The sequence below is a fragment of the Balaenoptera musculus genome, chromosome 12 (genome assembly GCF_009873245.2).
Source record: "Balaenoptera musculus isolate JJ_BM4_2016_0621 chromosome 12, mBalMus1.pri.v3, whole genome shotgun sequence".
In the NCBI taxonomy this organism is placed as follows: domain Eukaryota; kingdom Metazoa; phylum Chordata; class Mammalia; order Artiodactyla; family Balaenopteridae; genus Balaenoptera; species Balaenoptera musculus.
This window is the reverse complement of record NC_045796.1, coordinates 43,111,461-43,399,818: the sequence shown is the minus strand read 5'-3', so window position 1 is coordinate 43,399,818 and position 288,358 is coordinate 43,111,461. Positions and strand designations below refer to the sequence as shown.

The following is a 288,358-nucleotide window of genomic DNA, read 5'->3' as shown; positions in this document are numbered from 1 at the left end:
GCCGCCACCAAAAAGCCTGTGTGCGAGCACAGGTCACTCTTCACACCGCCCCTCCTGGGAGCCGGTGCAGCCCGCCACTGCCAGGGTCCTGTGATCCAGGGACAACTTCCCCGGGAGAACACATGGTAGGCCTCAGGCTGCTGCAATGTCACGCCGGCCTCTGCCCCACAGGCTCGCCCTGCATCTGTACCCTTCCCTCCCCCCGGCCTGAGTGAGCCAGAGCCCCCGAATCAGCTGCTCCTTTAACCCCATCCCGTCTGAGCGAAGAACAGATGCCCTCAGGCGACCTACACGCAGAGGCGGGCCCAAATCCAAAGCTGAACCCCAGGAGCTGTGCGAACAAAGAAGAGAAAGGGAAATCTCTCCCAGCAGCCTCAGGAGCAGCGGATTAAATCTCCACAATCAACTTGATGTGCCTGCATCTGTGGAATACCTGAATAGACAACGAATCATCCCAAATTGAGGAGGTGGACTTTGGGAGCAACTGTAGACTTGGGGTTTGCTGTATGCGATTGACTGGTTTCTGGTTTTATGTTTAACTTAGTTTAGTATTTAGAGTTTATTATCATTGGTAGATTTGTTTATTGATTTGGTTGCTCTCTTCCTTTTTTTAATATATAGATGTATATATATTTTTTCTTTTTCTCTTTTTGTGAGTGTGTATGTATATGCTTCTTTGTGTGATATTGTCTGTATAGTTTTGCTTTTACCATTTGTCCTAGGGTTCTGTCTGACTGTTTTGTTTTTTAGCACTTCTTATCAAAGGTGGATTTGTTTTTCGATAGGTTGCTCTCTTCTTTCTTTCTTTCTTTTTTTTCTTTACTTTTTACATTTTTATTTTTAATATTTTTTTATTTTTTATTTTAATAACTTTATTTTATTTTCTTTCTTTCTTTCTTTCTTTTTTTCTCCCTTTCCTTCTGAGCCATGTGGCTGACAGGGTCTTCATGCTCTGGCTGGGTGTCAGGCCTGTGCCTCTGAGGTGGGAGAGCTGAGTTCAGGACATTGGACCACCAGAGACCTCCCAGCTCCAAGTAATATCAAATGGCGAAAGCCCTCCCAGAGATCACTATCTCAACACTAAGACCCACCTCCACTCAACTACCAGCAAGCTACAGTGCTGGACACCTTATGCCAAACAACTAGCAAGACAGGAATACAACCCCACTCATTAGAAGAGAGGCTGCCTAAAATCATAATAAGGTCACAGACACCCCAAAACACACCACTGGACGTAGTCCTGCCCACCAGAAAGACAAGCTCCAGCCTCATCAACCAGAACACAGGCACCAGTCCACTCCAGAAGGAAGTGTACACAACCCCCTGAATCAACCTTACCCACTGGGGACAGACACCAAAAACAACGGGAACTACGAACCTGCAGCCTGCGAAAAGGAGACCCCAAACACAGTAAGGTTAGCAAAATGAGAAGACAGAAAAACACACAGCAGATGAAGGAGCAATATAAAAACCCACCAGACCAAACAAATGAAGAGGAAATAGGCAGTCTACCTGAAAAAGAATTCAGGGTAATCATAGTAAAGATGATCCAAAATCTTGGAAATAGAATGGGGAAAATACAAGAAACATTTAACAAGGACCTAGAAGAACTAAAGAGCAAACAAACAATGATGAACAACACAATAAATGAAATTTAAAATTCTCTGAAAGGAATAAGTAGCAGAATAACTGAGGCAGAAGAACGGACAAGTGACCTGGAAGGTAAAATAGTGGAAATAACTACCGCAGAGCAGAATAAAAAAAAAAGAATGAAAAGAATTGAGGACAGTCTCAGAGACTTTTGTGACAATATTAAATGCACCAACATTCAAATTATAGGGGTTCCAGAAGAAGAAGAGAAAAAGAAAGGAACTGAGAAAATATTTGAAGAGATTATACTTGAAAACTTCCCTAATATGGGAAAGGAAATAATCAAGTACAGGAAGCACAGAGAGTCCCATACAGGATAAATCCAAGAAGAAACATGCCAAGACACATATTAATCAAACTATCAAAAATTAAATACAAAGAAAAAATATTAAAAGCAGCAAGGGAAAAACAACAAATAACATACAAGGGAATCCCCATAAGGTTAACAGCTGATCTTTCAGCAGAAACTCTGCAAGCCAGAAGGAAGTGGCAGGACACATTTAAAGTGATGAAAGGGAAAAACCTACAACTAAGACTACTCTACCCAGCAAGGATCTCATTCAGATTCAACGGAGAAATTAAAACCTTTATTGACAAGCAAAAGCTAAGAGAATTCAGCACCACCAAACCAGCTTTACAGCAAATGCTAAAGGAACTTCTCTAGGCAGGAAACACAAGAGAAGGAAAAGACCTACAGTAACAAACCCAAAACAATTAAGAAAATGGTAATAGGAACAAACATATCAATAACTACCTTAAATGTAAATGGATTAAATGCTCCAACCAAAAGACATAGACTGGCTGAATGGATACAAAACCAAGACCCGTATATATGCTGTCTATAAGAGACCCACTTCAGACCTAGGGACACATACAGACTGAAAGTGAGGGGATGGAAAAAGATAATCCATGCAAATGGAAATCAAAAGAAAGCTGGAGTAGCAATTCTCATATCAGACAAAATAGACTTTAAAATAAGGACTATTACAAGAGACAAAGAAGGACACTACATAATGATCAAGGGATCAATCCAAGAAGAAGACATAATGATTGTAAATATGTATGCACCCAACATAGGAGCACCTCAATACATAAGGCAAATGCTAACAGCCATAAAAGGGGAAAATGACAGTAACACAATCATAGTAGAGGTTTTTAGCACCCCACTTTCACCAATGGACAGATCATCCAAAATGAAAATAAATAAGGAAACACAAGCTTTAAATGATACATTCAACAACATGGACTTAATTGATATTTATAGGACATTCCATCCAAAAACAACAGTATAGACTTTCTTCTCAAGTGCTCATGGAACATTCTCCAGGATAGATCATATCCTGGGTCACAAATCAAGCCTTGGTAAATTTAAGAAAATTGAAATCGTATCAAGTATCTTTTCCGACTGCAACGCTATGAGACTAGATATCAATTACAGGAAAAAAAATCTGTAAAAAATACAAACACATGGAGGTTAAACAATATGCTACTAAATAACCAAGAGATCACTGAAGAAATCAAAGAGGAAATCAGAAAATACCTAGAAACAAATGACAATGAAAACATGATGACCCAAAAGCTATGGGATGTAGCAGAGGCAGTTCTATGACGGAAGTTTATAGCAATACAATCCTACCTCAAGAAACAAGAAACATCTCAAATAAACAACCTAACCTTACACCTAAAGCAATTAGAGAAAGAAGAACAAAAAATCCCGAAGTTAGTAGAAGGAAAGAAATCATAAAGATTAGATCAGAAATAAATGAAAAAGAAATGAAGGAAACAATAGCAAAGATTAATAAAACTAAAAGCTGGTTCTTTGAGAAGATAAACAAAATTGATAAACCATTAGCCAGACTCATAAAGAAAAAAAAGGAGAAGACTCAAATCAATAGAATTAGAAATGAAAAAGGAGAAGTAACAACTGACACTGCAGAAATACAAAGGATCATGAGAGATTACTACAAGCAACTATATGCCAATAAAATGGACAACCTAGAAGAAATGAACAAATTTTTATTAAAGCACAACCTTCCGAGCCTGAACCAGGAAGAAATAGAAAATATAAACAGACCAATCACAAGCGCTGAAATTGAGACTGTGATTAAAAATCTTCCAACAAACAAAAGCCCAGGACCAGATAGCTTCACAGGCGAATTCTATCAAACATTTAGAGAAGAGCTAACACCTATCCTTCTCAAACTCTTCCAAAATATAGCAGAGGGAGGAACACTCCCAAACTCATTCTACGAGACCACCATCACCCTGATACCAAAACCAGACAAAGGTGTCACAAAGAAAGAAAACTACAGGCCAATATCACTGATGAACATAGATGCAAAATTCTCAACAAAATACTAGCAAACAGAATCCAACAGCACATTAAAAGGATAGTACACCGTGATCAAGTGGGGTTTATCCCAGGAATGCAAGGATTCTTTAATATATGCAAATCAATCAATGTGATAAACCATATTAACAAATTGAAGGAGAAAAACCATCTGATCATCTCAATAGATGCAGAAAAAGCTTTTGACAAAATTCCACACCCATTTATGATAAAAACCTTCCAGAAAGTAGGCATAGGGGGAACTTACCTCAACATAATAAAGGCCATATATGACAAACTCACAGCCAACATTTTTCTCAATGGTGAAAAACTGAAACCATTTCCTCTAAGATCAGGAACAAGACAAGGTTGTCCACTCTCACCACTATTATTCAACGTAGTTTTGGAAGTTTTAGCCATAGCAATCAGATGAGAAAAAGAAATAAAATGAATCCAAATCGGAAAAGAAGTAAAGATGTCACTGTTTGCAGATGACATGATACTATACATAGAGAATCCTAAAGATGCTACCAGAAAACTACTAGAGCTAATCAATGAATTTGGTAAAGTAGCAGGATACAAAATTAATGCACAGAAATCTCTTGCATTACTATATACTAATGATGAAAAATCTGAAAGAGAAATTAAGGAAACACTCCCATTTACCACTGCAACAGAAAGAATAAAATACCTAGGAATAAACCTACGTAAGGAGACAGAAGACCTGTCTGCAGAAAACTATAAGACACTGGTGAAGGAAGTTAAAGATGATACAAACATATGGAGAGATATACCATGTTCTTGGATTGGAAGAATCAACATTGGATGATACAAACATATGGAGAGATATACCATGTTCTTGGATTGGAAGAATCAACATTGTGAAAATGACTGTACTACCCAAAGCAATCTACAGATTCATTGCAGTCCCTATCAAACTACCACTGGCATTTTTCACAGAACTAGAACAAAAAATTTCACAATTTGTATGGAAACACAAAAGACCCTGAATAGCCAAAGCAACCTTGAGAAAGAAAAACAGAGCTAGAGGAATCAGGCTCCTGGGCTTCAGACTATACTACAAAGCTACAGTAATCAAGACAGTATGGTACTGGCACAAAAACAGAAAAATAGATCAATGGAACAGGATAGAAAGCCCAGAGATAAACTCATGTACATATGGTCACCTTATTTTTGATAAAGGAGGCAAGGATATACAATGGAGAAAAGATAGCCTCTTCCATAAGTGGTGCTGGGAAAACTGGACAGCTACATGTAAAAGAATGAAATTAGAACACTCCTAAACACCATACACAAAAATAAACTCAAAATGGATTAAAGACCTAAATGTAAGGCCAGACATTATAAAACTCTTAGAGGAAAACATAGGAAGAACACTATGACATAAATCACAGCAAGATCCTTTTTGACCCACCTCCTAGAGGAATGGAAATAAAAAGAAAAATAAACAAATGGGACCTAATGAAACTTAAAAGCTTTTGCACAGCAAAGGAAACCATAAACAAGACGAAAAGACAACCCTCAGAATGGGAGAAAATATTTGCAAATGAAGCAACTGGCAAAGGATTAATCTCCAAAATATACAAGTAGCTCATGCAGCCCAATATCAAAAAAACAAACAACCCAATCCAAAAATTGGCAGAAGACCTAAATAGGTATTTCTCCAAAGAAGATATACAGATTGCCGACAAACACATGAAAGGATGCTCAACATCACTAATCATTAGGGAAATGCAAATCAAAAGTACAATGAGGTATCTCCTCACACCAGTCAGAATGGACATCATCAAAAAATCTACAAACAGTAAATGCTAGAGAGGGTGTGGAGAAAAGGGAACCCTCTTGCACTGTTGGTCGGAATGTAAATTGATTCAGCCACTATGGAGAACAGTATGGATGTTCCTTTAAAAAGTAAAAATAGAACTACCATACGACCCAGCAATCCCACTACTGGGCATATACCTTGAGAAAACCATAATTCAAAAAGAGTCATGTACCACAATGTTCATTGCAGCTCTATTTACAATAGCCAGGACATGGAAGCAACCTAAGTGTCCATCAACAGACGAATGGATAAAAAAGATGTGGCACATATATACAATGGAATATTACTCAGCCGTAAAAAGAAACGAAACTGAGTTATTTGTAGTGAGGGGCATGGACCTAGAGTTTGTCATACAGAGTGAAGTCAGAAAGAGAAAAACAAATACCATATGCTAACACATATATATGAAATCTAAAAAAAAAAAAAAAAAGGTTCTGAAGAATCTAGGGGCAGGACAGGAATAAAGACGCAGACGTAGAGAATGGACTTGAGGACATGGGGAGGGGGAAGGATAAGCTGGGACAAAGTGAGAGAGTGGCATGGACATATATACACTACCAAATGTTAAATAGATAGCTAGTGGGAAGCAGCCGCATAGCACAGGGAGATCAGCTTGGTGCTTTGTGACCACTTAGAGGGGTGGGATAGGGAGGGTGGGAGGGAGACACAAGAGGGAGGAGATATGGGGATATATGTATATGTATAGCTGATTCACTTTGTTATAAGGCAGAAACTAACACACCATTGTAAAGCAATTATACTCCAATAAAGATGTTAAAAAAAAAAAAAAAGAGGATAATCTCCTCCATTTCTGATCATCAGGAACCCTTTTCATTGATAGATCGAGGTACCTGTGCCTCTCCATGAAGTGAGTTACGTGCTGTGGCTTACACTGTATATGACAGATACATACACTTGTAAGCATGGCAGGCCTTAAAAGAGTATCTTGGCTGATAATGTTATGGTGATTTTCCAGGTAGAGAAAAGTCTTCTCCACGGTGGCTTTCTGCTCCTGGCTTTTAGGGTGCGGGGCTGAATAAGGTATCCTGTCATCACTCTTTCCTGTCTTTTCATTCCCACATCCTGTCCTCAAGAAAACAGCCAAACAACGTGTATTACTCTGGCACAAAGTTTCCAGAAATAACCAGCTGGAATTTTGGCTTAGTTGTTTCATTATTTGGGGGGTAGGGTATCAAGAAACTAGTCTACATATAAAAAGCCTGCATTACATACACATACGTACACACTCTGGGGATGTGCATGTATTTTTTAAAAAATATTTATTCTACATATGATGCTAGGCTCTTCTTGTGTTTCATCTACCCAATCAAATATCCTGACTCCATAATTTATGGAAAGTCCAATGCCCTTGTCAAGAGTGATCTGAATTTCTGAAGGTATTAGGTAAATATGGTCACTTCTTTATCTGATCTCCTGCTTCAGCTAGACTGTTTTGTTTACAGAGTCACTGCCCTGCATGTGAGGAATCTGGTCCACACCACGTGAAACCAGCCGTGGTTGCCTGCCACTTTCACAGAGTTGCCAAACAAACTACTCACCCAGAGTCTTTGGATGTGAAGGCAAGTTTACTGAAGGTCTAGGGGAAATGATGGGAAGTTTATATCACAGCAACTCATACAACTTTAAAGCTAAATAATCTTCATCTCTCTCCTTAGAAGTCCTTGGCCTCTCCATTTTATTGCTAAGCCATCTTGTCTCTTTTCTTTCTCCTCTGTATCCTCCTTCCCGCCCCTTTTTTTCTGATCAAAGTAAGAGCCTTTATAGATGTCTCCGGAGAGATGGGGAGAGAAAAAAAGATAGGCTATAAATAACCATTATGTACAACTTCCAATGGAAAAATTCTCCCAGTCACCCCTTCCAGCTTGAACTCCAAACTCTCTGCAGCATTCACTCCATTTAATCATAGCTGCCTACCTTCCTTTTTATTTTTATTTTCTCAGGAAAGGGAAAATTGGACATTGAAAGGCAAATGGGAATTCCCTCTGAGAGTGCAAATGGGAGAAGTCAGGAGGAAGTTTTCAAAGTACATATTAGAGGCATATACTACTGAGGGACACCGCTGACAGCAAGAGTGGGTTTAGCATGAGTTAAAAGGAATTTTCTACATAGGCCTGAAAATAGAAATTAAGTTGGAGCAGGAGAGGACTGGTTGTTGACAAGAGCGTGAAGGAGGGGGCAGATGTTAATTCAATCTGTTACCTGAGTGACCGAAAGGAGCAAAGTCCTGCAAAGAAAGAAACCTGCAGCCTCTGGGAGGTTTAATTCCCACATCTGGGAAGGCTTCCCTGCATCTATAGCTGTGATTTACAAGGAAGGAGACGGTACACCTGGGGACAAACTGATTTCCTGAAAGGGGATCAAATTCTGCATCCTTTTCTCACTGCCTGCTGACCTCTTGTTAGGACCCCGATGAAGACCAAGATATTATTGGAGATCTCACGAGGCAGGCAGGCGGAAGGAAGTCGATATCATCTTTGAAGATGACTTCAGACACAGCGGAGGCCAGTGACAACATTCTGCTTTCAATTACTGACCTTTTGAATAAAAACACTGGCTTGTATCAGCCCCAGGTTTTTGTTGGGAAACATATTCTAGCATTTCTTTCACATTTGTGTGTGTGTGTGTGTGTGCACACCCCGTGTACTTTCCAGTCACAAAGGGCCCTTTTGTTGTCACTAATGAAAACAGGAGAGACCGTTACAGGACACGGACATCGCTGTGCCCAGGAAATTGCATCCTCATTTCAAGCCAGACTGTTCCAATGGACAGAGTGGCCTTAGCTATGCTCAACTGTTTATGTGTCCTTTGGAGCATCCGGACAAGGAAGTAACTTGTCAGTCAGAAGGAAAGCGCAAGTCAAAGCAGGATGAACAAGGTGAGTTTATGGGGATGGAAGACTGATGAAATTAAGCAAGAAGGCAGTCATTCTTCCCAGCCAATAGAGTCATAAGCGCTGACCAATATTTTCAATGTCAGACATTGAGCGGAGAGTTTGGGGTGAAGTCAGCAGGGCAGTGAGTCCAGCTCACTCTCTCCACTGTCTTACCTGTCCCCCCACCATCCTTCTCCATAAGGCGTCTCAGAGGTGATTTGTGCTGACTACTCTCTGTGTTAATATCCTATGTTTAAGTACCTCAGCACCTCATTGTACTTAGCAATCCTTTCAGGATAGGAATCAAGCAAGTGAGAACATCTCTGAGCTGACTGGGCCAGTCCGGGGACACATTTATATCAGATCACATTAAAGGTGTTTAAGTGAAGTGTTTAAAATTGGGAGACAACGAACAATTGGCTGAGTATTGGGCTGCCATGTTTCGGTGGGCACACCCCAGCTGTGGAGACGGGCGGATGTCCTGGTAAGGAGCTGCGTTTGCAAATTGATGGGGGAAAGGGCACCTGGCAGGTAAGCAGGGTCCTGCTGAGGGTGGTGGGCTCCCCCTAGTTGTATTAGGGAAACAACGGAGCAGGGAAGGCGTTGACTGCCTCCTGGGAAGGAGTGACTCTCTAGACCTTTCCAACCATTTGCTGCCTTTTCAACCCCTCACCACCTTCTCTCCTCACAGATCTCCGTGAAGCTTTCATTTCATACATGGGCACGCGGGGTCGTGTGCTCACCGTCCTTTACTCATTCTCTTTCTCTCTTCAAGGGATCACCTGTAATATAAAGTCAGCTTAGATCCTGTGCTCCCCAAATACCTCCATTTCATCAGATTTTTCTGAGTCCGTTTAGACAGCAAGATTAAATCAGGGAGAGGACTGAACCAAAATTCTCTGAGGAGAATTTCTTGCATGGCTGTGCTCTCCCTGGCCTTAAAAGAAGCAGCAGAAGAAAAAAGTGATACTGAATGCCATACAACATAGCACATTTTAGGAGAGAGGTAGCTTTTAGTTTTAGTGATTATTTTGTGTTTACAAAACACAAATGCTTATATGCAAGCTCTGAAGAAGAGACCACTTGGTTGCCTTTAAGCTGTAGTCAAATATTGCAGGCTTGTTCTGAAGAAATGTACTGAAATTCTGCTTACTCCAAAGGGAAAAACTAGAAGAAATAGGAAAAAGATATTTTGACTCAACATAAAAAAAGAGTTAACCTTTACTGCCTTGAAAAGTAGTAAACCTGTCAGCACTGAAAATCTTCATGCAAAATGGTGATCTGGGTTGTATAAATTAGAGAAGCCTAAGCTGAAATAACAAATACATCCAAAAGATTCAGTGACTTAAAGAACAAGGTTTTGGGAATTCCCTGGTGGCCCAGTGATTAGGACTCCACGCTTCCACTGCAAGGGGGCACGGGTTTGATCCCTGGTCGGGCAACTAAGATCCTGCAAGCCACGCAGCACGGCCCAAAAGAAAAAAAAAAGGTTTTTTAGTGTGTTCTTTTCTTTCCTCATGTAACAGTCCACAGCAGGTATTCAGGGACTCAGGTTGATGACTATTCTAGTATTCCAGACTTGTCCTGAATGTCACCATCCAGTGTCCTGGAAAGGGGAAAGAGCATGAAGAACCACCCAGGGGAAGTCACCACTCTGCCCCCACTGCACTGGCCATAACTAACTGCAATGAGGCTGAGAAGTATTCGCCCCAGATAGTTACAGGCTCGCTTGGCACTTCTAATACCGTGAGTGGATAACAGGAGGAGTGGACTTGGGGTGAGTGCTGGGAAATCTCTGCCGTATGAATGGATGCGCTGCATTTGGACTCAGGCCAACAAAGTTTGAATCATGCGCAGCAGTTCAATAGCTCTGGTACACTTAGGTGAATCATTTAACCTCTCTAAAGTGGTGTTTCCTCATCTGCAAAACAGGAGGAACCTTAGCAACATCGATCTTACTGATGTGAGAATAAAGGGAAAAGAAACAAGATATCCAAGAGCACTGGGGTTATTAGGCCAACTCTCCCTTGTTTCCATGGGCATCTTCAGTGTAGGCATACACAGTGGAGAACATCCATGATGCACTCTACGTCTGGGAACAAATGACAAATGAAGCAGATTTCAAATGCAGAATGAGGGTTTTACGCTACAAGGGGAAACAGAACCACTTAAACATGGCCATCAGAAATTAGATGTGAAGGAAAGATCTAGGGGGAAATGAGCTATTGAAGAGGATGATAGAGCTTCTTTGTCTAGATAACCTTAAAAGAAGGTGTGATTCTTATTTCCTGGGGGAGGGGGGTTGGAAAAAATTTTAGGACTAAAAAATTGTTTTAGAGGACTGTACCAGGTGATTGTTTCTCCAAGTCCTTTCTAGAGCTGTTTCTCTTGGTCTGGCATTAGCCTGTACAGACATCACCAAAAATAAGGCACAGTTGAGCATTTTTTCATAGAAAACTTAAGATTCCTCATTCTACTATAATATACAGAGAAGGAAATAGATATTTTAAGCCGGAAAGCTGGAGACATTTGTAGACCATGCAAAACATTCATCTGCAATAACAAACCTATTGCGTCAGTAGTACAGGAAAAGTACTTGAACAGAGCTGAAAGTTTGTGTTTGCTGCCTGCTCATTGCTATTTTTAACACGGCTTTCCAAAAAAAAAAAAAAAAATCAGAAGGTAGTAAATAAATGATTGACTTGCAAGTAGAAATTGAAGGAAGTAGAAGTACAGAAATGTGTAGTTGCACATTCAATCATTTGTTTATTCATTAAACAAATATGTCCCAGGCACTTGGAATACATCCATGAACTAAACACACAGAGAACTTATATTCCAGTTGGTGAGAAATACAATAAGCAATAAATGTAATAAGTAAATTATATACGTTAGAAAATAGTAAGTGCTATGAAAACAAAACAGTGACAGACAGGAAGACTGGGGGGCAGGGGTGTGAGCAGTTTGTGATTTTGAATAGGCTGGTCAGGTGGACCTTATGAGAAGACAATATTTGAGCAAAGAACACTGCGGGTTGGGGAGTTGGATCCAGAATGTCTGGAGAAAGTGTGTTCCAGGCAGAGGAATCAGCAGGCAAGGACTTGAGATGAGGAAGGGCCTGCGTCACACCCAGCGGGCTATTGGGAGGAGGGTCACTGGATGTGACAGTCTTGGCAGTCTCCCAATGGTCACCCTCCTCCCTTGGGGAAGAATGAGAACACGGTGGGAAAAGGAGCTAGCAGTTTTCCCCTGGAAACATAAAGAATGACAAATAAGATTTTTTTCCCTTAACAATCAAGATTATTAAACTGTACAAATAGGAATAGCTTTAATTTTAGACTAGAATAATTATTCATCACATAGCTTTAAAAATCCCATTTTAGAGTGCATTGTATAACAGGAACTAGGTCATTATTATGCTCATAATATTCTTCCTTCCTTAGCCAATGTATTTCTCTGAGAGGCAACATAACGTTATAAAAGTAGCCTAGATTTGAGGGTCAGACTGAAATCAGTTCTAATCTTGACCCCTCCACTTACTAGCTGTGTATTTAGGCTTCAATTCCTGGCTGTAGGAGAGGAGCAGTGATATTGGATGAATGAGACAGCGTATGGAAGATAAATAGTATAGTATCCATCCCACAGACTGCGCCTAAAAAGGTTAGTTTCTCCTTAAAGCAGGAGACTCAGTGGCGATGTGGAATGCCTGCTTTCTGCTATACATGAGAAAAAAAAAGTTCTTCTCCCTGAAACACCGGCTCTTCTATATGAAACGCAGTTTGTCAAAGTGGAAAGAGAAAAATTTGCTTTCCATTCAAACACCTTAGCTTCATTCTGGGGCTTCCTCTGATAGCATGGTGACCTCAAGCACCATACTTCTAATGAAGAACTGTCTGTGAGAATTCGGTACAATGATGAGAAGAATCGTCTTATGAAAGAAACTATTCTTGTGATGCCTTCATCCCTAGCTCAAAGTCCTGTGGTTTCCAGTAGATCAAATAAAGCCGGGGGTAAAAATAAAACCTCTCTGGAGATTTGTTCATAGAAGCCAACTTGCTAGAAGGCAGCATTTCTCAATGATTTCACAGTCTGGTATTTTCACTGATGATATTTCAGTTATATGCTGTCAATTGCAAATTTTTCTAACACCATAGTATTGGCTCAAAGCTCTTTCTAATTAAGAAAGATGCTGTGAAGAATCATGATAAGGGGATTTCAAATGCTTTGATTAAAATGACATTCACAGCACTGACATTTAAGTGACAAATTTGGTTCCTCTTCCATTCTATAAGTTCATCCATACTTTTGTATTGTATATGGAAGGAGATTTAGAGAATTTCAGGAGCAAAGCCACCACCATCAGCAGCAGTCTCTTTATAAAACAAAATCTTTCCTGTTCAAAGAAAAAAATCCTGCTGCTATACAGACAGCTTTATTTTCAAAAGATATGAACATATTATTGGATTAAACTACTTCATAACATTCTTTGATATTCTTCAGCATTTCCCCACAGTAATTTATACCTTTGTCTAATGTAGGATAGCACAGAGAAGTGGATTTTGGAGTTTAAAATGTCTTTGTTTTATTCCCAGATCCACTGGTTGTTTGATCTTGGGCAAAAGAGCCTCAGTTTTCTCAAATGTAATATAGGGATAGCTCGTAGGATTGTTCTGCAGATTTACCAAGAAAATTTTTTAGAAAACATCTAATATTGGGGTTGATGCCTACTAAGCAGTCAATAAGTGATGGCTATTATTTTCATGAAGAGTCATCATAGTACTTTTGTTCCTGTTTTTGAAACCTGGGTCAAATGACATACATTCTGGAGAGAGATGTTTATAGCTAGGGGAAAAATGAAGCAAAAGATAATAAAATAGCATTTTTTAAAACTACCTACCATTTTTGCATGGTTATTATGTGCCAGGCAATATACTGAGACATTTCTATAAGTTATCCCATTCAATACTCAAAATAACATTTTTTCTTCTTTAAAATTCACATACTGTAAACTCACCATTTTAAATTGTACAGTTCAGTTGTTTTTTGTATACTCACAAGGTTATGCAACCATTTTTTAATTCCAGAATTTTATCACCACAAAAAGAAACTCCACACCCATTAGCAGTCCTTCCCCATCCCTCTCTCCCCAGTCCCTGGTAACCACGAATCTACTTTCTGTCTCTATGGATTTGCCTACAAATGGGATCATACAATATGTGGCCTTTTGTGTCTGGCTTCTCTCTTTTTGCATAATGTTTTCAAGGTTCATCCATGTCATAGCATGTGTCAGTACTCCATTCATTTCTAGGGCTGAATAATATTCCATTGGATGGATGCACCACGTTGCGTTTATCCATTCATCAGTTGATGGCACAATAACATTTTACTGTTGAGGATACTGAGACTTAGAAAGTTTAAAGAAACTTGCCAGAGATTGTATAATTAATAAGTGCCAGGGCAAGGATTTGAACTCGGGCTTCTTTCTTTAAATCCAGAATTCATATTCTTAATCATTTTACCTTACTGTATCCAAATGTAAAAATAAGTTAGTATATAACGAGAAATAAAAGAAATATGCATCCACTTCTTTTGCTTATTTTTCTGTTTTTTATGTCCTTCTTAAAGGTCTACAGGTATTCTTAATATAAATATTATTTTGAGTCTAATCTTATATTGATGGTGTGTATTGTAAATATTTTCTTCCAGTTTGTAACTTGTCCTTTCACTGTCTTGAATGTGTCCTTCGATAAATAAAACGTCTCAACTTCAGTATGGTCAAATATATCAATATTCATATAGCTGTAATTTTTATGTCTTGCTTAGGAAGCCTTCCCCTACACCAAGGTCTAAAACATAATCACTTATATATTCTAACAAGAGCACAAAGTTTCCTTTTTTATATTTAAGTCCTTAATCAATCTGAAGTTGATTTTGTATATGAAATGTGGAAAGGTTCTAATTTCACCTTTTTCCAAACATCATTTCATCTATGCATTTCATAGAAGAGGAAACATGCATGGCAAATAAATACTTGAAATGATATTCAGCTGTATTAGTGACAGAGGAAACACAAATTGAGAACAAGTTGTGATAGCATATTATATTCTTTCAAATAACAAAAAATGTTTAAAGTTTGACAATACCAAGTATTTTGGAGAATGCGGTTCCACAGGATCTCTTACACATAGCTGAAGGGAATGAAAAGTGTTAAAACCATTTGGAAAACAGTTTTGTATTATAAAGGTAAACACCGACACCCCCTGTGAACAGCAGTTCTAAGAGGAGAGATACTTAACACCATTGTTCATAATAACAAAACTTATGAACAACACAAGAGCTCATGTCAGGAGATCAATGAATAAACATTGGTAGGTTCACATCAAAGAGTACGATGCAGCAGCCAAAATGAATTACAGTCACACAATATTATGAGTGAATCTTAGCAATATGGCATTAGGCGAAAAACGTTAAGTCCTAGAAGATAACATACAATGTGATACTCATTTTGGTAAAGTTAAAAATAATTCTGATGAAAAAGAGAACAAGGGAAAAATGAACACTGGTGCAGAATGGAGGTTACCTTACGCTGGGGCAGGCACAGGGGAGTGGTGGAGAAGGACCAATAAACATGCAGGTTATCATCTTAGTTCTAGGTTTCTTTGTTTTGTTTTGTTTACTGAGTGGTATATTCATGAGTGACATTATTTTCTCCCAATTTTTTTGAGATGTAATTGACATACCATTGTATAAGTTTAAGGTGTACAGTGGTATGATTTGTTATATGCATATGTTGCAAAATGATCACCACTGTAAGTCTAGTTAACACCCGTCACATTGCACAGTTACAATTTTTTCCTTGTGATGAGAACTTTTAAGATCTACTCTCTTAGCAACTTCCGAATATACAACACAGTATTGTTAACTACAGTCACGATGCTGTACATTATTTCCCCAGGACTTATTTCTCTTATAACTAGAAGTTTATATCTCTTGACCACCTTCACCCATTTCCCCCCACCCCTACACCCTGCCCCTGGCAACCACCAATCGGTTCCTGGTCACTATAAATTTTTTCTTTTTTTAATTCCATATGTAAGTGAAATTATACAGTTTTTGTCATTCTCTGTATGACTTATTTCACTTAGCATAATGCCCTCAAGGTCCTCCATGTTGTTGCAAATGGCAGGATGCTCTTCCTTCTCATGGCTGAGTAATATTTCATTATATATATAATGGCACATTTAATTATACATATTATGGAATATATATATATATATATATATATATATATATATATATATATATATATATATATATATATATGACATATTTTCTTTATCCATTCATCCATTGATGGATGTTTAGGTTGCTTCCATGTCTTGGCTATCGTAAATAATGCTGCAGTGAATATGAAGGTGCAGATATCTTTTGAAGTTAGTGTTTTCATTTTCTTAAGATAAATTCCCAGAAGTGGACTTGCTGGATCATGAGGTAGTTCCCTTTTTACTTTTCTGAGGAACCACCATGTTTTTTTCCATAATGCCTGCACTGATTTACATTCCCACCAACACTGCACAGGGTTGCCTTTTCTCCACATCCTCACTAACATTTGTTATCTCTTGTCTTTTGGATAATAGCCATTCTAACAGATGTGAGATAGTATCTCATTGTGGTTTTAATTTGTATTTCTCTGATTATTAGTGATGATAAGCACCTTTTCATATGCCTGTTGGCCATTTGAATGTCTTCTTTGGAAAAATGTCTATTTAGAAATTTGCCCGTATTTAAATTGGGTTTTTTGCTCTTGAGTTGTATGACATCTTTGTATAGTTTGGATTTTAACCCTTTATCAGATATATGATTTACAAATATTTTCTTCCATTCAGTAGGTTGCTTTTTCATTTCATTGATCATTTCTTTTGCTGTGCAGAAGCTTTTAAATGTGATGATTGTTAAATGTCACTTGCTGATGATATTATTAAAGGAATCCAACCAGCAAAGAAGTAAATAAAAGAGACCATTCATAGAACAATGTTAAGAGTGTCATGAACCAAAAATGTGATTAATCCAATTCCGAGGAGCTATGGTCCAATACAAAATTTAAAAAAAGAAAAATAGCTAATAAATCCCCATTTTAAAAAGAAATCCAGTAGCAGATCGATGAATTTTTATGATAAAGGAGAGGTTGCAAGTGACATGAGAAAGTGTCAGCTTTAGCTTGTTTGTGGAGACACTGTTCTAACTGCCTCATATAGCACTTGGCAGCTATTCGAGCAAGGATTCGGAGAACAGGTGGTGAAAGCAAAAGTGCCCGGGACATGGGCTCCCCCGAACACCCCAGCAGGAGAATGGTCCGCAGGAACAGGATACTTACCATGGGCACCCAGGTCAGAGGTTAGACCATTGGACTATTCAGAGACATTCGTCTCTTCCCAGCTCCTGCACACACAAATTGTCTAACTAGGAGCATTTTTTCAAGTTATCAAAATCCTATCACAGTCCTTCTCTGGACTGACAAGGTGTGAAGCACTGTACAGACAGAAATGCTTCTGAGCTGGCCTCAACCTGAGAAAGCTTGAGAGTGACCTCCAGAAGGGTCTGTGGTCACTTCAGTTTACTACCAGGCCAGCTATTTTATGTTTAGTATTCTCTTGCTCTTCTAGGTGGTTTTACCACAGGTACACGTATCCCTGAACAAAAAAAGATTTTAATTGCTTACCTTTAAACTAGAATTATTTATTTTGTTTGTTGTCTCTCTCCCTCTGACAGATATAAGTTCTCAGAGGGCAGAGATTTCTGTCTGTTTTGTTTACTTCTGTATTTCTGGTGCCTGACACAGAGCAGGTGTCACAAATATTTGTTAAATCTATGAATGAACTGATACAGGCGAGTGGAAGTGGTTCCTGATGTCACCCTCATCCCTCACTGAGGCCCACCTGTAGATCTGTATGAACTTCAGCATCTGTGGAGAAAGGACTTCATTAGGTCACAAGAGCCTAGCCCTTTTTGCTGCCAGTAGTCAGGATTCACTCTATTAACTCATGAAAAATTCTTGCTGCATCATATATATGCAATTTTGTTTCCCATTTATTGCTGTGTCATCAAGCCTATGGCAGGCATGACTAGAGTCAAAGCCCAATCCCACAGTGGTATCATACAGCACCCTTGCGATGGTTATTTCCAGTGTCTTAGTCCATCCATTCTAAAACCTCTACATATGGCCCCATCTTTGTGTCTTTTCTAAGACAGAGTCAAATCCTAATCTTGTACAAATGGCCTCCAATATGCAGGGTCTCATTGCCCGATTCACGTGACCTAGAGGTCCAGGGGCCTCTGATAAGAGACTTCCCTAGACTGGCATCCTTAGCAAACCTGAGCAAGAAAGGAGAAGGAAGAAGGAAACCAGTCTACTTGACCACTGGTCTCCCTAGCCTGGGGGAACAGAAAACAAGATTGCAGAGTTGAATTCAGGGATCTATCTTGGGTCACCTCCAAGCACTAATGCCTCTTTCCCAGCTTGACATCTCCCTACTTCCTCTACTCAGCTTAGATTTTCTTCCTTGCCCTTGAATTCATAGAGTATGAAGCTCCTCTATCAAATGACAGCCCTGCCCTCTTTCCTCATATGGCCCCACTTCATTCTTTGCTTTGTCCAGCCTGTACTCTTTTGATGCCCAGAAACTGCAAAGGCCAGTTCTGAGCTCATCAGAAAGTAAAACCCCTACCTAAAGTTGGCAAGAGGTATCCTTTCGTCAGCCTCGCAGTGTTTCCAGAACTGACATCTCACAGACTTCAGTGGAATTTTGTTCAACAATACCTCACCCAGAGCCGAGAAATAAAAAATACCCCCTATTCAGATACACTCTTCTGAATGAGGATGCACTGGGATATACAAAGCTGATTTTTGGTCTCAGAAACAGTCTTTTTTTTTTCCTTTTTATAGAATTTAAATTTTTTACAGTGAACCATGGGGATTTTTAATATATATCGAGGAAGTTTACAGAGATGAGAGGTATTTATAACATATCATCTTGAATCAAATTCACTTGAACAAGGTAATTGTCCCCTTGTGATAAGGGGGCAGCTTGTTTATGGGCTTGCCATTGTTACCCATTTCTAAAAGGGCTTCTGCCTTTAAAAAGGACTTTCTAACTCATGAGCCACCAATTCCTTTCCTCCTGTCTTGGGTGAAGTCACTGAGCTATCTTTATAATTTCATCATTATTTTCCGAGCAACACACTGAGCAGCTATAAACGGAACATTAGGGAAATTCAAACCCACGCAACTGGTAGGGAAATTGGGTTAAACAATGGTCTATCATCATGGTCAAAAGTGACCACGGTGAAAATTAATTAAAGAGAAATATTTCTGTTGCCTTTGGCATCATTCTGCAGCTTAGAGAATAAATGTTCCAGATAATAGCAACGACTCCCAAAGTGAGATGGTGATTTATACATTTTCTTCCTGAAGAAACTACTGGTTATGGACAGGGAGAAGCTCCCCACTTTCTAATTGGCCTGTGAAAATGATTTGGTGTAATTTGCAATTCATGTAGATGCAACTGGAATGTCAGAGGTGAGAATTCTCTTCTAGGACAGAGTTCTCTTTCACCTGGTGTCAGTTTCCCTGCCCACCCTTCATCCCAACACATGTTAGTCATAAATAACTCGCTTGGCAACACAGTCTCTTCTCTGTGTTCTGTCAGTGGCTCTCTGAGGGCTTCCAGCCTGTCCATTTGGGCCACAGCACCCGCAGAGCAAGTTATCTCAGAGCTGGTTCAAAACAAGAAATGAAATCTTCCTGACCTCTTTCTGGCCTCCTCCTTGGAAAAAGAATAGGAGTTGCTTGTTAACAAGTCTTTGAACTTTTGAGTGATCTTTCCTTGAATTTCAAAGAGGAGTTCTGCAGCAACTGGCTTTGATTTTTGTTTAATTGGCATTCTGATATCGAGTTCTTGGTTTTAACTGGTTTTTTTTTTCCTCTAAGACTATATTTTATTCATTTAACGTGATGTAGTTTGTGTTTGATCTACTCTCATGGAAATAGGTTTTGCGTGGATTTTTAAAGGTTTTTCTAAAAGAAGATAACTAAATGGTGAACAAATTTCTCTCCTACTTCAGTGTAACGAAGCTTACTGGTAGCCAAAGAAAATGAGTTGTTATGAGCTCAGAACACAGCTTTTACTTTGTATTTTAAAATAGAAAAGAGGGAAAAAGCACTTTGTTGTATCAAAAACAGAACTTGGAGAAGCAAGTTCTTGATGGGGGCCTTTTGAATCCAGACAGGTAAATACGTAAAATTTCCAAGGTAGGGTGTGACTGGTGAGTGTAGATTTGAAATCAGAAGAGTGAGGCAAAATGAGCGAGCAGATTAAAACCATTATAATATATATATATAAAATATATATTATATATAAATATAATATATATCTATGTATTACTGAATCACTTTGCTATACACCTGAAACTAACACAATATTGTAAATCAACTATACTTCAATAAAATAATTTAAAAACCTGTAAGATATAGACTTGCAATTAAATACATCGAAACCAAATGTAATAAATACTCAAACCCCATCACTTCCTACTTACATTACTACATTTGCTAGTATCTGTGGGCTTGAGGTAATTTACATGGATTGTATCTGTGTCGTAGAAATAGCACATGATGGAGCCTTACTGCACATCTCTTCCCAGCTCCATGTGCAGTGATGTGAGATTGGTAGCTTGAGAATAGCTTTGCTGGAGTATTTACACCATGAAATTTGACAAATGGTACAAAGCAGTGCTTTTCACCAAACCTCCAGTTGTTTCAAACATTTACCAGCACTCTACTACCAAACAGCATAAGAATCTTGCTGTTTCAGAGCGTGAGTAGATCTGAAGGGCCTGTTCTGGACAGTTGATTGCTCTAAATATGCTTTGTTTTTTACCATACAGCATTCTTTCCCTCTTCATCCTTTAGCATTATTCCTTTCTCCGTGGAGTTACCTCTTTCTTATTCCATGCAGTTGGGCCAAAGGGTGGAGACACAAAGACCCCAGCTCTCCCTGTCCTCAGGGGTGACTTGAGTCATAGTATTGAAAGGCACTGGCCACAGTGACTGGTTCAGGCACGAACATGTGAGCCAAACTGGAAGAGAATCCTCCTTGAGATGTAATCGATGGATGCTGGCTGGGATTAAGAGCAGCATATGTAGGCTTGAAGCTACCATTAGCCATCTTTTCCAAGTGTAATGATACATAAGGGGAAGCAGGACCCTGATGACATTATTTGAAATTTGTTTCAGGCCCGATGCCCCTTGGACTTCCCAGTTACCTGAGCCAATATATTCCCTTTCTTGCATGACCAATAGGCATTTTTTTATCTTGAGTAACTCTGATAAAATGCCATATAATACCGTACGGAGAACTCTCTTCTTGGGCTACAGGGACAGAGATGCATAGAGGGGATTGCAATTTGATCTATATTGTGACCAGATTTGTAGACCAATACAATATTCTTTACACACAGTCTTATTGTATGTATCAACCAGAATTTTGTGTAAATTTATGAGATTCTATTTAAAATACTAACTATTGTATTTGCTTGATTCTTTGAAGTTGATGAAAGATAAGGACAATGCAAAGTCTATCATCACATCCCCAGGACTTATGCCAGCATCACATACAATATAATAAGAAATTACTCAGGAAATACTGGTTGAGACAAAGCCTGTCTCCTGAAGACGCTGCATTCATCTGTACCATGATGATGATTCAGCAGTTTTATGCACTACCCCACAGCTTTCTTTGTAGAAAGGCATATGGACTACACTGTTTGATGTGAGGCAGAGTAAGCAGATTCTATAAATAAAGAAATTCGAGCTCATCAGTATGCTGTTTGACCTTGAGAGTTGAAGTTGTTTCTGTATAAGCCAGATTTCCCATTTCTGAGTCTCTGGGCTCAAGGGAACCAAGCAAGAGAAATACCCTACCCTGCTTTATAACAAGCAAAAAAAGGTTAATCCGTTGGCTATTCGCAAATTAGCAAATAGCTAATTTAAATTAAATTAGCTATTTTAAATTAAAAGTAATTTAAAGCTATAACTAAGCTTTCAAAATTTAAACATTTTTTTCTTGTATATCTCATACCCACCCACAGCAACATCCAACGAGAATGCTTTTGTCAGAACAGAACTGAGGTTGCCAACGGGGAGGGAAGGATTGGAAGTTTGGGATTAGCATAGGCAAACTATAATATGTAGTATGGATAAATAACAAGGTCCTACTGTACAGCACAGGGAACTATATTCAATATCCTGTGACAAATCATAATGGAAAAGACTATGAAAAAATATATATATATAGCTAAGTCACTTTGTTGTACAGAAGAAATTAACGCAACATTGTAAATCAACTATACTTCAATAAAATTTAAATAAATAAATACATAAAAAAGAATGGTCTCGTCAAAACAAGAGCAGTGTCTGCATCACAGTTAGAATCTTTGGGGGGAACACCTGCCTCCCCCTCTATGTTTCCACAGAGATGAAGGAGCAGTGTTGGAATGAATACTTCTGGATCTTCTCTTTGCCCCTTTACTCATTTTTCCTCATTAGAATAAAAACAGATCTGTCTGAAGAGACAGAGGATAATCTGGCACATATTTACCAAGCTGACCAGGGTGGGGATGAGGCACAGCATTGAAAGGCCAGCAGCACATCAGTCTCCCTTTCAGCTGGGCCTCTGTTCTGCCAGACATCAGGTTATTAAACAGCCATGATTCTTTGTGGGGTTGGCTGGAGAAAATGTGGGCTCTGCAGAAACAGCTCTCCCTACAGGTAAGGAACAAGGCCCAGATTGGGAGGAAAGGAGGAAATTGTGGCCTCCACTTCAGTCTAAGCTCAACCATCTAACACTGTTTATCAGGGGTTGCCAAGCCAGCAGGGGATATGCTGATTTGCTCTAGCAGTGAAGCCATATCAGGAACAGCAACTATAATCTGAGTCACCATCTGATTAAGTTTACAGTAATCCACTATCATTCTCTATGAGCCGTCTGTCTTCTTCATCAGCCAAATAGCAAATGCAGATTTGGTAGAAATCACCACCTAAACCTTCCAAATCCTCAATGGTGGTGCTAATCTCTGCAGTACCTCTAAGACTGCAGCATTACTCCTGGTTTACTAATTGCGTAAGCTTTAACAGCGTCCATTTGCTCCCCCTACTACAACAGCTCTCATTTCACAGAACCAGTCTGAGGCTTCTGCCAGTTGCTGAACACGTCTGTTCTAACAGAGCAATCTAGAATTGAAGAGTGGGTTCAGGAACTTACCAGACACACTGTTACATTAACACGAGCCAGAAGTTCTTTGATCACTTGACATCATTTAACCCTACTCTGACTGGTGGACCACAGTAGCACTTCGTGTCTCCAGGAGATAGTGTCAATTCAGAGCCAGAGTCACAACATCTGATCAGTCTCCTTTCCCCACTGCACAGTCACCCTGGGAAATAGCCACAGGTCCCTTTTGGGAAGACTATGAGGAATGTTACCGTATGAACTTTGCCTGTGTAGCAGGGTTTTCCCTTTAGAGAATTCAGTATTCAAGGATCCCTCCTTTATTTTTTTATTTTTATTTTTTACAGGTTATAAAGAAAGTATATTTTCAGGGCAGTTATGACATTCCTGGTTCTTTAAATTAAAGAAGAAAAGTCCATTGAAACCTCACGTTTCATCACTTTAAAATATTTTTTTAAAATATCCAAATAGCAGGTAAATAACTGCAATGAAGTTTTGGACGCCAAAGAATGCACATGGACTACAGCCTTAGGAATATTCTTACGTATTTGAAATACAGGTATTAAGGATCCCTCCTTTCAGGCATCCTTCATCCAAGGGGCTCTATATTTGTCAAGAGGCTCAAGGTTGGTTGAGAGAATGTGACTCTATTATGGTGATTCAAGTCAGACCTCTGTTCATCAGACTTAGGGCTTTTCTATTTATACAAATCGAATAAGACTTTAGTGGGATGTACACCTACTTTCATTCTAAGGACACCACAATCAATCACCAATGCCAAAGATTTCTGCGGGTCAGACTATTCTATGACGACTTCAGCTCAGCTGTTCACCATAGTAACCATGGCCACACTGTCTCTGGCAATTAAGTACATTCAAAGGGCAGATTTTGAATGCTGTCCTCTCAACCACTGTAAAGAGGACCATCTGCCGTGGACCTTGGCCCCATCCAGGTGTGCTTACTGCTTGAGGACAGAAAGAAGAGCACCCCCCATGCCTGGATCCAGAAGAGGAGAGGAGAAACCCCCTGCCCCTGAACAGAGGAGTGAAAAATGACAAATGGATGGAGACTGAACCTGGCTTCAGGGGCTCAGTTACTCACACACCAGCTGACTTGGCTCAAACTCAATAGATGTCAAGTCCGAGCCGCATTGTCACTCCTTCTCCCTTGGGGAAGGGCAGAATAAGAAGATGGAGAGAAGCAACATTTCCAATCCTAGCACTTACCCTGGCAAGAAAAGGGGACAGATGCCCTCCTATGAGGAAACAAGACTCCTAATAAGAGCCTGGATGAAAGCGTAGGATTTGGATTAGCTGAAACGACAGGCTTCAAGTGCTTGACATGGGGGGAAACAGTAGTCAGGAACACAAAGGCAGGAGAGGATGGCAAATCCAGGAGGGTTCTGGTCCTGACAAGTGACTTCCACTCTACTAAAGCTCCTGTCCCAGGAGGGAACTAGGTGACAATCAGGAACCAAAGCCTGACTTGTGATACAAAATGTACAAACGTGGAGGTCATTAGGAAAGGGGAGGTTCAAATGACACATGGATACATGGGGTGAGAACTTACAGTATCTAGGGCAAAAGAAGTAATTCCAAAGCCATCCCCAGTCCATAAGCAGAGATTTCCTAAAGTGTCTCCAACCTTTATTAGCTGAAAAATAGACAGCTATTCCCCAGTTATCTCAACTCCCTAGAAATGTGAACCTTTAGGCAAGTTTGCCCTGAAGTTGCAGTTGTGCAAAAATATGTCATTTATGGAACGATGAGCCTTGGATAATTCTTGGTTAATGTTCATGTGGTTATTAAAAATCAACTAAGACTTTAACTTTCATTTGCATTTCATTTTTATACTTTACAGAGAAAAAAAATTACAGAAAACACATCTCCTGGGACCAAAGCACAAATTCCAGTTCAGTTCAAGAAGCTGAAAGAACAGGACCCCTGCCTTCCAAGAGACGCAAAACCAACAGGTGCTCCGCTTTGAAAAGGAGGCTAAGAATAAAGCAGGCACAGCAAATAGTTCTGGGCAGGAAAGAAACCAGTCAAACTCTTGCCAAAAAGTATTGTATTAAATGCTAAATCCTACTTTAAGGTGGCAACCACAGTTTAGTCTTTTCGAATCTCTCCCTTTATAAATAGAGCCTCCTGCTATTTTCTAAGAAGCAGAAGAACTTCTGTCTGCAAGATGATTGATTTTTTTTTTTTTTTGACAAGAGCCAGAATTTAAAACTGGCATCAAAACCAAGCCAACTTGAGGCTAGGGAGAAGAAAGTAACACTGGTTATTTTATCTAAAGATGAGCCATTCAAATTTTTGGTACATCAATGCCACGTTTGCCTGAGAAAAAAATTAAGGAAGTCTGGTTGCATAAATACCTCCTATTCGTGACTTTTCACCTGCCTCTGTGAGTGCAAGATTGGGTGATGGTATTGGCAATTATTTGGAACAGTCACCAGGGGCTGCTTCCCCCAAGAGCAGCCCAGTTAAGTGGCATGTCTGCAGCGTTCTTTTTCATAGTGACAAATGGGCCTGAGGCTGATGAAATTACATGGAGCTCCACATGACGGGCCATGGTCAGGTAGAGACTCACCAGGAGGATGTGGAAAAGTTCTTTTTTGAGGGGAGAAATTTAAAGGTGGAGATGGTAGGGGCAGGGGAGGTGGGATGTTGTGTTTTTAAAACATTCCGGAGATCAAAATAGGTATGCAGGCTCGGGAGATCCTTCAGGAAAAGCAGGAATGATGGTACCTACTTCATTGTGGAATGCTTTAAAATGACTAATGAAATGAAAGTTAACTATCTTCCCTTCGACATATTTTCAAAGCCTTCAGTAATGAAAACAGTTTCTTGTCAATTTCCTATGCTTAAAAGAAAATTTATAATGTTATTAGCATGGGAATTGTGTGATCTAAGCCACCAAGCCTTAAAAACAGGTAAGAAGGGACTTCCCTGGCGGCACAGTGGCTAAGAATCCACTGCCTGCCAATGCAGGGGACACGGGTTTGAGCCCTGGTCAGGGAAGATCCCACATGCCGTGGAGCAACTAAGCCCATGCGCTGAGTCTTTGTGCCACAGCTACTGAAGCCTGTGCGCCTAGAGCCCGTGCTTCGCAAAAGAGAAGCCACTGCAATGAGAAGCCTGCTCACCGCGACAAAGAGCAGCCCCTGCTCTCTGCAACTGGAGAAAGCCCGCGCGCAGCAACGAAGACCCTACGTAGCCAAAAATAAATAAATAAATTTATTAAAAAACAAGCCAAGTAAGAATGACATTCAGTTTTAAGGCTTAACTTTGAACGGGTGCTCGGTCTTCCTAAAATATAAGCTAATGAGCAGACAGCCTGATATGCTGATCATTTCTCTGTGAGGAAGTTCATAGCCTCGTGAGAATACACACCAGTTGTTTAAACTAAAACATTTTAAAAGAAAAATTGATTATTAAGGGGAAAGGAGTTGAGGTTTTGGGTGGGAATCCAGAAAGAAATATCTACAACTGAAACAAAAGGGGAGAAATAAAACACATTCTGGAAAAAAACTTATGGCCATAGTACCTAGAATTTTCCATGAAACCACTGTCTTTGTTTTCTATTTCTCCATAGTTATGTAACTCCATATGCCCTAATTATGCCTCATACAGCTTATTTAATGTTCTACTCTAATACTTTTTTTTTTCATTTCTTCCTTTAGCAGAGACCATTGGGAAAAATATTTTTAAAAATAAGATATCTGCATTTACTCAAATGATACAATTTGTGCTTTCACTTTCCTCATCAAGATCATAAAAAACAGCTTGTGGGTGATAAACTTCAGTAGTCTTTGTTCCTTATAGCCCAAGAGTCTAGAACAGTTCCTGGCACATAGTAAATGCTTGTCTTAACCTGGAGTCCCAAGAAAGCAGAGCCTGAGACAAAGGCTTTAAATTCAACCACTTTGCTGGTGGAAGAAATCCCAGAAGAGCAAAAGTGAGAGAAAGGGGTTCTGAGAGCAAATGTTTTATTTGATCTTTTAAGACCATCCTTTGCTAAGTGTAGAAACTGCATCTCAAAACAATCCTCTGGGAGAGGAAGAAAGAAGAATGCATCCCTTGGCCCCCATCTCCCACTGGTCTCCCTTACGTTTCTGAGTTGTGCATGTATGGGACCCCCCAGAGTTCCACACCTCGTGGTCAACAGAATAGCTGTGAGCAGGCCGTGTGGGCTAGTTGCACCGGGGGGAAGTTGGTAAGAGCTCACGCAGAGGAAGAGAGGATGGGAAGTGCTACATAAGAGGAGTCTAACATAGTACTCAATAAGTATTTGCTGAAAGGATAGAATCTTATTATAATAGTCTGAGTTATTGATTGAAGAGGTGTAAAATGTCCCCAGTAATTCATTATCATAATCATCGGTAGTTTAGTGAAGAAAAGACACAGGTTCTGTTTTAAAAGATCTTGTTTCATGGAAGAATTTTAATATTTGCTGATTTTTGAAATATTTTTCCAACTATCAGCTCAGTCTAACTATAGCTGATTAACTGGGAGACCTGCAGCCACGCGACAAAAAGTCACAGATAATGCAGCTGCCCCTCGACTGGATTAAAGAAAAATTGTTCCTAAAAGCATGGAGCAAATCACACATTTCCTCGAGCATCATCAAGAACAAGTACCCGCTAAGTTAGCTTAAGTGATGTTTCAAATTTGCCACTGTCCCTTGAAGACTTCACCCAGACCCATCCTTCCCCATCACATCATCCTTTTCTGACTACGACTCATCCTTCAAAGCTAAACTGAGAAATCAGTTACCAAAAAGCCTTCACATTCCCTCTCTCTCCCCCTTCCCCCTTCCCTGCCTTTTCCCCTGTCTCCTTCCCTCCCACCCTTTGTCCCTCCCATTACTTTGTGCTGGGTGCTTTCACGTTACTCAGTTTTATTGCCATGGCTGCATCTATCATATTCCATTGTAGCAGTGAATATTTCCCCCACTAGATTGTCAGCTCTTCCAATGCTGGGATTGAGACACTTATCTTCTTAGGACCTGACACACAGCAGGCATCCAACAAATTTCAGCTGAATGAAAGAAGGAGCCAGTTGCTGCTTGAATAAGAGGGAAAATTGCAAAGGATTTTGGGAAGAGAGGGTAGCTGATGGTGATAGTGGGCTGAGTCAGGGGAATCTTAGAGGAGCTAGATGCAGAAGGAAGATGAGATTCATGGACCTAGAGAGAAGGGAGATGCTGTTCCAGCTGGGGCTGTGGCCATAAGGCAGAAATGCACTTAATTTACTGTAAAGCAGTGGATTCTCCAGCTTGGCGAGGGCAGGAAGCTCTAGAGCAGGTCACAGGAAATAAAACCGGAGAGGAAAGTGGGGGTCAGGTTGCAGGGAGCACCGAATGTCAGGCTTAGCAGCCTTACTTTGTCCTCTATTTTAAGTTCTCAAAATATTTTGAACAGTAGGCAACACAGACAAGCGGCATTTAAAAACAGCTGGTAGACGTGTGGAAGAGCAATCGGGAGGGAGAAACCAACCACACTTAGAAGCAGAAAGTGACTTTCCTTGTCAAGCTCTGAGCCAAAGATGAGAGTTTGGCTTTGGAAAAAACAACTGGGGAGAGGTTTAAAGATTCTTTGCAAATTCAGTGCTTTTCTGTCCCTAGCTTAGAGCTGACATTCTCCAAGATGTGACCCCAACTCCACAGTCTAGTCTCCTCACCTCCTGCCAAACTGACCCTTTTGTGGCCTCCACACATGACCTCTATTGCCTCATCTCTAGGAAGATCTTGGTGCCTGGAATACTCTCCCTTGTACCCTTTTCCTCCTGTCAAAATGTGACCTGCACTTTATCCCTCTCTTTAAATGCCCTCTCATCCATGATAGAAGGTGAATGTAAGAAGTTCATTACCAAGTGACACATGTCACTTTCTCTTGGGCCTTCTGGGGACAAGCTATACCTACCTCAGAATGTGCAGGGGTCAAATCTAACCGTATCTCTCTTTGAGTTTTACATATTGAGGAAGAATAAAGTGTGATGTAATAAACAAAAACCTGGATTTTAGTCTGTTCTGTATGTCCTGGGTCACACACAACCTTGGTTTCCTTACAGGCAAAATAAAGGGGTTGGACGAGGTCTTCTCTGAGGTGCCTCACGGCTCGACACTCCAAGTGACTAATAGTGAGAATTTGTTAGTGACTAGTGAGAACTATTAGTCACTCCATGTGACTAATAGTATTTCGGGGAGACACACGGGGGCTAAAGGCGTGGCACCTAGAGTGACTGGCACCTTGGAGATGCCCAATAAACATTTCTTGATTGATGGACTAACTAGAGATCCACTCTAATCACTTAGATGTCTCTATTTGCCCCTGTTTGGAGCTGGCTGGGTGCAGGGCCCAGGGATCAGAGCTGACTGTTGTTATGGCAGTGACTGCAGTATCTTTCCCCCAGTTTTATTGAGATACACTTGACTTACAACAATTGTGTATGTTCAAGATGTATGTGACAAGTTGATACATGTATATCTTGAAAAATGATTACCTCAATAAGGTTATTTACCACATCCATCATGGCACATAGATTGTGTGTGTGTGTGGTGAGAACACTTAAGATCTACTCTCGTAGTAACTTTCAAGTATACAATACAGTGTTGTTAACTATAGTCACCACACTGTACTGGCTGCAGTCCTTAAAGCAGTGCTTCTCACACTCGAAAACACATATGCATCACCTGGGAATCTTGTTAAAAAGTGGATTTGGGTTTAGTAGGTCCGAGTGCGGGGGCCTGAGATTCTGCATTTCTATCCAGCTCCCTGTGATGTGGATGTAGTTGCTTCCCCAGCCAGACTTTGAATAGCAAGAACTTAAAGCACGGTACAGTCCATCCTCCGTATCCCTGGGTTCGGCATCTGCAGATTCAACCAAACGTGAGGATGTGGAACCCACTGCTCAGAGGCCAACTGTACATTACACCCTTTTATATAAGGGGCTTGAGCATCTAAGAATTTTGGTCTCCATAGAGGTCTTGGAACCAATCCCATGGATACCGTGGGACAACTGTAGTAGGCCATAGAGTCTAGATCTGTGATTTTCAAAGTAGGGCTCACAGTCAGACATGAGTAGGGAGGGCCATAGTGGGCTGAGGGCTAACTTTATGGAACAGATAAAGTATAATTCCATAGACTTTAATTTTTATATTCTAATAAATGCTGCTTAGTAGTGGAGGTTCCTACTGGGAGATTTGGTTGTCATGCGGTGTGACTGTAATTATGTAAAATGCATTCATTCGCTCAACAACTACTGGTGAGCGGTGCCCTGTGCCAGGCACTTGTCTAGGCACTGGGAGTACCTCTGAACAAAACAAACAACCGGAAACTCCCTGCTCTCATGAAGCTCATAATTTTTTTTTTTTTTTTTTTTAATTTATTTTATTTATGGCTGTGTTGGGTCTTCGTTTCTGTGCGAGGGCTTTCTCCAGTTGTGGCAAGCGGGGGCCACTCTTCATCGCGGTGCGCGGGCCTCTCACTATCGCGGCCTCTCCTGTTGCGGAGCACAGGCTCCAGACGCGCAGGCTCAGCAATTGTGGCTCACGGGCCCAGCCACTCCGCGGCATGTGGGATCTTCCCAGACCAGGGCTCGAACCCGTGTCCCCTGCATTGGCAGGCGGATTCTCAACCACTGCGCCACCAGGGAAGCCCATGAAGCTCATATTTTAATACAGAAAGCATTGTAAACAAAACAAGACACACACATAGTTAGAAGTCCTACACTTAAAAAAAAAACCCACACTTTTCATCACATAGCAGTGTTTTCTTAAGCTGCTTATTGTTGTTTGCAATGCTGCTATTCTTGCCTTTTAATTGCAAATTGATATTAGCTTAGCTTAATTATCAACGTAATTGTGGCCTGTTGTGTGAATCCAAGGGTGGGTAGTTACAGATGTTTGCACCGGTGGTATTTTAGGCCTACACATTTCCATTAGCTAGACTCTCAGACATGCAGGCATTTGAGATTCAATTACGAATCATTCACATCCCATTTCCAGCTATCAGTTAGTTTAATGTAGTTAGAACCGATTAACTGGTGACCAGCAGCAATGTGATGAAAAGTCACAGATGACAGACTTGTCCCTCCCTCAATTGGATTAAAGAAAAATTGTACATAAAAACTTGGAGCAAATCATATATTTCCATGAGCATCCTCAGCAACACTCCTAAAGTAGATTTACTGAATCTCATCAAATTCTGCTTGGCTGGTGACATTTAACTGTGATCACCACCAAGTCCTTTTTCCACAGAAGGAAGAAATGGATAGGGTAGATGGGCCATAATTCTTCATGTTCACTGAATCCTTATCAGGGAGAATCATGTGGAGGTTGAAATTTATAAGAATGCCTGCCATAATCAAAGATTTCTACCACCTGGAGTTTTACAATTATTATTGTATGCAAGAGTCATGACTTTTCTATTAGGTTGATGATTTCATTAGCCATGTGCTTCCTTAGTTTCTGCTTCTCTGTTCTCTCTCTTACCGTCAAGGGGGCTATTAAGGGCTTGATTTTCTCCTTGCAGATGAGAGCAGGGTTTCTTTCTAAGTTTGGACATTTTAAGATGTTGGATGCTTCCACTACACGGGCTCAGTCCAAATAGAAAAGTGAGTGATGTTGTCCTGGTAAGTAGTTTGGAAGTCAGACTGACCAGTGTCACCCGGCTTTTTTCACTTTGAAATACATGATCTTTTTCAAATGTTCTACAATAAGCACATACTGTTTTCATATATTTAAAAGTACTTTTTAAATAAAATAAATGATTTGTTGACAATTGACTTAGTATAGTCACTGTTTATGAAATGAAGTGAGGTGAAATTTTCAAAACTGCTTCTTTTTTAGCTAAAGGAGGAGACAGCCAATCATCTTTTTTATTTCAGAAAACTGAGTTAGTACCCATTACCCTGGGAAAACTGTATAACTGGACCTTTTTACTTTATGTCACTTAGAATATGTCGCCTCTCCCCTCAGAGCTCTGGGAAGTGTCATGATAATTTGTATACTCCTGGAAGGGAAAGCCCAACTCCAAACGCCCTTCCTAACACCCCCCAGTTATTTTCTAGCTGACAGAGTGGATCAGAATGGCTCAGACCCAAGTCCGCTGGCCAGAGAGGACAGCCCGGACCCCAAAGGGGAATTCACCTACAGCACAGGGACGATAGCCATAGGTGGGCACGGGAGAGAGCAGGGTCCAGCAGGGCACGTGCCCGCAGCTGCAAGTGCCCCCGCCTGGCCAAGCTGCCAGGGTCTCCTTTTTACAAAGGCAGAACTCACCCTCTCTGAACTGAAGTAGCCGCCATGTTTCTAGACCAATCAAAAGGGAGAGGAGAACTCAAATGGAAGATGCTATACTCCGCTAAAATTTAGCCATTAATAGGGAAAAGATAGCCATATTTGTACCCTAGGCTGGTGAAATAAGTTGATTTGTACTCATTTTGTGTGTTTACCATAGGCAAGTTAAGGAGGCAATATTCCCTCAACCGAGTTCTACGCAAAGATCAGGAGCCTGGATGTTTGTTGAGAATATTCTGAGTAAAGCTTTAGCAGCAAGTTTTAGCTGTGTGGTCACTGCACTATACATCACAGCTGTGAGTCTGAAGGGCCTGTTGCCTGGGAGGAATACTCAGGAGACCCATGGGCAGCACAGGAAGTGATGACAAAGGAATGTAGCAAATGAGCAAATATCAGGATGCATCGGAGTGTCAGGGACCCTCTGAGCTGAGAGGGACTTGTTTGGAGGCAGGAGGGGAACGGTGGCTCCTGTTTGTTTGAAAGCCCTTACCCTGGAGAGAAGGGGAGATAGTTCTGCCAAAGCTTCTGGGAAGTTTCCACTTGCCCTGAAGGCCTTCCTAGCCCAGGTGCTGCAGCATCTGACACGACCTCAGAGTCTTTCATTGCTTTGAAACATGCCTTTCAAGGTGCCATTTAAAACATTGGAACGAAAACCCATTAAAGAATATGTAAGCAAGAGTGAGAAGGAGGGTTGCCAGGGACAAAGAAGCCGGTCGTGCCTCATCGCCATTTTGCTTAAGGGCACTGTATTATTCTCCTAGAGCTACCATAACAAAGTACCAAGAACTGGGTAGCTGAAAACAGCAAAATATATTCTCTCCTGGGTCTCACGAAACTGTGCCCCATGGGAGGGAGACGCAAGAGGGAGGGAATATGGGGATATATGTATACGTTTAGATGATTCACTTTGCAATAGAGCAGAAACTAACACACAACTGTAAAGCAATTATACTCCAATAAAGATGTTTAAAAAAAAAAAAAGAGCCAGACCATGCTGGCACTCTAATCTTGGACTTCTGGTCTCTAGAACTGTGAAAAATAAATGTATGCTTTTTTTAAGCCAAACCCCCCCCCCCTGAAACCATGCCCCATAGGGTTAATAAAAACTGGTGACTAACAGAAGCTCTTGGGCTTATCTTACAGAACAGCAGATAAGGGAACAGCTTGTTAAAAAAAAAAACCCTCTGCCTGTAACACAACAAATCTGGCTGAAACCAGATGGAACCAACATGGCTTTGCCAAGTCTGCAGAGAATAGACCTGCTTGTTTAAGAGATGACCTTTTGAAGTCACAGCCCCAAATTTCCCCACGTTTCACACTAATTCCCCCCGGATTTACACATGCATCCCAGGAAGAAGCGTGTAGCTCAGCAGCACCTGCACAGGAAGATGATTACGTCACCTTTTCCTTCCTCCATCACTTTCCCTTGCACCTCCGACCACCCTATACTCTTCACTTGTCGCTATCCCAAGTTCCCCACCTTCAGGGAGGCAGATCTGAGATTTGTTTTCCTGTCTCCTCAGTTGGCTGCCTCATGAATAAACTTTTTCTCTGCTGCAAACCTTGGTGTCTCAGCGTTTGGCTTGCTGCATGTTGAGCAAAGGAACCTGGTTCGGTAACACTGTGGCTAGAAGTCCAAAGCCAAGGTGTTGACAAAGCCTCTCTGAGAATTTTAGGGAAAAATCCTTCCTTGCCTCTTCCTCGCCTCTGGTGGTCATCAGCAGTCCTTGGTACTCCTTGGCCTGGAGATGAACCAATCCAATATCTGTCCCTGTTTTACACGGTATTCTTCCCTCTCTGTCTGCGTTTCTGTTTTCTCTCTTTATAAGGACACCAGTCATTGGATTAGGGCGCGTCCTAATCTAATATGATCTCATTTTAACTAATTACATCTGCAAAGACTCTACTTCCAAATAAGGTCTGAGGTTCCAGGTGGACAACAATTTGGGGGGAACCCTATTCAACCTGTATATAGTATAGTATAGTACAGCAGCTATACCTCCTTTTGGCTCTATTTGTTTCTTCTAATATTCTAAATATGAAGAATTATCAAGGTGAAAAGAGGATTTCTTATGACTTGGATTAGTACACAGCTGACAGGAGATTTTTTATTTATTTTAAAAATAAGCTTTTTCACTAGATGGGGTCATTCAAGGTCAAAGATTACCTCGCATGGGGTTGGAATCCACTGATAATATCTTGCATGATCTTCAAACCAGCTGTTGCCAACATTCCTAATATAGGTAGAAAAATAATTATAAACAGAGCTCTCCCCCAAATCTGCCTTTGGATGTTCCTTTCAGCAAGTTCCCTCTAGAATACCATGATTTACATCCATCTCCTGTCCCCAACCGCAATCTCCTTCTTGTTGACAATAGTCTCTGGGACTCTGGGACATTGAAAGGAGAAAATTCACACAAAATTACTGCTGACCTCTTTCTGTGGGATTCTTTAGGAATACCCTTCCTAAACATCTAGACCTGTATGAAGAAAGAATCCAGAGGAAATAACAAATACTCATTAATACATTAATGGTAGAAAGTGTTATCTCCTCAAAGTGTAGAGATCAGGCAATCACACACACACCCATTGCCTAAGTATCAGATATACAAGCTGAAACAAATGGGTCGTAAGCTACAAAACTATCCAGTCAATAATGAGAGAAAAATAAAGGTGTGCTTCCAAAAAACAGAAAATGAAAGCCAAGTGAAGATTTATTTTCTGAATAAACATATTTTACCAGAATATACTTATGGCTGTCTGTTTCAGTGCTGTGTTGCTTTGCCCAAGGTAGCCTGGTAAGGAAACACTGCACGTCTGGATTGGGTTCAGGAAGAATTTATAAACATCATCTATACCCACAAGCCTCAACAATCTTTGAAGTAATACAAATGTCCCATAATCTAAAGAAAAATAGAAACACAGAAAAATTTGTAAGGAAATTTGCAATAAGCAAAACTGGTTACTGAGTATCTTCAACAGAAAGCTAGGCACTATTTAGAGCACGGTCTTCGAGGTTATCTGATTTAAGCCTGTCATTGCCTTGAAGCTATTTTACAACTCTTATAAGTTGTAGATAACTGATAATAAGGTAAAATAACTGTCTACTGACAATTCTTGTTTATCAATATGTGATAAATTCTGACTAGCGGAGGTTCCATTGACTTCCCTTCCCCACAAAGGAAAAGCGTTTTGCAACCACTTGCAAATTCATTTCAGTATTCCTAATTTATAAATGTGTTTGTTCTTTGGATTCTCTTTTGAATTACTTGTAATAGCTTTTCCAGTTCCTGCAATTAATTAATGAGTTAAATAAAATCTTTGATGCATGTTCACCTTATATTCATATAAGTCATATTACTTAAAAAAGTTATCCTTTTACAGAGTTATGGAACAAAACATGCCACCACTTTCAGATTGAAAAGAAGTCTTCAATTTTTACTGAAAATTAAATCTATCCATTAGATTAAATTTAAGTGAATTTATATATTCCTGTTACATATTCCTGGAATAGCACTCTTGTATGAAAGCATTAATCTCTGCATAGATGGACAGCTCAAGGTTATTAAATGTACTGTTTTTCCATAGTGTTCTCATTTTTTATCACTTCTGCCTGGAAAGTTTTCTAGACCAGCTCTGCTCCAGAGCTAAGGAAAAACTGGGATACAGCCATAGAAAATGTGAATTCATTTGGCTTGCTTTGTGAATTATCACATACATTAAAGCTGAGACTGACAGCAATGTAATTCTAAAAATAATTAATTGCTTGATAACAATGCAATAGCTACTACATTCAAACAACTTGACAATTTACATGTCACAGAGTAAGTGAAAAAGGAACAGGTAAGTGAGCTGCCCATCCTTTACCTAGAGGATGAGGACCCACAAGACTGACATTCTGACTTCAGGTAACCCCTCATCCCCACACACTCAGGCCCTAGACCAAGTTGAGAAGAAATTAGAGTATGTCTTTGGTACATTTTAGTTGCCAATTTCTGCCAACCTACTATGACTACCTCAACAGCCAGTATTCTCTAACCCAGTCTCTGCTGTCAAGAGAAGATTTTGAATAACTCTTTCACACTAAAGTATTAATAACTTTCAACACCTTTCCTTTCCCAGGAGGAGCTTTATTTTAAAAGAGAATTGCAACTCCCACATATACAGTTAGCTGATCTTTGACAACGAGCAAAGGTAATTTAATGGAGAAAGGATAGTCTTTTCAGCAAATGGTACTGGAAAAACATGATATACACATGCAAAAAAAGTGAATCTAGACACAGAACTTAGAGCTTTTTCACAAAAATTAACTCAAAATGGGTCAAGACCTAAATATAAAATGAAAACTACAAAACACCTAGAAGATAACATAGGAAAAAAAATCTATGTGACCTTGGGGTTTGGTCATGGCTTTTTAGATACCCCATCAAAAACATAATCCATCAAAGAAAAAATTTAAAAGTTGGACTTCGTTAAAAGTTAAAATTTCTGTTTTGAGAAAGACACTTTTAAGAGAATGAACTATGAGCCATTGACTGGAAAATATAAACCATAGCCAACGCATACCTGATAAAGGACTTCTGTCCAAAATGTACCAAGAACTCTTAAAATTCAACAATAAGAAACCAAACAACTCAATTTTAAAAATGGGCAAAAGATCTGAACAGACACTTCACCAAAGAAGACATAGAAATGGCGAATAATAACATGAAAAGATGCTCAACATTGTATATCATCAGGGAAATGCAAATTAAAACACTAATGAGACTCCACTCCACACCTGTTAGAATAAAGTCCAAAACAGTGACAACACCAAATGCAGGAAGAAGTCTCATTCATTGCTGGTGAGAATGCAAAATGGTAAGTCATTTTGCAAGACTGCTTGGCAGTGTTTTATAAAGCTAAATATACCATATAACCCAGCAATTGCACTCCTAGGTATTTATTCCAAAACATTGAAAACATGTCCACACGAAAAACCAGCACGCGGAAGTTTACAGGAGCTTTATTCATAATTGCCAAAATCTGGAAACAACCAAGTGTCCTTCAGTAAGTGCATGTATAAACTGTGGTACATCTATACAATGGAATATTCAATGATAAGAAGAACTAAGCCTTCAAGCCATGGAAATAAGCTATCAAGCCATATGGAAGAATCTTACACGCACACTGCTAAGTGGCTGAAGCCAATCTAAAAGGGTTACAGTGCTATATAATCACAACTATATGACATTTTGGAAAAGGTAATACTATAGAGAAAGCAAAAAATATCAGTGGTTGCCAGGAGTTTGGGGGGAGGGAGGAATAAGTGGAGCACAGAGTATTTTTAAGGTGGTCAGACTATTCTGTTTAATACTGCACTGCAATGGTGTATACCTGACACTATGTATTCGCCAAAACGCATAGCACTGCTCAAACGACAGTGAACCCTATTATAAACTATAGGCTTTAGTAAAAATAATGCATCAATATTGGCTGGTCACTTATAAGAAATGTATCACACTAATGGAAGACGTTAACAATAGGAAAAATTGTGTGCGGCAGTGGAATGAGAGTGGGTATATTTTCAGTGCAATTTTTCTGTAAACCTAAAGTTTCTCTAAAAACAAAATCTATTAAAAGAGAAATTCAAGTTGAGTAAAATGTTTAACACAAAAGTGTAAATCACTAGTTGTGAGATATTGGCAGATGTTTTGGAATAAGCAATCCCCCCTACGTCGCTTCATTCACATAAAATAGAGGCAAGCATTCCTCCTATCTATCAATAATGTGGCCTCCCTGAGTACCAGAGAGGGATTTACTTCATTCTTTCTTAGTCAGATTCATTCTTTTTTTCTGATTCTGCCCCAGATTCATTGATGGGAAAATATTAGCATCGAATCATAAATCCTTACACATAAGGCCACACTTTCTGCACATAAAAGTTACTATCACTTTCATTCTGAACTCAAAAGCCAGATAAAAACACTTGCTATCACACCAAGCTTACCAATCCTTGGTGCCCTCATCAGTGTCAGTGTTCTGTTCCACCACCCTTCATTCTCCACTACAGTGTTTACTCTAGGCACCTCCTCTAGCTCTGACTTTATGGTTATTGCTCTGTTTACTACTTGCCACTTTCCAACACGACTTAGAGCTATAGAGGGCAATTGTTGAAAGATACAAATACAATATAAGTATTTTTTTTATCACAGATTCAAATAGTACACAAAGGTTATTTATGAAAAGGATTAACAAGATTACCCCACTTTACACACATTAGGAAATTGGACATTTTAATCTAGCTCAAAAGTTTTAAAACCCATATTCTTTCAAGCCAACCTTCCGTACATCTTCCTCTGGATTCTTAAATTAACTAACTTGAGTCTATTCTTGAAAATGCTCTCTTAGGAGAACTAGTAAGGGGTCTAAATGTTTAAAATATTAGAATTCTTAGATACTAGTCACATGGCTTACATTGCTACTTGAATTAAAAAGGAAATTAGTGCATTAAAATTATTCAACTGTTATAAACAGTTTAAAACAGTTATAAGAAATCTGTCAATACCATATCTAACAGCCCTCATTTAATTATTATTATCTAGCCGCTCCAATGCTAGATATAACTTCATTAATTTTAGCACTTAATTAATGATTCAAACACTTATGGAAGAAATAATAAAAGACTGACAATACTCCAATGAAAAATAGCTTATCTTTGTTTCTATAACAGAAATATCGATTGAGAAATTACTCAAAGCAAATATTTCAGAACCCGACTCTTATTTCCAGTGAAAAACATGTTTATTGAATAAGCACCAGGTGCAAGCCACTATGAGGCATAAAAGGATAAGGAAGATATGGTTAGGCATAATGCCACGTGAATTGAATTTTGAAAAGTAGAAATGGGAAGAAGTTCATTCTAAAGGAGAAAAAAGCATTAAGTTGACTAAGTAATTTGGTATTTTTTTAGCAGAGCTGAGTGTCCACTTTGATCAGTGTATGTGACCAATATATTTTGACCAGACTAGTGAAAGGGAAAAACTTGAAAAATAGGATGAGAAAAAAAAAAAAAACAACAAAAAAACCACAACATGAATGTCAAGTTAAGGATTTCTTTAGACAATGGGAATCATTGAAGGTTTTGAGAGCCTGATTAGGACTGCCATTTTGAAGATTATTCAGAAGCAGATATGCAGGATAGGTTAAAAGGGGAAGGAACTTAGTGAAGTAAATATATTATTGAAATAGTCTAGGAAGGAAGGAATTTTTGTGTAGTGATAGCAGTTCTTATAAGAACCAACTCTAGAATAACTGCACCCTACATCACTAGAGCAAGCAACTAGAAGAGATCAAAAGTAATAAAGGACAATATCCCTGGCAAACAATATTTTAACCAACAAGAGGGGATGATGGAGTACCCATTGTCAAACTGAATTTGTTTAAAAACTGGTGGTTAAAATGTCTTATAAAAACTCTTATAAAGATTTCTGCTTCCAATAAAGGCAAACTAAGAAATTCAGATGAACCCCCCCACAGAGAACAACTAGAAAATGCTGGAAAAATAATCTACTTGAAGACATCAGAGAGCTAATGGTGCAGTAAAAAATATTACAGGATCAAGATCCAGTACAAGAAAGAAACAAAAAGGGGCTATTTTTCCTTTAGGGATATCTGCCATTTCTGGAAGAGATAGCTCAGAGGCAGAGAAGCTGGACAGAACTTCCCTTATACTTAGGGACCCAGGACATGGGTCAGCAAAATTTTGCAAATAATAAATAATTTTGGCTTTGAGGGTCATATAATCTCTAACAACTATTCAGTTCTGCCATTTTAGCACAAAAGTAGCCTTAGGCAATAGATAAATGAATGGGCATTACTGTATTCCAATAAAACTTTATTTACAAAAACCAAGTGGTAGGTTAGATTTGGCCTGTAGGTCATTGCTCACCTAATCTCTGGACTAGGAGGTAAAAATTGGAATCCATAGCTCTCTTAGGAAGGGAAGCCCTGGCAAGTGCCCTTGACTTTGGGTTGGGATTCTGCTAGGTGAGCCAGATGTAGAGGGGCTCTCCCAAGGGCTCAAACTCTTGTTCTAAATCAACTGAAGCCCTGAGTTGACTAGGGTGATTAGTGCCCCTAGCCCTACCAGAAGCAAATTTAAATCCTATCTGGAGTAATATAACATTATCTAGAGCCTCAAATATTTTCATATAAAATATTCAGCTCTCAATAAAAATATGATCAGGTATTTGAGGAAAAAAGACTTTATTTTAAAAATGAAGTGAAACAACAGACAGTAGAAACAATCCAACTGGGGATACAGATAATGGGCTTTAAAATATTTATGCTTAATAAGCTCAAGAAATTAATGACAAAATTGATAATGTTGACAGAAAACTGAAAATTCTAAGGAAGAACCAAATCGAAATTTTAGAACTGAAAAACACAACACCTGATATTGAGAATGCAATGGTTGGATTTCACAGATAACTAGATATAGCAAAAAAGGAGAAATAGAAGATATATCAGAAGAGAATATTCAGAATGAAGAAAAGAGGAACAAAAGAGTAAAGAACATAAGACACATAGTGGATAAAAGAGAAGAAACACATAACTGGAGGTACAGATGTGGGGAAAAAAAAGAGAGAAAGCAGGACAAAAATGATATGCAAAAGAATATGGCTGAGAATTTTCTGAAACTCATGAAAGATATCAATTCACAGATTCAAAGAGCCCTATCAAACCTAAGCAGGGAAAATATAAACAAAAGCACTCCTAGGTGCATCACAGTAAATTTAACTAAAAAACAAAGATGGGGCCACAACAAAATACTAGTCAACTTAATTCACCAGCATATTAAAAGCATTATACATCATGACTAAGTGGGATTTGTTCCTGGAAGGCAAGAACGGTTCAACATACAAAAATCAATGTAATACACTATATTAACAGAACAAAGGAAAAATCCCATGTGACCATATGAACCAATGCAGAAAAATCATTTGACAAAACTCAACACCCTTTCATGATAAAAACCTTCAACAAACTATGAATAGAAGGAAACTGCCTCAACATAATAAAGGCCAAAAAGTAAATATTTCTTTTATTGTTTTATACAGTGTTTTTTGTATCCCAGCTTTTTGTTCACTGTTCCTTCTTACTTCTCTATCCTCCTTTCTGAATTTAATGTTTCTTCCTGAAATTTACCCTCTGGGAATTCTTTTATTAAGGTCTATTGATTTGAAACTCTTTCCAAATTTTGTTTTTATGAAAAATGTCTTTGCTTTGGTCTTACTTGTGAATAATTTATATGATTCTATGATGACAGCTATTTTGTTTCAGTCTTTGGAAGATATTCTACTGTCTTCTGTGTTTTGTTATTGTTTATGAGAATTCTGCTGGTCTAATTGCTTCTTTGAAGTTATTCTACCTTTTATTCTCTACCTCTTTTAAAAAATCTTTCCTTTAAATTTAAGATTCTGAGTTTTTCTACAATGTGTCCAGGTAGAATTTCTTTTTCATTTTTCTGGTTTCAGTTTAATTGAATTTCATGACTCTCTAAATTCATGTTTTTCTCTGTCCTTAAAAATTCACCAATCCTGTTAAATAAATATGATCTCTTTAAATATTTCCTATTCCCTTTTCTCAAATCTCTCCTTTTGAAAACTCCAATTAAAATTTGTATTAGACTGTCTCATTATATCCTTCGTGTTTCTAAACCTTCTTATCTGGGTGACTTCTTCTTGACTATCTTCATGAATTCTTTTTTGTACCTAATATGCTACTTATTTGCTCCATTTAATTTTAAAATTTAAATTTTAATTATATTTTTCACTTCGAAAAATTCTATTTTTCTCCCAAAGTTCCTTGTTTATTTTTTTAGTGTAAACTTTTAATTGAATTATACATACATATAGAAAAGTGTGTAAATTATAGGGGTACAACTTGATGAATTTTCATAAGGTGAAAACATCTGTGTAAACATCACCCAGATCAATATGTAAATGGAACATGGCCAGAACCCCAGAAGTTCCTTTGTGCCTCTTCTAGTCACCATCTGTTACATAACTTCTGCATAGTTTTAAATTTTATATAAATTTAATTACATAGTAATTTCTATATTATAATATACATCTGATAATTTCATTATCTGACACATTTAGGGCCTAACTCTATTATTTGTTGGTTTGCGGACTTTATTTTTTCTTTCTGTTTTAAAATTTTAGATTTTGAGCTGATGTTCACAGGGACAAATCCATGGGACTTCCGTGAGGACTCAGTTCAAAATGCTTCCCTCCAGGGAAGATATGTTTTGTTTTGTCCAGGATTCCAAGGAGCTGCTAACCCAGAACTCCTAAAGTCAACTTCTAGCCTTAGGATTTTTTGGCTCGCAAATGTAGCATAAATTCAAACCTCATTCCACATGAAGGTAGCGTTATGGTTGCAAATTCTCAAGGGGACATTTTTTATCCCCCTCAGCTGAGTCCTTGAAAACTAAATTTCCTTTTACTAGAGGGTATATTTTCCTCCATTTCTTCCTTTCATTGAATATGTGATCTTTTGGAGATCCTGGCTTTATGTAAAGGTCTTACTTAGTTCCAACCCTCTACTTTATATGGACCAAGGCCTTGCCATCTGTCCTTCATTTGACAATTAATGTTAAAGGGGATCATTTAGCACAACCGCATGATCTAATTCAGCATCACTAATAATGTTACAAACCATTATCATAAACTTCCAAATGCGATGAATGAGAAACACACATTACTCATGTAGCATTTTCGCCAAAAATGTTTACCGTAAATCTAATCATCAGAAAGAATCAGACATCCAGATTTTGGCACATTCTATAAGACATTAACAAATAATGATGCTATAAAGATTCAGAAATTCTCAGAAAAAAAACAACATTTTTTTTTCTTTTGAGAAGTTGAATCAGGAGTCTTACATGTCTTTTCTTGAGTGAAGCAAATACCAGAATCATTAATGATATGGTTTTAAAGCTGACTTTGGAGGCTCCAATTTAATTTTTTTTTTTAAGCTCAAGTATCTGACATCTGTTTTACAGTAGTTTGGGCCTCAATTAGATGGAACAAAAGAAATGGAAACGAAGTACCCAAGACAAATGTGAAAGAATCAAAGAAGACAGAACCTGCAAGATTTGACAACTGATTCATTTATGAGATAGTATGGAAAGTAGAACAGTCCCCCAGAGATGACTACATCATAATCCTTGGGACTTCTGAATATATTTGATTACATGGCAAAGAGGAACTGAGATTGCTAATCAGCCAACCTTAAAATAGGGAGAATATCACATTATCTGGATGGGCCCAATGTGATTACAGGGAGTTCTTAAAAGGGAAAGAGGGAAGCAGACAAGAACCAAAGAGGTGGCAATGTGAGAGGGATTAGGGTCGGCATTGCTGGCTTTGAAGAGAGAATGGGGCCACGAGTCAAGGAATGTGTTAAACTCCAGAAGTTGGAAAGAGCAAGGAAACAGATCCTCTCTTAGAGCCTCCAGAAAGAAAACACAGTCCTGTCAACACCTTTTGAATTCAGTAAGACCCATTTTGGACTTCTGATCTCTAGAATTGTAAGGTAACAAATTGTGTTGTTATAAACTAATACAAATGGGGATGTAGGGGAAAGAAAGAGCCAGAAAGGATTCCTGGAATGAAGGTGCAATGCACAGAATTGGAGAAGCCTAATGAGGAAGCAGGTTTGGGAAAGAGGAGGAGTTTAATTTTGAGCACAAAACTGAGACAGGAGGAACTCTAGTGAGTGGTTCAGTCAAGCTTTGGAGCCTAAGAGGCCTGGTTCTTACAAGCTATTCCAACTTGGTCAAGATAGTAAACCTCTCTGTGCCTCAATCTTTTCACCTGAAATAGGAATAATAATAGCACCTACTTCATAGACGATTATACAGAGGAATAAATGGGATAATTTATGCAAGGCTCTTGTACTTGGTTTATGCTCAAATGTTGGTTGATGATAATGATGATGATGATATAGAAAACACTTTCTGTGTATTGTTTTTAGTCATCACAGGCCACTACACAACTTTAACTGCTTGGTTTATGACCAGATAGTGTAGGAATAAAAAATGTAAATTAAACTACCTTGCTTCCTTGTTTAGAAGGGATGCCAGCTGTACTATTTCTCTTTCAATGATTATTCTCCAGATTTGTGCATATATATAGATATAGATATAGATATAGATATAGATATAGATATAGATATAGATATATATGGATGAAACTGCATTCATTGTTCAAGTTGACATTTTGTTCCTCTTCTAAGACCTTGGATTTGCCCTTACAAAACCTACACGGCTGGCCTAAACCCCGATGAGATTGCTATGCTCCAGGAACACTGGGGTTGGGAAATAACTGTGTCCAATCCTGTAGCCTGCAGGGCAGGCTTTCTGCCTCAGAAGAGCAGAAAGAAGACAGTCACAGGAGAGATTAGCAAGAGGTCCAAGAGATGGAGGAAAATGGAACTTGCCTAAGTAGGGTTTATTATCACTTCACCTGTCCCATTAATAGCACCACACCCTTCTAGGATGAATTATGCTTTAAAGATCACTTCTTTTCTTCTTGGAAATCGTTCTTCCTTCCTGGGGCTAAGGCCAGGTATTTGCACATCTCTGGAGGTTAGTATTTCCTACTTGCTCATTAAACACAAAGTTTAATAAGACAGTGTGCCTGCTCTAAAAGAGCTCAAAGTCTGGTGAGTGACCAGCACCCAAACAAGGGTATAAAAAATTTGTTTCAAGAAGGGTAAAACCAAGCACTTCACATCAAGTGTGGAGACTCATGGAACACAGGTGGCAGCATAACAAAGGGAAATGCTCCAGAGGGAAGTGTAAACAAAAGTGCCTCTGGTAGAAAGGAGGTCTGTTTTCCAACTCTGATGCTCCATTGCCTTGTGGTCTATTAAATTTTACTCCATTTTCCTAAAGGATTGACATATAAGCGACAATCAATTAAAACCCGAGGTCGTGAAAGAATGCTGTTTTTCAACTCTAGGCCGAGAATTCTTACTGACAGATGCCTGTGCTATTTCCAGTTTTTGATTATTATGAATAAAACTGCTGTGAACATTCATTTACAAGTCTCTTTTTAGATGAATGTTTGTATTTATCTCAAGTAAACACCTAGAGTGGAATTTCCGGGTCACAGGGTAGGTGTATGTTTAATTAAAACTTCTATTATAAGGGAATCAATAGAGATCGTGAAGCAAGACTGTGTTTAAGTAAAAACGGGTTGGCTAAAATGGAAAGTTTTTGTGTGTGTGTGTGTGTGATCGCACCGAATTCGTCAGGGACAGCAGTTTTATTTAAACATTGAAGAAATCTTTTATCCCAATTTCAGTCCTCAAACTGGAATCTCCTCTAAATCAAGGAGACCATTGTAACTGACATGATGTTAGAGTGCTATTCATTTGTAAACGGTTTGCTCTACTGGATCCACACGCTGCCATTTTGCACCATCACTAACAGCATATTCTACCCCTCGTTTTAACTGAGTCCTCTGCATTTCTACATAGAATGACTCTGGTTGGTTGGGAAAGCTGGCATAAAGAGAAGCTCAAAGTACTGGCAAAATCACTGGGATGCACCCCGTAAGTCCTCTGCTGACTCCATCAAAACACTTTTTTCAAACCAGATCAAAATAATCGTACCTTTCATTATAAAGGAGAAACCTCTCCATTAATCACCTTGGAAATACTCTAGGATTTTATCCATTCTGTTTTTATTTCCAAGTCATTTGCTTGCAACCTAAGGGGTCTGTAATGCATGATTCTTCTTCCTGTTAACTGAATCAGATGCCTCATTTAAAACTCTTGATAGCAATGCCAAGTTACCTGGACTAGAAACAGATGCTGCTAATCTAAATATTAACCAGCTAGAGACATGAAGGCACATATGACTTAGAACAAGGACCCAGGGTGCCATCAAAGCTGAGATGTCAAGGCCTCTGCAGAGTAACCTTTTAACAAGGTCTTATTTGTATATGTTTCAGTTAAGGTTTTAATATCTCTGATTAGAAGGGAGAAAATAAAAAAGATTTAACTTGCCAGCCCAAGCTTTCAGCAATATAAAAAACTGAAATCTGATTTGCCTGTTGGAAAAGTAGAAAGAAGACTTGATTCAAATAAGTATTTTAGAAATTCAAAGTACAGACACAGTGCTATGAGCTGAAATGCATAGACATGCCCTTGTAGTTACAGCACCTGCCATCAGAAAATCTCAGTGCCCTTCAGGGGAAGGCCCTGAGAAAAAGCTTTACGATGACTGAAGAGAAACTGTAAGACAGACCTAGAAGGCAGAAGTGTCCCCGACCTAGTAAGATTTTCTCTTGCGTATTTAAAGAAAACTTTAAAAAGTCAAGTCAGCATATTCTTACTGAGAATTCAGAGAGTCTGAAATTTCAAATACATTTTTATATTAACATTAGGCACTTGGTAGACATAAATCTTTTATAAAAAAATTTATTTCTCTGTTAATACAAATTCCAACATCAACAAACAATAGTCCAGTGGAAAAATACTTAGCCGTTAACATTGAAAACTTTTTTTATTTAATAAATAGAACTTTGGCATTCAAAATTCTAGCTGTAAACCCTATTAAAAAGCAAAAACAAAAAAACAACCCCTTTACAAAAAAAGAGGCAAGGATGATAGATCAGAAGGCGTAAGCCAACCAGTGGCTTCACATTCTTTTTACAATAACTGTATTTCAATTAAGTCATGACCGTTGTATTTACACATGAGGTATTCTGGGTGGTTCAAAAACTGAACCTAGTTTACAAAAACCACCAGTCATAGTGACTGATTATACACTCTGCTGTGCTTTTAATGTAACCACCTAGCACCTTACTACTTCTTGTCATCACACCAATGTGATGCTGAATTTTATGTTTACATATTTAAATAACTATTTATACATATATGTACACATATACACACAAATGACTATACTCCAAAGGAGTTTCCTGCTCACTAAACAGGGAAAAGGCTGGGCTCCAAAGACATATATCTGATACCTCCCCTCATGTTTACTAAGGTATCTACCTAGTAACGAAAAACTGCTCCTTGCTTTAAAAAAAAGGAAAAAAAAATCCTAATCAAGTCTATTTACAGAAGAACAAGGTGCAATAATCATCAACATTCTTACAGCTCATGTAAAATAGAAATGAATGCTTACTGCAGGCAAAAAGGCACAAAAGGTTCTCTCTGTATGCAGCTGTAGTAGTGTTGTTAGTGACTTATTGATTTGAAACTACATTCTTTATATACTCAATACTTCTTTTAAATAAGAAAAAATCCAAATATCCAAAACCTTTCCCTCTTCATGATTAAATGTAGAACATTATCATGCAGCAATTTCCACCATGACATTTTGGGGTGAAGCTAGAAATTTTATGTTTTGTGAACACTGGAAAAAAAACTGTCAAAAATGGAAACAAAATGAATTAACCTTGGCTCTGAGAGCTCTAGCTACTGGCAGTTTCAAATGACACAGTCTGAGTGAGCATGGTTATGAGAATTGCTTATTTCTGTAATTACATATCTACAGTGATAGAAAGCTGCATAAGAGAATGCCAATAATCCAAACTGAAGATGTGCCTGAGCTGAACTGTGTGATGTAAAAATATAGTCCAAGTTCTCAGCTACTGTATCATTCAATAAACTATTAGTGATACTGAAAGAACATTTTCCCAATAAAGCAGCTCCTTTAAAAATGCCCTCTAAGAGAATCCTATTAATAAGTCTTGAACTATGACAGAATTAATTTATAAACTCATTAGTGAGTCAGAAATGTACAATATCCATTTTAGCAACACTTTCCGGCTCTTGAGATTGTCTCTAACAGGCTACTGGAAGAAGTCTAATTCAGTTTAATAAATTGTCATGACCAAAAAACAAATTTCACTAAAATAAAATACTGTTAACATTAAATACTGAATCCTATTTCAAATACAAAAAGTGGTCACACTTATTATTTTTTAATTCAGGCATGGCTTACCTAGTCAATACTTAAGCAAAATTTCAAATAGATTTACTTTAAAACTTAGGTTAATTTTCACCTCAGACATACAATCACTGTAATAACTTCCAAGAATATCCTAGTTCAAACTAGGACAAGATGCTATAGTGTTTCTATTTGCCCATCATACCTAGCCTAACAGTAAAATCTTTGTTTTTAATGAGATACTGATATTCTTACTATTCTAACACAAAAGGTTGTCTTGGGAAAGGGGAATTTTCTGAAAAATAAAAATCAAAATTAAATACTGACAAATTAGACTACTACTAGTTTTATTTCCCCCCAAATTCCCTCCAAGTCTGTCTACTTATTATCTAGGCCCCTTTACAAAACCCAGACTCCAAGAGATTACATTCTATACTTCAAGGTTATACTTACACTATCACATCTTAAATCCCCTTTTTATGTGGAGTATACATTTTGGGAACTGAAATACATCAGCAGTAGTTAGTTAGTTTTCTACTAGGTTAAATTTGTTTTAACCTCAAGATATGTGAACTAAGTCAAATTCTGTAAGTTTTAGAAAGCTAACTTATTTTTTAAAAATATAAATTACTTAATCCCAACTAAGCCAGAAAACAAAGTATCTACAGTGATCAAAACAAACGATCAAAAGTTTGTTTAACCATAAAACCCCCAAACATATAAATTTAAGAACCTAGTGACCCAAATCAGTGATTATTTGCCCATTATCACTATCATTTTAGGGTACCTTTACTTTCAAAATTATGGAGGCTGGGGGTGTGGGGGAGGGGATTCTATTCAAAGAGGTTGTAAAAGTGTTGTGTGCTACACTTGTGGCTTATCTATTTCAGATGCTATTACCTACTTTACTGTAAAGGGCCATTTTTACAGATCTTAATTTTTATAAGGCAGAATTCTTTGCATCAGATTTTTGGTACAAATTTACTACTCCCTGATTGTCTTCAAACCACCAACATTCAAAAACAAAAGAACACATGAGAAAGCCAAATTCTTGCTAGTGACTAAGTCCTTCCTTATTAGGTTAGGGACCTTGGGATGCACAATCACTACAATGCACTGATTTCTTAGTGCCCAGATCCTAAAGACTTAAAAGGGCAGGGAGGACTCAGGCACTGAACGGAAGGAAAGTCTGACGTCCTTACAATGTATTATAACTGATTGTTGAAATATAACTGTAAAATAACTATTGAGAGCTGTACATAAGCCAATTTCTGAACTGAATGTCTTCCTGGGTAGTTTCCTTGAAGGCCTTATCCCAAATATGTTTTCACTGCTGAAAACATTTAGGAACGTATTTTTCTAGGAGCAGCCTTTATACCAGTATATAAGCCCGGCAAGAAAACAGACATGTGATCTGCTCTTGCCTCAAACAATATTCTCCTGCTTGATTAACATCCCTCATTCCTTCTACCTGTTAGTCTTGACCTAAATGAGACCTGGGGTTGCATCAAGAGATAAATCAAAACAACTTGTAAAGGACAATGATTGCCATAACTAAGTACACTAAAAAGAACGTACATTTAAATGCTCTGAAGGCAATGAAATATATAGTCCTTCCAAAATGCCAATTAAAACAGGGAAATACTCATTTGGAAGTTTAAATGATTATATGTCTACAGAAAAGTCAGTTGCATTTCATAGTGATAGCCTGTACCCTAGAAGAAGAACTAACCTGGCCAAATTTGTATTCTATGAAGAACCCTGTTTTTAATGTACTTTACCTAACAAAAGGAATTGCAATTATCACCTGGGTTTAGATTTTGTTTTATGCTAGTGATAATTCAGATATAAAGAATACAGGTTGATTTTTTTCTTAAAGTAGTTTCAACTTTAAAACAGATACAAAACTGTTAAAATGTAAACATTTGAGATTTGGATAAATAAGCTATTGTTCCAGAGTCACTTTGTTAATCTTTCTTTTACAATAATGATCTGAGGCCTTAGGTTTGCATTAATTATATATGGCTTTGTTTACATTGATATATATATATATATAGATAGATATATATAGATAGATATAATATATAAACAAAAAGTTGTAAATAGTAAGGGACATGTTAAAATTAGTTCAGATTATGTTAAATTGCCTTGTAATACATACATTACAATGCTAACAGGAAAACCATCACATCAATATTTCACATCTCTTAGGCAATTCACAAGCACTCTGGAAAAACAGCTGACCTATCTACAGTACTAAAATCAACCCAACCCTACAACCTCACCATCTCAGCACAGGGATTGTTCAAACACAGATGGTTTCACCTGCTGTACTACTTTTTGAACACTTGCCTGCTGTGGGAACTCTTGTTCAGCCAGCCCTTGAAAACCCCAAGTACAACACAAGCTTCTCCATGAAAAAAAAAGCAGCACAAGAATACAGTGTGTGCCTTTCTTAGAAGCTTTGCTTTGATCCTAGAAATCTTTATAATTTTGTGAACACACACACACACACACACACACACACACACACACACACACAAACTACAGGATTAAAAGAAATCCTATCCCTTTATCTGAAGGGCACTCTTCACAGCTTGGTCCTACAATCAGTAGTTTGAGAATACAGAAATTTTTTTCATATACATTTTATATATTTTTCAAATGGTAATTTAATTTTTTTGCCTGATTAGATAAGCCCCTTCGATACTTCCTCACATCCCAATTCCTCCCCAACAGAACAAATCCACAGAAAAAAAAAACCTATGTGCAAGTCGTATGTCACTTGCAAGTTTCTGTCATGGCTCCTGAAAAGAAATGTGAAGAACCTAGCACAGCAGCATGTAACAATGGGTCGTTATTGCTGTGGGACCAACACTGGTCACTGGGTTACACAGTTGTCTCCCATGTCCTGAGCATAGCGGTCTGATATCGTGGTCCGTAATTCATCTATGTCCCTCCGTAACTGGCATACATCTGACAGTTTTTTAGTGAGTGTTTCTGGGCTGTGGTCATTCTCAGTCTCTTCAGCTGAACAGTTCATTGCTGTGGAAATAAAACATGGAGAAAATCTCACATTTTTTGGGAACAAAGTCATTTTAGGATTTTCAACTTATTATCATTGTAAATATAATGCTGTATACTGAATACAAGTCAGGCTCAGGTTCAAATTATGCGCACTCAATAGTAAATGCATCTTATCTACTTGGTCCTTTTAAAATTTTGCTAACTAAAATGCATTAAATTCATACAGTGATACACACAAATTCAACAGGTTTAGTGGATGACAATATTCCAAAAGTAAAAAGGAACATGCTCTAACAGCTCTCTTCAAACTCAGAGACAAAAATCTGAAAATCACTGTGTGGTGAGGGGCATTATCTTATATTTTTACACATTGCAAAGTATTAACAATCGAGAGTGTGTGTGTGTGTGTGTGTGTGTGTTGGGACCTTATGATTCTAAACAACTGAATCAGGCTGATAGCTAGTTGCCCAATGGCTGAATCACTGAGGGTAAGGCCCTGAGTTAGCTAGCTTTTAATTAATTGGAGGCATAAGAGTCAGGTAACTTGTTATTTTAACAAACATTAATTGAACTGTTTTACTGTTCATGATTCACGATCTGGGCACTATGCTGAGTGCTGAGGTCAGCAAAATAATGCATAAAGTGGCTTATTCTTAATGATTTACATACAGTTTCATAAACAAGTAAATTCAGTCAGGTACCACAGGTGACCTACCACTACACAAAGGCTACATTAGCACAAAGAAGAGAAAAAAAAGGCCTAACTGGAGAGGGGACAGGTTCACTGAATGGGACAAGGAATCAGAATGAACAAAGGTATACAGAAGCAGAAAACAAAACAGTCTGACAGAAATTGAGAAACATCAAGAAAACCAGCTCTAAAATGGCAGAGCACAAATTATGAGAGGGGAGGTCCAAGAAACAAGGCTGGAGAGGCAGGTGGGAGCCACCTTTATCTCTATTCTCAGGGAGGGTATTAGGAAATCAGAATCACAGGTTAGACAGATGGCTCTGGCAGCAATGTAAAGAGGGACTGGTGTGGGGCGGGCACCAGGCTTGGCAGAGAAACCAGTCCAGACGAAGGACTACGAAAGCTTGAATTAAGGCAACAGTGCAGTGGAGATGTGGCAGCAGGAATAAACGTCACAAGTAGGAAGGGACTCATAGACATGAAGAAGTTCGATTATCAATCAGCTTGGAAAGGGGCCAGGGACTGGACACGGGGCACAGATGGGGGAACGAGTAGGGTGGAGGATAAAATCTGGGTTGGGGTGATAGGTGGATAGTGGTTCTACTCATTGAGAGGAGGAACAGGTTTGGGGTAGGGAGGAAAGAAAAGTAGGTCTGTTTCAAATACATTGAGTCTGCGATACCTATGAAACTGCTGGTTATAATGTACAGGTGAGTACAATCAGGAACCCAAAAGGGACATTCTAGGCAGGGTGAGAGATGAATGTCTGTATGGGTCAAAGGTGTAGAGAAAACAGCAAACAAGTGGATATGTACAAGATTACTCAGAGAAAGTAAATAGAAACAAAAGACCAACAAGAAAAGTTTCCTGGGCGACCGCCAGTATTTAAGTGGTGGAGAATTTCACAGATTGAGGCTGAGCAGTCATAAAGGTAGAAGCAGAACCTAGTGAATGATGTCATGGAAACCATGGTAGCCCAGACTTAAGAAGGGAGGGGTGAACAGTATCAACAGATAACTGATGGAGTGATGAGATAAGGGTTCAAAACACCTCCATTGTTTTTGAGAAATCAGCTGGCTGGTCAAATTTGCACAATGCCAGCTTATAAGGTAAGGGTTCCTGGGTTAGACTTTGAAGACTGGAAGGGCTGTACACTGTGCGGGGGAGGTGCTGAGTCTCCCTTCTGTTCACATTAGGAGCATGCTCTTATCCTGGTACTGAAAAAGTAATAAATGCTACACAGGACAGTGCAGATGTAGAAGGTTACAAAGTAACTGAAGGGGTGACCAGCTCTAAAATGGTGGAGAAAACCAGTCTTTTGTGTGTGAGCTTTTATTTCTTGCTCCAAGAGATCACTGCTAACTAAACACCCCATGTTCACCTGGCAAACCTCTCCTCCTTTAAGATTCAAGCCAAACCCCAGCTACTCCATGGAGCCTTCACAGCCCTTCCCAAGTAGATTTAGTTGGTTTATTCCCTTGTGCTCCCACTGCCCTCTGATCACATTTCAATTACAGTACTTACCACAATGCTGTAATATTTTGGTTAATGTGTGAGCAAGGGCTGTATTCAACTTATCTGCATTATCAGCACTTTAGTGCTTGGACCATAGAAGGCATTTGATAAACGTTTACTGAGTGAGTGAATATACTTAAAGTGTTTTTTAAAAAGAAACAACCCAATCAAAAAATGGGCAGAAGACCTAAACAGACAATTCTCCAAAGAAGACATACAGATGGACAACAGGCACAGGAAAAGATGCTCAATGTCGCTAATTACCAGAGAAATGCAAATCAAAACTACAATGAAGTACCACCACACCAGTCAGAACGGCCATCATCAAAAAATCTACAAACAATAAATGCTGGAGAGGGTGTGGAGAAAAGGGAACCCTCTTGCACTGTTGGTGGGAATGTAAATTGGTACAGCCACTATGGAGAAACAGTATGGAGGTTCCTCAAAAAACCAAAAATAGAGCTGCCATAAAAAGAATGAAATAATGCCACTTGCGGCAACATGGATGGACCTAGAGATTATCATACTATGCGAAGTAAGTCAGAACGAGAAAGACAAATACCATATGATATCTCTTATATGTGGAATCCAAAATACGACACAAATGAACGTATCTATGAAACAGAAACAGACTCACAGACATAGAAGACAGACCTTTCATTACCAGAGAGGAAAGGGGAAGGCGGATAAACCAGGAGTCTGGGATTAGCAGATACAAACTACTATATATAAAATAAACAGCAAGGTCTTCCTGGGAACTATATCCAATGTCTTATAATAAGCTATAATGAAAAAGAATAAATATTTTATATGTATAACTGAATTGCTTTTCTGTACACCAGAAACTAAAACACAACACTGTAAATCAACTATACTTCAATTTTTTTAAAAAAGTGTTTTTTACATACCCGCACTCATATATGTGTTCTCACATTTATGAAGTGGAGGGGAAAATTCTGCTGACATCTCTGAGTACAGTTACATGTTTCATTTAACAAGTGAGATACTTCGATCAGGAGTATTATTTGGTTTGCCAAAATAACTACTATGAGGCAAGACAGTAGAATCTTTTTGATGAAACTGGAAACAAAACTAGTTTCCACTCAGTCACATATTAACCATATTATTAGGGAACTACTCAATACAAACATGTTGGTACATAAACACTACGGTCTTACTCCCCTCATATCTCCTTACTGAAGTCCATTTCCTCCATATTTAAAAGAGACCAACATGTCAATATTATAATAATTTAGAGCCATGTAAGTTGAGTGTTCCAGCAAAATTAGCACAGACAGGAAGAGACACTAGGATATTATTGTGGCGGTTCTCACCATTATGTGTTCAGGAAGGCAGAACTGAGGCAGAATGGGTGGGTGTCACATTGGAAGGGACAAAGCCAGCAGGTGTGCATCACAAGGGCAACAGATCTATGGGCCATGAAAACTGGCTCATGTGACAGCATTGGCACTTACATTAAACAGCTGCCATAGAACATACATAAGAAAGCTTATGAGTACCTTCTCTCAAATATTTTGCCAGTGGACTGATGGCTGGGTCATTAATTTAATACAACTGCCACATGAAAGCAAAGAGAATCATTACTTTTAGAAGAGTCATCAGGAAATCACAGCTAACTACCATTCCAGTCACATAGTAACAGAATCAGCAGAGGAAACATCCCCTAGCAGGTGGATTTATAGGCATTCTTCCGAGTGGCAGTCCATATCAGCTATGATCCTGCTCATTTCTACAAGCATAATGAGGCAAGTTCTAACAATGAAGAAGGAACAGGTATTCAGACCCACAGACTGATTCAGAAATATACAAATCTAAGTAGGAAAGGAGATAAAAACAAATAGGGAAAAGGCAGTCAGAAGTTCCCGATTCATGGAGACATGTTTCTAATTGTTAAGCAATACAGTAAGAACAAGTCATTAGCCACTTACATCTGATTCCCAGTAATAATGAAAGATTAGGCTCTTTGCCCTGAGCACGCTGATTAAGAATACTACACAATGCTTTCAAGTCAAACAAACAATAGGACATTTCCTTGAACAGCTGATCAATCACACTCAAATCAAATAGTGGCCTTTTGGAAAGAACGGTCTGCGGCCTGGATTGGTCTGCTTCCTGGCCCTGATCCAATAAAGAGCAGGTCTCTTCTGTATGTCTTTGGTTCTGCAGTGGATAAAGAAAGCAAAAATCTGGTTGTTAGACAGAGGAAAGGTGCTCAAAAGCCATAAAGGTTAACATTCCCCCATCCAATTCTACAAAGAAAACAGCGGAATCATATTACATGCACATTAACCAAATTTAACTGCATACATACAGCAGGAAAAATAAAAAGGGAGAGAAAAAGAATTTAAATAGTGGAAAGGGTGCCATCTGATGGCCTAGAGTAAACCTGAGAGAGGAAACATGAATTCAAACAGTCTCAGTTTCTAGGGGGTCTCTCACGGTCTCACATAAAAAGTACCTTGGTTGTGTATATATTTTGCTATGAGATGTATCCCAAGAACAAAAAGAACTGCAAAGAAAATTTAAACCTCATCCTACAGTTTTACTGTTAGTAGCAATAGTGATTTAGTTACTCTGAAACTGTTTTTTGTACATTGGGAAAAAAGTATATATGTTACTATGTTAATGTTGACAGGAACCAAACTTTTCAGTGTAAGAGAAAAAGAAATAAAAATATAAAATCAAAGGAAAAAAAAACCCCAAACAACTCTGAATTGTTAAATTTGAATTGGGAGTATCAGTACAAACTCATGATTTATTATGCTCAGAAAAAGCTACACTCACCTCTTCCCCAAATTATCACCATTTACTCCTCATCCTGAAAACTGCTAATTAAAGGTAAGTTTAACTAGCTTTCCAGTTGGAACTGTATTTCAGAAAAGCCAAATAGCCTGGGTTGATGAGGAAAATACAATTTTTTATAGACGAATGCCAGCTAATAAATGTAAAGGGAATGATATAATTAGAAAAAATTACTGTTGTTTTAATCATCTAATGATTCAGACAATGATCACTGGTGTATGCTAAAACCATCAAGGGAAAGGGTGCTGGCAAACTGCACATTCACACACTTGCCTAAGTATCAACAACCCCATTAACTGCTGACTGCAGAGGCTAAAATGCTACAATGGAAAGAATCAGTCTGTCACCACCTTAACCCAGTGAGATGGGTATTTGTGACACTTACAGTGGGATAAACAAACACGTATAATTTGATGATGTGAACAATACCTACAAAGTATTTGTGCCAAAAAATGTTTGCACTGAATCTAATATCTTTAGCTTTAACTTCTAGCTTACAAGAAATACAGGGGGTAGAGAACAAGATAAATGACACCATGCGGAAGCAATCACACAAATCTAGGTGTGACAAGTTCACAAGTTTGTAAGACAAAATGCCCAGTTTCTTCAGGGAGAAGAAAGAAACTTTAGCTTTATAAGACAAAATGAAACACAACACATGGTCCTTGTTTGAATGCTGGTTTCAACAGCCACTATAAAAAACACTTGGGGAGCAAGAGGGAGGGGATATGGGGACATATGTATACGTACAGCTGATTTACTTTGTTATACAGCAGAAACTAACACACCATTGTAAAGCAATTATACTCCAATAAAGATGTTAAAAAAAAAAACATTTGGGGAAGAAGGGGGGAAATTTTCATAAGACTAGGTATTATCAAACGTCAAGGAAAATTATTATTCTTATTGGGTGTGACAATGGTGAAATGGTTATATAGGAAACTGTCCCTAAGTTTTGGAGATGCATTCCTAAGTATTTAGAGGAAAATGTCATGATGACAACTCAAAAACTAAAATAAGCATTTTTTTGTATAACATGTCCTTAAATGCAAGCCAAGTATTTCATCTCATAATTAAATGAAGAAAGTATGACCAGTTCCAGTGATGAAGTGTCTACATTGCACCTTCCTTAAGGATTTTCAAGGGTAATTTTGTTTATATTTTATATTCAACTTATGCATCATTTGATGACTTTAGGATCTAATCTCTATATACCATTTGACTTTGCTATAGTTAAGTTTGTGAAATTGTTTCTAAGACATTAGAAAAATAAAAGTTTGTCTTTTAGATTATAATTTTAGTAAGAAACCTAATGGATTTAATTAACTGGCACATCAAAATCAAGTCTTCAATTAAAAAATGATTTATGAATACGTACAAAATAGGCATTTGCTTTAACTGAAATAGGTACTGAATCATCCTTGAAAGCTATCTGAATTTCTTTTACTCACATCAAGCAATGTTCTTAATCTCTGAAGGTTTCTTTCCTTCTTTTCCAGCTCTTCCATCATCTTCTGAGTAGTCAATTTTTCTTTAGAAAGTTTCCCTTGCATAGACTAGAATAAAGAGAATTGCAAGCAAAGCATGTTAATGCTTAAAGCAAAATGCAATCAGGTAGGTAACCAGGAATACTGGCTCTGAATACTTTAGATGTTCTGACCTCCCCAACCCCTTGGAAGATGATGCCTTCACTTCTTAATCAATCCATATTACTTCTAGAGTGGATAATTCCAAAGCAGGAGAGGAGGGAGGAAGGAGAAATATCATCTTTACCAAGAAAGTTTTTAATCTGGGTAAAACATGTTAAATCTAAAGTTGCTGTTTAACAACTATATTACAAACAGTTCTTATTTTATTGATTTTTGTTTATATATTGGGAGTGTATTAACAAATCTATACTTTAAAAAAACCCTTTTTCTTATGATTAATAAGGTACAAGATAATAAGATCATAAGACTGTCCCTGTTTTCTATCATTTGAAACAGCTAAACACCCTCTCTCAGTGTATAGTATTCCAAGCTGTGAATATGATGTTCAATTCAGGGCAAAGGTCTATTATGGGACTTAGATAAACTAATCTCTCAACTCCATTATAAAATTATAAATTATTCAGACATGATACTATTGTGAGATAATCTTGAGTATACCAAAGCAGAATATAGGATATTTTAAGAGTGCTTGGGTCATTTCAGCTTATAAATCTGATTTTCAGCTACACACCAAAGAAGAACTTGCCATAAACCTTGTACTTATCACTGATTTTTTTTTCTATCAACTTTTCCCCTTTTAAACCACAAGATCAATAAACATGACTAAAGAAGAAATTTCATTATTTTTTGCTTCAGGTCTATATTTAGTCTCAACTCTGAAAATACCTGAGAATGCTGATGACCTAAATAGCACACAATCTACTGTGAAGGTTTTTTTTTCTTCCCTCACATTATCTCTGGATGGAATAAGAGAGGATAGCTGTCACCATGGGTTGAGATAAGACTCTAAATATAAAACAGTTTTCTCAGTAACAGTATTCAACCTTGTTGCTTTTTAATTTCATTTGTCTGCTAAACTCTGTAAAAATACTATATTTAATTACTCAAAAGTTGGATACAGATTAATCAAGCTCTATAACAAGTACATTTTCTTCCAGGGAAAACTTGTTTTATATTCCACAAAGATGAATTCCATAGTACAAAGTCACATGGGCTATCTGAAAATATATATTTTTGGATATTGAAATTCCTTTGTAACTGAATCAAAACCCATTTGATTGAATGATATGTTGGGATTTATTTACCTAGCTAAAAACTCATACTTACTGGCATGACAAGATTATTCAGCTAGAATCCAGAATTCATCCTAAATTTTCTTAAGATTTGTGGCTGTTTATTTTATTAGAATTGTAGAAGAAAGGCACCACAAATAAACTACTCTAAATCTCATATTTTAACAGTGAAAACAGAACCCAAGAGAGGTATTTTCACAATGCTGTAATATAATTCTTTAGAAGATTATAGTGGTTTTTATTTTTATCATGTTGAATGTGACTAATAAGTAGCTAATAAATCTGACTAATACGTTACTGTGTAAGACTAAATTTAAATCAGTGAAGAAAAAGGTAATCTCCATCAGAATAAACCAGAAATGTCTGGCAGTAGTGCTGTTTGTCATAAGAAGGAAAATTGAATTTGGGAAATACATTAAGCTTAACATGTTATGTTGGTTAGGTTCAAAGGCACTAATCAAGAAGCCCTTTAATAGAAGAAAGAGTTCACAGACACATTCTAGTAAGACCAAATGCTATACAACTTATAGGATAATACTAGGTGTGAGTGCTATAGCTGTCTGACAATAACATTTCACCTAAAAGATTAATTACTTCTCTATCCCAAATTGTATGAAAAAGCACATGTTTAAAGTTTAAGAAAAAAGCAAGGTGAGGGGAATCTCTACTAAGCTTAGAATGGGATTACTGAAGTTAAAAACAAATTCATTTTTAAATGTCTACAATTTCTCTTTAAATTTCCTGTTTAATAATGATTTTTTAAAGTCTCAGTTACTAATCCACAGGTATTGATCACAATCATTCTTGCAGTTGAAAGTGGTTTTAAATTCATTTCTTATTTTGATGTAAATATCCAGAAACGCTAACCATTTTTTGGTGCACATGCAAATAGCTCCGATGAAGGAAGGCCAAATGTGCCTGACTCAGCGTGTTCTATGTACTCCACAAACCCAGTTTAGGAGGAAGTGTTTTGAAAGCCGCTGACGTTAGCAGTTTTACCATAGAAACACAGCAAGCAACCAACCCCACCCTGCCCCGCACGCCATACAAGAGTTCCACAAACACATTCCTTCCTACAATCATTCATTTAGCAGAAATTACAGCCAAGCACTATCTGTTCACTGGATGGTACACCAATGAACACAACAGTCAAAACACTTGGTCTTTGTGGAACTTGTACTAGGAGGGAAAAGACCAAAGAAAATAAACATAATAAATATGTAAGTTACGTAGCATCATACACTGGGACTTGCCTCGTGCTTTGGAGAATAAATCGGGCATGGTGAGGCAGGGGGATTAAAATCTCAAATGGGGTAGAATAAGGGCTCATGGAAAAAGGTGACAGCTGAGCAAAGTCTTGAAGGAGGTGAGAGACTGTGTCCCATAGGTATCTAGAGAGTATGTTTCAGTCAGTGCAAAGGCTCTGAGGCGGATGGTGTCTCTTCTGTTTGAGAAAAAGCAAGAAAGCCAGGATGACAGAAAAGAGTAAGAGATCAAGTCAGAGAAGGAAGGTGAGGTGGGGAATTGACTGCATAAGCTCTTCTAAGCCAGTGTTACGAACTTTGATTTTTTTACTCAGGAAAAAATGAGGAACCTCTGAAGGGTACTACGAAGATATGATGTGATCTGATATTTGTTTAACAGCTCACTCAGGTTGCTGAGAAAACACTGTGGGCAAGCAAGGGTGGAAGCAGAAAGAAATAATCCAGATAAAGAATGAGGATGGCTTGAACCAGGGTGGCACAACAGTGGAGGTCGGGAGAAGGTGCCAGATGCTAGATATATTTTGAAGAAAACAGGATTTGCTCACAAAATGTTAGGCAGAAGAGAAGTCAAGAATAAGTCTTAAGGTTTCCAGACAGAGCAAACAGAAGGGCAGATCTGTCGTTAATAGATATGGGAAATATGGAAGGTGTAGCAGGTTTATTAGTTTTTGGCTTAGGGGAATAAGAAATTCAGTCTTGAACATGTTATGTCTAATACATCAAGTGATGACGTTGAGAAGGCAATTGGATATACAAATTGTAAGATCAGGGGAGCACTTTGAGCTGGAGATAAAAATTAGGGAGCAGTGAGCACACACATTATATTTAAAGCTGTAAGACTGGGTAAGATTACCAAGAGAAGTATAAATAGAGAATCCTAGGAAAGAAACAAACTCCTTTTTTGAAATATGACACTGTGCATGTGTGTGTATTTTAGCAGTATAACTGACCTACACTATGTTAATTTGAGGTACATGACATAGTGATCTGATATTTCTATACATGACAAAATGATCACCATGGTAAGTCTAGTTACCATCTGTCACCATACAAAGTTATTACAATATTATTGACTATATTCCCCCCGCTGTACATTTCACTCCTGTGACTCATTTATTTTGTAACTGCAAGTTTGTACCTCTTAATCTTGCTCACTGGAATATGACACAATATTTTTGAAAGTAATTTACATGTCTTCAAAATAAACCTTAACATAAATATCACAAATGAAACTAAACTTATCCCTAGATTATAAACTGGAAAAGTTTCTAATAAGGTAATATGTCCAATTTTTATATACTAGTCTACTAACCTGCCTATACATTACAATAGGATTTATGCTACAGACCTTAAATTTATTGTGTCTAGTTAAATCAAACAACAAAAACAACCAAAAATATCTTAAAAAGCAAGTTCCTCTGAATTCTTTTGATTGTCATTTTATTGTACATATTTCAATTATGTAGAAACAAGGTATAAGTCAGTCACTTTAAGTTTATTGCTGAGAACATTCGAAAGGCTTCATAGTAACTGTTATGATTTTATTAATACAAGCACACTATTTTTGCAATAGCATTTGTAACTATACATAAAAGGTAAGATAATAGTGCTACTGTCATAAGAAATAGCAATTAATAAAGAGCATACATACTTAACAAGATAATGGCATTTATAAATCATTAATAAGAAGAATATATTCTTTTAATAAAATTTAACATTTTTCTCTCAACACCTTTTTAAAAACTAGTTAAGAAAAGTTCATCTCCTACACGAGGCCATCCATTCGTTCAAGACTGGGCGAGATAGCTGTTCTATCTAATACATAGAAACCAACACAGAGAGTCAAGGAAAATGAATATGTTCCAAATTTAAGAATAAGATAAAACCACAGAAAAAGACCTTAATAAAACAGAAAAGTGGTTTACCTGATAAACACTTCAAAATAATGGTCATAAAGATGCTCACCAAGGTAAGGCGAACAAAGCAAGAACAAAGTGACAATTTCAACACAGACAGAAAAAGTATAAGATAGTACCAAATGGAAGTCACAGAGCTGAAGAATACAATAACTGAACTGAAAAATACAATAGGGGGTGTTTAATAGCAGACTAGATGAGGCAGAACAAAGGATCAGTACATCTGAAGACAGGGCAGTGAAACTCAGCCAATCAGAGCAGTAAAAAGAAAAAAAGAATGAAGATAGTCTGAGGGACTTATGGGACAACATTAGGCAGACCAACATTCACATTATAGGGGTTCCAGAAGGAGGAGTGAGAGAGAGAAAGGGACAGAAAACTTAAGTGAAGTAATGGCTGAAAACTTCCATAACCTGGGGAAGGAAACAGACATCCAGATCCAGGAAACTAAGAGTTCCAAAGAAGATGAATCCAAAGAGACCCACTGCAAGGCACATTATAATGAAACTGTCAAAGGTTAAAGAGGAGAGAATCTTACAAGCAGCAAGAGAAAAACAACTTATTACATGCACGGGAAAGCCCATGATGCTATCAGAAGATTTTTTCAGCAGAAACTTTGCAGGCCAGAAGAACGTGGCACTATATATTCAAAGTGCTGGGGTGGAGGGGAGGGAAAGAACTGCCAACCAATAACATTCCACTTGGAAAGTTGTCCTTCAGTATTGAAGGAGAAATAAAGAGTTTTCCAGACAAGCAACAGCTGAAGGAGTTCATCACCACTAGACTGGCCTCACGAGAAATGTTAAAGGGACTCTTTAAGCTGAAACAAAAGGGTACTAATTAGTAACAGGATAAGTATAAATCTCACTAGTAAAGGTAAATATATTGTAAAATTCAGAATAATCTAATGTTGTAAAGGTGGTAGGTTAATCACTTATAAAGCTACTATGAAGGTTAAAAGGCAAAAGTAGTAGAAATAACTATAACTACAATAATTTGTTAATGGATAGACAAGATAAATTGTGGCATCAAAAATATAAAAAGGGGAGGGTGCTATATCAAACGAAAAAGCTTCTGCACAGCAAAGGAAACCACCAACAAAATGAAAAGGCAACCTACAGAATCGTAGAAAATATTTGCAAATAATGTATCTGATAAGGGGTTAATATCCAAAATATGTAAAGAATTTATACAACTCAAGAGCTTAAAAAAAAAATCTAATTTAAAATGGGTAAAAGCTTAAATAGACATTTTTCCAAAGAAGATATTCAAATGGCCAACAGGCACATGAAAAGTTGCTCAACTTCACTAATCATCAGGGAAATGTACATCAAAACCACAATGAGATCACCTCACACCTGTCAGGGTGGTTATTATCAAAAAGAGATAAGTGTTAGCTAGGATGTAGAGAAAAAGGGAACCCTTGTGCACTGTTGGTAGAAATGTAAATTGGTGCAGCCACTACGGAGAGCAGCATGGAGGTTCCTCAGGAAACTAAAAATAGAGCTGCCATGTGATCCAGCAATTCCAGTTCTGGGAATTTATCCAACAGAAATGAAAACACTAACTTGAAAAGATATGTGCACCCCACTGTTCACTGCAGCATTATCTATAATAGCCAAGACATGGAAGCAACCTAAGTGTCCCTCAATGGATGAATGGATGAGGAAAATGTGATTTTATATAATACACACACACACACACACACACACACACACAATGGAATATTATTCAGCCATAAAAAGAATGAAATCTTGCCACTTGCAACAACATGGATGGAGCTTGTGCACATACTGCTAAGTGAAATAAGTCAGACAGAGAAAGACATACTGTATGATTTCACTTATATGTGAAATACATAAAAAAAAAAAACCAAACTCAGAGATAACAGAGAACAGATGTGTGGTTGCCAGAGGGGAGGGAGTGGGAGTGGGGAGGGAATGAGCAAAGGGGGTCAAAAGGTATAAACTTTCAGTTTTAAAATAAGTCCTGAGGATGTAATGTACAGCCTGGTGGCTATAGTTAACAATACTGTATTGTACATTTGAGTTGCTGAGAGTAGATCTTAAATGTTCTCATCACAAGAAAAAAAATTTAACTGTGGTGATGGATGTTAATTATTAGACTTACTGTGGTGATCATTTCACAACATATAAAAATATCAAATCACTATTTTGTACACCTGAAACTAATGTTATAGCAGTTTGAAAGAAAGAAAGTATAGATAGAGTTAATGGTAACAAGATAAGATTTTGGAGTCAGACAAAATTAGGTTCTGGGTGCACAGCTTACGTGTTGTGTAATCATGGGTAAGTTATTCAACCTTTCTAGGCTCCAAATTCATCAGAAAGATTTTCCAACCTTGTAAAGTACTGTGAAAATTATGTGGTATATATGTAGACAATACCTTTGGATGCCTGCCTATTCACAAATCCCATGAATCATACATAAGTAAGTCATATTTGTACTGGGATTCTACATTCTTGGGTTATAGCTCACTGGGTCAGGCTGAATGAACACTTGACCAAACCTGAGGGAGTGAGACCCAGAGTCTATGAGTTAGTCTCTGCAGGTGGTGGGAAATGAACTATAGAACTTCAGGGCTGTGGGAAAGCCATATTCTGCCATATGAGCTAAAGGAGGAAAGGAAGTCAGTCTGCAGAGAGAGAAAAGAGACTGAAACAGACGGAAATGCGAGCAGCAACAAAGCCTCTTCCTTCCTGAAGCCAGGCTTCATTCCTACCTATGGATTCCACAGATATCTCTGCATTCTTGTAATACAGTATATTCTACTATTTTTGCTTAGGCTAAATTGAATTGAATTGAATCTGTTGCTTACAATCAAAAAGCCTAAATTACTTTTACCTAGTACAAAATATTTATGCAACTAACACTAATTCCTTTCTTCTTATGCTAATATTTAAAAGCCCATTTCTTATTTCAAATCACCATGATAAAAAAAAAATCACCATGATATACACTTTAAATATCTTACAATTTTATTTGTCAACTATACTTCAATAAAGCTGGGGGAAAAAAAGAGCCCATTCCAGGGACTTCCCTGGCGGACCAGTGGACCAGTGCAGGTTCAATCTCTGGTCGGGGAACTAAGATCCCACATGATGCGTGGTGTGGCCCAAATTTAAAAACAACAACAACAACAAAAAAACCCCACAAAACAAAACAACAATAAAAGAGAGCCCGTTCCAAATTCAGCACTATGGGTGAATTTTCTTGTGGAAAAAGGTTTTTTTGTCTTTTTTCACTAGTTATCCCCTAGAAGAGTGCCTAGCCCATGGTAGAAACTCAGTTAACAATTACTAAATGAGCTGAATTGGTGAATAAATGACAAAATATGAAAAAGTAACTATTTAACACCTAGTTTTGTTTAAGTAAGAAGCTGTGTTTACTCATTCAAAACAGTTACTGAGCCTCTTTTATGCACAAGGCACTGTGCTAAGTGCTGAACTGGATAAGGAATGTTCAAAGACCTTAGTGTACCCATTATAAAGCTCTTGAAATAAATGTATCAGAAAAAAAGGCACTTTATTTATCTCAAGGAGCAAATAATGCCACCACACTGTAGAGTGTAATGTACTAAAAAATTTCACTTTGGAGACAAAATTTCCAAATTGTACTTCTAGGTAACTGAGCATAAGGTGCTTTCCGCAGAAGACTAGTTTCCCAGTATGCTCCAGTTTAAATATCTTTCATTCCAGGAAAAGACCCTTAAAACAATTCTCTCCCCTAAGGCTTACACAAGGAAGAAATCAGACTAACATTTTTTTTTCTTTTTCTTGGGACTTTTCACTTTGAGACATCCAGGATTAATGCCCAAGGCACAAACTCTGAGGTCAGACAGACATGAATTAGAATCTCAGCTGAGACCTTGGGCACACCTTTTAAAATCTCAGCAACTTCATGTATAAAAACATGCTCTTTCTTACCTTGTAAGATTACTGTTGAGGCTTAGAGATAATAAACGTAAACCAGAAAGAACCGCTCCTGTACCATGTAATATCATCACTAGCATCATCACTGACACCTCTGCATTTGGCAACAGAGGTTCTATTTCTCACTTTGGCTTAAGTGTGGACAAAGATTAAACCCCTTTTCCTCATTCTTCCATACTGATAAAAGAGAATTTTCAAAATATTTGTAAAACTAAGGAATATGCAAGCACCGTAAAAATTGCAATTTTTTAGGTTTCTGTTTAATAATAATTGAAGATAGTGTACAGCTCAAATTCCTTTCTTAACTATCATCTTGCTACCTGATATAATTTTAAAAACAATCTGCCTGAGGGCTCTGCTTTCAGCATGATGGCATGAGGAGCTCCTCAGACCTGCTCCCCAAGGAAACTGGTGAAAAACCATAAAATAACACATTTAAAGCTTCTGGAAATGGTTCATACAAGCAAATGAAGAAACATATTCAAGAAAAGCTATTAAAACTCAGAAGAGCTGAAGTCTGTGGTATCTGAAACAAAATCCACTTGATTCCTACCCTCTCACAGCTAAGCAAGATGGAAACTCCAGACTGGAACAGTCAAGAACAGAGAGGGCGCCCTCCCCCCCCCCCCCCCCCACTCCTAGTTGCACTGCTGTCTTCCTAGGAAGGGCAGGGCACCAGCACTTCTCATCTGTAGCTGAAGCTAAGTTCCAGGCAAGTGCAGCCAAAAGGTGGGGGCTCCGTTCTTCCGCCCAGGCCGCCTCAAGGGAGGAAGGCTTTACCTGGGGTGTAGCCACGAGAATACTGGGGCCCTGACCGCCCTTGCATTGGCTTCCGGGGCAGGAGTATCCACTGAAAGAGGCAAGCCGAGAGACCTAGAGCTGCTGCCCACCCTCCCTCCACTAGCGCTCAGCTAGAGTCACTCAGAATCTTGACACTGTTCCCACCCACAATGACTAGGCTCAGAGATTCTGCCTGGGGAGAAACAGGCCACACAACAGAGACCGCTGAAGGTCTCCCTAAAGGAACTGAATTCTTTTGCAACAGAGTATGAAGTTCAGTCCTAAGGGCACTCTCAAAACAGTGGGAGATTGTGGCAAAGGCAGTTGGGAGGACAGTGTTAGATTCATTGGAGCAACAGGCTCTACTGCAGGCTGGCTAGCTTGCAAGAGAGAAACAGTAACAGAGACAGCTGGGAAGGACACTCCTGGCAACAGTAAAAATCTCAAACATTAACCCAGGAAGCTAGTCCTTCAAAGGAGCCAGAATGGATCAGTCTATGAAGCAATTTATGCCACAGGGCATTGCTGAAAACAGCAGAGTGTTGAGCTGGCAATTAATGGAGCTCAACAACTGGTGTGGTCAGAGAAAGAGTCACAAAAGACCACATATTACATTTATATAAAATGTCTAAGAGCAGGCAAATCTATAAATACAGGAAGTAGATTAGTGATTGCTTATGCTGAGGAGGGCATGGGCTTTAAGAGAGTGACAGCTAAAGGTGTTACTTTTGGAGGTGACAAAAATATTCTAAAATTGACTGCGGTCTTGGTTCCATACATCTGTGAGTATACTAAAAATTACTGAATTGTATATTTATTTTTGGCCACTTGGCTTGCGGGATCTTAGCTCCCCGACCAGGGATCAAACCTGCGCCCCCTGTGTTGGAAGCACGGAGTCTTAACCACTGGACCACCAGGGAAGTCCCTCTGAATTGTATACTTTAAATGGGTGAACTATAGGGTGTGTGAACTATATATCGATAAAACTGTTATTAAAAAATCTGCACAATATAAAAAAAAACACCACTTGCCTGGGTTCCTTTTCTTCCAGGTCCTGATTTTCTCAGGCTTATAAAGCAAGAGCTACCAAAAGAGTTTAAACGTGCCATTACACACCTAAGGTTAGTGTCTCAGAATTAAACCCTTTTTTTTTTAACTTAAATCTCAGTCTTCCCAGTCAAGTCCCACTTGTGGTCCCATGAGCAAGCTGAGGATTGTACAATACTTCCTACAGGCTCTGGGACCAGGACTACTACTAGGCTATAAAGAAGCACTGCCTAGAGAACTTGTTAATAATACATTATTTCAAGCTTCACCCCAGAGATACTGACTCATCAGAGTCACAATGGGGCCCAGAAATCTGTATTTTAAAAAGCATCCCAAGTACTTTGAATATCCATATAGGTTTGGTGACCACTCATAGCACAGGCTCAAGAATACTCTTTCATGATTCAAGTGAGCTGACTCCCTTCCTGCAACTTCCCACCTCAGACACAAAGAACTGACTTTTCAAAAGTTAAATCCACCTTTTACATATCTTATTCTAAGATTTTAATTAACAACTATACTGTGCACACAAAAGGCCTATACACTAAAGATTTTTTCTCTTTCTAAGTACAAAGACTAGAGAGAAAGCTTATTTTTTAAAAATCTACTTTTCCTTTGATAGAATACATATTTTTGGCTGTTAGGATTTTCAAAAATTAGTGTTGATTTCTGATGAGAATATTTACAGTTTTTCATGCATTATATAAAGCATTTACACATAGGTAAAATTTTTAAAAATTAAAAAACTTTGGGAAGAAAGAACTTCATGTCAGGACACATTACAAAACTAGGATAACATAAAAAATAGGAGATAAAATCATACGATAATAATGAAAAACATTATTAAGTCAATATTTATTTAGGTTAAAGAAAAATTATATTCTGCCTATATGACATTGTATTGGATTATGATCCATTTTCTCACCATATCTACTGAAAAAACCTGTTTGATGAAAGCCTTAATAAGAGAGATTGCTAAAAATTGGAATAAAATCTTCTGAGGCTGTGGAAACATCTTCTCTTGAAGTGTTATAAATAGGACAGACTGTCACAGTTTTGAGATTGGTGGTCCCAACCATGCCATTAAAAGTGAACAGTCTTAAAGACTTTTAAAAGTGTCATTCTTACTTTGTAATATTATAATCATTCATTGATAGCTGTCAATTCAGAAAGGCCATTTAAATGCATAAGTTCTTTTAATGAGAAAACTTTTTAACATGTTAGAGAAAACAAGTAAACATAACAAACTTTTTTACTTTGTATCTCCTCTGCCAAAAGATTACAATGATAACATACAAAGATAGCAGCTCACTGGAAACAAGGTTATATGGGTGAAATGTCCTTTTGAGGGATAAATAGGAAGGAAGGTAATAATGCCCAGTGAAGAACTCATTCACGTTCTGACTGCAGCCATGTTTATGGAAATGATGGGAAACATTCTACTGCAAAATGTCTTTTTATAGTATATATATTGACAGAAGAAAAACCTGTAAGAGGAGAAGTCAGTTTAGCCACACTGGTTTCATGGATGTAAGGAAAGGCAATATTTCTAAAGGATCAATTACTAATCAAGGTATTCATGCCAGTTAACAATATCATCTTGATGGCTGAACAAAATAGTAGATAAATCTGTGTTTTTATAACACTGAACTCAATTTCAAAATCAGCATATACTGTTACGTGAAGTAAAACTTCTTCTATATTCAACAACAAATACAAAATAACTAGTAGAAGACTGATTTCTCCCTAAACCTCCAAAGTTGTGAATCAATAAACTTGCCACTGACCTAAACCAGGTAAGTATTTATTTGAGTTCTGGTGCAAGGTAGTAAACTACATGTATTTTATTTTCTTTTTTTAAATTTATTTATTTTATTTATTTTTGGCTGCATTGGGTCTTCGTTGCTGCGCGCGGGCTTTCTCTAGTTGCAGCGAGTTGGGGCTACTCTTTGTTGTGGTGCACGGGCTTCTCACTGCAGTGGCTTCTCTTGTTGCGGAGCACAGCCTCTAGGTGTGCAGGCTTCAGCAGCTGTGGCTCGCGGGCTTTAGCTCACAGGCTCAGTAGCTGTGGTACACGGGCTTAGTTGCTCCGCGGCATGTGGATCTTCCTGGACCAGGGCTCGAACCTGTGTCCCCTGCATTGGCAGGCAGATTCTTAACCACTGAGCCACCAGGGAAGTTCAATAGTTGTATTTTAAATATAGCATTTTCACTCTATAACAATGCCTCATTTTTACCTCCTATAAACTGGACATAATAAACATGGCAAGAGATTTTATTTTTCACTTGTGTCATAAAATTTAAGCTATAAGAATAACCTGCATATACCCAAGGCAATGCAGTACTCCAAATCAGCCAAATGAACTTCTAACAAATTTGATCTTCTCAACAGTTTGCAGGGACATAAAGAAGCAGTGAAACATGAAACTCGAATAATACTAAGCTGGCTTTGTCTACTAAACACCCGAAAATGGAACAACTTCCCAGCACTATGGAGGAACAAAACACGCAAACTATAATGGCAGTGACATTTTATAATAAATTTAATACTATACTAATAGCTAAAATGCATAATTCATGTTAAAAATGGTTGGGAAGTTCTCTGTTGTTCTTAATTATAAAGTATTTTGTGTTATTTTGGCTATGCCAAGGAATTTGAAGTAATATAAAACAGAGCTATAGCATGTTGGAAGGACATCACCATCTACATAGGACTAAGGTTGGCCATTCTTGATGTAAGCAAAAGGAAAAGCTAGGAGCTTTAAATAATCAGTAATTGACAGGAATTGCTCTATTATGTGGTTCAACTTGATGACATGCCCATTGACTATAGTATAAAGCAACAAGAATACTTTTTCAACCCAGAGTGTTCTCTTTAGGATTCTGCAGTTTCCAATGCTAGGTAAATAATTAGTATTCATTTTTTCAGAAGAGGCAATATTCAGAAAATTTCAGGTTTTTACAGATTACGCACTTTTTATATCCATCACAAACCACCAAATAACAAACGAAAACAAAAAACCTAGCTTTCTCAACTGTGAGGGCCCCAAAATAACAAGTTTAAACAAGTAATGTTAAGCCAAAAATTTTCTCATTATCTGAGGCATATTTGTCTCAATCTGTAATTTTCAAGATATTTTCAAATAATATCTTGGTAAATACATGGAGCTTAGTTGGCCAGTTATCAACATTTGCTCTCTCTCTCTGTGAGCAAACTATATCCTAGACCTGTAAACCTAGATGGTCACAATGGCTAAGAACAAAAAACAAAACAAAACAAAACAAGATAGGCTTTGCTTCCAAAGGTAAGACAATAGAATTAATGAGTATACTGTCTGGGCCCAAATATTTGGAAATAAATGTACCTCATTAATTTGACTTCCATTCTGTAATTAATTTGAAGAAATAAAAGAATGTTAACTCAAGCATTTTAAGATCAAAGAATGGAATGGAAAAATAAAAAAGAATGGAATGGCACATAATTATATATTCTTCTACATATTCATTTATATATATAGTCATATCTAAATGTGACTGACTAAAGACTTGGTTAATGTGTAAGAGTAAATTGCATTACGATGCTTCCACAAATGGGGAAAATGCACATTTCAATTAATACAAATATACCTTAAACATCTATAATGTGAGAGAGAGTATGCAATAAATCCTACAAATAAACAAATTAAAAACAATAAATCCTACATGTTTTATCCACCAAAATCTCAATGCCAAAGGGCAAAGTTGACTGTCCTTAATTTGGATCAAGATAACTTTTATTAGATTTACCTCCTGGATATTGTTACCAAATGAAATAGAAATTCCTTTCTTTGTGGTCTATGATAAGAAGTCAGATAATAATGGCTGAGGGAATCTAACCATCTCGTAATTCGAATGGCTTGCAGAACAACTGAAGGAATACACACTAAAGAGTATAACCTCTGTGAATCAATCCAATAAGCACACACACTTGTTGAATTGGACTAGTGTTTGATTAAATTGATAGATCACTTAATATGGCCAAAAGACAAAGCAGATTGTCCATAAATTCTGACACTCAAACCATTACGTTTTTCTTTTTTACTTCCAGTTTTGAGAATACTCAAATTAGGAGATATAAAAATAATTTATTCAGCAAAATTTGTCCAATGGTTTTCTATCACACAAAGAATAAAATACAAAGACATATACCTCTATGTGATCTGGCCCCAGGCTACTTTCTACCATCAGTCACCTCTCACTATATCTCACAATCACTGTACTCCAGACTAGCAGCCTTCTTGCTAGTCTTAGAGCACACCAGGCACATTCAGGGCACTGGTTGCTCCCTTTGCCTAGAATGTTCTTCCCCTGCTTATCTTCATTCAGAACTATGTTCAAATATTACTTCTTCAGGGAAAACTTCATGACCACTGCATATAATGCAGCATGATCTGTCATTGCCCTCTATCCTCCTTTTTTTTTTTTTTTAAATAATAGTACATATCCCTACTTGACATTATATTTCCATTTTCTCCATCTCACCCCACTACAATGGCCAGGGACTTGCTTTGTTCACTGATGAATCTCCAGTGCTAAGAACAGTGCCTGGCATATATGTAGGGGTTCGGTAAATATCTGGCAAATCAATAAAAGAATGAAAATCCACTTAATCTACACATTTTGGTTTATATTTTGGGTCACATACCCTAAGCTCTAGATACAGACACAAATATGCAAAGTGTTATACTTTGATAATACAGAAAAATAATATATAGAATTATTAGGAGGGAGTGCTCTTGCCGAGTTACAATGGACTAAAAACAGTCTATTGTCTTTAATTTTAGATCATTGATGACCTTAACCAAATGTGTTCTCAGTAGTAGAGGTAGACTGCACCCAATTGAAAAGAGGAGAGGTAAGGAATAGAGAAGAATAATTTTCACAGTTTTTGAAGAACTGATTTACCAAGTATCATTTTCATTCTAAAGAACTGAAAGATTAATATTAAAGAATTTGCAATGTCATCTCAAGTGTTATTAATATGTTCATACAAAAACATATATGCTTTGATATTTTTTAGATATGTAATTACTAAGAGTAAATCAGCATACAGCTAAATTAAAATAAGCACAAAATATTCCTTACCTGAATTTCTAGAATCATTTTGTCAATCTCATCTTGTTGGCTGTCTATTATCTACAACATAGGAAATATGTCAGTCTAAATCAAATTGTTTTTTTCCATTGCTTTTTTGGAAGTACCAAATTTCAAGAAAACAAAAGCACAGGGAATTATGAATTTATTTTTTTTAAATCAAAGTGTGCTTTTTTTTTTTTAACAAAAGTATTCATACAAAGTATCCTTTAAATAGCCGTATGATTTGGATCACACATATATAAAACTACAAACATCTTACTCTAGCTCTTGATAAAACTTTAATCTTTACAATTTATAAAAATAAGTTTGAGACAGATTTTGAATAATTTAGGAAGGAAAAAGATATCCTTTTGTTTTTGCTAAGAACTTCTTTAGTTTGGCTTTTATTTAAATTTAAATTAAAGTTACTTAAATTGCCATTTTCTTTCCTAATAAAAACATTCAAACTAAAAATTCCATAAGCTATTAAATATTAGCAAAAATATAAATCAAATAAACTAGATAAATTATATATCTATGCATGTATCCATATAGTATAGATTTCACTATCGAAGTTCATTATTAAAGATATATACTGACCTTACTAGCATTCTCATTTTGTTCTCTCAGGTTATCATTTTCATTCTGAAGCTGTTTTGCATCTAACATGGGAAGGCGAATTCCATCTTCAAGGCATCTTTCTACTTTTTGCTGCAAACTGTTTTAGAAAGACATAATTATATGAAGAAAATAAGCTCTCTGTGCTGATTTTGGTAGATGAATGAAGTCTCTTCTTAGGATCTATAATATTTTTTAAGCAAGCAATAATCAAGACCTACAGACAACAGATGACTAAGTTTGAGTACCTATATTTCATACAAGTAAGAAATATAACACAGGCAGATTATCTTTTCAGAAATAGCAAATACGAGACCAGAGTCAAGAGTTGCTTAGTATGTGACAACCTTAGGCCCTGGTGAAGTCCTTCATGACCCTAATCTGAGCTCTGCAATCTAAGCCGTGTTCTTTCCCTCTCCCCCAAAAGGAGAGTTCCTTGATTAAGATGATTATGGTAGGGAGCCTAAGAATATGGATACACGTCTTTTGCCCTTCATTTTTAGTTCAGCAAAAGTTTGTAAAGATAGTTGTTGACTAAATCAGCAGAATTACATTTCTCCTTCATTAATCTAGGAACATTTCTCCTTCATTAATCTAGGAACAATCTAGTTCCTTTTTACAGTAATCTGCATTTCTATCAATAACCTTTCTTATTTCCTTCACCATTTTTACTACCTCCTTTTTGAACTTGGGATCTAGTAGACGAGAGGTCAGTTTCATTGTTTATTCTTTCAGGGAATTCTCTTGATCCTTTCATTAGGAGTGGTTCCTCTGCTTCTTCATTTTACTTGTATTTCTCTGACTGTATGAGTTTAGAAGAAACAGTTACCTAGTGGTCCTGAAGGGCTGTTTGGTGGGAGCATCCCTGTGTAGCCTGCGTGAGTCTAACATTTTTGATGCGAGGGCTGTTTTTAGTATGGATGCCTGCCACGTCTTTCCTCAGTGTGTGCTGGCCTAACGGGTGTGATTGGTGTTGTGGTGACCAGAGTTTGCACTGGATGCTGAGTGGGGGCCTCCTCTTTGAAAAGCAACAATCTAATATATTTATTCCCTGACCTAACAGTTTCTTATGCTATGCTTGGCAGAGAGTTGCATTTTAGAAGAGGAAACAACAAAAGGAAGCCCCTCTGGTATATTAAGAATAAAAGACGGGGAGCGGGGGTGGATGTTAGCTTTGAGAAAGGAAGAACAGTATTGTTTGGGTTAAAAGAAACTATGCTATTAAAAACAACGACCAAAACCAAAACATAACAGCAAAGACACCTAGGAATAGGTCTACTTTAGCCTGTAATCATACTCAAGAGTTACAGCCTACTAAAAGAAACAGACTTGTTATAATGTGGATTTTGATATTTTCATTACTTTTCTTCTTTCAAGTATTATGGCTATCGTGTTTTCTCTCTCCCCGCCCACCGCCCAAAAAGAAAAACTGCCATATCTAGTCTGTGGACAAAGAATTGACAGTCCTAAATAGTACAATAAGGGCTTCAGATGTGTTCATAAATAATGGCACCAGAGAAGTTTTTACATATTATGAATGTACTGTACTGATTTGTAATATATTGTTACTTGTCATAAAAGTATTTGCTTTTTCAGTCTAAAAGTAAAAAAATACATTATTTCTATCTCAGAAAAAGTTTTTGTCTCAATTCAGTGTGAAGACACTACTTCTATGTATTTATAACATTTCAAGAAAAATGTTACATTAAAACTATTAAGGTCTCTCATATTAAAAAGAAAACAAAAGAGCCAGTGACGTGGAGGGAAAAATATACTCTGTCATGTAAAAATATCAAGTATTCTTTCATGTATATATTCTCATTTTGTTTACGTTATGAAGCATGCTCACTTAGAAAAGTAATAAATCTCTTTAACGGCAAAGGTACCAACTATTGCATTACTAGGAATCCCATCCACATATTTTACTTAGATTTTCATTTCTAAATGGAAAAGTTTTCTTATCTCATTTTTAAATCCCCAAAGTTCTTATGTATTCACAAAGCAGAAAACTTGAAATATTATATGAAAACAGATCAATGTAATGATACAATTTATAGTCACGTAATACATCTTAAGTTCTTCTGGAACTTAAGGAATACTACATCATATAGCTGAGGAAACTGAAATAACACTCCTACCCCCAAGTCAACTGACACTATAGCCATACAAGTACTGAAGAATTTTAGAAGGCCTTCTTCGGTTCTTTATATCTATTAGAAATCAAGAGAAATTTCTTGGGATGATGTCATCTCAGAGAGTATCAAGATAAAGTTTAGCATATGGAAAATGGATTCTCAAATGCACTATACTAAATCTTTCCAAATCACGAATACTAGGCTCAATGCTCTCCAAAAACCTAATAAAAGAGAAAATCAAAATAAGAGAGAAGGTATAAAATTATATTAAATATGTAAAAGCACACAATGGAACAAAACAAATTATTTTCAGGTGTTCCTAGTTCTACTCATAAAACACAGCTTGAGTTTATGATTGTAATGCCCTATAAAACAGAACAAACGCATTACCTCTTTTCATTTTGTCATAAGATTAAAGAAAAAGATATATGGTTGAATGAATGGAGGTCAGGAAGCTGTTTTGAGACTAGAGAATAGGATATAAGATGTGGAGTAATAAAAAGAAATTAAAGATCAAGAAAGCAGAAAACAGGAGAAAAATAAAGGTAGAGTCAAAGGTATATGGATTTTTTTTGGAGCTGAGATTAGAAACACAGAAGACTGAATTGTCCCAGAAATCAGAGGTTTTCTGCACTGAAATCTAAGGAAAAAAAAGTAGACCAGGCATATTTAAGACTTTGAAAATAGTAGTAAAGCAATATTAACATGGAATTATCAGAAGGATTTTGACTAAAAAAGTGAGTTACATTGAGTTATATATAATTGATAGAAGCATAACGAGTGCCTTTATTAAATTTAGTTTTTTGCTGCTTTGTTGTCTTCTTCTTCAGGATAGTGTTATCTACTTATAGTTGATAATTTATTAAGGTTTTTTAAGTTCTACAAAACAGTGTACATGTAGATGACTATATAGCATAGTTTTCTAGGTTTTTCATGAATCCAACATTAACTTTCCAGCTTAAATACATTAACAAAATATACTAACAAATAATATTCACTGCAGTTCTAACTGTATTAAATTCAAAGAGACCTGTGAGGCAAGAGATATGTGAGTAAACTCGGAAGGTGCATGGCAAACGGCTGCATCTGTTACTCTGCAGTCAGGTGAAATGGGAGCCAATTACTTCACTTTGACATGTCCCATTAAGGAGTGCAGTCCGGGTGCCCCTCTTTTTGTTACTTAGAATTTTTACTTACTCTTTGACAAAGCCATTAGATAAACAGTTTGTGTTAATGCTTCCAGTTTTCAATTGATGTTTTTTTTTTTTTAAAAAGATTCTCATCTAAAACCTACTCTTATCTAAAACCAAGATGTCAGTATGTTGCATCGAATTGTTAAATCACAACTGAGACAACCTGTTTCGATGACAATACTTCTGGTTCTCAATAATACATCTTTAAGAGAAATCACGGAGTACTAATTATAAATTAACATATTTTAAGTGAAATGCTTTATGACAAATAAGGAATAACTTGAAAATAACATAAAAGAATTACTGAGGGTTTTCTTACCTCTGAACTGTAGTTACCAACTCCTTTTCTTTCTTTTTCTGGCATATTAGCTGTGCCTCATTTTCTTGACACTGTTTTTTGAACTCTTCAAGCCTTTTTTCCATTTCTACCAAAGTCTCTTGCAAATTCTTGTTTTTTTCTTCTAGAACTTGCAGCTAAAGAGAAATTTTTTAAAGTTCATGACACAAAGAATATTAAATATGTTCCTACTAGAAATTGATACTGGGTTCTCAAGAATTAATAGACTTATGGTTAAAATTACACTATCTTCATTTCATGGATAGCACTTAACACTTTATCTCTTCCTTTGTGTAAAGGGAGCTGAGAGAATGAGATTATGGAGAAGAGGAGAATAGGGTCAGAAATTTCTAGAAGACAGAGAAAAGTGAAAGATCTCAATTTGGGGGTATTTTTTAAATTTTAATTGTGGCAAAATATACCTAACGTCAAATTCATCACCCTAACCATTTTTAAGTGTACAGTTCAGTAGAGTTAAGTACATTCACATTGTTGTAAACTAATCACCAGAACTCTTCTCATCTTTCAAAACAAACTCTCTACCCATCTACCTCTCTGTCCATCTACCTCTCCCCTCAACCCCTGGCAATCACCCTTTGACTTTCTGTCTCTATGAATTTGACTACTTTAGGTATCTCATACCTATTTTTCTTTATCTTTAATCTATTTATCTTTGTTTTTTTTCTTTTTTTTAAATTAAATGTTGTCTCCTTTTCAATTCCTAGAATAATTACTGTAATCATTTTTTTAAAATTTAATTTTATTTATTTTTTTATACAGCAGGTTCTTTTTAGTTACCCATTTTATACATATGTCAATCCCAATATTTATCTTTGTGATTGGCTTATTTCACTTAGCAAAACGTCCACAGGTTCACCCATGTTGTAGCATGCGTCAGAAAGTCCTTCCTTTTTAAGGCTATATTGTGTGTATACATCACGGTTTGTTCATCCATTCATCCACTGATGGACACTTGAGGTACTGTTTGGCTATTGTAAATAATGCTGTTATGAACATGCATTGTGAATAAACACCTGTTTGAGACTCTGCTTTCAATTATTTTTAGCATATACCCAGAGGTGGAATTGGTGGAGCACATGGTAATTCTGTTTTCAATAGTTTTGAGGAACCGTCATATGGTTTTCAATAGTGGCTATACCATATTACATTCCCACCAACAGTGCCTGAGGGATTATAATTTCTCACATCATCACCAATGCTTGTTACTTTCTGTTTTTTAGATATTAGCCATCCTAATGGGTGTACTATGGTATGAACACATGTTTTAAAATCTATAGTCCTCTCTGTTCCTGCTCAAACTCCTGTGGGTCCTTCTTTAGTTCCTTCATGACATCACCCTCTGTTAGTTTTACAATTTATAAATTAATGTAAACAGAGACTGTATTATAGGTCTAGAGTCTACAGAATAATGATACTCCATGGATTAGATCAATGATTCTCAACTGGGAGCCATCTCCCTCCACTCACCCCAGGAGACATTTGGAAACGTCTGCTGACACTTTTGGTTTGGGGGAAGGGAAGGAGCAGCACTACTGGCATCCAGTAGGTAGAGGCCAGAAATGTTGCTAAGCATCCTCTAATGCACAGGACAGAATCCCACAACAAAAAATTACCTCACCTCAAATGTCAAGAGTGCTAAGATTGAAAATCCCATGATTCATAAGATTCTGAGAAAAGACTGAAGAGTAGGTTTAATGGATTTACAAGTAAGGCTTCAAGAGGATAGGCCTCACCAGTGTTAGTAGAAAAACTTTGGATGAGGTACTGGTAAGAAAGGAAAATGGTCAGAAGAGAAGTCAGAGGAGTGAACGGAGGTCATAGATTAAAGTATAAGAAATAATTTATAGAAAGATTAAGAAGAATGATGAAAGCAAAACAAGTATCTGGAAAGATGGTCAAAAAAAGGTCTTGTTAAGCCTTGGTGGATCCCAGAGAATACTGGGAAAAGTTGGAACTGAGGTGCATGAGTGTGTGTGCATGCGGTGGGGTGTTACCGGTTTAGAAACTACCTTTTAGAGTAGAACAGTAAGTGAGAGAGTTAAGACAGATTCATTAGGAAGGAAACCGCATATTAATTAAGAACAAGAAAGATCTATTCATGCTCAGATGAACAAAGTTTCTAATTAAAGTTAATTCTAAAAACAGCAATTAAGCACACAGATTTAACTTACAATTAGCCAAATATACAACTAAAATTTTAAATTATAAAAATTTACAAAATGAATGAAAAATTATAAAAATGAAATGTCTAAAGAGTCAACTTAAAAAAGAATATGTTTCCCTCTCATTTAAAGATCAGCATTTTATTTCATGTTACCTGTAGACTCTGACTCTGTACATCATCAAGAGTTGGAAGATCAGCCAGATACTTTTCTAAGGTCTCAATTCTTCTCTGCTTTTCTTTATTCTGTTCAGATTCCTTCTGGCATTTCTTTTTCAGGCTACTGATGTATCTATCTCTGGTTTTAAGCTAAAGAAAAAGATTATGAATCTTCAGTGGTTTTGTCAAAAAACAGTAAGATCAAAACCAACATTCTAATCTTAGGCATCACTGAATTCACCAACAGTTCCAGATATAGTTAACACCACTTCCAACTTAAGTATGATTTATCTTATTTCATAGATTCTAAGATTCACATTTTTTTCAAATTCTTGTATCACTGAAATCAAGAGTTTTGAAATTTTTATTTGATTTTACAATTGATGATATCCTATAAACTGCAGTCAGCCAGGCAGCAGTAATGATGTAGTTTTTATTGCCTGCACATGTGCAAATTTGGTCAAGGCTATTCATATCTTTGTCATTTCAACAGTATTATGTACATGTTGAAAGTGTGTTGAGTTTAAATCATATTTTAAATACCTTTGAAATGTTACATTATAATTTGGCATTGAAAAATGTTATTGGGTACCCAGAAAGACAGTTTCAGGGAACAACTGAGAAATCAGTGAAGCAAGTATTCATCTCTGGAAGGATGACTTTAATTTCTTATTTATTGCAAAGTTATATGCAATGTTCTACGTGAATTAAGAAAGGAAGATATCTATAAGTAATTAAAGCTGTTTTGTAACTTACAGACTTACAAAGGAATCGCTTATCATGTACTAAAGCAAAGCAATCAAAGCCAGGGCACTTACCAAAATTACCAAATACTTAGGAACAAATAATGGGACTAGTGAGACTAATTCATACCTTAAGCAAGACTATTGTTAAGGCATTGTGTCAAACTGAACTTGCATTATATTCTCTTACTATATGAAATAAAGATGTGCCTTACCATTAATGTCATCTTAGGACTGATGAAATATGCTAATTGAACACCTACTATGGAATATATACAATTCATGATCTTTAGTAAATCCCAATTTGTGTAGGTTGAACCTCAGACTTTTATGTACTATTTTTTTTTCACCTTTCTACTTGAAACATACGATCTTTAAATTTTGTAGATATACTATCTCTAAAGCTCTTTCATAAGATCAATTAAAAACAATGTATACACAAATAGTTGCCTAAAAAGTAAAGTCCAGACTCACATTTACTTTAATTTACCAGTCTTCCAAACATTTAACATTCTTTCAGAAGCTTACAGCGTTCTAAAATATCTTTATAGCCTTTTCTCATATTCACCAGGGAAATAAGTACGAGTAATTAGTAGTATAATGGATTACTCTTTCAAATTTTATTAAAGCTAATGCTTGTCCACAATCTAGTTTCTTTCATGCCTTATCTAACTTATTTCAGGTCCAATGTATAACAATTTTTATTAAAACAATTTCAATTGGAAAAACAAAACACAAAACAAATATACACTACCAAATGTAAAACCGATAGCTAGTGGAAAGCAGCCGCATAGCACAGGGAGATCAGCTCAGTGCTTTGTGACCACCTAGAGCGGTGGGATGGGGAGGGTGGGAGGGAGGGAGATGCGAGAGGAAAGAGATATGGAGATATATGTATATGTATAGCTGATTCACTTTGTTATAAAGCAGAAACTAACACACCATTGTAAAGCAATTATACTCCAATAAAGACGTTGAAAAAAAAAAAGAAAAAAAAAACCCAATTTCAATTGGAAAAACAAATGACATCGCATTTCATCTATTCATTACGTCAATAACGTTAGGATTCACTTAGTTCCTTGGGTAAGGAGCAACAATGGTACAACAGACAAAACCTTTTATTGGGGCTTTCTTAGGACTAAAATCAAGTGTGCTGGTGTGACAATTTAACTTTTGATCTATCAGAACTCACAGACTGTTGGCCCTGGTCGTGACCTGAAAGACCATATAATCCTGCTCTTGCCTTAGCACATGACCCTGTAAATTACAGAAGTAAACATAACTAACCAGCCTATTTTTACTACATGCTCCCTAATTTACACTGAATTGTTTGTATCTTAAATGTGACATAATTGTTTAAGTGACATAACTGTGTCCTCAAAAAGCAACCACTAGAATAAGTTAGTCATGCTGTCTTCTTCTATGCAAAGGTGTCCTAGGTTTCTTCTTTTTCTCTGGTCAATTCTCTTCTTTGCTATCATGTCAAGCTTGCTGCTCTTGATCACAAATCTCGGCCAACACTCTCCTATTGGATACCATCTCTGTTATTTGTGGCCACAAGCTGATCACACATAATTACTGGATCTTGGTTTTTTGGGGTTTTTTTTCCAGCTCTGTTCACTGATGAGAAGCTCTTTATTTTTTGTTTTTTGTTTTTTTAACTTCCAAGTTTTATGTTGTTGCAGATTAGCAGATTAACAGAGGTTACTGAATTCTGAACCCCAGTAATTACCTACAGGTAAATAAGGCATCACTAATAAATCTTTCCTATTCTAGTTATAAAAAGTTAAGTTTTTCTTTCAAGGAGGTATTATGCAATACTGAGATCATTCCTAGAAGGCAATTCCCCATTTTAGAAGAGGTTTACAAACAGGCTTATTTTTCTTCATTTTAAATACAATTATTAGAACAAAATAGATTAGGGAGAAAATGTTTTCCACTAAATTTTTATAAATTATTATTAGAACCAAGGCATCAGCTGGAGAGTTAAATTGTCTTGAATTTTACTTCCAGCTTTACAACAACTTCTATCTACATGCAACTGGACAAATTACTTAACTTTTCTCAAAATTCCAGTAACCTCATTTTTTAAAAAATGGGGTATAGTATATACCTCATAAGGTTTCTGTGACACTAGGACTGAATAAGAAAATGCATTTAATGTACATTAACATACTATCTGGCGCATAAAAGAAAGTGCTCAACAAAGAGTAACTTCCCTTGTTATTCTTACCACATTAAATGTTTTTCTGTCTTAGAATCAGTCTTGATTAGGGTTACTGAGAGTAAATGCAGAAGGAAAACAATGCAATCTAATCTCATGTGGGCCCAGGGTGCTGTTTAGTTGATGCATTATCAATGAGTCTAATTTTCTAGCTTCTACACTCCCTTCAAGAACTCAAGACATCTCCATGTCCTCTGACACAAAGTCTACCCTCTACATTAACCCCACTCCTCAAGTTCCACTGGTATAGACACTTCCATTCTTAATTGTCTCACTTCACAGAGAGGCTATTTCTCTTCTTTTCCAAGAGAAACTCTTCCACCTTGGCATCTGTTATCAACATTCTCCTATTTCTCCTTAGGAATATGGTCCATCATGCACCCATTCTGACATCTTCGATATCTCTAATTATTCTTTCCCTAGTCCTTTGTTGGGGTTATCTCATTCCCTTCTCTTCCTTCGTGGCAAAAATCACCTGAAAGCATTTGTTCATTCATTCATTCATTATGCCAGGGACCATGGCTGGTGCTACATATGCTACAGTGACACATTCAGATCCATCCCTGCCTTCACAAAACTTACAGAGGTATATAAAAAACACAGCAACAGTCAAACTTGTGCTGAGAACAAAATGCTTTAAGCATGTATAAGATGGGGTTGGAGGGAAAATATATTTAAGTTGAGACTTGACAAAATATTGATAAATAGGTGACTGGGGAGCAGGAAAAGAGAGCCAAGTATCCATCCGGCAAAGAGGACACTTTATGTAAAGAACCTATACCAGAAACAAGGTCTGACCTGCTTAACAACTGTAAGACACTATACCAAGACACAGTGTACCGGGGGAGACTGGTAGAGCCCAAGGCTATATAATTAGGCAGGCTCTTTCAGGTCATAGAAAATATTAAATTCTTATTTTAAAGACAATGAGATGGCATTAGTGGGTTTTAACCAAGTAAGAAAAATGACTGGATCTTCATTTTAAAAGGTTCATTCCTCCATACTATTAAGAATGGATCTGCAAGGCTGTTGAGCACCTGGAACTCTCACTCATTGGTAGTGGAAGTGTTAAATGGTACACACACTTGGGAGAACCTGGGTAGTTTCTTATAAGTTAAACATCTACACTATGAACCAAATGACCTAGAAATTCCACTATTAGGAATTTATCCAAGAGAAATGAAAACCTATGTATACAAAATAAAGTCTAGTACAAGAATGTTCACAGGAGCCTTATTCATAATTTTCCCAAACTGCAAACAATCCAAATATCCACTAACAGGACAATAGATACATTGTGAGAGATCTATATAATGGAATGCAACTCAGGGATAGATAGGAACAAACTACTGATACGTGCAACAACGTAAATAAATCTCAAAGACATTAAGGGAAAGAAAACACACACAAAAGAACATATATGGTAGGTATGACTCTATTTATACAAAGTCCAAGAAGACTCAGAACTAATCTATAGTGATAAAAAAAGTGTTTCGGGGACCTCCCTGGTGGTGCAGTGGTTAGGGATCCGTCTGCCAGTGCAGGGGACACAGGTTTGAGCGCTGGTCCGGGAAGATCCCACATGCCACAGAGCAACTAAGCCCGTGTGCCACAACTACTGAGCCCGTGCTCTAGAGCCCGCAAGCCATGACTACTGAGCCCACGTGCCACAACTACTGAAGCCTGTGCGCCTAGAGCCCATGCTCCACAACAAGAGAAGCCTGTGCACCGCAACGAAGAGTAGCCCCTGCTCGCCGCAGCTAGAGAAAGCCTGCGTGCAGCAATGAAAACCCAATGCAGCCAAAAATAAATAAATAAATAAATAAATAAATAGATAAATAAATAAAATTTATTAAAAAAAAGTGTTTCAGGGAAGGGAAGAAGACTGACTAGAAAGAAGCACAAGGGAACTTCTTGGATAACTGAAATGTTTATGATCTCATTTTAGATAGTGGTTATATGGGTATACAGTTGACCTTTGAACAACAAGGGGGTTGGGTTGCTGACCCCCCATGCAGTATATAACTTACAGTCGGCCCTCTGAATCTGCTTTTTCCTCCACATCCTCAGATCCTCAAATTGTGTAGTATTTACTACTGAATAAAATCTATGTCTAAGTGACCTGCACAGTTAACCCATGTTGTTAAAGGGTCGACTGTATACTATTAGCAATATTCATAAAAACTGAACACCCAAGATCTGCACATTTGACTGTATGAAAATTATGCTTCAATCTTTAAAAGTATAATAAATAAAATACATAGAATTACAACAACAACAACAACAACAAAAGTGATTGGAGAGAACGGGAGAACAGGCAGACAGGGCAAGGGTGAATTCAGAGACACCAATGAAGAGGCCATTACAAAAGCTTTGCCAAGAGATAAGAACCTGGACTAGGCTGGTAGTGTTGGACAGGTCCTATATATATTTAGAAGACAGGCTTGATTAACTTAGTAGAGTTTCTAGCATGAGTAACTGAATACACAGCAATGAACATTGAAGAAAATGTTGTTTTATGTCGTTTGAGAATAGGGCAGTCAGAAGGTAATATTAAGAACTGATTTTAGACATGAGAAGTCTGAAGTATTTTGAAGACATCCAATTAGGAGCTGTCTCATAGGTAGGTAACATATAAACTGAAACATTAAGCAATAGACACAAAAAATAATAAAAGATGAGAAAAATTTAGATAAAACATAAAAATATATTTTAAAAACCACATCCACTGAATCTTCACAATTTTCACACAATCTTCTAATTAACAAGTCTCAGGTGAGAAAACATTTTAATCCCTCCCACTTATGTATGACCGATGGATACTTCTATAGCTCCCTCCAGATTGTGGTATTAGATAAAGCCCAAAAAATACACAAAAGAAACAAGAAACAGTACCTGTTTCAAGGTACTTTCAAGTTAGCCACAATAAAATACATCATATAGCTGAGAAAGAGAAACCATGTAAAATTTGTCAGTTTTTTGGAAGATAAAAATTTTAGCTTGTGTGTGTGTGTGTGTACTGACTCAAAAATGTCAATGAGTTCTCAATTAATAGCTCCAAACCTGCCTACAGAAATCATGGTGACCGCCTCAAGATCACTTGAAGGGAAGGTTAGTTAATAGAATAATAAGCTGGGTATAACAAGAGAAATCTAAAACCAATTCTGCAACTAAGTAGTAGCTTAAGGATCTATGCCTCTTCAATAAATCAGGGCTAGCATGTATCCTTATCTTACTTGATCTTTAATGATACTATAATGGAATGAGATGAAGTCTGTGAAAATACTTTAATAAAGGCAGAAAGGTCAAATAAATGGACAGATGTATTGTGTATATAGAGGTATCTGGCTTTCAGCTACTTATTCTGAAGCAAGGGCTTCAGCTTAAATAACGTGAAGTCATGTGCTTCTGAAAGAAGGACCACTTTCATTTACCAATCCTTCATATTCCACATTACAAAGATACAGGGCCCAAAAAGGAAAAGGAGAACAGTTATTGGTGTCACATCTCAGTGTAGACAACTAACTTAAAAAAAAGCTTTACTATTACTTAGAAAGACATAATATAATACACAGTGGTATTTTTATCTCTCAAAAAAAAAATGCCTGGATTTTTGTAGATAGCACAGGGTTTCTCAAAAGTTACTGTAAAACTAATCACGTCAGTGTAAATAAAACCTGGTATGACACCTGGCATAGAGCAGATGACAAAAAAAATCATAGGTTGAAGGAATGCCCTTGACCCAATTCAACTTTATTAAAAATACCTACCTTTTCCTCCAGTTTCTTCTTCTCTTCACTAAATTGGCTTATTCTTTGCTTTAGAAACTGATTGAGCTGTAAAACCTCTTTCTCAGTAGATGCAAGCTTTTGCTCAAGTTCCTCTTGCTGGGAATGGGATGTTGACTGGTCTGAAAATGGAGTCTGGATGGAAGTATTCTCATATTGTGGCTATTCAGAAAGAAAAAAAACATAGGTAAGACTTTAAAAGTTTACCTGTCTTGAACAAATGGAAAGAAATTAGAAATGAGGTACAGTACAAAGAGCAAAAATAGCCTTTAATGACAGACCTTGGCATAAATCCCAGTTCTCCTGCTTCCTAGTTATGTGCCATGATCAATTCAAATTCCTTACCATCAACAAGTTATGTAAAGTTCCTACCACACAGCAGAAGCTTAATAAAAAGCAGTTATTATTTGGTTAAAAAGTATCATGAGAGTATAAAAAGTACATTATAAAGAAGTGAAATCTCAGGGGAAATAAATAAAAACTAAAGAAATATTTCCTCACAGGTGATCATTTTTTAGCTAATATTAAACTCAGTAAGTATTAATAGAGTGTTTCCCCTAACTAGAAAGTAAGGTCCATGAAATCAGGAATTTCTGTCCATCTTAGTTGGTCTTACATCCCTATTTCATAGAACAGTGACTGGCACAAAATAAATGTTAAAAAATAATCGCTTAATGAATAAATGTGTTATTCTTTTCATGAGCAAGGCTTTGAAGGAGAGTCAGACAAAATCTCTTCCCTCCCCTTCCCCCTGCAGCATTACAACCTGGAAGGGGAGGGCAGGAAATACAAATATTTCCTCAAACAAATTAGAATGGGATAAGAATGTGATACCAACAAAGTAATGTGAAAGTAAAGAAACAGATTATTTTTCTATTTACTAAGCACATATGTTAGGCATTGTGTACTGGGTAGTCAACAGTTAATAAAACAAGGTCCCACCAGTTTAATAAAGTGTCACACACAAAAAGACAACAAAAACTGCCTAAGTGCTAGGATAGTTGTATGTGTAGTAGCTATGGAAAGGCTTTATAGAAGTGAACTTGAACTAGGCCTTGAAGAACTCATACTTTTTCAAAACGTAGAGATGCAATTCAAAAATTATATACACAGTATGGTACTGGCACAAAAACAGACACATAAATCAGTGGCACAGAATAGAGAGCCCAGAAAAGAACCCATACTTATATGGTCAATTAATCTACGACATAGGAGGCAAGAATATACAACGGGGGAAAAAACAGCTTCTTCAATAAATGGTGCTGGGAAAATTGGACAGCTACATGCAAAAGAATCAAACTGGATGCTTTCTCACACCATATAAAAGATAAACTCAAAATGGATTAAAGACTTAAAATGTAAGACCTGAAACCATAAAACTCCTAGAAGAAAACACAAGCAGTACACTCTGTGATATCAGTTTTGGCAATTTTTTTGGGATTATGTCTCCTCAGCAAGAGCAACAAAAGCAAAAATAAACAAATGGGACTAAATCAAACTAAAAAGCCTTTGCACTATGAAGGAAACTATCAACGACAAAAAGGCCACCTACTGAATGACAAAAGATAATGGCAAATGATTTATCTGATAAGGGGTTAATATCCAAAATATACGAAGGACTCATACAATTCAACATCAAAAAAAAAAAAAATTAAAAAACGGACAGAGGACCTGAAAAAACACTTTTTCAAAGAAGACATACAAATGGCCAACAGGCACATGAAAAGATGCTCAACATCACTAATCATAGGGGAAATGCAAATCAAAACTACAGTGAGATACAACCTCACGCCTATCAGAATGGCTATCATCAGAAAGACAACAAATAACAATAAAGTGTTGGCCAGGATGCAGAGAAAAAGAACCCTTGTGCACTGTTGGTGGGAATGCAAATTGGTGCAGCCGCTATGGAAAAACAGTAGGTCAGTTTCTCAAAAAATTAGAAATAGAACTATCATATGATCAAGCAATTCCACTCCTGGGTATCTATCTGAAGAAAACAAAAACACTTAATTTGAAAAGATATATGCAACCCTGTGTTCACTGCAGCAGTGAACAACAGCCAAGATATGAAAGCAACCTAAGTGCCTATCGATAGATGAATGTATAAAGAAGAGGTGATATCCATATCTATCTGTCTGTCTATCCATCCAACAGAATATTACTCAGCTATAATATAAGATGAAATTTTGCTATTTGTGACAATATGGATGGACCTAGAGGGTATTATGCTAAGTGAAGTTAAGTCAGACAGAGAAAGACAAATACCATATGATTTTGCTTATACATGGAATTTAAAAAACAAAACAAATGAACAAACATAACAAAACAGAAACAGTCATAGATACAGAGAACAAACAGGTGAGGGAGATGAAGAGGTACAAACTTCTAGTTACAAAATCAATGAGTCACAGGTATGAAATGTGCAGTGCGGGGAACACGGTCCGTAATAATGGAATATCTTTGTATGGTGACAGGAGGTAACTAGACTTAGTGTGGTGATCATTCTGTCATGTATAGAAATACCGAATCAATATGTTGTGCACCAGGAACTAACATAATATTGTAGGTCAATTACACTTCAAAAACAAACAAACAAACTCATAGGAAAAAAGAGATCAGATCTGTGGTTACCAGAGGCAGGGGTGGGGGAAGGGGAAGTGGATGAAGGGGGTCAAAAGGTACAAACCTCCAGTTATAGGATAAATAAGTACTAGGGATGTAACGGACAACATGATAAACATAATTAACACTGCTGTATGTTATATATGGAAGTTGTTAAGAAAGTGAATCCTAAGAGTTCTCATCACAAGGAAAAAATATGCTTTTTTCTTTTTCTTCTATTCTGTATTTGTATGAGATGGTGGATGCTCACTAAACTTACTGTGGTCATCATTTCATGACGCGTGAAGGTCAGATCATTATGCTGTACACCTTAAACTTATACAGTGCTGTATGTCAACTATATCTCCATAAAACTGGAAGGAAAAAAATTCTGCTTATATAAACAGCATTTATCATGTGCATGGTATTTCAAAGATAACCGACTCAGGCACTGCCCTTTACAAACTCAAATTCTAATCAGAAGCATAAGAGAAACCCTTAGATAATTATATACAGGATACAATATACTATGGCAGCCAAAGAAAAGCCATCTTCAGTACAAAGTGTTGGAAGGTGGGAGGATAAATGAAAAGGGCATGGGGAGAATGAGGGAAAAGGCTTTACTGGAAAGGTGGCTTTTGGGACAGACTTTGAAAATAAGGAGGATTCTGGCAGGAACAGAGAAAGGAAGAAAAGCATTCCAGAAAGAACATTTTAAAAAGGTAAAAGATGGACTATATGCACAGAGTACCCATAAAGTATAGGTTACAAGAGGGGTGAATATAAGAGAAAATTAAAACATCTACGTGATACCATACTTCAGAATCACAAGGTTCAGAATTCAACCTTAATTCATAGGAAATGGGAATCCGGTGATGGTTCTAGAACAAGAAAGTAACATGTTTAAGAAGTCTGTGAACTCTGTTTTGTAAATCTCTGCATTCCCTAGCACTTACCGTAGTGTGTAAACTCTTAGTAACTTTAGATTAAAGGGGAAAGAAAAGAGGGAAAAGGACAAGAGAGAACTATAACAATTGGAAGTAATGAATAAGATGAATTAAAGGACATGGTGAATGGATATGAATATATCACTTTAAGAAATTATCCTAACCTATTTAGCTGAAAAAACCAAGGAGCTGAACAAGAATACTGAGAACAGAAGGAAGAAACTCTGGAAGCAGAAATGAGATGATTTAGAGAAAATTATTTTTTAAGTTGTGAATGGACAAGAAATGTTAAAGATAACTAAAGGTTCGAAATTCTGAGTCTAAGTAACAGGGAAGATCATATTCTGAGCAGAGGTAAGGAGGTCATGTGGGAGAACAGGTTTAAGCAAACGTACTTAATTACAAGTAGAGCCTACTGATATTAAGATGCCAGTTAATATCAATTTAATACTAAGATACAAATATATATGAACATCAGGCAAAGAGATGGGTCTAGAACCCAGAAAAATGGCCAGGATAGGCTAGGAAACTGTAAAAAAGTTAATACAGATTTACAGTTTCCCGTCAGGCGTATAATGAGCTCAGAAATTGCCAACCTGTTTTACCGACAAGTAAAAAGCTGAACAAACTGAAAAATCAACAACTCTTCTTATATCTGTCAGAGAAGTGAGGTTATCGGGCAAACTGCAACCCCCAAAATTGGAGAAACAGGCAAATAAAGAAAATCACACTTACTGGAACAGAATTATCCATGGGAACCAGTGCTGAAGTAGGAAAACCAGAACTGTAATGGATGAATTTGTTGGAGGCTCAGAGTGAAGGTCTGAGAGTCAAAAACTCCAGGGGTACCCAGTCATAGGGGACACCCAATATTCTTGAATTATACCACTAGAAGCTCTACCAGGTCCTCACAATGAATCCCTTTGTGCTTCCAGCAGAGGGAGGAGAAAAGAAACCATTCTGAAATGCCAAAGCTCTATGTTCTTCTTAACAAGGCCTGTCCTCAGGAGAAACTACTTTACCAGAGACTAACCTACCTAGAAGGGAACTAACATACCTAGAAGGAAAAAAATCCCAAACCAGCTCCCTCTAGCCTTCCACATGGGGGAAGGGTTAATATCCAATTCAGTTGCCTCTAGCCATCCTGTCCTACCTAAGGGTGGGAAAGAAAAAACTAAGAAGCACTGGTGAAGTTCACAGTCCAGGAGCACAGGCTCATGAAAAGACTAAGTCAGAGGGCCAGAGAATGCTTCCCCTGCCCCACACCCTACCATGACATTACTAAAGGCCTATTTACCACATTTCCTTTTATCAGTACATCTGGAGAGACTGAACAAGCATCAGAACTAGAGTCAGATATGTCACAAACGTTGGAATTATCAGAACAGACATTTTTTAAAACTATGATTAATATGCTTAAGGGCTTTACTGCTGAAGTAGACAACATTCAAGAACAGATGGATAATATAAGAACAGAGCCGGAAAGACTATAAAAGAAACTCTAGAGACAAAAAACACTGGAACAGAAACGAAGAATGTCTTTGATGTGGTTATCAGTAGACTGGACCTGGTGCAGGAAACAATCTGAGCTTGAGGATATGATAGCAGAAACTTCTAAAACTTAAGAGCAAAGAGGAAAAAGATTGGAAAAAATAGAACAGAATATCCAAGAGTCATGAGATAACTACAAAAGTTGTAATATACATCTTATGGGAACACCACAAGGAAAAGAGAGAAAGAAAACAGCAATATTTTAAACAATATGATTTGAGAATTTCCCCAAATGGTCACATACCACACCTCAGATCCAGGAAGCTCAGAGAACACCAAGCAGAATAAATGCCCAAAAACTACACTTAAGCATATCATATTTAAATTTTTGAAAATCAAAGATAAAAAAAATTGTGAAAGAAACCAGAGGAGAAAATACCTTGTCTATAGACAGGAAAAGATAAAAGCTTTATACAACTTCTCAGAAACCATGCAAGCAAAAACAGAGTGGAGTGAAATATATGAAAGTCAGGCACTTTCTTTCCTATGTAACAGCAATGAACAGGTGTAATTTGAAACTAAAAACACATTACCATTTACATTAGCACCCCCAAAAACATAATAGTATAAATCTAACAAAATGTGTATATACAAGATCTATACAAGGAATACTACAAAACTCTGATCAAAGATATCAAAGAAGGACCAAATAAATGAAAAGATATTCCCTGTTCATGGACAGACTCAGTATTGTCAAGATGTCAAGTTCTTCCCAATTTGATCTATAGATTCGATGCAATTTCAATAAAAATCCCAGCAAGTTATTTTGTGGATAGTGACAAGCTGATTCTAAAGTTTATATGGAAAAACAAAAGCTCCAGAATGGCCAACAGAATACTTAAGGAGATGAACCAACTAAGATGGAGGACTGACACCTTGACTTCAAGACTTACAGTAAAGCTACAGTAATCAAGAATGTGTGGTATTGGGGAAAGAACAAACAAACAGGTCAATGGAACAGAATGCAGAGCCCAGAAATAGATCCACACAAATACAGTCAACCAATCTACTGACAAAAGGGCAAAGGCAGTACAGTGGAGCAAAATCAGTCTTTTCAACAAATGATACTAGAACAACTGAACATCCACATGCAAAAAAAAAAAAAAAAAGATTCTAGACACAGACCTTACACCCTCCACAGAAATGAACTAGAGACTGGTTCAAGATGGCAGAGTAGAAGGACGTGCTCTCACTCCCTCTTGTGAGAGCACCGGAATCACAACTAACTGCTGAACAATCATCGACAGGAAGACACTGGAACTCACCAAAAAAGATACCCCACATTCAAAGACAAAGGAGAAGCCACAATGAGAAGGTAGGAGGGGCGCAATCACAATAAAATCAAATCCCGTAACTGCTGGGTGGGTGACTCACAAACTGGAGAACACTTATACCACAGAAGTCCACCTGCTGGAGTGAAGGTTCTGAGCCCCACGTCAGGCTTCCCAACCTGGGGGTCCGGCAATGGAAGGAGGAATTCCTGGAGAATCAGACTTTGAAGGCTAGCGGGATTTGATTACAGGACTTCAACAAGACTGGGGGAAACAGAGACTCCACTCTTGGAGGGCACACACAAAGTAGTGTGTGCATCGGGACACAGGGGAAGGAGCAGTGACCCCATAGGAGACTGACCCAGACCTACATGCTAGTGTTGGAGAATCTCCTGCAGAGGCGGGGGGTGGCTGTGGCTCACCGTGGGGACAAGGACACTGGCAGCAGAAGTACTGGGAAGTACTCCTTGGCATGAGCCCTCCCAGAGTCTGCCATTAGCCCCACCAAAGAGCCAGGTAGGCTCCAGTGTTGGGTTGCCTCAGGCCAAACAACCAACAGGGAGGGAACCCAGCCCCACCCATCAGCAGACAAGCAGATTAAAGTTGTACTGAGCTCTGCCCACCAGAGCAACAGTCAGCTCTACCCACCACCAGTCCCTCCCATCACGAAACTTGCACAAACCTCTTAGATAGCCTCATCCACCAGAGGGCAGACAGCAGAAGCAAGAAGAACTACAATCCTGCAGCCTGTGGAACAAAAACCACATTCACAGAAAGACAGACAAGAGGAAAAAGCAGAGGGCTATGTACCAGATGAAGGAACAAGATAAAACTCCAAAAAACAACTAAAGAAGTGGAGGTAGGCAACCTTCCAGAAAAAGAATTCAGAATAATGATAGTGAAGATGATCCAGGACCTCGGAAAAAGAATGGAGGCAAAGATCGAGAAGATGAAAGAAATGTTTAACAAAGACCTAGAAGAATTAAAGAACAAACAAACAGAGATGAACAATACAATAACTGAAATGAAAACTACACTAGAAGGAATCAATAGCAGAATAACTGAGGCAGAAGAACGGATAAGTGACCTGGAAGACAGAATGGTGGAATTCACTGCTGTGGAACAGAATAAAGAAAAAAGAATGAAAAGAAATGAAGACAGCCTAAGAGACCTCTGGGACAACATTAAATGCAACAACATTCGCATTATAGGGGTCCCAGAGGAGAAGAGAGAGAGAAAGGACCCGAGAAGATATTTGAAGAGATTACAGTTGAAAACTTCCCTAACATGAGAAAGGAAATAGCCACCCAAGTTCAGGAAGCACAGAGAGTCCCATACAGGATAAACCCAAGGAGAAACACGCCGAGACACATAATAATCAAACTGGCAAAAATTAAACACAAAGAAAAATTATTGAAAGCAGCAAGGGAAAAACGACAAATAACATACAAGGGAACTCCCATAAGGTTAACAGCTGATTTCTCAGCAGAAACTCTACAAGCCAGAAGGCAGTGGCATGATATACTTAAAGTGATGAAAGGGAAGAACCTACAACCAAGATTACTCTACCCTGCAAGGATCTCATTCAGATTCGATGGAGAAATCAAAAGCTTTAGAGACAAGCAAAAGCTAAGAGAATTCAGCAGCACCAAACCAGCTCTAAAAGAAATGCTAAAGAAACTTCTCTAAGTGGGAAACACAAGAGAAGAAAAGGACCTACAAAAACAAACCCAAAACAATTAAGAAAATGGTCATAGGAACATACATATAGATAATGACCTTAAATGTGAATGGATTAAATGCTCCAACCAAAAGACACAGGCTCGCTAAATGGATACAAAAACAAGACCCATATATATGCTGTCTACAAGAGACCCATTTCAGACCTAGGGACACATACAGACTGAAAGTGAAGGGATGGAAAAAGATATTCCATGCAAATGGAAATCAGAAGAAAGCTGGAGCAGCAATCCTCATATCAGATAAAATAGACTTTAAAATAAAGAATGTTACAAGAGACAAGGAAGGACACTACATAATGATCAAGGGACCAATCCAAGACGAAGGTATAACAATTATAAATATATATGCACCCAACATAGGAGCACCTCAATACATAAGGCAACTGCTAACAGCTACAAAAGAGGAAATCGACAGTAACACAGTAATGGTGGGGGACTTTAACACCTCACTTACACCAATGGACAGATCATCCAAACAGAAAGTTAATAAGGAAACACAAGCTTTAAACGACACAATAGACCAGACAGATTTAATTGATATTTATAGGACATTCCATCCAAAAACAGCAGATTACACTTTCTTCACAAGTGTGCACAGAACATTCTCCAGGATAGATCACATCTTGGGTCACAAATCAAGTCTCAGTAAATTTAAGAAAATTGAAATCATATCAAGCATTTACAATAGCCAGGTCATGGAAGCAACCCAAGTGTCCATCGACAGATGAATGGATAAAGCAGATGTGGCACATATATACAATGGAATATTACTCAGCCATAAAAAGAAACGAAACTGAGTTATTTGTAGTGATGTAGTGGATGGACCTAGAGTCTGTCATACATAGTGAAGTAAGTCAGAAAGAGAAAACCAAATACTGTATGCTAACACATATATATGGAATCTAAAAAAAAAAATGGTTCTGATGAACCTAGGGGCAGGACAGGAATAAAGACAGAGACGTAGAGAATGGACTTGAGGACATGGGGAGGGGGAAGGGTAAGCTGGGACGAAGTAAGAGAGTGGCACTGACATATATACACTACCAAATGTAAAACAGATAGCTAGTGGAAAGCAGCTGCATGGCACAGGGAGATCAGCTCCATGCTTTGCAACCACCTAGAGCAGTGGGATAAGGAGGGTGGGACGGAGATGCAACGGGGAGGCGATATGGGGATATATGTATGCATATAGCTGATTCACTGTTATACAGCAGAAACTAACACAACACTGTAAAGCAATTATACTCCAATGAAGATGTTAAAAAAAAAAAAACGATAACATAGGAGAAAACTCAGATGACCTTGGATATGGCAATGACTTTTAGATACACTGCCAAGAGGCATGATCCATAAAATAAACAACTGATAAGCTGGACTTCATTAAAATTTTCTGCTATGCAAAAGACAATATCAAGAGAATGAAAAGACAACCCACATACTGGAAGAAAATATTTGCAAAAGACACATCTGATAAAGAACTTGTATCCAAAATATACAAAGCACTCAAATTAAATAATAAAAAAACATACACCACAATTTAAAAGGGGCAAAAGATCTGAACAAACACCTCAAAGAAAATATACAGATGGCAAATAAGCATATGAAAAGGTGTTTAACATCATACGTCTTTAGGGAATTGCAAATTAAAACAACAATGAGCTACCACTATACACCTGTTAGAATGGCCCAAATCCAAAACACTGACAATATCAAATGCTGGTGAAGATATGGAACTTTCACTCATTGCTAGTGGGAATGCAAAGTGGTATAGTCACTTTGGAACAGTTTGGCAGTTACTTAAAAACTAAACATACTTTTACCACATGATCCATAATCATATCCCTTGATATTTATCCAAAGGAAGTGAAAACTTATGCCTACACAAAAATCTGCACATGCATGTTATTAGCAGCTTTATTCACAACTGCCAAAACTTGGTATCAACTAAAATCTCCTTCAGTAGGTGAATGGATAAATAAAGTGTGGTACATCCAGACAATGGAATATTATTCAGTGCTAAAGAGAAATGAGCCATCAATACATGAAAAGACATAGAGGAAACTTTAATGTGTATTACTAAGCAAAAGAAGCCAATCTGAAAGGCTATATTCCAACTATAGGACATTCTGGAAAAGACAAAACTAGAGACACTAAAAAGATTAGTTGTTGCCAGAGGTTAAGGGGGAGGGAGGCAGGACAGGCAGAGTACACAGATTTTTAGGGCAGTGAAACTATTCTGTATGATACTAGAATGGTGGAGACAGGTCATTATATATCTGCCCAAACCCACAGAATGTACAACACCAAGTGTGAACAAACCCCAGTGTAAACTATGGCCTTTGGGTAATAAGGACATGTCAATATAGGTTCAACTGTAATAATGTACCCTGTGATACAAGATGTCAATAGTGGAGGAGGCTGTGGGTGTATGGGGAACACAGCATGGGAATTCTCTGTACTTACTGCTCAATTTTGCTGTGAACCTAAAAGTTCCCTAAACTATATACTTTACTAATTTTACAAAAAAGTTAATAAAGGTGTTTTTATTACAATTAAATATACACATTAGTGGAAAACCACTAGAAAATTATGAACTAAAAATAATAGGGCTTATGGAAAAGTAAGAATATGAATAATCCACTCAAAACCTATCCAACTTTATAGCAGATCACTAATGAAGACAGTAACCAGGGAGAAAGTTGAACATTCTGGGCAGGCAGCCACGGTTGATATTAAATACAGCCAAAATGCTGGTGTCGCTTTGATCAGAGCAGGTCTGGTGGGTGTTGAGATGATGAAGGTAGAACTCTGTAATAGAGGGACAGCCATCCAGATGGGCAGGAGGCAATGTAACCTGCCATGAATTGAAAACCGCTAGCAGAGGAAGTGCATCTCTCAAGGAAGGACAGGCACTCATAATTTTCTTTAAATGAAGCTTGAAGAGGCTTCTGCTGCCAATGCAATAGGTGAGCCTAGGTCTTTTTTACAGGCTGCCAAAAACTAATTTTACCCCCATTATTCTAACTCCCCTTGCCTAGAAAACAAAACAAAACAAAGCCACAGATGAACCAGTGAGACTTGAAAACTATGCTGACATCGTTCTCCTATTTATCATTTGTGTATGAGCACATTTGCACTACGGAAATTTGTTTTGCAGCAAGACGAGCTGTAGTTGAACCTCTGGATGAAATTAAGCAGACAGAGAAGACTGAAGCCGAAGAGCTTTAATTTCTACATTTAATAAGATGTTTTCAGCCTTTATACCTACTTTCTCTAGTGTCAAACAACCACTCATTCTGGAGAAAGCCTTTCTTCCCTTCATTTCTATGACAATACCCCACACCACCTCCCATTCTCCTTCACAAGTTGTGCTCTTCTACTACCCTGTAGAACACTACTGTTCCTGTCTTTACTTCTGAATCCCATTTTCTTCACTCCCTGCAACACCAGATCATGCCCAAGGATCCAACAACTACCCAGGTAGATGGACAACTCCTAAATCTCTAATCTCTCCCTCAGACCTCTACCCAGGAATCCAACCTCATTCTTCATCTCAGTCCCAAATTTATAATACATAAGCTGAACTCATTATTTTTCTCTTCTAAACCTATTCCTAATTGTAGTAGTCTCTATCCTGGTCATTGACAGTGTAAACCAATCAACTTCACCCATCTGAAACTAGGCAATTATCTCTCTCACCACGTTAATGTCACTACATCTAGCCCATGCTTGGCCACACAGATGTTTAATAAGTACTCTTCCTTTCATCCTGACCAACATTGTTTTAAAATGCAGGTATTCACTTAACTTTTAGATTATTGAGATAGCCTCCAGACTGTTTCCCTGTCTCCAATACCATCCATCTTAAATCCAGTCTCTATTATGCCATTGGAATAACCAAACTAAGATATCTGGGTGAGTGAAAGAGGGTGCTATTAATAATTATGCTAATTCAACAGACATTGACTGGAATTGTCCCTAAATTGGAGACAAATGGAGCCCTTACTTCTCAAGCCTTTGATACAACTTGACCCCTGCTTACCTCTTCAACCACATCTCTTACCACTACTCTTCTCTCATTATATACTTCATCCTTACAGAATAATTTGTAGTTTCCAAATGATTACCTCCTTTCTTGCCTTTAAGCCTGTCTGCATGCAGTATACTATGCCTCAAACACTATTCTGCTACCTCCTTCTTCTGGCTATTTTCTTTTAATCCATCAGGTTCTTGGACTAGATATCCCTTCCTATGGGAAGCTTGACCTGACCTTTGGAAGGCTGGTTTATATGTTCTTAGTACGGGTGCCCATAGCTCTTCAAATATATCCCTCTTGGGCACCTCCAACATACGGCAATTGTCTGATGTTTATCTGTGTTCCTCATTAGATTGTACACACTATGAGGGAAAGACCAACTTCATTCACGTATTACTAGAGCCTAAATGGTGCCTTATCCATAGTAAACATAATTTTTGAAGAAATGGATAAACATGTTTTTTGATATAGTCTCCCTTTGTGAACTTCAAGTTCCATGAAGACAGAAACTGTTCTTCACTTCTGTGGGCCCAGTATTTAACACATTAGGTGTTTATGTTCTGTTCAATAAGTTCCTTTGCAAAGGTGGGACTCATTTATAAAATGTTCATTAGAACCAAAGGACTTGGTAGTAGAAAAAAATAGCTGAAGGAAAAAGGAATAGAAAAAAATGATATAAATGGGAAGAAAAAAGGAATGATGCATCAATAAAGCTTAAAAAGAATAACCATTATTTAATTGGTCTTTCAAAAGAAGAATTCTCTTTCGTCTTCAGTTTTTAACAAAAGGAAAAAGGGTCTTTCACATTTGGGGTTTTTCCATGCAAGCCTGTTAACCACAGGTTAAAATTTTGGTTTAAGGCATTATAAGTACAAATTACTCCTTGGTTCTACCAATTCTACTACTGAAACAACCTAGGCAGTTTGGATTTTAGGATAAAGACCTGGTTCTCATTTTCTGCCTATGAGACTTAGCAATGTCTAGTTCATTTTGATTGTAAGGTTATTCAGTTTTTAATAGGCAAATAGAAGTTACTTCTCAATAATGTTTTTCATCTATAAATTAATTAAAAAGTCATTTTATTTCAAAAATATGTTTTTTAAACCTAGAATATACAGAATAGTAAAAGTATAATTCCCTTTAAAAAAAAATTATTTATTTTATTTATTTATTTTTGGCTGAGTTGGGTCCTTATTGCTGCGTGTGGGCTTCCTCTAGTTGCAGTGAGCGGGGACTACTCTTCATTGAGGTGCGTGGGCTTCTCATTGCGGTGGCTTCTCCCATTGCAGAGCACAGGCTCTAGGTGCACACACAGGCTTCAGTAGCTGTGGCTCGCGGGCTCTGGAGCACAGGCTCAGCAGTTGTGGCACATGGGCTTAGTTGCTCCACGGCATGTGGGATCTTCCCAGACCAGGGCTTGAACCCGTGTCCCCTGCATTGGCAGGTGGATTCTTAACCACTGCACCACCAGGGAAGCCCCCCCCACTTTTTAAATATACTAGGGAATTAAGATGAACAAGTATGGACCCAAAAAATGTGCACATACAAAATGTTGTGCACAAAAAATAATGTTCATAAATCCAAGGAAAAATTTCCTTTGTTGCTCTTCACAGAAATAGAACAACCCTAAAAAGACCCTGGACAGCCAAAGCCATACTGAGAAAAAAGAACAAAACCAGAGGCATTACACTTCTAGATTCCAAACTACACTACAAAGCCATAGTAATAAAAACAGTTTGGTACTGGCACAAAAATAAACACATTGACCAATGAAACACAACAGAGAGCCCAGAATTAAACACCAGAATACAAGGTCAACTAATATTCAACAAGGAGCCAAGAATACTCAATGGGTATGGTGCTGGGAAAACTGGAGAAACACATGCAGAACAATGAAACTGGACCCCTATCTCATATCACTCACAAAAATTTACTCAAAATGGACCAAAGACTTAAACATAAGACCCGATACCATAAAACTGCTAGAAGAAAATATAGGGAAGAAGCTCATCAATATTTGTCTTGACAATGATTTTGACATGATGCCAAAAGGACAAACAACAAAAGCAAAACTCAACAAATGAGACTAATCAAACTCAAAAGCTTCTGTACAGCAAAAGAAACAGTTAACAGAATGAAAAGACAACCTATAGAATGGGAGAACATTTTGCAAACCCTGTATCATATAAGGGGTTAATATCCAAAATATATTAAAAACTCATTCAACTCAAAAAACAATCTATTAAAAAACAGGCAGAAGAACTAAATAGACATTTTTCCAAAGAGGACATCAAAATGGCCAACAGACACATGAAAAAATGCTCAACATCATTAATCATTAGGGAAATGCAAATCAAAACCAAAATGAGATCTTACCTCCCACCTATTAGAATGGCTATCACAAAGAAGACAAAAGACAACAAGTGCTGGTGAGGATGTGGTGGAAAGGGAACCCTTAAACTTGGTTGGTGGGAATGTAAATTGGTGTGGCCACTACAGAAAACAATATGAAGGCTCCTCAAAAAAATAAAAGACAAAACTACCATGCGATCCAGCAATTCCATCTCTGGGCATATACCCAAAGGAAATGAAAACAGGATTTCTACAAGATACATGCGCCCCTCATGGTTATCGCAGCATTATTCACAACAGCCAAGGTATGGAAACAGCCCAATGCCCATCAACAGATGAATCGACAAAAGATGTAACACACAATGGAATATTACTCAGCCGTGAGAAAGGAGGATATCTTCCATTTGAGACAACATGGATAGACCTTGAGCACATTATGCTAAGTGAGATAAATCAGAGAAAGGCAAGTATTGTATGATACCATTTATATGTGGAATCTAAAAAAGTTAAACCTGTAAAAAACATAAGAGTACCTCCTTACCAGGGATGGGGGGGGGCTCCCACAGGGGATAAGAGTGATGGTGTTTAAGGGTAAAACTTTAACAAGTAGTAAATATGCCATAAAAACCTAATGCACAGTGTAATGAATACAGACAATTATATCGTACTATATATAGTTATGTAATGTGATAAATACCACAATAGCAATCATATTACATACAAATGTATCAAAGTAACATGCCACACACCTTAAACTTACACCATATTACATGTCAAATCTGTTCAATGAAAAAGTGAAGACAAATAAAAACACTATTCACATGCCAAAAAAATTCCTTCACTAAAGAAAATTTTATTATCTTATTAGTTGTTTCTCCTAAACTTTTGCTGTTTTATCCACTCTCTGTATCAATCTCCTGGAAAAAAGTTTATCTTATATATTTATCATATCCATTTAATACTTAGGGTTTTCCTTGTATTTCCTTTTATTAATTGCACTTATTTTTAAAATGAATTTCTCAACAATATTTTAATTCCCCACATAATTTAAAATTCTTCTAATATTTTTAGCAGTCCATTTTCCTTACCTTTCCAGATATTTCTATCTGTCCTTTCAGACTGACTTAGAGAGCCCTCTTCTGGCCTGATGCTGTGTCAAAAAACATTTTCTTCAGCTTGCAGATAATGTAAGTTTTAAATGCTTTTGGTAATATAATAATAATTGCATAATTCAAGTAAAACCTTTATTCAGAATAATAAAGTTATAAGGAGAAACTGCATGGTTCTATTAAAATACCCTTATCAAAGCAACTTATACTACTTAAGTAGTATAGAAATACCACTTTCGAATAACTGTACACTATTAATCTCAGTATGACAGAGCCTTGCTATCATGTGATGGAACTTGAAGATGAAACCACATAATAACAAGGTATTTGATACATTAGTAACTGAAGTATGATAAACAAGCTGGAATCTCTTGTTAAGTGCCTCTGCCTCAAATAAGTCTGATAGCTATTTGGTCTTTAATATGTCCCGATTTTAATATAACAATGCCTTTAATAAAACTACAAGTTTGAAAATATAATGGGGGAAAAAATTCCACTTAAGTTGATTTTTTTAAATTCTAGGAATAAAGATATTAATGAAAGTGACCAAACAGAAGTACATACCACCATTAAGTAATCTGCCAATGGTTTTTCTTCTTTTTGTAAATAAACAAGCCAATTATAAAGTTTACATAGAAATATATAAAAACAAATATTAAGGACAATTCTTAAAAACAGTAATAATTTGAGAAAGTAGTCCTTCTGGCCATATAAATTTTGTTATGAGGCGTCATAGACCCTATGTCTGTGTTCCCATTAGACTGTACTCTCAAGGACAAAACCAATCTCGTTCACGTTTCTATTCCTAGTACCTAGACAATGCCTAATCTATAGGAATCATAATAAATTTTTAAGGATTGGGTAAATGTGTTTACCTATATGGTCTCTCCCTTTATAGTTTGAGATTCATGAAGGCAGGAACTATTTTTCACTTTTGTGACCTCAGAATTTAGCACAGTGGATGTTTAATAACTGTTTGTTAAATGGGTTCATTTCCAAAATGGTTTATTTATAAAATACTCATCAGAATTAGAGAGACTTCATGGTAGAAAACAATAGATAAAGGAAAAAAATGAGAAAATGATATAAATAGAATGAAAATATTACAACAATTCAGAAAATGCATTTTCAAATCAAATTATATGTAAAAGAAACTAACTTTTTTCCATTAAAGGGTTCATAAAATCCATAAGCAAAAAAACCAATACAGAAAAAATAAGCAAAAAATACGAGAAAACAATTCACAGAAAAAGAAACATGAATGGGTCTTAAATATATAAAAAGAAGTTCAACATCAGTCTTAGGAGAAATACATATTAAATCCATATGGAGAAAACAAGAAAAAGATCTCAAATCAACAATGTAACTTTACAACATAAGGAACTGGAAAAAGAAGAACAAACTAAATCCAAAGCTATCAGAAGGAAGAAAATAAAGATTACAGCAGAGATAAATGAAATAAAGAATAGAAAAATAATAGAGAAAATAAATGAAACCAACAGTTGGTTCTTTGAAAAGAACAAAATTAACAAACCTTTTCCTAGATGGCCTAAGAAAAAAAGAAGACTCAAATTACTAAAATTAGAAATTTAAACGGAGACAATATCGATTCTATCAAAAAAAGGATTATAAAAGAGTAGTATAAAGAATTAACTGTTCAACAAATTGGAAAAACTAGATGAAATGGCGGATTCCTAGAAGCAAAACCTACTAACACTAAATCATGAAGAAGTAGAAAATCTGAGTAGACCTACAACTAGTAAGGAGATTAAATCAGTAGTCAAAAATCTCCAAACAGGGCTTCCCTGGTGGCGCAGTGGTTGAGAATCTGCCTGCCAATGCAGGGGACACGGGTTCGAGCCCTGGTCTGGGAAGATCCCACATGCCACGGAGCAACTGGGCCCGTGAGCCACAATTACTGAGCCTGCGCGTCTGGAACCTGTGCTCCGCAACAAGAGAGGCCGTGATGGTGAGAGGCCCGTGCACCGCGATGAAGAGTGGTCCCCACTTGCCGCAACTAGAGAAAGCCCTCGCACAGAAACAAAGACTCAACACAGTCATAAATAAATAAATAAATAAATAAAAGAACGTGAATTTCTTAAAAAAAAAAAAAATCTCCAAACAAAGAAAAGCCCTAGCCCTGAACCTGATGGCTTCACTGGCAAATTCTACCAAACATTTAAAGAAGAACTAATATCTATCTTTCTCAAACTTTTCTAAAAACTGGAAGAGGATGGAACATTTGCTAACCCATTCTGAGGTCAGCATTATTCTGATACCAAAGCCAGATGAAGACACTACACGAAAACTACAGACCAACGACCCTTTTGAACACTGATATAAAAATCCTCAACAAAATATTAGCAAACTGAATTTAGCAGTATATAAAAAGGATTATACTCCATGACTAAGTGGGATTTATTCCTGGAATGTAAGGATGGTTTAACATTCAAAAATCAATCAATGCTATTATACAGCACAAAAAGAGCATGAAAGAAAAAAGAAAAACAATCATCTCAACTGAGGCTGAAAAGAGCATGTAGCAAAATGTGACACCCTTTTATGATAAAAACACACAAAAAGCTAGGAAAAGAAGAAAACTACTCAACATAATAAAAGCTATATAGAAAAAAACCCACAGCAAACATCATACTCAATGGTGAAAGACTGAGAGCATCTCCTCTAAGATCAGGAAAAAGGATTCCCACTTACAACACTTCTATTGAACAGAGTACTGGAAGTTCTAGCTAGAACAATTAGGCAAGAAAAAGAAATTAAAGGCATCCAAATTGAAAAGGAAGATGTAAAATTATCACTGTTCACAGATGATATGATCATACACATTCTTTAGCAATAAAGAATGGATTCAGGGACTTCCCTCGTGGCGCAGTGGGTAAGACCCCATGCTCCCAATGCAGGCACCCCGGGTTTGATCCCTGGTCAGGGAACTAGATCCCATGTGCATGCTGCAACTAAGAGTTTACATGTCACAACTAAGGAGCCCGCCTGCCGCAACTAAGACCCAGTGCAACCAAATAAATAGCTAAATAAATATTTTAAAAAAATGTATCTCCACCCTCCTGGGTTTGAGCTGGAGAAATTAAAAAAAAAAAAAAAAAGAATGGATTCAGCAAAGTATCAGAATACAAAGTTAGCACAGAAAATTTAATTGCATCTCTACACACACTAATAATAAATGATCTGGAAAGGAAATTGTGAAAACAATTCCATCTACAATAGTATCAAGAAGAATAAAATACTTAAGATGTAACTTAACCGAAGAAGTAAAAGAATTGTACAATGAAAACTAAAAAACACTGCTGAAAGAAACTGAAGATGACACAAATAAATGGAAATATATCCCATGCTCATGGACTGAAAAACTTAATACTGTTAAGATGTCAATATTACTCAAAGTGATCTACAGATTCAAATGTAATCCCTATCAAAATCCCAATAACATTTTTTTTGCATAAATAGAAAAACCCACCCTAAAATTCATATAGAATCTCAAGGGACTACAAATAACCAAAACAATCTTGAAAAAGGGGGACAGAGGAGGACTTACACTCTGTGATTTCAAAACTTTCTACAAAGCTACAGTAATCAAAACAGTGTGGTATTGGCATAAAGACAGACATATATAGACTGATGGAATAGAATAGAGAACCCAGAAATAAACCCTCACATATATGGTCAAATGACTTTTGACAAGACAATTCAATGGGGAAAAGATTGTCTTTTCAACAAATGATGCTGGGAAAACTGGATATCCACATGCAAAAAGAATGAAGTTGGACCCTTACCTAACACCATATACAAGAATTAACTTGTAAGGGATCTAAGACCTAAATGTAAGACCTAAAACTATAAAACTCTTAGAAGAAAACATGTGGCAAAAGCTTCATGACACTGGATTTGGTAATGATTTCTTGGTTTATGACACCAAAGACACAGGCAATAAAAGAAAAGTAGACAAATCAGACTTCGTGAAAATTTAAAAATCTTGTGCATGAAAAGACACAAAGGACTATCAACAGAATAAGAAGGCAACCCACAGAATGAGAAAAAATATTTGCAAATCATATATCTGACAAAGGATTAATATCCAGAATATATAGAGAATCTCTAAACTCAATAAAGAAAAAAACAAAAAGTCCAATTTAAAAATGGGCAAAGGACTTGAATAGACCTTTCCCCAAAGAAGATACAGAAGTAGCCAATAAGCACATGAAGATGCTCAACATCATTAATCATTAGGAAAATGCAAATCAAAATTACAATGAGATATCATCAGGATGGTTACTATCAAAAACCAGAAAATAACAAGTGTTGGTGACAATGTGGAGAAACTAGAACACTTGTACACTGTTGGTGGGAATGCAAAATGGTACCTCCACTGTGGTAAAACGGTGTGGCAGTTCCTCAAAAAATTAAACAGAATTACCATATGATCCAGCAATTCCATTTCTGGGTATATACTCAAAAGAAATGAAAGCAGGGTCTCAAAGAGATATTTGTACACCCATGTTCAAATAAATAATATAAAAAATGTTCATAGCAGCATTATTCACTATAGCTAAAATGTGGATTCAGCCCAAGTGTCCATTGAAAGATGAGGGGAAAAGCAAAATGTGGTATAAATAAAATGGGATATTATTCAGCCTTAAAAAGGAAGGAAATTCTGACACATGCTACAACACAGATGAACCTTGAGGATATTATGCTAAGTGAAATATGCTAGTCACAAAAAAGACAAATACTGTATAATTCCACTTAACATGAGATACCTGGAGTAATAAAAATTATAGAGACATGAAGTAGAATGGTAGTTGCCAGGGGTCGGGGAGTGAAATGGTGAGTTATTGTTTAATGAGTACAGCGTTTCACTTTTATAAGATTATGTATAATAGTCCCAAACTAGAAACAACCCAAATTTTGACAAGTAGAGACAGGTTGAATAAATTATGCTGTCTCCATAAAATGGGAAATCAAGCAGCTGTAAAAGCAAAGGAAAGGGATGCTGCCTATGTAATGATATGAAAATAATCACTGTATTTTATATAATTTTATATAACATTAAGGGAAAGAAGCAAGGTGTTGAATACTGTATTTATTTTGATACTTTTTGTGAAGGTAGGAGGATAAAATACATTTATATGTGTTTGTTGTGATATAAGTCAACTCTGGAAGGCTACACTAGAAACTGTTAATAGTAGCTCCCGTTTGTGTGGGGAAAGGGTGTGAACTGGACAGATGGAAAACAGCACTTGGACATCTTTCACTACACATATAAATACGAACCATGTGAACAGATTATTAATTCCAAAAAATGTCCTAATCTTACAAGCTTAGTATATAATTTACATGTTTTACTAATAAATCGACTACAAAATCCTTTATAATCTTACCTGCAAACTAGCCACATAAGAATCCTCACAATTTACGTAATGTCCTAACATGGCATGTTGTGCTCGTAATTCATTATCCCTTATTCTTTCATGCAGATGGGTAATTTGTTGCTTCTGCCTGCAAAACATAAGTTGAGGTACCACGTTATAAAAAATATACTTTTCTAAGTGATAATTAAAAGCAGAACTTTCAGGGGCTTCCCTGGTGGCGCAGTGGTTGAGAATCTGCCTGCCAATGCACGGGACATGGGTTCGAGCCCTGGTCTGGGAAGATCCCACATGCTGCGGAGCAACTAGGCCCGTGAGCCACAACTACTGAGCCTGCGCATCTGGAGCCTGTGCTCCGCAACAAGAGAGGCCGCGACAGTGAAAGGCCCGCGCACCGCGATGAAGAGTGGCCCCCACTTGCCACAACTAGAGAAAGCCCTCGCACAGAAACGAAGACCCAACACAGCCATAAATAAAATAAATAAATAAAAATAAATTAAAAAAAAAAAGCAGAACTTTCAGTATTCTAATTTGGCACAAGAGTTAAAAGTATGATCAATCTTAAAATTCATAATAGGAAATCTTTTTAAACCACAGTACCATGAGATATGTTAAATACAGAAAAAGTTTATACTGTAGAGTACTTCTGACACTTTAAAGAACATAATCTTTTGTAGAATACTCTTCTTAGATTCTAACAAAGTCATGCTTTGCTCTCTTTCTTCTTGTTGCCTAACATAAAAACTGTTTCAATCTCAGTCTGGAATGTCTTTACCTTAATATTATTATTTCCATTTGTCCAAATTCTGTTCAACACTTAATACCAATTGAAGCTTCTGAAAATTTCATTGTCTGGGTGAGAGGTATTTTTATAAATATCATCTAGCTCAACTGCTGTACTATGCCTGCCTCTTATCTACAACATCCAGGTTGCATGGTCTACACATAAACATCACCAACGATGGAGAACTCACATGGTGGCAGGTTTGCATCTCTGGATAGCTCTGAAATTTCATTTTAATGTAACCTCATGCTGGAACCAGACACACTGAAGTTCAAGTATTTCCTCAGTGGATCATAGCTTATTTTAATCAAATTATTTAACTTTTGTGAATATGTATCCTTAAACATTTGAAAACCATTATGTGCCAGGCAACATGCTAAGACCTTTATGTATTATCATTAATCTTCAAAAATTTAATAACAAGTCTCATACTAAGGTTATGAGAGACAGAGTGAGAGCAAGAGAGAGCAAGAGCTCGTGCTTTCAAGGAATAATAAGGATACATGTGGGTAAACAAATAGCTTGATGTTTTCCAAAGTTACTTACAAAATAACTTTTGGAGCAAGTTCAGACTGCATCAAAGAGCTTGTTCTATTCAGAGCTGTTTTTATTTGTTTTGCAGATATGTTATCCTTTAAGAACATCCACACAAAACATCAAACAGGAAACAGATAAGTTAGGAGAGATTAGTCACATGGTAATTTTCAAATAATGTAAAACTTTACAAAGAAAACTAAACTTCCTCTTCCAGCCAAGATGGAGTAACAGGAACCAGTTTTGCCCTTCCCCTTGACATAATTACAAAATGGAACAAAATACAGGTAAGAAAGACTCTCAAGACACTGGACAACAGGCAATTAGTCACCGTGACTTCTGGGAGGTGGACAACAAATTATGTGAGTCCTAAGATTGCCAGAGATTACCATTGTAAGCCTAAGCCTCTGAACAGGGAAAGTGATCTCTCTGAGTTGAAAACACAAAGCTGGTAATCTGGAGAAACCAAGGCAGCTAGAGTTCACAGTGCAGAGCCACCCTTGAGTACTCAGTTGAGTGTTAACTAACGAATGCGTGAAGAAACTACTTTAAGTGGGGAGGGGGGGTTGTGGGGTGGGGGTGGGGGATATGTTAGCCAAAAAGATTAGAAGAAACAGTGCCTGAGGCTCACATGGGGCCCGGAATTGTGCCTGTTCCCAAATGCCAGAGTGGAAAACTTCATAATTTACAGGGTATCAGTTAGCAGCAATTTCCAACTGAGGGCAATTTGGGGCTCAGAACAAAGCCCTGGTGGCGCTGTGGTTAAGAATCCGCCTGCCAATGCAGGGGACACGGGTTCAAGCCCTGGTCCGGGAAGATCCCACATGCCGCGGAGCAACTAAGCCCGTGCGCCACAACTACGGAGCCTGTGCTCTAGAGCCCACACGCCACAACCACCGAGCCCGAGTGCCACAACTACTGAAGCCCGCACACCTAGAGCCCATGCTCCACAACAAGAGAAGCCACCACAATGAGAAGCCCGTGCACTGCAACAAAGAGTAGCCCCTGCTCGCTGCAACTAGAGAAAGCCCGCGTGCAGCAACAAGACCCAACGCAGCCAAAAATAAAAATAAACAAAATAAATAAATTTAAAAAAAAAAGAATACAGAAATATGTAACATCCAAAACAAGTTAAAATTCATAATGCCTGGCACCTCAAAGAAGCAGGAAAATATGACCCACAATAAGGTGAACAGCCAATCAACTGAAAGTGAGCTAGAACTGACACAAATGACAGAATTAATAGTGAAGGACACTAAATCAATTATTGTAACTATTTTCATATGTTCAAGAAACTAGAAGAAAGACATAATATGTTAAGCAGAGACATGGAAGACATAAATATTATCCTGAATGGGATTAGGGCAGATTAGAATTTGCAGAAGAAAAGATTAGGGAATTTGAAGACATACCAATAGAAATTATCCAAAAAGAAACAGAAAAAAAAGACAAATAAATGAAACAAAACAAAAACTCAGAGAATCAATGAGTTGTGGATTTCTTTAAAAGGCCAAATATATGTGTAATTAGAATCCCTATAGGGGAGGTGAGGGGAGGAGGAATGAGCAAGAAAAAGTATTTGTAGAAAACTGGCCAAATTTTTTCCAAATCTGCTGAGAATGACACACCCACAGATCCAAGAAGACCAAAGAACCCAAAGCACAAATAACAAAAAGAAAACTAAACCAAGGAACATCCTAATCAAATGACTTGAAATCAGTGATAAAGAGAATATCCTAACAGTAGTCAGAGGAAGAATGGTAAATGCGTTTAGGGAGTATAGCCTGAAAATACTCCCAAAGTATATTAAAAGGATGCTTTTACATTTAAAGGCAGACCTTGGAGATATTGCAGGTTAGGTTCCAGACTGCGGCAATAAACTGAATATTGCAAGAAAGCCAGTCACACAAATTTTTTGGTTTCCCAGTGCATATAAAAGTTATATTTACATTATACTGTAATCTATTGCGTAATAGTATGTCTAAAAAAAAATGTCCATACCTTAATTTAAAAATATTTTATTACTAAAAAATGCTATCATTTGAGCCTTCAGCAATGTATATGTCTCTCATTTAATTACATGTGGAAGTAAAATCACATTATAATTTTGCTAGGTAAACTTTTAAAATCAGTGGTGGATTCTTTGGTATAGTGTGGATTTTTTTTTAATGGAATTCATATTAAATGTCCTTCTAACTCATCTGCTTTAGAAGCTAGGACTTACCATATTTCTAAAGCAAGGCCTAAGTGTACATATCATGGTTATTAAAAGTTATTAAAATTCCAACTTCACAGATATGATCAATTAACATATGGGAGTTTGCTCATGGCAATTTGCAGAACATCTTTTACTTTGAGATGGACCCCATAATGCAAGAGTCATATTTATTCTCCATCACAAGTGTTTAAGTAAGGTTTGGTTATTTTTATCCGCTTATCTGAGTATTTAAATACAGTTTCAATAGTTTGTTTCTATCTATTTTGGTTGTTTACACCTAGGTATATCGTTTTATAAAATCAATTTCTAAATCTATTTTGTTTCAAGGCCAACTGCTACACTGTGTGAACTTTGATTCTGACACTGAACACCTTAAGTTAGCATCAGACTCCACAGCTTTAAGGGCATGATCCCCAACAAGAAAGCCTCACTTCAGATGCCAGACTCAAGTGGGATCCCCAGGCCATCCACACTTCTAACCAAATGGCTACAAATCTGGGGAGTTCCCAGAGTTTTTATTATTGAATTTCATTGTGTGGGCAAGATTGATTAAATCACTGAACTCAATCTCCAGCCTTCTCCTCTCCCTGGAGGTTGGACTGGCTCAAAAGTCCCAACCCTCTGATCACAGGGTTGGTCTCTATGGTAAATAGCCCCCATCCTGAAGCTGCTATGCAGGGCCCAAGAATCACCTCATTAGCATAAATGCAGGTGTGTTCCACCGCTCATGAATAAAAAAGACATTCTAAAGATTTACAGTCTCCTTTCCAAGAACCAGAAACAATGGCTAGTCAGATTCTCTATTATTGGACAAGATCTTAAGAAGATTTGTAGATACTATATTGTAAATTGCCAAGTAATGACAAAATGAGAATTCTCCTCTATACTGCCAGTATCATTTACTAATAGCATTAACTCAGCTGTCACCACAGAGGGTATAGGGTTTTCTCTCTGAATCAGGCTCCAGTGCACTGATTTACCCCTATATTTTATCTGTTCAATTCAGCGGCACAAGCTATGCAATTTCTAAGTGTAAACCATCCTAAGAACTACTAGTATCAGCAACAGCATAGGTTAACCAACAACCTTAACCTCTTTTTCATTAAAATGAGGCTATTTCCTCTGCATGAATATTTAGTGAGTACCTACTATGAGTAATAAAATGTACATGAAACTGTCTCTTCTGTGAAGAGATCAAAGTCGACTGAGGAAAGACAAGCACGTAAACATAACTATTACATATACAAAACATGTATAATGTGGCTCCTCTTTGCTGATGGCCACTATGCATCAGACAGTATTAGCGCTTTTTACATACATTTATTCATTTAATCCTCATGCTGTACAACTAGGTGGGAGAGGAGAGTTGCCTAGAAGAGTGATCTTCAAAAACCTCAATTTTTGCTTAAGTGGTGAAACTCCTTGTACCCAGGCAGATGAGAAAATCAATATGCAAAAGGTCAAGTACCCTATTCAGAATTACCTAAATGGTTAGTGTCAAATATAAAGCATTAGAAACCAGGTTTCCTCCTTTTTTTCTGAGTTGTTTTTGAAATTAACCTATTTGCTTTTTCTCACAAGATGGGGAACACTTAAGAACAGTTTCTTTTTTTTTTAATTAAAAAAAAATTTTTACTTTATATTGGAGTATAGTTGATTAACAATGTTATGTTAGTTTCAGGTATACAGCAAAGTGATTCAGTTATACATATAAATGTATCTATTCATTTTCAAATTCTTTTTCCATTTAGGTTATTACAGAATACTGAGCAGAGTTCCCTGTGCTATACAGTAGGTCCTTGTTGGTTATCTATTTTAAATATAGCAGTGTGTACATGTCAATCCCAAACTGCCAATCTATCCCTCCCCCTCAACCCTTCCCCACTGGTAACCATAAGAAGAACAGTTTCTATAGCAGTTATTTTTCCTTAACATTTGATCTGTTTTGACCTAATTATCCAAAATCTACAAAAGCTATATGCATTGTAAAAAAAAAAAACGAAACACATTTTTCTCATGTAATCATGAATAACTTGATATTTGCAGGAATAATATCCAGAATACAATTTTTAGTTAAGTGACTTAAAAGGTATCATCACCCACACTGTATTCCAAAGTAGAAAAGTTCAGCATCTTTACTCTCAGTTCCATCCAGGAAGAAACTAAATCCTGTCAATTCTGTCTCTGAAATAGTCTCTGCATGTGTTATCACCATTTTAAAGGCCATTAGTCTAATCCGGTTCCTGGAAAAAAGATATACTATAATTTTGTGCTAATTTTCATCACTATATGTGTTATAAAGATCTTTATATATGAACATTTTTACTTTTAAATTCTGGTCATGTTGCTTGAGAAACAGGAGTTGCTACTTTTTCTTCCTCTGTTTTATATAATGTCAAATGCATTAATCATCAAAAACTTTATAATAAGCATGTAAAATATCAAAGATTATTTAAGACACTGGGTGTGGTAGATTGGTTACAAAAACTTCCACAAGTATTCCCTTCCCTGTATTACTTATACTCCTTTATGATGTGATTTTGCTGTTCCTACTGTCCACAGGTGAAGTCTCCTGGCCTTGTGACCAATAAGAACATAGTGGAAGTGATTTTTTTTTTTTTTTTAAGCAGACTTTATTTTTTAGAGAAGTTTTAGGTTCACAGAGAAATTAAGCTAAGGGTACAGAGATTCCCCATAGGGACTTTGTGCCAGTTCTGAGCCTAAGCTCCAAGAGAACGCGTGTGCTTCATTTTCTCTTTGAACTTCACCCTATGAACAAACCCTGGTTAGCATACTGGAGGATGACAGACCCCCATGGAGCATACAGACCATCCAGGTTAAGGCTAGCCTAGGCCAGCCAACTCCTACTTTACAGTGTGGCTACCACAGATCCATAAATGAGACTAGATAAAGAATCGGCCAAAAATGGGCAGAAGACCTAAATAGACAATTCTCCAAAGAAGACATACAGATGGCCAAAAGGTACATGAAAAGATGCTCAACGCTTCTAATTATTAGAGAAATGCAAATCAAAACTACAATGAGATACCACCTCACACCAGTCAGAATGGCCATCATCAAAATGTCTACAAATAATAAATGCTAGAAAGTGTGTGGAGAAAAGGAAACCCTCTTACACTGTTGGTGGGAATGTAAATTGGTACAGCCACCATGGAGAACAGTATGAAGGTTCCTTAAAAAACTAAAAATAGAGAGCTACCATATGATCCTGCAATCCCACTCCTGGGTATATATCCAGAGAAAACGATAACCTGAAAAGACACATGCACCCCGATGTTCACTGCAGCACTATTTACAACAGCCAAGACATGGAAACAACCTAAATGTCCATCGACAGATGAATGGATAAAGAAGGTGTGGTACATATATACCATGGAATATTACTCAGCCATAAAAAAGAATGAAATAAAGACATCTGCAGCAACATGGATGGACCTAGAGATTATTATACGAAGTGAAGTAAGTCAGACAGACAAAGACAAATATCATATGATATCACTTACATGTGGAATCTAAAAAAAATAATACAAATGAACTTATTTACAAAACAGAAACAGACTCACAGACATAGAAAACAAACTTATGGCTACCAAAGGGGAAAGATGGGGGAAAGGGATAAATTAGAAACTTGGGAGTAAATACACACACTACTATATATAAAATAGATAAACAACAAGAACCTACTGTATAGCACAGGGAACTATACTCAATATTTTATAATAACCTATATGGAAAAAGAATCTGAAAAAGTATATATATATATAAAACTGAGTCACTTTGCTGCATACCTGAAACTAACACAACATTGTAAATCAACTATACTTCCATAAAAAATTTTTTTTTAATTAAAAAACAGAATTGGCCAACTGAGCAACTTGAATGATTTTGGATTATTTCCTTAGTATCCTTCTATATATACAAAATTGACAAATATAAATATATTTTAATAGATTACATCAATAATTATCTGCATTTCTTACTGCCATAGACTGAATGTTGTGACATACACCACCCACCGCCCCCCCAAATTCACACATTAAATCCTAATGCCCAATGTGTGGTATAGGAGGTAGAGGGCCTTTGGGAGGTGACTAGGTCATGAGGACAGAATCCTCATGAATGCAATTAGTGCCATTACAAAAGAAGCTCCAGAGAGCTCCCTTGCCCCTTTCACCACGGGAGGTTACAGCAAGAAGACGGCCATCTATGAATCAGGAGGTTGGCTCTCACCAGACGTTGAATCTGCCGGTGCCTTGGGACTTCCCAGCCTCCAGAAGTGGGAAAAATAAATATTTGTTGTCTATAAGCTACCCAGTCTATGGTATTTTATTATAGCAGCCCAAATGAACTAAGACACTTATTAACTTATACCCAATAGAATGGTATAATGGTGTTTAAAAAATAATAAAAGCCAAGTGATTCTGATTGAGGGCAAGTCTATTCATATTAATGAAAGTCTGAATTTTGGTGTGTTTAAAAATGGTATTAATTTCAAGTCTATACAATGAGTTAAATTATTTAAGTGTTCAAAATATATATCCAACAGGGTCTATAATTATTTATACATAAAATTCACTTGTACTAGAAGTATCTAATATTTTAAAATAGGCTTTTCATAAAATCAATTATAACTATCTCCTACAATCTTCATTCATTTGTCAAGCATGGAAGTATCAAGCACTAAGTACATGTACTACGTGCCAGGTTCTGTTCAAGATGTTGAGAACATAGTGGAGAATAAGGAAGCCCAGATGTCTATGCTCTAGTTTATATTCCAGCAGATCTTGCTTAACACTGCTAAGTTTCTAAGCAAAATCTTTTGAAATTTCAACTATTAAATATATTTAAAGGTTTGAATTAGGATTTAATTTTAAAGCTAAAATATCTACTACTTTATCCCATATAAGCACATGAAAATAAGTAGTAACGAGCATTGATTAAGAAAAAATGCCTCCTCAAACTATTTCCCAATTACCATGATATGCAACATGTTTAACTATCCCAAAAGTATACACAAATGATGTAGAACCAATATAGATCATAAATAATTAAGTAATAATTAAGTAATTTTTTGCTGGGAATAATCAGGAGACTATTAAGTTTAAAAAAAATTTTTTTCAGAGCTTTGGTACTGAAATAGGCAAAATTTTGGAAATGTCTCCCAAAGTTTTCAAAATTCTTATCTGTAGGTCATTTAATTTTAAACATTCATGATTTTCATACTTTCTGTGCTGTCAGATCTAACATACATTAGTTAAAGGAAACTACCACTTTAAAGTAGCTTTCCAATTTGATAGTTCCCAAGTATAAAACACAAAGACACTAGCTTTGATAGTTCATCAGCATTGCAGCTAACTTGTTACATGTACAAAAAAGATGGAGAGGAGTTTCCAAATAATGAGTTACCCTCATGTAAATGGGAGGATGGTAGAAAACAGACACAGATAGATAGATAGATAAATAGATAGATAGATAGATAGGCAGATAAACCAACTGACCCTCAGTTCTGATAGTGGTTCTTAAAAGCACTGGGATTGGGGATGGACAGACATGAGACATCAGTGTACTTGTAAGGTTCTATTTCTTAAACTCTAAGCAGTGGGTACAAAGATATTTGTTTTATTAAACTACATTTCTGCATGCCTGAAATATTTAGTAATTAAAAAATAAAAAATGACTCACCGATCAATTACAATTTCTTTCTGCCTTAGTAGTCCTTCTTTTATTTTCAGCACTGATTCCCACTTACTGAAATCTTGATAGCCAGGAGGTGAATAACTTTGACGAGATGATCCAGTCAAAACCTGCACAAACATGTTTACACTATTAGTATACTAAAAGTGGCTAAAGGGAATATTTATATGTCACCTTGTATTTTCCCAGTGATTTTCATTTAAAAAAAATAGAGAACTGTCCATTTGATTTTTTTAAAAAACCATCTTAAATCACACCTGTGAATACAACATAACTTGAAGAATTTCAAGGAAGTTCTAAAGTAAATGTACAAATCTAATGAAGAATTGGTGACAACAGAACATTATTATAATACTATATGTAAGATCCTGTTCTCATTATCTTGTGGAAGCTTTCTGGAAATAAGAAATTAATCATTGCCTAAGGAAGGAGTACAATAAAAGAACATACCAAGGCTAGACTGTACAAGCATTACCAGAAGGGTTTCCACAAGGGAATAAAAATAGTATCTGTAGCATTCAGACTTCAAATTGTCACTCATCACATCAACCTTTAATTACACTGAAATTTCAAAAGCTAAAATATTTTCACAAAGTAGTAAATATATCCATAGAAAATGACTATTAAGCAGATAATCTAGATGATTACTGGTCTCCAGTGTTTATTATATCATTTAGAAAAAAATCGATTTAGACTTTAAGAAAAATTTAAGATATTTAAAACAAATAATAACAAAACCCAATACAGCAGATATCCTCAAATTTCTATCACTGAAACAAAATCAAAATGTTAATACTGGTGGTACTGGTTGAACTGTGTCCCTTCAAAAAGATGTTGAAGTCCTAACCCCCAATACCTCAGAATGTAGTCTCCTTTGGAAACAGGGACTTCACAGATACAGTCAAGATGAAGTCATTAGACTGATGCAAAAGGGGAAATCTGAATGCAGACATGCACACAGAAGACTATGTAAAGAGATACAGAGAGAACACCATGTGAAGATGAAAACCAGAGATTGGAGTGATACATCTACACGCAAAGGAACACAACAAGATTGCCAGAAAACCACTAGAAACAGGCCTGAAACAGATTTTTCTTCACAGCCCTCAGAAGGAACTAACTTTGCTGACACCTTGATTTTGGACTTCTAACCTCCAGCACTGTGAGGCAATAAATATCTGTTGTTTAAGCTACCTTGTTTGTGTCCTTTGTTATGGTAGCTCTAGGAAATTGGTAAATTTCCAATACAATTGGTAAATCAAATAGGAAAATAAATTCCTTGGCAAGGTAAGAGATGCTTTTTAAACACCACAAAGCAACTTCAGGAGAACTCAAATGTGCAGCAATATTTTTTATCCTTTGTTTTCCAAAGATGCTACTGACAAGACCTACTTCTGAATAAACCACTAACTGGGTGACATCAACTAGTCCTAGATTAAACCTTTAAATTAAGAAGATTGTCAAGTAATACTAGGACAGGATGTTTCAGGCAGCACAAAGACAGCACAAGGTGATCAGACTAAGAAGCGTAGAAACTAGATAACAGGGTACATAACTTTGTCAGATGGTCACATATTTGGAGTCTAAGTGACACATAGGGTTATAGAGACAGGTTAGTCAGAGATCTGGTCTTTGAATTTTACTCTTTCTCTTGCCCAACATACAGCTCAGGCTGATACTGGGCCAGTATGCACCAGTACAGATATATTAGTTGTAGCAGTACTGAAGGACTTTCACTGTGGTTGAACACTAGCTGCTGCCCAAACCCAATCCTCAGAACTTTCCATCGTCCAACAAATAAAGAGTTACTCCTGGCATAAAAAGGGGCCCTCTGGACACTACTTACGGCATCCTTCCTGATTGGTTGGTTTCTACTAGTCAGCCCCTCAAACTTCCCCCATCTCAACACTCCCTACCAGCTTATATTTAGTTGGCAGAGCTAGGATTCAAATATAGTTGGCAGCCCAACAAAAGAGCACCGCACTGTCTCACTCTTTCTACTATGGCCCAGTTGACCAAGAGGTATTTCAAATTTCATAGCATCACAGCAACTGGAATAAATGTTTGAAAGTAACTGCTCTTAAAAACCAAGAGAAGATTAAGCACTATAAACAATATTGTTGATATTAAGAGAAAGTCTCTGCTTATTGCAACTCCATGTTACTTAATGACTATCAGTTTAACAGGTACTCATTTCATGAAATTTATTTTGTCAAACTGTAGCTCAAACAGGAATTCATTAAAACTGGTAAAAAAAAAGCAAGACAAAAGACCATATCAATAATTCCAAAACTCAGCATAAGATGTAGAAATTATCAGAATGATATGGTGAACCATTTGTGCTATAATTTATAATACTAAATATTTAATTTATTTGTAGAATAAAAGTGAATATATATTTTATTTATATATTGAGTTATATATTAGTATCCTGATAACAGGTTACAGATATTTTAAATATTGGTTTTTGTATATTGTTACCATGCCTAACAAAAAACTTCTAAGATAGCTTGAGGATCTATGGTATCCTCTTCCAAAACTTTATAAAATGTTCCTCCACTGCTGATTACCACAAATCAGGAATGACCTATACCATAGTATTTTAAGCTATGCTTTACCTTATACATCTTGTACCTATTTCAATAAGACAAGTGCCTAGACAATAGATGATGATCTTTTCAAGAAGACATTAACTATTCTATTCTTCCACCAGTCATCTGCTAAAATTTTTCCCATGGCTGACAACTTAAGGAAAAGCCTTTTCTTGTTTTAGAAAACTTCCTGGCATCAAGAAAGACGGAGTAAAGAGAAGAAAAAAGTAGGTCTGCAAGACAAAAGCAAACAACAGTACTACTTGGTTTATAGCACCCGAGTCACTGACAGGATGGACTGCTGAAGTACTTGCCAGATACATCCAGTGAATATATGTAAAACAAAACATGAAACTTTATTCTTCTGATTTGTAGCTCCCTTAACCTAAACCCTTTAGAAAACAAAAATTGACCCATAAAATTGAGCAAACAGGAAGAAAGGAAAGGAAGTCTTTCTCTGTAATTAAGATGCAATAAACAATTACCAAATCAGCAGCATGGCAGTCTTCCCACGAAACTTTAATCCTGATTCATAGAAGTAGTTTAAAAAGGAGAAAGAATCCTGACACACAACCAAATGCTGCAGGTGGAGTTACACGTAATTTTAAAAACCTGTTTATATCTGCCTATCACTGAAAATGACAATTATGGAAACATGTTACCTTTTAAGGCTTTTGTAATGAGGCCATAGGGCATGCTATACTAAATGAAGTTATAGAACACAATTTGAATTACCTAGCAAGAGTTATTAAAATCATATTGTGACATCTCAAATAGCAAGGCAGCTACTGTACCTTTATGATTTTGCATACTATATAAACAATGCTGTACTACTAAAGATATACAGAAAAGAAACAACTGATGAAATTTTATTTTTATTATAATTTATAGCAAATTGGAAGTTTGTATCCTTTGACCAACATCTCCCCATTTCCCTACCCGCTACCCTCTGGTAACCACCATTCTAGTTTCTGTTTCTATGAGTTTGGCATTTTTAGATGCCACATATAAGGGACATCATACAGTATTTTTCTTTCTCTGACTTATTTCATTTGGTCAACTAACTTCTGAAGGGGCAAAGCTGATTCAATGGGGAACTGAATTTGGTATCTAATCAAAAGAAGTGAAAACGTATGTCTACAAAAACCTGAAGGCAAATGTTTAATCACCCAAAACTGGAAACAAACCATTAACTGATAAATGGATAAACAAACCATGCTACATCCACAAAATGCAATACTAACTCAACAAAAACAAAATATATACTAACCATGGGCCTAGACTTTATTTTTCTCTCTACCTCACAGTAGGACTGAGGGGAAATGAAGGCCTTGCCTGCTGGGGGAGAATATGTAAGTACTCAAAGATGCTCTGTAGATGATACAATGCACTATCTCGGCTATAATTTCCTATCTATTCCTCACTACGGTGCTATCCTACATAGGCAAATAATTGAGAGATAAATGACCAGATGAAGTAAATACCGTACACCAAGAATGCAAAAACAGAGTTGGAAATGAAGGGTAGCACAATATGCTACCCCAAAATACGACTGTAGGAGCTCAGGACACGCCACCATAATTAATGACATATTAATTATTTTGAGCTGTAGGCACTTGAAAATGAGCAAATGCAGGGAGAGGCTTTTTCTGAACTCTACTCTCTGCCTAAAGACAGATCCTCCCAAAGGAACTCAACTGTCATAAATCCCCTCCCTGGGAGTTTCATCAATCAGGGAGGATTGGCTCTTATCACAGGAAAGGAGACTAGAAGCAGACATTGCACCCAGACAAACTTTCCCACAGGAGGTTATCATCTCTCCTATCTATTCTTCTAAGGGCCTATTCAACTCTCCTAAAAATCGTCTATTCTCCCCTGAGAGGCCTGCATCCCTCCTCTGCTTTTCCCGAACTGAGTGGTATTTAATCATGAATTTTAAAGCCACCTCTCTGAGTTCCTCATTTTTCCCTGAGTATCTTCCATTTGCACACAAGGTATATAGGTTAATAAACTTCTATTTGTTTTTTTCTTGTAATCTACCTTTTATTACAGCAGTCTCAGCTAAGAACTAAGAATGGTAGAGGGAAAATTATTTGTCCTCCCCTATAACAATTACAAGCTGGTTCTTAAGAGTTGTCAATACTTAAGAAGAACAAAGAAGCCCTCTATTAAGATGGGACAATGCTGCTTCCAAATATGAAAAAGAAGAAAGTATTTCATATTCAAATAACCTCTCCCCTATAACCATTAGTAACACATTTTTATCCCAAGTAGTTAGGAAGCAATTAAGAATTTCTGTTCAATAAAATCATAATTGGTCATGAGAGGAATACCATTTTGTGGCAGAATTCAAGTCATCAGTCATGTTTCTACTTGACCGTAACCAATATAAGTAATCAAGGAGAATATAATTTAAACATATGAATATATAATTTATATTTATAGCTTGTAAATAATAAAACTGTAACCAGACATGAACATGAAATCTAAAAGATAATTATAAAGGCATATAACTGTGAGCTAACTTCAAGCACGGAACAGAAAGGACATCATCAAAGTAATGAATATTTCAAAATCTGTACAGCAAAACAAGGGCAACTTTTACAAGTAAACATTTTTCATACATATTTGGTAGTTACCAAACTCAGGGAGGGAAGGGAACTCCTCATTTAGATGTTTTACCTAAAAATGCATAAGATACATTGTTGTAATGGTGGTTTAGAGGAGAAAACAGTAGACTAGCCAAATAGTCTAGCCAGTAGACTAGCATAACTCTTCTGCATCTAGAGCCCAACCACCCAGAGATATAACACATATATTGGCACCTCTTATTGTAAACAGCAAATTCCACTCTCATAACTGAATAGGGAAAACAAACATCTACAACAATCCCAAATATATCTATTTAGATGAGACCCAGATGCTATGAAAAGTTGCCAAAATATGTCATGTAATGGTCAAACATGTTTCTAAAATAAGCTCACTATTTGCATCTGAAAATAGTTCCAAATTCTTTGGCTTCAGCCTGGACAAATACTGTTAAATTTAGATAATCTAGTACTGCCACACTTAACTAGAATACAACCTCTGCAGTTCTTCAAGTTTGTTATCTCTCTTTCATTTGCTTTTGTTCCTTAGCTCATTCATCACTCACAACATGTCAAATAACACAGCAGATCTTCCTCTCTTTCCTGGAATAGTCTATCTGAAGAGATACTCTATGAGTGCTTTTTGGTAAAAGGATCAGGACACCTCACCCAGAATTAAGTTCACAAAGCTCAATAATGAAGATGAAAATAAATTACAAATTACACAGAGTTTAGAGTTTTTATTCAACGAGAAAGAAAAACACGGACTATATGATTACTGAAAGAACTGTCATTAAAATAAAATCTGTATCTTACATATTATATTATTACTAAAAGAATGTGCATTTAATAAAAATAACCTGTATCTTAACTAAGCCCATGTAATTATTTATGGAATGTATTACTACATATTTCTCTAACAAAATAAAAACAAATCATATAAAAAAATTCTATCCATAACCTCTTCATCAGAGTGACTAATTATAAACAGAAGTATGCATCTTAAGTCTTGAAATTTAAATTAAAGAAGGAACCGAGTTTTTAATGATCTCATTAGTTCTTCAATTTGTCTTTATAACTAATTCTATAATGCTATTTTTGCCATCCTAATATGCTTTACTGAAATAACAATGCAAATATATCAAGTTACTTCAAGGGTAAAAGACCCTAAAAAATGATAAAAAGAAACTGATGAGAGGAATATATACCTACATTTTATATCTTAAAAATACATGTACATGAAAATAAAGAGAACCCTAATCATATTAGTGATTTCCACCATGCTAAACAACTAAGTTACTATTAATGTAACTATTTTCTTTTGGAGGAAGGGACATTTTTCCTCTCAAAAATCAATCTGATTTATGTCTAATCTGTGTTAGCATGAGCATGTTTTCTAAAAATGCCAACAAAGGAATGATCTATGCATGAAACATGATCTCATTACAGTTATAATGCAAAAGTGAAGCGGGTAGGGGCTTCCCTGTTGGCGCAGTGGTTGAGAATCTGCCTGCCAATGCAGGGAACACAGGTTCGAGTCCTGGACTGGGAAGATCCCACATGCCGCGGAGCAACTGGGCCCGTGAGCCACAATTACTGAGCCTGCGTATCTGGAGCCTGTGCTCCGCAACAAGAGAGGCCGCGATAGTGAGAGGCCCGCGCACCACAATGAAGAGTGGCCCCCACTTGCCGCAACTTGAGAAAGCCCTCGCACAGAAACGAAGACCCAGCACAGCCATAAATTAAAAAAAAAAAACAAAACAAATAAATAAAAAATTAAAAAAAAAAGTGAAGCGGGTAAACAATATATCCAAGATTGAGGAACAAATCATTTTCCCTAAGAAATCAATTAGAAGATTGGGGGTGGGGGGGTGTGTTTAAGTCCTCAAATTTAATCATGGATTTTACTTATAAACAAACAGAACGTAGCATTTTCCAAAGGTTTTGTATAATTACTTAAGGATAACAAATGTACCAGACTACAGAACCAGATTCTACTAAAACGGAGCTGTAGCGTAAGTGCTAACATGTTTCACTTATTTTTAAAAGCAGATTACCAAAATATGTTTTATCAAGTTTTTTATCATATTGTACTATTGAGAGATAAAAGAAAAATATATAATAATACATGTGTTTGGGGACCAAAGCACTGCCTACATTATTTTTAAAATGTATGAAAGGATTTTTCTCAAAGTATACAAAAGGAATTATTAATGATGGTTATTTTGTGAGCAGAGAGGGAGGAGACTTTTACTTTATATCAGTTGGGATTAACTGACTTTGCTTACCATACATGTACTACTTACTTCTTTTCGGACAGTGTAGTTATGGGCCATTAAATACTTTATTCTTCCATATGTTAAAATTACTGCTTTTTAAAAAAATATTTCAAGAGTCAACAATGGGTAATCTTCTCAGGGTAAAATTGTTGAGAGGAGTTTAGAGGGGCAACTTGATTGCTGTTCAATTTAAACATCCCTTCACATATTTTGCTAAAAAGTATAAGCACCAGAAATGTTAGAGATTTTTTTTTTTGTAATGCCCAGAGTCTAGTTCATCCCTAGCCCATAGCACACAATCAAAAAAAAGACAATGACTAACAACAATCCCTCAAGTATATTTCTCAGCCTTCAAAAAAATCCAAAATTATTTTGAACAGCACAGACAGGTATTGTAATTAGAGTGACAGTACTTATGACAGTACTTACAGCAGTGGTTCCTTTCCCAGTTTAGTCTGCATCACGATAAGCTTGACCTTATTCTTTTATAACTCCTGGTACTCAGCACAGAACCTGACAATATTTGCTAAATATTAAGAAATCGAAAAATTTACAGTCTACAAAAGTCTACCATCCCTGAAATTACCATTACTTAAAAATCTCTACTATCATTTTTATAGCAATGATATACAAAATAAAAAGAAATATATACACTCTAAAGATTAGAGTTCAAAGATCAATCCACAAAATTACATTTGAATAAAAATCATGCTTTCCAGCTCTTGAGATTCAGCCTCATTTCTTTCAGACCCAGGAAATCTCTGAGTAATCTACATAACTAATTTAATTTTAGTTTGCATTTTAGAGATACATTTGAAAGAAAGTCTTCAGTGACTATACTGTGTTTCTATTTTGTAGGTGTAAAGTCTCAAGAGCACTTTCTGATTCTCAAACATTCAGTACACAGATTCATAATGATCCAAATACTGAATTTTTAGATATTTTATGTTTTCAAGTTTGATTTAAAAAAATCAACATATTAATGCTGGAGTCAACAATCAACTCTTCAGCTATCCATGGCCCTAACTAAGCAATAAACCTATAAAAATGAATACATTAACAGGGCAGCCTGATAAACTTTGCCGAAAGTATGCTCTTAATCTTAATGCTAAGGGCTGGTCCTGGAACCTACTCCCCACCTTTGACCAACTCAAGGGCAAATGAAAACCCCAGATGATGATATGCTCACATCCTTTTGCTGTGCTATATAAGCTTTTAATTTGGAGATGGGTTAAGGAGGAAGTACAGATTACTGAGATATAGCAAAACAATGTACAACTCTCAGTACATTAAACTGATAAAAAGTTACAATGTCTGCATATTAGAAAGTTGGGCTTATTAATCTTTTCCACTGGGACATCGCTTGCTTTATAAGATAAACATGAATTTTACATATCAAAATCCATTTTACATAACCCTTTCAAGAATGCATCTATGCTGAAAATTCAAGGGTCAGTTGGTCAGTTGCATTTGTATTCTATACCTTCCTTTAACTTATCCTTTTACAAGCTCACTTGTAATGGCAAAATAACATTCAAAATATCCATTAACCTTAACCTCCAAGGCATTAGCAGTGTGAGGAGTAAAAGAAAAAATAAATCAGTCCCTATTCATGAAATTTACGGTAAAGAAAAAATAAATACCTACAAAATGTATAAAGTCCCCCTCCAACTTCTGCTTCATCTGAGTTTCCTGAATTGCTAAGAGATATTCACTTATTAGTTATGCAATTAAAAATTAAGAACAAACAAAACAGGCTTCTCCCTACCTATTTTTGAATAATAAAGGCACTCCAAAGGAACAAGAAAGTAAGAATAGATTCCAGATAGAAGAAATAACACACACAAATGGCAGAGTTGTCAAATATGGTGGGACTAGATGACAACACCAGATTAGGAAAAACCTCTGTATGCAGTGCTGTAAAATTTGGGTTTTTAATCTTGAGGGACATGGTGATAATAAAGAAAAGTTCTCAGCATGTGAGAACCAAATTTACCCTTGAGAAGGCAACTTGGATATCAGGGTAAAGAACAGGAGAGGCTCAAGACAGAAGGTATATATAAAAGTTCAGAGGAAAGCTGATGAGGCTATGGGAACACAGATTTCTAACTGGCAATCTGCATTTGATTTCTTAGTGGACCAGAGTCTGGGAGAAGACAGAAAGAAGGATGAGTCTCAAATTTCCATTTTGGATGACAAAATAAATAATGATGCCGCCATAAAGATTGGGAATGCAAGGAGCTCAGTTGCTGGGATGCCAAGCACAAAGATAATGAATATAATGGACGGGGTGGGACTACAAATCATTGAACTGGATTAGAATCTTCCTAACAAAGGAACAGCATCATGGTCTACAGAGTTCTGAAGCAAGTATCTGGAGACCTGAGGGTTGTTTTTTGTTGTTAAATTGGTTGTGTGTGTGTGTGTGAGAGAGAGAGAGAGAGGGAGTGAGATTTTCCATTTCTTATTTTGGCTTCAGTTCTGCCAGCTTCTTTTGTATAAAATATGTAGTTCTCTTAGAAATCATATTGCTTCTTACTACATGTGCTAATTTGACTCTCAATCCTGAATTTTCTTGACCTCCTAGTGTTATCTTGCAATAGTGGTTAACTTCCAAATGTTAAATGTTTCACCTGTATATTACTTGTTTACTGATAGACAAGTTCCTTAAAAAGCCGCAGAACATGCTATAGCATTTCTTTCCATAACTTAGAGTGTATTTTGTACATTTCCCCCTAATTGTGTAAACCTACATGACAAGCCCCTCCCTTAAACTAACTGGCTTCTCTTGATGTCAAACTCTTCCCCATTGCTAACTGGGATATTTAATAAGGAAAGAGAATCTGTCCAGAGTTCAGCATTTATGAAAAAAGTAAAATGCTTGAGCCTTCAAGTATCTGACAAGTCAATTTTAAAAGCGAATCTACCTCCCCTAAATGATCTCAAGTTTTATAAGTTACTTTATTATTGGTCTTTTTTACCCCTGACTTGATGAATAACTCCTATTCTCTCTTCTCTGTTACCTTAGGCACTTCCCCATCCCCTAAGTCTCAGACTACTAGTCTCATCATTTTTGCTCTTAGATGTTTTTCTCAACTAATCCTTCTTTAGGTAGCTTTAAATTTTAAGGCAGTAATTCTCAAACTTTTAACAGAACAGAACCTTTAAGAGTTAGGTAAAATCCTTGGGAGTCTAGGAGGTCTAACTTTAAAAAGCTCCCTATCTTTGAAGTATCACAAAAATTTATTCAAAGCTTGCATTTTACTGTATTATATATTTGTTTAAGTATTAAAATGCTTTAATTTTGTCACCACTTAAATTATCTTTTTGTCAAAAGTTTCCAGAAAAAAAAAAAAGTCTACCTTGAAGCTTCTTTTGCTTCTGACATACCACTACGACTTGAAGTTTAAATACTCAGTGTAAAAGATTTTTATACATCATAATTTCCTTTACATAGAGTTAAGTAAAATTACAAGAACTTTTAAGGAATACATAATTAAAAATGCCATAAAACTATAAAAACAAATGTAAAGAAATTAACCCAGGAATCAGAATAATCATTTACTTGGGTGGGGAAGATAGGGGGAACATGGCAAGACCGTGTGGTTAGATATAAGTTATTAACATCCCAGCTTATGTTCAGGTGGTAATCTTAGAGGTGCTTTCTTTTTTTCACTATTAAAATAAAATAAAAACTAAATAATTACATAAATAAAAGCAGGTCTTGCAATATTAAGAGTATATATAGTACCATGAATTATTATGACTCCAATGAGCAAAGAAAACAAAAATTTAAAAAAAATTTAGAGGTTCAATTCAGGAAGCATGGGCTTATGGTTCCACCTTCCTTCAGTCTTACTCTACAAATATATTTACATCATCTTTAAATGACAAGAAAGTTTATTTTCTCAGTTACTGTACTCTTATCCCCAATCTCTCCCAATTATTCTCCTCCTCCCCCATGATGGGCTTTAAAAGTGAGAAGTTTTTAACTGTCTATAACACTTACTTCTGCAGAATCACTCATTCACTACCACCTTGCAATCTTTCCTAGTTCCCCCTTTATTCACTCACTCATCCAATCATCCATTGAGCCAATATTTAAGAATTGCTATAAGCCAGTTTCTATACTATAAGGAATAAAGAGGGTATAAATATGAGTTATTGGATAGTTCTCAAGTAGCTTGGAATCTAGTCTAGGCAGATATACTAATAAACACAATAAAATGAGACATAATAATAGGGGTACATGCAGAAGTATATATCATAAGAAAGAGAGGGCGGCACAGAAGACGTAAATTGAAACTAGCACTTTAATGGGAATAAAGGTTAGTAAGGAGGACATTCCTACAAAAAGTGAGGAGGCTTAAAATAGAACAACAGCCTGTTCAAAAAGCCGCAGGCAGCTGTACAGGGCCACAGCACAGGATACAAGGGAATGTGATACCAGACAAAGCTAGAAAAGCGGGGCCTAAAAAAGCAAACTAGGAGATCTGGATTTTAGCCCGTTTGAGAACTCAGTCTTCTTTCCAAAAAGGACTGCCCCATACTACGACAGAAACAACTCCCAGCATAGGACTTCTTAATTTTTTGTGCCATGGACATTTTTTGGCAGACAGCTAAAGCCTACTGATCTGTTCTCAATGTTTTTATATCATAAAATACATAGGATGCCAAGTAATTTTTATAGACACTCCACTCTTAAGGTAGTGAAGCGTAAGGGTGGGCTGTGCATAGTAACTTTCTTCTGGAGAGTGCAGTAAGGAGGGAGAGGGAAAAGAGTAACTTTACCATGGAGAAACTTGACGAATACTTCACTTCAGCCAGGTGATCAAGGTTAACGACATCGGTAAGTCATGCTGATAGTATGTACACTTGATATGTGATGAAAATGGCACTTTACCTCTCCGATCTTCCTCTCAAAAACACATTAACCAGCCCTAACCATGAGAGAAACATCAGACGAATCCCAACTGTGGACATTCTGTAAGAAACCGTCACAACCAAGTGGACCAAAGGAGGCACGATTGCTAAATGTAATCTGGTGTCCTGGAAAGAATCCTGGAAAAGAAAAGGAACACCAGGGGAAACAGAAAATCTGAATAAAGTATGGGCTTTAGTATCAGCACTGGTATAACCGCTGTGAGAAATGTACCATACTCATGTAGGATATGTTAACAACAGGGGACACTGCGTATGGGGTATACAGGAGCTCTCTATACTATATATGCAATAAGTCTGTAAATTTAGAACTGTTCTAAAATAAAACTTTAGGGACTTCCCTGGTGGTCCAGTGGTTAAGATTTCATCTTCCAATGCAGGGGGTGCGGGTTTGATCCCTGGTTGGGGAGCTAAGATCCCACATGCCTCACGGCCAAAAAAACCAAAATGTGAAACAGAAGCAATACTGTAACAAATTCAATAAGGACTTTAAAAATGGTCCACATCAAAAAAATAAAATAAAATAAAACTTAAAAAAAATTAAGTGAGATACATAGGATTAGAAAGGAAATAAATTACACTGAAATAAATATTAAAAAAAAAAACTTGTGTTGTAATATTTCTGCTTTTCTTTTATTTTCCTTTTCTGTTATGCTTCTTTATTAATGCATTAAATAACAATATATTTACATGCAGGTCTAATTTTGTAATTTCAAGTGGTATGAATGTAAGCAGTATTTCAAGCTATCTGCAACAACTATACTATATGAAATTATCTAAGATTGCTAACGGTGACAGTCAAACATACTGCTAATACTTCTGCAGTTTGTGGCCTACAGTCAAAACTGAAGAAATGCTAAATCTCATTTAGAGCTTAGTAAAAATAAAGATGTCTAACATTTTTCCTATCCAAGTTCAAAGGGCACTGAACTCTACCCATGGACTGCAGATTAAGAATCATCTTCAAAAGGAAAATAAGTGCTAACACTAAATGGACACTGTGTTGCAAGATCTCTAATAGTCATTATACATACTTCTTCTCATTAAATCCTCACAACAAACCCATTCCACAGATAAGGCAGCTTAGACAAGTTTGTATAAGGTCATGCGACCAAAAATGGATTCAGACCATAGTCTGACTCTAAATGAAGATTCTGACAAAGCACCTCTAAAAACACTTTCCAGCCCCTCATTGTGGAATTTCTGAGGAACAATCTATTGACTATACTGTAGCTCACCAGTGCTCCTAGTAAGCAACTTTCTGTTTAGGCAATCAGCCTAAAACGAAGGTGTAACACTTCCTAGAGTTCCATTTGGAGGAATAATAATGATCGTCCTCCTCAGCAGCAGCAGCAGCTAACCAAAACGAAAAAGGTAAACACAGAAGCTGCCCCCCCTTGTACCAATCTGAAAAGTAAATTTTTATCTCCATTTTCCAACTCTAACACACAGTTTGTTAGTATCCTTCTAAGGGTGTGTGTGCCCAGCTATATATGCTTTTAAACAAATCTGCCAACATGTTAAATATCTAGGCCATATTTTATTTGGTCTATGGCGGTTTCTTATACAACTTATACAACTAAGTATTACTAATTCTATTTTCTTAGAACTAGAGGTGCAACTACAATGATCTACCCCCTAAGCTTCACTTTCAAATGAATGTGTAGGTGAACTTAAAGCAGACTTTCTAAAAATAGTTTGAGTTTTCAGTAATCCAGCTATCTCCATGTTAAAATCCCTTAGCGGACGTAGACTACTCTCTGAAATCCATGTCCAGATTATGGCTTTCCCCCACACAACATGCCAACCTATCAGAGAATTATAACTAAACAGATCTGGATTTGAACCCTCAGTCTATCCCTTAGCAGCTATGTCATCTTTGACAAATTACTGTAAACCACTTTAGGGTTATATTTCAAGGCCCTAGGTTTTGTATTTCATTAATCACTGGCAATTGGTAATAATAAGAGATCCTCATTATGTAATGATTGAAAGAAAAAATGCTTGAATAGCACTGAGCAAACTGTCAAACGTTCATGCAATTTATTTAATTGGGGGTTTTACTTTTAAGTTGTAAAATTTTCCCTTAGCAATGTTTACAGAGGGCCTTGCTGAATGTTATTTCTCTGATAGTTTTAGTTGATTCTTTAAATAACAAGAGATTTGTTCTAGCAAAGGATTTATCTTTCTTTGGAAGAAGCCAAAATCATCTCCATTTAAGGACACATAAGCAGCTGCTGCAAAAGATTTTAGTTACCCATAAGAAAGTGAAGCAGACTGAGTTCACTCTGCTATAAGTATTTTAAAAATTAAAAATAACAAGTAGCTTCTCCAGAATTATAGTCGAGATTTAAGAATTAGAATCTGGAGGTGTGGTGATTTAAGTAAATCTAATATATAAACAAAAAAATTAGAAAAAACAGGAAAATGATGCCTGGCTTGTCAAAGGAATTCTTTTCTGTTCTCAGAAGTTCAAAACATCATTCTATTTACTAAAATTTCATTTACACAGTAATTTTCAGGAAAACAACTACTGCATTAAATGAGGCACACCCTTTCAGAAGTACTAAATTTCCAAACACATGCACACCTATTGTCAATAAAGTATCACTAACTAGGATGCCACTGATTAGTGATTTGTGATTATTTCTTTTTTGCTAGAAAGTTACTCTTGATACTGTCAGCTTATTGGAATTTTAGTAAGATTTTATGGTAATTTAATGTAGCTGTTAAAATATCCTAAGTACTTAAATGTGTAAACAGCAACTTTTCTTGGGGTGATATCTATCAGTTCAAATGAGAATTACTATTCATAAAAATGTTGTTAAAGCCCTAACTGAGAAAACACAAAATTTTTAAAACCAAAATCAGATTTCTCAGCCTGGCTTTCTCACACATACTCTCTCCCCCATACACATGTAGGTATGAGAAAAGAAGAAAATAAGTCAGGAAAAGGTATAAAATTTGATTCTGTGACAATGTTTAATTATTGTCTTGCTAGAAGCTAACATTATGAAGCTGCAGTATTAAAGCAACAGCAACAACAAACTCAATGAAAGTTGTTTGGCTTAAGCCAGTATTATTATTCTCATTCTATTAAAATTCCTATTACTTTATTTTAGTTCTTCAACATTATCACCCTCAGTTTACAATCACTTCTAAGCCTGAAGATGCATGAACCTCTAAAAAAGAGCTTTCTACCACTCTGAACTTACTTTTTCACTTATCTCCCATATACTTTTTAAAATAAAGAACAAAAGGCACAAAGTGTTAATGACCTTTCCATACCTAAGGTTAAGATTAATGACATTCTAAAAAGTTTGGTTGTGATAAGACTATGGCTAACCAATCATAACTTCAGAATTCCTGCGTGACATCATAAGACCTCCCTAGAACACTTTTTCTCCTCCACCTACTTCAATTGTTCCCATAACTCTGGTAACAGTCAGAAAACTTTCCAGCTAAACGCCGGATAATACTTCATACAACTTACAATATTCTATATTGTGATCATCACAACAGCCAAGGTAAGAAACAGATTTCACTGATTATGGCAATTCTTACTTTCTATAACTCAAACTTACTGAACTTTTTAAAAAGTTAATCATATTTTATAAACTTCAGTTCAAAGTTAGATAATAACATGTCTGATTGACATAAAGCTTAATTTCTAAATAAATGCTTATCCATTCAGTGATAGTAAGAATAAGACTTAACCTAGAAATGATAAAGATAGCATTCATCTTTGGTCCTGGTTGTTGGCTTGTCATTTTAATTTAACCTTCACTTTTATTTTGCTCTTCAAAAGTAAATTTCTGCCAATTAAAATATCTTTTAATAATGTTACCATGTTTGGTACTAGTGGTGATTTGATTTCTCCATGCAAAAACAACGGTTTCATTTTGTTATGTGTTACTCTGCTGAGAAGTAGGGTAGGACTGAGCTGTCTGCTTACATCCGGAATACTAAGAACAGTTTTGTTACTGGCATGACAACTCCAATATTATCATTATGATTCTTTACAGGGAATATTAATGAAGAGGAGTTTAAGAACATATAGCACGAACTAAGTCCAGTCAACTTCTATTAAAAAATCCAAGCTTTTAATAAATTGAGTTATTTATATTAAATTCAATATTATATCATAAATAACAAGTTTGGACATTTCAAAACACTTGTCAAAAACATGTAAAATTCTTTCTAAAGTTACAGAACATTAATTTCTTTATTTTAAAAATAAAGAGACGTTATTTTGGTAGCACAAATATTCCTAAGTATCTCCTTTGAGTGAATTTGATCAAATGAATGTTTATTCTGCCTATTAATGAATATACTTTTATCAAGTTACTATCCTCCAGTGTTCCTCAGTTTCCTCTCTTGTATTTGGAAGGTGGGGAGGAGGATGAAAAAATGCCCAGGAATGGAGATGCCACCATAAATTTTATAACTTCTGTTTAAATTCTACTCTACTCTTTATCCTCAATTTAACATATGAAATGTGTTTTCATTCTTAACTTTCAGTCAGGGCATAAAAGATACTACATTGATTTTATTTCATTATTTTTATTTTTATATATATGTCAAAATAAAATTTACCTCTAGAATTCTAAGTTCTTATGACAAATGTTAACTCTACTGCTTTTTATAGATAAGAACTTTGTATAATGCCTTAAGCAGCTTTCCTTGAGGCATGCAAAAGCATTTCTAATTTTTGTCTACCACTGAGGCACCCTAACTGCCTCTAAGTATCTTCATATTCATAAAATGTTTTTCCTTTGATATTACACAAGAGTCACTCAGTGCAGGTGTTTTATATGCAGATTTATGCATTTTTACTCAAATATCTATCAAATTACATTCTCACACTTCAAATGAGATGTTCATGAATTCTTTTATAGTACCAAAATTTCACATCACATACTGCTCCATGAAGTTGTTAATTTCTAGAAAGAGCAGAAATTCTGCTATTAAAGTTATCCTTCGTGTGTCCAGATTAACAGAAATTACATAGTTACAGTGACTGTTATTCAAATTTGAAACATAATGCCCTAGTGCCAGACATAATGTCCCAACTAGTTCATCTCTTTCATAAGGTGAAATTTAAGTACGGTCTTTGTTTCATGTGGTTTAAAACTAAGTGCTTAAAAGAAAAAAAAAAGTGTCTGATGAAATAAAATGGAAGAAATGTGAAAGATGTTTAAATTATGAAAAATTGATTAAGTCTTAAAAACACATGAAAGAGCCAGAGTACTCTGTCTAACTAAGAGGAGTCATGTCACTATCATTTCCTCAAACTCAAGTATCAAAATTATTTTAACAGTATTTCAGTGGACATAAAAGAAAATAATATTCCAGAAAAAATTGCATTTGGTTACTTATTGATATTATTTCTTAATCTCACTAATTAATTGGAGATAGAATATTTACATAAACAAAATAGTTCCCCAGAAGAATTAAAATTTTAATGTATTAGGTAAAATATTAACTGTGTCACGTATTAAAGTTTTAAGTAAAAATTAAATGTAAAAATTAAGAGTACCTAAATTAGACTGTATATTTATTACCAATCCTAGAAATAAAGAGGGCAATTAAAACTTCCTTCTTTATTCTTGAACAATTTTCTAAATGCACCATATACAAATATTTCATTTGATCCTCTTAAATCCCTATATGTTTGACACTTCATCTCTATTTTACAGTTTAGGAACAGATGCAAAAAGGTGAACTGCCCAAGGTCACAGAGCTAGGAAATGGTGGAGGCTTGGCAAGAGCCAAGATTTCATGACTCTAAACCACACACACATCTCATCCACTGATCAACATGGCTTAAAAATAAATCATGACATTGGCAAAACAAAATAAATTGAAAGTCCTCAAATGGCACTCTAAAAGGCAAAGTTAGAGGATACAAACTTCTATTTTAATTTAAAACCACTCCATTTCATTTAAAGTTAAATTTATGCATGAGGTATGATGTCCTTAATAGCCTTATAATATTCTCCTGATCACTTTCAAAGCCAGGGATATAAGAAAGTTATAGATGTCCTCAGTTATTAAGTGATTCACCCTGGAAGACAAAACTCAAACTAACTGCACAGATTTTAAAGAACAATAACATGCACAAATTAAAGTTTCTTTTTATTTAATTTGTTTCATTGCTAAAATACTCATGTCTTTAATCTTTAGCTTTGATACCTAAAATTCAGGTTAATTTCTCCTCAAAACTTTTCAAAAAATTACATTTTGTTATGTACTGTTTCTTAATCTCACTAATTAATTGGAGATAGGAGAATACTTGCATAAACAAAAACCACACTTTCGTATTTTATTCCAGTTCCATATTAAATCCTTGGCTTTCCTCAGTTTCATTTCTGACCTCCTCACATTCTACCATTTAAAATATTCAACCCCATTTGTTCTGAAGTGCTTGAATAGAGCAATCTTGCTTTATTTATGCTATGAAAATCACTAACTTTCATCTAAACTGTTAATTAACACAGTACTGATCACACCAGCAAAGAAGAAAACCTAAAGGTTAGAAATCAAGGAAGTGATGTTTCTAAATTACAGTGACCTAAATCAGATAATATGTAGTCTCTTTGAACATTTCCAGAAATAGTACATCAATGTTCTTACCCTACGTAATTCTGAAGCATGTATTACCAGAGAAACACAAGAAAATGAGGCCTGGGTGTACATCTCCACCCCAGTAAACTTGTAGTCAACTGAGGACCTCTAGTGCTTTTTAAAATGTATTTCACCTTCAGGTCTCTCCAAAACAGGGGGGGAGGGGAGGACCAACGTACCCACATTAGTGGGGATATATTTAACTGGCATTCATTTTCCTTAAAACTTCCTCTACACTTCCTCCTCACATGCTTTTCCCCCCAAGAAGAATCTGAAGGTTAAAAAGAATATTTTAATTGCAAATAAATTAATCTTAGCATAATAAACAGACAATAAAGACAAGCCCACGGACTAGCAACAGCAGTGTGCCAATTTCAAAGAGAAAATCTGTATGCTGCTGTTTAATGAATTTTCCTAAAGGCAGAGCTTTGAACTGAGGGAAACAATTCATTATGGGGTCAATTTAGGGATTGAGAATATGTTGATTTTTATATGTTTACACAATTCTTTTCATAACCAGGCAGAAGCAGCTTGAAGATTCTTTCAAATAGCCAGTGTGGACCAACAAAGCTCTGGAAAGTTGCTGACACAAAATAACTTCCAAGTTTATTAGCATTAGGCAATCTCAAAAGGAAAATGATTCTACCAAAGTGAACTTTTGGATGCCAACAGATTGATGACAAATCTAATGATGAACTGTCCTGATTTAATTCAACAACCACAACAAAAAAGATGCATATACAATCGCTTCTGGATTATCTGCAAAAATGACAGCAAAGAGTAGGAAAAAATAACACCCCCCCCCCCCCAATAATCCTAATATAGACAAGTCCTGTAACTCAAATCTATAGAGAATTCTAACCTTCTGAACCAACCTAATGGGAAAAATTTTTCAAAGAATGATCTGTCAGACTGTAGTCTTAGATGTGTATTACTTGAATTTACTAGCAAAATATGTCCATGTTTATTTTACTAAAAGCATAAACAAGCAGATAAAAATTAAAGGGAAGCAAAATTCTGAATACCACAAATAAAGAATCTAAGGAATTTATGGTTTCAGCAGAGGGAGTACTGAAAAAAAAACTGAAGTTCAGTTAAGTTCTGCAAAGCACTGAAAGTGCTTAAATTACACGTGGGGATTACTGCTCAGTGTATACAACATCGTTAAGGTATCAATTGTCTAGCAAGTCATAAAGCAGACACCAAAAGTTTGCAAAAGTCTACTTAGGTTCCTTTTGCACAAGAATGTGCCTGATGTTACCTTAAGAAATAGAAATCAATGCAGACAAAGTGAGAACTACTGCAGAAGCTGACAAGGTACCTTGCACCCAAAATGTTGCCTAACATGGCACATGATATCTGTTGAAGGATTAGAGTTGCCTGTAGTTTGGTCTCTCCTTCTTCCACTTCAAAAAAACAGAATACTATCTTGAACTTGACTGTATTTACTTCCCAATTTCATCTTTTTGAGCAAAAGAGGAAAAGTGGACAAGCAAAGGCTTTATAAATCCTACAAAGAACAGTAAAGGGTTATTCTTCCCATCCTTCCAAAAATTAGAATAATCACAGTGCCCACAGACATACAAGATACTCTGTGGGTACTTTTCTGCCTCTTACATGTAACTCAAGAGACAGGGATCTGGCACATCTACAACCAAATTCCTATCAAAGCATTTTTCATATTTTCAATATTCTGATACTAGGGCCCGGATGGTGAATTAATTTTCAAAGTATCCTTACTCCTCTTGTCCTAAACACTTAATTTACATAACTGTCATCCTTTTAAAAAGCCCCCCCCTGGGGGCGGGTGTTGTGGGGTGGGTAAAGCTAATTTCAGTCTCCTTGGCTGTTTAGGCCAGATGTAAGTTCAGAATACCCCAACACAATCTATTTCTGACTATCCCAAAAGAATGCTCTAAAAGATTAAATTAAATGAAAATACAGTGAAACTATTTTTCTAGGCTCTCCACCAAATACTACTGCATTAACAGCTTGGCTCTAAGAAAGAGAAGAAAAAAGACTGCAGGAGTTTTAAACTCATAGGATGGTTGTGACCACAGAGGAGGAAAAAAGAAAAAGATAAACACCTGACAACCATGCCATAAATTGTGATGTAGTAAAGGTCACAGACAACTCTAAAAATAGGACTGTGCTGTTCCCACACAGTTTTTCAATTCTCAACATATGACTGGAAGCCCCATCTTGTAGGGATGAATTTTGGCTTAATTATTATCATACAGACTTTGGAAGTTCAGCAGAATTAGGACTCAACACATGTCAGATCGTACCACTGTAAAATAAATTGGGCCCAATAAATTGCATGCATATAGCTAACATTTCAGCATGTAAAGTAGATTTGTTTTGGTTTTAGCATAAGGTTATAAAGGGACTACAAATCACTTTAGAATTATATTTCTAAGTTTGACAAGAAATAAGACAGTATCTTTGGTTGTCTCCTTTATAATCAATTTGTCTCCAGGAACAAACTATCCTTTCCCAACAATAGTTGGCTGAAGTATTATGAGATCATCTTTAAAATCTATTCATTGTATATTCATCATTAGATAGCTCATCTATTTAAGGCACACCTCTTTGTATTTCACAAACACCAAATACCCACTTGTACAAAGCCCAGTTCAGGCTAACAAAAAGAAAGAGACTTGAGAAGAATATTGGAGATTATGTGTTTAACTATCAAATTCTATTTTTCACATGGTTAATCTGTTAATCACAGCACTATCTTTGATCATTAATAATTTTCTAAAAATATTAAAGTAAATCATAAAAACCCTTGTTCAACTTCACTGACTTGTTCAAATGGTACTAATTTTGCACTAAGTACTAGAATACAAAATAAACACGTGATTTCTTATACCCACGAACTAGAATTCTAGTTGGGGGCACAGGCATGTAAATCAAAATTACAGCACAGGCTGATAGCCATATCTTGATACAGGTAATACCAGAGCCCTACTAAAACCCAACAGAGGTGATAACCAATTCTGCCTTAACGAGTAATGGAAGGTTTCATTAGGAAGTGATATTTAAACTGGGCCTTAAGGATTAACTGAAGTTTGCCTGGCAAAGAATCAAAGGTAGAGGCAGGGGGAGGGAAGACATTCCAGGCAGAGCCAGAACAACATGTACAAAGGACAGAATCATAAAAGGGAATGAAGTATTTATGGAAAGGTGACATGTTTCATGTGACTCAAGTACCACTCACCAGTGTCAGGGTAGGGAGTGACTCTTGTATATGCTTCATGATGAATAACTGGCCTGCTCTTCCTTTTCCATGTTATATCTCACAATAATTTTAAAATTTAGACCTTTCATACCATTTAAGTCCTGAAACTTCACAAAAATTAAGTTTAAATAGGAATTACCAATGCTAATTCTTTACAACCTTCTTAGTTGTACTCTGTTATATAAAGAGATTAGTCAGATTTATATAATAAAGTAATAAAGAAAACCTTCTCCACAATTACCCAACAGTATAAATCCGCTATATCTATAATAAACAAATATAAGCCGAAACAACTTAAAGGATGCTTCTTCTTAAGGAACAAAAGAAAACCCCTTTATTTCTATAGTATTTTACCTGAGGAATTAAAAAAAAAGTAATTAAATTAAATTTATACCAAGCTTATGCTGTCATTTTCTATTAAGTAACAGCCACTTGTGTTGGAGAATGAAGAATATATGCTAAAGACATATATATATATATATGAGCTAGAGAAACACAGTTTGTTACCAACTCTTTGAAGGAATGAAGTTTGACTTAAGTTGGTTTTTTGGATCTCCTCACTATAGGCCAATACTATGAAGGAGACCAGAGTCTTCAGGCAAATGAAAGCCCATAATTCAAACATATATATACACTACCAAATGTAAAATACACAGCTAGTGGGAAGCAGCTGCATAACACAGGGAGATCAGCTCGGTGCTTTGTGACCACCTAGAGGGGTGGGATAGGGAGGGTGGGAGGGAGACACAAGAGGGAGGAGATATGGGGATATATGTATACATATAGCTGATTCACTGTTATACAGAAGAAACTAACACACTATTGTAAAGCAATTATACTCCAACAAAGATGTTAAAAAAAAAAAACTTAATAGAGCCAAGTTGAAGTGCTGAAATTATATAGAATCTAACCACCATATACCACATGGTTTCTTTGTAACAATAAATGAGGAGTTCTAACTGATCAGTCCTAATACATATCTTCCCCTTCCTCATTCTTTCAGTTCTTCCCTCTGCTGTCTTCAGCAGTAGTCTCTCTCAGAAATACAGCTGAAGGTTGAGATGGGTTTTCATGAGATATATAGCCACTACAGAGAAAATGAAATCAGGCAGCTGGGGTAAGGTAGTAATATCTTGATTAGCAGTGATATATCAACAAATGTTAACAGCTATTATCTTTGGCAGTTAATTACGGTTATTTTTTAAATTCCATTTCTAATTTTTCTTATTTCAAAATTTACATAGACGTATCCTGATTGACAACAAATATCACCAAATGTTAATAGCTATTATCTCTGGGCAGTTAACTCACAGCTAATTTTTAATCTATATCTAATTTTCTACAATGATCTGTTGTTTTAAGTTTTGTTTTGTTAATTAATTAGCACAGATAATTGATTAGGCAGCAACTAATTAATTAATTAGGCAGAATAGCCTGTGGGAGCTCTGAAAGAAAACAAATGGAAACGCTGTTCTTAAGTACAGGTCCTTTGCAAATAGCAACTGTCTGTGGTAGACAGTGAGATAATGATAATTTTATTACTATGCCTTCTGAGTCTTGACAGCCTTCAGTACTTAATATCATCTTGTTAAAAAGTTACTTAAAATAGCATATTCTACAAAGCTATAAAATCATAAAAAGGAATGAGAAACATTTGAATCTACAGTTCTGGTAAAACACTGCTCATTGAACTATTTTATTCTGGAGTGAAATCAACATCCAGAGAATAATTTAATGCATGCATTTCTTATTATAAGACTTGCTCTAGAGCTATTTACATACTAATGTTCACAACAATTATGCTCACAGAGAAACAGCCTTACTAAAACTATATGTAAGGACTTCCCTGGTGGTGCAGAGGTTAAGAACCTGCCTGCCAATGCAGGGGGCACGGGTTCGAGCCCTGGTCCAGGAAGATCCCACATGCCATGGAGCAACTAAGCCCGTGCACCACTACTGAGCCTGCAAGCCACAACTACTGAGCCCACGTGCCACAACTACTGCAGCACACACGCCTAGAGCCCGTGCTCCGCAAAAAAGAGAAGACACCGCAATGAGAAGCCCGCACACCGCAACAAAGAGTAGCCCCCACTCGCCACAACTAAAAGAAAGCCCGCGCACAGCAACAAAGACCCAACACAGCCAAAAATAAATAAATAAATTTAAAAAAATAAACTATTTGTAAGAACTTTTGCCCAAGGGAATAGCCCAAAACAAGCTGCACCCTAACCAAACTATACTTCCAGTCATTTTGAGAGGAGGAGGCAAAGACTAAAGTTATTACACCCCAAATACAAGACATCATGGTGACCATCACCAAAACAGACTGACAGAGACAGAGCAACACACACACAGACTACAGAGATATTTGATGTCATAAATACAAATAATGTTGAGGAAGAGGGATTAATACAAAACTGTGTTTTACCTGTTCAGAGGATAGGTTACACATATTATGCTAATCCATTTTCTATTTTTACATTCCAGGAAACCTAAAAGAAGATAGTGATCTCACACTTGGCTGGCAGCTTTTTATCTTTCTCTTGACCGTTTAAAACTTCAGGCTTCCTGCCTTCCTGGTGTCATGGATAAAGTCCAATACCTCACTCGCTCTGCTATAAGAAGAGCTTCAACCATTGAAATGCCTCAACACGCACGTCAAAATCTCCAGAACCTATTTGTCAATTTCTGTCTCATCTTAATATGTCTCTTGCTGATTTGCATCATCGTGATGCTTCTCTGAAGTTCTGCTGCAATCTCCAGTGCTGCAACTTATCACCATCAGCTTAAAATCTATCATCCCATGAAGAAGGGAAAACAATACTATATAAGAGACCACTTCCTAAGTAGAAGAATTTCTTTGTGAAAAGGTCAAGATTTGGAACAAAACAAATTGTTAGCAAATGTATTCATCTGCTGGATGTTGTAAACATAAAAAGGGCTTTATTTTTAAAAATTAACTTTAAAATGACTATAATGTAAGTGTGCATAATGTAACTGCTAATTTTCTCAAAAGAGCTTATAAGTTTCTATCCCAAATCTTTCCTAAGGAGGAACTAGGGGTTTAGTTTTGAAACTGCACTGCTAACAAGTTCACTTCATATATAAAGCAGTAGCTTCACTCTTTGGGGGTAAATATAATTTATACTGTACTGTAAAAGCCTCTTTGATGTTTATTAAGTATTTTTCAGGTCTTCACCAAGTATATCAAAATAATCATTCAAATGAAATGTCATCATTTGAAACAGCCCTCACATCTGTTATCTTTACTATCATCATACAGAAGTCTTTGTAGTAATTCTATCAGAACCTACATTCTAAAATAGAAATTATGTTTTTTCTATACTACCCTAATATTTTAAGTTTATGAGAATCAAGTTAAAAAAAGCAAGACCATACCCTTACATAAGTAAAATTTAACTAATTTTTTCAAAGAATTACAGAATTTTAGCATGTGTAGGTAAACTGTAAATCTGTTCTCTCTAGGACTTTATGATCAATAGACAAGAACTGCTGGTTAATTTAACATCTGACATTGTGATTAGCCATAAATACTAATACACTAATAGAACAGAATCAACCTTAATTTAAGGCACTATAGCTAATTATCTGAGTTAGAGCACATAACTGCCACACTGTATCTCTGGAATCATGAAATTTTAAGACATTAGAATGATTTCACAGGTTGTCTTCTGTTCTAATCTCACACTCAATGTAGGCAAGGAAAAGAATAAAAGAAAAAATACTATTTCAAGCATTAAAAAATAAAATTTTTTAACTATCTCTCCAAAATTAACAAATTCTTTGATTAAATTTTGAAATGAACTGTTTAATCCCACTATTGTTTATGATAGGGCTTAGCTGTTTTCCTTAATCTATCACCCAGATGGTAAATACATATTTGGTAGGCCATTCAACTACGCTAAATTATAGATCCAGCAATACTAATCTACAATGATTTTCTTGCTGAATACATTTCCAGTTTCCCCTCTAGTCATTTAAAAATATCAAATATCTTCCAACAAATTAAACAATAGAAGTAAAAACTGGTTTGGAAAATATATTCACCAAAATTTGGTAATTTAAATTGACTCAGTTTAAAATTAAGTCTAAAATGGTTTACAACTATATTGCACAATCCGTTAATTTTAACTTACGTTCAAGACATACTACTGATATAGTAATTATTAAAGGAGTAGAAAATATGTAATTTCCTATACGATTTGGCAAAATATGGTTACTAAAAGAATTGGAAAAGTCAGTGTTGACCTTGGTTTGTAACACAAGTGCTACTAAGAAAATAGTGAAGGAAATATTGCTTTTAAGTTTTTTCTGAATCCCTGAGGGGTACTGGAGATAGGAAGGGGGATAATTTTGGTTCACTGATATCTGAGAACAGAGGGAAAAGGGGTTTCTTACTAACAGAGGGATTTCTTCAGTGAAACCTCATCTATGGGTTGGATATCCCTAACATCAACTAGAAGAGCTTATACACAAGAAGTAATGCATTCACTTCACTGGTGTCAATAATAACCCATGCAAAAAATAACCAAGTTCTGTAATTAGCTGCAATGATCTTAAAAAATAAGTGGAAATTTTGCAATAATAAATTCTATCCTTTTCATTATGTTGCTCATTACAACATCAACTGCAAACCATAAGCTGTGAGGTTATGGAGTTTTTCCTAAGTCAAACAGAAATAAAGAATTGTTTTGTTTTTCATTCTGCCTTTAACAGAAATTAAAACCTTATACTCGAGGATTACAGAATATTGTACCTTAGATTATATTGTAAAACAAAAACCCATTCTTTAAATGCAACTTATTTATTCTGTTTATCATGATGTGTAAAGAGTAAGGTATAATGAACTATGTATTTAAACATTTTTAAATACCAAATGCTCAAATACTTTCTACTGTAGAATAAACTCTAATCTTACTTTACAGGGTACCAAAACTGAACTAATTCTTAAATGTTTAATGTTGTCTTTTTTATTTTATCTGGTCCAAAATGTTTATTTAATGCAAATCACCTAAATTAAAATGAACCTTCTTGAACTCAGTGAAATTGCTCATGATTGATATGACCATAAAACAATCTAATTATAAGCAGTTTTGATTCTGTAGGTTGTTTTCACTGACTTTCCCTAAATAAAATAAGATCAAGATTTCCTAGTACAGACACAAGAGGGCAGACCTACATAAAACAATGAATTTCCTCCTGTCTAGAAGTTATTTATCCTTTGATTATTTTTGAGTCTTCTGGAAAAGTGAGAAAATGGTAAAATTTCAAAAAACATTTGCTCTTCTTCTAAGTAACAGCACACTTTAAAATGTCTAAAAATTATTAATGTGTTTGGCTTTTTTCAATCTGTCATCTTTTCTATATAGCATTGGCATGTAAGTTTATTCATTAAAACATGTATACAAAAATCAATTATATGCATTTTAGTTACCTAGTGAATGTCATATCCTATCTATTGAGAGTGTCACAGTGTCCACATCCTTCAATGCAGTTGTACTATATTATGTTAAACAGTAAAAAAGTTAAAAACAAAACAGGGTGCAAAAATACGAATAAAAACACGAAAACTTTCTTTTCAGAGAATGTAATAGAATACACAAAATGCTCTCACATTAAAAATAAAACCTTTCATTCATATGTGATGTTAGACAAAAAGCAAGTCATTTAGCTTTAAGTCATTCTACCAAATATTTATATTTTTTATTTATATAGGAGAAATCTTCCAGTAAAATACATCGAAATCATTAGGTGCCAATATCCTGGCTGATCAAGTTAAACAAGCACAAAATTTTATCTTCCTCCTCTTAATGACTGCAACCCAGAACTCAGAAACACCCTACAGAATATAAGAGAAAAGAAGAACTACTTTGTCAATAAAGAGAACACTTCTTCACTTCTGTCTGGGGGGTCCACTGTGAGCTTATAGGGATCCAATGGACACTGCTGTGTGTAGAAATATGCATCCTCCAATCCCTTCTCACCCCACCCCAAAAGGGAAATGCAAAAGGGTCCTGGAATGGGAAACAGTCTTTCCAAAGAGAAGATGATAAGACTCTGCTGTTTGTTTTTCTCTTATGTCATAGTCCGTGTAGGGTTAGACAGCTTCTGGGGAAGGTGGAAAGAGAGCAGCAAATGTAGAACAGAGGAACGAACCAAAGATTGTGGTGGACACTGCACATGGAGGCTTATACTCTAATCAACTGAGGGCACTGATGGCTTCTCTTCATTCACAAGGGAAAACACGTCAGAGTTCCACACCACCTACATTCTAGCTGATTTAACAGGAAACCATGGGAATCAAAGAACACCATGCACATAAGACTGTGAGGCTGGCTCAGTAATTATTTAGAACTGAGTTCTAAGAGGAGTGACACTTCCATGTTACAATACTAAACTTTTGAGGGTGTAAAGGGAGAAAGGAGGTTCTGAGGATCAATTGAGATAAAACACTCTGATAGCTACAAAGTTCTAGATAAATTTATGGTGATGTTAGATTGTGACTCTCAGCCAAATTCCTTTTCTTTGTTGTAAATAGTTTTCTTTTTTTTTTTTCTTCACGGTGACAAACAGTTGTCCTTGAAAATCATACACATTCTCACAATTTATGAGATGGGATAATTATTATTAAGCCTCTTCCCTTTATGCAAAAATTAGACTAAAAGGAAATCACTGTTTTTAAAGAGACTTAGGAAAAGACAAAGATGAGAGCTTTTAAAATACAATATTTAGAGGCTCCAAGGAGAAGGTATTTAAGAATTTTTTTTCTGTAGTAGTCCAAGAGAATTAGAAGAGAAGCGGTCATTTAAACACTGCAATTAAAGTGTCTAGGTTTTCCTTACCTGGTTTCACCTTTCTACTATGAAACTTAAAAGCACTATAAAGAGACCATCCCAAAGAAGGTTAATCAAAAAGTAGGGCTTTCCAAGCACAAGCAAATTTTGTCCCTTATAGCCTTCTTCCTGTACCACGCACCAAGAAGATTTAAAAATAAGTTTTCTCCACAAAGCACCTCCAAGCTCCCTACCCTCTCTGCACTGCTTCAAGGTCGGGGAAAACTTCGATTACAGAAGCGGGTCCTCCCACCAGAATGGAAGAAGGAATGAATTAGTACTTATTCCTTTAAATTCACTCAACTCTTGCAGTTACCTCCCTATTGCACCTACTGTTCTGCAGGTTGGAGCAGAACACTCAGCCCCTACCCTCACCACCCCAGGCCGCTCCACTTCTGTGTAGACACCAGCTGCAGAAGCAACTACTTGAACCCTGCTCTCCTATAATCACAAGCACCTGAGAACTAAAATATGGTAGTATTTGATAAATTAGGTCTCCTATCTTTCAACTGCTTGAATAGATAAATCACAAATAAATCTGGTTAAATTGCTCTTTTCTGATTTGTAATTCACACATCATAATGATACTTCTGTTTGGTTATGCAATTTAAATATATATAATCAAGATGATAAGAACTATGTCCAAAACAAGAGTAAAGAAGGCACATACAATGTGTTAAGGGTTCTCCTGTGAATGTAGCACATTAGGTTATGCATATGTTTTGGAGCTGCACTCAGATTTGTGAGGTTCCTAGATAAGTAATTTCCTTATCCTTTCATAGAATATATTCCTTTAATCTTTGTTATTTTTTTATTAGTAATTGTAACGATTAGTAATTTTAAGTTTTTGCTCTAGGGAAATTTTACAATTTTCGATGGAATTACTTTGTTTCAGAAAATTCTGGCAATAGAAAAAAAATTGGATGATAGAATTTATGAAAAATTTTACAAATAATTGGTTTCCCAGTTAAAATGAGCTGTAGAAAATTACCATGGAATAGAAAACATTTCCAGATCAAGAAATTTAAACATTTACATGTTACATTAGGGGGTACACACCATTTTTCTTTTATGTAATATTATCGCAAAGTGCTTTCCTTAAAATGATTAATAAATCCTGACATCCAATTTAATTTTTAAAAAAAGCACATCTATTTTATAAACCTAAATACATACCAACCACTACCAAAGCTTTATAAATGACTTTAGTTACACCTTCTCATTTTATAGATGTAGAAACCGAGAAGAAACATATATATGGCAAACAGGTACATGAAAAGGTGCTCAACATCAGGGAAATTCAAATCAAAATCACAATGAGATATCATCTCACACCTATCAGAATGGCTATTATCAAAAAGACAAGAAATACCAAGTGTTGACAAGAATGTAGAGAAAAAAGAAACCTGTACACGTTGGTGGGAATGTAAACTGGTGCAGCCACTATGGAAAACAGTATGGAGGTTCCTCAAAAATTAAAAAGAGAACTACCATATGATCCAGCAATTCCACTTCTGGGTATTCATCTGAAGAAAATGAAAACACAAACTCGAAAAGATATATATGCACCCTTATGTTCATTTCAGCTTTACTGACAATAGCCAAGACATGGAAGCAACCTAATTATCCATCAGTAGATGAATGAATAAAGAAAATGTGCCATATATGTGTGTGTGTGTGTGTGTGTGTGTGTGTATGGAATATTACAATAAACAATGGAATGTTATTCATCCATAAAAAGGAAATCTTGCCATTTGTGACAACATGGATGGACCCTGAAAGCATTATGCTAAGTGAAATAAGTCAGACAGAGAAAGACAATTATGTTTTTAAAACAAGCAAACAAAAAATCACAATCATATATACAGAGAACAGATTGGTGGCTGCCAGAGGCTCGGGCTGGAGGGTGGGTAAATGGATGAAGGAGATCAAAAGGCACAAACTTTGTTATAAAATAAAAAAGTCACAGGGATACAATGTACAGCATAGTGATTATAGAGAATAATGCTGTATTGTATATCTGAAAGTTGCTAAGAGTAGATCTTAAAAGTTCTTATTACAAGGAAAAAAATTTTGTAACTACGTATGGTGTTGGATGTTAACTAGAGTTACTGTGGTGATCATTTTACAATATATACATATATTGAATCATTATGTTATATACCTGAAGCTAATATGTTATATGTCAATTATATCTCAGTTTAGGAAAAAAAGAAAAAAAGGAAAGAAAGAAAAACTCAGGCCCAGAGATACTAAGTATTAAGTGACAGGTAGAGAATCATCCAGACTCTGAATCTGATAAAACAAAATCCAAGCCTTCATACACGCAAGTTAATGTTCTTTCTAGTATACCATGCCAGCTCCTCTGTTTCTGTTTCAAGTATTGAAACAGAATTGAGTATTTTTTGCTTTGTTTATGTTTATGTCCATTTAACAAATGAGAAGGAAAATAAAGCCCAAGGCAGGTACAGGTTTCAAGTTTTCCGTGTTAATCAGTCTCAAATATTTTTTAAGCTTTGTTTACCAACGCAATACTTTTACAGTTTATAACATTTATGCTTATTATCCTGCAAGGGAAAGGAAAAGCAAAACAATCTGTGCCTATGGACACACTGTCATATGCTTACTTCAAGTGCGCTTGTACTCATAACATCCACTGGAGGGAAGCAAACACTAGACTTTGAGCCTTACCTGCATTGGTGTTTCACTTTCTTGTCGAAACCCTTCAATTTGCTGCTGCTGCCAAGGAGCTAAACTGTGAGAGTCCTCTGTAGTTCTACCTTCCAAAGGGTTTGTCCGCAACTGCTCAGTAAGCCACATCTGCGTCCTCACAGAAGGCTGAATGGGAACTCCACCTACTGCTTGTTGACCAAGCATTAAATATTTCGGCGGTTCAAAAGCCTCTGAGCTTGTCATAATGGGTTTGCTTTCAGGTAAGGCACTATATGTCATGTCTAAGGCCTGTCTCCTAGGAATGGAGGAAGAAGCTCTAAAGTCCTCTTTGCTGCAGCTCTCAAATTTATATTTGTTGTCCAGAGTTGATGGTCGTGTTTTATTTATTTCCTTGTCCTCTAGCTTAAGCATCTCCATACTGTCATGTAAACAGCTAGGTCCAATTGTCCTTAGTTGTGATGTTAAAGCCTCGTCTCTCCCTGTCTTTTCTAAACCTCTCCTTGACTGTTCTGTGTGCACAATGCCACCCTGGCTGCAGTTACCTGGGACAGTGAGTTTGGATAAAGATGACCATTTCCGGAGAGGCCGGAAGTCCTTCATGTCTAGTGAAGAGTCCTGCTCCCCCTTACTGTGGTTTCCCAATGTTTGCATAAGGCTTATACTCCATTTTGAGCCATCTGATGTCAATGATTCCCTATGTTTGGAAACTGAAGCGCTGGAGTTAGATGGCATGACATGGGCAGTAGGAAGAGTAACCAATGATCGACTAGGCTTAAAAGATAATGTGCCACTTGAAGTTGAATGATCTGGAAAGAAAAAAGAATGCCAAATTAGTTGTAATTAACAGAAAAGAAAAAAAAAAAAAGAGGCAAAATGTAAAATGCCAAAACAAAAATCTGAACATGGTTTCCCAGCACAAGTTTTTCAGAGGCACTTTTATCAAAATGAGGGGCTTATTATTGTTACTATTATTATTATTATTCCTTTAAGTTTATCTGAAACAAATCAAACATACTTTCAAATATCATTTTCTAAAAATGGATACATAACAAAATATATGCTCATCTGCCATCTACTTACAGATGAAAAACGACTGGAAAACAGGTTTATATTCATGATATTTAATCTAAGTATTGTGCCTTAAAAGAAAAATCCATCTCCCCATTGAAAGGTCTTATTCATGATCTATCACTGAAGCCTCAAACACAACTTTATTAAAAAATCGTATCTCTTAGTGTCTTTCGTCAACTGTGGAAATATAGGCCCAATATGAACATTTTAGCACCTCTCAAACTACAATTCAAATTAGAATATGGGTAAAGGTGCTCCTGCAATAATGGAAAATAATCCGAAAGTGTTCTAGCAATATATTTGCAGATACAGAGTAGTTCCTACACTCCCAATCTCCCTAAATGGCATCATCAATAATGTATTTCCCAAGCTAGAACACTTGGAGTCTACTTTGATTCCTATCTTTCTCTGCACATTTACTAAATCCCCACGTTGTACATTTTTACTTCCAAAATGATTACATAGTTACTGCTGTAGGTCAGGCCTTCACATAATACTATCCTACACACAGGAACAGCTGTAGTAGGCTCTACGGAAGCCCAAAGGATAAATAAGGGCCTCTATACTCAATGGACTTACTATCAAGTGCCAAATTATCATCAAATATATGAAATTAAAATCAAAGATTATCATTTTTATCACATGATATCTAGAAAGGGGACAGCGATTTGAAATGTAGGGGGAGAGGAGGTGGGTGGTGAAAGGCAACTTTTACAGTTTTTTCTGTATCTTTCCATATTGTTTTACTCATAACAGAATATATTTAAATATTAGTTGTGAGCTTTGATATTGTTTTAAAGAAATAAAGTAATGGAAAAAGAAATGTTGAGAAAGTCATAAGAAAATTCAGATGAGAAAGACCCAGGCAAACTAATTCAAAAATGGAATTCCAATAGGTCTTTGCACAGAATTTATTCACCTGGAGATGAAAGCGGAAAAACATTATAGATGAAAGAATACAAGAAAAAGTAATATAGTAGACATTTACCATTTAACAGTTTCCCATTAGCTTCTGCAGAACCTTTTCATACTCAAGAAAATTCCCACATTATAAGCCCAACCTCCCAAAATAAATTTTAGACCTTAAATTCCCAACATACCCTGCAACTATGATACAGACATTCAGAAGGACCTGCACAAGGTTTCAGTTTGGAAGTGAGTCACATGAGAAAACAGGCTCAGTGTGGACCTACCACGTTTGGCAACAGCAGAGGCATTAGCCCCCAACAATTACAGCAGCAGAGGTGGCCAAACCAAGTTCTGTCCGAGAAGTGGCAGCAGTTGGGCAGCACTGGTGGTTTACTCCAGTGGGGTCAGAGAGTGCCAGTTCTCAGAGGTGACTAAGGCATATTACCTGGAAGCTTAACCTTAAGCCTGGCTCTCCAGCCCTCCTCAAAAATTCTGAGTTAACCAAATGCCCTTAAATAAATTCCTCATCTGCTCAATCATCCAGTCAGCTTCTTCTACTGATTCAGAACACTAACTGATCCAAGTATGAAGCCAGGAGAATATGGCCTCAAAAGAAGAAAAACAGGGGCTTCCCTGGTGGCGCAGTGGTTAAGAATCTGCCTGCTAATGCAGGGGACACGGGTTCGAGCCCTGGTCTGGGAAGATTCCACATGCCGCAGAGCAAGCCCATGAGCCACAATTACTGAGCCTGCACATCTGGAGCCTGTGCTCCACAACAAGAGAGGCCGCGATAGTGAGAGGCCCGCGCACTGCGATGAAGAGTGGCCCCCGCTTGCCACAACTAGAGAAAGCCCTCGCACAGAAACGAAGACCCAGCACAGCCATAAATAAATAAATAAAAATTTTTTTTAAAAAAAGAAAAACAAATTATCCCATTTATCTGCAGTATGCAGTAAGTATCAAGAAAAGCTGCTCAAGATAATTCTTGAAAGGTAAATGTAAAGCAGAGCTGTGCAAATCTTCAAATGCCCTGCTACAGAAACAGCCTACCCTTCATTCAGCAAGAAATGTGACATACCAAAAGTTTCCAAACAAAGGAGCAAGTGATATGACCAAAACTGTACTTAAGATGATTATTCCAGTAACTGCTGAGGACAAATTAATGCAAAATGATTGGCAGCAGGAAGATTAATGGATTATTATGGTAATCAGTAGAAGAAGGAAATAGAGAGGAATATGCTACTGAAGGTCAGTTCTAAATAGAAATAGGACAAATGACCCCAAAATTCTATGGAATATTTGTAATAATATATTACAGCACTATATCTACATCTATATATGTGTGTTTGTGTTAATATCCCTAAAGGAATATTTGTATTAAAATCATCATAGCCTCTTAAAAATATCTTCAATTCTTTAATAAACAAAAAATGGGTTTTACATCAAATTTAAAATTTTCAGACTTTTACATTTTTAAAAAGCTGTAAGTAAAGATAGTGTAAAGGCTAAGTGTAATATTTTTGAAATCAGCATTTTTAGATTCAAATCCTGGCTCTACCACTTAGTAGTCACATGCTCAAACAAGTTATTTAACCTTCTTGCATCACAGTTACCTCATCCATAAAGTAAAGAGGACAACAGTGAAGATTACATGAAATAATACATGTAAAGGACTCAGAAGAATTCCAGGCACAAAAGCAAAATGTTCGCTATTATTACACCATTGAAATAGCTACGGGGGACCTTCAAGATGGCGGAGGAGTAAGACATGGAGATCATCTTCCTCTCCGCAAATACATCAAAAATACATCTATGTGTGGAAGAACTCCTACGGAACACCTACTGAATGCTGGCAGAAGACCTCAGACTTCCCAAAAGGCAAGAAACTCCCCACATACCTAGGTAGGGCAAAAGAAAAAAGAAAAAATGGAGACAAAAGAATAGGGACAGGACCTGCACCTCTGGGAGGGAGCTGTGAAGGAGGGAAAGTTTCCACACACTAGGAAGCCCCTGCACTGGCAGAGACGGGTGGATGGCGGGGGGGAAGCTTCAGAGCCACGGAGGAGAGCACAGCAACAAGGGTGCAGAGGGCAAAGCGGAGAGATTCCCGCACAGAGGATCGGTGCCGACCAGCACTCACCAGCCTGAGAGGCTTGTCTGCTCACCTGCCGGGGCGGGCGGGGGCTGGGAGCTCAGGCTCGGGCTTCGGAGGTCAGATCCCAGGGAGAGGACTGGGGTTGGCTGCGTGAACACAGCCTGAAGGGGGCTAGTGCACCACAGCTAGCCGGGAGGGAGTCTGGGAAAAGGTCTGGAGCTGCCTAAGAGGCAAGAGACCACTGCCTAAAATCATAATAAGTTCACAGACACCCCAAAACACACCACTGGACGTGGCCCTGCCCACCAGAAAGAGACAAGATCCAGCGTCATCCACCAGAACACAGGCACCAGTCCACTCCACCAGGAAGCCTACACAACGCACTGAACCAACCTTACCCACTGGAGGCAGACACCAAAAACAATGGGAACTACAAAACTGCAGCCTGAGAAAGGAGACCCAAACACAGTAAGTTAAGCAAAAGGAGAAGACAGAGAAACACACAGCAGATGAAGAAGCAAGGCAAAATCCACCAGACCGAACAAATGAAGAGGACATAGGCAGTCTACCTGAAAAAGAATTCAGAGTAATGACAGTAAAGATGATCCAAAATCTTGGAAATAGAATGGAGAAAATACAAGAAACGTTTAACAAGGACCTAGAAGAACTAAAGAGCAAACAAACAATGATGAACAACACAATAAGTGAAACTAAAAATTCTCTAGAGAGAATCAACAGCAGAATAACTGAGGCAGAAGAAGAGATAAGTGACCTGGAAGATAAAATAGTGGCAATAACTACTGCAGAGCAGAATAAAGAAAAAAGAATGAAAAAATTGAGGACAGTCTCAGAGACCTCTGGGACAACATTAAACACACCAACATTCGAATTATAGGGGTCCCAGAAGAAGAAGAGAAAAAGAAAGGGACTGAGATAATATTTGAAGAGATTATAGTTGAAAACTTCCATAACATGGGAAAGGAAATATCCATCAAGTCCAGGAAGCGCAGAGAGTCCCATAGAGGATAAATCCAAGGAGAAACATGCCAAGACACATATTAATCAAACTATCAAAAATTAAATACAAAGAAAAAATATTAAAAGCAGCAAGGGAAAAGCAACAAATAACATACAAGGGAATCCCCATAAGGTTAACAGCTGATCTTTCAGCAGAAACTCTGCAAGCCAGAAGGGAGTGGCAGGACATATTTAAAGTGATGAAAGGGAAAAACCTACAACCAAGATTACTCTACTCAGCAAGGATGTCATTCAGATTCGATGGAGAAATTAAAAGCTTTACAGACAAGCAAAAGCTAAGACAATTCAGCACCACCAAACCAGCTTTACAACAAATGCTAAAGGAACTTTTCTAGGCAGGAAACACAAGAGAAGGAAAAGACTTACAATAACAAACCCAAAACAATTAAGAAAATGGTAATAGGAACATACATATCAATAACTACCTTAAATGTAAATGGATTAAATGCTCCAACCAAAACACACAGACTGGCTGAATGGATACAAAAACAAGACCTGTATATATGCTGCCTACAAGAGACCAACTTCAGACCTAGGGACACATACAGACTGAAAGTGAGGGAATGGAAAAAGATATTCTATGCAAATAGAAATCAAAAGAAAGCTGGAGTGGCAATTCTCATATTAAAAAAAATAGACTTCAAAATAAAGACTATTACAAGAGACAAAGAAGGACACTACATAATGATCAAGGGATCAATCCAAGAAGAAGATATAACAATTGTAAATATTTATGCACCCAACATAGGAGCACCTCAATACATAAGGCAAATGCTAACAGCTATAAAAGGGGAAATCGACAGTAACACAATCATAGTAGGGGATTTTAACACCCCACTTTCACCAATGGACAGATCATCCAGAATGAAAATAAATAAGGAAACACAAGCTGTAAATGACACATTAGACAAAATGGACTTAATTGATATTTATAGGACATTCCATCCAAAAACAACAGAATACACTTTCTTCTCAAGTGCTCGTGGAACATTCTCCAGGATAGATCATATCGTGGGTCCCAAATCAAGCCTTGGTAAATTTAAGAAAATTGAAATTGTATCAAGTATCTTTTCCGACCACAATGCTATGAGACTAGATATCAATTACAGGAAAAACTCTGTAAAAAATACAAACACATGGAGGCTAAACAATACACTACTAAATAACCAAGAGATCACTGAAGAAATCAAAGAGGAAATCAGAAAATACCTAGAAACAAATGACAATGAAATCACGAAGACCCAAAACCTATGGGATGCAGCAAAAGCATTTCTAAGAGGGAAGTTTATAGCAATACAATCCTACCTCAAGAAACAAGAAACATCTCAAATAAACAACCTAACCTTACACCTAAAGCAATTAGAGAAAGAACCAAAAAAACCCCCAAAGTTAACAGAAGGAAAGAAATCATAAAGACCAGATCAGAAATAAATATAACCCATTAGCCAGACTCATCAAGAAAAAAAGGGAGAAGACTCAAATCAATAGAATTAGAAATGAAAAAGGAGAAGTAACAACTGACACTGCAGAAATACAAAGGATCATGAGAGATTATTACAAGCAACTATATGTCAATAAAATGGACAACTTGGAAGAAATGGACAAATTCTTAGAAAAGCACAACCTTCCAAGACTGAACCAGGAAGAAATAGAGAATATAAACAGACTAATCGTAAGCACTGAAATTGAAACTGTGATTAAAAATCTTGCAACAAACAAAAGCCCAGGAGCAGATGGATTTACAGATGAATTCTATCAAACTTTTAGAGAAGAGATAACACCTATCCTTCTCAAACTCTTCCAAAATATAGCAGAGGGAGGAACACTCCCAAACTCATTCTACGAGGCCACCATCATCCTGATACCAAAACCAGTCAAAGATGTCACAAAAAAAGAAAACTACAGGCCAATATCACTGATGAACACAGATGCAAAAAACCTCAACAAAATACTAGCAAACAGAATCCAACAACACATTAAAAGGATCATACACCATGATCAAGTGGGGTTTATCCCAAGAATACAAGGATTCTTCAATATACACAAATCAATCAATGTGATATACCATATTAACAAACTGAAGAAGAAAAACCATATGATCATCTCAATAGATGCAGAAAAAGCTTTGGACAAAATTCAATACCCACTTATGATAAAAACCCTCCAGAAATTAGGCACAGAGGGATCTTACCTCAACATGATAAAGGCCATATATGACAAACCCACAGCCAGCATCTTTCTCAATGGTGAGAAACTGAAACCATTCCCACTAAGACCAGGAACAAGACAAGGTTGTCCACTCTCACCACTATTATTCAACATAGTTTTCAAAGTTTTAGCCACAGCAATCAGAGAAGAAAAAGAAACAAAAAGAATCCAAATCGGAAAAGAAGTAAAACTGTCACTGTTTGCAGATGGCATGATACTATACATAGCGAATCCCAAAGATGCTACCAGAAAACTACTAGAGGTAATCAATGAATTTGGTAAAGCAGCAGGATACAAAATTAATGCACAGAAATCTCTTGTATTTCTATACACTAATGATGAAAAACCTGAAAGAGAAATTAAGGAAAACACTCCCATTTACCATTGCAACAAAAAGAACAAAATACCTAGGAATAAACCAACCTAAGGAGACAAAAGACCTGTCTGCAGAAAACTACAAGACACTGATGAAAGAAATTAAAGATGATACAAATAGATGGAGAGATATACCATGTTCTTGGATTGGAAGAATCAATACTGTGAAAATGACTATACTACCCAAAGCAATCTACAGATTCAGTGCAATCCCTATCAAACTCCCAATGGCATTTTTCACAGAACTAGAACAAAAAATTTCACAATCTGCATGGAAACACAAAAGACCCCGAACAGCCAAAGCAATCTTGAGAAAGAAAAATGGAGCTGGAGGAATCAGGCTCCCTGACTTCAGACTATACTACAAAGCTACAGTCATCAAGACAGTATGGTACTGGCACAAAAAGAGAAGTACAGATCAACAGAACAGGACAGAAAGCCCAGAGATAAACCCATGCACATATGGTCACCTTATCTTTGATAAAGGAGGCAAGAAAATGCAATGAGGAAAAGACAGCCTCTTCAATAAGTGGTGCTGGGAAAACTGGACAGCTACATGTAAAAGAATGAAATTAGAACACTTCCTAACACCAAACACAAAAGTAAACTCAAAATGGATTAAAGACCTAAATGTAAGGCCAGATCCTATAAAACTCTTAGAGGAAAACAAAGGAAGAACACTCTATGACATAAATCATAGCAAGATCCTTTTTGACCCACTTCCTAGAGAAATGGAAATAAAAACAAAAATAAACAAATGGGACCTAATGAAATTTAAAAGCTTTGGCACAGCAAAGGAAACCATAAATAAGATGAAAAGACAACCCTCAGAATGGGAGAAAATATTTGCAAACGAAGCTACTGACAAAGGATTAATCTCCAAAATATACAAGGAGCTCATGCAGCTCAATATCAAAAAAAAACAACCCAATCCAAAAATGGGCAGAAGACCTAAACCGACATTTCTCCAAAGAAGATATACAGATTGCCAACAAACACAGGAAAGGATGCTCAACATCATTAATCATTAGAGAAATGCAAATCAAAACTACAATGAGGTATCACCTCACACCAGTCAGAATGGCCATCATCAAAAAAATTTACAAACAATAAATGCTGGAAAGGGTGTGGAAAAAAGGGAACCCTCTTGCACTGTTGGTGGGAATGTAAATTGATACAGCCACTATGGAGAACAGTATGGAGGTTCCTTAAAAAACTAAAAATAGAACTACTATATGACCCAGCAATCCCACTCCTGGGCATATACCCTGAGAAAACCATAATTCAAAAAGATTAATGTACCACAATGTTCACTGCAGCTCTATTTACAATAGCCAGGACATGGAAGCCACCTACATGTCCATCGACAGATGAATGGATAAAGAAGATGTGGCACATATATACAGTGGAATATTACTCAGCCATAAAAGGAAACAAAACTGAGTTATTTGTAGTGAGGTGGATGGACATAGAGACTGTCATACAGAGTGAAGTAAGTCAGAAAGTGAAAAACAAATACTGTATGCTAACACATATATATGGAATCTAAAAAAAAAAAAAAAAAGGTTCTGAAGAACCTAGGGGCAGGACAGGAATAGAGATGCCGATGTAGAGAATGGACTTGAGGACATGGGGAGGGGGAAGGGTAAGCTGGGACGAAGTGACAGAGTGGTATGGACATATATACACTAACAAATGTAAAATAGAGAGCTAGTGGGAAGCAGCTGCATAGCACAGGGAGATCAGCTCGGTGCTTTGTGACCGCCTAGAGGGGCGGGATAGAGAGGGTGGGAAGGAGACGCAAGGGGGAGGGGATATGGGGATATATGTACACACACAGCTGATTCACTTTTTTATAAAGCAGAAACTAACATACCATTGTAAAGCAATTATACTCCAATAAAGATGTTTAAAAAAAAAAGAAATAGCTAAAATAAGTGATATGTTCAGTATAACAGGCAAAAGGCTAAATATCCATACTGTACAAAGAACTCCAAAAAAAAAAAAACCCAAAAACAAACACCTAACAACCTATTTTTAAAATAGGCAAAAGAAATCAATAAGCAAACCACAAAACAAAACAAAAGCAAATAAAGAATACATGTTTAATGGAGGCAGCCTAGGTGTCCGCTGACAGATGAATAGATAAAGAAGATGTGGTACATATGTACAATGGAATACTACTCAGCCATAAGAAATAATGAAATCATGCCACTTGCAGCAACATGGATGGAACTAAGTCAGAAAGAGAAAGATGAATATCATATGATATCACTTGCACGTGGAATCTAAAATATGATACAAATGAACTTATCTACAAAACAGAAACAGACTTGCAGACTGTGGTTGCCAAGGGGGGTGGGGAGTAGGGGGTGGGAGAGGGCTGGATTGGGAGTTGGGGATTAGCAGATGCAAACTAGTATATATAGAATGGATAAACAAGGTCCTACTGTACAGCACAGGGAACTATATTCAATATCCTGTGATAAACTGTAATGGAAAAGAATATGAAAAAGAATGTATAAATGTATAACTGAATCACTTTGCTGTAGAGCAGAAATTAACACAATATTGTAAATCAACTATACTTCAATAAAATAAATTTTTTTAAGAAGTTTGTTTTTCAAAAAAAGATGTTTCAACTCACTAAATAGTAGAAGTACATTCCCTATCATATTCATAAAATTATTAAAGGCTGCTAAGATCCTACGATGGTAAGAACATAAATAGTTATAGCCTTTGGAAGAAGAGGGGCAATCTGTCTGTATACATCAATATTTAAAATATGCAAACATATAAGGAAATATATGTATACATGTGCATATGTATATGTAAATACATATATATTCACGGGCAGAGAAATGATCTAGAGGAATATACCCCAAATTTAATAAACAAAGGTAGAAAGAGGAGAAAAGGAGAAAGATGCTTTCACATTTTATTTTACACAACGTCTTATTTTAATTACCATTTGGCCAAAGTTCTGCAAAGGTGTTTTATTTTGTGACCTCAGAGAGTTTGAAATATCTCAAAGAACACTGTTACTAAAGTATGAATTATGTATCAGGTGACTGTCTCACTTTCCATGTCACAGCTGAAACTTCCGAGACCAGAGATCACTAATCCTGGGTGCTACTTTTATCTGATAACGTGCTAACTTCCTGTCTACCTTGGTAGCTCAATATTTCCCAACTGCAGAGAAAATCAACAATTGGTGATAAAAACCAATTCCACATCAGACTAGTATTTACTCCTACAAATCTGAAAGCTACTGATAATATATGCTGTTCATAGAACATTATATTGAGAATAGAATTTACTCCAAAAGTCACTTATACCTGAAGTTCTCAAACTTTAAAATACAACAAACTTACCTGGTATCTGGAGCCCTACTCTGAGAGATTCTCATTCAGTTAGAGTAGAGAGGGTCCAGGAAACAACACTTTTTAATAAGTGATTCTGCTGTTCTATTCACCACGTCATTCCACCTAGGACTGATTCCAGTTCTGAAGCCTTCAAGTTTAAATATCTTAAGTTCAACCATCACCAGTATCTGAGTTTCACTGTAAAAACTGATTTACTGTGACATTCAGAATTCATTACTGTGAAAACTAAGGATTAAAGTTCAGTCTACCCACATACACATGCACATACATACTCATGCACATATACACCATGAATTAATGAACAAAGTATTAAATATTTGACAGTTTAAGTATCTGAAAAAAAAGACCATTCTATCTAAGAGATGAATCAAAAAATAATTTATTTTGCCTAACAAAACACAATCAATTACAGGTAGATGCAATGTGATTCCTAATGTGCTTTATTGTACTACCTAACTGTAGCCACAAATCCCAAATGCAAGTTATTATCATGGCATCCAGCCCATATCTAAGTTAGAACAAGTGAAATCTAAAACCGGCAGAAGGCCGTCCTTTTAAAAATCAGAGGACATGGAACTTCCCGGGTGGCGCAGTAGTTAAGAATCTGCCTGCCAATGCAGGGGACATGGGTTTGAGCCCTAGTCCAGGAAGATCCCACATGCCACAGAGCAACTAAACCCGTGCGCCACAACTACTGAGCCTGCGCTCTAGAGCCCACGAGCCACAACTACTGAAGCCTGAACGCCTAGAGCCCGTGCTCCGCAACAAGAGAAGCCACCACAATGAGAAGCCCATGCACCGCAACGAACAGTAGCCCCCGCTCGCCGCAACTAGAGAAAGCCCACGCACAGCGAGGAAGACCCAATGCAGCCAAAATAAATAAATAAATTTATTTTTAAAATTTAAAAATTAAAAAAAAACCAAACAAACCAGAGGACAGGGTTTATAGAGAGCACAGAAGAGCTAATGGTTTCAGACAGATTTCAGCTTATAGGGGAAAAATATAAGAGGACATTGCTGTAATCTGATAATGCAAGTGAATTATATTTAAGATAACAAACTCCTGAATTCTGAACAAAATCCCAACCTTCTGTTTCACTGTCATATTATTCTTATCTGGCAATAGATGCGAGATTGATTCTATCTTCTCTTGTATATAGAGACAGTCTCTCTCTGCTCTTTCTTATAGTATAAAGGAATTAAATTTTTTAAAAAACCACACCTTCCAGATACATATTATAGCAATAAATCATGAGTTTTTACAAAGAAAAAAATAATCAGGAAACTATAACCCTATATCAAAATATTCTGATTTAAAGTGTAACAGCTTAATATATTTTCAGTCAATATAAAATATAAATATTTTATATTTTAAATAAAAATATTAAGTCTATCCCAAAGGCAATAATTAAGTTTTATAGAACACCGTGACTTTTTCCCCTTCCTGCTAATGTCATGATCATGTATCATATGAGAAAAAAAATTTTTAAGCCACATTTAACTCTTTTTTTAAACAAATGAACGTTTCTAAGTATTCCCTATATTTTTAGGTAAATATTTTAAAAATATTCTAAACTACACTCTGGTAGAAAAAGAGACATATATAAAGAAATTCAGTAGTAGTTCAACCAAACAATCTTCTAACAACGTATTATGTACAAGGCACTGTGCTAAGTAGAAAAGACAATGCAAATATATTATTTGCAATAAAATATGAACATAGCCCTTCTCGGGGTTTACAACTTCACCATTACACACACACAGCGGCAGGACAAGGAAACTACAAAACACCAGACAATAAGAAGTGAGCCAGGGGCTTCCCTTGTGGCGCAGTGGTTGAGCATCTGCCTGCCAATGCAGGGGACACGGGTTCGAGCCCTGGTCTGGGAAGATCCCACATGCCGCGGAGCAACTAAGCCTGTGAGCCACAACTACTGAGCCTGCACGTCTGGAGCCTGTGCTCCACAACAAGAGAGGCCGCGATAGTGAGAGGCCCGCGCACCGCGATGAAGAGTGGCCCCCACTTGCCGCAACTGGAGAAAGCACTCGCACAGAAACGAAGACCCAACACAGCCAAAAAAATTAAATTAAATTAAATTAAATTAAAATTAAATTTAAAAAAAAAAGAAGTGAGCCAGAGAGAAAAGGGAGACTATTCATAAAAGAACTCTCAGAATGATAGCCAACTTCTCAACAGCAATAATGGAATCCAGAGCACAGTGAAATAATATCTCCAAAGGGTTAAGAGTAAATAAGTGGCACCCAAGAATTGTTTGGAACGCTAAGCTATCTTTCAAGATGAAGGCAAAATATATTTTCTGCTAAACAGAAACAGAGCTTATCACCAACCGACTCATTCAAAGAACTACTAACATTCCTTAAGTTTCTTTCACTAAAGAAGAAAAATGAGTCATGAGTTGTAAAAAGGAATGAGGTTTTTTTTAAAAAACAGCAAAGCTGTGATTAAATCTAAAAACACCAATAATTGCATAACACTATCTAACTTCTGGGTTAAAAAAAGAGAGGGGGAGAGATAAAACCAAAATATCAACTATAACAAATACAACAGGGGTGGAGCAGCATACTACCATTACAGTCAAGTTAGGGATGCACGTTATAATCTCTACATTAACAACTAAAAGAATAGGTAGAGCTCACAACTATATAGCCACAAGCAAAAGAATACAAAGCTGTACCCCTACCTTATACCTTCAACAAGTATTAACTCAAAATGAAACGTAGGCCTAAATGTAACAGCTAGAACTATAAAACTCTTAGAAGAAACCATAGGTGTAAATCTTCATGATCTTAAGTCAGGAAGTGATTTCTTAGATGCAACACCAAAAGCCCAAGCAACAAAAGAAAATAAACTGGACTTCAATAAAATTTTAAAAATTTTTGCTGCAAATGATACCATCAAGAAAGTAAAAGGACAGCCCAAAGAAAGGGAGAAAATTTTTGCAATTACACATCTGACAGGGACTTTCATCTAGATTATATAAGAAACACAACTCAATAATAAAAACACAAATAATCCAATTTAAAAATGGATGTGGAATTTGAATAGTCGTTTCTCCAGAGAAGATATACAGATGGTCCTATTAAAGCATACGAAAAGGACATTTTTGTTTCTCATTTTTAGGGAAATGCAAATCAAAACCACAATGAGACACCACTTCACACCCATTAGGATGGCTATCATCCGAATGACAGATAGTAAGTGTCAAGTGTCCGCAAGGATGTGGAGAAATTGGAACCCTCATACAATGCTGATGGGAATGTAAACTGGTGCCGCTGCTTAGGAAACAGTGTGGCAGTTCCTCAAAAGGTTAAACAGAGTTAACTACCGTATGATCCAGCAATTCCACTCCTAGGTATACACCCAAAAGAAATGGAAACATATTCACAGAAGCATTATTCTTAACAGCCAAAAAGTCAGAATAATGCAATGTCCATCAAGTGATCAATGGATAAATGAAAAGTGGTACAATGGAATATTATCTTTTATTATGGTAATAAAAAGAAATGAAGTACTGATACATGCTACAACATGATGAGTCTTGAAAACATTATGCTAAGTGAAAGTCAGTCACAAAGGACGATATATTAGATGATTCCATTTATATGAAATGTCCAGAAAAAAGAAATTTATACAGATTAGTGGTTGCTTAGGGATGGGAGGGAAGGTGGGGAGTGACAGCTAACAGAGGGGGGTGGGCTAAAAAATGTTCTAAACTTAGACTATGGTAATAGTTGAACAATTCTGAGACTATATTAAAAAGCATTAAATTGTATAATTTAAATGGGTGAATTGTATAGTATATGAATTATAGCTCATAAGAGATACGTGTGTATAACTTCTAATAAACTAGAAGGAAAATGTCATGAAGAGAAAGTGAAACAAAAGAAGGCAAGAAGGAAAAAACTTGAGAAAAGCAGACTAGAAAGTATACAATATGATTTAAAATGCATCAAAATTTAACAATCACAGTAGGTGAATATCCACTCAAAACACAAGAATTGTCCACATAATTTTTTTAATCTAGCTAAATGTTTATAAAAGATACACCTAAAATATGAAGTCCTATTTTGGCATTATGGTATCTGCATAGAGACTGAGAATGATTACATAAAAGAATTACACAGAAATAACTATCAAGAACATTAGGAAAACTGTATGTCAGGTATCAAGATCATGAAAAGCATAGTTCCATGAACTGCTTGCTTTTATTCATTATATCTTAAGGATAGAGAGAAGCTTCTGTTTCCCTACTTTCAAACCTATGACCTATTCTTTTAGCAACTGTACTTGATAGCAATAGTACACAATTCTATGCAAATCTTGGTTCTCATTTTGTTATTGTCTAATCATTATTACCGATCACCTTTTTTTCTTGAATATTTTATATTTTTTCTCAATTGTATTTTGTGAAGTCACTTCAAATCCTACTGAAGCAGAAAACGAGTGAGAAGTTCTAAAATAACTTGTTTAAAATAATTACAGAAGTCTACACTGTTCACAAATTAGTTCTCAAGCTCTTTTTGTACACTGTCTCTTAGCAACCATTCACAACAAACTAAGAAGCTTCATTCTATAAGTTTATATAAAACAAGATGAAAAGCTGGTTTTTAAAAAAGGGGGGCATTTCTGATCTCCAACCAGACTACTGGCAACTTTATTAAAGGACAATCTGAAGTACAGTTTAAAGAGGTCAACAATTCAAAGCAAAACTAATTTTAGGGACTTCCCTGGTGGCGCAGTGGTTAAGAACCCGCCTGCCAATGCAGGGGACACGGGTTCGATCCCTGGTCTGGGAAGATCCCACATGCCACGGAGAAACTAAGCCCATGTGCCACAACTACTGAGCCTGTGCTCTAGAGCCCACGAGCCACAACTACTGAGCCCACATGCCACAGCTGCTGAAGCTCACGCACCTAGAGCCCGTGCTCCACAACAAGAGAAGCAATCTCAATGGGAAGTCCGCGCACCACAACGAAGAGTGGCCCCCGCTCACCGCACCTAGAGAAAGCCTGCAAGTAGCAACGGAGACCAAACGCAGCCAAAAATATTAATTAATTAATTAATTAATTTTTTTTTAAAAAAACTAATTTTAAAAGCTAGTCAGTAAAAAAGCTCCTTTTTGTATTTACACAAAAATTTTAGTTATTTTTTTCTTGAATGGCTTTTAAAATTTCATTCAACTGTACCATTTTCTAGATATCTCCTACTAGTTTCAATTTAGATTAAGTCTCATCAGGCAGTTTACCTGCAAAGAGCTAAAAGTGTTATTTCTCTCCTATAAAAATGGTTATAAATCAAATTGTAATGATCTCAAATTATGGGACGTGATTTTCAAAAATTCAAATTTTCTCAGGAAAAAAAACTGTTACTTTATGACAGAACTGACAATAAATTATCATTTGGTCCTCTAACCACTTGCATGTCTGGGGAAATGTGAAGTCATTAACCTCTTCCCTAAACCCATGGCTGTGCGACTGAAAGGCCTTTCCAGGTCAGAAGTACATGGGTTCATCACAGTTCTCAAAAATGGACTAAATTCAGCTCAGCTTGGTCAGGTTCATATTCTACCAGATCAAGAAGCAAAATGATAGGAAAAAATGAGTAAATGAATAGACAAATGGATGGATGAACAACAATGAAGGTAAAAATGAGGGCCATAAAGATACAAAATATACCTCCAACAAACAATTTTAATTTCTGCAAATTTACTACAGCTGTAATGTTCTTATATGCCATGTTTAAAATTTTAAATTGAAATAGTTTAAGCAGTAAGGTAGATTAACAAGAAAATTAAGTAGAGATGGGGAGCAAAGGAAAAGGGTTATTTGGTTTGCAAAAGAATATAAATCATAATTGTTTTGAATACTGCCTTGAAATTATTTGATTTCACAAGCAAAAAAGTATTCTGTATATAACCCTTCACCTCTTTCCATATGCAAATGAAGAACTAAGTCCATAAAGGTTAAATTACTTGACCAAGTACAGATCTCAAAAGAGAATCCTGGTCTCCTGTTTCTCAGCCTAGTATTACCTACACTATCCTACACTACACCTCTCAGTTCTTCTTCCTCTCTAGTTTCTCCCTTCAAGAACAGATATCTAACAGTGCGGTTAAGCGCAGGGCTTTAGAGTTAGACTTGAAGAATCTCAGCTCCACCACATGAACCGCTGTATAAACCCAGATGTTATTAATGTCCTCTAAGTTTTATTTTTCATCAGTAAAGAGAAAATGATTATATTTGACCTCAGAAGGATTCTATAATGAAAAAAATTTTTTAATCATGTATAGAAGTATAAAACCTCACACTGAAAAAATCTATGGTACATACTCTTATTAACGTTAAGGTCAACAGACCAACTAATCCACTGTAATATCTGGAGGTCATGTTATGGAAGTACTCATCATCAGAGTCCTGAAAGTTCCAAAGCTATGAAGTTGCAGCAACATAAGATTATTCACCAATGAAATGAACCTTAATAAAGCAAGGAAACAGGTTAGAGAACAGTCTAAATAAATATCATTTACTTCGCCTATAAAATGGGTATAGAATTGTACCCAACAAGTTATTTTTGAATTAACTGAAACAATCATGTAAACCTCTTATCATGATGCCTTATACACAGTAAATGCTCAATAAATATTATTACTATTGTAATTAAAAGGTTATGGGGGAACTCTTGATTTGCTTGAAAATATCACCTAAGGTATGGGGGTGAGCACAGAATATCTGAAATAAGATTGCCATGTGTTATAAATTTACAATTGTATAAGTTTGGTGTTGTGTACATGTGGGTTTTACCATTTTGCCTTCTTTTTACTTTAGTATATGTTTGAAATTTTCTGTAAAAAAGAAAAAAAAACAAGAGTAAGAACAAGAGGATATTTTACATTAAGATGAGGTGTTTTAAAGAAACCATTTAGCAAAGTAAACTAATGAAACCTAATCACTGTAATAAAATACACAAGCAAAGAAAACAGAGCCTTGGGAAGTTTTTATGACGTCTTCCAAAATTAGTGGTTGCCTATGGTAGGGGGCATAGGGTCGTTGGAGGAGGGGGTGATGGCTAAGGTGAGTGGGGTTTCTCTTTGGGGTAATGAAAATGCCCTAAAATTCATTCGGGTGATATATATACAACTCTGTGAATATAATACTAAAAGCCACTGAGTTGTACATTTTAAATGGGTAAATTATATGGTATATAAATTATATCTCAATAAAGTTGTATAAAAGAATGTATGATTTTCATTGCCTAATTATCTCCTGAATCATCTAATTTTCTCCTTTCCTACTGTCTCCTTTTATGAACAAGTCATCATTGGCTCCCACCTGCAATGCCAGTGGTCCCCTGGCATCCCGTTTTGCTCTCCTCTTGATTCATCCTCAGAATGTTCTCTCACCTCCCAGTTTTGACCATGCTGTCCTCTCAGCCTAGACTACTCTCCTGCCTTGTTTTGCCCTGTCAGTTCTTACTCACCTTTTTGGTCCTCAGCTTAAACATCACTTCTGCCAGGGGTCCTTCCCCAAATCCAGTGAATTTAGGAATGTCCTCCTACCCTGTGTACTTTGCCTATCATACTGCTCATATTTTATGATAATTATTTCCTGTATTGTCTTCTCCACTAGATTTTATGTATACAATGAACAAAGAAAATGTCTGTTTAATTCTAACCACTAGCACAGGACCTGACACACAGTAGAGGATAAATATTGGTCACATGAATAAATGACTAAACAAGTCCTTACATTACAAGGCCTTCGTTTCTTCATAAAATAAGGACAAGGCACCAAATGTTAACTTTTCTTATTTTTCTTCCTTTCTGACACATACTCACAGGATGACCTCAAAATTTATACTATTCAACAGTCCTATTATTTCTTAGTAAAAACAACTAACTAATGAAGATTTGATTAAATTGAAGTCCATTTTTATCAGTCCCTCCTACTTGATATAAATGAGGTTAATTAGATAAGAAAATTATCTCTGATACAAATTAGCAGTTGGAAATTATCAAAGAAAAAATATTTAACTCTATCTGTACCTTTTTTTAGTAAAATATATAAATATGCTTGAAAATTAGCCCCAAATAGACTATTAGAAGCTACACTTAAGAGCTCAGATTTAAAAAAATAAAAGAACTGCAATGTGAGCCTGCCTCTCAGGCACCATGTGATTCGGGAGAGGAAGACTGTCCTGTGGAAGGTTACAGAGCCAAGTCTAAGCAAAAATAAAGTTCTTTTCTAGCCTCAGGGTCCTATATTCCCAGTCCTATACTCCTCTTGCTTCTTCCTTAATTACTCAACTCTGGGACCACATCTAGGTTATGCCCTACACAACAAATGCTGTATACTTCAAGAACAACTCTCCTTTCTGTGCCAGCAGCAGCTATTTATACATGGCCTCCAGGTCTCAGCAAAGAAAACCAAGAAAGAAATTGGTGATCTGCTGATGTGGCTTATGTTACAATTTGGTAGTTCTGCAGGCACATCTATCCTTATGTCACAGATCTACTTCCTCCCACCCTGGAATCTGACTCCGCATGAACAAATTACCACAGCTAAAAGGTGGTGCCACTAATGTTAGTGTTCCAACTTGTTAAATATAAAAATCTCACACTCTTATTTAGCATTATTTGAAATCTCAAAATACCATGGCTAAAAGCAAATCACTCAATGGTAATTTTAGAATATTTTTCTATACTAGAGTTCCTTCCCTGCTGAGATTTTGATGTAATCCTCTCCATGTTGATCTCTGCAGTTCTGCAGTTTTTGAAACAAAGTACTCAATAAATATTTATTAAGTGAATAAATGAACAAACTTCTAAAAGCTGCATGTTAGCAAAGAATAGAAAGGTACCTTCATTTGTGTCATATCATTTACAAACCTGGATATTTATCATTCCTAGAGCATTTACAGTCTGTGATAATTATATATTCTACACTCATGTATGAATTTTAAATTTTTAAATAATTAAAATAAAACACAACATTAAAATTAAAAATAATGTTATTTTTCCAGATGATTCACAGAATACCATGAGGATTTAGCAATGGCCAAAGAGCATCGACTGGAACATCAGTTATAAGCATACAGTACTATAGGGCAAAGAAGGAGGAGTGAGAGTGAAGGTCTAACTAGACAGTACCTTATAGTTTGTTTAAGGTTTGATGACTTACTTCACAGCTGTACTGTTTACTTAATATATCATGGAATTTAAGTAAAATTTATTCATGTACTTTTATCTATACCCCCAAAATTAAATTTACATTTAGTTTATAGAGGTATACCATTTAACCACAATTGTCTTTTAAACAAAGATAAATCATTAAGATAAATAAGAACTCAAAATTTACTATTACAGGTTAAATATTTGAATTATATAACATGAACATAATGTTATTTGCAAAGAACAAATTTCAGAGGCTTGTGGCAAGATAGGCTTTTTCCTTCTAAACATTCAAATTGCATCCAAACTTTACATATGAAAAACTGGTGCAATCACACTCTTTACCTGCTCACTTTCATGTGGGTACCCACTGGTCTAGCAGTCAGCTATGTGAGACTCCAGGATAATGTTCCCTCTTCCTCCTAATTAAGTCTGAGGGCCTATACCTCACACCTGATGGGAGAATTCCAGCAGGGATTACTGACATTATTCCTTTTCCCCATTCCTTAACTGAGCAACAGAACTCTTCAGAATTTCAGGGGTTCTCCAATCTAAAATCTTCCCTAACCCAAACATTTATATCTCACCACAGAAACCTTAACTTTCTCTTTGCCAAAGGAACCAGGGCAATCCCACTGCAGTGAAGCTTTTACCACTGTCAAAATGATAAAAGGAGTATGCTTTTAGTAGCCCCAGACTGACAGTAGAATATAATTTATCACAGACATAATGCTAAGGATATAAATTTCTATTATATTAAATATTAAGTGGGGTGACAGTAGCTATTTTGAGAAGCCAATATTGTTTCTACTGGGAAATATATAAACATATATACACACTCGTAAAATCTTTGAAAGTAAACCCTTTACAAATGATACTGTCAATACCAATATGTCCAATAAAAATATAATGTAAGTGGGACTTCCCTGGTGGCGCAGTGGTTAAGAATCCACCTGCCAATGCAGGGGACACAGGTTTGGTCCGTGGTCCGGGAAGATCCCACATGACACGGAGCAACTAAGCCTGTGCACCACAACTACTGAGCCTGTGCTCTAGACTCCGCAAGCCACAACTACTGAGCTCTCGTGCCACAACTACTGAAGCCCACGCACCTAGAATCCATGCTCCGCAACAAGAGAAGCCACTGCAATAAGAAGCATGCGTGCCACAACCAGAGAAAGCCTGTGTGCAGCAATGAAGACCCAACAGAGCCAAAAATAAATAAATAAATTTATTTTAAAAAATAACAATGTAAGCTACATTTGTAATTTTAAGTTTTACAGTAACTACATAAAAAAAAAAAAGTAAAACTAACTTCAATAATATCTTTTATTGGGACTTCCCTGGTGGCGCAGTGGTTAAGAATCTGCCTGCCAACGCAGGGGACATGGGTTCGAGCCCTGGTCCGGGAAGATCCCACATGCCGCAGAGCAACTAAGCCCATGCGCCACAACTACTGAGCCTGCGCGCTAGAGCCCACGAGCCACAACTATTGAGCCCATGTGCCACACTACTGAAGCCCGCGCACCTAGAGCCTATGCTCCACAACAAGAGAAGCCACCGCAATGAGAAGCCCGTGCACCGCAACGAAGAGTAGCCCCCACTCGCTGCAACTAGAGAGAGCCCGCGCACAGCAACGAAGACCCAACGCAGCCATAAATAAATAAATAAATAAATAAATTTATTTTAAAAATCATAATATCTTTTATTTAACCCACTATATCTAAAATAGTATACCATTATGTAATCAATATTAAAACGTATTAATGAGATACTTTATATTCTTTTAATACAAAATATTCAAATCCAGTGTGCAGCTTACATCTCAATTTGGACCAGGCATAGTTCAAGCACTCAATACCCCCATGTTACTAGTGGCTACCATATTGAATCACACAGCTCTATACTATTGTTTTCCATAAACTACCCTGAATATCTTCAGACAGGAAATGACAGTAATTTACAATAGATGTAAGTGCATATATTGTATCAAGTATAGTATGTAAATTGTGATAAGTTACATTGAGTTTTTGTTAATAAACCCATGTAGTATGTAAATCATGCAGTTATTTGCTACATATATTGAGGTTTTTACAATAATCAGTCTTTTAAGAATTCAAATGTATTCACACATTTCAGCTAAAAATTGTCACAGCAAACCAAAATAATATAGCACTTCATGCCACAGCCTCAGAAATCAAGTAGGAATATATACCCTCCTCCAAGACAAATATTAACAGTAACAGAGTTAAAGGCAGTTAACTAAAATATTCTGCAGATACATTCTAAAACAAACTCAAATTATATTTGGTAACAGGTCCAAATTTCATGTATATTATTTAAAATTAATATAATTTTACACCACCGTAATTCTCAACTGGGGGTTTAGTACAAAGGAGATGACACTTTTTAGGTTATTCTATTATGTGTGGAATTTAATAAGGATAGATTTGTTTAATTTTATAAATGAGAAAAATAGATACTTTATAGACCTATGATTAGTGGATGACAAAAAGATTTATGTAATCAAAGACCAAAGTATGTAAAGCATATATAAGTGTGTATATAGATATATGTATAAAGTATCCACATGACACTGATATGAAATAATCTAATACACAGCATGTTTTAATGCTGACATTATGTTATAAATGTCAACCTATTAGTTATATTCTAATGCAAGGCTATTTTCAATATTCAATAATCCTCCACAATGGTTATTTCCCTGAGCCCTTTACATTAAACAGATATGGCATGTAGCAAATCCAACAAGGAAAAACAAAGATTACAAATTAGACGACTCAGGAAACTTACCAAAGAACAGAGACGGTAAATAGCTCCCATGAAGCAGAAATCATGAGAACTTCAGAAAGACATAAATTCAGGAAAGAAAACTACACTAACTGGAATCAAGTGTTGTATCAGCAAACACCCTAAGCTTTTGTTCTAAATAATCTTTAATATGCTTGCTAAAATTATTCCCTATTTTTGGATAACATTCTTAAATACTTGATTTTTTTTTTAAACAGGAGTACCCTTCACCTCTCCTGACAGTCAGTAAATAAATGTAATCAAAGTCATTCGTTACCAGCACTGTCATTCAAACCATAATTCTGATTCATTTTCCACAGGAGCCCCAAGTTTCTGTTATTTATTGTCAGTCACCCAGAGTCCTACTACTCCATCTTATTTTCATGCACCATTGTTATACTCATCATCCTTTCCTAGAACTCTTTCCCTACTTGCCCTTTGTCTTCAAATTCTGACACTGCTCTATCCACATAGAATAGCCTCTAAATAACATTACCTATTATGATCATGCCTTGAACTCAATGGATTCTTTGTCCATTAGAATATTTTGTATAGTGTTCTGTAACATACCAGTAAAATCACTCATTGTTTTATGTATTAATTAAAAAACTAGCAGGGAAAGGAGTTGGGAGTTCAACTTGGAGGTAATGGCAAGATCTAATGGAAGGCCAAAAATAAATAAATAAATAAAAATAACATCTTCACATCAGCCCAATTCAAGAAGAAAGTGAGAATCATGCTATTCATCCCTAAAAAATTATAGGGACTTGGGCTTCTCTGGTGGCGCAGTGGTTGAGAATCTGCCTGCCAGTGCAGGGGACACGGGTTCGAGCCCTGGTCTGGGAAGATCCCACATGCCGCAGAGCAACTAGGCCCGTGAGCCACAATTACTAAGCCTGCGCATCTGGAGCCTGTGCTCTGCAACAAGAGAGGCTGCGATAGTGAGAGGCCCGCGCACCGCGATGAAGAGTGGCCCCCACTTGCCGCAACTAGAGAAAGTCCTCGCACAGAAACGAAGACCCAACACAGCCATAAATAAATAAATATTAAAAAAAAATTATAGGGACTTGCATTTAACACCTGATGAATTATTCAGTGAGAAAAGCAGTGATATTTGCTGTTAACACAAATAGTTTTAAATTAATTCAAAGAATAAAAAGAAGCAGTTTTCTAAACAGCAATAGAAAAGGTGAGTAATTATATATAATAATACACAGCAAAATCAAAGAGTTTCTGGAGATTATAAAAAAGACACCATTATAGTAATATTCTCAATGAGGTATTCTCAGTTCTTCAGCCAGTCATTATGAAAATGCAGCATCCCAGCCCTGACACTGTGTGGCCTAGTCTGGGGGGAGAGAGGGGAATTTTTTTTTAAGCTCTCCCTGGCTGAACTGAGGAAAGAAAATTCCCAGCTGGACCCAGATTAATACCATAATATTCTATGGAGGTTGAAATAACTGACTATAAGAAGATTATTAGTACTGAGTTTCTAAGACAAAGCTTCAAAAAGCCAAAGAATTTATCTCTGAACCTCAAGTAAATTTTTGAGAAGTCATAACACAGGAACAAAGTTAACAGAGAGTATGATTTGCTTAAAGCAAACAGCTTTGTAATAGCACTAAAAAAATCCCCAGAGCATCCGTTCTACAACTTTTAAATCTCCAGATCTGTATCCTTCCCACATCATTCTATCCTCAAAAAAAGTTAATTTTTATAGTTCAGTGACAGGACCAAATAGCTAATAATACATTTTTTAAGCCTTCAAAGTAGTTTCCTGCTTTATTTTCAACTCTACTTAGATCAAATTACTCTCCAAAAATTTTATGGCTCTCCATTTAACCACATAGATGTAATAGAGTGTTGTGGATTGAACTGTGTGCCCCACACAGATACACTGAAATCTTAACCCCCCAATACCTGTGAAGGTGATCTTATTTTGAAGTAGGGTCTTTGCAGATGTAATCAAGTTAAGATGAGGTCATACTGGATATGGGTGGGCCCTAAATCCAATGACCAGTGTCCTTATAAGGAAAGAGAGAAAGAGATATCTGAAGACACAGAGGAGACCTAGAGAAGGCGGCCATGTAAAGGAGGCAGACATGAAAACTATCATGCCACAAACCAAAGAATGCCAAGGATTGCCAGTAACCACCAGAAGCTAGAAGCGACAATTAAGGAAGACTTGTCCCTAGAGCCTTTGAAGGAAACATATCCCTGTCGATACCTTGATTTTGAACCTGCAGTCTCCAAAACTGTGAGAAAATATATTTCTGCTGTTTTAAGCCACCCAGTTTGTGGCAATTTGTTATGGCAGCCCTAGGAAACTAACAGAGGGGAATATGGGTTAATAGTTCCAAACCTGCTTTACTTGTATACTGAGGGCTGAATAAATATGTAAATAGATGGTAGATGGTGGAGGTATCTCACTGTTGGAAAGGGAAATTATAGACAAGTAAGGGGAAAAAGCTAAAATGAGCTCTGCTATACTGGATTAGAGTCAGAGACATCAGTATGAACTCATTTAGCTTAATATGGATACTTATGAATAGACACAGAAATAATTATGGATATGCATATATACACAGGCGAGTATACATACCATATAACCTAGTTCTGCCTCCGTGACAGTGTAGAAGCAATAAAACCCCAGCGGTAACAAGCACTCCCAGCACCCAGATCTTGGTTTCTAAATACTATTCTCCAATAAAAAGAACCAGGGATCTTTGGAGAAATGGCTGATCCTAGGGCTACAGTAGGGAAGATATAAGATGACCATGGAACACCTTACACTACCCAAAAGGAAGTGCTCAAAAAACAAAAGGATGGGGATGGAGCACAGAGTGTCACAGGAGTGACACACACACACAAAAGGTCTCAGCAAAGAAACAGAAGATATAAATGAGAACCAAAATTAAAAATTTATAACTGAAAAATGCAATAGAAATAAAAATCTCAGCAGATAGGCTCAACAGCAGAACGGAGTGGACAAAAGAAAAATATTAGTGAAGTGGAAAACAGAACAATAAAAATTACCTAACCTGAACAACAAATGAAAAACAGAAGGAAAAACAAACAAACAAACAAAAAGGACACAGCATCAGGACAATAACAAAAGATTTACAATTTGTGCCATCAGAGTCCTAGAATAAAAGAGGAAGAGGCTAAAAAAGTACTCAAAGACAATAATGGCTGAAAACTTCCAATGTTTGGCAAGAGACATAAACTTGCAGATTCAAGATGCTGAATCCCAAAAACATGTACAAATCCCAAAAAGGATAAACCCAAAGAAATCCACCTAAAGACATGTGGTATTAAATTTCTGAAAACTGAAGACAAAAAAATCTTGAAAGTAGCCAGGGAAAAATGAGAGCAGATTTGTCATCAGAAACCATGGAGGCCAGAAAGAAGTGACAATACTTTTCAACTACTGAAAGAAAAGAACTGTCAAACTAGAATTATATACCTATTGAAATTATCCTTCAGGAATCTAGGGGAAATCAAGACATTCTCAGTTGGGGAAAAACTAAGATAATTTGTCACCAGCACATGCATCTTAAAAGAAGGACTAAAGGAAATTCTCTGAACCAAATGGAAACAATAAAAAGGAACCTTGGAACAACACAAAGGAAGAGCACAGGAAGCAAAAATGTGAGTAAATACAACAGGCTGTCTGTCTCCTCTTGAGTTTCCCAAATTATGTTTGATAGTTGAAGTAAAAATTATAACACTGTCTGATATGGTTATAAATATATGCAAAGGAAAAAGCTAAAACAATTTTATTATAAATGGGATAGGTAAAAGGATATAAAGGGAGATAATATTTCTACACTCCACTCAAACTGTTAAAATGGTAAGCTATGTATATGTAAGTTATCTGTATTATATATCTACATTATATATGACAAAACACATAATGTAAAACCTAAACCAACCACTAGGAGAGATACACTTAAAAATACTATGGTTAAGTCCAAGTAGAATTCTAAAATTGTTCAAGTAACCCACAGGAAGGCAGGAAAATGAAAATAGAAACAAAGAGAACAAACAGAACACCTGAATATTAATACATCAATAATTACATTACATGTAAATGGTCTAAATATATCAATTAAAAGACAGAGACTAGCAAATCCAACTGTATGCTGTTACAAGCAACTTAACTTTGAATATAATGTTACAGACAAGTTAAAAGTAAAAGAACAGAAAACATACCATTTAAACATTAATCAAAAGAAAGCTGGAGAGGCTATATTAAATCAGATAAAGTAGACTTCAGCACAAAAAAAATTACCAGAGATAGAAAGACATCATATAATAATAAAAGGGCCAATCCACCAAGAATACATAGCAATCCTAATTGCATATGCATCAAACTACAGAGCTGCAATATGTGCAGCAAAAATTTATAAAACTAAAAAAAGAAATGCACAGATCCACAATCATAGTTAAGACTTTTAATACTTCCTTTCTCAACAGTTGAACAACTAAACAGAAAATCATCAAGGATATAGAAAAAAATCAACAACACCATCAACCAACAGGATCTAATTGACATTTACAGAACATATACCAAATAGACCATATGCTGAGACCTAAAAGAAATCTTGACAAATTTAAAAGAAACAAAATCATAAAGTATGTTTTTGACCACAATGGAGTTAAACTAGAAATTAATAACAGAAAGATAGCAGAAAAATCTCTAAACACTTCAAAACTAAACAACATGCTACTAAATAACCCTGGGGTCAAGAGGAAGTCTCAAGGTAAATTAAGAAAATATAATGAACTGAATGAAAACACAAAATATCAAAATTTGAGAATCACAGCTAAACCTTGTCTGAGAGACAACTTTATAGCACTAAGTGCATACATCTTAAGAGGAAAGTTTCAAATCAATATCTAAGCTCCCACCTTAAGAACTTAGAAAAAGAGCAAAATAAACCCAAAGCAGTAATAAGGAAATAATAAACAGCAGAAACCACTGAAATTGAACACAGAAAACAAAAGAGAAAATTAATGAAACAAAGAGCTGATTCTTTGAAAAGATCAATAAAATTGACAAATTGCTACCAAGACTGAAAAATAAAAAAGGAAAGATGACACAAATAACCAATACCAGAAATGGAAGAGGAAATACCACTACAGAGGTTGCAGAAATCAGAGGTAAGAGAATGCTATGAACAACTCTACATTCACAAATTTGACAACAGACAAAATGGACTACTTCCTCAAAAAAAAAAACAAACTACCACAACTCATCCAACATGAAAAATAATTTGAATAGTTCTATGACTATTAAGGAAATTTAATTCATGATTTTAAACTATAAAAAAAGAAATTCTAGGCCCAGATGAAGAACTCTAATAAACATTTAAAGGAGAATTAACACCATTCTACACAATCTCTTCCAGAAAATAGGAGGGAACACTTCCCATTTCATTTTATAAAGCTAGTATCACCCTGATATCAAAAGGAAAAACATTCCTACTTATAGATGACATAACTGTCTACAGAGAAAACTCCAAGAAATATACCCAAAAACGCCTCCTAGAACCAAAGAGTTCAGCAATGTCACAAGATACAATTAACATATTGATACCAAAATTGGAAAATTAAATGCCATTTACAATCACTCCTCCAAAAATGAAATACTTAGCTAAAAATCTAACAAAATATGTACTGGACATGTATGTTGAAAACTATACAACACTGGTGAATGAAATTAAGATCTAAATAAATGGAGAAACATACCATGTTAACGGATTAGAAGACTCAACAGAGTGAAGACGGCAATTCTCCCCAAACTGATATATGGACAACACAATTCCTATTAAATTCCCAGATTTTTTGTAGATATAGACAGAATTATTCTAAAACTTATATAGAAAAGCAAAGCAACCAGAATAGCTAAAACAAGTTTGAAAAAAGAATAAAGTGGGAATTATTCTGGTTTCAAGATTTATTAGGCAAAGAAAACGAACCTTAATCTAAAAATCTCACACTGTGCAGAAAGGATCAGCATGTCTGAGTTTTCCACAGTCTGCGCATTCCAAGAAAGGTTTGGCCCTTGTCTGGCTCCTAAGATGCAACCACTAAACCCTTGAAATATCCTGCCTAATGAGAGTGTCTTTGTTTACCTGGGGACCTTGAGTGACTCCATATAGTCCATACTAAAAATGTGATATATGTTTGGAGCCTTGAACCATGTAATATTAGCTTGACTTCTCAAGGGCTGGAGTCTAAGGTCATCCACAAAGGCAGTCAACCATACCAACATAACCTACCCACAATAAAAATCCTGGACACCAAGGCTTGGATGACCTCGCCTGGTGAGCAATACTCTGTATGTGGTATCACACACCACTGCTGAGAGAATTAATCACTGTCCACACAACTCCACTGGGAGAGGACAACTGGAAGTTTGGACCTGCTGTCTCCTGGACCTTGTCCTTTGCTTCTTTTTCTACTACTAATTTAAATCTGTAACCTTTCACTGTAAAAAAAAAAAAACCATAACCATTAGTATAACAGCTTTTCTGAGTTCTAGCAAATAATTGAGCCTAAGACTGGCCTCAGGGACACCCAAACATACACACATTATACAAAATTAACTCAAAATGAATCACAGACTTAAATGGAAAACATAAAATGATTAAAATTTTAGAAAAAAGAAAAAAAAGAAGAATATTCAAGATCTGGGACTAGGCAAAGAGTTCTTACTTAGCCTTGACCCCAAAAGCACAATCCATATAGGCAAAAACTGATACACTGGACTCACAAGCTTAAAAACTTTTGCTCTGCAAAAGACACTGTTAGAGGATGAAAAGACAAGCCAGAGGGCTTCCCTGGTGGCGCAGTGGTTGAGAGTCTGCCTGCCAATGCAGGGGACACGGGTTCGAGCCCTGGTCTGGGAAGATCCCACATGCCGCGGAGCGGCTCGGCCCGTGAGCCACAACTGCTGAGCCTGCGCATCTGGAGCCTGTGCTCAGCAACAAGAGAGGCCGCAATGGTGAGAGGCCCGCGCACTGCGATGAGGAGTGGTCCCCGCTCGCCGCAACTAGAGAAAGCCCTAGCACAGAAACGAAGACCCAATATAGCAATCAATCAATCAATCAATCAATAAATCTTTAAAAAAAAAAAAAAAAAAAGACAAGCCAGACTGGAAAAAAATGTTTACAAACAGAATAGCCAACAAAGGATTAGTATCTGAAATATATAAAGAACTCTTAAAACTCAACAGAAAAAAAGGAAAAAAATCCAACTAGAACATGGGCAAAAGACATGAAGAACATTTCAACAGAGAACATACAGACGGCAAATAAGCATGTGAAAAAATGTTCAACATTATTAATCTTTAAGAAAGTGAGAATTAAAACCACAATGAGATATCACTACATTCCTATCAGAAAGGCTAAAATTTAAAAACCACCAAAGAAAAAATTAATTAATTAATTAATTAAAATAAAAACCACCAAGGGCTAGCAAGGATGAAGAGAAAGTTAGATCACCCATACTGATCCACTTCCACCGCTGATGGAAATGGAATAGTCACTTTGGAAAACAGTGTGACGGTTTCTTTAAAAACTAAACATGCAACTGCCATACAACCAGCTACTGTGCTCCTGGACATTTACCATAGAGAAATGAAGACATGTGTTCACACCAAAACCTGTACATGAATGTTTATATTTATAGCAGCTTTATTTCTAATAGCCAAAAACTGGAAACAACCCAGATGTCTTTCAGTGGGTTAATGGTTATGCAAAATGTGGTCTATCCAATACCACCATTGCTAACTACTACTCAGCAATAAAAAGAAATGAACTATTGATACACACAACAACCTGGATCAATCTCCAGAGAAAAAAGCCAATTCCAAAGGGTTACATACTGTATGATTCCATTTATAGGGCACGCCTGAAATGACAAAATTACAGAAATGGAGAAGAGATTAGTGGTTTCCAAGAGTTAAGAAGGAGGGGGGGGCTTCCCTGGTGGTGCAGTGGTTAAGAATCTGCCTGCCAATGCAGGGGACATGGGTTCAATTCCTGGTCTGGGAAGATCCCACATGCCGCAGAGCAACTAAGCCCGTGAGCCACAACTACTGAGCCTGTGCATCTAGAGCCTGTGCTCCGCAACGGGAGAGGCCGCGACAGTGAGAGGCCCGCGCACAGCGATGAGGAGTGGCCCCCACTCGCCGCAACTGGAGAAAGTCCTCGCACAGAAACAAAGACCCAACACAGCCAAATAAATAAATAAATAAATAAATAATAAATAAATAAGATGGGGGAGGGGAAGTGGGTGTGAGCAGAATAAGGTATACTGTGGTGATAGAAATGTTCTGTATTTTGACTATATCAATGTCAATATCCTGGTTGTGATACTGAAGTGTAGTTTTGCAAGATACTAAGTGGGGGGTGAGATAAAGGGTATATAGAATCTCTGTGCTATTTCTTTAAATCACATGTGAATCTACAATTATTTCAAAATAAAAAGTTTAGTTAAAAAATGAATGAAGGAAAAATTAATACAATCAGAAGAACAATTTCATTTGATATATAACAACACTGAACATTATTAAATATTCAAACACTACTTTATAATTTCTTAGTTTAGAACAGTAAAACATATCCCTTGAATTTTCTCAATCACAGCCATTCTACAAAGATTCACGTCTAACCAGTAAGAATTCAGCTCACCTTCCACACTGTCAGAACAGGAAGTTCCAATGCCAGTGTCACCACTGTCAGAAGCTATACTATGTCTCCTGATATGGTTATTTCGTTGGTTAGATGGAACAGTTGTGGCCTGCCACAATGATTCATTACCAGGTAACCATGCTGATGAAGAATAATCTGGGCCTACAAAAGAAAATACGCAGAAGTTAACACATTTATAATGTCTGTGAGTAGATAGAAGACATCTTTTGACCTTGTAAAAAATGCAAATAAGGTAAAATAAGCTTATTTTCTGCCAAAAATAATTTAAATAGATCGGTGATATCTAAGATTCACCAACTAAACTTACTTATCACACATATACAAATTCAATGCTGATTTAGCAGCTTCCTCTGGCTGAAGAGCTCTGATTTCTGCTTATAGACATTGAACTTTTAAACATGGAACTACTGTCTGATTTAAAATATCAACTGTATCATCAATCCATCTGGAAATGTCAGCACTCTGCTTTGTAATATTTGATAGGTAGGCATCTGTGATCCCAGACACAGGCATTAGCTGAGAATTGGGACTCAGGGAAAATCTAATCAAATCATATTGCATGACAATGTAAGTAGAATGTGCTCATGGAAGGTCAAAAAAATTTATTTTTTTCCACTATAACCTAACCACTTAAAATTTTAAATTCTTTTGCATTATTTTAATTGATTTTATTTCTTTAGCTATCTTTTGATAAAAGTTTAACACCGGAGCATCTTCCTGGCTCTTTGCTTAATTTTCCCTTTTGAGTTACATTCAATCTTCATTGTTTAGCTAATGTATCACTTTTCAGTGTTCTCTTATAATCTTTATTTTCACTTACGTTGTCCATTTTTATTTAACTTACATTTGCCTTTTTCTGACTTATCCATCATTTTACGTTTTTGCTCACTTCATTCTTTTACTGTCTACAATGCCACTCAAAATATACCCATGGACCAATGTCACTCTGTGAACTATTAATTACAAGTTCATAAAAATTAGGTGCAGAAATAAAGGACAAGCACTGAAAAATGTTTATAGTAATTTGAAAGAGCAATTTTAAATCTTGAATTTTATACAAAGCTATAGTAGCACATGTCTTTATCAACGGTTAACACAGTGACTCTAAAATTGAAGCCTGTAGACTTATTTGTGGGAGTTAACAAGCTCTGTACAAGAATTTTGAGCCTTCAATTCAATTATACCCTTGAAAATTAATAAGCATATTATAGATGACGTGAATAGCTACCTTAAAGCAGACATTATCACATAATTATAATACTCCCATTTGGGTTTTATGTTTGCAATTGCAGTTGCTTCTAAGTAAAGCGGAAATGACTGGGCACTTATCATCATGATGTGAAACAAAACATCATTACAGAATTATCATGTTACATGCTCCTGAAATTGGCATGCAAGGAGAGCTTTCTAGCAGTTTAATAAACATAAGAATCACAAAATGACAAACACATCCACAAAATTAATTACATCATTTTTACCACACTTAGGAACAGTCATTCTCTTTATTAATATCAAAATATATAAACAGATTAATAATAAAACCAGGGACTTCCCTGGTGGTGTAGTGGTTAAGATTCCACGTTCCCAATGCTGGGGGCCGGGGTTTGATCCCTGGTCAGGGAACGAGATGCCACATGCATGCCGCAACTAAGAGTTAGCATGCCACAACTAAGGAGCCCACCTGCCACAACTAAGACCCGGTGCAACCAAATAAATAAATAAATATTAAATTGTTTAAAAAAATAATAATAAAACCAGACCTGAAGCTATTTTCTACCATATTAACCCCAACATTAAAGTTCTAGTTCTAATAAAACATTATGCCAAATTATTATTAACTTTAATTTCTATTTATAATATAATTTATAAATTAAGTTTGAGTTTTATAGATCTATCTATGAAGTATACAAGCAGCCTTAAAAGTCATATACATTTAAATTAACTCAAGCTTAAAAAACAGTGGCCAAAGAAACACTTCTACCAGCTTTGAGGTCCAGAACAACCACTTAAAACTTTGTAGATTCTAGACCTACCTCAGAATGGGACTTATCTTAATTCATCTGACTAAGCACTCACACATTAAATCACCATGTGAAGGCATTCTGTCACCAGATCTGCTCTAACTCTGATTTGTCTATAATCTGCACCAAAGATATTTTCTTTAAACAGCTCCTCAGGTAATATTCCTTTTAAATGAACTCAAAGTCCTATCTAAACCCTTATCAAAAAGGGCAACCAGCCTACTACTTTCTCTCCCAAGTGCAAACCTATTAATTGGAGAAATTTTTTTAGGAATACTCAGAAAACAACATAAATAGGCTGGTAGTACATGGAAATGGCAAATAAAGATATGAAAGGATGTCCAACCTTACTAATAATGAGAGAAATGAAAAAGACAACAATGTTTTTATTTTTAGATTTTTAAATTATCTATAACATTAAATACCACTGGCAAATATTTGAAATACCAATGTCAAACAAAGTGCAGGGAAAGTTCACATACTTTTGTGGGTATATAAACTGTATAGAACCTTTCTAAATTAGGGCATCTGGAAACAGGTATCTAAATTTCAATATGTACGTAAATTTCAACATAAGACCTCCTACTAGGAATTTTTATAAAGAAGTAATAGAGAAGTATAAAAATATATAAGCACAAGGACAGTACTTCTTTAATAATAAAAATAAATGCCTAGAAACAAAATACGTATCTGTAAGTTAGCTGATAATATTCAAGTGCTAAAAATAATTTTACTGACTTTTTTTTTAACATGTGGTGACATCCAAAATATTAAGTATGTGTGGGAGCAAAGCATTTGTATCGCTACATATATAGTATGATTCCATGGTTAGAGAAGAGACTGTACATTTACATATATGGAAAAAGGAGCTTCCAGGGAGCTCTACGTCTAAATGTCAACATTGACTACAATGTTTTACTAAAGGAACAAATACATTACAGAACATTTACTCTATCACTAGGGATGATGATGATGATGATGATGATTATACACTATCATCTTCCGGGGAAAAATGCTGAAAATTACTTATATTGATTTGCAGATTACAACAACATTTGATTCTGAAAGGAACCAGCTATAGAGCAAGATATGTAAAATTCAACAGATTCCTGGTTAACAATTTTACAAAAGCTGCATAAGACCACTGAAATAAAGTAAAAACTCTTGCTTTTAGACAATATAACCATCTTGAGCAGTATAAAGTAGTATTACATGTTTAGGCCACAACACCTCCACCCCATTTATTGTTAACAAATCTTGGCCCGAGGAAACCATTTGTAGATAAAAGGATATAATCCCCCCCAACCCCATCCCCCAGCCCCCCCCCCCACACACACACATACACACCAGTAACGGGAGTAAAAAAAGAAAGAAAAAAAACACTGATAATGATATGGTGTTACTACCAGAAGCTAGGAAGATTTTCAATAATTAGTCTTAAATCATTAACTATTACCAGGAAGAATGGCTCAACAAAACTTTTTCTGAAGTTTTCTGAAGGTCAGACAGTAAATATTTTCACCTTTGCAAGCCATTTGATATCTATCAAAACTATCCAACTCTGTCACCATTGTGGTAAAGGCAGCAGTAGACAACAGAATGGGTATGACTGTGTTGCAATAAAACTTTATTTATAAAAACGGATGACAAGCTAGATTTGATCCATGGGCCCTAGTTTGCAGACCCCTGATCGAGAGTAAAAAATTATTCTAATAGATAAATATCCTCTAAAATCCAGCTGATTCAAAATGAGTAACTCCAGCCAGCATGTTAATTCATTCTTTTATTCAGAAGAAATTCTAGTTCATCCTAGAGCACATACCAGCAAGTCCTGCTGCTCTAAATCTGAAAATTCATGGGAGCATTACTGAAGTTATCTGAGGACTACCAACACCAACAACTTTTTTGGATTTCTTTTTCCAGAATAAACAGTCTCAGTTTGTAACAAGGAAGAAACTTTTGCATTCTATTACAAGTTAATCACTAAAGGGATGTTTCCTATAAGCTTAAATTATACATAATGGCCCATCTCTGGGAAACCTGCCTCCCAGGTAGTGAGCATTAAGCTGAAATACCTCCGTTTAGCTCACAGGAAACATCCTGAACAGGCCCACCTGTGAATGACTACAGGTAGGAAGAAATTAACACATCCCCTCTGGAGGCCGACTGGAACCAGGAAATGTTTGACTTTACTCCCTCCCCTTTTAGTATAAAAGAAGCCTGAATTCTAACTCAGGCAAGACGGTTCTTTGATGCATGAGCCCACCATCTTCTCAGTTTGCTGGCTTTCCAAATACAGTCACTACTCCTTGCCCTGACAACTCATCTCTCAATTTAACAGCCTGTCGTGCAGTGAGCAGTACGAGCTTGAACTCGATAACAAGTTGACCTGTATGGTTTATTTATTTATTTTTTTGGCCGCACCGTGTGGCTTGTGAGATCTTAGTTCCCCAACCAGGGCTTGAACCCAGGCCCTCAGCAGTGAGAGCACAGAATCCTAACCACTGGATTGCCAGGGAATTCCCCTGTATGGTTCAAAACTCTTAGACAACATCAAACACGTATTCATATGTATGATGGTTAATTTCATGTGTCAACATAACTGGACCATGGGGTGGCCAGATACTGGGTCAAACATTATTCTGCATGTTTCTGTGAGGCTATTTTTAGGTGAGATTAGTATTTAAATTGGTAGACTGAGTAAAGCAGATTGCCCTCCATATGTGGATGGGCCTCATCAAACCAGCTGAAGGTCTGAATGGAACAAAAGGTTGACCCACCCCCAATAAAGAGAGAATTCTTCCTGCCTAAAGGCCTTCAAAATAGAACATTGGCTTTTCCCTGTCTTTGGACTGGAAGTGAAACATAAGCTCTTCCTGGGTCTCAGGCCTGTCAGCCTTCAGAATAAAACTCCAACATCAGCTCTCCTGGTTCTCAGGCCTTCAAATTCAATTTGAAACTAAACCATTGACTCCCCTGGGTCTACAGCTTGCTGACTCACACAGCAGATCTTGGGTCTTACCAGCCTCCATAATCACATGAACAAATTCTTTATAATAAATCTCTTCCTACAGATATATAGAGACAGAAAAAGAATATAAATACACATTTTTTTTCTCAAGTGCACATGAAACATTCTCCAAGACAGATCATGTCTTATGCCACAAAATAAGTCTTACTACATTTAAGAAGATTTACACCATATCAAGCCATCTTTTCCAATGACAATGGTATGAAATAAATCAATTAAAAGAAGAAAACAGAAAATTCGCAAACATGTGGTGCTTAAACATGCTCCTAAACCACCAATGGGTCAAAAAAGAAATCAAAAGGGAAATCAAAAAATATCTTGAGACAAATGATGGAAACACAACATAACAAAACTTATGGAATGCAAAAGCAGTTCTAAGAGGAAAGTTTATAGTGATAAATGCCAACATTAAGAAAGCTCAAATGAACATCTAATTTTACACCTTAAGGAACTAGAAAAAGAACAAACTAACCCCAAAGTTAGTACAAGGAAGGAACTAATTTAGGATTCCGGGCTTTCACTGCCGTGGCCCGGGTTCAGTCTCTGGTCAGGGAATTGAGATCCTGCAAGCTGCGTGGTGACGTTAAAAAAAAAAAAAGTTTAAAGAAGGAAGGAAATAATAAGAATCAGAGTGGAAATAAATGAAATATAGACTAAAAAGGCAACTGAAAAGATCAATGAAACTAAAGCTATTTTGAAAAGATAAACAAAACTGACAAGCCTGAATGACTATGGGAAAAAAAAGTCTCAAATGAAAAAGGTGCCATTACAACTGCTCACACAGAAATACAAAGGATCATAAGAAACTGCTATGAACAATCATAAGCCAACAAATTGGTCAACCTATAAGAAGTGAATAAATTCCTAGAAACATACAACCTACCAAGACTAAATCATGAAGACAAAGAAAATCTGAACAGACCAATTACTAGTACAGATATTGAATCAATAATCAAAAACCTTTCAACAAAGATATGTCCAGGACCAAATGGTTTCACTAGGGAATGAATCCTACCAAACATTTAAAGAACTAATACCAATCCTTCTCAAACTCTTCCAAAAAATGGAAAGGGAGAGAATAATTCCAAACTCTTTTTAAGAAGCCATCATTACCCTATACTGGACACTACATTACCCAGACAAGGACACTACAAGAAAATCACAGGCTAATATCCCTAATAACATAGATACAAAAATCCTCAACAAAATATTAGCAAACCTAATTCAACAGCACATCAAAAGGACCATACACCATAATCAAATGGGATGTATTCCAGGGATGCAAGGATGGTTCAACATATGCAAATCAATAAATGTGATATACCACATTAACAACATAAAGCATAGAAATCATATAAACTCAAAAGATGTAGGAAAAGTATCTGACAAAATTCAACATCCTTTCAAGATAAAACTCTCAACAAACTGGGTATAGAGGGAACATAACACAATAAAGGCCATATATGACTAGCCCACAGTTAACATCATACTCAACAGTGAAAAAGCTGAGGAACAAGATCAGAAACAAGACAAGGATACCGATTCTCACCACTTTTACTTAATGAAGTACTGGAAGTCCTAGCCAGAGCAATTAGATAAGAAAAAGAAATAAAAGGTATCCAATTCGGAAAGGAAGCAGTAAAACTGTCTCTATTTGCATATAACATACTATATATGGAAAACCACCAAAAAACTGTTAGAACTAATCAGCAAGTTCAGTAAAGTTACAGAATACAAAAATCAATACACAAAAATCAGTTATGTTTCTATATGCTAACAATAAACTATTGAAAAGACAGATTAAGAAAACAATCCCATTTACAACTGCATTGAAAAGAACACTAAGAAGTAAACTAAACCAAGGAAGTAAAATATCCACACACCAAAAACTATAATACCTTGAGATGAAAGAAACTGAAGAAGACACAAATAAATGGAAAGATATTTCATGCTCACAAATTGGAAGAATATTGTTAAAATGTCCATACTACCCAAAGTAAGCCACAGATTCAATGCAATCCCTATAAAAATTTCAATGGTATTTTTCACAGAAATAGAAAAAACAATCCTAAAATTTGTATAGAACCACAAAAGACCTTGAATGGCCAAATCAATTCTGAAAAAGAACAAAGCTGGAAGCGTCAAACATCCTGATTTCAAACTATACTATAAAGCTATAGTAATTAAAACAGTATTGTCATTAAATAAAGACTCACAGATCAATGGAATGGAATAGAGAGCCCAGAAATAAACCCATGCATACACAGTGAGTTAATTTACTATCAGGGATCCAAGAATATACAAAGGGGAAAGGATAAATGGTGTTAGGAAAACAGGACAGCCACAGGCAAAAGAATGAAACTGCTCCCCTATCTTACACCATACACAAAAGTGAACTCAAAATGGATTAAAGACTTGAACATAAGACCTGAAACCATAAAACTCCTAGAAGAAAACATACAGGTATGCTCCTTAACATTGGTCTTGCAATGATTTTTTTGGATTTTGACACCAACAGCAAAAATAAATAAATGGTACTATATCAAACTAAAAAGCTTTTGAATAGCAAGGAAAATCATCATAAAAAGAAAGAAAGAAAGAAAGAGAAAGAAAGAAAGAAAGAAAGGAAGGAAGGAAGGAAGGAAAGAAAGGAAAGAAAAGAAAAAAGAAAAGAAAAGGCAACCTATAGAATGGGAGAAAATATTTGCAAACCATATATCCAATAAGGGATTAATATACAAAATATATAAAGAACAACTCAACAGCAGAAAAACACCCAAATAAAAATGGCCAAAGGGCCTGAATAGACATTTTTCCAAAGACACACACACACACACAAACACACACACACAATAGAATATTATGCTAAGTCTTAGCATCTAATGTAGAATATGACTATAGTTAACAACAGTTTTGTATACTTGAAATTTGCTAAGAGAATAAAACTTAAGTGTTCTCAACTAAAAAAAAAAAGTAATTATGTGAGGTGATGGCTGTGTTAATCACCTCTAATGAGAATCCTTTCTCAATGTATACATATATCAAAACATCACATTTACACTTCAATACATTACAATTTTATTTATCAATTATACCTCAATAAAGCTAAATTAAAAAGAAAAGAATCCAACATTTGGGACAATGGGGCTATAGAATGTTCCTAAAGCATTATTTCTAATAAGGAACTGTTACAAATAAACCAAAAGGGAGAAGGGAACACAATTTTGGCCATTAAAATAGTGAAGACCTAAAAGTATAAAATGCTTATATTGTCAATCTAAGTAAGACATAAAATTTAATAAATGGGAAATTCACAAATAACCTCAGATTTCATATTGTCTAGGAATTCTCTGAACTCTTTTTTTCCCTGTTTCTAGCTTAGCACTCACCATATCAAACTGAAGTTATCTGTGCCTGTATCTGTCCTCCTTCTAGACTGTAGTAACAGTCATTGAGGGCAAGGACCATGTGTTCCAGATCTTACTCAGTGCTGCAGCCAGCATATAGTAAACATTCAAACAAACAAAAAAAACTGCATAAAGCAACTGGAAAGAAATACATCAAAATACTACCTGTGGTTTTCTCTAGATGGTAAGATCACTGGTAATTTCTTCGACTTTTATGCTTTGTATTATTCCTTTAATAATCAGAAAAATAAGTTTTATTTTTTTAATCCTTAACCCCCACCACTAATAAACCAAATAATTTACTTATTAAGTACCTCTTAGTTATTCTATACCTGTGCTAAGTAACTATTAATGAAAGTCTTTGGAGATATGTTTTCCGAGAAATGGGTATACAACTTACTTGGCCTAATTGGAACAAAAGGCGTACATTCTAACACATAAATCAAACTACCATAACTTTTTTTAAATGTTCAAAAATTCAAAACTACAAATTAATGTTTACAAAATGAATTATATTTATACACTTAAAAGGAAAAAAAATTTCTTCAAAGTAAAGAACTTAGAACAGACTGGTTCTTTGTTTTGGTTGATAGCTACAAGTCTGTTTCAATATCACAATTAATTTAGTCCAGTAGAAGAAAAAAATTTTTAAAGCTGTAGGAGAGTCTACCGGGGAAACACAGCAACTCATATACTTTGACAAAAGACCAGTGCAGTCCTTTTTCTAGGAAGGTATCCTCATCAAAAGAACTCTAGAAGAAGGAAGCACATAATAAGTCCAATCACATCAGACAAATCATTCGATCAATCAATGGGGAAAACATGTCCTATTCAGAACAGCATCTTATTCTTTTAAATCAGTAAGACATTTTAATTTGCTTATGATGGTATCACAATGATCTTATTTTTGCTACACTTTTCCTTTTAAAGGAACAGGCAATTCATTCAGGTTTCCCAAAATGACGAAATTAGCTATAGAAGGTGATCTCCTCTAGCCTGAATTCACATTTGTCTTAACCTTTAAATATAACTACTACTTTCTTAAAAAGATCCAATATTTTATGTGCCTAGAACACTGAAGATAATTAACAAAATGTCATGATTGAAATAACATTCTAATCTTTCATTTAGATTGAATGAATTCAATCTGAGAAGAATGACATGGCGTGTCTCTATTCAACGTAATCCAGAATCACAAAGCAGTCAGAATTAGACACGAATATGCTTACCAGGTGATACAAGGAAAATTTTCTCACACAATAGTTATAAGACTACACTACTAAAAGGGAATTACTCAATTTCTAGATATGTGCTATGCACTTAAAAAAAACAAACTTTAAGGCTCAGTGATCTCTGAAATAAGGTATTACCTAGGTCCTATCATACTAGAGCAACTGAATGACTGTGTAGAATCAGCTCTCTCTAGAACAAAGACACATTTCTACAAGAACAGCAAAGATTCCCAAGACACCATACATTGGGACTTCTCTTTGGAAGACAATATGTTACATTTTTTAATACCAATTTCAATAATTTTAAATAGAATACTGAATGCCCAGGGATAACTTATTTAATAATTACTAATATTTCTCACATTGGAAAAACAGGAAGATTAGCATCAAATGAATAAGTAACCTATTATATTTTATTTTCTTTCTGAAGCTTTTTTCTAAATTGGAAACAAAAATGCATACATCAAGTCTTCCACAATATGCTAAACATAATTGTAACTGCACTTAGAAGAACTAATCTTATTGAATTTTTTAAATGACAATGCTAAGCCAAAAAAATAAACAACACCATTGACAAAGCAGATTTATAGTTGTAAATAAAAAGCTGAATATACAATACAAACTATGAATACAAATTACAGTGTTTTTTAAAATGCAGGTTATCACCCATTCAGTGCACTGAGACCAACCTTTTTTAATAAAATAAAACAGAAAAAAACAGAAAATATCAAATCATATTTAACCTTATTTGACATAAGATACACAAATCTCACAATATAACATCTCTGAAATGTTAACAAGTACTTCTCCTCAAAGTTCAGAACAGCAGCCTTCAAGCTGCCCCAATTCTATCAATAGAAACCAAGTTAAAAAGAAATAAATGCAGGGAATACAACAACAACAAAAATCTCTTTTCTTTAACTCATACACCTAATCCATTTCTGAAACTCTTCAGTCAATTTCAGAAGTATTCACTGAATTAGTTCTCTCCTCTTCTTCCCACTGTCACAGATCATATGTCTTTTGGCTGAACTGCTGCACAGATGTCCTGCTGGAGTAACTCTGCCCAAGCCAGCCTCTACCCTACTATCAGAAAATATATTTACGTCATTCTTTTGCTTAAAACTCAAATTCCTTAACTTTGGCAAAGTTCTTCACCAACTGGCAACCTCATTTTCTAAGACTTTACAACTCCTACCTCTCCCACTTCAGCTCCCCTACACTCTGTAGCCGCACATACCTAACCACTGCCTCCAAACAGATCAGGTTCTTTCGTGACTCCACGCTATTTCTCTTCTCTCTCTTCTTTAAGAGTCCTGATTCAGAATTAACTTGCTCTAAATGTTTTCTCTGATTTCTCCAGGTGGTATTAAAATAACTACTACTTTGTGCTCTCCCAATGTATCACTCAAAATACCATAACAGCATTTACTAAATTATATTAACCCATATGTATATGACTTTCTTCTTCCTCACCAAAAGGCAACTTTTTTTAGTCTCTAGCACAGAGCTGCACAGTTAAGACAGGGTCTCAATAGTGTAGTCATTATAACTACTGGGTACCCTATAAATGTTCCTGGCATAAAATTAAAACTTTGGAAGCTTTATAATTAGATCTTAAAAACAGTCTGTTTTAGAAGGATTAAAACAGGGTGTTTTTTTGTTTTGTTTTGTTTTTGGTTGTTGTCTGTTTGTTTTAAAATCCAGGAGATTTTAAACTATCCCTTGAGCCAGTTTGCATTTAAGTATCTATTTAAAGATCAGTAAATATTTTCCAATGCAGATAAAAACAAACAAAACAAAAATACACTAATAATTATAAGTGATTTGAAAGGCTGTTGGCCAAAATTCCTAATAAATGTGGGAAAACAATTTTCAATAGCGTCAAAAGGCACAAAAAAGTCACCAAAAAATTAAATAGAACATTAAAACACAGAAAAATATTCACATTAATAGTAATCAGGAAAACAAAAACAGAAAATCTTGTACTACACTGGAAAATACCTAGCTAAAGTGAAAGAAACTTAATATAGCAATATTTATGTTATTCATCCTACTCTTCTACTTCATTTCAGTACTGTTTATCTCTAGGGTAAGTGACTCCAATAGTTTTAATTTTTCTTTAATTATAGAATTAATAGTATAGCTTAGTGGAAAAGAATATGGACTATGAAACTAGACTCCCTGGGTTCAAGTTCTGTACCACTCTTATAAGCAGTGAGATCTTGAGTAAGTCACTTAGCCAATCTGTGCCTCAGTTTCTTCATATGTAAGAAGAGAAAAAAAAATTATAGTATCTATCCTATAGGGCTGTTGTGATAATTAAATGAATTAATATGTAAAGATATTTTTTAAAGTGCCAGGCATAAAAACAGACACAATAGATCAATGGAACAGAATAAAGGGCCCAGAAATAGTCTCTTCAATAAATGGTATTGAGAAAACTGGACAGCCACATGCAAAAGAATGAAACTGGACCTTATCTTACACCATACATGAAAATCAACTCAATGGGTTAAAAATGTAAGACTTGAAACCGTAAAATTCCTAGAAGAAAACACAGGGGGTAAGCTCCTTGACATCAGTCTTGGCAATGATTTTTTTGGATTTGACACCAAAAGCAAAGGCAACAAAAAGTAAAAATAAAGGGCTTCCCTGGTGGCGCAGTGGCAGAGAATCTGCCTGCCAATGCAGGGGACACGGGTTCGAGCCCTGGTCTGGGAAGATCCCACATGCCGCGGAGCAACTAGGCCCGTGAGCCACAATTGCTGAGCCTGCGCGTCTGGAGCCTGTGCTCCGCAACAAGAGAGGCCGCGATAGTGAGAGGCCCGCGCACCGCGATGAAGAGTGGCCCCCACTTGCCGCAACTAGAGAAAGCCCTCGCACAGAAACTAAGACCCAACACAGCCATAAATAAATAAATAATAAATAATTTTAAAAAAAGTATACTACATCAAACTAAAAACTTCTGCACAGCAAAGGAAACCATCAACAAAATGAAAAGGCAATCTGCTGAATAGGAGAAAATATCTGCAAGTCATCTATCTTATAAGGGGTTAATATCCAAAATATAGAAGTAAATGATACAACTCAATAGAAAAAAAACAATCTGATCAAAAAATGGGGAGAGGAACTGAATAAACATTTCTCCAAAGAAGCCATACAAATGGCAACAGGTACATGAAAAGGTGCTCCACATCACTAATTAGCAGCGAAACGCAAATCAAAACCACTGAGATAGCACTTCATACCTGTTAGAATGGCTATTATTAAAAAGACAAGAAATAACAAGTGTTTGCAAGAATGTGGAGAAAAGAGAAAACTTGTACACTATTGGTGGGCATGTAAATTGGTGCAGCCACCATAAAACAGTATGGAGGTTACTCAAGAAACTAAAAATAGAACTATCATATGATCCAGCAATCCCACTTCTGGGTATATACCCAAAAGAAATGAAATCACTATGCCAAAGGGATACCTGCATCCCCCATGTTCACTGCTGCACTATTTACAATAGCCAAAACACAGAAACAACCTAAGGGTCCATCAACAGATGGATGACTAAAGAAAATGCATTTGTACAGAATGGAATATTATTCAGTCATAAAAAGAAGAAAATCCTGTTGTAACATGAATGGACCTTGAGGGCATTACAATAAATGAAATATACCAGACAGAGAAAGACAAAAACTGTATGATCTCATTTATATGTAGAATCGAAAACCAAACAAACTCATAGAGACAGGGAACTGACTGGTGGCTTCCAGGGGCAGGTGGTGGGAGGGTGGGGGAAATGGGTGAAGGTGGTCAAAAAGTACAAACGTCCAGGTATAAGAGAAATAACTTTGGGGATATAATGTACAGCATGGCGACTATAGTTAACAATACTATACTGTATATCTAAAAGTTACTAAAATTAGTAAATCTTTAAAGTTCTCATCGCAAGAAAACAAACCCATAATTATGTGTGGTGATGGACGTTAACTAAACTTATTATGGTAATCATTTTGCAATATATACATACAGCAAGTCATTATATTGTACACCTTAAACTAATACAATGTTATATATCAATTACACCTCAATCAAACTGGAAAAAAATCTACCTCAATCTAAGTTAATTGGTTTTCTTGCATTTAAGGATTTAAATCGAATTTTAAGTAATCAACACCTAGTATTCTTTGCTTTCTAAACATAAAAAAAGAAATCTGGACGTTCATTAACTATTACTATTAAGACTACTTATTAGTACCATTATTACTAAAATTAATAAAAATAATTTTAAAAAACATTACCACAAAAGGTATAAGACTATAGTCTTCAGATGTAATTCTAAATTTCCTTACTTTCAATTTGAGTATAACAAGGAAGAGTTTTAAACTAGGTTGGTTCAGGTGGAGGTTAAAATTAACTCAATTAAGAACAATGATCAGATGGATAAATAAGATGTTCACCTTTCACATAAAAAGTATGAATTCAGGGCTTCCCTGGTGGCGCAGTGGTTGAGAATCTGCCTGCCAATGCAGGGGACACGGGTTCGAGCCCTGGTCTGGGAAGATCCCACATGCCACGGAGCAACTGGGCCCGTGAGCCACAATTGCTGAGCCTGCGCGTCTGGAGCCTGTGCTCTGCAACAAGAGAGGCCGCGATAGTGAGAGGCCCGCGCACCGCGATGAAGAGTGGCCCCCGCTTGCCGCAACTAGAGAAAGCCCTCGCACAGAAACGAAGACTCAACACAGTCATAAATAAATAAATAAAAGAACGTGAATTTCTAAAAAAAAAAAAAAGTATGAATTCAAACCAGTAATATTCACTCATGATATAAAACAAGGAACTCAAGAGCGTCAGGGTAGCAACCAACAAAGGTAAGACTATCTCCTTCTATGAAAAAAATCATGTGCCTGTTGATTACAATATGTGGACAGGCCAAAGATTCCTATCTTATACTCTGGTTACATGAAATGCTGTATTCAAAAGAGTATTTTGGTAGCTATTTGGAATGAGGGCCACATATTTAATTTAGTCTCTCATAAGCCTTTGTTTCTGTTTATAAACTGGAAAAAAATGAGGTATGATAAAAACTAATAAGAGGTTTTTTTAATAAAACCACTACAAACGTGAGGGAGTATAACAAGTCGTATTCCAGAGGGGTTTACCTTTGTCTTTGAATATAAGTATTTCATAATATCAATTAATAGAGAAAATATTCTACATGGTAGCAAATTATGTCCAAACTTAAGAAGGATCATCAGTCCAGGAGGAAATAAAAGCCCCAATAAAAATAAACATTCCTAAATAAAGTTGTTAGACCTAATGCTGCTAGACCTAATGAAAATTCACATAGCCACTGACTTCCAAAGAAAGCAGAGTAAGCTCATTATTTCTCAATTAGCCTTTTGTTTTCTGATACTTAGGAGCCTAAGTGCTTTACATAATACATTTAAATGCCAAAACGAAAACAAAAGTTTAGTTTTAAAACACTCGAAAATAAAGTTTTGAGAAAATTTATAAATAACACCCCCAAATTTAAAAACTTAACTTCTAGTTAAACTTTTCAGTACATTATTATTATAAAATGAGATGGGATGCTCAGAATTAATGAAAAAGCTTCAGTAATGTCATGACAAAGCAATGTATATTGATTATGATCAATAAACACACGATATCTGCCTCTACAAGACAGTGTAAGCACCTCATAGAAAACTTTAAACTTTACATGAAATGTAGTCCAAATTTTTCATCCCATTCTCTTTCAGAAGGTTAACTAAAAACTAGAGTTCACTTCAGAACTCTGAACTTTTAGTATTAAGACAGCATCAATAAAGCAATGAAGACATCTACTATGTAAAGAGGGCATAAAACAAAGTTCCTGATCTTGAATCTACTATCTTTAAAGTAATTTAAAAATCTCTTTAAAGTAATTTAAAACCTTACACCAGTTCAGATGCCCTAGGCAGAATCCTATAGTCAAGACTCAGTGACTGTTCAATGTAAGGCATCCCAGGAGACAGTACCGCTAGTTTTAAAACTGAATGTCCCAGGCAAACCCAGATAGTTGGTCACCCTAGCTTGAGAAATGGTAAGGGCAAAGAAAGCAACCCAAACACTCACTGAGAACTTAGGTACCAATTCTATGTAATAAAATGTGCAGACTCGATTAGAGAATCTTTAATCCCTACTAGTTTTAAATTTTTAAGTCTCTCACTGGAAGTATGCAGTGGCCCTGGTCCATTCTCTTCCGTCTCATCTTACATGGCCTCTCGGAAGCATGCGGCTCTGGTGGTGCAGACTCGTTCCTTCAGTCTCCTCTCCTCTGGAACACCACACTCTGCTGGCTGTACTCCTACTTCACTGGCTGGTCCTTCTCAGTCTCTTTGGATGGCTCCTCCCTCCTCTATCTGACCAGAAAACGGTAACCTCTGCTGTCTTCTCGATACTCTATGTGATCACATTTAAACACCATTCAGGCACAGGTAACTCTCAAAATCCCTACCTCCACCTTCCCATCTCCCCACTGAGATGCAGACTTGTATACCCAACATCTCACCTGAACCTCTCAAATGCATCTCAAACGCCACACGGCTAAAACAGGACTCTTAATTCCACTTATCTTCCTCACATTCTTCCACACCTCAGAAAATGGCGCCACCATCCATTATAATTACTGAAGCGCCAACTAAGACATCATCTTTGATTCCTCTTTCCTTCATTTACCACCCCCAAACCATCAGTAAATCCTGTCAGCTTTATTTCTCGAGTATATTCCAGACCCATTCTGTTCTCTCCTATCCAATCTTCCCACTCTGATCCAAGCCATCATCTCTCACCCAATCACCGCAATGACCTATTAACCGGCTTCCCTACTGCCAATCTTTCCCCCACTGCGCCATAATTTCTTCCCCCACAAAACAGCCAGGAGTGATCTATAAACACCAAGGACAGGGATATCTGCTTCATCTCCCCAGGACACAGAACACAGAACGAGGTCTGCCTCACAGTAGCGCCCAGTGTGCTGAGTGAAAGAATGAACAGTCATCTCCCCTACCCACCCACAGCTGCCTTCCCCTCACACAGAAAAGAACCCAAAATTCTTACCAATTCTTACAATGCCTTACATCAGGCCTCCCTCACCTCATATCCCTACTCACTGCGCTCCAGACTCACTGACCTCTGATATTCCTCAAGCTCCCCAAATTCATTTCTACCTTGGAGCTGTTTCTATACCCTCTGCCTGAACACTCCTGCCCTCGTGTCTGGCTCCTCATCACTCAGGTCTCAGAGCAATGTTACCTCCTCAGAGAGGCCTTCTCTACCCAGATCTACCCATACTACACCATCTCACCCAGCTCCCTTTTCTTCATAGTACTTAACATTAGCTGAATTATCTTGTTAGTTTACTTACAGACTGTTTCCTCCCTACTAGAACGTAAGTTCCCTTAGAGCTGGGACCCTATCTTTCTTGTTCAATGATGTATCCCCAGAGCCTAGTACAATGCCTACCACACAATATTTACTGAAAGAATGACTCATATTTACCAAGTACTTATGTACGTGACAAGCACTATGCTAGGTAACAACAATGAATTTTTTTTAATTAAAGAAAAATAGAAAGTCCAAGTAAAATATTAGTATGAAGAGCAATTTGATGTTCTTTTATGTTGAACAGTCCCGTTCTTAAAATGACCTTATACAATAAATTCCACTTGGTAGAATATTATTTTGCCAGTGTAAAAAATATATATCCTTAAGTAGTAACAATAATTAGTATTTCATTTAGCTTTAGAAGTTATCTAAATGATCACATTGTTCATTTTTTAATATACAATTTGAAGGAGCTAATTAAGCTATAACTCAGTAAAATCTGAGAGCCTTCATTTCTTCATCTTTTTCTCAGAGTACAAATATACACATTTCACCCAGTCAGAAAACTCAAGACTGTGTAAAAGCTTTCCGTTCTCAACATACAGAAACATTCAAAACAGAGGCTGAACTCACCATTTACTGCCTGGCCTCAGATTAATTTACCAGCTTCATTCAAGCCAAGAAGCTATCAGTAATAATCAGGTTCATTTCACAAAAGTCATCACTAAAGTTGAGATTCACCCCTCATCCCCCAAAGCCTATTATAAAAGAACATGTCCAAATGAGTTTAGGCAGAAGAGTTATGTTTCATTGTTATCAGAGTACTTTTGGGTCCATTTAATTCAGAACCACAGAAAAACTTTGTATTTGACATAATCATACCAGTTACTACCACCATCATTATGACATCACTAAATACCTTATGGCCAGGAATCAACTAGGAAAAGGCAGATTTAAAGCTTGAGGCACTGAACAAATGACACTTCTTCAGATTATGTAAGTATTTTCTATAACATTTTCTTTTCAGCACACTTGAAAACTATCATATCCTACCTCCAAATGTTTTAAGGGTTAAATGTATTAATATTTTGAAAGTATGATTTATAAAAAGGAACAAATTCAGTATACCTAAGTATAAGTACTCAAAATATCCCCATGTCATACTAGATTTTTAAAACCTAAGGGAAATACATCTATCTTTCATCCAAATTTGAAACTATTATACATTTTGAATAACAGGATCTTCTCAAATGCACTCAACCAAATGTATAAAAGACATACCACTTGTTCTATTTAAAATTAGCTTTCTAACCACACTTGCCAATTGGAAAAAAAAGGAGGGGGAGGGTGGCCTTTTGTTTGATCTTTGTATGGAAATATAAGAAAATATTCACTTTATTTTCATTTATAACAATAATATCTGTAAAGCTGAAAAACTGTGGGTAAAGCCAAAACAAAATTAAACCCTAAAGAAAAGGTCAAAAGTTCAGTATTTTCCAAACCACGCTAATTAGTCCCACTTGTTTTAACTGCCATTACCTTAAAAAGAAAGTTTTCTCCAATTTTTCAGAACACTGGTTCTACATTACCTTTGGTTTTCCCTTTAGTTACATAACTGTATAAACAAACCAGTTTTAGGACACCCAGAATTAACCCACATACTGAGACAAACTCATTTAAATACCAGAAATAATTTACATATCTCTGTCTTCACACCGGCCATCAAAACCAAAATGATTGCTGATAAATTCAATCAGAAGACTGGTTCCTTCTGCTTTCAGAAAAGCTCGAAAATCGCTCAAGGTAGTCAAAAGATAATACTGGACAGTGTTTCAAATATATAAATTTCCTTTAAATTCTAAGAAAAAAATGTCTACATGAACCAAGTCAGAGGTCATTACCTTGACCTTCACTGTCTGCTCATTTGCTAAAGAAACCACACAAGTTTTTCATCTAAGGTATAAATTTTTAAACTAAAAAAATTTTAAAGATTTGCTTGGCTCAAGAAGAGAATAAACATAATTATATCACTATTCTGTAAAAGTAATCTATTCTCAGCATATAGCTGAAAAAAAATTTTTATTGGAAAGGCATGTCCTGACTTACCAAAGGTTTATCACTGTCAAAGGTTAGATAAAATATATTTGTTGTAAAGATATACTGTCCAAATTTATTAAAATTGGGTAGTATTTATAAAGTATCTTCTTCCACTATATTCTTTGTCACAGCAAAGGTTTAGAGGGTGCAATATAACCTCAAAGTCCTTCCTTCAGTTAATTAAAAATTTCTAAGCACTATGATGTTTTCTTCTTCATAGAAAACAATGGAAAAATGGATACAATGCTTGGGGGATATTAAGCCTTCAAACATGTTATTATTACAAATAAATTTTAAGAGGTTAGGTTACAAAGACATTACAGATGGCTTCTGACATGTACAGATAAACTGAAACCATTCCCTCCAGCCTCTAGGGATAATGAAGTACCTTCTCACTCACTGAAGTTACTTTGACTGCAGAGTTTGTAAGCACCCAGTGAGCATCAGAAACCTCTCAAGTGCTGTCTCCTCTTCTTAGGACAAATGGTATACATTTCAGAGAAAATAATTTCCTACTTATATGATTTTTTTACTAAACTCATGCCTACGTTCAATTCTATTATTTCTAAAAGTGTTGCAGGACCAAATTTAAGAGAATGATTTCAAATCTAACTCTGGATTTAAAAAATTTTATGTCTAGATCTAACGTACAGTATGCTACTACAGTTAACAATACTGTATTGTATGCTTGAAATGCGTTAAGAGGGTAGACCTTAAGGTTTTCTCACCAAACACACGACACAAAAAAATGGTAACTATGAGGTGATGGATATGTCAACTAGTTTGATTGTGGAGATCATTTCACAATGTGTGTGTGTATGTGTGTGTATATCAAAACCAAGTTGCACATATTAAATGTATCTATCAATACAATTTCTATTTGTCAATTACACCCTAAATAAAGATGACAAAATTATATGCCTAAAAAAAACCCCACATCACAAATTTCTAAACTATCACAGAATTGCATTATTTGAAATTTTAATAGAAATCTGAGTTTGTGCCTGATATTTTTTAAATAGCAAAAATACTACCAACAAAAAACCACTTCCAAATGCTTCTGCTTTTTTGTTTCGCAAACAGTTTTGAAAATGTATACCAAAATGTCAGTTACACAAGTAGAGCTCATTTTGTGTAACAAGGTTACTTAATAGGAGTCCTAGAAGCACCTAAAGTTGTAGGAAAATTTTTGTGTAAGTACATATGGCGGTTTTTTCTGGATAAATGGTCCATATAACTTGCAGCTTCTCATGGGGGGTTCAAAATTCAATTAAGATTAAACTGCGTGAAAGAACCGTCAACGTCAGATAACTTGTCACAGGCAACCCAAGCCTTATTTTTTATATCACAAATTAGGGGACGATTTATCCTAATTTGGCGGCTCCTACACAACTTTTAAGTGATGCAGGCATGAAATGGCTGTGCGTTACAAACAGCTCTCTTCACACACCCAACGCGGCAAACCCCCAATTTTCCTTGAAAGGGCCAGGGACAGGCAAACGGATTAACACCCCTATTGCTCAAAGATCGACTGGCTTTGGCAGGACATGTCCTCCAGAGAGGGCTGCTGGGCGGTGACCAGGTCTCAGTGAGGGGCTGGACCCCTCGGCGGGCACTTGCAGCCAAGGCATCACCAGCAGTCTCCTTCCGCCCCAAAACGCGCCCTAAAGTAGGGTGTGCGGACGCGGCTGCAGCAGATCCCGGTCCCCCTGGCGCGCGCCGCGCCGCCGCCGATGCAGCACGGTCGCAGCGACCTTCCCGCCCGGGGCTCCGTGAGCCCCGTTACCCACGTCGGCCACACAACCCACGAGAAAAAGGGAGGAGGACGCACAACAAAGCTTAACCCGAGGAGGCCCAAGCGAGCTGTAAGTTGGGGCGCCCGGGCTGCGGCCCCAGGAGGAGCGGCCCGGACACCGAGCCGCGCCGAGCCGGTGCGCCGCGATGCAGGGCGGACAGGGCCGGGGACGCGGGGCGCCAGAAGTCAGCCCGCGGGGCCGGGCGTCAGCAGCCGGGAGGAAGCCGGGCTGGCGGGCCGGCGCGCGGCGTCGGGGGCGGGCGGCCAGGGGGAAGCCAGGCCTGAGGAGGGAGGGGAGCGGCGGCGGGGTCCCGAGGCGCCGCGGTCGGCCGCGACCCCCACCCCAGCCGGGGGCCTGTCCCGTTACTTACACGCCGGGAAGCTGCGGGCTCCGCCGGGGCTGTCCCGGCCGCCGGCCTCCGGGGCCAGGAAGCGCCCCCACATCTCGGGCGGGAGCGCCGAGTGGGCCGGGGGCGCCCGACTCCCCACGTCCGTCCTCCCTGCCTTCGCCTCCGGCGGCGGAAACTTGTCCGGAGCCTGGGCCGCGGCGGCACCGGCGGGGGAACCAGAGGGCGGGCTGGTTAACGGCCGCTCAGCGACGGGCGGGGAGCGCAGGGGCCTGATTCGCCGCGGTGGCGGCTGCCATGGTCGAGCCGGCTCGGTTGAGGCCCGGGCCGGGGAAGCGGCGGCTCCGCGATGTCGGCGATTCGGTCCCCGGCTGCGCCCAGCCTCAAAGGCTCCAGGCGAAGTTGCAGCTGCGGCTTCTCTCCGCCCCCCTCCGCCGGGGGAGCCCGAGCCGGAGCTTGTGCCCGAGCCGGGGAGGGGCGGGGCCTGGTGGGGGCGGGGCCTCGGGCGCTTACAAAAGGCGTGCGCAGCGCCGGGCGGGGCTGCGGACGGGTCCCAGCGGGTACCCTTATTCCCCTGTTCTCCGCAGGTGGTGATTAGTCGCTCAGACACACCAGCTGCATCCCTCCTTCCCCATCCCCGCACCCTGCGAAATGAGGAGAGGGAGGAAACTTGGCCCCGGGCCCCGTCTTTTGGTTCCCCTTCCCCCCCACACCTTGGGTAATCCCTCAGGGCCTTCAGGGCATATCTCAGAAAAGGGCGTGGAAGACCTGCCCTCCCTTCACGACTGCTTGTGATGAAAGAGGTTTCCTCGGGAGGGGCTGAGGGACTCCCAGTCTCATTTGGGATTGGGATTAAAGTTGTCATCATGCATTCCATAAGCATCGTTTATAGATCACTGTGGAGGATAGAGAAGTGGTCATTTTCCTCATCCCGCAAATTCAATGCCTGGGGGTGGGGTGGGGGGAGAGAACAGGTACCAAAATATCTACGACACGGACACCTGCGAAGAAAAAAGCAGGAGAAAAGCCCCAAGGTACTCAGTACCAGAAGGTTCAGGGAGGGGCTGTAAATTTTAATCTAGTAGCCCAATGTTTCAGATAAGCAATCAGAAAGGAGTGAAAATGGCACAAAAATGTGTAATGGGAGTGTAACTGCCTTACACCCTAAACCTTCATGTTCCTTCTCTGCCTAGTCAGTTCCCACCCTTCACCTGAACCCAGAGTGCAGGAGCACAGAGAAGGAAAAAAAGGTGCAGCAATCTCTTTTTAAATCTTACTTCTCATGGGCAATATTTATAATCCTTCCAATATTTAGATCTAAAATAGTGCATTTAATAAATATTGGTCGGGCACTGTAGAAGGAGGCGAGCTCTGCGCATGGCCGATGAATCAGGTAAACCAGAAAGCAGGTCCCTAACCCTCAACAGGCTTTGAGTCCAGTGATGCTTTTTCCTGTTTTGGATGTTTGCTAACAAAGGCCTCATATTTGTATTTAAGCACCCTGTAATTGAGAAATACTGCTTAAAACTTTTAGAGGTTAAATTACATCTAGGTGTATAATCTATCACTTACCACAGCTGTCTTGTAATTTATCAGATTGCAGTTTTACATTTAGGGTCCCCTGGGTAGAGTTCCACTTATTTCTCCAAATCATGAGCGATTGGCCAAGGGTCAACTGTTTCTAAGGACAGAAAGTGACAGAAACATGAAAAAAAAATGTGACTGGTTCCTTTCTGTGATTTAAATGTACATTAGTTCATGTAATATGACGCATGCATAGCATAGGTTCAAAAAGAAACCTAAAAAAGTAAATTCTAAAATGAATTATCAGAAGCTATAGAACCAGATGAAAGTATCCTTTTTTTTCATCATTTATACTTACCATACTCTCATATTAGGTATAGCATTTATTAAATACCAAACTTTTTTTGCACAGTTCCAAGAAATGTATGAACTATTGCAGATATATCTCAATCCTTTGTGAGTTTAATATATACTTATTGTTATTCCAAAACTCTGCCAACTTCCACTCAATTCTAAGCAGTGTTTTTAAAAAATCATTTACTCAGGTTTTCTACGTGTTTTTATCAAACTGAAGGGCATGCCACTATATACACCAAAAAAGTATGTGTGAAGCTGAGACTATGTAAAATATTTCAATACTAATTGAAATAAGAGTAAAAGCAAAGAGAAAAACATGTTGCTATTTTGGAAGTTGGCACCAAAGATAAAAAGTTTTGTGTTCCTACTAATTAAACTTGAGAGGATAGAGATCTAATACAATTTAAATGACTGAAATACTAAGAATATTATGTATACGAGGTAAACTATAACCATCCTTTTTTTTAATCATATGAATTCTGAATATATATACAGTTGATCCTTGAACAACACAGGGGTTAGGGGGTGCCGACCCTCTGTGTGGTAGGCATTTTCGAGTGTAATTTATAGTCACTCCGAATCCCCGGTTCTTCAGTATCCATGGTTTGACATCCGAGGATTCAACCAACCAGGGATCCTGTAGTACTGCAGTATTTACTATTGAAAAAATCTGCATATAAGTCAACCCACACAGTTCAAACCCGATTGTTCAAGAGTCAACTGTATACTGAACTGAGATTTCCCTCCACATCCATGACACACCCAGTATCCACGGTTCTCAGAATGAGTAAAATCAGTCATAGCACAAGACTGAGAGACAGGACTACCTAACCATTACTAAGCCCAATGTTGTAAACCAGCATGTTTTTGTTTCATTGTAACAGTAGGTAAAGACCATAAGGAGGATCTTACAAGCTAAGACATTTATTACAGAACTTCAATATTTTAGTAATTTTTCATAAGTAGAGACAATACAAGTAAGTAATGAAAACAGTGATTGTGTATGCTTCTGTGTAAATATGTGTGTGTGTATATATGTATATATATACATAGTTGCTTAGGTGAAATTTACATGCTTAATGTTTTGGGAGAGGGCTTTAAAAGAGGAAAATAGTACTAAAAACACCATAGTTAACATCAAACCATATTAAACTCTTCATTTGAAATACTGCATTAAAAATATACATTATTTGGGGGGCTTCCCTGGTGGTGCAGCGGTTGAGAATCTGCCTGCCAATGCAGGGGACACGGGTTCGAGCCCTGGTCTGGGAAGATCCCACATGCCGCAGAGCAGCTGGGCCCGTGAGCCACAATTACTGAGCCTGCGCATCCGGAGCCTGTGCTCTGCAACAAGAGAGGCCGCGATAGTGAGAGGCCCGCGCACCGCGATGAAGAGTGGCCCCTGCTTGCCACAACTAGAGAAAGCCCTCACACAGAAACGAAGACCCAACACAGCCATAAATTAATTAATTAATTAATTAATTAATTAAAAAAAATATATATATATACATTATTTGAAAATGAAAAATAAATGTTGCATTCATAAATCTTAAATTCTTTGGATATGAATCTCTGAACTGATTAAGTTGAACTATCTTACATGTATTTTTCTTATGTAAATTTATCATATTGGCAAACGACAACCACAGAACTGAAGAGTGATATAACGATGGGTAAAAGTGATATTTTAACATTAGAGGAGATTGGTTCAAGATGGTGGAGTACAAGGACGTGTGCTCCCTCCCTCTTGTGAGGGCACCGGAATCACAACTAACTGCTGAACAGTCATCGACAGGAAGACACTGGATCTCACCAAAAAAAGATACCCCACATCCAAAGACAAAGGAGAAGCCACAGTGAGATGGTAGAGGCGCAATCACAATAAAATCAAATCCCATAACCGTTGGGTGGGTGACTCACAAACTGTAGAACAACTATACCACAGATGTCCACCCACTGGAGTGAAGGTTCTGAGTCCCACGTCAGGCTTCCCAACCTGGGGGTCCAGCAACGGGAGGAGGAATTCCCAGAGAATCAAACTTTGAAGTTTAGCGGGATTTGATTGCAGGACTTCAACAGGACTGGGTGAAACAGAGACTCCACTCTTGGAGGGCACATGCAAAGTAGTGTGCATATCAGGGCCCAGGGAGAAGGAGCAGTGACCCCATAGGAGACTGAACCAGACTTACCTGCTAGTGTTCGAGGGTCTCCTGCAGAGGCGGGGGGTGGCTGTGGCTCATGCGGGAACAAGGACACTGGCAGCAGAAGTTCTAGGAAGTACTCCTTGGTGTGAGCCCTCCCACATTCCGCCATTAGCCCCACCAAAGAGCCTGTATGCTCCAGTGCTGGGTCGCCTCAGACCAAACAACCAACAAGGAGGGAACCCACCCATCAGCAGACAAGCGGATTAAAGTTTGACTGAGCTCTGCCCACCCGAGCAACACCCAGCTCTACCTACCACCAGTCCTTCCCATCAGGAAGCACCCACAAGCCTCTTAGATAGCCTCACCCACCAGAGGGCAGACAGCAGAAGCAAGAAGAACTACAGTCCTGCAGCCTGTGGAACAAAAACCACATTCACAGATAGACAAAATGAAAAGGCAGAGGACTATGTACCAGATGAAGAAACAAGATAAAACCCCAGAAAAACAGCTAAATGAAGTGGAAATAGGCAACATTCTGAAAAAGAATTCAGAATAATGATAGTGAAGATGATCCAGGACCTTGGAAAAAGAATGGAGGCAAAGATCGAGAAGATGCAAGAAATGTTTAACAAAGACCTAGAAGAATTAAAGAACAAACAAACAGAGATGAACAATACAATAACTGAAATGAAAAATACACTAGAAGGAATCAATAGCAGAATAACCGAGGCAGAAGAATGGATAAGTGACCTGGAAGACAGAATGGTGGAAATCACTGTCACAGAACAGAATAAAGAAAAAAGAATGAAAAGAAATGAAGACAGCCTAAGAGACCTCTGGGACAACATTAAATGCACCTACATTCGCATTATAGGGGTCCCAGAAGGAGAAGAGAGAGAGAAAGGACCCGAGAAAATATTTGAAGAGATTATAGTCGAAAATTTCCCTAACATGGGAAAGGAAATAGCCACCCAAGTCCAGGAAGCGCTGAGAGTAGCAATACTCATATCAGATAAAATAGACTTTAAAATAAAGAATGTTCCAAGAGACAAGGAAGGACACTATATAATGATCAAGGGATCAATCCAAGAAGAAGATATAATAATTATAAATATATATGCACCCAACATAGAAGCACCTCAATACATAAGGCAAATGCTAACAGCTATAAAAGAGGAAATCGGCAGTAACACAATAATAGTGGGGGACTTTAACACCTCACTTACACCAATGGACAGATCAACCAGACAGAAAATTAATAAGGAAACCCAAGCTTTAAATGACACAATAGACCAGATAGATTTAATTGATATTTATAGGACATTCCATCCGAAAACAGCAGATTACACTTCTGAAGTGCACATGGAACATTCTCCAGGACAGATCACACCTTGGGTCACAAATCAAGCCTTGGTAAATTTAAGAAAATTGAAATCATATCAAGCATCTTTTCCGACCACAACACTATAAGCTTAGAAATAAATTGCAGGGAAAAAAACGTAAAAAACACAAACACATGGAGGATAAACAATACATTACTAAATAACCAAGAGATCACTGAAGAAATCAAAGAGGAAATCAAAAAATACCTAGAGACAAATGACAACGATAACACAACAATCCAAAACCCTTGGGATGCAGCAAAAGCAGTTCTAAGAGGGAAGTTTATAGCAATAAAATCCTACCTCAAGAAACAAGAAAAATCTCAAATAAACAATCTAACCTTACACCTAAAGGAACTAGAGAAAGAACAAACAAAACCCAAAGTTAGCAGAAGGAAAGAAATCATAAAGATCAGAGCATAAATAAATGAAATAGAAACAAAGAAAACAATAGCAAAGATCAATAAAACTAAAACCTGGTTCTTTGAGAAGATAAAAAAAATTGATAAACCATTAGCCAGACTCATCGAGAAAAAGAGGGAGAGTACTCAAATCAATAAAATTAGGAGTGAAAAAGGAGAAGTTACAACAAACACCACAGAACTACAAAACATTATAAGAGACTACTACAAGCAACTCTATGCCAATAAAATGGACAACCTGGAAGAAATGGACAAATTCTTAGAAAGGTATAACCTTTCAAGGCTGAACCAGGAAGAAATAGAAAATATGAACAGAGCAATCACAAGCAATGAAATTGAAACTGTGATTAAAAATCTTCCAACAAATAAAAGTCCAGGACCAGATGGCTTCACAGGTGAATTCTATCAAACATTTAGAGAATAGCTAACACCATCCTTCTCAAACTCTTCCAAAAAATTGCAGAGGAGGGAACACTCCCAAACTCATTCTATGAGGCAACCATCACCTTCATGCCAAAACCAGACAAAGATTCTACGAAAAAAGAAAATTACAGACCAATATCACTGATGAATATAGATGCAAAAATCCTCAACAAAATACTAGCAAACAGAATCCAACAGCACATTAAAAGGATCATACACCATGATCAAGTGAGATTTATCCCAGGGATGCAAGGATTCTTCAATACACGCAAATCAATCAATCTGATACATTGTATTAACAAATTGAAGAATAAAAACCATATGATCATCTCAATTGATGCAGAAAAAGCTTTTGACAAAATTCAACACCCGTTTATGATAAAAACTCTCCAGAAAATGGGCATAGAGGGAACCTACATCAACATAATAAGGGCCATATATGACAAACCCGCAGCAAACATCATTCTCAATGGTGAAAAACTGAAAGCATTTCCTCTAAGATCAGGAACAAGACAAGGATGTCCACTCTCTCCACTGTTATTCAACATAGTTTTGGAAGTCCTAGCCACAGCAATCAGAGAAGAAAAAGGAATACAAATTGGAAAAGTAGAAGTAAAACTGTCACTATTTGCAGATGACATGATACTGTACATAGAGAATCCTAAAGATGCCACCAGAAAACTACTAGAGCTAGTCAATGAATTTGGTAAAGTTGCAGGATACAAAATACACAGAAATCTCTTGCATTTCTATACACTAACAATGAAAGATCAGAAAGAGAAATTAAGGAAACAATCCCATTCACCATTGCAACAAAAAGAATAAAATATCTAGGGACAAAACTACTTAAGGAGGTAAAAGACCTGTAGTCAGAAAACTATAAGACATTGATGAAAGAAATCAAAGATGACACAAACAGATGGAGAGATATACCACGTTCTAGGATTGAAAGAATCAATATTGTGAAAATGACTATACTACCCAAAGCAATCTACAGATTCGATGCAACCCCTTTCAAATTACCAATGGCATTTTTTACAGAACTAGAACAAAAAAATCTTAAAATTTGTATGGAGACAGAAAACACCTCGAATAGCCAAAGCAACCTTGAGGGAAAAAAACAGAGCTGGAGGAAGCAGACTCCCTGACTTCAGACTATACTACAAAGCTACAGTAATCAAGACAATATGGTACTGGCACAAAAACAGAAATATAGATCAATGGGACAGGATAGAAAGCCCAGAGATAAACCCACGCACATATGGTCAACTAATCTATGACAAAGGAGGCAAGGATATACAATGGAGAAAGGACAGTCTCTTCAATAAGTAGTGCTGGGAAAACTGGACAGCTTCATGTAAAAGAGTGAAATTAGAACACCCCCTAACACGATACACAAAAATGAACTAAAAATGGATTAGAGACCTAAATGTAAGACCGGACGCTATAAAACTCTTAGAGGAAAACATAGGAAGAACACTCTTTGACGTAAATCACAGCAAGATCTTTTTTGATCCACCTCCTAGAGAAATGGAAATAAAAACAAAAATAAACAAACGGGACCTAATGAAACTTAAAAGCTTTTGCACAGCAAAGGAAACTGTAAACAAAACGAAAAGACAACCCTCAGAATGGGAGAAAATATTTGCAAAAGAATCAACGGACAAAGGATTAATCTCCAAAATATATAAACAGCTCATGCAGCTCAGTATTAAAAAAACAACAACCCAATTTAAAAAATGGGCAGAAGACCTAAATAGACATTTCTCCAAAGAGGACATACAGATGGCCAAGAGGCACATGAAAAGCTGCTCAACATCACTAATTATTAGAGAAATGCAAATCAAAACTACAATGAGTTATCACCTCACACCAGTTAGGATGGGTATCATCAGAAAATCTACAAACAACAAATGCTGGAGAGGGTGTGGAGAAAAGGGAACCCTCTTGCACTGTTGGTGGGAATGTAAATTGATATAGCCACTATGGAGAACAGTATGGAGTTCCTTAAAAAACTAAAAATAGAATTACTATATGACCCAGTAATGCCACTACTGGGCATTTACCCAGAGAAAACCATAATTCAAAAAGACACATGAATCCCAATGTTCATTGCAGCACTATTTACAATAGCCAGGTCATGGAAGCAACCTAAATGCCTATCGACAGACAAATGGATAAAGAAGATGTGGTACATATACCCAATGGAATATTACTCAGCCATAAAAAGGAACGAAATTGGGTCATTTGTAGAGAGGTGGAGTGTGAGGATACCTCATCTCAAGTCCCTGATTCCTGGGAGATACAGAAAATGAATCCCACCTATACCTTTGGCTCCAGAGTTGTGTTGCAATGGCTAATGAGAAAGTAGGTAAGATATGGATCACTGAATAATGGAGCAGTCCTATGGGTGGGCGGTGAGGCTGTGAAGGATGAAATTAAACCAAAAGATAAAGTTTAGTCTTCCAGGGACCATCAATGTTTACTGGAACTGCTGAGGACTGACATCTTTGTCAGTGGAACTTATTATGGTCACCACCTGGTCATACTGAGCCTCAGAAAAGATTCAAGGTCATTTACAATGAAAGGGGACAGCAACCTTGACAAACTATAAAGAAACAAATTCTTCCCTACCTGTCTTCCTTTTCAAACACCAAATGGATATGTGGAAGGAGGGAAGTGTGGAATTCAAGAAAGCTGATCATGCCTTCACTAAAGACACACACACACAGTTTCCTATCTAACCTGCACTAGTGGAGAAGAGGACTGGTTTAATAACAAAATGTCCAGACTGTTATGAAATTGGATTGGGATGTATTCAGTGGAAAGAGGAGTTTTCAATAGAGTTCACTTGGTAGCAGTTAGTGGGGAAAAAGCTGAGGGTATATATTCTCAATGGTTTGAGAATTTTCACTAAACTGATTAAATATTTTATGTAATCCTGAAAACAATCTGCCATCAACTGTTAATATTAGCTCCATTTTAAAGACTGAGAAGGGACTTCCCCAGTGGCGCAGTGGATAAGAATCCGCCTGCCAATGCAGGGGACACAGGTTCGATCCCTGGTCCGGGAAGATCCCACATGCGGCAGAGCAACTAAGCCCGTGCACCACAACTACTGAGCCTGCACTCTAGAGCCCGCGAGCCACAACTACTGAGCCCATGCGCCACAACTACTGAAGCCTGTGCGCCTAGAACCCGTACTCCACAACAAGAGAAGCCACCGCAATGAGAAGCCCACGCACCACAACGAAGAGTAGCCCCCGCTCGCCACAATTAGAGAAAGCCTGCGTGCAGCAACAAAGACCCAACGCAGCCAAAAATAAATAAAATTAAATCTTTAGAAAAAAAAAAGACTGGGGAAAAAAGACCTAGAAGTTAAATAAGGCCACATAGGCAGTAAAGAGCCACAATTCAAATCTAAGCTAAGGAGCTTTCCCCATCATGCTCTTTAACATGTTGCAAAACAAATATTATAAGATTTTTCTTCCGGTGCCATGTGAGAAGGAAGTACCTAATTATAGGATTTCTGTGTAGTGTTTAGGCTTCAGCTAAGACTGGAAACCATGTGACATTAATCTGTAGTATTGTACGATTTTCTTTAGCTGAGGCCATCATTTTGAGTATAGGAATAAAGAAGGCAGATGGATAAACACGATTTTGCATTGTGGGCACTTAGGGAAAAGGGGCAAAGAATTTAAGGATACTGGCTGGAGCATGGATGAAGTGATGGGGAACTGGGTCTAGCCTATCTGGAGAAAGCAGTGATGTCAAGAAAGGGTGAAATGTTGAGAGAAGGTTCAGGGAGTAAGGGAGTGGAAGTTTCACATGAAATCAAACAGCAGATATAATGAGAGTAAGGGAGCGAATGGTGGAAAGATAGGGCATTAAGGTGAACGGGTAGCATGTTGGAGTTTCAGATTTCAGAGGTGGGGCAGTGGAGGAATTCAATCTATGAGGTAGCACTGGAGTTGCTTCTCTCTGATTTCCCTTCAAGAAAAACCTTGATGTTCATCCACAAGGACATTCAGTCCACAAGTGGTTAGCACCTGCGGGATCTGCCTTAGCTTTGGAGGCCTCTCTTTTCTCGCAGAGCCCCAGCCAATGGCTGAGCATGGCAGAGATACTGGGGCCTGCCAGGCTTTCCAGTGCAGAACCCTTCTAATCATCAGTCTTTGTCCTCTAGCTCCTCATTGGATTGACTGAGACCTCATCTGATATGCACTGTGGTCTGAGCCTTTCCTTTCCAATCCTATTTCCTGCCCCTTTTATCTCTCACAGGTGTTACCCTCCAATAAATGTCTTACACTCCTAACTCCATTTTAGCATCTGCTTCCCAGAGAACCCAACTGAAACAATATGTGAAGATAAAGATATAAAACAGTTAGATTTTCATCTATGTATCTGTTTGTTGTAAATAGTAAAATGGGGGTTCTTAGAGCATGATGAAAATGTTTCTGAGGACTGTCAACCGAGGATGAGTTACCAGAAAGGCAGCACAGAGCAGCACGGACTGACACCCGACAATGGTATAGATAAATAAGCACCTTACATTTTGAACAGCAGAGGAAGGCAGGATTGAGAGAAACAACAGGTTTGAGTGGACTCAGAATGCCACTTGGGCACACATGAAACTCATGGGACAAAGTCCTCAATAGTCCTGCCTGGGGTGGTCCAGGCAGCTGCTGCCCCAGTTGGACACGTTTGCCGCTATCCAAAGTGCTTCCAGAAGCAGACTACAAACTTGTGCAACTTGTTGAGTTCATTGAGGTCCACAGGATTTAATTAGCTAATTAAAAGTAATTAATTTGTTACAACTTCACTACTCAAATAATTTTAAAACATTAAGACAGTTTTCACAGTAGCTTTGTTACTTCTAGGTAGTAGGTAGTATTCAATTCAATAGCTCTGTTAACTTTGGTAAGTTTTCATTCCAAAGAATTTTCCCCGTATTGCTTACACAATGGAAGAATGTGTAGGGATCTCTGGAACTGTAAATAGAGCTAATATCACTAAAACAATCCCTAGAGTGACCTGGGCTGATTGAAAGAGTGGACATTTTAGCTAAAATTTCAATGGAATTTTAACAAGTATTATAATATATTCAGAAAATAAAAGACAAGTCTAGCTATAAATTCCGGATTTATGGGGGAACTAATTTCTTATCTTTGTTATTTTTTTCTGATTGTAAAAATAATACCTACTAAAAAACTGAAAGAAGATAGTATATAAATGTTCATTACTTACTCATTTAGTAAATATTTGTTGAGTACCTAAGTAGAGCAGGAAAAAGTAGGGACAGGTATGAAAGTTTGGCTTACTTCGCTATGACCCTTTATAGCTTTTGAATTTTCTGTTTCGTAAACATACATAGATATCTATAAGGTGTGGGTTGTTTGGGGGTTTTAACCCAAATTAGCTCTCAGAAAAGATGGAGTCACGTTGTGCTCCAGTCCTTACAAGTCTCTAATATTATGGATCACTCTCTTACTTTATTTTGATCAACAACAGACTGATTGGAGAAGTCATCTAGCTTGATGTAAATTCAATCTATAAAATCGGGAATCTGTATTTTTTTAAAAAAGATAAATTTAAAACATAAAATGTACTACAGGGCTTCCCTGGTGGCGCAGTGGTTGAGAATCTGCCTGCTAATGCAGGGGACACGGGTTCGAGCCCTGGTCTGGGAAGATCCCACATGCCACGGAGCAGCTGGGCCCGTGAGCCACAACTACTGAGCCTGCGCGTCTGGAGCCTGTGCCCCGCAACGGGAGGGGCCACGATAGTGAGAGGCCCGCGCACCGCAGCCCCCACTTGCCGTAACTAGAGAAAGCCCTCGCACGAACCGAAGACCCAACACAGCCAAAAATAAATAAATAAATAAATAAAGTAGCCATAAAAAAAAAAATTTTTTTTAAATAAAAAAATTAAAAAATAAAATGTACTACAGTAATTACTACATTGTAGTGATTAAAAATACATATTAAATGTGAAAGTGGGAAAAAGGAACATATCTTGTGTTATTGTTAAGCAACAATATTGTGTTGACATTTAACCATTTCACTAATATCTCAAAATTTTAACATGTCAAGTTGTCCCAAACTTGGGACACATTTTTGAAAATGTGTCAAAAAAAAATGGGGATCACCTTATATTTGGACATATCTAGACTAACTTAATTAAAATTAATTCATTAAAATTGGTCTACTTTTTTCTCTACTTTGAGCCATAGTCAAGATATTTCTTAAACATTTCTAATTTCTTATAATGTTATATTTGGGGCATCTATTTTAACATACTACCCAAAACTGAATTCAGAAGGAATAACTTCTTATAGACTTTTCTTACAACCCAGTAAGACTTAAAAGTTTTTAAAAACCTAGAATAACCAATTTGTATTTTTATTATAGTGACTGAGACTTTTTAAAAATGTTCTCTGCACCTTTAATCGCCAATTACTGAACTGCAAAATTGCAAATGAAAGCACAGAAAAGCCACCTGAACATCAAATATTCATTATCATAAGTACTCACAGAGAATCTGAGATGAATTAACAATGAACAAAGCATCTAAAATTAAATTCACACTCCTCATACATATATTATGAATGATGACAAAATAAATTACAAAAGATATATATATGATATACATAAATTTATATGACATTTTCCTAATTGGGATATTATATAAATCTTTATATTAAATAATTAGGTACTTTTTTCTTCCATTACAGATATCTCCTAATGAAGTTATGAGCAAACTTTAGCCTTAGTAAAATTGGGCAAGTTATCTACACTGTGACAATCACTGAAAGATAACTGTTTTCAACTGAGACCAAAAGATAGAGATAGCGGTAGGATTTATTTTCATTGTCTTAAAAAGGTGTATGATTTCAGCAGGAGGCACCTGTAGTGACACTAAGGAGGCAGGGTATGGATTGGGGGCATTTGACCAGCGTTGGGGAGAACAGAGCCAAAGGCATTATCCAGAGAATTCTGCACAGCAGTTGCCTGAAGGCTGCTGCCTTCTTTGCTCACCCTTGAATGTCAGCCTGGTTCTGGCCCAGGCCCAAGAGCTAAGTTTCAGATCACAGCAGGCTTAGGAGAACGGTGCAGACTGGAACATCTAATCCCACCCAGCTTGCCCTAAAATGGCCCCTGAATTCACCCAGCTCCTGAGCCTGTTGCCTGAAGCTGTTTCTAGAAAATCGAAGCAGAGAAGAGCACTGCAACTTTTGCTCTGGGTTTGAGTTTGGGTTTTACCATATCATTTTTTTAAAGGAATTTTCATCTCCCTCCATACCATCTCAGGACAGATTGCTTAACATTTCTTAGAGGAAATGAGACTCAGTTAGCAGGTGAGTGTGTATATCTCCGTGTTTCCACGGCGTAGGTAGTTATCACCCTGTAAGTACCTACCAGCTACACGGGAAGCCAATACCAGGCACTGTAGTTTTTCTGTTGTATTTTCATCTAGGGGCTTATAATGAATTCCCTTAGAATGTTTTGGTGTGTATGGGCATTCTCCTGCTAATACAGTCTCCAGTAAGAGGTGAACTTTCTCGGCTACAAGGTGGCTTTCTGCTGAGGTGACTGCCGGCTCCTGGAGAAGTTCTGCTGAAGGAGACCTACAGTGGGAGCCACAGTGAAGCGCGTGTGCCTTGATCCCTTTTCACATACTGGCAAAAGGCCAGACCCAGAGCATTGCTCCAGTGAGTAGCTGGGAGAATTGTCAGATTGCCAGGTGAGGGGTAGACTGTCATTTATAAAGTGATGGTTTTTATAGACTCCCAGTAACCCATACTTCAGCCACTTACCTGAACCCTGTGGTTTCTGGGAGAAAAAAAGAGCCAGATTATTCCCATATTGGAATAAAACCAAAACAAACACTGTATTTAGGTTGGCGGGATCTATATCTTTTCAAAATACTTTAGTATTTAGTTCAGTAAATAGCCTTTCCGTGATCGTGTCCGTAACTCACACTTTTCCTGAGTCTTGAGATGCTCTCTGCTCCTCTAGTTGCCATTAAGGGTCCCTCAGTCTACCATGCCCCGGGGGCTTTGTCACGTTGCCTGTAACTGCCTCATTAACTCCCTCCCCTCTTGGGTTATCTAAATCTGGTTTTCTTTCTTCTTTTTTCTTTTTTTCAATAAATTTATTTATTTATTTTTAAATTTTTTGGCTGCATTGGGTCTTCATTGCTGCACCCAGGCTTTCTCTCGTTGCAGTGAGGGGGAGCTACTCTTTGTTGCAGTGCTCGGGCTTCTCATGGCAGTGGCTTCTCCTGCTGCAGAGCATGGGCTCTAGGCACGCGGGCTTCAGTAGTTGCAGCATGCGGGCTCAGTAGTTGTGGCTCGGGGCCTCTAGAGTGCAGGCTCAGCAGTTGTGGCTCACGGGCGTAGTTGCTCCGCAGCATGTGGGATCTTCCCGGACCAGGGATTGAACCCGTGTCCCCTGCATTGGCAGGCGGATTCTTAACTACTGCACCACCAGGGAAGTCCCAGGTTTTCTTTTTTTTTTTTTTTTTCCCCTGGTTTTCTTAAATATGATAAGAAGAATGTCACTCAATGTGAGAGATCAGAATGTTCAAAGAAAAAAATGAGTGAAATATGAGAACTGAGAAAAATATGATTACCATAAAATGTCATCTTAAAAAATGTTCTTGTAGTTTAAGAGTTATATAAACAGAACTGATATTTATTAATGTGTTCTATTAATGCATGCCAGAGTAGATTATAATCTATACCCAGGGCACTTTTTACTGTTCCTTGGGAAAAAAATAAAAAATAAGGTTTCATGAAATGTAGTTTATAAATACATTTTAATAGGACATTATTTTTCCTTTAAAATTAAATTTTTATAAGTCATAAAATTTTAATCTTACTGCAGCTAACTGTTAAACACTCAGGATCATTATGGGGTTATTTTAGTTAGAAGGCTTAGGATTAATGCATTCATGGACTGAAATTTGGACGCAGAAATTGCATAAGATCTTTACTTTGTCTTATTAAAAAAAAAGCAGAGAAAAGTAATACCAAACTTAGAGATCTTAAATCTCTAACAATGTAAATATAATTATATTATATAACTGGTAATGTTTTTTGTTGCACTTAAAAGTATATCTAGTTTTATAGAAGCAATAAATATTTCTTATAGAATATAGAAAAAGAAAACAATTATAAATAGAGGAAGAAACTGGGATCTATCTATAATGATTATCTTAAAGAACAGTGCTAAAACTACCTCATAGGCCAGTAATATTATATCATGAAACGGCTTGTTAACTTTCGGAGGTGATGGTACTGCAGCACAGAAGTGCACAATGTAAGGTGCCAGCTACCAGAGATGCGAGTACAGACACAGCTCTGTTCCCTGCTGGCCCTGGACCTTTCGAGCTCAGTTTCCTCATTTATCGAACAGGATCACTGCAATACTACCTCATAAAGCTGTCATGCGGAGTAAACAGGATCATGTTTGAGAAAGTGTTTCACAAGTTGTAGGTAAGCTAATCTTTTTAAGAAGGACAAGGAGCAAGCAATCCAAAAGAGAAACTGGAGCAATAATGAAAGGTAGTATTGAGTGCCGAGCACTGTGCCAAGAATTTTGCCTGAACTGTAGCATTTAATCTTCATGACAACATAGAGAATAGTAGGAATGGTTATATCTCCATTTTCTAGATGAGTAAACCGTGGCACAGAGAGGTCCAAAGAGACATGGAGAGCGAGAAGCAGAGCAGGAATTCAAAGCCAGTTCTACCTGACTCTAGGACCTAAGAACTTTCCTATGAGCTATGCCATAGGAAAGAGTTTAAATTCATTAGTAATCAAAGATTTAACAGTTAAAAGATATGGAAATGGAAATGCAAAGGAATGATAAACATCCAATTCCATTTGTCTCTGTAGAGGGGGGTTAGGGAGTAAAATTGGGAAGGGGGTACACAAAGATTTCAACCATGTATGTAATACTTTATTTTTATAAAACTAGTAAAAATATGAAAATGTGTTAAGATTTGATAAACCAGGGCTATGGATTAATATTTTTCTCCATACTTTTCTGTATGTTTTAAATAATTCATAGTAAAAAATTAAAAGTGAACTAATGTCATTCTATTTTGTTTATATGAAGATTAAATAATTAAGAAAATAATTCTGGGGAAAATCTGGAGAAACTGATATTCTCATATGTTTCTGGTGATACAAATTGGTCCAACTCTGGAAACCAATTTGGCAATATGTTTCTAAAACCATAAAAATAATCATACTCTTTGTTTCAGTAATCTTCCTTTGGGATACTATCCTAAGAAAAAAATATCAAAATACGCATGCACGTACACAATGAATACACACGCTGAAAAAACTATATGCATAAATATGTCAACTGCAGTATCATTTATAATAGTGGACTGTAATTAACAATCTAAAATTTTAACAACAGTCAATATTATGCAGGCTTTAAAGTAATATTTATGAAGGCTTATAGCAATTAGCATAATGTTGGTGATGTAACATTAGTTGAAAAAAGTCAAAATATGAAATTGCATCACCACTGGAATTAAATCAGTGAAAAAAATAAGCAGAGAAAAAAGTTTAGGAAAAAACACCCTAAAATGATGAGTACAGAATTAGTGTTAAGATGATGAGATTATGAATATTTTTCTTTCCTCTCTCTTACAAATTTTTGATAATATTTATCTCTGACATATTGTTTTTGTAATGCAAAATTGTTACATAGTAAAAACCTAGCTTTGGAAATAATGAGATATATTTGAAAATGAACTAAAATTCAAGGGAGAGAATGAGGAGTTCTAAGGAAGGTTGTAGACCATCCACAATCAGTGCAGTAGTTCAGAGCAAGGGGCGCTCATCAGGCTGGGGTCTTTAGGAATGCTTCCTGAAGGAGGGGCTGTCTGGGGGTTCAGTAATTGGTAGAGCAGGGTAAGAGCTGAGAACTAGGAAAGGGCCTAAGGGAGGAGGGTGTGCAAGCTTCGAAAGTAGAAAGATGTGAGATAATCGTAGGAAACAACACTTCTTGTCATGGAATATTTTATTTTCAGTTTTTATCCGCAGGGGTTTTTTTTGGCAAGTATGGTGACCTTAAAGTTGTCATGGTTGAATTAATTCCACAAAACAACTGGTTATAGAATCACAGCAACATAATTATGAGTTGTGCTTCTGGCTTCAAATCTTTCATCTAAAAATAATCACAATGACTACATCTTGGGAAAACAAAGCCATTACCTACTCTTGTGTTCCAACTATCTTGGTAGTCATTTAGTGGAAAATGGATCATAGGTAAAATAACTCCATGTTTTTAAAACCCTGCTTGTCCCTCTTACCTTAGCTGAGTTGATTAATGAAATAAGTTTTAAACTTTCATTGTATAAGCATTCTCTTACATGAACATGACAGAGGAAAAATCTGTTCTAATCACACAAGCCTGCCTATGCTCCCGGAGGGGCACAGCCCTGGCCCTCCTGAAGGCTCAGGGAGTGTATTTTCTTGTGCAGAAAGACAGAGGCCAGGGGTAGAGGTGTGGGGAGTAGGAGGAGGGATGTTAGGTAAAATGAATGAACCTGTATGCTCCACTGCCCCCAACATATACCAGCTGCTCTTTGCCCAGCTTCCTTGGGTTTGATAAATAGTCACCGAATAATGTATGAATTAACAGGGTGAATGGATGATAGTTATCATTTATAGAATGATTACTTTGTGCTAGGAGTCTACATCCATTAACACTAATTGTCATAAAAATCCTGGTGAGTGTGTAGCACAAATGCCAGGGTACTTAGTTTCTTTAACTGACTCTTGGGTTTTTTGTTTGTTTGTTTGTTTTCATTTTTAAAATCTTTTAAGATCAGTGTAAAATAAAAGTACTTGATTGCTGTCTCACACTGGTGAGAAATCTGCTGGTTTTCCCCACTTTTTCAGGTTTCTCTTCCTGACCTCACATTCTGTTTTCCTACCCAGGCCAAATTTCTTCATCTCACCTCTACATCCCTCTTGTGTTTTCATTCCCTTCTACTGCACTGCCTTCCCCAATATCACAAACACATCATCCCAATTTCTTCACTTCCCAAAGTATCACCCACACGTGATTGCTTGTGCAACAAACATCTATTTATATTCTGGTGAAAAGGTAAGGAATGGTCCACTGCGGTGCCAAGTAACAAGTCAACGTTGAATATTAAGTCTCTTGCCCCAGATAGAGCCCCAGGTTTTTGGCTCTTTTGCTGGACTTCTTTCCTTCCTGGGGTCGGTGCTTTCATCTCAAATTCTGGAATGCTCAAAATTCTTACTTTATCAGGCAAAGCAATTTAGTTCTCTGCCTGGGGCTTCCTCCTTCATATACAAAGTAGGCTCATCAAGGTGTTTTCCTAAATTTAGAGTCTTAGGAATCTGAAGGCTGTTGTCTGCTGTAGTTTTAAATAGCATTTTCCCCCCACCACTATATTATTATTCACATTTTACACAAGATGAAACAAGTTAAGTGAGATTAAATGATTACACAAGAAAAACAGCCAGAGCATGAATTAAAAGCCTGTCTTGACTAACTCAAAGCTTATGCTCCTTCCTCTAAACCAGGATGAGTATATGAAAGTCAGTACTTACTGAATGTTTACAACATGCCTGGCTCTGTTCCAAGAGCTTTAGGTGCATCAACTCATGAAATCCTCACATTAACTAATGTCCATGTCATAGATACAGAGGTAGTAAGTAACTTAGCAAAGTCACATAGCAAACAAAGGCCGGGGTTAGAACCCAGGTAGTCTCTTTGGTTCCCTCATCAGTGGCCAGCCTCGTGCTCTAGCTCCTTGCAGTTCTTTCAGTGGCTGGAAATGGGGGCAGATACTGGATGACAGTTCAATCTGCACCCTGAAAATGGCATCAGTGTGGTTTAGAAACTCAAGTTTTCTGGGAAATTCCCTGGCAGTCCAGTGGTTAGGACTCCACGCTTTCACTGCCAAGGGTGCAGGTTCGATCCCTGGTCGGGGGACTAAGATCCCATAAGCCGTGGAGCGCGGCCAAAAAAAAAAAAAAAAAGAAAGAAACTCAAGTTTTCTGAAGCTGGGACAATGCAGGGGCGCATTGTTGGGGTCTGAAGGTACAGACTAGATTTGTTCAGTGACAAACTGAGTTATAAACTTTATAATTGCTGCTTTTGAAAATAATAAAGTAATTCAGTCTTTTCCTGCTTAATGAGTTGCCACAAATTCACTTAATTCATTTAGTCAGTCATTCAAGATTTATCGAGTGTCCTTAGTACCTCAGGTCCTGTTAGGCGCTGAGCAAACAGAAACATATCCTGCAGTAGCTCAGAATCTTATGGGGAACTTGTAGTCTAGAGCATGCTGTAATATGACTCATTCATCAGTTACACATTTGATGATGTTTGAATCTATAGAGAGTCGTATTTCACATCAGTGTATAAACAGAATGTCTAAGAATTACTCCTTGGAGGAAAGAGAAATGACTCTATCTCCAATGGTAGCAAACCCTCAAACATAGGAAATGCACAAGGCAGAGCCTGGCTCAGGTGTGTTCAAACATACGATGACCTGAAAAGTTCTCATCCTGGAGTCTATGATGCATATTTTGAATGTTAGGAGGACAGTCATGTCAGGAGTATGGAGATCTACATGGAGACATAAAAAGGCAAGTTAAAGGGTAAGGTTTCTTCCAACACTGATCTATGGGGAATGGTGCTGAGATTCTAGATTTCCCTGCCTAGTTCTTTAGAGAAAAAAAAAAATCATTAGCATGAAGAAGGGCATTAAGCTAGGTCAACCACTGATTGATAGAACTATTCCTCAAGAATAGAGAACTTGTAGCAAATTCCATAGCGGTCCAGTGGTTAGGACTCAGCTCTTTCACTGCCAAGGGCCCGGGGTTCAATCCCTGGTCAGGGAACTAAACTCCCACAAGCCACACAGCCCGGCCAAAAAAAGAAAAAAAATAGAGAACTTGCTTTGATTAATTTTATGCTCAAAGTTCTGATCTAAGGTTTGGTTTCCTGAGTGGACATGACCATCAGGGCTAGATGTCTCATGGAGATGACCACTAGCAATTCTTTGGGAAGGAACATCTCTCACTTTAATAAGCGGGCATCTTCATTTAGAGCTGGATCTTAAATGTGAACTAAATCAGTGGTTTTCAAGGTGTACTCCTAGGGCCTCAATGGCAAACAGTGAAAGTTTTAAACTGCATGTGAAAATTGTGTGTTGTTTTGTGTCTGGTTTATACATTGGAGTTTTGCAATTAGATTTCATTTAGGAAAAAAAAAGAGCCCCACTGCAAAAAGTGAATACCTTTGAGATTTTGGTCAATTTCTCTATTCATAAGGAACTGAGGCCCAGAGATTATATGATTCACTGAAAAGGCCACGGTGAATCTTAAAACTAAGTCACCGCTCTCAGCCGAGTCCACTGTGCAGACCTTCTGCGTTCTGTCCACAAGCCACTGTGAGTCTGGGGAGCATGGCAGTCACCCAGGCCAAGGTAACTCTGGATGAACGATGCATTCCTAGTACTGCAACAGCTAAGAAGTAGGTTCTAAACGGGAAGATTCTACTCAAATACTGACTGGCCAGCTACCATTGATTGCTTATATAATTAGGTGCTACATAATCTAATTTGAACCTCACAGTATCTGTTGAGTTGGGCAGAACAAGTATCTCCCCAGCCCCCATCCTTAATTTTGCAAAAGATAAAAGATATATCAATATCTCAAAGATACTGATTTCCTCAAGGAAACATATAGTAGATTGAAAAACACACAAAAAAAGGTCCTAAACTCCAGTCTTCTTTTAGAAAGACAAGGCTCAGTTCATTTTCTTATGTCCTGATTAATCCAACTAGTAAGAATATGCAGTGCCTGTGTAGACGGGAGACCAATGATGTCATTAAATAGGACAGCTTCCAAAACTGACAGGCATAAAAATGGAGAACAAAGTTTAGATGCCAAACTATGAGCCATGGACATCTGCCAATCTTTATAATTATTACAGGGAGACCCACATACTTTCATGAAGTATGCTTATATCTGTACCCTGAATAAGTTGGCTTGCATTGATATGTATGCCTATTCTTCAAATGAATGTAGATGCTCTTTTGTTCAATAAAGCATGATTTTAATTAAAAGCATTACTGAATTCATAACAATGTGCTTTGTCCTAATGTACTGTCTCAATCAAATTCTACTAAAACTACAATTTTACTGTTATGTGGGGCTCTGTGAAATTTTTTCATCTTAAAAATGGGATCCTACTTGAAAACTTGGGGACCATCTGTTCGAGGGTAAAATAAAGGGAACAGAACAATATTAGGATAGGAAATAATTATTTTAAAGCATATTTTGTATCTTTTCCTGTGCCTCTTTTTTAATGTTGTACAGCTAAATTATCGCTCTGTTTTTCATGTTGAATGGCTGCTTCTTACCTGGCTTTGTTTCTTATGTGTGGTCAGATCACTGATTCTCAGAAAAACTACTCTCTAGCCTAGCCCTACATTCCTCCAAGATAATATCATCTACAGGGGTCAAGTTTCCTGCTAGAAGTGTCGATTCACAGAAGTAAGCAAACTAGAAGTACAACCATGAAATGTTAAAGAAACTTTCAAACTTGGACAGGACATTAATAACAAATACTATATTAACTATTAAGTATCTCTTTTTAAAAAAAAAGTAATATCCGGTCACGCTGACCATCAAAATTGGCACAGTAAACAGAACACAGAAAGGGCTATAAGCAATGCATGTAGGAACACTGAGGTAATGGATAGGCTCCACGTCTGCTGAGGACTCCGGAGGAACAGCTGTTCCCTTCTCTCAAAACAAACCCGACTCCAGTGCATTTCAGTGTGCTTACCAGCTCAGATCTGCTTTTGAGGAGTAAGCCAAGCACATACCCACTGGTGATTTACCTTAGGGAGGACATTAGGGAAACTTAAAAAACAAAAGTCAGCTTGAAAATGACCTGTTTTATAGCTTTCCTCCATCTCTGGCAATCTTCCATTCAGTTTACCTCCCGTCCCCCTTGCCCTTACTTACATTTGATTCTTTGTCAGATAAAACATGGAGACAATGGAAAGCAACTGGGAAAGAAACTAAACATTTCCTTCTGGAAACATTACCTATTTTTAAATAACAACTCAGACTCTGTAAATATTTTCATTAGAAAAACCCTATGAGAAACCAATTTTTTAAAGTCAGAACCTAGAATTTAAGGTCTCCCTTCAGTGTACTATCAAAACTCTTTACATCTGCAGCCAGTCTAGGCTTTTATCTCTGGAGACTGAAGTTTAGGTCCTTAATCCTAGATTTATCTCATGAACTAAACTCATTTAATTCCACGTAGAGGTGGGGTTTGGAAGTGGAATGTAGAGAGGAAAGTCAGCGGTACAACATTTAGTTTCACATAGCAGAGCTTTGAACTGACTTATAGGCAAGTCTTATAGTCTCTCTGTGCCCCAGATAATTCATATTTAAAACAAAAAGGATCATACTAGACAACCTTTAAATTTCCTTACTAATCCAATGCTGTATGATCCTTAGAGGTCTGAAATGGGGAGTGAAATGTGAAGGGGTATAGCAAACAGAATTATGGTGATGGTAATTGGATTGTCCCTCCCTGATGTGGAATTACACGGCATCTGTCAAGTGGCTCTGCAGCACCTCCCACCAGAGTAGGCAGAGTATATTTCCCCACTGACCATATTGGGCTTGACCATGTGACTTGCTTTGGCAACTGAAGTTAGCAGATGTGATGCAAGCAGAGGCTTTACACATGCCTGTCTTTGGCTTTAGCACTTCTTTGCTTCTGTAATCTACTGGCTAGCCACTGACTCAAAAATGAAGAGATGTGGAGCTGACCAAACCTTGAGCAAGAAAAACAGGAGATTGGGATTGACATATATACACTAATATGTATAAAATGGATAACTAATAAGAACCTGCTGTATAAAAAAATAAATAAAATAAAATTCAAAAAAAAAAGAAAAATGTGAAAGTGAAATATTAAAAAAACAAAAAAAAACAAAAAACCCCCAAGCATCTGCTGTTTTAAGCCTCTAAAATTTGTGGCTGGCTGTTACGCAGCACTACTGCAGCAGAAATCTGACTAATACCATAGACCTCTTGCTCTTTTGACTTTTTTGGTGTATTTTATCCAACAATATGCCCACTGATCTGAAAATTTCTTCAAGGCTATTGAGCTGCATTAGAGGCATCATGCCATTTCAACTTGACCATGGAAGTGTTCTCCTCATTAGGACAACCAGCAGGGTTACTGTCAGTGCTAAAAGCACTGCACAACTTAAATTTAGTCTACTGAACCTTCTGTGTAAAGAACTCTGTGTTCCTAGCCTATACTGAGAAATGACTTCTACAAAAGTGTCCTGTGTTGACTATAAGGATGGTGATCATTATAACTTACAGTGTCGTCTTTGTGATGACCTTATGGAGAAATTTCTTTCTGGTTTCAGTAACTGGAGAAATTGTATTTATCCCAAGCAATTTGTTTGAATCTATGGACACTAGTTCTGTAACTGGTTGTGAGCCCTCTTGATACTGCTTGCAAAAGTCAGAACCAAATATGTAGCCTTCCACAAGCAAGTACATGTAGGTGACCTTGCAGCATACATTTTGTTTACTAACCTCTCTCCTGGTTTTATCTTTTTTTCCTACACCCATTTTCTCTCTCTTTACTTTCCTTATAACTTACTATTGTTATTACATTAGGTATTGTTATACTGTATATGTTTATGTCAACTACCTTAAATCCTTTTCGGAACTGAATTGAGAATATATATATATTTTAAACTACTATTAATAATAAAAGTACTAATTTCAACTAGTACAATGGAGATAAAAGTATAATTACACCACTGATCTGTCAACTGTTTCATTGTTAAAACCTATTGAGACTATGGTATTTCTCTACTCTAAACTATCTCTAGGAAGGTATTGTTTAAAAAGTACTGATATCCATTTGTACCATTTCAAATCCACCATCAAAATAAATATAAGGATGAAAATCTATCTTCAGGGGCTTCCCTGGTGGCACAGTGGTTGGGAATCCGCCTGCCAATGCAGGGGGCACGTGTTCAAGCCCTGGTCCGGGAAGATCCCACATGCCGTGGAGCAACTAAGCCCGTGTGCCACAACTACTGAGCCTGCGCTCTAGAGCCCACGAGCCACAACTACTGAGCCCACATGCCACAATTACTGAAGCCCGTGTGCCTAGAGCCCATGCTCCGCAACAAGGGAAGCCACCGCAGTGAGAGGCCCACGCACCACAACCAAGAGTAGCCCCTGCTCACTGCAACTAGAGGAAGCCCACGCGCAGCAACGAAGACCCAACGCAGCCAAAAATAAATAAATAAATAAAATTTAAAAAAAAAAACTATCTTCAAGCTGTTAGAATTAGAGAAGTTTTTTATTTACTAAGAAATTGACATGTTATTCTATTAATTATTCAAGTGAATTTTTAAATATTTGTTGAGCACCTACTGTGTACATACGTGATGCTAAGTGCCATTGGCAATATAAAGATGAATAAGGTACTTCAAAATCTTTCAGAAGCTCCTGTGTGTGTTAGGCGCTTATACATTACAAGGACTTGGTTACCTCAGGTGTAACTGGGGTTCACTCTAAGAATGAAGAAAGGTGAGGCAACGTGGAAATACTCGGGACCTCTGGCAGAAGCACAATCTGATCTCTAATTGTAGTTTATTGCTCTAAAACATCAAGAAATAAATCAGTCACCAAGGTCAGGGGGCTGGTGGCTAGGGCAGGACAAGTATAGGAAACACCAGCAAAAAACAGAAAATAACAATTCAGGATGATGAGAGTAGGAAGCTGAACTAATGTGAGTCAGTAGATGGAAGCCAAGAATAATCAGTAATGAGCAGATCCAAATCAGAAGCTGAAAGAAGGGTTCTGATGCAAGACACTGATCTAAGTTTACATGTTTTAACTACTATTGAATATCCAAAGGGGTATAAAAAGGGGGGAAATAAGAATTGGCACTTGCTATAAAGCTTAAGGGCTCTCTATTAAAGTGTTCTGTGTCTAGAGGTAAATGTGAGATATAGGGCAGTTAGGGAGGGACAAATACCAATCCTACCAACATCTATAGGAAGAACATTCAATGCTAGAGTCCACAAAGAGCAATATCCCAGGACATCCCAGCTTACCCTCCATATACTGAGGTGAGCCATAAGAAAACAAGAATTCTGTGACACAGTGGTAGTCTCTGACCCTGCCCCCTCTTGCTGTAACTCTTCCCCTACTCCAGCAGATACCTGGAATCCAACTTATTAAAGTAGAACTGTGAAAAACCTTAATTTTTCCCTTCTCCCATTGTCTGCACCTAATATTTGAATAGGACCCTCAAACTATTCTGAAAATTGTGAACTTCATCTGTGGAGATGAACACAGTCATAAAAATGAACAAGCAGAAAGAACCGTCTTCTAGATTAAAAGCATCAGTTTTAATCTATAAAAGGAGATTAACCACAGGTGTAAACATAAATGACCCCATCCACGAACAGTTAATAATACAAATAAAACAAACAAAAAACTTTAGCAAACTCTAAAACCCAGGAAAAGATGCTGGGCTATCAAGATGCAAAAGAACATCACACCATATACACGTTATATGCAAAATTCAGCACAAAATAAATCATAGACCTAATTGTAAAAGCTAAAAGTATAGGGACTTCCCTGATGGCGCAGTGGTTAAGAATCCACCTGCCATTGCAGGGGACACGGGTTCGAGAGCCCTGGTCTGGGAAGGTCCCACGTGCCGCAGATCAACTAAGCCCGTGTGCCACAACTATTGAGCCCGTGTGCCACAACTACTGAAGCCTACGTGCCTAGAGCCCGCGCTCCGCAACGAGGAGTAGCCCCTGCTCGCCACAACTAGAGAAAGCCTGCGCGCAGCAAAGAAGACCCAACGCAGCCAAAAGATAAATAAATTAATTTTTTTAAAAAAAGCTAAAAGTATAAAATTCTTAAAACATGGGCACAAATACTTGTGACCTTGAATTAGGCAATGGTTCTTAGATCTGATGCCAGAAGCACAAACAAAAAAGACAAAAACAGATAAATTGGACTTCATCAAAAGTAAAAACTTTGTGCTTCAAAAGAAACCTGGAGAAAGTGAAGGGGCAACCCAGGGAATGTGAGAAAGTATTAGCAAACCATATAACTGGTAAGGAATTTGTATTCAGAACTCTTACAACTAAACAATAAAAAGACAAATAATTAATTTTTAAATCATCTGAATAGACATTTCTCCAGATAAGATAGACAAATGGTCAATAAGTATCTGAAAAGATGCTCAACAATACTCATTATTAGGAAAATGAAACCATGATGAGATACCACTTCACACCCAGTAGGATGGCTGTAATAAAAAAGACAAACAGTACAAAGTATTGGTGAGGATGTGGAGTAAGTAGAATTTTCATACATTGCTGGTTGGAGTGTAAAATGGTACCGCCATCTTGGAAAACAGTTTGCCAGTACCTCAAAAAGTTGAACATTGAGCTATCATATCACCCAGAAATTCCACTCCTAGAGAAATGAAATATACCCAAGAGAAATAAAAACATATGTTTGCACAATACCCTAAACAGAAATGTTCAGACCAGCATTATTCATAATAGCCAAAAAATGGAAATAACACAAATGTCCATCACCTGATGAATGGATAAACAAAATTATACACACACACGGAAATATTATTCAGCAATAAAAGAATGGAGTACTGATACATACCACAACATTGATGAACCTTGAGAACGTGCTAAGTGAAAAAAATCAGACACAAAAGACCACATATTTTATGCTTCTATTTATGTAAAATGTCCCAGCATAGACAAATCCATAAAAACAGCAGATCAGTGGTTGCCAGGAGCTGGGTGGCAGGTAGGGGAAATAGGAAGTGATTTTTAGTAAGTAAATAGGGTTTCTTTGGGGAATGATGAAAATGTTCTGAAATTAGACAGTGGGAAAGATTGCACAACTCTATGAATATCGTAAAGCCCACCAGATTGTACGCTTTAAAAGAGTGAATTTTATGATATGTGAATTTCATCTCAATGAAGCTGTCACTTTAAAAAATATTACATATTTAAAATGGGAACTATTTGAAATTAGGAGCGATTGCTTTAGAAATAAGAATAGGACTGAAAAAGTAAAAAAAAAAAAAAGCAATGAAAGCAGCAAAGAGCAAAATAGGAAAATGCCACAAATCAAATCAATGAATTTGAAGATGAACTCAAAAAACCTTCCAGAAATAGGAACAAATAAAATGAGAGAAGAGATGATGTACTGAGAACAGATCTAAGATATCCACTAACAAGGAATGTGGTTTTAAGCAAACTGTTTAGCCTCTTTGGGCCTCAGGTTGTCATCTGATAGAAACAAAAGCTTGAACAAGATGACTTAAGCATATAATATGGGCCAGGGCAGTGGTAGGCAGTAAAGAGAGAAAGCTAGGCTGGGAAAGATAATGAAGTCCTGATCTTAAAGAACTAAAATATTGGGGGTGGGGTGAGGAGGGGGCAGGGAAGGGCACGCAGTCCTGCCACTGTCCGTAGTGCTGAACCATCGCAGTTTTGTCTGAATGCCGTTTGGAGGAGTTAGGAATTGCTTTGGTAAGCAACATGGAGAGCTCACCATTTTAGAAATGAACAGTGATACTCTGAGCTAATGTACATTTATGTTTTTAATTACCACATGTGTGCTAATGGTCACCAAACCCATATGTCTAGCACTGACCTCTCTCCATCTCTCAATGCATATTTTCAATTATATGTACCTTGGAGATATTGCAGGTTCAGTTTCAGGCCACTACAATAAAGTGAATACCACCATAAAGCAAGTCACATGAATTTTTTGGTTTTCCAGTGCATATGAAAGTTATGTTTTTACTATACTGTAGTCTATTAAGTGTGCAACAGCATTATGTCTAAAAATACAATGTACATACCTTCATTTAAAAATACTTAATTGCAGGCTTTTCTGGTGGCTCAGTGGTTAAGAATCTGCCTGCCAATGCAGGGGACACGGATTCGATCCCTGGTCCAGGAAGATCCCACATGCCGCAGAGCAACTAAGCCCGTGCGCCACAACTACTGAGCCTGCGCTCTAGAGCCCGCGGGCCACAACTACTGAGCCCGCGGGCCACAACTACTGAGCCCGCGCTCTAGAGCCCACGGGCCACAACTACTGAGCCCACACGCCTAGAGCCCGTGCTCCGCAACAAGAGAAGCCACCACAATGAGAAGGCCGCACACTGCAGTGAAGAGTAGCCGTCGCTCACCACAACTAGAGAAAGCCCGCGCGCAGCAATGAAGACACAATGCGGCCAAAAATAAATAAATAAAAAATAAAAATAAAGCTTATTTTAAAAAACTACTTAATTGCTCAAAGATTCTAACCATCACCGGAGCCTTCGGTGAGTTGTATCCTTTTTGCTGGTGGGGGTCCTGCCTCGATGTTGACGGCTGCTGGTCAGGGTGGCGGTTGCTGAAGGCTGGGGTGGCCACGGCCCTTTTTTAAAATAAGACACCAGGGAAGCCGATTTACTTTATCAGAGCACCTAATACACTCTATTTACTCTTGATATACTCTTCTCTATTTCTCATTAGACTGTGATCCTTGTGCAACAATTGATTTGACTATATAAATCACTATTGTATCCTCAATGTTTGGCACAGGGCATGTCATTAAACAATTTATCAAATGAATCATTAAATGGATGAATAATGAGAATCTGTTTTCTTTCCATTCCTTACTCCCTGGTGATTCAGTCAAACCAAACTAATTGCAGTTTCTTGACTCTCCCAAGCCTTCCCTTGAACCCAGGCTTTGGCTTGCCCTCCTTTGGCTCGGAGTAACCCTATCTGACTTGATTATCAGCTGAATGTCTCCTTCTCAGAGTCAGCTCAGTTGTCGCCTTTGGAACACTTTCCCAGGCAGTCACAGCCTTCATCCTCTGTGTTTCCATAGCCCTCAGTTCCTACCAACTATCACAATCCTGTTACTTTTAATGTTCACGTCTGATCCCCTTCAGGGAATATTAGACTGTGAGCTTCATATCCATTTTTGTTTCCTTAGCGCCTAAAAGGGGTCTTTCACCCAGTAAAGAAAGAATGACTGAATAAACAATACATACATGAGTACAGTTAGGCTCTAGGAATATTAGCAGGCAGTGTGTGCAGAATGAACTAAGTAGGAAGGGAGACGATATAGGGGAGAAGATTATAGAAGGTTATGTAAGAGCCATGCATTTCTAGATACTGAATTAACTGTAATTCCTTACTTCCAAAATTAGTTTTTCCCATGTGCAAAATGAAGAGCAGAATGGTGATATCAGCACAATTGTTGCTTTGCCTAACATGTCTTAGTCACACCATCTCTCAGTCCATTGTTTACTAACTGCTAGCCTTTAGGTGTCAACTTCAAATAACCTCAGGTGCCAGGCAGGTTACCTAAAGGTGTGATGGGCCTGTGAGGAACTAAATGTCCATGCGAGGGGTTTCAATTTTTAAATCATGTGGTCACCAAACAGAACAGTATTTGGGCCTGATGTGGTCTGCAAGGCACTGGTTTACCTTCCCTTCTACACATTTTGTAATCAAAACATCTTCTGAACTACAATGGAACTGAGTAGGGAGAGATGTGGACAATCTTTTCAACATTGTGGAAAAAGAGGCTGTTTCCGTAATTCTGGCAAGAAGTAAAATTCTTTCTGAAGTGGTTTCATAGTCTGCCAGAATATTAGATCAGAAATTTCACTGGCAGTCCAAAACAGAATCTTTTCCTTTTATGTAAAATATCTTGATATCTACCGTTGGCACTGCTTTTGCTTTTTTCTAAACATAGTTTATTTGCTTCTTGATTACAAAACTAACACAAACTCTTTGTAAAAATATTTGGAAAATATAGGGAAAAAAAGTTAAAAAACAATTCCTCAAAATTAGTCCACCAGCGATCAACATCTACCAACCAGCATTTTAGTTTATGCATCAGATATGAGGTAGAACTGTGGAACTGACGTGCATGCTCAGAGCTAGGTAGCAGGTAAGCAGGAAAACACTTTAGTTCTAAACAGCTGGTTATCTGTAAGAACTTATGATCCAGCCGAACTATTAAAGACATTCTGAGGTGACGCTGGAGTGCCTGACTGAAACCACATGTCTGCAGAACAGGGCCTGATGAGGAGTTTACTATTGTTGAAATGGAACTTGGTTCTGAATCCACAACAGAGCTATTGTGCATATGACATTTGCTTTGGGAACTGAATTCGGGATTAACAGTGAACAAGAGCTTTTGAGTCCTGCCCATAAAGAACCTTCCCTTGCTTGCCAAGTAATTCAACGTAGAAAATGTACTCACCAGTACATTCAACATAGAAAAGTAGAGTTTTTGACCTTAAAACACTGAATGCAGTCTGAAACTTTAAAGATGTGGATAATACAAGTCAAATGAGAGAAGACAGTTACAAAAAACAGAACATTTTTTTTTAAACAAGGAACTGTGCTGTGTTTTTATGTAGAGTGTATTGTGTCCATGTATTCTTGGGTTCATCTGTAGAACCATAAGAGGGAGAAGCATTGGAAAGCAAGGAAATGGACAAGTCTGAACACGAATTATCAGGGATCTGGGGTGAAAAAAACCCAATATGTCCATTATTAACAGTAAAGAGACCAAATGTTAATATTTTCAGAGAAACTTTAAAGATTTATGAATATCTGAAGTTGTTCTTTTTTTTCCCACTTAATTTAAAAAATTTTCGCAGTTTTCCTTTTATTTTGTCTTTTTTTTTTTTTAGTTTTTAATTCTGGGGCCATACAGCATGTGGGATTTTAGTTCCCTAACCAGGGATGGAACCGCAGCTCCCTGCTTTGGAAGCACGAAGTCTTAACCACTGGACCACCAGGGAAGTCCCTGCAGTTTTCGTTTTGATAGTATGTGAACCCCATGAAATTTTCCTGCAAAGCCACTGGTATATCAGGGGACAGAGTTTTAAGAATATCTCAGATGGGGACTTCCCTGGTGGTGCAGTGGTTAAGAATCCGCCTGCCAACGCAGGGGACACGGGTTTGAGCCCTGATCTGGGAAGATCCCACATGCCGCGGAGCAGCTAGGCCCGTGCACCACAACTACTGAGCCTGCGCTCTAGAGCCTGCAAGCCACAACTACTGAGCTCGCATGCTGCAACTACTGAAGCCTGCGCACCTGAAGCCTGCGCGCCTAGAGCCCATGCTCCACAACAAGAGAAGCCACCACAATGAGAAGCCCGCGCACCACAACAAAGAGTAGCCCCCGCTTGCCACAACTAGAGAAAGCCCACGCGCAGCGACAAAGACCCAATGCAGCCAAAAATAAATAAATAAAATAAATAAATTAAGAATATCTCAGATGAGGGACTAGGAAAATGTAATCTATTAGAGGTACTTTTGAAATCCAGATCTATTTATTATTTTACTATAATTAAACCTGTGATGCACTTACATATCATCCAACAGTTTTAACAATGCTTTCACCTACCTTAATATTCATTTCAAAATTATTAATCTCAGGAAAACAAAAAACAATCAAGGAAAAATAAAAAGTGGGTGGCTTTCAAAAACAAAGCAGCTGTTCATTCAACCTAAATATCATAAGCTGATTTTATTAAGTAAAGCCTTACATTTCACAGTCACAGCAGTTTATAAATATATGTTTTACTCATTCATTGATTCCTTTTATTCATCAATCATATTTTTAGTACTTTATGTAGTAGGGTTATATTGTACTAGGTGCTGGGATTTAGAAACACAGGCTTTCTGGGTGTGAAATGTGGTCTTCACCTCCAGGACCCCATGGTTTAATTCCATAAAGAAGTTTTAAATAAGGGGTGCCTTTGCCATGTATTAAGGGAACAGAAGTGATTTGGCAGACAAACCGCGCAAGGAACGTGTCCCCTCCGCTACTCAATTGTTCACATGTCCTAAGTTTGTGCTTCAGGCAGAGGTGAGTGAAGCTTCACATAATATTATGCCCTAAAGTTAAGTTCTCCTACTCCTGAAATACACACACACACGCACTTTCACCTTGCTCTAAATTTTTCCTCTTGAATATCAAGGACTGAGTGCTAAAAAGTTATTTTTAGAGTTCTCAGCTCCAATATGGAAATGTTTCTAGAGCTTGGATCTAGAAGTTTATGCCTTTCTTGAACTTCCAGAGTTGTAATAATCCACTGAGGACAAAGGACACAAAGCACTGCCACAGGGGAGATATGGCCCAAATTTGAAAAAGTACACGTTTTTACAGGCATGAAGATTAAGGCAGCTGGAATCCTGTAGTTTCCATGAAGAGAAGTTGTGGAGTTCCCGGAGGCCTCCTAGGAGTGATCCATCCTACATCACAAAGCTTATGTGTTTTTCTGAAGAGTCCAGGCAAGATGATTTTGAGGGTTCTCATACCCTGATTAGAAAAATCTGATAGCTACATTTAAATATAGTGCATTGTTTTTACCACTTAAGGTTGCAGCAGTTTGATCAGACAGCTTTCTTTTGGGAAGATTTCCAAATCAATGTTTGGGACAGAATCTAATCTTTTTCGTGCCAAGCTGGAAGTTTTTGTTTTTTGGTTTTTTTCTCCCTTGAAATGTTTATATGGGAGAATATGAACTATAAACATTTTTATATGAAAACTTAACTTTTTAACGTTTTATTGACTGCATTGCAAGGAGTCATTTGGCCCAGGCAGGGCAGAGAGAGTAACATCTCCCAGGGTCGCCTGCAACCACTCCTCCGTCTCCTTTCCCAACTCCAGCAGTGATGCCGGAAAATCAGTGCTGCCTCTGGGTGTGTACATGCAACATGGTCTGACAAAGATCATAACGTTCTCATCAACATGTAGTGACAGACCAATGTCCGTTCATAAATTCCAGTGTTTTTTCCTGTTGAAATAAGTGATTAACATGTGGGTATAACTGTCTACTACAGCTACCTGGTTTTGTAAAGCATATTGTTAATTAAAGGGCAGGATTCAAAAGCTTAGCCAACTCTGTAAAAGCTCTAAACTTAATCATCTGTTTCTTGCAAACTTCAGCCTGTGGGGTAAAGAGACATTTGTTGGATCATGGCCTGCTCGTCTTTGGGGAGGATCTTTCCACAGACTGGACTCTTTTATCAGGGAGCCTAGATAAAGGTCTCAGGGCCACCTATTTTGCCAAAGTCTTTCACCCTGTCAAACTAATTTTCCTTTCAAAAAAAAACCTATGTGGAAAGTTAATGTTTAACTTTTCATAATAATATTTTCTCTTTACCTGTTTTTTGCCAATGGTTTCATATCTCAGCTTAACATCCATCCCAAAGGACTTACACAGGAAATGAAGACCAAAGCTAAAACAAACTCACACCCTTTTCTCTAGCAGCCAACTTTAAAATTAGCACTTAAAAATCAAAACATAGGGCTTCCCTGGTGGTGCAGTGGTTGGGGGTCCGCCTGCCAATGCAGGGGACACGGGTTCGAGCCCTGGTCCGGGAGGATCCCGCATGCCGCGGAGCAACTAGGCCTGTGAGCCACAACTACTGAGCCTGCGCTCTAGAGCCCACGTGCCACAACTACTGAAGCCTGCGCGCCTGGGGCCCATGCTCTGCAACAGGAGAGGCCACCGCAATGAGAAGCCCACACACTGCAACGAGGAGTGGCCCCCGCTCGCCGCAACTGGAGAAAGCCCGCGTGCAGCAACGAAGACCCAAAATTTAAAAAAAAAAAATTAAAAAAAAAAAAATCAAAACGTAAAACTCTCACTGCTGAGAGGCTCTCCCTCTAGGTTACATTAGAAAAATCTATCCTACATCTAAATGGAGTTTTTGCTGTTTATGATCTCAGCTTTCATTATTGTGGCTTAACTAGTATACGTAAGGTTTAAAGATAGTTGAAGCTGTAAAGAAATCTCGTAAATTATGAGCAACCTACAGGAAATGAAAGGTCAGCATTGTTTCTTCCTATCCTTCTCCCTGAAGAGTTTCTTTACAGCCTTGAATGCAGTCTGCTGTGGCATGTCTGTATTTATCCATCTCCCTTAAGGCAAGACATAACAGTAAACTCTATTTTCATAATCTCACATAATAAGTAATTATGAGCTACAGTCCTGATTGTTTCCCTTCGGCTGAATTTTAAAGAATTTAGAAACTCATTCTTTTACATATTTATAACCAAGAAATGAATTCTGATAGTAGAGACTATTAATATGCTAATCTTTCCCAGCATTATATATTTCACGTGAAAGGAAAATCCAAAGATGATGACGAATCCGTCATCTGTTCTACTGACAGGGAAATTTAATTTTGCTTAGTTATATCTACAATTTCCCTTTTGCTCTTAAGAATATATCAGGAAAAAAATTGCAATAAAACAAGATAGGAGGTCGGCCAGTGGAACAATTATGTATAGCACTTAAGACGTAAAGGTGCTTAAAACCAGTTAAATAATGGCAATCTCCAGTTAATAAACCAAAAATAAACTCTAAATCTTGCTTGGGCTTCAGACATCTTTTTTTTTTTCTATAGAAATAATATGATAAGTAGTGTGTGCTTTACTGGGTCAGCCTACAAAAGTATTTACATTGATATCAATACAATACTTTTTTTGCTATTATTCTTGTTCATAATGAAAAATAATTTTAAAATATAGTTATATACAAATAAGCAAAAGTTTAAAAATATGATTTAATAACTTTATTTCCCATGAATGTAGTAGAGAGAGAAGCAGGTTTGATTGTACAATAGTGAGGTAGAGGGAAATTTTGAGATATTTTTGAGAAGGATTTTTTGGTACTTTCAAGTTTAGAGGTTGATTTGGCAAAGTACCGCTTCGTCTCTCCTTTTTCTTGGTACTAATAAAGTGTCTGTCCCCAGTACTGTTCTCCCATGTAAGGGCCATGATTTTTACAGTCGTTTTGTGGGATCACAAGTGGAGCAAATACAGAGAAAGAGTGATGGGTGACAGCAAAGAAAATAAAGGTAGAAAAGGGAGGAAGAGAGGAGAAAAAAGAGAAAAGAAAGTAGTAAAGAAAAAAAATTTTTTTAAAAAAACACAGTTGACAAAAGCTAGAAAAGTGAGAGAAGAAAGTGGATGGGCTAAAGATGATAAAGCGATTTCTTACGGAGGAACCAACCAACCGGAGAGTTCTGAAAATAGGAGGCATGGGGAGAGCTTGGAATGTCTGTGATCTCCTGAGAGGGAAGAAAGTTGGGAGAGGAAGAAGGCTTAACTCAACCAGTTCCGAAGCAGGACACTGGTGAGTGGAAAGCCCGGCCAGCTTGGTGATGCCTAGAGCAAGGGGTCTGCGGGGGGTGGGGGGGACCTGAGGTCAGGCCAAGGTCTGTGCAGACCGAGGGTCCACGGGATCTGAGGTCATATGTCCTCAGTTTAGAAATATCTGTGTGTGTTTAGAGACAACTTTACTGAGGTATAATGTACATGCCTTAAAGTTCACCTGTTGCAAGTATGCAATTCAATGATCTTCAGCAGGTTTACCATTTTGTGCAACCACCACTGCCATAGAGTTTAGAACGCGTCCATCATTCCAGTGAGATCTTCCTGCTCCTTTACAGTTAAGCTCTGTTCCCACTCCTGGCCCCAGGCAATCACCTGTCTGCTTACTCTACATATAGAGCTGCCTTTTCTGGACGTTTCATATAAATAGAATCATGCAATATGTGGTCTTCTGTGTCTGGATTCTTTCACTTAGCACGGTGATTTTGATGTTCATGTTGCAGCGTGTATCAAGATCTCCTTTTATTGTTAAATAGTTTTCCATTGTATAAACACATTTTGTTTTCCACTCACCAGTTGACAGACATTTGGGTCATTTCCACTTTTTGGCTATTATGAATAATGCTGCTTAGAACATGTTGTGTGCAAGTCTTTGTGTGGATACCTATTGTGTTTTAAGCGAACGAGAGGGAGAGATTAACTTGTTTATGGAAAATACAAATTCTCAGGTCTGTCGTGTTCCAGGGAACACACTGCCTGGAAACAGTCTCCACGCAGCAACTCGGCAGACTTTTTAAAACAGAAAATCAGATCACATCCCTCCTCGGATTACCATTTTCCAGTGACTTCCCATCTCACTAAGAGTGAAGCCTGACCTTGCCGTAGCCCACAGGGCCCTGCCTCACCTGCCCCCAGCTGACATGTCTCACATCTTCACTTGCCACTTCTCTCTCACTTTCAATTTCACCAAACAAGCGCTTATGCCGCCCTCAGGGCTCCTACGTAAACTATTCCCTTTGCCTAGCATGTTCTTGCCTGACCTTCATTTGGCTCATTCCTTCTCATTCAGGTCTCTTCTCAGATGTCATTCACGTAGAGAAGCCTTCCACAGCTTTTTAGGGTGCTACCTAAAATAGCAGCCATGCTTCTCTCGCTATTAGCTTACCCTGGTTCATTTTCTATGAGCCCCTGTAACTGAATAATCAGAAATTACCTTACTCATTGTTTGTTGGCTGCCTCCCAACCAGAATGCAAGCTCAACGTAGCAGGTACTTTGTTTATCTTGTTCTTTGATGTATCTCCAGCACCTAGCATGTGGTAAATGTTCATTAAATTTGTTGAATTAATGCATAAATAAAAAGCAGAATTTGGTTGTCTTTTTTTTTTGCAAGTCTGTACTTTATCCCTAGAATCTCTAAGTCAGTTAAATGATGCTGTGAGTTCAGTTTGTGAATTTCTAAGCCAACAGACCAAAGGTCAAATACTGGCAAACCATGTACCATATCTGGCCTTCACATATGTTTGTTTTATGCAACAGATACCTTGCAGCCCCATTCTCATCTCTTTGGCCCACCTCTGTTTCATCTGCTGAGAGTTCAGGTTCATCTCCTGTTAACAAGGTCCCACCTCAAGCAGGTACAGAAGTATTCTGCCTTCTGCCCTGGGTCTCTCCCGTGCCCTGGAGCAACTGGGCTTATGTATAAAAACACAGCCCTAAGGTGAGCTATGTTAGTGCTCCCCAGGGAAACGTCAGCCATAAACAAATGTGGGAGCCATGCTTCATCCTCACTTCCCTCAGATGGAAAATTCTGGAAAACATTCACACTTTCCAGAAGTCCCAGCCAAACTGGGTCCCTGTGCCTTCAGCAAAGACTTGGATAACACGCCCTTGTATTGACTTTACCACTTCTCTTGTCCCGCTCTCCCTGCTCCTTTACTCCTGTTTCCTGGAATCACCTCCTTCACGTGTGACCTGCATCCAAGTCTTTGTCTCACCCCCTGCTTTCAGTGGGAGCCAAATTTGGTCTATAACTTACATAGCTTTTTCTTTTAAATTATAAATTGTCCAAATTCAAAGCTCAAAATATCCCACGTTAAATTTTGGGTTTTCAACTTTGTACGCTGCATATAGCTTAGTATACTGCATGTAACATCGCAAACAATGCTTTTTATGGTTTTTGTTTGGTAAAAAAAATTATAGTTCATATGGACATTAGCTTACTTTCAAATCTTCAACCTTTCATTTGTTAATAGGTCATTTCAGCTGTTCCGTGAGGAAAATGGTCTCAGAGCTGTGATTCCATTAGGAATGAGAGGAGGTAGGGAATTCTTTCTATTATAGAATGTGGCAGAAAAATTTTAAGGAGTTCTTGGCTGCATTAGATTTCCTGTGGGTTGGGAAATCAAGAAATTAATGGCTACAGTACTAAAATAGACAGTGATCAGTGCTTGTGAATAGAATTGCTTCATTACTAAACCAACTCAGCCTTACTGTTTGTAGGTTAAGACAACTGTAACATGTGACTACCAAAAGAATCTTTCTTTTTGTTTTGATTTTGAAGCCCCATAAATACAACTCATTCATTCAAGCATGTAGTAATAAAAAAAGATTAATTGCAATAACGTTACATTCTTCTTGTCCTGCACACCATGCTTTGCTTGTAAAAGTACATCCTTTATCTTTCCACCTTCAACAGAGTCAATTATTGGGGGAATTCCCTGGCAGTCCAGTGTTAGGACTCAGCACCTTTCACTGCCTGTGGCCCGGGTTCAATCCCTGGTCAGGGAACTAAGATCCCGCAAACCGTGCGATGTGGCCAAAAAAAAAAAAAGTCAATTATTTGTGGTTCTTGCCTCAGGTTAAGTTTTGCATCCTGGTCCCTCCCTTCTGATTTGCCCAGTTCTCTTAAAAGTAACTTGTATGTCTGAATCAATCCTGGCATTTGATCTTATATGGGATTTAGGCTTGTCTAATACTTTGGAGACTTTTTCCACACCTTTGGTGATACAATGTCTCAGATTGCTTATGACTGAACCAGTTTTATAATTAATTATTCCTAATTCTTCTGTGTCTGACTTGTAGACCATATCAAATTTATCATGTGTAACTATAACTCTAATAATCTGCTCTTGTATACCTATATCTCTAGAATGAATATTAGGAATACCATATTTTATCCAGACCTGTTACTTCATGAATGTCCTAAAGCATTTCTTTCCAGGAAATACCTCTCTGCTCCCTGGTAGGACTGTCAATCACAGGGCACCATCTTTCCTTTCACAGGAATGGGTATGTTATCCAGGCTGACCAATCAGAACACTCCATCTGTCAGTCACAGGATTTGTTCGGGGAGCCATACTGGGCCAATCATAGTCCTCTCTTGAAATTTTGCTGGAACCATTCAGAAAGAGGTCACATCTTTTTCTTTTCATTGGGATTGCTGTAGTTTAACGTAAGTCCAAAGCTGCTAGTGGCCATTTTTGCCAAAATGGGAATTTTCCTTGAAGGTAGACTCAATAGAAAGGAGAACAAAGACAGATAGACAGAAAGAGGGAAGAACAGTGTAAAAAAGAGAAAGACGGAGAGAAACAAAAAGAGAAAGAGAGCAAAAGCCTCTGTCAAATGACAGAAGATAGATGACATTATTTGAAACTCCACGTCCAGCCATGCCTGAAGCAAGCAAGATCTGTCTTTTCAGTTTTCTTAGCCAAAGATATAAATATCTTTCTTAAGCAAATTTCAGATAAATTTTTGTCACCTGTACTTGGAAGAGGCCCGACTAATGCTTCGTACAGCTACTCAGAGGGTAGGACTGGTGGATTAGGCTACACCACTGTAGATGTCTTTTTTTCTTCCGTGAAGCTTGTGGTTCTTATCAGGATCGATTATCTGGGGAGGAAGGAGGCCCTCAGGTAGAAACTCAGAGCTGAGAGGATGGTCCTGAGATAGATGGAAGCTCCCATTCTTCTTTGGGTCTTAATGATGACAAAGCCAGATATCTGGGGAAATGTACTTGCAGAAACAGAACTCAAGAGAAAAAGTAAAGAGCCCTGTAACGGGTTAAAAACTGAAGATGAGTAAGTTATGCAATGTCTGTTAGATGGGTTACTTTTATGGTTTCACTCTTATCCAGTTTGCCATTTTGTTAGCCTTTAGTAAAACTTAATTTGGGCATTAAATCTGTCTCAGCTGAGCTAAATGATATACGAGAAAAAGTCATGTGCCCATATGGGACAAAGCATTGGAAGCAGGGTATCAGTCTTTGCCTCCCAAGGCCAGCGGGTGATACAGTCATTAAAATAATCCCCAAGGAGAATGCTCAGAGCTAAGAGCTGAGACTGTAGAGTACAACCTCCTCTATTAAGAAAAGCCTCACCCTCGTTGACTGCTTCCAAACATCTGGGTTTTATTTCATTACGGAAGGCATCAATGTACTACACCAATTACATGAAAGCATAAAATTATACATCTGAAGTAAATGAAAATATTAATCTTCTAAGTAGACAAAGCAACATGCCCACTTCTTTTAATCTAACAGATCTTTTAAGACTTCCTGCTTCATTTCCAGATTCGGGGCACAGACAGCAGTACAGAGGAAATGAAACAACGTGCAGATATATTGATAGAAGGGGGCATCTGGGATTTTTGCTGGTGGGCAGGGAAAGAAATCATTGGAAGGGAAGTTTCACTAAATCTTGAACTTTGTCTCTTTTGGACACTGGGGTACCCTCAGTGCCAAGAAGCACGCCCAGCACATAGTAGGCCAAAATGTGAGACTCAGGCTATTTAGTTTGTCTTACTTGTGATTGGAATTGGGCCTAAGAAATAGGCATGCACAGATTGTGAAGGGGGGAATCTTGTGGCCCCAGCTGTTCGGATGAGACAGAAGGAGAACAGAGACCTCTAGCCCCGCTAGTTGGGAAAAAATAGCTGAAATTACAACATTCAGTACATGACCGAGGACAGTCCCAGGATAAAATTTAAAAGCCTCTGTGAGAGTGAAACATCTGCCTATTTGCTCCTCTGGAGCAGTAACAAGTAAGGGCTAGCACCACAGCGTATATGGAAGGCACTGCCTTTATTTTCCAATTCCAAACTGCATATTTACTGATAGTTTCCACTGAGTCCATTATTAATACATCTTTTAAAAATTCCCATCCTTTCAAAGAAAGATGTTTTCCTCCTTAATTATTTTTACCAGCTGGAGATTGACCCAGGCAATACTGCTGGTAGGTGGATGAACATTTGTCTTTCCTAACTTCTAATAACATCAAAAAGTAAAACTTACAAAGAAACACTCAATTCTGAAAGCAATATTAGTGTTGCAAAAATACACTTTTTTCTTTTGGACCAACATCTCACAGACAATTTTATTCAGAAGACCTATATCAGCCAGGGAGCCTCATTGCGAACAACAGAAATGGACTTTGCCTGGTTTGGGCAGAAAAGGGATTATTTAAAGGATATTGGTTAGTTCAAAGATTGTCCAGGTTCAGAAGCCATGCAGCCAGGGATACAATGAAAATCATATCACAAAACTATTCCTGTGAGGACACAGCTGCTGCTGCCACTTAGTGTCAGAAATCACAGCTTGCACAGTTGACACTGTTGGCACTATATCAATACATTGGATGCTACTACAGAGGCAGCTGGCCTTAGAAACCAGATGTTGTTCCTACAACCACTACAAGCAGACATGCTCCCCTCGCTCTTCTTATTTGTAAGACTAGCTCCCAATTCAAAGTGAGGCAGAAGAAGAGACCACCTCTTATTTTTAATAGGTAAAGAAACTCTCACAGAACTAACCCCATAGCAGACTTCCTTCAATGTCTCATTGGCCAAAATTGGGTCACATGGCCCTTTTTAAGCCAACCACTCATATGGAAAATAGAATAACCATGATGGGCTAGATGAATTGATTCACCTGTTGGGATGGAGATGTAACCAGCCTTCCTTGGAGTGTAAAGTCACATGGAGGAGCATGGGTACCTATACAAAACTGAAGTTTTGTTCTCAAGAAAGTAGATTGGCTACTGGGTTCACAACCAATGTGGTGGACATTTCTATGGAACCGTAATGTCTTTATGATATGGCCCATTTTATGAGACCTGTCCACATGCTTCTTCCCAAGCTTCTTTGTCACCAATTCTCTTGTCTTATTCTTTTCATGTCTATGACAATCTGACCAAAATATTTGTTACTGTCCATCAACTTATCTCTCTTTCCAGGATAAAACAAAGATGTTATACCACTTAAAGTTCTACCTACTGGGAGAATTTTGCACCTTCAATTAAGTGGGACTGAGCGGTACTCAGCAATCCATTTGAGGCTGGTGTCAGCTTATTATGCAAAGCCATCTGTAAACTACACTTTCCTTTTCTTCAGTTACCTGATACTAGAGAAGTGTTCATGGTGTTGTAAGTGTTGGTGGGTGGAGAGGTGGCCTGTGGCATGAGTTGGCATAGGAGGAAGACATCAGCCTGTGAAACTTGAGCTTTCAGGACCTGCTCAGATGCACTCACCTATATACTATTTCCACTTGGATATGTTTGACTTTATAGCTGGGTAGATCAGATAACACTCAGTTCATGATGGGCAGCTTATATTTCATAGTCACCTGGTTTCTGTCAGGGCCCAGTGGCAAGCTAAGTACTATTCCTCCAAAGAGGAATGGACCTCGCTGAGGAAGGCATAGCTTTGTTCTAAAACTTTGATGTTTCTGTTGTGAATCTTGTATTCAGTCTTTCCACACCGCAGACTTCATTTGATTTTTGAGCACCACTGATCTTGTTGGGTCCTAATAGGCCATATGGAAAAGTTGCAGCCTGGACCAGCTGGAGAGTCTTCCTCTGGACCCTACTCAAAGCTGTCAGCCTTTTGGGTCACTCAGGAAAGAGCTGACAGGCACACAAAATGTTATCTCTATTGCTTCTAAAATCCAAAGAGCACCAGAAATCATAGTACTTTTTTCTAGAGGTAGGAAACAAATTGTCCTTGACATTAGAGAGGATAAACTCACATGCCACATAGCACAGATCCCAAGAAACGTCACTGCATTAGCATAGGATTTACTTCCTACCTTCTGGCATGTATGGTTTCAATCTAAAATACCAGCCACTTCCTGCTCTTTGGAGCTCATCAGTATATTATTGCCGATTTAGCTCGGGATGGTGAGACAACCTAGTTCTTATAGACTAATTTATGGCACAGAGAATAGAGAGTTAAAATAACCTGCAGTTGAAAATATGTTTCTGTCATTTGAGGTGAAATCAAACTACTTCTTGTGTTCTCTTTTGGAATGGAGAAAAAGGAGTGTCCAGATACAAGCTGCAGTCATACAGTGTATGTAGATTTGCTGCAAAAAAAGCAACTACATTTGGAAGATCATGTATGCTTGGAATTCCCACTTGACTTCGCCTACAGTAATCCTCTGTGATTCTAAGACTCCTCTATCTTTTGCACTGGCCAAAAGTGGGGATGGGTAGGAAACACCATGGCCTCATTCGCTGTGATTTCCCCAGAGATGAAGTTTAAAAAATATTATAGCAATTTTTTATTCAACATGTCAGTGTAGGAAGTCTGCCACTTTCTGAGGTCATCTATCTTAATAATATACCCAGAAACTGGGGAAATAATCATGGCAAGGGCTCAGGGTCCTATTGGGATGCATCAGTGTTCAGGGCACAGGACTACTCTAGGTACTTTAAGTAGAAAGAGTTTTAAGACAGGGAATTAGGTGCTTACAAAAATCACTGGAAAGGCTGGAAAGGTAGGTGTCAGAAGGCCACCACCAGAACTACCATGTTCAAGAACACAACACCAGAGCTACAACCATTAATCCTGGAGTATTTTCCATTATACAAATGAATTAGAACTTTAGTAAGCTGCCATCTATTTTGATGTCTGTAACTCTACTGAATATAAAAGACTTGCAGAGATTTTTGAGAGTTGTTTCATTTTGAAAACCATGCCAATCCTACTGCTGTTATTATGGTCAGCATACCGACCTTGACTTTAGCAGTTAAGTACCACAACTTGCCCTCTTCCATCTTATCATCCCTATTGAAATCAGGAGCCCTTTTCAACCACAGAGTATTCTCTTCTTACCCCAGCATATGAAGAAGAACCACAAAGTGCTTTTTATACCTATGCAATTCTCAAGCCTCTGGTCTAGGACATATTTTCTGGCCATTTCTTCCTTTTCCTAAGAGGAAGGAGACAGTTGGGAATAGGTGAGTGGTTCACATGTGAAGATCTACCCCAATATTTATATCTCCATAAACTTTTGGATTTCTTCCTCTATATTAAAATAAGAAATTTCTAGTATCTCTGGTTAATTTAGAATGGACTACTGTTGAGCACAGCTCAAAAGATAAATTAGCAAATAATTTAGACAACTTCCAACTGTTTGAGCTAGCACATTAAATCCAGAATTTCTGATAAATACATCTCTATTGATAAATTCTATCTGATCTATAATTTTGTTCTTCCTTCCTTGGTCTAGTACTCTCAGAATCCATTTCCACATATATTCTCCATATTTTTCCAACATAAATTAGCAGTCTTTCTATTCTTTTGGCGAGTACATCTTCTGATCCTGGATTTGGCTTTATAATGAATCTCCCGAGGCATACGGAGATCTGAATCTGCTTAAAGGTTTGGTTATGTTGAGGAGCAGTGGGAGTGACGTGTGAGGAGAATGACTTGCCCTGTAAAACCATTCCATAGACTCTCTTATGTGAGATCATCAAGGACACCTCAGGCGAGACAAAAACAGCATCATCAGACAGGAAGGACTCTTTTGGCTACCTGTGTGAAACTGGCCTAAAGAGTCAGATGTTTATTACATATATAATATTTCTAGAGGAAAGGTGAGTTTCAGGAGCCTCTGTGTTTACTTTGTCCTGAGGTGGGCATCCTTTGTGGTTATTAAGGTGGCCGCCAGACTCTAATACTTCCTTGTTTTTATTCAGTAGGGGAGAGGACATTTCAGAGTCATGGAATATAAGTTCTCCCATTTAGAGTGATTTTCAATCTCTGCATCAATGATAGTCACCATGGAGATGGCATGTACAGAACAGCTTTCAAGATTGGGTTCTTGAACCAGTCATTAGGAAGGGGAAAGGAACTAACATGATGGCTCAACCTAATAAGTTTACCCCTGTACATGAGGATAGGTTGAATACCCGAATAAAATTGAAGTTTCCATTAGGAAGGAGGAGGGGGAAAGGTCCACGTGGTGTAACATCTACTGATATGGTTCAACAGCTACTGAAAATTAGAAATGTTTTCTTTTACCCAGTGGTCAGAGAAGAATAAATGTAATAGAGTATATAATTCTAATGTTCAATCTTGGAAATCTTGTAGTGAGATGTGGGAAAGAAGTAAACCCAAAAGTATATTATCATTCAACATGCTTACTTAGAAATCAATAAATTATATGTTATAGATAAGAAAAGTATATACAAGAGGATGTGCACCTTCCGCACCCTGCCTCTTATTAGATTTTGGCTTCTTGTTTTACCTGATAATTTGCCCCAGGCTGTCAGATAACACTAAAACAGCACAAAACATCCCTTTGAGCTTAGACAATTTATAGACGGGAGGAAGGGATATAATTTCTGCTAAAGGAACAACAAAAGAGAAAATGTTTAAAGTTTAGTTACATGGCATGGCCTGGGCTCATCAAATCCAGGTTTTAAGAGCTTTCCATTATGGATCAAGATAGCCAGCAAGTCCCTCTTACAGACCTTTATCTTGTTGAGTTTTGAGGGAGCTACTAATGGCATGTGGAGTATGGTGTGCACAAAATAAAGGATAAAAACAACGCAAGAACTCATGCAGTTTTTCAAATCTCGGTCCTTTTCCAGACATCAATCTGACATGACAATTGTACCAAAAGCATAACTGGAGTTGTGTCATCAGCCCTTCTCAACATGCTATTAAGAGATTCCAAGTCTTCTGGCACATTTTAATACTTTAACGGCAATGGGTACTCCATATGTCCAAACACTAGGATAGAGTAATAGAGATACCAGGACCTTGAAAAAATCTTCTTTTCACCCTTGCAATGCCATAAATAATTTTCCTCCCTGGTGTGAATTTTTTCTCTCTCTCTCCTTGTGCATTGATGCAATGCCTGGGAAGCCTTCCCTGATAACCCCGCCCCACATTGTTGGTCTCAGCTCTTTGCTATAGTCAACACTGAGCTAACTGGGGGGCATTGGGGCTGCTTTGTCTGTAGGTACCACAGCCTTTCACCAGCTGTGTGTCCCTGCTCCTCGGGTACTGCTCTCTGTGAGGGAAGGACTCAGATTTTTTTTTTTTTTTTTTTGGTGTATTTATTTATTTTTGGCTGTGTTGGTTCTTCGTTTCTGTGCGAGGGCTTTCTCTAGTTGTGGCGAGCGGGGGCCACTCTTCATCGCGGTGCGCGGGCCTCTCACTGTCGCGGCCTCTCTTGTTGCGGAGCACAAGCTCCAGACGCGCAGGCTCAGTAATTGTGGCTCACGGGCCTAGTTGCTCCGCGGCATGTGGGATCTTCCCAGACCAGGGCTCGAACTCGTGTCCCCTGCACTAGCAGGCAGATTCTCAACCACTGCGCCACCAGGGAAGCCCCAAGGACTCAGATCTTGCATGTAATGTATACTTGATCCATTGCCTTAAATTTAGGCATAGAACACAGGTACTCTGATAAGGGAGTTGGTTTTAGTTTCATTTTCTAGAGAGGAGAAGGAACAGTAGTTTTCTTTGTATTAAAGACCAAGTTCATCAGCACTCAAAGTGCCAGAAATGAAGCTTATGTATTTCCATCACTATCCAGGTTTGCAGACTGAGCATTTCAGTAGAGAAAATTTTCAAGAACCTTATTTTGGCCCTTTGGTTGATATTCTGAAAGTAGAATCCCTCTGAGACTAAAATCCACTCCAAGGTATTCTAAGAATGCCTGACCAGAACTGGAATTGGCAAGCTACTATGATTTTCCTTCTAGAATCGAGCCTCTTTGGGATGTTATATCTCCTGAAAGGTTCAGAAAATTTTAATAGGATTTTAGTTTTTAGATTAGGGTAATCTCAACTAATGAAACATATATTTGAACTTCCTGGAATTTTTGATTTATGTGCTGCTTACTTTAAGCAACTGAAAATCATACAAAATTTTTACTACCCTTCAATATTTGCTTCTCTTTTAACTCTCTTTTCTCCAACTTGAGGTACTGGTCAACACCACTTATGTCATATTGATTTCTTTTCCTCACATCTCTACGTGTTTAATTCCTTTGTGCCCTTCCATCCCACCTCCTCAATGTGACCTATAGCCCCACAGTCCCTCCTGTGACTGAAAACTGGCACTCTTCCCAGTAAACAATCTTACCCTCCACCCAGAACATCTACGTGGTAATACATCCAGAGCTCTGGAGGACTCTCATATTTCCTGATCTCTCAAAGCTAATGACTCCTCTATTCATTCAGCCACCTATTACCCTGGCCACACCCTCAATATCATCACCTGGGACGGCTTCCCCTCTGAAACATTTAGGTAAAAAATTTTCTCTCCAACCATAATCTCCTTCTCTTCCAGCCTCATTTAGCTACTTTTCACACACTCCACCAGAACTTTCACTTCACAAGCCCAGCCCAATTCTTCACCTAGTAGTCTCCTTTTTTCACTCCTTTCCTACTTGCAGAGATCTCATGATCCATCACTTTAACTATGTTCTCTAGTATTGCGACTCCATTGCTCCTCGTTAGCAAATCCCCAACCTTGAATGAGTTCATCTTCATGTTTTCCCTGTCCGTCTGCACCCACGCTACTGAGGTGTCCTGGAGAAATAACACAACTCTGCCACGGGTGCTATTCCAACCCCCTGTCATCAAGCACTGGTCCCTCAAAGCTGGTCCCACAGCAATCCTCATCATCTATCTGTTATAAACCATCATCCATTCATTCATTCATTTACTTATTCCTTAAGCATTTATTGAATACCCGCTCTAGCAGTATGCTGGGTCTTGAAAAATAACTATGAGAGAGACAGACAAGGTCTCAGTCCTCAAAGAGCTTAAAATCTAGCCTGGAAGACTGAAACCAAAACCGTTCCAGAGAATTGAATTATTTGGAGGCTAATGTTTAAAAAGAATGGTGAATTGATGAAATAGTTACTATGGTGAGTGGGAGAGAAGATGGCTAGGGAAACAAAGGAGGAGAGCTAGCAGCTTTGAGGGACCAGTGCTTAATGACACAGAGTTGGAATAGTACCAATGGCCGACTCGTGCTGTTTCTCCAGAATAACTCAATAGTGTGGGTGCAGACAGGGAAAACATGAAGATAAACACTTCCAAGGTTGGGGCTTTACCATGCTGATGACAGGCAAGGGAGTTGAGAGACTAGAGAGAAACGTTATGGAAAAGATAATTCAGATTAAAAAGTATTAATGGATTTGAAGTGCCTTTTGATAGTTATTTCTTTTCTAAACGGATACTAAAAGTACAACTGCTATCATATGATTGTCCGGAAAATTATTAACAATTAAAGGGCATCCTCATACTCCAAAAAGTTGTAATCTCTTTGTATATTGTTCTAAGAGATACATAAAATCTTACTTTTTGCTAATTCCTAGTGATCTTCTCTTTTCATTTTTTAACATTATACAAGTACAAAAGAATGAAAATATTCTCATTTTTAAAATATTCAGACGTTACAGAAGTACTCAGAATAAAAGCGAACTCTCCCAACATCCTTCTTCCCCTTTCCCATTCCCTGTCCCTGCACATAGGCCCTGTTAAGAGCTTGATATGTCCAGACAGGTCTCGTTTTAATGGGTGTACATACAAAAAGATGTTTGCGGGCATATGCACAACACACCTAAGTTGTAGAAACTGCATAGTTAAATCATCTTTTTGAGAGGGGAAAATGTAAACATTAGAAAGACATGTCTTCCTTTAAATAGGAATAAACTTCATTGCAAATCACTTGGATCTAAACTTAAGCTGCTTTCTATAAGCTGATAAGAAAGCTCAATGACAGAGAATATTAATGATCCAGGGAACAAAACAATAAAGCCACTTGCTGACTCATCAGGTTGAGACATGATCTTAGGTAAAATTACACTTTGTTATACACTTTTATCACAAATAAAGTTAGGAAACAACATAGAAGATCTGTAAAGATAGATAAGGACTCTATTAAATGTTTTCACTACAAACGCAGCATTTACCTATCTGAAGTGTAAGCTAACTTTAGCTATCAATATCAGGGTTTGTGAAACATGTTCTAAATAAAATATAGAAAGTCATAATATATGGCAATATAGGATTGATAGATAAGAAATCATACCTCTTGTTAGCCACTTCAGAACTAATTGAACCCCCAGGGAACTGACTCACTGGGTTTTATTTCTTTTTTTCTTTTTCTTTTTTTTTTTTAAATTCAATTTTTATTTTATATTGGAGTATAGTTGATTTACATCTTTTTTTTTTTTTTTCCCACATTGGACTAGTCATATATTTCCCACACTATAAAAACTCAATGCATCTTTCGGAATGTGACTAGCTTTACAATTGCTATTTGCTTGCTGCAGTGTGACTCAAATATATAGTTTCTGATAGTTCCTAAGATTAAGGACAAATAGTTTCTTCCACAATGTGCATATGTACATATATAATTTTGGATAGAACTATGCAATACATCTTCTACAACTTGCTTTTTTCATTTAACAATATGCTGAATTCCTTTTATGCAGTACATGTAGATTTACCTCATTCTTTTTAATTCCTCATTCTCTGTCATAATAAGGAAACACCATAATTCATTAAACTACTTTCTTTTCACTACACTTAATTTTTTATTACTACAAATAATACTCTAATGGGATGCTTTGCATATATTTTTGTTTACGTATCTAAGTGTTTCCATAGGATACATACCTAGAATTGGAATTTTAAAGGGGCTTTATATTTTTTGTTTTTATATATCTTGAAATAAATGCAAACTTTTGCGTGTCAAGATGGACAAAGTATATAAAAAGTTAATTCACAGAACAGCAAATCTAAATGACCAACAAACACATATAAAGATACTCAAACTGATTAATAGCAGGAAAATAAAAATTAAACAATGGGATATCACTTTATAGCTATTAAACTGGCAAACATTTAAAAGACCAATAAAACCTATTACTGGTAGAAATATGGGAGAAAATTGCCTTAGCTTTTCTTGGAAAGCAATCTAGCAACATCTATTAAAACTAAAAATATATATAGACTTCGACCAACAAACTCACTCTTAGAATCCAATCCATAAAAAGGCCAGAAGGTCAGAATATAGAAACAAAGATGCTCTGGGCAACATTCATTTTTTTCTACAAATACTTGTTAAGTGCTGACTATGTTGCCATCCCTTCAGAAATGAATAAGACACAGGCCCTGCCCTCAAGGTACTCACAGCCTCTGTGGGGAGAGAGTTAAGTGCCCAAGCAACTGGAGTTCATGAGAGAGATGCAGAGGAAGCAATTCAGGCATGAGATGGAGGGCTGCAAATACTTCACAGAAAAGCACACTCACATGACTTGGTAAGATAACAGCATGTTCCTAAGGCCTTGGATTAAGTTGTATGGTCCACGAGAGCTAAACAGAGTAAAGATAACTGGACATGGGGAAACATAACCCTCAACTGGCCATGAAACAAAAATCACAGGTAATCTAATTTTTCTAATGGCAGGGGTGACAGAATATGAGGTGCACGATGGAAAAAGGATTTATTATACTTTTTGGGAATAAAATCCAAAGAGTCTATGATTAAGTGGTAGCCAAAAATGCTGTATTGTTCTATTCCTAGTACAGAGTACACTCTTGAAACGTGTTTGTTGAACCAACAAAGAGAATTGGGAAGAGCATGTAAAAAGGTTTAGCTCTGTGGTGATCATTTTGGAATGTATAGAAATACTGAATCGCTATGTTGTGTACCAGAAACTAAGATTATGTTGTGGGTCAGTTATACTTCAAAACCAACCAAACAAACTCACAGAAAAAGAGATCAGATTGGTGGTTACCAGAGGTGGGGAGGAGGGGGTTGTCAGGGGATGGGAAATTGGATGAAGGTGGTCAAAAGGTACAAACTGCCAGTTAAAAGATAAATAAGTACTAGGGATGTGACGTGCCACATGATAAATATAATGAACACTGCTGTATGATATATACAAAAGTAGTTAAGGGAGTAAATCCTAAGAGTTGTCATCATAAGGAAAAACATTTTTTTTCTTTTATTGTGTCTATAGGAGATGAAGGATGCTCACTAAACTTATCGTGATAATCACTTCATGATGCATGAAGGTCAAATCATCATGTTGTACACCTTAAACTTATACAGGGCTGTATGTCAATTATATCTCAATAATACTGGAAGAAAAAATGTGGTAGAATAAGTGTTTAGAAATGTGAATGTAATTATTTACCTTCTTTAATTTAAAAAAATATGTATTAAAAAATGTTTAGCTCAGATAAACTTAGAGTTAGTCAATAATCTCACCTATTCAAGAGTTTTCCTTGAATAGACTCTCCTCCTTCTCACTCTCCCTACCTCCTCTCTTTCCTTCCATCCCTCCATTCTTTTCTTTCACCATTTTTCAGAAGGAAAGACTCCAGTCAAATTGAAATTCTAAATCCCATTAACCTCACTTTGACCCTGTTATTTCACCATTTAACCATGAGACAAAATCATCAGCTCTTAAAACATGAGCTTTAAATGCCAAAACAGTGTTGAGCAATTTTTAAAGGATGAACATTCCATAGGAAAAGAATCTCTAACATTAAAAACAAACAAACAGTTCATTAGAATCATAGTAATCTATGACAACCAAGATAATATCAGTAACAGACTTCAGGAAGGGGTTATCAGACTGTGGAGAAATAAAAGCAGCACATCTAGAAAGAAGGCACATTTTCTCCCTAACGATTGTCATTAAAGGAAAAGACACTGGCGTGGGTTCGAATGAAAAGGCTGGGACCTCCATGGACTAAGGCAAATGTTCCCAGGGTCTAAGTGCTGCTTGGCAAAGCTCCCATATAAACAGCAAAATAACTGCATAGCAACCTACATATGCCCATTTCTCACCCTTTACTGTTTGTCCGGAGAAAAGACCCCTACTACTCCCTGTCTGCTTCGTAAATTTTGTCAAACAGGAGTTGCGTCTGTATGCCAAGTTGAGGAGTGCCACAGGCTGGCATTTCCCAGCACATGCTGTTCATCACGTGGGTTCCTGGAGCGCTGCCTCTTGGCTTCAGAGGCACTGGAGCCCCCCTTCCTCTCCCCCATTTCCTCTCACAAAGAAAACACACAATAACCGTTAGCAAGTGTGTGTGTGTGTGTGTGTGTGTGTGTGTGCGCGTGTGCGCGCGCGCGCGTATCCCAAGTATCTTTCGATCTGGTGACCTGTTTTAGGAATATTAGGAAAGAGTTTCCAGCTTGTTTTTTGCATTCTCAGGAGTACACAGAGTTCGCAGTGAGAGCAGAATAACAGACACTTCTAAAACAAAGAAAACCCACTCTAAATGCTGCTTGCCTAGGACCATTCGCCATCTGTTTATTTCCTCATGGCAGTGCTGCTTATCGGGGACTCCAGCAAAGGCACCAATGTGCAAATCCAGACCGGAGGGCTTTTCCTCTTTCCAAGAGGGTGTTTCCTTGAACTTTCCCATCTGCCTCTGAGTAAGATGTACAAAATATTATTTATAAAATAAGACTAGCAAATGACTCACAGTGAATAAAAATAAATCAGGGTGCAGTTTGTCATCTTGAAGAGAAGGAAAGGAAAATGCTCCACAATTGGAGTTACAACTCACTTTTTCACACCTCCTCAAGGAACATCTTCAAATGATAGGCAGGAAGTAGGTTTGTGGGAGTTAAGTTAAGCTCAAGAACACTCAAGTGGCCAGAGCGAGATCCAGCCTCGTCATGCATATTCATGAGAGGAAACCTGAGCTCCGGTGTGAAACCACAGTGTGACTGTGTTTCCTGTACACACTTTGCAGCCCACACTGCCAGGAAAGGCTGTAACGCTGAAGAGCCCCGGAGCCTCAGTTTATAACACGGTTCAGAATGATGACTGTTCACTGCCGACTTAACCCACACATTTAACTGGATTTTCTTCATCGTCTTATGACAGCTCAAGAAGTATCCATCTGCCAGGATGCATTTTAGAGCCATCACTGTGCAAATGTGAATTGCAAGGCTTTGGCTAATAAGAAGCAAAAAGGAATAAGGTTATTTATTTTCAGTAGAGCCTTGGGCATTTATTATTAATACTCTAATGGAGAAATAGGTCAGTAGAGCATATACACAGGAAGATAATTTTCCTCTACACACTGCTTCTCTTCTCAACAGACTTTCTACAACAAAATACCCAGAGTGAGTTTCACCTGCCAGAAAACATAAACCAAGGGCCTTGTTCCAGTGGGATTTAGGGAGGCATGTACTGGATTTTTCATTCCTTCAGTCAACAAATAATAACTGAGTGTAAATGTGTACTGTTCTAGGCACTTCGAAAATGGCAATGAACAAGAGATAAAAGTCCCTCCATCATGAAGCTTATGACAGTTTATTGCCATGTTCTTCTAGGGAGAAAGAACACCTTATTGTGTACCTGTCACAGAAGATTCTGGAACTTTTAGTTCAATATCTTTCAAATGCCCTTGATGACTCTGTGGATGAAAAAGTCAGTATGTGTGTCCATGCGTGCTGTGTGAAAGAGAGAAAAAAAAAGAAAGAGAGAAAGAGGAAAAGAAAGCAACACTGAAACACAGAATAAACCAAGAGGAAGACTATTAAAAAAATAATGGGTTTACCTTTATGATCTAATGAAAACACAAAAGACTCTAGTACAGGAAAATGAAAAAGAGACACAAAGGAACACTGGAAGAGATGGGAAAACCTGATATGTTTTGTGTTGGGAAGACACAAAATATTATCGAGATATCAACTCTCCTGACTTAATCTATAAATCTGACATAAGACCCCAAATAACTTCATAATGATATTCTCAACTAGATAAGCTGATTCTCAAGCAAGAAGAAAAATCTCCAGGGAAAAATGTAGTGAGGGGTAGCCCTATCAGATACTGAAATATAAAGCTTCAGACTAATCCATATGTAAACAGACAAAACAATGGAACTGAAATAATGCCCAGAAGTAGTTCCAAATGCATATGGGAATGTAATATCTAATCAACATGGCACATTCCCCATGGCTCTGTTTGCCTCACTACCATTGTCAACCATGCTGCATGGTCCTTTGCCTCTTTCTCGTTAAGGGGCTCAGTGCTAACCCTAGGCCCTTGGCACAGAACAGCTTGGCATTAGGAAAGAGGGCAGGGTTTAGATGGTAAGAAACAGAAGTAACAATTCTACTCCACCACTTGTAGTTTGGTGAGCTTGAACTTGGAACTTTACTGCACTGAGCTTTGGTTTCATTGTCGATGATGTGAGAATAATAAATCTATCTCAAAGAATTGTTGTGAGGGTAAAATAAGTTGATATATATGAATCTACCTAACAAATTCTGGTACTGAAAAAATAAACATATCCTATTTGAATAGCTTAGTAGGCATCTTAACTCTGGGTTGATTGTTTAACAACTTGTCTGCAGACAGAAACTGCTTTCTAAAAAATTCTTAAATCTTTTCTTTTCTTTTCTTTTTTTTATTTATTTATGGCTGTGTTGGGTCTTCGCTTCTGTGCGAGGGCTTTCTCCAGTTGCGGCAAGTGGAGGCCACTCTTCATCGCGGTGCGCGGGCCTCTCACTATCGCAGCCTCTCTTGTTGCAGAGCACAGGCTCCAGACGCGCAGGCTCAGTAGTTGTGGCTCACGGGCCTAGTCGCTCCGCGGCACGCGGGATCCTCCCAGACCAGGGCTCGAACCCGTGTCCCCTGCATTGGCAGGCAGATTCTCAACCACTGCGCCACCAGGGAAGCCCAAATCTTTCTTTTCTATACAACATTAAAGTAAATAAGTTTTGGAATAAAGAAAGAATTATTTTTAAACTCAGCTTTTAGACTCAATGATTTCCTTACACAGAAAATTCTTTATAAAAGAGATAAATTTTTCAGTGGGTTGATTAAATCCAGCAGAAGAAGTTTGGTTACATAGCACGGAAGGACCTCCTGACTTCAAAGTTTGTCAGGAAAATGTGGAATTTTTAAAGATGATCCTGGACTGGGATGGGACTAATGGAAACCCATCTTGTGTGTAGGGACTGTCCAACGCCCAGGTGCAACGTCAAAAATAGAAACTGGGGCTTCCCTGGTGGCGCAGTGGTTGAGAATCTGCCTGCCAATGCAGGGGACACGGGTTCGCACCCTGGTCTGGGAAGATCCCACATGCCGCGGAGCGACTGGGCCCGTGAGCCACAACTACTGAGTCTGCGCGTCTGGAGCCTGTGCTCCGCAACAAGAGAGGCCGCGATGGTGAGAGGCCCGCACCGCACACCGCGATGAAGAGTGGCCCCCACTTGCCACAACTAGAGAAAGCCCTCGCACAGAAACGAAGACCCAACACAGCCATAAATAAATAAATTAATTAATTAAATATTAAAAAAAAAAATGGAGACTGACTCTTGCACAAAAGAAGCTTGAACAATTTATGGAGCAGGTAGGAATACAAACACAATGGCACGTAAATTTTTAATTTCAAACTTTCGTTGTATTGTGTATCAGTGCCTAAGGGATAAGAGGATATTGAAGAAAGTTGTGGGGATGAAAACATGGAAACCACGTATTCTCTGGGAAAACATGACAAAGAACAATCTTGAACACTGTTGGAAAGGGATGAAGTGGCATCACTTGGTGGGAAGTGCCAGGCTGAATGGTCTGTGGATACATCAGAGGTGGAAGGCGGTTGAAGGAAGAGGCAGTCAAGGGTCTGATGGGCATAGTAAAGGCCTGCAAGACAATGAGTTGAGTAGCAAGGTGATAGAATACTTGCTGAATAACTCTAATTTAATTTTGTCAGGCAAATGATGAAAAGAATGCTTGCTGCTGGTTAAGATGGTTCGTATAAGGAAGGAACTAAAGGTGGGAGATTAAAAACTATTCCCCATGTCTAGATGCAATGCTTCGGTCCAATGCAGCCTGTCCCCGTGGGAATGCAGAGAGCATGTGACTTCAAGAAGCCCCACAGAGCAAGGATCCTTAGAACTGGTGATTTCCTGGACAAAATTATAGAAGGGAAAGATCTGACCAAGTTAGGAACATAGGAGGCTGGCAGGAGAATGGAGCTGTTGACAACAACGGGGAACTTCAGGTGTGACAAGGGTTCGTAAGGAGAACAGGAAAGGAAATAAGCCCGAGTTTGGCTAAATTTAGCTGTAGGTGGCAAACAACCAAGATATGACCCAAACTCTCAGAAAAAAATATCAAAACTCTAAATATAATAATTTCAGAGTTCTTAGCAAAAGAATATTGTGCTGCTTTTTCATCATGAGGCTAAATTTTTTTCCCTATTATAATATGCACAAAAGGTGTTTATAAAGGTCATGCCTATCACTGACCTACATCTTGTTTAAGGAAAATGTATCTGTTACAGACACCAATAAAAGAGTCTTTCCTCCCACACCCTCCTCGATAGAAAAAATAGCAGAGGAGCACATTTTTGGCAATCTCGCTGAGAGGGGAAACATTTCACACAAAATCATCACCTCCACCATCTGCCTTGCTCCAAAGTTCACCAGCTGCTAGATTAATGCATTTCATATAAGTCATCATTTTGGTCCTCTCTTGGACATTGGTCAATGAATAGGTGAGATGTTTCTAGGTCACTGTGCTCTGAGATGGATGTCAGTGTTGGGGCCACAGTTGGTTGTGATGGAAATACAGGGCATACACCATCAGTATACGTGTCACAATATCACATAAGAAAATTGACATCATTATTTTATCATTCATACCTTGTTTTTTATAACTGGATTGATTATTCTCCCAACTCACCAGGCTTGGTTTTGAATAATCCTCAGGTGTTCCCCCCACCCAAGACAAGTGCTCAATGGATTTTCAAAAAATGTTGAGAATTTTCAAAAGAGTGTATTATATTTGCAAACTTTTTTAGCAGAAGAACTTTTATTATCCTAGTGAGAACCCCTACATATGAAATAGGTGATTGTCATGAAGGTCTTTCTCATCCCATCTAAAATTTCAGGGATTGATGGGAACTATGTCATTCTCTGTGAACCTCTGAGGTGTCTGTGGAGATGAAAGCAAGTCCAAAAGAGAACCCAGCCTCTGTTGAGCACTAGTAGAAGAGCATGGCTGCCCAATGGGACTGCACGTAAGAGCCAACACTGTATGTGATCTGATGTGCTTCTAGATACATTAGCCACACCTTGTAATACATGAAAGCACAGGCTTTAGAGTCAGACAGACCTGGGTCTGAATCCTGCTGGGTGATCAACAGGTTATTAGCCTCAAAACTCAGTTTAAACATCTATGAAATGGATATAATAATACTCATCTTAAAATATTTGTTATAAGAGGAAGATGAAGTCATGTATATAAAGAGCTAGCACAGTGCCTAGTATATAGTGAGTGCTCAAAAATGGTAGGTAATAATAATAATTATTATTATTATAGTAGTAACAACAATAACAATAGTTGTCTTACTTTATAATCACCATACTTTATAGAGTAATTAAGAAAGCATCGTGTTGGTAATAAGTTCATACCTGGCTAGTCTGACCTGAAATGGAATTTCTAACTCTCCTAACAGGAATAGCATCAGCAAGCAAGGTGTTAAGGAATCAAAATGCCACCTGCGTATAAGAGCCCTCAATGGTTACCTTGAGTAGAGTACCTATGATTTTAGTTAGAAGACCTTGCCAGCCAAACTAAGCTCTCTACCTTCTGTCAGGATCGTGGAACCTTCTATAGAATAGACATTGTTTTAGTAACCTCCAGGGAAACAGATTCCACAACTTCCCTTAATAACCTATCTCAGGGTTTAGCAACTGTCTCTCTTGGTAAATCTTCAGAGCTCATCTAAATCCTCTGTGCTCTAGTTTTAGGCTGATCATCTCACATTTAATTCAGATAGTATTGATACTCGTATTGGTATTGAACCAAATTACAGCTAGAAATACAAACACACATGTTAACACAAGCTTTCAGTGTCAGCATAATCAACTACGATGAGTTAACATGCTGGAGAGCAAGGCACCGTTAATGTAATCAGAAACACATCAGCAGTGTTTGCTTAATGTCACAGCCCAAGTTCCTCAACAGTTGTCACACACGGACTTGCGTGACATGAAACAGAGTGAGCAGCATTTTAAAAGCCAGCAGAATGAAAGGAACTGTCCTCTGAGTTGTTTCTGCATCCCCTGGTGTTGGCTCATTCTCTTAGAAGCTGTCGCTTCCTACCCACCTTCTGGGAGGTCTGGGCCTTTTGCATAGTGTCCAGCATTAATCTAACAGCCACAAAAACAACAAATTCCCTGAAGCCACCTTTACGGTGCGGGTGACTTTCCTTTCTTTATCACTGTGTGTCAGAGAAGCTCCAGCCCAGAGGCCACACTGCTTTGTTCAGTGGATTAGAAAAGCGGTGCTAAAGGGGGACTCAAGCTGGACGGCAGCATCTGCCCAGATGCCTTCCTTGCAGAGCCAGGCTAGCTGCCCAAGACCCTGGACACTTTGCATTTAGACTCAGAGTTCTGGAAGGCTGTTTCTTTGAAACATGGTGTGCCCCCCCCAAAAAAACAAATGTTCAGAAAATATGGATTGACCGTGAGCTAAGGAAGCCTAAGCTTTGTTTGCGTGGGTCCCATCAAAGCTGTAGCTACACCTAACTTATATTCATGATTTTGTGTTGTATAGACCACAATTCCCTGGACTGCTGTGAGACCCACTTCCCTCTGCCGTGTAACAAGATTAATAATATCTCACCCACACCTAGTGGTTCCTCTTCTGCAAGGAGACTGCCAGAAAGAGCTTCAGGACCCCGCTCCTGACTTCACACCATACTCTTCTTTGGGAGACTCACAACACCTGTTGGCTTATTAAACTCACCAAATCCTGAAGGAAAGACTTCTGCTTGATTTGACTTAATCTAATGTTTCCTCAAGTGGGAGCAGGATGACGCCTTCTCTTACCTAGTGACCAGCCTGCCACACGGGAGGGAGATGACAGGTGAGAGAGTTCACAGCAGTCCCCGTGTCACCTGGACCCCTCTGGAGGTCTGCAGGCCCCGTCTCAGCCCCCAACTCTCCAGACATTCTTTCCTTAAAGGGGTAGGCGAGCAGGACTCCAGTGTCCCTATTCCAGCTCCCCAGATGCTCACTGGAAATGGCTGTCTTTTCCAGAGCTTTCCTGTCAGGTCCATTGCCACGCTCGATTAGAACCTTCTGGGTGCTGCCTGAGCTCACAGGCAGGACTGGGTGCTTGAGACATAAAGAGAAAAAGCAGTGGAAAAGATAACCAGGAAGAAGAGGGACTGGCAGACTGACCTTGTGCTTACATCAGGGGACCATAAAACAGACGCGAATATAATCCTTAACCAGGCGTTTGTAAGTTTGTGTATAAGAATGAATTGACAATAGTATTTTACTTTCCTTTTAAGGATTTGATTTTTAGGCGACCCTAAACTCCATTTTAAACTTGGGAAGAGAGGGCTACTTTCATCCGTCCACCATGCCTGTTCAGGAATGCTGATGAGAGAAGAAGACATCTCCAGGATTTCCCACTCTCCCACCAGAAGTACCCTACCCACCCCACCCCCAAAGGGCCACTGGTCCAAAATTCAGAGTAGGGACCTGGTGGGGGGTGAGGGCATGGAGGCCTGAGACTAAAATGGCTAGTGCAGTTTCCAGGTGTGATAGCCGGGGGCAGCCTCCTTGAAAAGTTTGTCCTTGAGGGGCAGTTGTGTTGGAAAGAGCCCTGTGCAGAGGTCAGAGGGTGGCTGGAGTCGTAGCTCTCCCACTTACTGATCCTGTGCAATTTCTTGAATCCCTCTGAGACCCGGTTTCCTCTCTATGTAACAGGATTCATGGTACCTGGTCTGCATTTAATAGTGCTCGATAGCTGTTGCCCCTGAGTCTGTGATGAGGCAATAGTCAAGGACACTGGGTCCTCAGCAAGCGTTAAACAGAAACCGCCCTTGGGGCTGCACGCTGACTGCAGCAGCGCTGTCATTCCACCTCCTTGCCCATCACTCAGACCAGGTCCCCTGCCATTTTCACTTTCTCCCGCTAGGATTTGCACCTACAGGGACAGCTGGAGGTCACAGCGCCAGGCAGACACCAGCAAGCCCAGATGGCCAGCCTCGGGCACCAGCACCCACCACAAGTGCCTGCGATGGAGAGAGGGCTGCTGGAGGTTCAGCTGAGCAGCTGCAAAACGAGGGAATGCTGAGCGCAGGGTGGTTTGGGTTTTGGTTTTGATTTGGGGGTTTTCTCTCCTTTGCACTTTCCCGGGAAAGCATTTGAATCCACACTTATCTTCCTGGCTGATTTCTTGTCTGAGTCTACTCTTTTTGTTCTTAATCCAACAGGATTAATGTTCTTAATTTCATTTCGCTTTCTCTTTCTCCCTTTGAACTCCCATCTCTACCTCTTCTGTTCTGATCTCCTTTCTCCACATCCCCATCCTTTTTTTTAATATTTATTTATTTATTTTTGGCTGTGTTGGGTCTTCGTTTCTGTGCGAGGGCTTTCTCTAGTTGCGGCGAGCGGGGGCCACTCTTCATCGCGGTGCGCGGGCCTCTTCACTATCGCGGCCTCTCTTGTTGCGGAGCACAGCCTCCAGACGCGCAGGCTCAGTAGTTGTGGCTCACGGGCCCAGTTGCTCCACGGCATGTGGGATCTTCCCAGACCAGGGCTCGAACCCGTGTCCCCTGCATTGGCAGGCAGATTCTCAACCACTGCACCACCAGGGAAGCCCCACCCCATCCTTTTTGCCTCCTTGGTCCCCTAATGTCCTTTTGAAGCTTCTGCACAGATAAGCAGATGCACTTTTCTCAGTAGGGATTGGGAGAAACCTCTCCCTGCAAACACCTGCAGCTGCCTGGGAGCCCCTAGGTTCAGACTGCTGCCCCCACCATGAAATGCACTCACACAGCAAGCCAGTGCCTACGTCCAGATGTGACTGAAATAATTTTTATCCTTAGAACACGTGAGGCACCCCGATATTTTCTATACCAGTCTATTTAATTTTTGTCTCCATTTTCCCTTTCCTTCCTTCCTTCTTTACTCCCTCTCTCCATCCCTTCTTCTCCCTCTCCCTCCCTTGCTCTCCCCTACCCCCACTGTTCCTCACCCCCTACACTGATCTCAGGACTCATTACTGCCATTACTGTCATTCTTGGTTTGAGACTTAGGAGCCCTGGCCACTGGCCCTGGGGAAGAGACCCTCTCCTTCATCTTCTGAAACACATAGTATTTGTATATAATGAGAAATCCATTCCTCCCCAAACAGATGAAGTTTAAAAAATTTTCCTAAAGTAAACTGGGAGACAGGACAGAAGGACAACAGGTTTTTAAGGTATATTGTGGAGGCATCTCGGGGTTTAGGAAATGGGGATAATTGTTCTGATGCTTTGAGGTTCCCGGGCTCTTCTCTTCATGATGCCCCAGTGTTTTCTGCCCCCCGGCCTCCTCCCCCAAAAAAGTTCTGAGGAAGGATCTAGTGGTGGGCAGAATAATGGCCCCTCAAAGATGCCCATGTCCTATCCCTGGCACCTGTGCATATGTTGGTTCTGTTATGTGGCAAGGGGAAATTAAAATTGCAGATGAAATTAAGGTTGCTAATCAGCTGATCTTGTAATGGGAAGAATAGGCTGGGCTGTCTGGCTGGGACCACTGTAATCACGAGGGTCCTTATGAGTGGAAGAGGGAAGCAGGAGCCTCAGAGTTAGCTGGATGCCATGTAGAAAGGTTCCATGGCTCTGGTTTCCGGGTCTGCTGTAAGGAACTTGGAAGTTGTCTCTCCATCTTAACAAGAAGTAAAAAGCTAAACAGCCTGAAAAATCAACAACTCTTCTCGGACTCATAAGAGAGAGGAGGACACAGGGCAAGCCACTGCCCACAAGACTAGACAGACAGACAGGCGAATACAGGGCGTTTCTGCCTCCCTAGCGGAGGCTCGAGAGGGGAAAGCGCCACAGGAACCCGTGCCAGGGTTATAGTGAATTATAACTGATGAGTTGCTGGAGGCTCAGTGCAGACAGCACTGAGAGTTAAAACTCCAGGGGGCCCCAGTCATAGGAGGTCCCCACAATATTGTGAGATTTCTCTCCAGGAGCTTAACCAAGTTTCCACAGTAAATACTGGAGAAAAAAACCCTCTCATATGTCCAGCAAAGTCAGAGCATTCTGCTTTTAGCAAGGCCTGCCCTCTGGAGAAACTCGTTAACGGAGCCTAACCTGCTGGGGTATTCTCAAAGCCTAACTGATAGTGGGAAAGGAAATACCCAACTCCAGCCCACTTAGCCATCATGTTCCACCTAAGGGGGGAGGCGAAAAACCCGAGAAACACTTATGAGTTCCCAGCCCAGAGGCACAGGCTCACTAAAAGACTGGACACCTAATTGCAGACACCCCCTCCCCACAACCTCACCACCACCTACTGTTCACAGCAGCTCCTTCTACCCGGTACATCATGTCCGGCTATCAAGAAAAAATGACAAGGCATACTAAAAGACAAAAGACACAATTTGAAGAGACAGAGCAGGCGTCAGAACCAGACATGGCTGGGATGTTGGCATTATCAGACTGAAAATTTAAAACAACTTTGATTAACATGCTCTAATGGATAAAGTAAACAACTAGCAAGAAAGACTCCACCAGCCATTGTTGGCTTAGAAGGTGGAAAGGAGTCACAAGCCAAAGAATTCAGCTAGTCTCTAGAAGCTGGAAAAAGCAAGAAAACGGATTCTCTCCTAGATGCTCCAGAAAGGAAATGAATCCTTACAGCATCTTGATTTTATCTCAGTGAGACCCATTTCAGACTTCTGACCTCCAGAACTATAAGATAATAGATGTATGTTACTTTCAGCCACTAAGTTTGTGGTAATATATTACAGCAGCAATAAGAAATGAATACTGATGTTTTTTTGGTCAATTACAACACACTATGAGTTGAAGCATTTCTGAGTCCAGGGTTTATTTTAAATATCCACTTTCTTATTTCAAGGCTGGCCCTGGCTCTTGGCATTGTCTCCAGTCTGGGAAAGGAAGAATGAACAGAGGTCTGGCCTGCAGGCCTGCGGAGCCACTGAGGTCAGGGTAGCTGGAGGAGAGGGTGGGTAACTGTGATGCTGAGGAGGGGGGGGTTCCCTGGAGGACCGGTTCTTCCTCCTACTTCTCAGCAAAGATCACAAAACTCTATCACCCTGCAAATTGTAATTTTTGCCTGATTGTTTTTTGTTTTTGGCCATCCTGCACGGCTAGCTGTATCTCAGTTCCCCCACCAGGGATCGAACTCATGCCCTTAGCAGTGAAAGCACAGAGTCCTAACCATTGGACCCCCATGGAATTCCCTACCTGGATTTTTTGAAGGCTAAAGGCAGTCACTGTGCCTTAAGGTCTAAGCTGGCTAAGCAGGGGGGCCCCCTAACTGCACTTCCAAACCAGAGATTTCCTAGAGCAGACGGTGGTGAGGAGGGCTTCTTATGACACAGTGGTGAGTGCTGTTGTGAGCGCCTATCCAGCTGGACCCGACCTTCTAATTCTCCTTCACCCTCTTCACTGTTAGATTCTACCTCAGGGCTGCCGTTGCCTGGACAAGATGTCTTGAGAAAATAAGTTAAGCTCCCAGACTTAGTTTCCTCCTCAATAGAATACCAGCACTGCCCGGTTCAGAAACTCTGACTACACAGCAGGCACTTAACCAAAGCTCTGGAAGGACAACAGGAGGATTTCTTCTCTGGTTTACAGCAGCTTTCTCTCTGCTGTGAAGCCCAAGGTTTTGTGTACATTTCCATCTGGACTTGAAACGGATTGTGTGTGTGTGTGTGTGTGTGTGTGTTTATAATAATATGTTAAATATACAGAATTCTGTTTCTGATTGTGGGTCTGCTCACCAGGCTCAACAGTTACTCTCCGCTCAGCATCCTTGTCTCTATGAGGTCAGTGAAGAGCATGTGGCATTCGCTGATTACACCAGAGAAATATTAGGAATGGATATTTCGCCAAGATTTTTCCTCTTTTCCTTCCAGCCAAGACACAAAGCTTAGACTGCTTCTACCTCAAAATGTTTCTTGTGCCATCGATTTATAAATTCTGACATGCATTGTGATTTTCAGAAAGCTAGATTCTTCACTGATAGTCTCCTTACATTAGAGAAGCAGCCTAGAATGCTAACAACTCCCAAAGCTGCATGGCTTTAGAATGGATGATTCAACTCTATTTTATCACGAGTCATGGTTGACTAGTTAGCTAGTCCCTGGTGCTCCTGGCTGTAAGCTATGCCCGGCTCAGCCTCTGCCAGTCCTGACTTTAGGCAAGGGGCTGCGGGTGCATAAACTTTAGCTCCACAGTCTAGAAGTTAGGTCCAGTCACCCTTTCTGGACCATCTCTGTTCAAGATCTGGTAACTAGGATCCTGAGTGCTGAGAATGTTGCCTTTTCGACCTGCCAGAATTCCAACCTGCTGGAATTCTCTAGCCATTTGAGGCTTGAGGCTCTGCCATGCTCTTATCAATCTCCCTTCTTGGAACAATCCTAACCATGAGCTGCTGACAACCTTGCCCAGTACCTTCTGCCCATCTAAGTTCTTGTTGTATCCCAGAAGGTCACGACGTGCCAGAATTCCACTGGGACTCCCTGCAGCCTTGTGATGATGGGCCATCCCTATACTCATTCCTGCCCTGCTACCTACTCTGCCGACTGCATTTTTTTCTTGGCACCTGTTCCATGGTGCTTGTTTCTCCAGCCCCTCCCAGGCTGCCTGTCCCACTGCAGTCAACTGGGTTATGCCTGGCCATATCCCAAGGTATGTCAACAATTGATAGATCACACTTTAGGAGCCAGAAAATCTTATTAGACTGAAATGTTAATTAGCACAGGAACTCTTGGAATGTAGCAGCAGGCAGAGCGATCAAGGTTTGGACAGTGGGAATGTGTAAGCATCACATTAGGGAATTACTCTCTGAGCAAAACACAAACGAGATGCCTAAGACTGAAGGGAAAATAAATGGCTGCTGATTTTACAAAGCCCAGAAGTTTTAAAATTTCTTCTTGTTGTTTGTTTGTTTTTATATATTTTAAAATTATGTTTAACTGTGGTAAAATACACATAACATACAGTCCACCGTCTTAACCATTTTGAAGTGTACAGTTCAGTGGCATCAAGCACATTCACACTGTTGTCCAACCATCCATCTCCAGAACTGTTTTCATCTTGCAAAACTGAAACTCTGTTCACATTAAACAGTAAACTCTTCTTCCTCCACCCTCCCTCCAGGCTCTGGAAACCACCCTTCTACTTTCTGTCTCTGTGAATTTGACTACTCTAGGTACCTCATATAAGTGGCTATTATGAATAATGCTGCCAAGAACATGGGTGTACAAATAGTTTTGAGTCCCTATTTTCCATTATTTTGGGTATATACCCCAAAATGGAATTGCTGGATCATGTGGTAATTCTATTTTTAATTTTTTTGAGAAACCGTCACACCATCTTCCATAGTGGCTGCACCACTTTACATTCCTACCAACATAGCATAAGAGTTCCAATTTCTCCAATACTTGTTATTTTTCTGTCTTTATGATAGTAGCCATCTTAAAACATTTGAGGTAGTATCTTTATGTTTTTTCATAAATCATCTGTAAGTTTTCAACCTCTGAGGATATTTACACTCCCTTCCCCACAGATAAATATTGTTCAAGTTAAGTGATATCATCTCTTGGTTCTCACTAATCTGTTGCCTGGTTGTATTTTCAACAACATTTTTCATCTGCCTAAGTTTAGAGTTTAGTGAGGGCCTCATCAACAACTCTTAGGTAAAAAATGAACTAAAGATCTCAATATGAGTATTTCATTTTATTTTTTTTTATGAATTTATGTATATAAGAGTAGCTGTAAGTTTGTTTTTACTTTGCCCTCTTTCAGAATCCTAGTAAATTTATTTTCAAAGGCGATGACATATTCTGTAGGTATGCAAAAAAAAAAAGTTTTAAGGTTTCTGAGGGTCTTTAAGGAATAACTAGGTCCTTAGAAATGTGGTAGTGGTCATAATTATTCACAATAATCATTACTCAAATTATCCCACTACCAAACATTTCAAGGAATAAAGATGTTAAAAAGCAAATTACCAGTGAAACATATCTAAATCATTATATTTTACATATAAAATATACTAAGAATATAGAATGATTAAAAATTATTTTCTTTTTAATTAATTTTAATTACTAATTAAAAGCATCCATGTTAATTCCATGTTATCCAAACTATTTTTTTAACTATGTGATCATGGTTTTTATCAATGGCCCTTAGGTACACAGAAGTGGAGTAAGTTATATTCATTAAGTGATTCTGCCATTCTTTGATGCCTGATACTGTTCTGGTTTCATGTGAAACAAACTCTATTCCCTGTGCTTAGAATGCTTTTCCTTGTATACCTGTCTAAATTCTACTCATCCTGCAAGGCCTAGCTCAAGTCTTCCCCTACTAAAAGGCAGGAGGGCAGGGATTTTTGTCAGGATTGTTTAATGCTGTAGGACCATTATGCAGGACAGTACCTAGTGCTAGAAAATGCTCTATAAATGTACCCTGAATAAATGATGAATGAATAAGTGAATGCATAAATTAAAATCTTAGATTTTATTGCTCGCTCACTCCTCTAAATGTCTACAGCATGTGGACACAGTCCATATAATGTATTTGACCCTTAACATGTACATTTTGTAGTGATCATTTATGTTGTCCACCAAATATGTATAGTTCCCCTCCTAGCATATGGTAGAATCACACTCTCCCACCCCCCTTGAAGTTAGGTGTGGACATGTACCTGCTTTAGACAATGACATATGAGCAGACGTGACAAGTATAACATCTAGGAGGAAGCATTAAGAACCACTGAGTGATTCATCACCTTCCTTTTCTCCTGCTGCAGTGATCATAAAAGTAAGTCAGTGTGGAGCCCTCATTAGCCTGGGTTCCTGAGTGACTGCAAGGAGCAAAACCCCCATGCCAACCTGTGATGACCATGTCGAAGGAATGAGAAATAATCTCTGCTGTTATAATCCTCCAAAATGTGGAGGTTATTTGTTTCTGCAGCATAACCTAGCTGCTTCTGACTTGTACACACTTTGTACCTGTATTTATCTATTAATTTGTATCTTCTCTCTGTAACTGGATCTTAAGCTCTTTGAAAAAAGTAATTATGTTTTATAGTCTTTTGATTTCCCTTTTCCAGTTCAGTACCTTAAACACTGTAGACACTTTACAAATGTTTACTGATGGTGGACGGTGGGGATGATCGTGTTGGTGGTGAAGAGGACAGGGAGTCAATATCAGGTGTACTTATATTTTGAAGCAACCATTTTGGCCTCTGTATTCTTGATTTCAAGAAAAGTCCAGTTAAAAACAGATTGGAGTTTGCCATGGTTTTTGAACTTATAAGATGTGTGCATTTTGATTATATTTCAAATCAATCAAAATTGATATGTAGACTCCAGACAGACTGGAGTTTGCCATGGTTTTTGAACTTATAAGATATGTATAATTTGATTATATTTCCTATGCACCCTAGAAGCCTGGTCACACAAAAACATATGTAAACAATGCTGAGATTCTAGTCATATTAATTTTCATGTTAAATTTGATTGTTAGCTATAAATCATAATGGGAGATCATAATTAAGAAGGTACCTCTTGCATAAGCATGCTTTCAACCTGTCACTCACCGGTTTAAAACATATTTCCCTCCATGTTTGCTTCATAATGCCTAGTATAGTGCTGGATATTTTGCAGTCTCCAAAGTGGCTTTAAGGGTATCCTGTTCCAGTTTCAATGACTGCCCATTCTGTAAACATCCTCTTAGCAAATGAAAAAACAAAACCATCCCTGGAGTTTGACTTTGGGTGTCCCTAGATGCATTGAAATTGCCATGGATAACTTTCCCCTGGAAATAACTTTCCCACCTTAAGTCATTTGTACAGACTTGGATAGAGGATTATGGTAACATTTGCCATGCTTTCCTATAAGAACAACTGAGCTCGAATCTAATTTATAATCAGATCTTGAAAAGTGTGACAATTCTCTTGGGACCACTTCCTCAAGATTGCTTAATCCCATCAATTTATGGGGCACCTGAAGACTGCACCACTTATGAATGAAGGAGAAGCGAGGTCAATCCTTCTGTTTGCTCATCCCCAGCATGGACTGTCGTTATTTCCCCCCTCACCTCTGGCTCACCTCATGGTCATGGAGACCACTGATACCTGCTGTTTGTCTCCCACTGCTCGACTCTCACTTGTTCTCACAGTCCCAGGCTTGGATTTCTCCTCCCTCCTGACCTTCGTCATTATTTTAACCTCCCATCATTTCTCCAGTGACAGTGCGTATCTTCAACATTGATTCCATATCCCTGTTCTCATTTCTCTTTCCCTAAGTGCTTTTGAGAGAGAAAATAATTGAGGTATGTCACTCAGAGATCACTATCTTCTGCTGACACTGAACATCTCCCCAAAGGGATGAATGGGCTAAATAATGCTTAGGCTAAAGACAGGAAGATGTGACAGAAGGTCAAATAGAGGAGAGAGAGAGAGGGTGGAGTTCGATCTGCAAAGTCTGATTGGTGGAGGCTGAGATAAAATTAATTATAATTATGCAAAAAGAAGGTGGTCATATGACGCTCATGAGCAAAGAAAATATAAGTCCCACTGCCTGCTCCAACCCTAGACCTCCTCATGTGATTTTCTCATTCCCACGTCAACCCCTTTTCCTTCTATACTCATCACCCTTACTTCCTTCTCTCATTTACAATCCATCAGCACATCCAAGCACCTCTACTTTAGAAATACACTGTAAGTGCACCCCCCCCACTAGCACCGTAGTCCAAGCCAGAGTACTATCTTGCTGGGACTACTGCGATAACCTCTAAACTAGTCTCTCTGGATTTCCACCCTTGCTTCCCTGCTCTATTCTCAACCCAACAGCCGGGATGACCTTTTCAAAACAGAAATCCCATAATGTCATTCTTTTGCTCCAGTGGTACATCTATAGTTCACAAGAGTAAAATCCCAAGCCCTAATGAAGGTTTCAGGGCATAAAATGAGCTGTCCTCCGATTCTTACCTGATTTCGTCTCCTACTACTTCACTCCAACCCCACTGACCTCCTTGCTGTTCTCCAACATTCCTTGTAAGTTCCTACTTTATAGCCCTTTGCCAACACCATTCCCTCTGCTTAGAGAGGTACCTCCCTAATAACCACACGGCTCTTTCTTTGAATTAGCTGAGCTGCAAGCTAAGCTACTCTAACAAAACACAGCCACTTAATTCAGAAGAGAATTTTATTTCTCTCTCTGTAGAAGTGCAGGGATGGTAGGGCAGCTCAGCCGTCTCACTATGCGGTCTCCAAGGTCGTTACAGTTGTCACCATTTCCCAGTTAGCAGGAAAAAGGCAAATGTCTTTAAAAAGATGACCCAGAAGTTGCACACATCACTTTTTCTCACATCCAATTGGCCCAAAATTAGTCCATGGCACACAGAGGTGCAAGGAAAGCTGGGAAATGAGTCAGTACAAATGTCATCCATTTGCTTAGCAGAAACTCTGAGGTGCTATCACTGAAGACAACAAGGATAGAGGATACTGGAGCGCTGTTAGCCTCTGTCATACCACTTCCCTTGATTCAGGACTCATATATATCCTTATCAGAAAAACCTGCCCTTTTTACCCTTCTGAAACTATCCTCCCCCAGCCACTCTTTATCCCTTTACTCCACTTTTTATTCCTTTTCAGCAAGTATTAGCAGTTGATACATTCCAGTTTTATTTGTTTATGCTTTCCCTCATCAGAATGAAACACCAGACACCCTGAGGGCAGGGATTTTGCTTTGTTCACTGCTGTATTCCAGTGTCTAGAGCAGCGCTGGGCACATAGTAGCCATTTAAAAATATTTGTTGAATGAATGAATGAATAAATGTATAGCTGTTGAATCACATTTATAGTTCAATAAATATGTAACGCAGTATGGTGGAGGCTGGGTTTTAATTTACTCTTGAAAGCTGAAGGAACACTAATTAAAGCTGCTAGCAATTTTATGTCTCACATTTCCTTTCATTGAAAATAATTAGTAGAATGGGCCATTTATATTTTTTTACAAATGTGGAATGTATTAGTCAGAGTTCTCCAGAGAAACAGAACGAATAGGATATAGATATATAGAGGAGATTTATTATCAGAATTGGCTCTCAGTGTTATGGAAGATAAGAAGTCCCACAGTCTCTCTGCCATCTGCAAGCTGGAGAACCAGGAAAACCAGTGGTATAATTCAGCCTGAATCCAAAAGCCTGAGAATCCCGAGGCTGATGGCGTATTTTCCAGTCTGAGTCTGAAAGCCAAGAACCAGGAGCACCGATGTCCAACGTCCAAGGGCAGGAGAAGATGGATGGCTCAGCTCAAGTAGAGAGAGAGTGAATTCATCCTTCCTGAGACTTTTTGTTCTGTTCAGGTCCTCAACAGATTGTACGATGCCCATCCACACTGGTGAGGGTGACCTTTACTCAGTCTACCCATCCAAATGCTGATCTCTTCTGGAGACACCCTCACAGACACACCCAGAAATCATGTTTGACAGCTATTTGGGCATCCTTAGCCCAGTCAAGTTGACACATAAAATCAACCATTACATGGAGCAAGAACACCACACATTGTTTTGGGGAAAATGTGGAACTATTGTTAAACTGAGGATATTGCAACTTGAGGTGTTGAACGTTCTGCGTAGTAATAAAAACGGTGTACATTTCATGAGACTTTGTCGAGTTAAAGAAGAATATTAGGAAATTTGGCATTGAGATTGGACCGTCCTCAAAGATTCTTACTGTTTCTTAAAGTTATTTGTGTGTCTTCAGGCCCAAATATGTACCCACAAGACGCTGTGAACCTGAGTCACACGGGGAGTGAGAAGCAGCCTGACCTTCCCTTCACCCTAAGCTGAAAGCTGAGGAAGGCCATGAGGAGGAGTGGACCGGCACGGACCAGGACTCTCCAGGTTTGACCACTGGTGTCCTAACATATAACTAACCATCTGCGTGCCTCCTCTGGTCCGTGGAGGAAGCCTAAGCATGTGTGTGGGTTAAGCCTTCCTGAAGAAAATGGACATTCCCCCTGTCAGCCATCTTGGTGTGGGAGTGAGCTGGGCTAGGATGGAGGAGGGAAGGAACTTCTCTTCCTGAGACTAGACTCCAAGGTAGGAAGATGCCTGGGCGTGCTCTTTGGTGGGGGTTGGTCTGGCCCTTCCATGTGGAAGCCTGATAGAAGTTTCCTTTAATACCCCATGCTCTGCATGCTCTGAGACTGATCTGGGCACACAACCGTGAGGGGTGCCCGTGCAGCAGCAATGCCTGTTACTCTTTATGCTGGGTGTCTGTTTATCGCCAACACAGCCCAGACTTTGCTTGGCCATGAGGACTAGAGGGAACCACGAGAGTCCCTGCTCAGAGCACCAGGCACAGGGGAACCAGAGCAGCCTGCAGAAGTCAAACGCAGTCTGCACCAGAAGATCCGTGGAGGTCCAGAGAGCCAGGGTTCAACAGGTTACACACCTTCCTCTAGGATGTCCAGAAAGCAATTGAGAGGTAACTTCAGGAGGAAAACGGGCTTCCTGCAGTCCATGAGTAGGGCTCCATTGCAATTTGGATATTAAAGAAAGAATGTTCTTGTTTTTCTGGCTGGTGAGATAATGGGGATATATCAAGTACATCTAATTGGGAATACTGAGAGAAGGATTTGTAGTTCTTGCTTCTGACATCCCAGGGTGTTTCTAATGATCCCGAGGAGCATCACAGCTGTCCCAAATGTTTCTCAGAAAAGAATTATTCTAAAATATAATGTCATACTGCCTATTAGGAGAAAGGAGACCAACAAGCAAACTAGAGTGTACAACCTGCCCCATGAGGAACAAATGAGCCTTCCTTAGACACGGCTTTCATCATTTGATCCTTCTGCCTCCAAACAGCTAATGGCTCCCTGCTTCCTCTACCATTAAGCTGACATCTTACTGCTTATTTTCCCTTTGCAAGGGAGCCCTTCCTAACTGCTAAACTTATTCCCATCATGAGCTTTCCTTTCCATCCCAGGAGTTTGACAGACTCCCTGCCTATGACCCATATTGGTCATCGTGGCCCTTAACTTTGCTTATTTTGTTCACACCACTGGAGTTATTTACCCCTTGATTTAGGCACTGTCTTGAATTGTGTGCTAAATGTTTTGCATCTATTTGTTTTGATTCTTCAACTAGATGAAAAGCATCTCTGAGGGAAAGGTAGTATTTCTTATTCCTTTTATGTTCCTTGCTGCATCTAGTGCCATTCAGGCACCTTACACGGCTCAATTAACACATTTTTAATTCAATCTTGAAGAAGAAGTTAGGAATCACTGATCTATAACTAGTTCTTATAACTAAGTGCCCTTCCTCCTGAGACACATGAAGAAGGGTTAGTGTTTCTTATTGCCACTGAAACAACTGGCCACAAGCTTGGTGGCTTCAGACAACAGAGGTTTATTCTCTCACAGTTCTAGAGGCCAGAAATCCAAAATAAGTTTCACTGGGCCAAAGTCAAGGTGTCAGCAGAGCCACTCCCCTGGAGGTTCTGGGAAGACTCCATTCCCTGCTGCTTCCAGCTTCTGGTGGCTGCCAGCGCTCCTTGGTTGTGGCCACATCACTTCCGTCTCTGCCTCCATGGTCACATGGTCTTCTCTTCTGCATGTCGAATCTCTCTCTGTCTCTCCTTTATAAGGACACTTGTGTTTGCATTTGGGGTCCTCCTGGATAATGCAGGATAATTTCCCCATGTCAAACTCCTTAATTTAAGTATATCTGCAAAGATCCTTTTTCTGTTTAAGGCTACATTTACAGGTTCCAGGGACTAGAACGTGCTATCATTAGGGGCCACTATTCAGCCTACTATAAGTTATCATTTAAACAATATCCTTAAAATTTGATTATGGAAAAAGATGATGTCGAACGAGAAGGAAACAAAAAGTTCTCAATAAAGTAATGACCACTCTACACACACACACACATACACCCCCGCATGCATGTACCCACACATACATGAGTTTGTATGTTAGCAAAAGTATTTCCTACACCATCTTCAGCTTCACTATGGACCACTGTCTTATTTATTTTAAAAAAGACAGAATTAAAACACATGTCAGGCATTTAATTGAGACTGCCAACATGACAAAAAGAAAGATTGGGTTCTATGTACAAAGAGATTTATTTATAACTAAAGTATTTTAAAACTTCAATAAAAATGGCATCTAAGGTTAATATAGGTTAAAGAACTATTTGGACAGCTAGCCTGAGATAAGACATAATTGAATTTGCAAATGTTCCTATCAAGTGATGTTCTTACTCCACTATTTCCTTCCAAATTCCATGGATTTAATAAATGATATGAGATACAATTATAACACTCAACATTTGTATAACAATTTATAGTTTACAAAGCTCTTGACGTACCTAATCTAATTCGATTCTCACCACAAGATGGTGAAATATGCAGAATGAGTATTATTTTTTCCAATTTTCAGAGGTACAAAGAGATTCAGAGAGAGTAAATGACCTGCTCAAGAAAAGGTGGCAAGTAATCATCAGATGTTAACCATGACCCAGGTTTCCTACTCTCGAGTCAATACACCTTCAAGTACACTAGTATTAAATTCAAGATAAAAATGATAGTAATGAAAAAGAAAAGTGGGCAAAACACTTGAAAAGGCATTTCATTTGGCCCCAAATCATAAAAGACTCAAACCTCATTTGTGACCATGGAAATGCAAAACAGACAACAAAGAGATGAAAACACTAAATGTTGGAGAAAATGGACCAAGCAATTCTTCATCCATTGCTGATGGGAAAGTAAATTTATACAACGATCTTTGAAAACAGTTTGGTAGCGCCTTATAAGTTGACCATCATATTCCCCACAACCCAGCAACTCTTTTTCTAGGCATATCCAAGATGAACTTTTGTACATGTGCATATAGAGAGATTCACAAGCATCTCTAAGCAATGTAGTTTTTAATAGCAAAAACTGGAGGAAGAAAAAAACCTCAAATGTCCATAATCAAGAAATGGGTAAATAAATTGTACTATAGCCATGATATGGAATAACAAATTACGGTTATATGAAGTTTTATGAACGAATTTTAGCAATGCAATTTTCAGTGAAAATAAGAAGTCTTGGAAGATTTCAGCCATAGTAATACCCATTTTATAAAGTTTAAAATAAACCCAGACTAAGCAATCTTTTTAAATGATAGTAATGAATTTAATCATTAATTGAGAAACACATACATTGACACCTGAGAGAGAGCCCTTGGCTGACGAGCTGATTGTCCTGCTGGAGCCCTGGCAGCACCCACTCTACCAATCGGCCTCTTCTGTCTTTGTCTGCGTCTACCTCGAAACTGGCCCCAAACTTAATCCAAATCTGGGGATATTCCTGACATGCAAAAGAACTGGCGGCAAGACCAGCAGTCTGGTTTTTATTTTGGTTCTGTAGCTTCGTTTAAAGAGCATATCTTGGAACCCAGTTTTCAGTCAATCAGATGGTAATAGTTATGATCCAAAAACATGTATAACACATTGTGTCAGGTACTATGGGGAACCTCAGAGAAGCACCCATCATTCACATACTTATCCATCCATCCATTTATTCATTTAATATTAACTGATTATCTGCTATGACCAGGCAGTGGGATCTAAGATGAACAAGATAATGTTGCTACTATTAAGACACTCACACAGTCCAATGAAGGAGAGAGACATATTAGCAGATCAGTAAAAGAAGATGTGATAAATCCAACACTGGAGTTATAGGCAGGGGTCAGGAAAGCATGCCCAGAGGAACATCTGAGATGCATCTCTTAGAACAAGTGGAGTCAGCAGGGAGAGGGAAGACAAAGAGAGGTGGGGCAGAGGGCACATGAACAAAGGCCCAGAGCTGAGATACAGCATGGTGTGCCTTAGCTGTGCCTCTGCATCATCAGGATCAACACCTCTGAAACCTTGAATCCCATCTTTCATTGGCTTCCACTGCAGGCTCCAAGCAAGAGGCACAGACACAGAGCACAGACGGAGCAAGCCCACTTTATCAGTAGCAGAGGCTACTCTGTTATTTGAAGCTGATGAACTGTGCAGGACTATGAGTTTGCAGCCCTGCTTTACGTGGAGGGAAGAGAAGGAAGGATCTGGCTTCTTGTACTCTACCAGCCCCAGAGTGAGCGGGTGACTCAAGAATGTCAACAACCATCCAAAGGAAGAGTCAAAGCTAAGAGGAAGATCCAGAAAGATCCTTCAGGAGGAAGCACAAAGTTTTAATATCTGACATTTTTGAGCCTCTCCTGGAAAGTTTCAGCCTCCTACCCAGCACCACAGTTGTTTACCCTGGTCCCTTCTCAGCATTCCTTTCTTTTTCCTGGTGTGGTGAGGTTGCAGACGACCATCAGATTTCCCATACTCAGCAATTTCAAGCCAGCCTGATTTGTCCATCTCTCCCTCCCTTAGGATGAGTTCTTTCCCAAGAGAAGTTGTAATCCCTTGTGTAAACAGGTTTCCTAGGCAGACCTGCCTTACCAGTCTGACGAACACAAACAAGACATGTCTAACTCCAAGCAGGGGCTCATACTGAAGTCCTCGCTTACACTAGCTTTGGTGATAAGGTGGCCGCGGATGCTTCCAAACTAGAGATCAAGAGGAGAAGCGGATCTGGAGATGAGACTGAGGATTCGGTGTTAGAAATGTTGATTTTTTAGGCACTTTATAGACTGCAAAGGAAAGATGACCAATGGACGTTTGGATATTTAAGCCTGAAATTCAAAAGAAATGTCATGGCTGAAGATATAATTTGGGAATCCTCAGCTTACATGGGTAACTAAGACATAAAGTTGATGCAATTACTCAGAGAGAGTATATAGAATGAGAAGAGATGGAGACCAGCAAGAAACCCTGGGGAATAGCAACACGCAGGGATATTCACAGAAAGGATGTCTGTGAAGGAAGCAAAAAGGATGGTCAGAAAGGAGAGCCAGGAGGGTGCCCAGTCACTGAAGCCCATGAGTGGACCCTTCAGTGAGTCCTGGGAAAGAACTCATCAGTTTATTCATTCAACTAATACTTATTGGGCACAGACTCCATACCAGGCACCTTTCCAGATGCTCTGGATACAGTAGAGAACAAAACAACAAAAATCCCTGCCCAGATGAGATTTACACTCTGATGTCAGTGCAGCAAAGAGGTCCAGATAGATAAAGGACAGAGTCCATTGGATTGAAAATTAGATTGGCTTTGGTAAACAGTGAGAGCCTGCCAACAGCAATAAGCTCAGAAGACAGATTGCAATGCCCTGAGAGCAAACCTAAGGTGAAGGAGTAGAGATAGTGGGTGTAAACTATTCTTTTGAGAAGTTGTATAAAGAGGAAGGAGCCATGGGGCACTTGGTAGAGGTAGCACAAGTTCAAATGAATGTTTTCCTTTGCCTGATAGATCCTTGCATGCGTTCTTACAAGTATTTGTAGGCTAGCCACCTGGGAAAAGGAGCTGGAAATGTAAGGAAGTTGAAGATTTGAAGAGATGATAGGTGATGGAGCCCAGTTCTGAAGCAGGCAGGAGGGGAGACTCCTGTAGTCACTGCAGAGAGTCTTGTAAATTAAGGACAGCTTGGGTGTGCATTTAGGAGTGAGCTTTTCTTTCACTATCCTTTTTTTTAGTGACCACTAAAATAGCATCCAAATTCAAAAGCGGCCTAGGGTAGCATATATGTCTCACGGAGAGTGTAATATAAGAGGGAACAAGAGATGCCTATTCTTTCCTCCTCCTGCATGCCTTTTGCACTCTCACCCTGGTCTTCCCCCACCCCCCAAAATGTACTTATATGTGACTACATATAGGTACAAACAGGACCCAGGTTGGCCTTCCTAGCCTGTTCAGAGTCCTGCTGCCACAGCTGTCCCCCTAATCAGGTCCTTATCTAGGAGCACTAAAGTGCAAAATTTGCCAGAGGCAGCAGCAGTGCTTGGGGCTCTCCAGGGCCCCGGTGTGTGGCTGCGGGGGCCAGGCAGCACCTGGCCGCCACTGAGAGCAGAAAGAGAGGCATCTTTATGGGTTCCCCCCAGCTGGCAGTGTGGAGCACTGACCTGGGCTGCTCACGGACGGACACGGGACCGTCCCCAGCCCCTTGGATCCTTCCCGAAAGCAGAGCTTTCAGGCTGAGTGGGCAGAGTTAGAAAGAACAGAGGGAAGGCTGCACGCTGACCCTCCACCCCAGCTCCTCTGCCGGCTCCCCCCACAGCCCCACTGCATCGAAGATAGGACTGATTTTAAAGAACCGCTCTGATGTGAGTTCATCCTAACTGAGTGCAGACCCAGCAGGGGGGCCATCCCCAGGTCCTCTCTGCTTTGGCTCAAGCGACAGGGACGGTGGGGAGGACGCTGCCTTGCCTGGCTTCCGTGGGAGCAACTAACCATTGACCCAGGCGATTTCAGTGCGTCAGACACGCTTCTTGAGTTCTCCAGGACACGTCTACGCAGCTCTTTCCTTCCTGATACAGTAGTCAAAACAAACCCTGTCTCCCCAGGCTGGTGATGTCAGCCTCCTGCCACACACCTGAGGTCACAGGCTGAGTCCTAAAACTATCACAGTCTAAAAGAACATAACAGAAAATCTTTAAAGGGCAAATGAAAGAAAAAAACTAGAGGTGTGTGTATGTATATATCTGCATACATCAGTATTATATATCCATATACACATCAATGTATGTGTGTTTATATATGTGTGTATACCAGTATATGCAGACAGCTCTATACGATATATGCATATATTTAAACACACACATACACACCCTAAATAATAAATGTGCACTAAGAAAGTCAGAAAATTATTTCATTCAAGTGCTGACCTACATAAAATAGAATAGAAAAATGGGAGTTTGGGCTTTAAAAAAAATTACTTCTAACATAGTTTATGATTACAAAACAACCAGATGGAAAGCAGTCTGGGGAAAAAAATCTGTTTCATCACCGGAGTGAACAAACACAATTAAAATGCTAAAAGCATGAAGTCTTGTGAAAGTGAACAGAACAAGGACTTTTCTTTTTAATGGTGATTGGTTGAATTACAGCTACCTAAACTCTGGGAATCTCAGGAGACTCAGTATCCCCTCAGCATCAGCTGCAGGCAAAAGAAAAAGAGCTGGCTAATTTGAAATCAATCATTAATATTCATTTTTTATCTTGCTACAGCTGGAGCGACTGTTTTCTGTCATCTTTACTTTCCACATGGCAAAGCATTTCCTTTGAAGAAAGCAGGATTGGCAAGCTTCCCTCACTCACTTGCTCATTCATTCATTCATTCATTTTCCTCTTAAAAGAGAAAAAAAAAAAATCCCTAGAGTTCTCTTCAAGGGACTTTTGAGTAATCTAAGCTGAAACAATTGAAATCCATTTGTTGTTACTGTACAATATTTTCTTTTTTCAGCCATGTGGGTATTCTCAGCAAAGGAGCCCTTTTTATTGATTATACTGCAAGTAATGGAGTTTTTAAAAAGTAAAACCATAGAATAATTTTTGCCATCAATTTCAATGAAAAAGATATCTAGAATCAATACAGACAGGAAACAAATTGAGCAAAATGTAGTCGCTTCCTTTTAAGATGAGGTAGTGGTTGCAAAGTCAATTTCCATGTTGTTCCCTTTGTTTATCACAACAAGATGTGGTAACCTACCCAGCCATCCACGTTCCTGCTCTGAGAATGCAGAGACAAGGTGACAGCATGTAAAAGTAAAGTACTAAGAGCATTTTAAAGCTGAGGGGCAAACCACATTTACTAACTCTTGGTTTTTTTCTCCTTACAGCTACCAACTTCCATTTATAACAGATGAACATTTTTCTTTCATTTTTTTAACCAAATCATATTTTTTATTATCAAGTTCACCTTTAATATACATTTTTTATTTGAAAATGGAAAAAATATCCATTATCCTGCCACATTTATATAATCATATTAAGCATTTGGATTTTTTCACATTAATTTTTGAAATTAATTTTCATTAACCCTGTATTTCCCCAGGAGGAATGGGTCAGTCTTCACTAATTCAGTGTTACCACAATTTTATAAAACATAACTACTGAAAACAGTGAGAATTGACTGTATTTGTATACTTTGCTTAAAAACCTTTAAAACCTCTTCATTATTACAAAGTTTACATTCCTAAACTTGCCATTCAAGGCACAAACCTTTATGCCCTAAATGAATTCTTTAGCCTTATCTTTGACTAATCTCCAGTGTGAACTTTTGTTGCCAAGAAAGATTCACTGTGATTGTGAGAGACAGCTGGTTGAAATAAACACCTTTACCTCTGCCGGCAGAAGACTATCTGGTGGGGAAGACAAATTTTGCTTAAAGTTAAAATACTACAGCAAAAAGGCCCTTAATCCTCAGGCACCTAGAGAAAGGCTCTTGCTCTTTTACTTCTCTTGGCAGCATGTTATCAGGGTCATTGTTTCTAGAAAACTATTTTGTTGTTACCATGTTACTGCTTCATTTGCAGGTGTACAGCCAAGTTGGGCTATAGTCATTCCCACCGATGTGCCCTCCTAGCACTGATGTTAACTCTGACACTCTCTGAGAGCACGCTCTTTCTTGAAGCCAGAAACAGTTCCAGCAAACATAACCAAAGAGTGATATCACAGAGCAGAGGTTTTATGGGTGAGTACAAACATTTTAAATCAGTTTTCACAGATTTCTGGCATTAAGAACTACAGATCATGGGACTTGGACCCTGTGTTCAGCTCCAAGTAGATTTCTTGCTGTAATGTCAACCTTCTCCATTTCCCCAACCCATCCAGAGTTTGAGGTGTCTTTACAGTCTGTGTGACAGTGCTGGGGGAAATACAAAGGGCATGGTCCCACAGTCACCTCTCTGCTGACAACAGTGCAGAGACAGCATCCGTGTGCCAAGTAGCACAGCCATCCAGGGGCTCCAGGCAGTGACCAGCAACAAGGTCACCAGCAGCCCCAGTAAGAACGAGAGAAGCAACTGCAGTGTGGAACAGGCTCAGAGCACATGTGAGGTGATGTCCCTTCCCCCAAATACTTTCAAGGGAGGCTAAGAGGAGGATTTGCCCAGCTAAACAGAGAACTCTGTTTTGGGGGGGTGTATGGATTGTTGCATGTGAATTTTTCAACCTTTCTGTAAATGAAAGAAAGACAGACAAAGGAGAAGGGTGAATATATCTAATGAAAAAAGCACCCAGGAGTGAAACAGTGATGGTGTCCTAGGGACTTCTGTGTCATTTTGCTCAGTAAGAGACCTCTTGTTTATATTTTCATGCCTTCCTCTTTTGTGAGTGATCTGTGCTTCCCCAAAACCCTATGAAGAGAAGAAATGGAGCAACGGGAGCCCTGACTCTGGGCTTCAAAAGTCAGCTGCCGGGCTTCTCTGGTGGTGCAGTGGCAGAGAATCTGCCTTCCAATGCAGGGGACACGGGTTCGAGCCCTGGTCTGGGAAGATCCCACATGCCGCGGAGCAGCTGGGCCCGTGAGCTACAATTACTGAGCCTGCGCGTCTGGAGCCTGTGCTCCGCAACGGGAGAGGCCGCGATAGTGAGAGGCCCGCGCACCGTGATGAAGAGTGGCCCCCACTTGCTGCAACTAGAGAAAGCCCTCGCACAGAAACGAAGACCCAACACAGCCATAAATTAATAAATAAAATTTAAAAAAAAATCCGTGGACTCCCATATGCCTATGTAATAATCCACGAGCTCAAAAAAAAAAAAAAAAAGTCAGCTGCTGCTGCCGCCCCTGCTCCTATCAGGTGTACTTTGCTTCTTGGCTGCCCCTCACTGGCACCTTCAGAAGCTGTGTGTGTGTGTGTGTGTGTGTGTGGTGTGTACACATTTATGCATGCGTGGGGTGCATGCCACTTTTACTCATCTTTGGGCTGGGGAGCCTTAGGGAATCAGAGTCCAACACTCACAGTTTACAGTGAAAGGATGAGGACTTGCCACTCACCTTGTGGCTGGAGGACAGACACTGGACCAGCCCCCTAATTCTGACTCCATGAACTCTGAGGTCTAGTCTTCGGGCTCTGCTTCTGGTTCCTATCTTTGCCTCTCCTGGCAAGAACTCTGGATTGATGCAAAACCCAAGCATGGAACTCTTTCAGTTTCCTGCTCTGTGTGGCTTTTCTGACTGAATTCGGAGTCTGGCTTTATAGACCTTGCAGTCTGTGTTAGAAGCTCCAGCACTGGCCTCTCTAGAGTAAGGAAGAACACTGGCTACTTCATTTTCCTCCAAAGCCTCCCAACTGCTCACCTCGTAATTGGTGACTTCCCTCTATCCAGCCCACCGCCTCTCACCCCACCGGCACACAGCTTCCCTGCATCTCCTTGGCCATGACTGGCCCTGACCGGCCCAGCCCAGGAAGAGCCTTCCCACATGTTACTCTCAACCACTTTTATTCTTGCAACATTCTGACCATTCACATGGTAATATATTTAGTTATAGCTAGTTACCACATATTCGTATGTGTGGGCACAACGAAGGGTGTAAGGTGCACCGATTAATCCTTCAAGAACCCTAAGATACTGCTGTTTTACAAATAGGAAAACTGATGTGTGGAAGGGTTAATTAAGAGTTTTGCCCAAAGCCGTAAAGCTAGTAAATTGTAGAATCCGAACTTGGACCTATCTCTGCTTGATTCCCAGGCCTGCATGCTTAACTCCACATCAGGCCACCTTCCCGTGAGAAGTCTCACAGTCTTCACCCTAAAGATGTTCCTCTGGTTCTGAACTTACTTCCCAACAATTTCCAGACAAACCCCTACACTTTGAAGCTTGATCTCACAATTCATGCTAATGCACAACTTGTTTTTTTTCCCTTACCTATATGTCGTTGTCAAAGGGCAATTTTTTAAAGGGTAAAATCATGACTCTTATGTTACTATAAAATGAATACAAGTAAAAGATTTTAGTTGACTAATTAATCAAAGATGGAACCAGTAAGATATTACAACTAGTTCAAAGGAGAGTTCAAAGTACCATACATATATAGGCAATCTGAAATGCTGAAATGAATTTAACATGCCTGCAAAACTGGTCAAGATCCACCAGGTGATAATGAATTACATCTGACACCATTCATTTGCATTTCTGTGGACACCAGTCATTTTCACTATTATTATTTTCTACAACCTGGAATACAAAATACCTCAAAGACCATGAAAGGTGGAGATAAGCTGGAAGAGTGGGCTACACGAGACACTCAGAGGTCATTTTTACCCATTTCAAGGTCTTCTGCATTTTTCCTGGAATCCTGTACATAATATTTTATTATATGACTGTATTATAATGTAACCACTCTCTATACACGCGCGCACGCGCGTGCACACACACACACACACACACACACACACAAATGGGTCTAGATTCAAGTTGTGGAGAAATGTTTTCTCTTCAGAATGAATATAATAGAATCACCTGGTTCTCTGGCCCTCTTTAAGTAGTGTCTATTAGATAAGCATTCCACAACCAACCATGTATTATTCCCAAAGAATTCCCCAATATCATAGGATAGTAGCTTTTTCCCCCCAAACAGTGTCATGAACAGATTGTACTAGACAGTCACCTCTTATCTTTAATGCTGTCATGCTCATATGGCAGTAAATCACAGGATAGTCACAAAGACAGGGCATTTTGAAGCCCTAATTAAATATTTTGACTAGGAACCTGCCTTTGCTTTAATAGAACATCCCAGCACAAAACAAACAGTTACCAAAAATACTTCCTAAAGGAGGATATGGTTCTATCTCTAAGAAACCACCAACTTCTTCCTTCCCCAGACACCTGTTTCCTGCCTTGAGAATTTAGGCCCTTTTGGTCACTAGTAAAGGACACTTGCCGCATAGGGATCTGTCTGAAAAAAGGAAAAAGCGAAAACCAAGATGCCACCACAGCTTTTCAGGAGTGATTTGGCAACTGGTGCTCAAGATCTGAGTTGCTTCAGGGTCTAAATCATCTTCTTGCCTCCTAAGGGAAGTAAGTCTGAGACAAGAATTAAAATGCAACTACTTTATTTGGGAGGTGCAGGAAATACTTGTGTGGGGATTAGGGAAGAGAATAGAGTAGGCAGGCAGGCAATAAAGGATGTGTGATTAAGCACCATCACAGTGGGTGACTAAAGCTTTACCTCGTGGTACGATGGTGTGAAACACAAACCCAGATTTACGCAAGCCAAGATGTGACTGAGCTGGGGTAGTACTTATAGAGCAACTCCTGTGAGCCACTGACTGAGGACTGGTCCTAAGAGGTGCTAATTCACTCGTACTTCTAGCCTGCTACAGGTTCTGGAAGTAAGATCTTTAGACAGGGAGACAAGGACACTGGCAGCTGGCGTCAGTCAGAGCCACTGAAGGGCTGGCAGGGAGACAGGGGAGGGGAGGAGTGGGCAGATACTGCTAAAACCTACTCACCACAGCTGAGGAAGGATGGTCTCTCCAGTGGTCAGCGTTAATGTGCTTCAGCCTCTCTCTTGGTCTCTGCTTTCTTGCTTTTCCTCCTGCTACCATATTTCCTAGTAGCAGAAAGAGAGAGCATGCACCTTGTTGGCGTAGAGCTTATTGCCTTGAGTTGGCTCACAGGTCACTGGTCAGCCTCTGGATTGGTTGTCCTAGGATCAGGTACATACTCCTGGCTCCTGTTTCTGAGTGCAACAGAGTCAAGTGACATACAGCAGGAACACTTGTGCTACAGACTAGCCTAGGCGCTGGGAGCAGGACAGCTTCCCGCCGCAAGCAGACGTCACGCACATTCTGTTCTGACACAGGTGATGGCAGAGTTATGCCTCTGATGGTTGTGCACACTTACATCCCCCTCACCTGGGGAACCAGCGAGGATTTAGTCATTAGAATCCCTCACCTGAAGCTGTGGTTTTTCGTATATATGCCTCCCCTTAGAATTTAGTGCGTTCCTTTGCTCATCTTAATTTAACATTTACACTGTACCTTACCTCTCACCATTTCTATCTTCTCATTTTACTGTTTTCATGAACAAAAGCCTGACGTATGTGCAGTAGGATTTCACTGTACCAAGAATTGCTGTCGTTCTTGGTTTCAAGGCACACGCTACATTTGAATGTGGGAACCCTGTGTTCTAACTGAACTCCGGACTCCCATCCTCATGTTCTCTGAGAGCCCCCCTCTCCCAGTTACACCTTCTCCTTGCCATATTTGTTTTATAGCATTCAGCAGTCTCTACAATTTAATTTTTTTTTTTAACCATTAATCTCCTGACTTCCCACATAAGCTTCATGAGGGCAGATGCCAGGATGAGGTGATCAAATTAATAGCTGTAGAATGAATTTATCACAAAGGCAAGGACCTTAAGGTTTTTTCCTAGGAAAGGGCATGGGGGATCAGTTTGGACTGATCCAGTAGCATCTGTGGCTTGGTCCCTATTGTGACTAAGACAAATTCTGGGGTGGTGACTGGCCAGGGGCAGCATGGAATCATCAGGCAGAACTGAAGTTGTGGCCTGGGTCTCATCAGCATGGCTCAGATCAGCAGAGTCCCTACATTGAGAAGGAAAGCTTATCAGGAACCAATAGGCAGGACTAGCAGGGTAGAGACATGCCAGACGGACGGTGAGCCACAGGGAAACATCTGGCAACCATCAGGGCGAAGGGCACAGGATAGCGCATTAGAGGGCAAGACCTGCATCCTGGATGAACTGAGGCGGCCTTGCCGTGGGCCAGCCCTGGATGAGGAAGATTCCAAGTTAGGGAAGGAATTCACAGCAGCCACGTTGCTGACGGCAGCCACCCCACCGCAGCCCACACTCGGCATGCCACAGCTCTCTCAAGGCCAAAATAAACAGCTGCAGAAAGTGATTCTCCAGGAGATCTTGACTATACTGTCCTTCTGGAGATGCTTATAGAGGTCTGCACTCATTGTCAGTGCCAAGAACCAGCACTTACACTTACCATCTGTATTCTGGTCTTCCTTTCATTTCTGATTTTGGAAATTTACATTGGGCATGAATTTTTTTTTTTCAATTTTAAGTAGAAAAACGTAAGTATAACATCAATATTTCCCATCCTGGCCACCCTGTACCTAAACAGCAAATCCAACAACGTGTCAAAGGAGAATATTAAATGGCACTCAACCTTTATGTCATTCGTGAAAGATATCCTCTGAAAAACCTGGATAAATGAGAACAACTTGCTGTAGAAAATGAGCCTATAAAGGCTTGAGACTGCTGTTAATAGGCTAAGTAGCTTTCAAATCGAAGGCAGTGTAGGCAGAGGCTGATTATATCCAAGTGTGAGAACAGTACAACACTTTCAGAAAGGCAGGACAGTTAATTAGTGATTAGACTTCGAACTCATAAAAACGACACACTCACTGACATGGTCCTGTATCTGTGAATGTATGGAGAAGAAATAGATTTCTGTGGTATATTAAGAAAAAAGTTTTATTTGAAGCTTCAATGTAAATGGAATTTCTAAATTGTAAGAGGGCATACGTTTGCAAGAGGAGAAAAATCCAGATGTTCAAGGCCCTGGATGAGGATGTGAAGAATGTGTCACACTGACACATTCACTGAATAAAAGAAAGTCTCTAGGGCAGATTATTTAAAGAAGAGTGAAAGCAAAGAATTCCTAAAACTATCAAGAATTCTGTCTCTCTCTTTTTAATGAGTGCACACCTATAAATTCCTTTGTTAGTTTTCAGTGCACATTATTCTTTTTATTCAAGCCCGTAATAATGACAGTCTGAAATGCTCTTTAAGTTAAATATAGAGCTTCAAAACAAGGGGCTGCTATTCAACCTCTTAAAGCCCTCTGACCACAGCTCTCTGCCTGAACATTCTCCTAGTCAATCAATATTAGCATATCTGCACTATATCACCCTCATTAGGAAATTCGTTCATTCATTTAAAGAAGTATTGACAGCCTACTCTGTGCTAGGCATTGTTCTTACAGGACGTCAAGAACACAACCGACAAAAATCCCTGGGGGCATGGTGGGGAGGAGGCAGATAATACACAATGGACTTGGGGATAAGTAACGTGCTATGCGAGGCAGGAGGAGCTGATTGTGGCATCTCTTCTACAACTCCATGTTCATCAGCATCAATTCAGTGACATCACGTTGGTAACTTGAAACAGCAAAATATTCGCACCATGGAAATTTGCAGATCTTACAAAGTGCAGCTTCTTTTTCTCAAATAGGCAGCTGATTAACGTTTACCAGCATACCACTGGTGTGATTTTAGATCAAACATTGACATTTGAGCAAAGACATGAATGAGGTGAGGGAGTCAGCCTTCAGCCATATGTCATCTAGGAGAAGAGCATTTGAGGCCATGGAACAGCCACTGCAAAGGCCCGAAGTAAGGAGCAGGCTGGGGTGTCCTAGGAAGAGCAAGGAGTCCAGTGGACAGAGCAGAGAAAGTGAGAGACAAGGAGAGTGGTAAAGATGCGCTGGGCCAGGTAACTTTAGAGCAGATTGTGGAGGATGCTGTAGGCCACTGGGGGGACTCTGGCTTTTACTCTGAATGTGATGGAAAGCTATTAGAGGTTTTAGAAGAGAGGAATGTGGGATCTAATGTGCTTTTTTTTTTTTTTCATTTATTTTATTTATTTATTTTCGGCTGCGGTAGGTCTTCGTTGCAGCGTGCGGGCTTAGTTGCTCCGTGGCATGTGGGATCTTCTTGGACCAGGGCTCAAACCCGTGTCCCCTGCATTGGCAGGTGGATTCTCAACCACTGCACCACCAGGGAAGCCCCTAATGTACTTTTAAAAGGACCACTTTGGTATGTTGAGAATAGATTAAGTTGGGGGGAGTTGATCGGAAGTGAAAAGGTACAAGCAAGGCAGAACTATTCTAGATATTGTAGTCTATTTATCTAGGTGAAAAGT

General features: G+C 37.9%; 2 protein-coding genes and 2 long non-coding RNA genes across 7 annotated transcripts; 3 read left to right on the top strand and 1 right to left on the bottom strand.

Annotated features, from left to right (window-relative positions):
- Positions 1 to 46,768: 46,768 nt before the first annotated feature.
- CEP85L (centrosomal protein 85 like) lies at positions 46,769 to 254,127 on the bottom strand. Of its 3 annotated transcripts, none has more exons than XM_036871170.1 (14): positions 254,082 to 254,127; positions 203,288 to 203,396; positions 180,403 to 180,564; positions 148,638 to 149,425; positions 116,811 to 116,932; positions 107,584 to 107,701; positions 86,543 to 86,722; positions 79,803 to 79,955; positions 77,447 to 77,601; positions 73,782 to 73,899; positions 73,191 to 73,241; positions 57,775 to 57,879; positions 55,450 to 55,681; positions 46,769 to 51,312 (listed from the first exon to the last, which is right to left on the bottom strand). In XM_036871170.1, exons 2-14 carry the CDS (start codon positions 203,367 to 203,369, stop codon positions 51,149 to 51,151), a joined length of 2,430 nt encoding a protein of 809 aa, XP_036727065.1. In that variant the 5' UTR covers positions 203,370 to 203,396; positions 254,082 to 254,127; the 3' UTR covers positions 46,769 to 51,148. The 3 variants fall into 3 exon arrangements, with proteins under 3 accessions (XP_036727065.1, XP_036727063.1, XP_036727066.1); XM_036871168.1 differs by lacking the exon at positions 254,082 to 254,127 and adding an exon at positions 230,411 to 230,679; XM_036871171.1 differs by lacking the exons at positions 203,288 to 203,396; positions 254,082 to 254,127 and adding an exon at positions 201,740 to 202,128.
- On the top strand, positions 128,762 to 144,159 carry PLN (phospholamban). Of its 2 annotated transcripts, none has more exons than XM_036871173.1 (2): positions 128,762 to 129,129; positions 141,580 to 144,159. In XM_036871173.1, the coding sequence occupies exon 2, from the start codon at positions 141,677 to 141,679 to the stop codon at positions 141,833 to 141,835; it is 159 nt and encodes a 52-aa protein (XP_036727068.1). In that variant the 5' UTR covers positions 128,762 to 129,129; positions 141,580 to 141,676; the 3' UTR covers positions 141,836 to 144,159. The 2 variants fall into 2 exon arrangements, with proteins under 2 accessions (XP_036727068.1, XP_036727067.1); XM_036871172.1 differs by lacking the exon at positions 128,762 to 129,129 and adding an exon at positions 132,645 to 132,748.
- On the top strand, positions 238,435 to 261,848 carry LOC118904969. The gene is made up of 5 exons (XR_005022138.1): positions 238,435 to 238,516; positions 238,786 to 238,966; positions 239,502 to 239,566; positions 258,426 to 258,554; positions 261,470 to 261,848. It is a non-coding gene; the product is annotated as an uncharacterized LOC118904969 (long non-coding RNA).
- LOC118904970 lies at positions 251,788 to 254,847 on the top strand. The gene is made up of 2 exons (XR_005022139.1): positions 251,788 to 251,937; positions 254,775 to 254,847. It is a non-coding gene; the product is annotated as an uncharacterized LOC118904970 (long non-coding RNA).
- Positions 261,849 to 288,358: the final 26,510 nt, after the last annotated feature.

Excerpts from the sequence above, each read along its gene's own strand:
- PLN (XM_036871173.1), top strand. The coding sequence starts at position 141,677 with ATGGATAAAGTCCAATACCTCACTCGCTCTGCTATAAGAAGAGCTTCA.
- CEP85L (XM_036871168.1), bottom strand. Across the intron at positions 180,565-203,287 it reads TAAATTACAAGACAGCTGTG|GCCCAGATTATTCTTCATCA; the intron begins GTAAGTGATAGA and ends TTTCTTTTGTAG. Across the intron at positions 57,880-73,190 it reads AAATGATTCTAGAAATTCAG|TCTATGCAAGGGAAACTTTC; the intron begins GTAAGGAATATT and ends TCTTTATTCTAG.